We start from the raw sequence: 288,358 nt of genomic DNA, 5'->3' as shown, positions 1-288,358 counted from the left end.
AGACAAATATACAGAAGATGAGGGGCACCTGGGTGGCTCAGTCGGTTAAGCGTCCAACTCTTGGTTTTCATTCAGGTCATGGTCTCAGGGTTCCTGGGTTCGAGCCCCGCATTGGACTCTGTACTTACAGTATGGAATCTGCTTGGGATTCTCTCTCTCTCTTCCTCTCTGTCTGCCCCTCCTCTGCTACTGCTTATGCTATCTCTCTCTCAAATTAAATAAACTTTATCAAAAATTAAAGACAAATATAGAGATGATGAAAAATTTAAGAAAATATTGAAACTTTGATATGTTCATATTAACATTATCCTTTAATTCAGAGAAATGAAAGATAAACATTTCATCCACTCCACAAACTATTGCTATGAAGACCTTCTCAAGATACGCACCCTCTTTGGTGTTCTGTACATATTCCTAGTTGGGGTTTAAAAAAATTAGCATGTTACCCTGTAGCAAGTCATTGAATCTTTCGATATTTTTAAAGCATTTATTTTTCTCTTTTTATAATATCATTTAAGATCATTGTAATAGTTCTGCACACCTGACCTGGGATAAATGGCACCTATGCTATGAACAGAGGAGAGGGCAAGATCAGTCTTTCCTTTGTGGGTTGATAACGAAACAAAAGAATAGAGAACAGTAGACAATTGAAGAGATAATACAAGGGTGATAAGTGACTTGATGACTTCATTTGCGTTGCTAGTTAAGAACAATTATTTTTGGCAAAACAGAAGGGCAAAAACATTTAGAGCAATGCATTGCATAGATAAAAAAATAACAGATGATGGCCTTTCTTGAATGAACAATTATATTAAATGGAAAGAAAGGCAACAACAATAATAGTCTGTGTCCTAAACATCTGTCTAAAGTCTCTAATGTAATGACAGTACATCACTGAAGCTATCGCTGATTTAACTTTTAAAAATCAACAATTTGCTATTACAATAATTTCAAGGTACTTAAAAGATGGGATCTGAATAGAATAGATAATACAGAGAAAAAATATGCATATAGGTCTTTGAGAAGTTAGCACGGTAAGGTAGAAAAAAATTGTTTATGATATAAAACTTTTCCAGAATATTGAGTTAATATGATATCATTTTGCAGCATCTTGCTTGTTTCAGAGCACTTGTGAAAACTCTTTGGTTTATGCTTTTCTTATTTCCTGTGTCTCTTCTAAGCAGAAAGAAGGGCCTATGTGGTCTATGTCTTTATTTCTCAAGTACTCCTTTTGAAAAACATATCATCAAAAAGAGAAACATTGGAGAAAAAAATCACGATTATGTTTTATATATGTAAATAACATTTTTGCTAGCTTTGCTTTTGGTTACAGAGTTGAATATTAAGTGCAGACTAAATATAAATATGCTATAATGATTCCTTAGTGCTTTATAATATAGAATTCCTTAGTGCTTTATAGTGATTATAATATAGAGAGAGAATATAGTGCTTTATGTAGAGCCATATGTAAAGTCTATTTCTACATTTCCTATTCTATTTTTTTCCTATCTTATCTTTGAATTGTCTTCCATTGTGCAGAGAAAGATACAAAACTATTGAAATACAAGACATGAAAAAAATAATGTAATTGTAGCCAAGAAGTTTATTTTTACTGTTTCCGCAAGAAAACAATTCTACATTTGTTGTTTTCTTTCTATTCTCTTACAACCCTGTTTTTATAAATTCTAAGGCTTGTCTTAATGTATTGTCCCTGTCTTTGTCCTCTGATAGATAAGAAATAAGCATTGATTTGTAAGGCATATTTAAAAGTTGGTTCATGTAGTGTCATATAGTGTTAAAATGGAAACATATACTTCAATATGATTTATGGTATACATCATAGCATGGTCAGAATTATGGTATTTAGGGAAAAAAAAAAACAGAACTTAGTGTTGGTTGGTAAAGCCAAATAAGAGAGCAATTTGGCCATTTCTACAGAAATTGAATTTGCTCTGCCCTACGACCCGAAAGTTCACATCTGGATGTATAAACATAACAGAGGGAAGCAGCTGCAGAAGCACAGCAGAAATCACGTAAAGGAGTATTCATTTGCAGTCTAGTCTATAATAGTGAAAACTCCCAGATCTAAATATCCATTAATAGAAATATAAATATATAAATTTGCTCAATGGACTATTAGGCAGCAGATAAAATGAATGAACTATTTGTGCAAATGCAACCACCTGGAAATACCTAAGTTGACATATAACATTTTGTAAATTTAAGGTGTGTAAAGTGATGATTTGATACATGCACATATATGGAAAAATGATTACCACAATAAGGTTAATTAACATATCCATCACTTACATAATTACCTCCTTTTTCTTTTTGTGGAACAAACATTTAAGATTTATTCTTTCAGGGGAGCCTGGGTGGCTCAATCAGTTAATCGTCTGACTTGGGCTCAGGTCATGATCCTGCGGTCCATGAGTTAAAGCCCCGCATCGGGCTATGTGTTGACAACTGAAAGCCTGGAGCCTGCTTCAGATTCTGTGTCTCCCTCTCTCTCTGTCCCTCCCCTGCTCATGCTCTTGCTCTCGCTCTCTCTCTCTCTCAAAAATAAATAAATATTTAAAAAAACTTTTTAAATATTTACTTTTTAGCAACTTTTGAGTATTCAGTATGGTATTGTTAACTGTAATCACCATGCTCTGCGTTAGATTTGCTAAAAAATACTGGAGGTAACAAGTGCTGGTGAGGATGTGGAGAAAAAGGAACACTACTTGTGGACTGTTGGTGGTAATATAAATTGGTGCAGCCGCAATGGAAAACACTATGAAGGTTCTTCTAGAAATTAAAAACAGGACCACCATATAATCCAGGAATTCCACTTCTAGGTATTTATCTAAGGGAAACTAAATCACTATATCAAGAGATACCTGAATTCTGATGTTTATTGTAGCATTATTCACAATAGCCATGACCTAAAAACAACCGTTTGTTCAGTGATGGATAAATGGGTAAAGAGAATGTACTAAGTATTATTATAAGCATATATATATAGTGGGACACAAGACAAATGGAAAAAATAGTTCTCCAAAATGCAGTTCTCATTAATATGGTTCAAATGCTAGAAATAAAAAAACATTATTGTGGCATGTCTGCATTCTGTCCCTAACCATGGGACGTGGGATAATGCAACATAAGCACTTTTACATTTATAATCGAAATGGTGATGTTTTATTTTTTTAATGGAGAATCTCTAGCAAAGGGTGTTATATATCTTGAGTGTTTAAATATATAAACACTATCAAAACACTTTCTATCACCATGTGTTTATGTACCAAATTTTTATTATGTGCATACAAATCCCGTAATTCAGTGAATAGACTTAAACATGGGGGTCCTTTATCTGTAATTTAAATATTTTCAGATCACTTTTCTAAGAGTATATGCAACATTTTTAAAAAATATAAATCTACTTATGTTCTATCTCTAAGATATTACGGTGACCATTTATTAAAAATTCTCTTAGATGGCCAGGCTACATTTACTTTCTAAGGGTAGATACAAAAAGAGGAAGCAGGCCATGTGAACATGAACCACTGGAGTTAGTTCTAGTCTGTATTTCTAAATGGTAACCTTCTTTGGCTTTGAGAGACATTATATACAATTTCTACCACTGCAATTCACAGTGCACAAGTTAATTGGATATAATGTCATCAATTATTTTCCTTTGATAATAAAGGTAAAAAGACTCAAAAACTTTTTAAAAATATGTTTTTCTTAAATCCAAAGATAAGAATATACTGTCTAAAGACTAAGAGATTAATGGAATGTATTGATCATAATAAAAAAAAATTTCTTCAACTGTCTGGTATTCATAATAATAAAAAGTAAATAAATAAGTAGCTATTCTAACGTATGTGGGGTGAAGCTTATTGTGATTTTGATTGGTATTTCCCCAATGATTATTCCCTGATGATTTTGACTCCCTGATGTTGACCACCTTTCCGTGTGCTTGGTGGCCATTTGTATGTCTTCTTCGGAAAAATGTCTATTTAGGGCCTTTATTTGTTTTTAATTGGACCGTCTGGGGGTTTTTGCTATAGAGTTGAATAAGTTCCTTATAAATTTTGAATATTAACTCTTTATCAGTTATATGGTTTGCAAATATTTTCTCTCATTCCTTAGGTTGACTTTCAATTCTGTTGATTGTTTCCTTTGCTGTGCATAAGCTTCTTAATTTGATGTAAACCAACTTGTTGATTTTGCTTTTGTTGCTTTGTTTTAGATGTCATACCAAAGGAAAAATCTTAATTAAAGTAGAAATTGTGCTGAATATATCAACAGAGATAAATCACAATAATATGAAGTCTGAAGAGTATGATACCATACATATATATTTAAAATATATACATGTATGTGATTTATGTTTTAAAATGCTAAGTGTAAATGTATAAAATATGCCTGTGGAGGATAAACACCAAATCTGTGAGAGTGGTTACCTTTGGGGGAGAAATGAGAGAGAATTTGATTGGAAAAGTGTATATACAAGGAGCTTTGATTATAAGGCGTGTAGACAAAAAACAAAACAAAACAAAACAATGCAATATAGCATTGTTTTGAGACTTGATAAAGATGGGGAGGGGTCACATGGGTTTTACATATATTATTATCTAATTCATTATGTATTTTATACATGTTCTAGTAAGGTAACTTTTAGAAAGCATGTAAGAATTTATTTGGAATTGGAGGAAATAGTTCTATCTCTAAGTTAACTGACTATATACTCCCCAGTAATGATGTTTCCTATTATGGGAAAAATGTTAACACAACAAAGATTCATGAGGATTAAATGTTTGGTAGGCGTAACTGCCCTGTGTGAGCTAGACGGTGTAGGTTTCAAATATTACATATGTAGACAGGTAAGGATAGATTTTAGATGTAGGTGCTTTTTCTACAGTTTCAGACAGTGTTAGAAACATCTTTGCTGCCACAGGAATTTCATGACAGTACCAAATACAATGCTATGAAATCTTAAACTAATTTATGATAAATATGTAAGTACAAATAAATATATTTATCCCAGGTGTTATGCTGCAATCCAATTGCATTTGTAGAGCTTTGTAAAGACAGGGGATTCAGCACTTGATATATTCATGTGTGTTATTTACTTGTAGAGTATATTTTTATTTAGGTAAACAAAAAAGCCAATAACTGATAGCATTTACTTGGCAAATGGATTGTACAATTTATAATGAAAGGAAAATGGATTTTAGTTAACCATAGCTCTATATGAGTACTACTATCTGGGGGGAAAAACATGATCTTAGAATTAATTATGGGGCCTGTTATGTGATTTGGGGATTCAGATTCTTGTCATCACTCTGTTATACAAATCTGCCAGGTTGTGTGCAAGCGGTGTGCCTCTGGCTTTCTGTATATTAGCCTGTAAAATGATAATTGGAGATATAAGGATTGAATTGGACTTTCTTTTCATTACCTTTAAAATATTTTCTGACTCAAATCTAATATTCTATTAAAAGCATAATATCCAGATTACAAGAATGGATGTTATGCTGTGCTCTGTAATGTTCAGAGTCTGTTTCAAGTTTTGTATTTAATTATAAATGTCACATTTTTAAGAAATATTGAAAATTGAGATCATCTTTAAAAAGAGAATAATCAAGATGATCTGAAACTGTAAAATTCAGTTATATAAATTCAACACAGTACCATACGTCTTTTTCTTGTGCCCTCCTTGTACATCTCTCCCTCTTCCAATGTGCCTTGTCTTGGCACCTCTTTCATTTCCCTCCTACTCTGCCAGCCCCCACACCCACCTTGCCATCCCTTGACTACGGTCCTTGGCATGACTGGCAGTCAATATGTGCTCTGTTAGTTTCCACTACTGGATGGGAGCTGGAGAGGATAGATGAAGAGCTAAGAGTAGGTCATGTGGTCTTCATGGTAGTATAAGACCAATTTGCAGTATTCGACTATCAGATCTTTCGCATTTTGAATTTCATTGCCCTACTTGTGTATCTTCCATACTTGATTACTCCAGAAGACTATCTCTTTGAAATATAGTTCAAAAGGTCCTATTCCCTGATTTTAGCTTGAGAAATCTCCAGACTTCAAGAATCAGGTGATGAGGACTAGGGGAAAAAAAAAAAAAGCTAGTCTGCATACTAACTCCCCACTCCAACCTTTTGAGTCCTCAAATGCAGGTGCTGCTCCTGGTACATGACCCTCAGTTGTAAAGACAACTTGGGTGTCTAAATCCGTATCACTCCACTCATAGAAACTGTCCCCCCACCCGGATGAGTCTTTTTCATTAAAACTAACTCAGTGTTAGGAGATATCCCATGCCTTCTGAGCAGAGCCAGTGTTTTCTCTTGTTTGAAGTTATCTCTTTCTCAATCTTCATCATTGTTTGTAGTATCAAGCAGGGTCTAATGAACTTAAAAACTTATTGCTTCATGATGAATTTTCACTTTCATGTGCCCACCTTTATTTCTGGTTAAAGTCTTCTCAGTCTACTGATCTTATCTCACCTCTCTCTAACAAATTCTGACTTGAGACTTAGTGTTTGGGTCTCAGCAGACCTCTCCCCTCCATGATGGGATCTTCTCTGAACTCTGATTGTAGTTTATAAACTGATAGGCACCTGATTCACCACAGAATACTGGATCATTTTTAGTGGTTGACTATTTCATGGACACCCATTATTTTAATATTTTGTAGAAATATCCTATCTCTATTTTGTTGTTTTTTGATGTAGCCCTTAGGGTGTGCAAGATTATTTTCCCTCACTAGACTATCTGAGACAATAATATTAGCTAACATTTATTGACTATTTACTATGTGACGGGCACTGATTTGAGTGTTTTGCATGTATTAACCCATTTAGTGAGCTGAAACTTAATAAGGTAGGTATTCTTATTACTCATTTTACACATGAAGAAACTGACGCATGAGGAAGTTGAATACACACTATTGATTCAATCTCAGCTAAACTATCTTCCCTTGCATTCTTAACCACTACTTAATATTTACATTGTAGCCAATTGATAAGCCATTTTGGATTTATCCTTCAGTTTATGGTCATATGAGATGAAACTCTCTTCTTTCTTCCCTTTACTTCACAAAATATGAGAGCATAGATGGTGGGGGCACCCACTTAAACATATAAAAATAAGAGATGAATCCTTATTGAATGATGCTATTCCAGTAGCATGATATAGAGTCTAAGAAACCCATACATTGGCTCCACTGTTTTTTCTCTCCAGAGAGAATGTCTAGCATGTCTGAGTTTCTTCTTAAATATTTTGAGTTGGTACCCGATCTAATTCTGTTCTTCTGCAGCTTTCTTCTAAGATTTTGGCTGCCCTGTTGAAGTATCATCTGGTTCGATACTATAGTGTAATTTGATTTAGGCACAACTGGTTCCTGCCATGATACAATAATCTCTTACAGCCCATTTGCTAGGCCTTAATCATGTACAGACAAGAACAGTAGTATATTAACTAGGATATTTGTTTAGTTGCTTCAATAGATATCAATATTGAGAAAAATTTGACCTGGCAGGTAATACAGTGAGGTAGAATGGCTCCATGAAACCATTTATGTTACTTCTCTGTCACCGTCTTAGGTCTTCCCTGCCCTATGTCTGAGTCTGTGGCAAGGACGAAAGACGAATTAGAAGGCAAGATGTTTCTTTTAAGGGCACAGCTAAGAAGTCGCACAGGTTTCTTCTGCTTACATCTCATTGGGCAGAACTCAATCATGTGGCCATAACTAGCTGCAAAGGAGACAGGAAAATGTGATCTCAGCCTGGTCAACAATGTGCCCTGCTAAAATTTTATTTTATTTCTATTACAAAGGACTATATTACTAAGAGTCCAGGATGACTCTTAAGGATATCATTAGCAACCTCAGCCACTACCTGTGACAACATGAATGTACTCTCACTGTCAATTGGTCAAGCACATTCAGAATTCAGAAGAAGTTATCACCAGTACATTATTTCAGATTTAAGCTGCAAAAGCCAAACAGATTCCATAAAGGTATAAAGTTTCATAGTAGAATTTCTACTCTGGTTAGTTTAATCCTGTGGCCCATCCATGGATAGTGATGTAGTTCATCCTGGACTCAGAGTAAACCACATGTGTGTTCTCCAGTCCTTTTCTCTTGTTCTCTCCTTTTGACTCTTTTCCTCATTCATAACACCTTGAACCTGTTGACCACCTTCACTACCCCTTCCCAGTGTTAACCTTTCTTTCTCTCTGGTTTGTAGCATGACAAGCCTCTTGCTTTTTTCAACTCTGCTACTGAAAAAACAAATGGAGTGCTTGTATTCTGAAAGTGGAAGAGGCAGACAAGGAGGACCCATGATGATTTGGCTCTGGTATACTATCTAAAAGACAGGAAGATTGGGGCACCGGGGTGGCTCAGTTGGTTAAGCATCAGACTCTTGATTTCAACAGATCATGAGATCAAGCTCCATGTCAAGCTTCATGCAGACAGAACAGATCCTACTTTGGATTTCCTATTTCCCTCTCCCTGACCCTCTCCCCAGTTTGTGCTCTCTCTCTCTCTCTCAAAATAAATAAATAAACTTAAAAAAATAAAAGTCAGGAAGACCTTTTCACTTAAGTAGCTATCCTGCTAGCCATCAAGAGTAGCTTTTTATGCTAAACAATTACATGTCTTTCTCATCATCTTGAGTTATTTCAAAAGGTTCATTTCTATTATATTAGTCTTCATGGGAACTAACATTTAGGAAGAGGGTGGGAGGATTATAATCTCTGGTCTTTCAGTAATCAGATGACCCTAAGAGATTCTATTTGTCCTTATTTTGTTAACAAGCCTTCAGCTCAGACTTGAGACACTATCAGACTACACAAGGCCTATTGAAACCATTTTTTTAGTATTTTTGCCTCTTTTCAGTATTTGTCATTTTCTCATGTAGCTTTTCCTCTCTAATTTTTTGTTTGTTTTTCAATGTTTCTCTTTTCACCTTCTTTGTTTAAAGTATACCTTTGTATTTAATTGCTCTTCTAGTATTGTCTTTATTTCAAAGTTGATTTTTTCTTTTATTTCTAATTACTTCCTGAGTTCAGTCACATTTCTAAATCTGATTTATGCTTTTCTTTTAAGTATTGTAACATGTTCTTGATGTCTTCTAGCTCATTTTTTAAGTGACTTCCACACTCAATGTGGGGCTTGAAATTAGAACCCCAAGATCAAGGCCCTGATGACTACCGTGTGGTTTCTCTATTCTCAGAAACCCAATTGCCTCCTTGCTTGTCCTGCTGCCATGTCTTGTGGCTGTTAATGGTTTGTCTCTGTGCATTTGATCAGGGCTGTGGAATATTTTTCCATCTTGTTTTATTTGCTTTTCTACCTTTTAATTTTATTACTTTTCCGCATCTTTACCCACCACCTCTGACTCTATTCTCCTCTCTCTCCCCTTACTGTAACCTCTTTAAGACTTGGTAAATAGAAATCAAACCTAAATACTATGAACCCTGTCCCCTCACAGGAGTGTTGTAAGGAGTGCAAGGAATCATGTCTATGAAAGCACTATGTGAACTTGAAATTTTTAGATAAGTGCAAGAAAAATAATTTTGTGGAATTCTAAAAGAGAAAACTGCTAGAACAGTAGAATCAAGAAACATTGGTACAGGGCTTTCTATACTTTAGATGCCCATTTTCTTTTCTCCTCAAATGTATGTATCTGTCGAAAACACTGGTTAACTATAAAACAATGAAAGCTTTGTAAGAATAAGATTTTGAAGGTAACGTTTAAATTTCTCTCTCTCTACACACATACACATATGTACACACACACACACACACACACAAACACATACCCAGGTTGTTCATAAGATATTAAAAGTGACATTTTTTCCAGTGGCAAAGTAAACTAAATACACACGCAATTGGCATGGAAGAAAATCAGAAAACTTAGCATAGCATCCAAATACCTTCTTAATAATATTGATTACTTACCTTGGTTTTGCCACAGTGAAGACCATGCACAATTATCTTAAGGTATGACATTTTGTAACCATAATTTAATTTTAATTTAGTTCTGTTAAAAATTAATTGTAATAAAGCCCTTCCTTCTTTGTGAAAAGGTTGAAAAAACGAGTGGCACAATTTAAGAACCATTAGGCATCTATAATGTTTAAAATCACTTTGTGGGTGCCTGGGTGGCTGAGTCAGTTAAGTGTCTGACTCTTGACTTCAGCTCAGGTCATGATCCCAGGGTCATGCAATCAAGCCCTGACAGCGTGGATCCTTCTTCAGTTTCTCTCTTTCACTGTTTCTCCGCCCCTCCCCTCCCCTCTCTCTCACAATAAATAAATATTAAAAAAACAAATTAAAAAAATAAAATAAAATAATTTTGTAATTTGTGAGATTTCCACTTCATTTCATCCCTGCCCCTGCTTAATTTGGGGTGCAAGAAAGCAAAGAAGTTAACCGTGTTTCAGTTAGGTAAAATTTTTATGAAGCAGATTCCATCAACAGCCCCAGAAGTCCAAGCCCTCTTATTTACCTGATAACATTTTCAGAGAATAAACTCCCCTTGAGTTTTTCCATAGGAGTCCAAGGACAGATGACAAAAACATGAGTCAATGTTCCATTGAAGCTTCAGCTTAATCAGTGAGACATGACTTTATGTCCCAACACTTTTAAGGCACAAGTTCACCTTAGGGGTTCATATCATTTTGTCTAATGAGAGCTGTGAACAAATGTTGTGCTTCTATATTCTATTTTATGTGTCTCATAAACTGACCCTGTGTTAAATGTAACAGCAGCAGGGAGACATGGAAAACAGTATCTTGGTCCATTTCTAATACAAATTGTTACTTTTCTTTTATAAGAGAATATAAAAAGTATTTTATTTTCTTATAACACGTTTTTTTGTTTGTTTGTTTTTACAATATGTAACCCCATTTAAAATTATTTAGGAAAAATCTTTCTTTTATTCATTTCTATAGTGTTCATGGAAAGCCAGTTACAAATCATTGAAAAATTTGGGGTGTTGACTCTAATTGTACAATTCTCAGAGAATTTATAGTTGTGATTATACATTTAGAATGTATCTGAAACACAAAAATGTTAAAATTTAAAGTGTATTGAATGTCAGAGAGATAAGGGAGTCAAAAATAGTGAGTATGTGTATCAGCAATGTGTGTGTTTTAAAGCATTTCAAATCATTTAATAGAGACCAGATGATGTATTACTCATATCTGTATTACAAAAAGTGATCATATCATAGAGGTAGCAAACACACTATGAGATTTGGTGGTTGCCATAGTAACTATGTTTTTTTTTTCCTGAACAGAAGAATAAATAGCTACACACATTCCTTGCAATTTATTAAGCTGGTAATTTACAGTAGCTTTAAAGATAGTGTGCATTTTATTCTCATTTTGTTTAATCCAAACTGGCATATACCCATTTTCATTCTTTTGAGTTTAATGAAACAAAATAATTTGCTTTGAACTTATTTGTTTGTTTGTTTTTATTGGTTGTTCTGAAGCATTAGAAAAAAAATGTATAATATTTCTAAGTTGCTTTTTCATACTTGGGGATTAAAAGTTGTTTTTTAAAAATTTTCAATATCCCAGGCCACTGAAAAGTATTTATATAACACATACACAAACTTCAACGTTTATTTATTTTTGGGACAGAGAGAGAGAGACAGAGCATGAACGGGGGAGGGGCAGAGAGAGAGGGAGACACAGAATCGGAAACAGGCTCCAGGCTCTCAGCCATCAGCCCAGAGCCTGACGCGGGGCTCGAACTCACAGACCGCGAGATCGTGACCTGGCTGAAGTCGGAGGCTTAACCGACTGCGTCACCCAGGCGCCCCTGAACTCAACTTTTTCAAACAAATTTGGAACATCTATGAATGGACACATTAGACAATATGCCAAGAACAAACAATAGTTTTAGAAAGCTTTCATGGCACAATGCAAAGCTCAATTACAAATATGCATCCTAGTGTTGGGAGGCTGATATTTCTCTTAAGGAAAGAAGACATTCTACCAAAAAAAGAAACAGTGTAGTGCTGAACAAGAAAAAGAATCAACAGGCAGAAAAGCAAAAACAAAACAAAAAAAAACACAAAACACAAAAACACAAACAAAACAAAACCAAGAAGTATAATACCATGAATGAAAGAGTTTGAAGACAAGCGTTTAGGTACAATCCACAAAATAAAATCAATTATTTGCACAGTATTGCCACGTATCTACACACATTTAAAAAGTATTCAAATATTTTGTATTTTGCAATAAAGTGTTTATAATTCTGTTACTCTTTTTTTTTATGTTTCACTCTATGTTTTTTAATGAATGTCCGTCTTTGATTTTTCATGATTTTAACTTTTATGGCAAAATTGCCTTACAGCCAATTAGTTTTTCAGCAAGAAAGCTTGCCACAAAGATGCCTATGGTAAAAATACCAGCCCTGGAAAATTGCAAAAGAACTCTATAGGGAAAATTCAGAGACCAGGTAGGTAGCAGAATAAGGGGAAAAATAGAAAAAGTTGTGGAAATTTTGATCAATGAGGAAACGTAAAGCCCAGAATAAAAGCATCAAAATGACATACACGATCTGGGCTACCGACTTGCACCCTTGATTTAATGTGATGTTTCTATCTTTCACTTTTGTCACTTGCCCTTCCGGCTTCCTTTCCCAGCCTGAAACCTGTGCTTTTCCTCCAACAACAGCAGTCATCCCCAGTGGCACATATTTCTTGAACTCCCCCTGAGTCATGAAGGCAAGGCTAGGAGTAAAATTCCTTGAGTTGCCATGTAACTTATGTAACATTGTGCTGTGATTATCGCAGCCATCCATTATTTCTTATCGCTATTCAGAAATGCTTCACTTTCTTCTTTAAAATTTTTTTTAATGTTTAGTTATTTTTTAAAGGGAGGGGGGTCATAATAGAGAGAGGGAGACATAGACTCTGAAGCAGGCTCCAGGCTCTGAGCTGTCAGCACAGAGCCCAATGGGGGGGTGGGGGGGGCTAGAACTCATGAACTGCAAGATTATGACCTGAGCCAATGTTAGATGCTGAACTCACTGAACCACCCAGGTGTCCCTAAAAATGCTTAACTTTCTAACCTGGCTCTCTCATTACTTATTTTTAGTAAATGTAGTATATGGTCATCATAGAAACTGAAAACAACACAGTGTGTAAATGAAATTAAAGGTCAAACCTCCTCCTCTTACTTAAGGTTCCAATCTGCTTGGCTAAAACCTAAATCTCAGCAAAAGATCTTGTTTTCTTTTAAGAATAATAGAGAAACTTCCAGGTTAGTTTCCTCTGTACTTCAAATGTTTCTAGAACATTCATATATAATGATCAATGATCTACGACAATTCAAAAATATATATTTAGGTGAACAAGTTCTTTGTTTTAGTTTCCAAATTAGTCTCTCCTCCTCCCCAACCATTTAGAAACTTTGAGCAAATGTTTCTCTTTTCTTCCATTAAAAATCACATTCCTTCCTCTGAAATGCTTCTTTCTCCCAGCCTATATACACATCAGACTTCTAATATCTTATACATCCTACAGTGGCCTTGATCTCATTTAAGGCATTAGTGTTTTCTTCTTTCCCTACTTCCTTATTCCTTGAAAAAAAAATTCTATCGGTTTTTATTCCAGCATCGTCCTTTCCCTCATTATTGGGGTAATAATTCCTTCTCTTTGTAGAAATTTGTTCCCCTGTTGGCGTGGTTTTGGTGAAGTTACCAATCAAAGAGGAGGCCACCTAACATAACCTGAAAAATAACGCACAAAGAGAAATTAATCCAAGAGTGGGCGGGTGAACCAACCAGAGTGAATCAGAGTTTTCTGTGAAGTTCATTTATGGCTGCTGGGATATTATGAGCTTAAGGTTGTATGAAGCCTCTCACTCATCTAGAGAGAGAAAGACACAGACACACCAGACACACACACAGAAAGAGAGAGAGAGGGAGAGAGAGAGAGAAATCATCAGAAATAAGTCCAAGAGTTCAGGGTGAAAAGAGGAAAGGAGAGAGATTTAATGAATTTATTTATGTCCCTTAGAATTAGGGTGTGCCTCAACCCAGGTGTCGCACATATCTTTTTTGCACGAGTTCGTTTTCTCTAACTTGTAATCAACATTTTTCTGAGTTATATTCTTTAATTCCTGATGACTGCCTGATGACTGGGTCTGTGCTCCCATTAGTGTGCTGAAATACTCTCTAGATATTTGAATTGGCCTTCAAAATTCTCCTGTTTTTTTTTAATGTTTTATTTTTGAGAGAGAGAGAGAGACAGAGTGGGAGCGGGGGAGGGCAGAGAGAGAGGGAGACACAGAATCTGAAGCAGGCTCCAGGCTCCAAGCTGTCAACACACAACCCTACGTGGGAATGGAACTCACCAACGGGGAGATCATGACCTGAGCCCAAGTGGGATGCTTAACGGACTGAGCCACCCAGGCACCCCCAAAGTTCTCTTAATAGTCATGATCTTAAACCTTCAGTGTTTGACCATGTTGCCTATGTTTCTGTATTACTTTAGGTATTTTAAGCTGAAAAGGATTTCTTCTGGGGCGTTAAAGTTAAACTTGTTGGAAGTCCTGGTGAAATAGGATTCAGGAGGCTGCCTGTGCATCATAAAGGTTGCCTGTGCATCAAAGTCATGCTGCTATGATGCAGCCGGCAGGAATCTGTAGCTGCTACTCCTGCTCCTGCCGCTGCCGCTGCTGCTGCTGCTGCTGCTGCTGCTGCAAAGACCTCCCACCGGCAAGGCTGTCAACTAGACACTGGAGTGTGGAGTCTGCCCACAACGTATTAGCCACTAGTTACTGGAAGATGACCTCTGTCTCTCTTCTGCCTTTTAGATATTGCACAAGAGCATCTAATAGAATGCAAGCCACATCCAGAAGTGCAGTTGCCAGGGAATTTAGGAAATAGAGATTTGTAAATCCTTAGCCTTTCTGTAGAATAAGGGCAAAATGGACATTGAAAGATCCAATCCAAGAATTTATTGAATTTTCTTTCTGAAGGTTGCCTGCTTCCTGTTAACGTATGGTGCCATCTTTTCTGTCCCCCTTCTGCTCAGATGCTTCCTTAGTCTACTTTACAGTTTAAATTTTTTACATCCTATAAAATAAGGGATTTCCAGAGCCATCACTCTTGACTTTCTCCTCTTTCCCCCATATACGGTCTGCATGTACTCCATACACTTGGGTTTCAAATGTTATTTTTCTGCATATTTCTCTTACTTTGACTAAAGTCCATACTCCAGGATGAGTCATAGGTGAAAAGTGATGGAATTAACTGAATAAAGGGATCTGAAACTTATGATTGGTAAACTCTTCAAAAGAATCAGCTCTATGCTTGTACTCCTAAATTCAGATTAGTACATTGAAAAATAAATACAAAGAAAGCATGGATGAAGATATAGAAGACATATTTATTGTATCAGTTGGAATTCTTCGGGCTCCAGGCTTTTCTCTTCCCATTCTTTCACTTTTGGTCTATCAACGTTGTCTCCCCTTCTGGTTGCAAGACAGCTGTACCACTCCCAGGTATCCTGTGCAGGCACGACCATGCCCATTGAATTTTTATGGAGCAAAACCTTTCCTCAAAGCCCTTAGGAGACATCCAGTGGTCAAATTCCATATTTATGGCCTACTAAAATTACATGTCTATGACCCATCACACTTCCATGCATCGCCCTGTGCTTATCACAAGTGTCCTCCTCAATCCCATCACCAATTTAACCCACTCCCCACCTCCCTCTCCTGTGGTAACCATAAGTTTGTTCTCTATAGTTAAGAGTCTGTTTCTTGGTTTCTTTCCCCCTCTCTTTTTTCCCCCTTTGCTTGTGTATTTTGTTTCTTAAATTCCACATATGAGTGAAATCATGTGGTATTTGTCTTACTCCTGCTGACTTATTTCCCTTAGCATAATACTTGCTAGCTCCATCCATGTTGTTGCAAATGACAAGATTTCATTCTTCTTTATGGCCGAGTAATATTCCATTGTATATATATATATATATATATATATCACATCTTCTTTATCCATTCATCAGTCCATGGGCACTTGGGTTGTTTCTGTAATTTGGCTATTGTAGATAATGCTGCTGTAAACATTAGGGTGCAGGTATCTCTTTGAATTAGTATTTTTGAATTATTTGGGCAAATACCTAGTAGTGTAATTGCTGGATTTTAGGGTAACTCTATTTTTAGTGATCTGAGGAACCTCCGTACTGTTTCCAGAGTGGCTGCACCAGTTTGCATTCCCACTAACAGTTCAAGCAGGCTCCCCTTTCCTACATCCTCGCCAACACCTGTTGTTTCCTGTGTTGTTGATTTTAGTCATTCTGACAGGTGTCAGATGATATCTCATTGTAGTTTTGATTTGTATTTCCTGATGATCAGTGATGTTGGGCATCTTTTCATTTGACTGTTGGCCATCTGGATGTCTTCTTTGGAAAACTGTCTATTCTTGTTTTCTGCCCATTTTTTAGTTTGATTATTCATTTTATTTTGGTGTTGAGTTTTATGAGTTCTTTATAGATTTGGATACATATACTTGTAAGATATTTGCAAGATACTCCATAGATTGCCTTTTAGTTTTGTTGATAGTTTCCTTCACTGTGCAGAAGCTTTGAATTTTGATGAAGTCCCAATAGTTTATTTGTACATAAATTGGCTCTCTTCAGTTTCCTCTATTCATTTTAATACTGCATTGTTTTCTTTTTTTCTGGAAGTAAAGGTGAGGTGTTTCCATTACAGGGATGACAGTGACAGTCAAAAGAGATTATTACTGCTGTGCTCTGAATTTCTGAAAAAATAAAACTAGAAATTTTGAGCTTCAGTGAATGAAAATATCAACAAATCTGTATATAATCTTTCTTTAAGTTATATTCCATTAGCTATTTTATTGCATTTCTATGTATTATCCTTCCTTTAGTTAGGTATATCCAATATGTGTTACATTTTAAACAGCCAAATTTTATTGTTGCAAAGCCAATATTTATAAAGTAAGAATGCCTATGACATTGGCCCTCCGTGAGCTTAGGTGTGGAAGAAAAGCAGGCTAAATATAAATAAGCAACTAAGAAGTAAAAGACAATGGGAAAGAGAGAGAGAAACTTCCTTCAAGGGCAAGGTATGGATTTTTAGTAGATGTTTTGTAGACTAATGGATTCCAAAATAGGTTCTCTCAAGACTGAGTTCTCTCTGAGACATGTGAAGTTCTCCATGACAATGAAAACATTGCATTTATCACTACATACCTTGCCATTGGCCTGAGCTACTGATAGATGCATCCTTCAGAGTACTGTTTCTCAACAGGAGTGATTTTTGCCCCCAAGGGGACATCTGGCAATTTCTAGAGAAATTTTTAGTTATAACAACTGGGGAGGGGGGACGCTGCTGGCATCTAGTGGGTGCAGGCAAGGATTGCTGCTAAACAAATACGTAGGACAACTCCTCACAACAGAATTATCTGGCTCAAATATGGTAGTGCCCAGGAGAAGGGACAAATCTTTAAAATAGGGCATTGTTTCTAATGTTGTGTAAGTGTTAGAGGATATTAGTTACACTAAAAAGAAAGCCTCTTTGTGTTTATAACAATTTTCTAACATTCCCTAATATCATAATTGTTATTGGAGAGTATTACATTAGACTTGCATCATGTAGAACTTGACATAATTTATTGTCTTTCTCCTGTCACTTAAATATAACCTCTTTAAGTGTGGATCTTTTTGTTATTGTTATTTTTTAACGATGGCACATAATAGGCACTCCATAAGCATTTACTTTTTAAAATAAATACCGAGATAGGGTTAAGTTATTCAAGTTTTAAAAAATCATTTTGCTCTAGATAAATTTTTTCTGTCCTTCTTTTCTTCCTTCATTCCTTCAAAAAATTTCATAGATGACTTGGTATGCCAGCCAGTTGTTAGGATTTCTGTTACTATAAACAATATAAATATAAATTTTTTTAATGTTTATTTATTTTTGAGAGAGAGGGTGAGACAAAGTGTGAGTGGGGAGGGCCAGAGAAAGGGAGACACAGAATCGGAAGCAGGCTCCAGGCTCTGAGCTGTCAGCAGAGAGCCAAACGTGGGACTTGAACCCATGGACCACGAGATCATGACCTGAGCCGAAGTTGGACGCCCAACCGACTGAGCCACCTAGGCGCCCCTAAACAATACAAAAATATACACACACCAAAAGTTTTTATTCAATTTAAGAAATTCACAGACATCGTAAAGACACTCATAAAATCTCAAGATCCTTAGGTCTCAACTGAAAAAATTCAGGAAAAATGTGAAACCAGAGGTGCTATAGTTAGCCAAATATCATGCTGCTTTTAATTGTGGTAAACTTATGAAATTTAGAAAAAAACAAAATGATCCTCACCAAAGTCAATCAACACACTACCCAAAATGTCAAACTTTATACCTATGGAAAGGATCTTACTGAATCAAAAACTCCTTATAGAGACATCAAATACATTTCATTTAGTAGGTATTGCTTCTGAGTCCTTAAATACTCTATAAGTTGAGAAAGATATTATCCCAGTTAACATTTTAATCTATTTATAACAAAGATCTTACATAAGATCTTTTATATCAACTCTGTTAATTGCAAGGTTCAACCAGACTCTCCTTATTTATAACCTATTTGCAAGGAAAAGGCAAAAAAGAGTGCAATATTTCTTGAGGGGGATTATTTTCTATTGATGGGTGTCTGTTGACAGAATCCTTATCATTTCTTGCCAATTTTCTCAAAGAACATTGTGACAACTGCTCACAGCAGGCAGAGTCAGACTCCAGAATTGATTTTGGCAATCTGTATTGATCATATTGTTGATGATCTTTAAAACATCTTGCTATCCCAGACTTTACTTATGTCAAGGAGAATTAACAAATCTATCTGATATTGGTATGTTCATGCCTCTACCAAATCTTGAATTCTGAAAAAATAAAAAGCATAGGAAGTAGATTATAATTGTCATCAATATTTAAGAGTCATCTCTAGCCAAAAAGCATCAACAAGCTAATAGAACATTTTTCAAAGATGCTGCTCCCACTTTATTCAACTGCATAATGACTTCAGGGGTTCATAAATGAAAATCATAGGAAAGCATATTTATCTCTAAGCTTTCTATTTTGCCTTTGTTCTTTGTGTAAGAAAACAGAAAGCTGTTTGAAGGCCACAATGGAGGAAATGTGAAAGGAAAGGAAAAGAAGGAAATACGAGACAAAGAGAGAAAGGAATAGAGAAGTTTTTAATGTTTGCCATAGTTTTTCTGCTAAAATATGAGAAAAGAGGTGTCAAAAAACTAATAATAGGAAAATGAAAATTTGGAAACCAAGGAGAGAGTGATTTAAATAAATAGATATAGCTGCATGTGTAGGAACGTGTACGTGTGTGTGTGTGTGTATTTGTATTTGCTTTATGCGGTGTTACTTTCAAGAAAACAAGAAAATATGTTTGCATATATTTTATTTGTCTTTTTACATAATTTTCATCTTACACAGGGGGAAAATAAAGTGCAGAAAGAGTAAGTGATGAATAAGAAGTCACCCAGTTGGTGGGAAAAATGGAGACTATCTAGTTCATTTGAGATTCGATCAATGATCTGTCCATTCAATTATTTTAGGACCTAAGAGATATGATATGTATTGAAACATAAGGCAGTGCCAGGAATCTGATGGTTTTATTTCACTTAAAAACGAATTAACCTAAAGGGATTATTTCACTTTGAAATCCAAATTTATTGGCAAAATGTCTTGCTAGTGTCCATTTCAAAGACAGGTTTGGAGCCTAGACTTAGATCACTGGTTCATTTGTCCATTCTCTGGGTATATTAGTTTGAGTCAAGAATGTCTTCAGCATGTGTACATTAAATCAGACTTGTAAAGTATATCTTGAACATTAGAGTTTTATGTTATTTCTTTTTTTTCAAATGAATTTGGCCTAAAATGTTAACAAAATTGGAAACAGCTGTGTTAAGAAACTACTTTCTTTTCCATTTATAGTCTTGTCGACCAATATAAACTTCATCATTTTAGTGGAGCTTCTCCCCCACATCCAGATGTTATGGATTTCTCAATAATCCTCAGCAAAAATTGCCAAAACCAACAAGAAGTTTTAACATGTAAATTCAACACATTGTTTCATGCTCATCATGGCCTTTTCTCCATCAGCCCCATCCTCATCAGATTTCAGATGCTCGGCAGTTGACACAGCTACAGCAAAGGACTCTGAGTCATCATCTCATTGTGGGATGGGTTCCTTTTAAATTTTTTTTTGTCTGATTCATGAACTGCTTTTTGAAAATCTAAAAATGGTTCATGAATTGCTTGGGAGTTGGCAAAAATTAATAATAATGAGCCCATTTTGAGTACACTGAAATGAACTGATTATCACTGCAAGCTGTTGCTAATTTGGATTCTTGATGGCAAGAAAGGGTCCTACAGGAGCCTTGTCACTTGCAAGTAGGACAGATTTCATGGTGTGGCAGAGAAAACACTTTTGTAACCTTTACCTCTATGTCTCCTTTTAGGATTATGGGATATACAGGAATAACAGGGCTGTTATTGAAACTGGATTTGGGGTTTTGAATCTAATCATACTGGGAAAATGATATAACCAACAGCCCATTCTAAACAAGTGGTAAAATGCAGACATGTCACTTAATCCAAGAATAGAGCTTGGGTGTTTTTGTAAATGTTAGGAGATTATGTTCTGCAGAATAAGCATGGATAGATCTGGTTATTTTATCCTAATTTATTGCCCTGATATTGTTAGTTTTGCTCATATCAGTTTCTAATCATTTTCTCCTAAACTTTCAGAGCTATTGGCTTCAGCAGCATCCTTCAGTTGAGTGTTTCACTGGGTAAAGTATATGCTACACAGAAAGTGAGAATTTCTCTTGCTTATGTTTCATGAAAAAAGATGTAGGGCAAAGTAAAGATTATGCCACAGATATTATTGAAATATTATAAGTGGCATTTGTTATAATATCAGAAAGTATTTTTGGCCTTATTGGGGAAAATTGAAGTGAAGCAATCAGAAAAACAAACAAAATGAAAATTTTGCCTTCTCATGAATTTGTGAAATCAAATATTTAAAAATCTTCTTTTCATAGTAATCATGTACATGTAACCATGTTTTCTGTTTTGAAACCAGGTAAGTAACCTTAGAAAGTAATAACCTATGAGGGACACCTGGGTGGCTCAGTCGGTTAAGCATCCGACTTCAACCCAGGTCATGACCTAGTGGTTCATGGGTTCGAGCCCTGCATCTGGCTCTGGGCTGACAGCTTGGAACTTGGAGCCTGCTTTGGATTCTGTCTGCCTCTCTATCTCTGCCCCTCCTCTGCTCATGCTCTGTCTCTCTGTCTCTCTCTTTCAAAAATAAATAAGCATTAAAAAATTTTAAGAAAGTAATAATCTATGAATACAAAATAGTTATGAAAGACAGAATTTGACCTCATCTGGTTGAAAACACAATGGGATGGATTACTTTAATTTGGATTGAACTGTAATGTACAAAATACTTCCAAGTAATTAAATAAACTTCGCACTCAGAGAAATCATACTATCCTTCAGCATGTTTTAGCTATAGAAAAATTAAATCTTTTGATCAAAACTATTCTTTTTCCAGCTACATATGGAAGGCAATGGAAATCTTTTGCAGTGTGGCTGCAGAGTTCTGTTTAATATTGCATTCAGAGCCTTGCTTCATTGTATAGCTTAAAAATTCTCTGAATCATTCTTGAAATTTTATTTGGATATTATTTTAGTCAAAGTCAAGAACAATAAAGCTTTGAAAATAGTAAATCACCTTTGACACTGTGTCGAATAGCCACAGTTTAACCATAATTTAAAATTTTTGAATCAATACTTAGCAACAAAAATTCTCAGATATCATATTAAGAAAAACTAGAAAAAATACATTAAGTAAAACAAGAAACGCCTGTGGAAAATGTCAATGTGCTAGAAGATGGCAGAGTGAAGTTCTTGGATTAGAAATGGTACCTTTATTTGGTGTTGAGTAAAAATAGACATATGAATCTTAGCCTTGGCAAGGCAATTTCAAAATCTTTATTTTATTTTTTCTGGTATCTGAGGCTTTACTATATCCAGAAACCCTCCTAGAAATCACAATTTAAAGCAGGTAGTGTTTCACTCTCTCCTACAGGATGTATAAATGCCAAATCATGTTACAGTTTAATGCAGAAAACTGTTTTATTCTCAATGAGAGCTTTAAGTGTGAAAGAGAACCAGAAATATCACATTGCACACACAGAAATTTAAATAATTTTACAGTATTTCTAAAAAATTGATTTAATAATTTTTAAAAACCTCTAGGGCCATGAGTTTAGTTGTAAATTTGAAAAACCTGAATATATTGTACCATCAAACCTAAGGCCAAAGTGACCCATCTTTATTTCTATGTACTAGATTTTATTATGAGAAAATTGGGGGCATGGGTGGAGGGCAAAGATAGAGAAGGATTTGTAATTTGGGTCTCTATTTCTACTCTCTGCCACCTGCCAGATACAACACTCCAAATCTGTTTTCTTCAACTTGTTTTTTCTTCTTTTCTCCCCTTAAGGCAGAATAATAGTAAGGGAAAGAAGAGAGTATGAGAATTGAGGGGTTAGATAGAAAGAAATGTTTGATATTTAAAAGAGAATTCTGCTTTAGTCTCTGACTTAAAAGTTTCTGAGAGAGAGACAGAGAGAGAGAAAGAGACAGACAGAGAGAGGGAGAGAGAGAGAGAGAAAGACAGAGAGAGAGAGAGAAAGAGAGGGAGAGAATCCCAACCAGGTCCAACATGGGGCTTGATCTCATGACTGTGAGATCATGACCTGACCTGAGCAGAAATCAAAAGTCAGACACCCAACTGACTGAGGCATCCAGGAATCCCAAAGTTTTTTAAAATATGATGTTAAATGTCTAGGTCCTCTGGGAAAAGGAAGAATGATATTTGCCATCTGCTGAGAGCTAAGAATCATAGCTTTTACAGCTGTATCTAGTTGATTTTTGTACCTAAGAGGTTGCTGAAAGAAAGGAAATGTGAAGCCAACTACAATATTTGGTCTTCAAATCACAAATGGTAGTCTAGCAGATCCCTCAAGTGCATGAGATAGAGTTTGAGACTTCTGGGAAGCAAGAAAAGTATAATGCCATGGAGATCTCTATGATACTCTGAGTCACTCTTTTATAGGGAAAACTATATATTTGCAAAGAATTTTTTCCCTTTGGCTCCCTTCCTTTCCATCCCATCTCCCTCTCTTCACAGCTATGTTTTCATAATCTTCCTATCTCTTTGATTCTGACTCTACCTCTAGTCCTCTGGATATGGTCATTCCTTATCATGATATGAAGCTATTGACTTGCCATTCTAGTGCAGGAGTCTGCAAACTATGGCCTACAGGCAAATTTGACTCAACAGTAGTATGAATGAGTTCTAGATTTTAAAAGGTTGAAAAAATGAAAACAAGACTAGTATTTTCTGACATGTGAAAATTATATTAAAATTTGAATTACAGGGTCCATACATAAAGTTTTATTGGAACACAGCCGTCCTCATTCCCTTAGGTGTCATTTGTGGATGCTTTTGCATTACAGTGACAGAGTTGAGTAGCTACTACAGAGACTGCAAGGCCTGCAGCGTCTAAAATATTTATTCTCTAGTCCTGAATAGAAAACAACAACAGCAGAAACAACCACTGCTCCTGACACTTGCGGGGGTGAAAACAAAAGACTGCAGTTTCTCTTACCTCTCCTCAACAACGTTGCCTCCACATTTCTTTGATTCAAGAAATGGGATCTACAGGCTTTTCATAATTTAGGATGGAAATCACACCGTTTCTCTCTTTAAGAGTTTTTAACCAGTATTCCTTTTCTTGGTTACAGTATGTCTAGTTTTCAATCCCCTACTGCTCCAGAGGAAGAAGGAATCAATAAAACAACCATTTTCCCTTTAATTTACCATGAGTTTAAAAAGTTGAGAAGCACTCCATACATATCATTTGGCTGTCCACCCACTCCCCTAAAAAATTATTTATGGGTTTCCCGGGAATCTACAATTCACTTTAGATATGAAGACACACATTGACCAAAAATAAAGGGGTGGAAATATATGTACTATGATACCACTAAACAAAGGAAACCTGAAGTGGCTGTATTAACATCAGCCAAGGTAGATGTCAGAACATGGATATGAGCAAGGATAAAGAGAGTAATAACGATAAAGTGATTGATTCATTTAGACAATATAACAATCCTTGGTGTATATATCTAATAACTGAGCTTCAAAATGCATGAAGCCAAAACTAATGGACTTGGAAACAGAAATAGACAAATCCACAATTATGGTCATAAACTTAACAAGTCTCTCTCAATAATTGATATAAGTAGAAAGGAATCAACAAGTGTAAAGAAGGCTTGATCAACCAACCAGAAAAATGCTATCAACCAACCAGAACTAACTGGCATGTACAGAACAATACACTCAACAACACCAGAATTTTTTCAGGCACATGTGGAACATTTATTAAGTTCATATGCTGGGCCATAAAATCAGTTTCATTAACATTTAAGAGGAGTCCGATCATGCAAAGTGTGCTCTGTGGCCACATTGTTATGAAATTAAAAATCAATACAAAAAAGATATCTGGACAATCCTCTAATATTCACAAACAAAACACTTCGAAATAATCCACTGGTCAAGGAAAAATTATGAAATGGAATTAAATGAAAACGAAAACAGCCTGTCAAAATTGGGATGCAGGTAAAATAATTTTCAGAAGGAGAGAACGATGGGCTAAAAACAATGACAATCCCACCTTTTGAAACTAGAAAAAGAAGACCAAATTAAACTCCAAACAAGCAAATGAAAGAAAATAAGAAAACGAAGAGATGAAGTGAATGAAACAAAAAATAGAAAAGACATAAAGAAAAACACATGAAATCAAAAGCTGCTTTTTGAGATGGTCAGTAAAACCCTAAGCCTTGAAACTCCAGGAAAAAAAATTAGCCAATGACAAAAAAAGAAAATGGAAATTAGCAATTGTCAGGAATAAGAAAAGTTGGCAGCTACCACTACGGATATTAAAAGAATAATAAAATATGAACAATTTTATGCCAATAAATTTTAAAAGTTGTGTGAAATTGATAAATTGCTTTAAAGGCACACTACCAAAGTTCATTCAAGAGAGAGCTCCAAAAGACTTATATCTATTTTTAAAAATTAAATTTGTAGACAAACCCTTCTAATAAATGAATAAATAATAAATAAATAAATAAATAAATAACCAAGTCCCAATGGCTTTACTTTTTAATTCTACCAAGGAAGAAATAAAAGCAATTCTACACAAATTCTTCCAAAAAATTGAGAAGGAATAAATACTATCCAACACATTCGGCTGGGAGCATTAGGCTTATTAGAAAAACGGAAAAAAATATATTACAAGAAAGAAGACTACATTCTAATATTCTTCATGAATATGGACATAAACTCTTTATAAAGTCTTAGCAAATGGAATCCAAAAATACACCTGGTGGGATTTATCTCAGGAAAATCAGGTTGGTATAACTGATTTAAAAATCAATTAATGTAATTTACTATAGTAACATTAGAAAAGGAAAATCATATGCTAATCTTAAAAGAAGCAGAAAAAAAATGTTTGGCAAAAATCTCTCATCCATTACAGATTAAGAGCCACAACAATAAAATCTCTCAGCAATCTAGAAATAGGAAGAAATTTTTTCCACCTGTTAATGTATGTCTAACAAACATCATACTTAATGGTGAAAGAATGACTACATTTCCCCCTCAGATCAGGAACAAGACAAGGATATTGCTCTCATCACTGCTGTGCAACATTGTACTCTTGACTCTAGCTAGGGCAATTAACCTAGGAAGAGAAATAAAAGACATCCAGATAGTAAAGTAAGAAGTAAAACTGTCTTCATTCACATATGACATGTGGGAAATATGTGACTTTTTAGAGCCAGATGATGGCCTTTTGTAGATCATATTTTCCAAAGAAGACAGTATCTCCTATGACACATATTTCTCCTACATTGTAACCTTCACACTTTTCCCATGGAGGGGTGAAATCTATACCTCCTTTCACTGAATCTAGATATAACAATTACAAGATTACAAACTACAAGACATAAACTACAAGATTACAGCCCAGAGTGATGTTGCATGGCTTCCAAGACTAGGTCAGAAAAGGTGAAGCAGCTTTCACCTTGTTTGCTAGAACAATTGTGCTTGGACCCCTGAATCCCAGTTACTTTGAGACTGAATCCCAGTTACTGGAGAAGGCCATGTAGATGCTCCTGTTGACAGTCCAGCTGGCCCTGCAGCCACTAGCCAGCATTAACCATCAAATCATTGGCCATCGCAGACTTCTAGACCAGTTTAGTCTTTCAGATGACTAAATTCCAACCAACATTTGGCTGCAAGAGGATGAGAGAATCTCTTTGACAGGTAAATCACTTATCTGTTTCATTAAGTTTGTCTGTTTGTTTGTTGGTTTGTTTGTTTTTACTCAGGTTTTATCTTGTTCTTTTGTTTGGAACATTCTCTCCTGTTCCTTCATTTTGCTTGACTCTCTGTGTTGTTTTTTGTTCTTCAAATGAAACAGCCATTTCTCCCAGTCTTAGAGTGGCCTTGTATAAGACATGAATCTTAGGGTTCAACCCTGTCCTAGCTCTTGGTTGTCTCTCAAGCCTTTGTAATTGTCAAAGCAGCCTACTTTATCTTTCATTGTTCCCAGCAGTTGAGGATGTGCCAAGACTAGTCAGTGTCTCAAAGGGGAGGATCTCAGTCAGTATCTAGATTCAGGCCATTGGAAGTCAGAGTCTCAGGCAGCAGCTTTTAAGGAATGCAAATACGATTAAGAGTGCACTTACCTTGATGAGCACAAAGAAATGTATAGAATTGTTGGATCGTTATATTGTACACCTGAAACTAATAGAACACTATATGTTAATTATACTTGAATTAACATTTATTTAAATAAAACATGCAAATACATACAGTCCTGTGGGGCCACAAGTGTAAGCCCCAGTGGCCACCAGAACCAGGAAATCTGGAGGCATGCCTTGGGCAGCAATCACACAACTGGGGCTCCACACCAGTATAGAGGCTCCTGTCTGGGAGACACTCACAAGCTGTAGGTGGAGAGGGAGAGTGCTCTCTTGCTGGAGGGATGCAGATGGGGAGTGCAAAGATAGCACCTGCCAGGAAAGAGAAAAGGGCAAAAAAGTTGGTGCCCGTTAGCTTCAGCAAGGCAGATTGGGAGGGCAAAGCTGCGCCCACCAGCCTCCTTCCGCAGAGAGTATCCCCTGCCCCTCAGTCTGATGCTTTAAAGTCAGCAAATGAGCCGATTTCACATAAAGTCTGAATGCTTTTCAAAAAAATTGCTTTGCGCTGAGCCCTGGGGCCTCTGAGTCTGGGACGTGGGCCCTTTAAGAGCCGCCCCTCAGTTCACCACAGACCACAGGTCTCTGGGGCACCAGCCCTGTTGGTCTTCAAAGCCAGACAGTTTGGGGGCTGGTCTCAGGTGCAGGTCTTAAAGACCACAGGGCGGGGTGGAGGAAATTAAGGTAAGTTTGTTTCTCAGCCTTTCCTATCTTCACATTTGCTTCTGAGTGAAGGAGTCACTCTGATAGTTTTTAAGTTTTGGTAGCGCTTTGTTTTGTTTTGTTTCGTTTCGTTTCATTTTTAGAGGAAGGTGTTCCAAATGGAGCTGTAGTTGTGTTCCTGGGAGGAGATGAGTTCAGAGACTTCCCACATCAGCCATCTTCGACTTGAACCCATGTCTGCTTCTTAACCTGCTTCTTAACATTCCCTGGATATGGTGATTAGGTAGATGCTAAGTTTTCTCCAGTTCACCAATCAAATGGCCATCCTACTTATGTAATAGAAAGGTAAGAGCTACTGCTTGTTTTGCCAAATCTCTTTTGATTCAGCTATGTTGCCTGTATTTCTTACAAGTACTGAGTGAGAGAAGTACACTTTATTGCTTTATAACCAGAAAATTACTGAGGGGATGAAATATATTCCTTTGCTTCTAAATGAAAATAGAGATAAAAAATTGATGTGGGAAGAGAAAATACACCCCTTGAATTGTTGCGAACAATACAGCCAGAATTAAAAACAAAACAAACCACCTACTGGTGAAAGGCACAGAATTTGTACCCTAAAGATAAAGATGCACACCTGAGGACAAAGTTCCATCTCGAATAATAGATAGTTTGAGAAAAAGCCACCTCCTCCGTTTATCACAAGGGAAACTATTGTTTGAGCATCAAAGGAAGATTTCCTATTAGGGTAATATTAAGCTTGAAGCTCCATGTTAGAGAATTCATCACGGAGTCTTCTCTCCAGAGTCAAGGGTCAATGAGAATAATTTACAGATGTTTTTAACTGTGAAGAAAGAAAAAAAGAAACAATGTAGATGTAAAAGGAAAAATCTTGGTACTGCTCAGAATGGATTGCCTTAATTTAGAAATTAATTTTGAAGAAAAATAACATTTTAAAATAAACAGTCTTCTAATTCAAGCAGTAATAGGCATTGTTGTTCCTACTTAAAATTTTATATGTATTTATAAGTTTAAATAGAAGAGGTAGATAAATACTCAGTGTAAAAAAATAGCAACAATGCACATCCAGTGAAAGGCCCCTTGAATCCCACTTAGTTCTAGTCCTCTCTTTGAACATAACATTTGTCATCTATCTGAATGGGATATATTGTCTCAGAACTCTCTATATATTTACCTACATATGTTTGTATATATGAAATATACAGTTTTATTTTAAATAAATGATATTATGCCTTAGATATTACATTTTGATTTTTTTTTTTAATGTTTGTTTTTGAGAGAAAGAGACAGAGTGTGAGCAGGGGAGGGACAGAGAGAGAGGGAGACGCAGACTCTGAAGCAGGCTCCTCACGAACCGGGAGATCATGACCTCGGCCAAGGACAGACGGTTAACCTAATGAGCCACCCAGGTACCCTTATACTTTGATTTTTAATTTACTATGTCTTCGGGAGCATTCACATAGAATATATAACGTAACCAAATTCTTTCTAGCTGCTACATATTTCCTAATGTGGATGCGTTGTAGTTTAAGTCATCATTCTCCTACTTGTTTTTCTTCATTTTTTTTCTATTACCAAATATTAGTATAATGGACACAGGCCACAATTGGATTTTAATTTTTACCCTATATGAGGTCTTTTGTTATAGCTGATGTGTTTTCTATTAGTCATCTTATCTGGTGGCCTTTATTTATAATGGTTTCTTGATGTTTCTGTATTTGCTAATAAGGATCACTCTTCTTTTGTTTTCCTCTACTGAAAAATATATATCTTTCTTCCTAATTGTTCTACAACTACAAACAAATCAGTAATTATCAATGGCAAGAATAAGATGATTTCTGTGTCCCAGCATTATTTATAATGACAAAAATAGTTGAAATGCTATAAATTTTCTTGAATTCTTTATAATGGATGAAAAAGAAGAGTTTATGAAGGGAGGGAAGAGATATCTTTTTTGGATCACGTAGCCAAAGGAGAGTAGAATTCCAAATAGGTTTGGGTTTATTTTTTAAACTTATGTACTATCTTGGAAGACTGTAAAGGCAGAGGTGTTTTGAATATGAGCCACAGCAAAGAATTCAATAGGTAACTTTGAGCTCAGTAAAGAAAATCTAATTAGGAACCTGTGTGGGGTGTGTGTGTGTGTGTGTGTGTGTGTGTGCACGCACGCGCATGTGTGATTTTTTAAAGGTCTAAATACAAATATACCTACTTGGTAAGAGCACTTTTACTGTTTGGGGGGAAAAATAATGAATCATTAGCTAGGCCAAAAGAGGGCAGTGGAAAGTAAAATACTATTACTGAATGACCAAGTTTGAACAATAAAAATAAAAACTGTTTTATGATTGAATGAATGGATAATAAATGGTAAGGAGTAGACTTCCTTAGGTACTGAAATTACTGTTAACTGATATTTTGGTTTCCTAGATTGAAATATAAAGTGAGAGAGGGGCTGAGCCTTACAGCTTGCAGAGTGAGAATATACTTTAGGCCTCTATCTGTGATGAGAAGATTCTCACTGACAAAGAGTTGAGCCTGGGACACAGATCTTGTGGGGATTGGACAGTGGAATTTAGGAACAGATATCTACATGGAGTATAGGGTTTCTTTTTGTTGCTATCATTCTTTTATGAAACCCTCAGTAAATTTTACTAAGCCCTTACTAAAATCCTTAGTAAATTTTATTAGTCATTATATTTGAGTAATAATCTTGTGTTGGCAAAAGCTTGGGAAATAAAACAATTATATTTATATTTTGAAATAAGTCAGGTTGTCAACTTCTGGGATACCATGAAGATATGGTAAAGAGATGGCAAGAGCTACTGTTCAAAGGGAGTAATGTAATAAAACAGATCCTTTGGATCCCAAGAAATATTTGGGAAAACATTATCTTCCCTCCATGCTCTTTGGATCGAGTCTCCAAAAATATTTAGTTGAGTATTAATAGGAAGGGTAATCTTAAAGTTTAAAATATACAGGACTTGGGGATACTGGTTATATTGATTCATCGTTAGCTTGGCTGAATTGCATTTTTGAAAAATATTTTTAGGAAGTCTATGGATAGAAAGCTTTCTGAGTCTTATATATGGTAGTGTATGTTTGTGTTGACTTCACATACTAATCACAACTTGGCCGGGTTTAGGAATCTTGAACCATAACTCTTTTCCTCAAAACTATTTTTATATTGCTCTACTGTTTTCTGACATTTACTATTGGAGAGGGAAGTCTAAGTAGCTGGATAATCTGTTTTTCTCTTATTTGATGCTTATACATTCTTTCTTTATTCTTGAGACATAAAATATCACCAGGTTATTTCAAACACTAATCTATTTTTACTGATTCTGGTTATAACTTGATTAATTCTTTTGAAATGATTTGGATCTTTCTTGCGCTTGGAATATTTTCAGTTATTGTTAGAGTCTATGCGCTCTGGTCTCCTTTTAAGAAAAATCATCAGAAATGTGTTGGATAACTGTTACCTACCCTCTATATCAACCTTCTTCTCTGTCATTGTTTTAAACTTGTGCCATTTTCTGAATCTGCAATAGTACTTCAAGTTTGTTCACATTATTGATTTGCCTTATCCAACTTGTAGATTTTTCTTTTTATTATTTTAATGCAGTTTCTGATTTTGTTACATTGCAGTTTCTGATTTTGTGCATTTTATCTTATGCACAGTATTTTCCAATATTTTCCTAGCTCTATTTTTAAATTATCTCTGACTTATATCTAGCTGTCTTTTCATCTAAGTCTTATATAAGTAGCAGTTAACAAATTATATTTTTAAAAACCCTACTCAGGGGCACTTGGGTGGGTGAGTCAGTTCAGCATCTGACTCAATTTCAGCTCAGGTCATGATCTCATGGTTTGTGGGTTCGAGCCCCACGTCAGGCTCTGTGCTGACAACTCAGAGCCTGGAGCCTGCTTCAGATTCTGTGTCTCCTTCTCTCTTTGCCCCTCCCCTGCTTGCCCATGAACACACTCACTCTTTCTCTCTCTCCCTCTTTCAAAATAAATAAATAAACTTAAACAAAAATAAAAATTAAAAACCCTACCCAAACTTTTTAAAATCTATTGACTGCATGTAGTCTTCCATTCAACAGGTATTTAGTGAAAGGCTCAAGAGCCTTATTTCTTTCCTGTCCTCCAATAGCATCACCTTCATCCAAAGATGACTCCTAATTAAGGTCTCAGTACTTCCCAGTATTTCTGCAGCTACATATCCAGGAAAAGAGAAGTTGGGTCTCTTCTAGAAACACTCAGAAGGTAAAGAAACATTTTTCTCTTTCTTTTTTTTTTTTTTCAACGTTTATTTATTTTTGGGACAGAGAGAGACAGAGCATGAACGGGGGAGGGGCAGAGAGAGAGGGAGACACAGAATCGGAAACAGGCTCCAGGCTCTGAGCCATCAGCCCAGAGCCCGACGCAGGGCTCGAACTCACGGACCGCGAGATCATGACCTGGTTGAAGTCGGACGCTTAACTGACTGCGCCACCCAGGCACCCCACATTTTTCTCTTTCTAGAGGCCCTCAGCAAACTTTATGTATGATCTTCTTGGCCCAAATTGGATTACATGCTTCCCTACCCAATGCTGGATGTGTAATTTGTGGGGCTCGATGCAAAATGCAAATGAAGAGTTTAAAAATCAGTATAAAAATGCTATTAAGTGTGGTAAAATATGAATCTTTTTCATTTTTTCTATGGTCCCTTATTTGATTTGTCATGGTGTTTTATATTTGCTGTTGTATATGATTCTAAGTAAATAAAGATAAAAATTTTAAATTATTAGCAAGCAGTTTTACCATTTACCTGTATTTTGTACAATGCCAGTCTTAAATGCAAATAGAACGGCATTTAACACATATGCAGAATCACCAAAGCTGTATAACCCTCAGGTAGTACTTGCATATATATGTTATTCTTACCATTACTGTCGAAACCTGCACAAAACCAATTTATGTTTTTATTTTAGTTCTTTTTAAAAATTTTTAAAATCTGTTTTATTTTAGCTCCAGTATAGTTAACTAACGGTGTTAATGTTAGTTTCAGGTGTACAATACCGTGATTCAGCAATTCCATACATCACCCAGTGCTCATCACAAGTGCCCTCCTTAATCCCCATCACCTATTCTACCCATCCCCACTACCCACCTCCCCTCTGGGGACCATCGGTTTGTTCTCTAGAGTTAACTGTCTGTTTCTTGGTTTGTCTCTCTCTTTTCTTTCCCTTGCTCTACGGACACTCTACCAACACTCTATCTTCAGTGTATTCATAAGGAAGGAAAGGACTGAAAAGGTTGTTCTATTTTTTCTAATTTTTTTTCTGTATCATCATTTTCAATGTAAGTGGTTAGCTAATAGGAAAAGTTACATGAGTGAGAAAAGAGATGATGGGTTCCTTAACCATTTAGAACTCTACTGACTTCTTTCTGTTTGAAGCAAAGTCTGGTTTAAATGGAAATCATGGCCTCCTGAGGCTGTTAGTGCTCTCCTCAGTCATAGATAGAAAACACCTTGTACAAATTTTGAAACTTTGCTGAACTCCCACACACCATGGAACCACTGGCATTCTGTGCTTAGCTCATGAAACACAGCAAATGCTAAATGTGACTAGTGGCAGACACACTGAGAGCAGGTACCTCCTCTGCTTGTGCACATGCTTCCTTGTCTAATTGACTTGACTGCAAAACCCAAGTTCCAATATAGAATTAAGAACTTCAAGATGGCTGGGGTGCCTGGATGGCTCAGGTCAGGATCTCATGGTTCATGAGTTTGAGCCCTGCATGGGGCTCTGTGCTGACAGCTCAGAGCCTGGAGCCTGCTTCAGGTTCTGTGTCTCCCTCTCTCTGTGCCCCTCCCCCAGCCACACTTGCTTTCTCTCTTAAAAATAAATAAAACATTAAAAAATTAAAAAAAAAAAAGAATTTCAAGATGGCAACAACAAGCATTAAACCAAGTGTAGGTCCCTTCTGAATACAGGGATCCTATGTAACCATATAGGTTGCCCCCTATGATGCCAGCCCTGAGCCTACCCAAATCAATATCTATAATGTGAACATAAGATTGTTTTGGTAAAGCTAGGCCTGAAGCCTCTTCCACTTGCCTCTTCTCAAGGATAGAATGAAGAGGAAATGGCTGAGTGGAGGTGAGAATGAAGAAACATGGAGACAAATGGACTTGTAGCTGTAAAGAACAGATGGCTGCAGAGGAAACAAGTGTGCAGTTCAACTCCATTTCCTTATCCTCTCAACTTGGCCTTATTTCATCAGGCTATGTTTCCTTGATATTTTTTACAGAAAGCAAAATTTTTAATACCAAATGTTCTTCTCCTTCCTATACCAAGTATTTTTAGGAAGTATTTTCCTACTGTAACCTGAATGCCATATTTACCTTCACTTATTTTGCAGATTTTTTTTATAGACACCACATTCTTTCCTGGTTTTGTTTACTCACTTTTATTAAAGTAGAAATATACACAGCCCTAATATGTGCCTACGGATAAAGTGCGAGCGGCTTCCTTTATTACCCTTATGGTCAATGGAAATATTTTCACTTGATCTTGGCCATGAATCTGCATGATGAGAATTAGCATGACTAAATCTGCTGCTTTGGAAGCCAACCTACAACCACCAAGCAGCGCAAAAGTGAACATTAGCAACCGGGCTCTTCAGTGTGTCCCTTCTGTTTTGTCCCATTGATGATGATAATGATAAGCCTACTGTATGTCCTAAGTCCTACCCATAATTATATTTGGCCTGTTCCACCAAAACAGACCCAATAAGTGGCTTTTTCACAGGAACCTTTCTGGTTTTGCTCTTCACAACACTGCTTTCTCTTTGGGTAACCAAGGGATAGGTATTGAACAAAATCTTTGACATGCTACTGATACAATATCAGCCAAAAATAGTTACCTAAATAGTGTGGTCTCCTTCTGCCTCAGTGCCCCCTCTCACTTCTAAGCCCTACCTGTATACATTACAACAAGCTAGAGGTATCCGTTTGCAGGTTTTAAGATGTAGATAGCTGCTGTGTGAACACAGGTCTGTGTTAGTGCTGGTTTCGTAAGAGCTTATTTAAGGAGCAGAAAATGCACACAGAATAGTCAGGCCCACTGTGTCCCCAGTCCTTACTCCTCCTGATCAACAGATTTATTTTCTTTTCCTCAAGGCAGCCTTTTCTATCTGTCTAATGAACCATATAAATTTTAGCAAGGAGAGGTCTTAAATGTCCTTGATAATCACATTTTAACTAGACCCACATGTACTGGATTTAAAAGAATTTCTTAGGGTTATTTGAGTCATATAGTTAGTGTCCTTCCTCATCTGTGACAATCCTTGTCATAGATCTTCTCCTATGTGAATATTCTAGATAATTTCAATGGAAAAGGAGGGATAAAACTTATCCTTTCATCTCTATACATCCCCTGAAGTGCTCCCATCTATTTAGTAAACAAAAGAACTCAAAATAAGATAAAATAAAAGTCATTTATTTTGTAAGTTATCTTAAATCTCTTTGGAAAAAGGAGAGACAAATAATGAATAGACCCTATGATATGAGATAAAGCTTATATGTCAACTTGTACTATAAGGCAGAATGTGTCTAATTCAGTTATTAGTGTTAAAATTTCACTTCTCTTGATTACTCTCCATTTCAATATCATTTGTTTTGTTGCTGTTGTTGTTGTTGTTGTTGTTTTAGAGAGAGAGAGAGAGAGAGCATGCACGTGTTGGGGAGAGGGGCAGAAGGACAGAGAGATAATCTTAAGCACACTCACTGTGGAGTCTGATGAAGAGCTTAATCCCATGACCCTGGGTTCATGACCTGAGCAGAAATTGAGTCAGATGCACAACTGACTGAGCAACTGAGCCACCAAGGTACCCCTCAATCTCATTTTTTAATCCAAGAAAAGTGTATTTGAATATAGAGAAAGTATCAAAATACTGTAAAGATAAACTTGTAGATATTTCTGAAGTCAGATATTTCTGACCGTGTGAATTTTTTTTGGAAAATGGAACAACATTAATAAGATAAACAGGTAAGATAGCATGTTTAGGGAGTCTCACTGACATTGGGCTCAGTGGAAGATTGAACTAGAAAGGAAACTTGTGTCAGTGACTCAGTACCTTGCTCAAAAGTTTGACATTATTAGGCAGGTGGTAAGGAGGCTACAAATTATCTTTTATTTCAAAAGGCAGAGATCTAGGCTAGATATGCCTCTAAGTATACTGTTACTGTTCTTTATTTTTATTCTCCTTTACTTAACTGTTAGCCCCTTATGCACTTACTGAATCTCATACTTGATTGTTTTTTTTTAAGTTTATTTATTTATTTTGAGAGAGCACAAGTGGGAGAGCAGCCGAGAGAGAAAGTGAGAGAGAGAGAGAAAGAGAGGAAATCCCAAGCGGGCTCTGCACTCACAGTGCAGAGACCAACACGGGGCTCGAATCCATGAACGGTGAGATCATGACCTGAGCCAAAGTCATCAGATGCTCAACCCACTGAGCCACCCATGTGCTCCTCATACTTGATTGTTTTTAACCAAATCCCATCCAATATATATATATATATATATATATATATATATATATATATATATATATAGTTTATGGTATAAAGGTGGTTTAGTGCTCACAGTGAGAAAAAAGTATCTTCTATGTAGTACGATGTGTTTTTCAAATGAAGGCCATATATAACTCAGATAAATAAATAGGAGGTTGATAGATAGGTAGAGGCCACATGCATGACAATCTGAAAATTGAGACGGATTGTAGGCAATGTAGGACATTACAGCAGTGTCCCTGCAAGGCAAAGAAACAAGTGTTATGGAAGACAATTACAACATGTTGATATGGATAGTATCTAAGACAGAGTGGTCATGAAATAGAGTTGATGATAGAAAGTCTTCTAATGAAATCAAAGCATATTAAGGGCAATTTTGGAAGTGTGAAAACTGAAAGGGCAGTTTTATCAAAGTATGAGTGATAAAGCTGACAATGTTAAACTGATACCACAATTTAAAAATTCTGTTCCTAAGTTCAATATATACAATCAAATAATCAGTAACTGAAGAGAAGAAATCAGGAAAATATTTTCAATCTAAAGATAATTGGTTTTGTAAGAAATTGGAAGGATTTAAATAGGTCTAGTTAATTTTAGTTGAATGATTTCTAGAGAGATGTTTAAAGGTTAAATATTTACAAAACTTAACATGAAAGAGGGCAAATCTAAAGTAAGAAAATTTATGTAAAAATTATATCCATACCTACCATATAAATATTCATACATGTATACATACACACATATTCACAGAAGGAAGGTGGATGAAAGAGAATAAAACATAAAATGCACCTAGTATGTTGTACCATTTTTGTTTCTTTTTTCTTCAACTTTACTTAGTTAGTTTCAAATTTTTATTTAAATTCTAGTTAATCAAAATATGAGGTAATGTTGGTTTCAGAGTCTTCAACTTTACATAGAATTTAATCTACAAAATAGCAAATTAATCAGAATATAAAATGAACGCTACTCCTTTGAATGTAAGCATCTGGGACACGATAGGTATTCCAATTGTGTTGTCAGTGTTTTGTGTTTAAATAAAGATGAATAAGTCACAAGAATAAAAGGCCCAGACTACATAAATTTTAAAGAGCAAAGACCTCCTCTTTCCTGGGATAGCTGGTTAGTGTCCAACTATTTGCGGTGAGTGTGGGTTTGGGTTTTGGAAACAATGAAATGATTTAGAGCAAAGTCAGCTGAAGGCAAGGAGCCAATGTGTCTTTGGAAATCACCTAGCTAACCTCCGTTTGGAAATGAAAGAAACTCTAGAGTTTAGTTAGGGCACTTTTGATTGCAAGTGATGGAAGTAGATTGTAAATTGACATAAACAGCAAAGGGAATTATTGGAAAGAAACTGAAGCACAGCAAAGACTCGAATACCTTCCAGAATCATGTCAATCTGGGGGACTTTGGCGATTTACAGTGGGACCTCTATGGCAGTCTTCTTCATTTTCTGACTTTTTTCATACAGTAGAGCCATGGCTGTCTGCAGTTTTGTGATGATGACTTTATTGCTTTAGTGATAAAGTAGGGAGAAGGTACTCTTTCCTTTTGGCTAAAGTGAAAAATGAGTCAGGAAGGATCTGATTACTTCTGTCTGCATCAATGTCCTTATTTGTACCAGAATTTGGTGGTAGGAATATGATTTTTAAAAATTATTTCAACTTACTGTGTTCTTACCCAATAAGCAGAAAAGTAGGATCTGTTACCAGGAGAGGAAGAAGAGGATGACTCGACAAAAACAATAGCCATCCCAGTCATGTTTGTCAACACACCTCACGTAGGATATCCCATCATTAGTTGAAAATGTTTAGATGGGGGTGCCTGGGTGGCGCAGTCGGTTGAGCGTCCGACTTCAGCCAGGTCACGATCTCGCGGTCCGTGAGTTCGAGCCCCGCGTCAGGCTCTGGGCTGATGGCTCAGAGCCTGGAGCCTGTTTCCGATTCTGTGTCTCCCTGTCTCCCTGCCCCTCCCCCGTTCATGCTCTGTCTCTCTCTGTCCCAAAAATAAATAAACGTTGAAAAAAAAATTAAAAAAAAAAAAAAGAAAATGTTTAGATGTCTTAACAACACACCTAAAAACAAGCTTGTAATTTTCTTGTCATTCCCCACAGGATACGTCTTCCAATATTCCCTAGAGTGATCTTTCAGACAAAAAAATTGAACCTCAGCAATTTGTTTCATCTTTTTGAGCTTCAGTTTTCTTGTCTGCAAAATGGGAAGAATAATAATTCCCTACAAGCAAGGGGTTTTCTCATTAATAACAGTTGGAGGGCATTGAGGAAGTGAGTTTTGAGAAGCATCTAGTTAAATGTCTGCCACAGAACAGGGATTAATTAAAATTTAGTTCTCTTTTACTCCTTTCCCCACTTAAACAATCAATGCTTTTTCATAGGATGTACAAAAATCCTTCCATTACTTGACTGTCATCTGCCTTTTCCAGTTTAAACTTTCTCTACTCACTTGAATTTATTTGGAACTACTTGCAGTTCCTTAAAGGCACCAGGCTTCCACATCTTGTTGGGTGTTGTCTTCTCTGTCGGGGATTCCATCCCTGCCACACACCACGTCCTCCTGTCCTTACCCATTGGACAAAGTTCTATTCAACAGAGCTAAAACAGCACATCCTGTGTGAAGCATTCTCTGATTTACCCACTAAGTCAGAGTTAGGAGCCCCTTGTTCTTTATTCCCCTGGTACTATGTGCATGCTGCTATTAATGTCTCATCACTTTTTTTGCATTATTACTGTTTATTACTTAGTCTCCAACATAAAACTTTGAAGGGACAATAATATATGCCAATTGTTGTATTCCATGCTGGGGAGTAACAAGGTATTATGCAGCATGGGACACAGCTCTTGGCATTCAGTAGTTGTCCATTTGATGGATGCTTAAATTTCACATGGGTGTCTAGATTCAAGTACAAAGTATACTGATTCTTTAAAAACATATACTTTGCTAAAATGGATTTATCTTTTTGCTAAGGAGTTTAGATGTATTGTTTCTGTCATTTGTTGGATTTGCTCTTCTGCAGAGTTCATTGTTATCTGTGCTATCATCTACCTCATCAATATATATCATAGCTAAGGAAGGCACAGATACAGGGCCCAATAACAGGTTACAGGAGGTACTTTTTTCTAGTTATGAATCCACTTATTACATTATCATTTTACCCAAATATTCCTCTCCCCTTAACAAGCCCAGTATGGTAGAGACTGTCCAACACCGTGAAAAAAGGCAATTCTGATCAATTAACCTAGCAACCCTATCAGGAAAGGAAATGAAACTTGTTTGACATCATTTCTTTTAAGCTAACATCCCCTGTCTACCGACATATGATGATTTAGAAACTCTCTGCTTATTGGGGCACTTGGGTGGCTCAGTCAGTAAAGCATCCTGCTTTGGCTCAGGTCATGATCTCGTGGTTTGTGAGTTTGAGCTCCATATTGGGTGAGCTGGAGCCCCGCTTCGGACTCTGCACTGATGGCACAGAGACTGCGTGTCTCCCACTTGCTGCAACTTCACTCACTCGTGCCCTCTCTCTGGTAAATAAATAAATACATACATAAATAAATACTTTTTTTAAATAAAAAGAAACTCTCTGCCTATAACATAATCCAGATTTTACCTGTGATTGATATCAAATTGATTAGTCCATATTCTATCATGCACACCATCTTGGTTATTGCAAAGATGTTGGCAATCTCACCCAGCCTCAATTTTCTGGAGCTCCTGATATTTAGTGCTGATTCAAAGAATCCCAACAGTTGCCCAGCAATTTCTCTACAAAGTGTTTTCATGATACTAAGTTGTAAAAAGCTTTTGTGGCTGGCAGTTACAAAAGTATGATTTTTGAAATATTTTGAGCACTGTTTCCTTTATTGAGTGATACATCCTCATCCCTAGAGTGAGCATTTGGCCTCCCAAGGTGAGTGCTTTAAAGATAATGTATTCATATGGACTCTAAGTTGTTGAATTTATTTATTTTTTTAAAACAATCGTTATATCCACATCTAAGAATTAAATTTCATATTCATTTTCTCTGAGGTGGAGAGTACCTTAACAATCAGCTCGCTAATTTTATGGATCAAGAATCATATACCCTAAGATAAAATGTAAAGTGCTGATTGATGATCACATATCTCATTAGTGGTAAAACTAGGACTAGATGCTTTATCTCCTAATCACCTACATCAGAGGCTATCCATGGGAAATCCATGTATGAATTTAGAGAAGCTTCTGAATTCACTGGATTGTGTGGAAAATTCTGTTCACATGGACAGTACATGACTTATTGTTAACTGGTTTACAACTTTCATTATGTTCTAAAAGCAGTTAATGAACCAGAAACGTTAAGAACCGTTGATCTAAATCAAGTTGATAACTATAATTTTAAAGATTAGATGAAGTAGTAAAGTATAAAGGTGGTTTAAATGAGTCTTAGAAATGTATTGTCATCCTTATGAACTACAGAGAGAAACAAAAACGAGAAAAAAAGTTCTAAGTTTTCACTATATTAGCATTAGGTCATACTCTTAAAATCTTATGCATTCATCAGAATTGCTCCTGAGTATAATGATAGCCTAATCATCACTAGAGTGCAAGTTGGTTTATGAGGATTTGCATATTTGTTTTGTAAATGTTTCATGGGTGAAATTATTAATTAGCATCTAATTAATATTTGTGTTGCTGAGAACATATTTTTTAAACCCCAGAATCAAGAAAATAGAGAATAGTTAATTACCCATCACTGATCTCTTCTTTAAAATTCCTCATTGCTAAACTCAACAGCACAAAGGAGAGATTAATAAAAATAAATCTCAAGTAACTTAATCGCATTCTTTTCATTTTGCCCAATTATTGAGATTCTTTAACGATATCTTCATCCAACCTAAAGCATTACTAAATAAATATTTTGTAAGCATTTAATAATCTTAGAAAAGATAATAATTGTTAGTACTTGAGAATTACACTAAAGGATTACCCCAAAATGTTGGAATGATGAAAAATGTAATTTAAACTATGGAAACAACACCTAGGTGAAATGTGACCAGCCCCAAAAGCACTGGGTTAAAAGTATAACGCAAAATAAGTGTTTCTTTTAATCAGATGATATGGGGGTGCTTCTACACTTGATAATACAGGAGTTTGCTCCAGTTTCTGCTTTATGGGCTTAGATTCGGAAAAGCCTGTGCTTGAATGCTGAGTTCTATCACTTACTCACTTTGAAAAATGAGCAATTAACTTATCCCTATATTTTTTGGCTTTCTCATCTTAAAACTTGGAAGTATAATATTATATGAAGTAATTCCTGACAGTTGAGAAGCAGTCAGTAAATTGTAAGCATCTTTACTAGGCAAGCCATCAGTATTAAAGATGTGATCCAGATAACAGTGTTAAATTATACAGATAAAGAGATGGAAATGAAAATATCCACAAAGATAAACAGAGGAGTACAAACAGACAAGGGGGAAATAGGTAAAGAACTTCGCTGCTACACAGAGGAGCGGTTTGCACTGTCCAGGGGAGGAGGAATCTTCATTGGAAGAGTATTCTCATCTAGTGGCTCCATTAGAAGAGTTCTTCTAGCTATCTTCACTGATAACTTTGGATGAGATCCTCTAAATTTCTTCTGATTGTAATTTGGCTTGTCACATAGTTGGTTACATTGGAAGAGACGATGCTAACTATATTGATTTTAATAGTCTGGCCTTTGTGACAACTGTCATTTCTCACTGTAAACAAATGCATCAGCATTCTGGGGTCAATGTCATTCTCAAGACTTGGGCCTGTTTTAGTCCTCTTTAGTCAGTCTCTGGTCACCTTCGAAATCTAACAAGAGCAAGTCTTATTTATAGTCCTAGTAGAGGGCTATCTAGATCCAAAAGGGTTTCTTGATTTTTAATCCAGGGTACCTGACACTTTAATGTTCATATGAATCACCTGGAAACTTTGTGAACATCAGATTGATTCAGTAAAATTTCTGGTGAGGTCTCAGATCTTGGTTTTCTAAGAAGCTCTCAGGTAAGGCAGAATCACCTGGAAACTTTGTGAACATCAGATTCTGATTCAGTAAATCTCTGGTAGGTCTCAGGTTATACATTTCTAAGATCTCAGGGAAGGCCCTTGCTGCTAGGGTGTGAAGCACCTTGTGAATAATTAAGGCCTTGGACCAGTGGTTCTAAATTAGAATCACCTAAGGACATTTTAAAGTAACATTCTAGGAATTACTTCTAGCCTACTGAACTGGAATCACCAAAATGGAGCATAGTTTTAAAACCCATGTGATTCATGGCACTTGGGTTGTTCAGTCAGTTAAGCCTCCAATTTTGGCTCAGGTCATGATCTCTTGGTTCCTGCTTTGGAGCCCCGCATTGGGCTCTGTGCTGACAGCTCAGACCCTGTGTTGAATTCTCTGTTTCCCTCTCTCTCTCTCTCTCTGTCCCTCCCCAGCTTGTGCTCTGTTTTTGTCTGTCTCTCTCAAAAATAAATAAACATTAAACATTAAAAATAAATAAATGAATAAAACCCAGGTGATTCTAATGGACAGCCAGGTTCAGGATGCATTGTCTTAAGTGGCTTTGCTAACAAATGTCCTCCAATTTCTACAAATAAAACAAACAAAAAACCCTGAAGTGCTTGCGATACCATTCAGAGTGAGATCTTTTCATAAGAATGCTGTGTGACTCTCACTGAGAAACATGTTAATATCTATTTAAAAAAATATTTCTTCTTTGTCCACCCTGTTTTTTATTTTTATAGTTCTATACCCTGAGGTATAAAAAGAGAGGAAAATGAAAAAGAGAAAAAAGTAGGAAAAATGACAATTATCTAACATAACATGAATGAATAGTATATTGAAAAGACCATCAGATAATAATGATAAATTATTAATTTCTAGTTTTATTAATTGGAAACTTCTATGGGAGAGGTTAAAAATTGGTGGACTATTATTTTTTAAAATGTTTTTTCTTTTGGATCTGAGTTAAAATAAGCTACATTAATTTCACTTGAAAAAAGAAATGAAACTTCAGAGTCCTGAGTAAATATTTACAAATCCTGTATTTTTAAAATCTCAGGTAACATTTCCTATGTGTTCAAATATATTCGTTATAATCCAAATGTGTTAACACTCAAGTACAGAAACACAGCAGTGCCTCATTTCTTCTGCAAACTATCGTTTACAAAAACATATCGCTTTGTCCACTGTTAGATATAATCAGCTGTCCTTTCATTTTAAGAGCAGTCATATTTAATGAACCAGTCTTGAAATAATCACTTATTTATTCCTGAACTGTCTCTGATCTAAGTGAATCTCCCAGAAAATAATACATCAGGATCTAAAAGCTTTATTTTTGCTCAAAATAAACACAAGTTAGACCTTGCATACCAATTAAACCTTAACATTGTATCATCAAGTCTTAGGTATGTCATGGAAAAAGTAGAAAGACAAAATCTGATGTTACTGTTCAAAGCCACATGTGTTTTGCAGGATATGTGAACTCGTCATTTTCTGAACTTGTCATTTTCAAAGTAACTTGTCTTGCTGCCTTGAAAAAATATGATTTTGGTGAAATTATAGTTTTTTATTTGGTGTTTACAGCTCAGACTAGGACTTTTTTAAGCTTATTATTATTAATGAAACAGGTGTCATTTCAAGAAGCTTTTGAAAACTGCATATAAACTTTGTTTAGTTTATGATGAAATGATAGTTTTAACAACTCATGCAGCCTTCTACTGACAAGAAAATTGTGCACAAAAATCCCCAAACTACAATGTCAGCCTCCTAAAAATGTTTTGTATCTAAACCTGAAATATTGAGATGTTGCTTATAACATATGCAGAATAAAAGCATTCTTAATTTTTAAAATGACAAGACTTTTTAGTTAAACCATGTCACATTTATGACAAGAGAAAAACTACTTATTTTGGCAGCTTGTGACTTAATGAAGCATTTAAGTATCAATACAAGGCTTCATTAAATGGAAACATATGGCAAAGCGTATCATTATTTAGTTATTCAAATGTTGAAGAACTGTTAAAGTTTAACAATGTAAATAATACCTCGTACACGTATCACTTCATTGCTAACATTCAGAATATATTTTAATAGATCATTATATATCTTGCCACTGCATTTACAACTATTATACGAGTAATTTTAGTGGTCATCATATCTCTTTCACTAAACTAAGATGTGAATAATAGATTTAAAAAAGAGAAGGGCCCTCAGCAGAAAGTGGGTTTCCTGGACTGCCATTACTTGGAATGAATCACATACATTGATCAGATTTATTACTGATAAGTTATAAATCTCAAATTTAAGAGAAAAATTCTTACATTGCTAGACTCTGTTCTAAGTTGCTTTTTATGAATGAATAATATTGTTAAAAAACAAAATTCAACTGAGTAGAGTGTAAGATCTTATTGGCTTTATTCAATGATTCATGAATTGGTTAGCATCCAATTTGGCAGATAAAAAAGAAGCTCTGAGGAGATGTACAAAATGTAAGACTTTTACAATTAGAAGGAAGCATAAATAAGGAAGTTATACTAGACAAAATAAGTGGGTTGGTTATTGCAAGGTCACTTTCTTTCAGAGGATGGCAATGGTCCACCAGGCAACCTTTGACCTAACTAGCACTGATCAGGCAATTCCTGATTGACTGGTATTGGGTAGGAAGAATATCTTCTGCCCTTCGAGATCTTTCTAGCTGGACTAAGAATCATAAGACGGGTTATTAGAAAATCAAATTTAATTTTGTATTTACAGGGAATCCACACAGATGTGAAAATTCCAATGACAATCAGGCAAATTAGGTATATATGGCATCTCGACCTGAAGAATAGGGGATAAGGGTCTGGGGCTTCAAAGGGCAGGAATACAATTAACAGAAATAGACAAAAGGTAAATGTTTGGTAAACAAATGTTCGCTGGGCCACTCAGAAAGGGGATATAGAGGATTTCCATCAAGCAGGTGTTGCTAGGTTCCATGCTGTCCACCATACTTAGTTCATAGTATAGTGTAGTTACCTATGCAGATAGTTCTTTTCCTGGAATAGATCTCCTATCTAAATTCTTTTTAGGCAGTTGAGCAGGAGATAAGGAGATTTTCCTGAATCTGCTGGGTTTCAATTGGTTTTAACTCAAAATAATCTTCATGCCAAAGTGGCCCATCTTGGGGCAGCCTACCCTTAGCCCCTACACTGGTTTAAGATTCCTTTTCTAGGAGAGCCAAAGTGTAATTAAGTCTTCATTTGGTGATGAGGGGCTTAGCATAAGCTACTCAATTCTAAGCCTGTTTTATTTTTTAGCAATATGTATTAGAATATCAGAGAAGATAGGTCTTATGTTTTCACACCGCGATCCTCTACTCTGTCTCTATTGTGATATTGCAATTTGTATGTATCAATATGTATTTGGTCTTTGTCCAAGGTTCCTGGCTCACAGTTCATAAAACCCTTGGAATTTCCTGTGATAAGAGTTATAAGGTGTTTTTGTTAGGTTAATGAGATGACTTTTGTACCCCACCTAAATATGAAGGCTGGTTGCCAGGAGAGCACCTTGTCCCATTACCCACCCACTGGGAAGAAAGAGCCTGAGCCTGGAGGTTGAATCAATCACCAATGGCCAATAATTTAATCAACCCTGAAGATGTAATGAAGCCTCCATAAATCCCAAAGTATGGCGTTGGAGAGCTTCCAGGTTGGTGAACACATGCAGATGCTGGAAGAGGGGCACACCTGGAGAGGGCATGGAAACTCCACAGCCTTTCCCCATAACCTGTCCAGTTATCTCTTCCATTGCACTATTCCTGAATTACATCCTTGCATAATAAACTGGTGATCTATTAAGTAAAATGTTTTCCTGGTATCTGTGAGCCACTCTAGAAATTAACTGAACCTGAGGAAGAGGTTGTGGGAACCTCTGATTTGTAAACAATCAGTCAGAAGTACAGGTAACTTGCAAGTGGTGTCTGAAGTAAGGTGGGAGTGTGTGTCAGTCTTAGCGAACTGAGCTTTAACCAGTGGAATCTGATGCTATCTCTGGATAATTAAGTTGAATTCTCAGGGTGTCTGAGAACTGCTTGATGTTATGTGGGAGGTCCTGCCCCCCACCATGTTGGAACTGGGTCCAAGAACCCAAAAGATCTACACACTTAACAAATATCCAATTATAAATCTCATGTTGTGATTCTCCAAAGAGGCATGTGGGTAGTTCAATAAGAGTAATAAATTAATTAGGTTATTTGGGGACATTTGTATACCTCTGATATATGTGTTCTATCTGTTTTTTGCCATTATCCTGGGCACACTTTCCAAAGTCTAATTAAAATATTTTTTAAATGTTTTGCTTTCCTCAAGGTAAACTCTTCAGATATACTCTGAAATGTCTATAATTGCCAGTTATTTGTTATTTATAGTAACAAAATGTCAACCAAAGTTCCTTATTATTCTACAAACAGTTATTAAATCTTAACGAAGCTATGCTTTATGATATAGTCATTAATATAGCTGAGTTGCCTTTAGACAATTTATATACAAAATTAAGAAAAACTTGGATGGAGTCCAGAAGCAAATGATTATATTCTACTTACCATTTTTTCAAATAGAACAATTTTATTTTATATTGAATCTTTCATACAAATTATGTTAAAACACCTTAGAAAATAACTAAATAATTCAAGGGAATTATTAAATAATGGAAAATGAGAAATAAAATTTAAACAGTGCAATCAAATGAAGGAATTTTCAGCTAAGGATTGAAATGAGAATGAGCTATTTTATTTTGAATCTTGGGGTTGGCAAGGATTATCTTAAATAGTCACAAAAAATCATAAAAGAAAAGAAATAACTTCACATTAAAATTAAATAGCTTCTATATGGCAAGGCCATCATAATTAAAATGAAAAGACAAGCCACAAACTGAAAGTTATATTTTTTTTAACGTTTATTTATTATTGAGGGACAGAGACAGACAGAGCATGAGCATGGGAGGGGCAGAGAGAGAAGGAGACACAGAATCTGAAGCAGGCTCCAGGCTCTGAGCTGTCAGCACAGAGCCCTCCGATGCTTGGCTCATACTCAAAACGCGTGAGATCATGACCTGAGCCGAAGTCGACGCTCAACCGACTGAGCCACCCAGGTGCCCCTGAAAGTTATATTTTTAACACATATGACTGACAAACTGTTATATCCAACATAAAAAAAAATCTTAGAAGTTAAAGAACAGCCCATTTGAAAAATGGACTTCAGAAAATTCACAGAAGCAGAGTAGAATATGGTAAAACTGTACAAATTTACTATACCTCACCAGTAATTGAAAAAGTGAGAAGTCAGATGAAAGTAGATCATTCACAATTAATCCTCCCACATGAACTATTTGGAAGTAATAGAAATTTGGAGGAAAGTAGAAAATGGATCTCTTATATATATAGTGATGGAAAGGTAAATTATTATAGTCTAAGATGTATAGACCCTAGACCCAGCAACCAATACTAAGTGTCTCCTTTTGAGAAACTTCCATACACGCACCTAAAGACAAATCCAGTGGTGTTCATTGCAGCCCTGTTTGTAAAGTAATGTAAAAGTAACAGCCTTATTGTCCTGATTTATGCATACAGTGAAATAGTGGAATCTGGAAGTTTAGATGAATAGACTTTTATCTACATATAGGAACATGAATATGCCTCAACAATGCAATGTAAATAAGGAATGAAATTGTAAATTCAGATTGATACCACTCATGAATAATATTATACACAAAAAAACCGTTAGAATATGTGGTTTAGAAATGCATATACATTCAGAAAATACTTTTAAAACATGTCTTGGAGTGTTCAGTTTTGAGACAATGTTTGTCTCCTAGGAGATGGGGAGGGGACAGAATGGGAGAGAGAGGGCTGTAACTTTATGTGTCCTTTATCTCTTTTTTATTATAAAAAAATGACTCAAGTAAATATCACCAGATATGGCCAAATGTTAGTATAGATATCTGTTGTATAACTTTTAGTAGTTTTATTTTGTATGAAATACCTCAGAATGAAAATAAAAAGTTTTTAATAGGAAGGAAAATTTCTTTCACAGTTCATTTGGCTACTCCTAAGGGAAATAATATATAGTTTTGAATGGCAAAAATATGTGTTACATTTTAATTATTTATATGCTTGAAAGGAGCTGTTCATATCGAGAAACTTTCTTCAATGCCTTAAACAGGATTTTATGGCTTTTTCAGATTACTTCCCTAAAATGCTGGAAATGATAAGTACAAAGCAGCAGTAACCAAATTTCAACTAATAGGAAAAGTGGACAGCTTAGAAAGAGGCAACAAAAGTCAAAATTCCCTCTGACAAAGTGAAACTCTTCCATTCTCTGGCAGTCTAACTAAAGATAGAGAAAACCATCTAGGCTTCTTCCATACATTGCTTATTCAATATTATTATAATTTATGCCTTTATATCAAAAATTTATGCCTTTAGACAGGTGGCCCACAAATAATGTTTAAGGTTCTGATGTGAATTATCATCAGAATTGCAAACTTTCAGTTCTCTCTACTCATCAAATTCTGTTCTTAGTTTGTAAAATCTGGTTTTGCAACCAGTGCCGGCCAGTGTTGTTTCAGTTTTGGAATGCTTCAAATCTAGGTTCTACTACGTAATCATAAAAGTCATTCTTTAAAACTAATAATTGTTCCCATATTCTCATAGCCTTTGAGTGTCAGGCACTATGCTTTAATGGTATTATCTCTTTTTCTTACAGTCCCAAATAATTATTTTGTGGCTGAGGATACTGAGGATTAAGCAGTGTTGCCCAGGGCACATCATTAATATGTAGCATTCTATCTATTCAAATCCAGTGAGCAGGAGCAAGCAATACAAAGTACGGCTGTATTTAGTAAATAGTTGGTATGTTTGTTAAGTAGATCAAAAGTGAAGTGGAAGGTTGATGGGTAGGTGGATTGGAGGATGAGTGACTATCTAGAACCAAATAATAGCTCCTTTTTTTACTGTACCACATTGTTTTTCTCACAATTAGCTCCTTATTTATGAGTGTATAGTATTTGTGACTTGTTGTCTATTCAGAAGGATAATTAAATTATGAGGAGTACATTTTTAATCAGATTTTAAACTGTATGAGAATCTTAGTGGGTGAACTGACATGTCTGTATACCTCAAACTGAAAAAGTTTGTATCAATTTATCAGATAATTCCATCTAAATCTAAACATAAGATTTTCACTTATTTACCAACTAAGGCATATGACTCTTAGAATGTATTGTCTTGTTTTGTTCCATAGGTATTTTTTTTTTCTTTTTGGTAGTATTTACTAAATATCATATACAGATATAGTTGCTTAATACATGTTTTAAATTGATTTGTTGAAAACTCAATAAATATGTAGTAGACATTGATCTCCAACATAGGCCATTCCACTCAATGTTTTTATTCATTTGTTTACTGAACAAATACATATTAGACCTCAAGGTATTCTACTAGTGAACTGTGTAGACTGTGGTGGAGCTCCAAAAAGATACCATTTTGTTCCCACAAAACGTACAGGCTAGTGAGGAAAACAAACAAAAAAATAGGCAAAGAAATAAAACAGTTAATAATTACAAATAATGTTGAGTTCCTTGAAGAAAATAAATATTATGGAATGATTAGAAAATAAGAGGGTGTTTACTCAGATAAGGTGGTCAGGAATTGGCTCTTCTGAGGAGGTACCATTGAAAGTGATGCAAGTATAGTAGCCACACCCACCCAGTTAGCCAGGGCACACTGGATTAACGTCAACAGGAAGTATGTTTAATAACCTGAGAGTTTCTTAGACTTATTGATAGAGTTTAAAGGTTGATCTTAACCTAGAATCCGTAAGATTCTGCCAAACACCAAAATGCCACGTTCATTAAATAAGCCAGATGGGGAGCTATAGTGAATGTCTTGCAAGATTACATACTAGAAAAGGATAAAAATCTTTGTAAGTATAATTTAATATCTGTGTAAGCTTAATTGTGAATTGAACGACTACAATTAGATTAAAATATTTCTACGACTATATAAAAACCAAATTATTATGTGTTATACCTGACACTAATATAATGTTATATATCAATTCTATCTCAAAATAAGGAGAAAATTAATAAACACACTTAGGGGAAATAAAAACAAATACGATGTAGCAAAGCCTGTATAGGAATTAGGTGAAACACCAAGAAGAGCAGGCAAAGACCCAAAAAATAGAATAATAAACAGAGGAATGGATGTGAAAGTGTTTAAGAGCCATCCCCATTGTTTAATCTCGCTAAGTGAGGAGAAACTTAAATTTCATTGTAGAACTTTATTTTGTTTGCATTATTTTGTATTAAATATATCTTAATTATCCCCCCAAATGTTAATTGACCATTTCGTTAACTTTTTGAGTCTTAAATTGAACCTGTCAGGTTTTGCCATCATAAAATGGCTGAAGAACTCCAGGTAAAATGGTTCTAATAATCCCTTTTCCATATTCTTATGGAAATAATCTAGGGAATGAAATTTTTAAAATGTGTACCATTATTGGAAACAAGCAGAGTGTGACCATACATTACAAATTCGGATATATTTCTTCTGATACAGAGGAAACCATAAAGGGAGAGATGGGAAACTAACCCTCAGCTGTATTTCCTAAGAAAACATCACAGTATCAGTTAAGATGAAACTCAGGCAAAAGACTTAAAGTGACCCCTATTAAGATAAATGGGGGCTTAGGGCAAGGGAAGACCATTGATAGACTGAGCAGTGTTAAAAATTATACCTTTCACAATAGCAAACCAAAAAACTCAAAGCATCCACACAGAAAGGTCTCAGGGTTCTCACAGAGGAGAAATGGGGGAAAAACCTGCAGTGTAGAGGACTTCTGTTTAATATAGCAGGATTTTTTGGTGGACATAAGTGCCAGGAAGAAGGGCAGGTGGAGCCATATTTTGTAACTTGCGTCGAGCTAAAAGAAAATAGGAAGCTAGATATGTATCTCAACTTATAGTTGTCTATCAAATAAGATACAATCCATGTGGAAACTCTTGAAACTTCTGATCCATCCATCCTTTTTGAAAAGCTATCATGGTGGCACCATAACACCACACCTTTTTATATGGTTATCATTTTGATCAATCTTCTTTGATCATTGTTAACTTGTTGCCTGTCCCTGCAATCTTGATGTCCTCTCCTAGGACCTCATATCTTCTTGATTTCCACATTCTTCTTTGGCGAATAATATCCATAAGGATTCAGTTGTTTGACACGTGGAAATCTAGACATCTTTCCAGAGCCACTGCACTTCTACTTACACGAGCACACACATACACACACCCTTGAATATCAATAAGTCAATATCAAATTCCTCAGTCTTTATGTTATTTCCACTCATGTACCTCTTGAATGCTACCTTTCATTCTGAATTATTTTAATTTCCCCAAATAGTAGGCCCTCTGGCCTTTGGGTCTTTGAATGTATTTTTCTCAATGCACTCAGAGTTTCCTCTGCCCCTCCCTCAGACTTTTACTCATTGCTGAATACTTAGCTTGTTACCTCTGCAAGATACCTTCTCTTACATCCCCTTCCCCTTCCCATCAAAGCAGGTGCTTTGTGTGCCTGTCATCCACAAGCAGACTACCTGTCATTATGCTCTACTCATGATGTATTATCATTGCTGTAGACACTTTCTCCCTGGAAAAGTGAGTTCCATTGATGCTGACTTGTTCACAGTTTTTTCACTAGTGTGCAACAAATTTCTGGTTATAAGTACTCAATATATATTTGTTGAATGAATGGATGGACAAATAAATAGACATAAAACAAAGGAAATCACAATGAAACCTTCAAGAAAAAGTTAGAATAAAATGACCATTATGAACAAACATCAATTATGGCAATGGATATATATTAATATCCTCCACAAAATGGTTGAAAACCTTAGATTAGATTGAAAAATTAATTCTAACTACATGTTGTATAATCTACACCCAAAATAAGGTAACACAGTAAAATTGGTGAAGTTATATTAGCATTAGAGAAAACAACTTAAGGAAAAAGGTTAAATGAGACAGTGCATTTCAAAAAGGTATGATCTACAATGAATATGTAACTACATTAATATTTGCATTCCAAATTACATATCAACAAAATATTTTTAAATGTATCAATATGTGGAAAAACAGTTTTAGAAGATATTATTAAGTATGCATACATGCATATATCTTAGATAAACTAGGCATAGTATATATAACATAATTAATAACATATATGATTATAATTTACTATAACATAGAAAATAAACCTTTTTTCAGGCAGCCATAATTATTTATTAAAGTAATCATATATTAAGCCACAAAGATAATTTTTTAAGTTTATTTATTTATTTTCAGAGGGAGAGACCACAGTGTCAGCGTGGAGCCCAATGTGGGGCTTGAACCCACAAACTGTGAGATCATGACCCTATCATGACCCAACCCTAAATCAGACACTTAACCAAATGAGCCACCCAGGCACCCCACCACAAAGATAATTTTAATGCATTAAAAAGGTCAATGATAAATGGCCACATTTTTAAGAACTAAAAAGGAGATTGCAAAGTAATAACAAAAGTTTAAAATCAACTTGGAAATCAATAAAACTTACTGTAGTCCTTGGATCAAGTGATCAATTAATACTACAAAGTGAATATTTCAAAAATAAAGAAAAAAAGGAAACTACACAGCAGAAATTAAATACAACTACAGAGGTAAATTCACAACCTTAAATGCTTTCATTATTAGGCAAAAAAAGAATGTAAATAAGTTAAAATTTTATTGCAAGATTTAGATATATTAAGTTTTTAAGAAAAAATTAATAAAAAAACAAGTAATAAACTAAAAAGTAGGATTGATAAAATATTTAGCAATTGGTTTGTAAATAATATAGAACAACTGTAGTTAGGCAAAACAAGAAAGTTTAAAGAGAGAAATACACATTGAGAAAATTTAAATGAGATGATATAATCATAGCCACCGAGAGGATTAATATGCTAAATCAAACTCTATGATGGCAAATTTTAACATGTAGATGAAATAGAAAACTATCTAGAAAAATATGACATACTAAAGATTATGAATGTAGAAAATCTGAAGAATTCAATAATGATTTAGGCTGTCATACACACTGTTTCTTTTTTTAAAAGGCACAAGATATAGATAATTTTATTGGTGAATTCCTCATGTTTCCATTTTCAAAGATGGGATGATTGTCACTCCTGCCTGTAAAATGTTTCAAAACACATAATATTTACAAACCTTTCCAAATGAACTGAAGGTAGTATATTACAATATCAAAGTCATTACTAGCTCCTAAAAACACTACCTTCTAAAATTATCTATCAATATAGGGACACTTGGGTGGCTCAGTTGATTAAGCGTCCAACTCTTGATTTCAGCTCAGATCATGATCTCACTGTTCATGGGATCAAGCTCCGCATCGGGCTCTGTACTCACTCTCTCTCTCTCTCTCTCTCTCTCAAAAATAGATGAATACTTATAAAATAAAATAAAATGAGATAAAATAAAATAAAATAATCCACCAATATTTAGAAATAAGAAAATTATATCAAATTAGGTACAATGCTATTTTTAAAATTATTTCATTACCAGAAAGTTTTAGATTACAACTGCAATTCTATACTAGGAAATATATTAATAATATGTTTCAATATGTCAAGATGCAATAGAATTACCTCAATATATGCTGAAAAGGAATTTGGGTCTGTGCTGTGTCAGCTGGCTTAAAAAAAAAAAAAAAGAGTTTGGACTTTGATCCTAAAATTTTTTTCCAAAGAGCAGTTTCATGAAAAAATATATATAGATGAAAATGCATATCTAAATCCAATGGTTAAAATTGTGATGAATGGTGAAAACACTAAAGTCATGCTGGGTATGAATAGTAAAATAAGAAGGATGAGGCAACCGCCATTATTTAAAACCTCCTCATGGATCAAGAGCAATGACAAACACTGGTGCGCACACACAGACACACACATCTAAATAAGAAATGAACAGAAACCACTCATAGCAAGACACATAATTGTTAAGGTCTAGGTAATTAATAATAATATTAATTATTGATCATTATTAAAGATAAAGAGAAATGATTAAAGTAAGAGGTGAATAGAGTTACAAATTACCTACAAAGGATTAATGATTTTAGGCTGATATCATGCTTCTAATGACAACTCCTGCTAACAGCTGTTAAAACTTTTGAAGTTTAAAGAGAATTGCTTTTAATCTTAGGTATTCCACCCAGTCAAATGGGCAACCAATATGAAAGCAAAATTAAACCATTTTCAAATCCAAGGTAACTTAAAAATCCAACCGTATATACCCATTTGGAGAAGAAAAGCAAAGGAAGTGGAAAACACTGAGAAAAGATAAAATAGAAAGAATAGAACTCATCTCTATATCAGGTCTAGAAAGCCATTAATCCATTATGGTAAGACTTGCAGATGGAGTCTAAGAATAATGATGTCAAAAAGAAAAATAAATGGAATAGATTGATTATGGAGGTGGGTAGTATTAGATATATTAATTAGAAACTGAAAACTGGGTGCCTGGGTGGCTCATTTGGTTGAGTGCTGGCCTTTTGATTTTGGCTCCTAGAGTCGTGAGATCCAGCCCCATGTAGGACTCTGTGCTGAACGTGGAGCCTGCTTAAGACTCTGTTCCTCTCTCTCTCTCTTTTTCTCTCTCTCTCTGCATCTCTCCCCCATTTGTTCTCTTTCTCTGTCTCAAAAATAAAACAAAATAAAATGAAATAAAATAAAATAAAAACAAAAAACAAAACAACCTTGGGGAACACATAAAAAATGGAATCAAAAGACTCGTAGTCCAAATATGGAACAAACTAAAGAAAATTTGAGTTTGAACAATTGGAGTAATGTAAGAAAAGACCATCAAGCATTGATTCCAGGACCATTCTATTTTTAGCGGTGAAGCCATGTCATCAAACCCATGAGAAAGGAAATGATACAAAAGCATACATGTAAACAGTATTTATGAAACCATATGATGTCAGTGCTGAGTAGCAGCTTTTGGTATTGACCTAGAAAAAAGCAAAAAACAAATCTTAATTATGATTATAAAATAATGTAAATGACATGTATCTTGGTGACAGAAAATTAAGAATATAGCTGATAAAATATTAGAGATGGGATAGGAAGAAAGGAAATGAGGGGAAAATGTACTAACATTCCCTTTTTTAAAAAATGGGAAGGTAATAAGTACAACTTAAAACTAATGAAATAATATTTGATACTATATAAATAAGATGTATTTATGATATGTGTATTGTATATAATATATAAATGATTATATTATTTTAAAATTTTAAAATACTAAAGAAATTTAAAACAGAACCTAAGGTGACGGGAAAGGAGATATACATGAGTTAAATCTTTATCCGTCATGTCCAGAAGCAATAGCTGATGTCACAGTTAATACATCAAGAATTGGTCATTAAAGTTTATTATTCAGAGCCATGACTGACTCTACACAGAAATGGTTAAAACTATCTCTGGGAATCAGACTGAAGATAGAAAAATGTACAGAGACTCATTTATCATTAGCCTACTATACTATTTTAAAAGCTATATTCATGTATTAGTCTGATCATTTCTTTAGAGATTATTGGACCAGATGGATATCAAATGAAAATTGCAGTGCATATATGCACGCATTACCGTGGTACCCAGTTTGGATGAACTAAATAAACAGAACCCCTTACAAAATGATGCCTTGTAAAGGTGTGTTGCCATACATTAGTTCCCTCAAACATTCACAAGGTCCATGTGAATAAAGGGTTAAAAATGGTCTACAGTCACAGGTTTACAATCACTAGGGAGATCGTAGAATAGCAATTTAACAACCCTCTAAGATCAGCACTCAAGCAAACCGTGAATTAGGCTCTTGTGTAATGCTATTATTCATTTTTTTTTTCTGAAACTAAAATGTGACAAAGATATGGGAAGCTGGAGAAACTAGTGCCGAATAAAGAAGTTTAATAATTAGTTGAACACTGCAGTGTGAAGCAGTAGGGGGAAAAAACCAATAACCCCTAAAAATTTATTTTCTCTTCTTTCTTAAGAACAGGTCATGTCAGATAAACAAAGGCTCAAATCAATGCCCATATGACCGACTCACAGAAGGACTGAACGTGAATTACAGTCTCTCATCTCCAGCTTTTAGTGACACCTCCATATGGTTTATCCTTCAGTGAGACCATGGAGTTCTGTTAATGAGCTTGCAAGAGTTGGCTGGTTAGTTGGCAAGAGTTACCTGCCATTAGCTATTTAGAGTTTTGTAAATCAAATTACAGTTTCGGAGACCCCTCCCCCTTCACCCCAAAACGTGAGTGAGTCATTCTCTCATTAAGCCTGCTTTCAGCAATTCGTAATTACAGATTGTGCCTCTGTTAATCGCTTGACAAATGATACTTCTCTGCCAACAGGTTTGCTGAACTTAGTTTATTTTGAAATCATGTCAGATGAATCTGGTGTAGAACTTTGATTTTGATTGCCTACTTTAGTCTTCCAGATATGTAACCTGAATTTTAACTTTTTGTTTCCTTCAGAAGGAATCCAATATAACTTGCATTTCTCAAGTAATTTCACTCTGGGAACATACTCTTTGAGGTATGCTTAGATGCACATTACTGTACATTGGTTCATGTCAGTGTTTTTATGGCTAAGAGAACATTTGACAAGATTCTGTCCATAAATTGCTTTAAAGTGTTTTCAGTTTCATAATTTATATCTCTTTCTCGAACCTTGTGCCCCTCCCCCTCCACCCAAGAGGGGAGGGGTGGGGTAGTGAAGTAAAAAATACTGTGTGCTACAAAAAAATGTCTTTTAGTAAGCCTGGCAGCACCCTCAATTTTTCCAGGCAGGCCTTCATTTCAAACAAAAGACCAGAAATTATGGCTGTCTGATAACCTAAGAACAAGAGTAATAGAATGTATGCCTCAGCTTTATAAATAAGGAAAGCACTATATAGTTCATAAGCAACAGCACTCACAAAGCTCTGGTCTCTTTGCTCTGCCGGAGACTATGTGACATCATATGATTCCAACACCTATTTTGCCTCCCTACCCCACCCATATATGGTAGCTTCTTGGATGCTGAAACAGTGAGTCTAAATTAAGCACATGCACTAACTTTGCAAAGAAACTGTCAAGGTTCTAGTATGTATTTTAGCAGAGAAATAGACACACACTTAATCCCTGTTGTTTTAGTCCAGGTTGTCAGCCTTAGAGGCTTCCCCCCCAACACTGTCTGCTTTTTATTCCATTTGTATTTTTATCTCAGAGGATTTTAATATCTAAGGCCCCATCCTTCCAATGATGAAATCTCATAGGGCATCACCATTGTGAAGAAGAAAATAAATGACTTGCCTCTTGTTCCCCTTCACTGCAGAGCAATTTAGATTGAGCAAAAAACCAACTAATATCAAAAGAATAGAAGGTCAAGGCACTATCACCTAAAAATGTATGATGGCATCCCTTTTTCATGTAAGTAATGGCATGCAGTTTTATCGCTATCTTCACTTAGAGTGGTCCCAAATAACACAAACTTGTCACATATCAAGCATAATGTCTATAGGGCAGAAAGTAACTATTTAAAGATCAAAACTTCAATTTCTTAAAATCAATCTGATATCTGACAATCACTGAGTCATAATATAGGCAGAAGTTCCTTGTCTTAGTGTGCAGTGTTAGAAAATAGATAGCTTATTTCTTGACAAAGTACAAGGTGGGAGGAAATAAAAAAAGAACGAGTGACTCCTCTGAAAAGGAGAATTAATCTAGACTACATGTTGCAAACATACGCATTAACATATTAACGTTGTTTGAGCTTTTATCCATTGGTCAAACTTTTCTATACTCAAGTGTGAAATGGCCAAAATTGACCAGTATGACAAACACGTGGGTCTAAAGTCCCTATATATTTTAATGAATTGAATATAATAACTTTTGTCAAATAGGTTCAAAATATTGCATTTCCCAATGTTGGACAGTCTTAATAGCATATTTCTTAGCCAACAGGCCTCAAAGAACCTCTCTCATTGTTTGAAAACCACTTTGAACAAACATTTTTGAAATAGCTTCGTTTAGCTCACCTCTAAGGCATCTAATTCTGTTTCACATTCTCTTCTTTTTGATAGTTCCAGGGTAGGGTTTGGGGATTTTTATTAGACTAAATTAATCACCTCACTCTCAGACTATTGCTAGATTGGTGTGTATGAAATTTGTCCCTTTTATTTTCTTCATCTGCTTGCATTCAAACCTCCGAAGGAAATTTGTACTACAAATAAAGGAAACCTGGCAGCACCCTCAGGGACTGAGGGAGATTTACAGAATAAATCCTCAAGGACCATTTGATATCATTGACCTGAAGGTAGACAGGCAGGTGATAACATTTCATCTAATTTTCCAGGCTGGAATGGATGGGGAGGAACCAGATAGCTGCGTCTAATATGTTTCCTGATTCAGGACTCTGTTTTCATACCACTTGCTCCGAGAGGTGTTTCCTGATCCTATTATTTAAAAAGAGAGGTCTCCTTCTCCCCTTCCTGTGTTCTTTTTCTCAATCTGCTTCATTTTACTTTTTAGCTCTTAACACCAGCCGACATTGTTGTTTATTTATTATTTGTCCTTTCATTTGAACTGAAACTCAATGAGGGCAGAGACTTGGGTCCTTTGTGGTTTGCCATGAAGTCACTAGGGCCCAGAACAGCATGTGTTCCATTCATTTGTTCAATGAGTGGATGTGTGTAGTTCATTTGGACCTGTAAGTTCAATGTGCATCATTTTGGACAGTCACATACAACTTTGCATGATGTCTAGTGATCATTCTTTCTGTTTTGAACACCTAGATCTGCTACTGGATACGTACATACATGTAGGTGGTGAATAAAAGCATGATCTAACACACCATCACCTTTTATAAATACCATAGAAGAAATTTATTTTAGGACTGATATCAGGAATATTCTCCTGAGTAACAGATGTATTTTTGTTTGAGTAATTGATAAAAAGTTTACCTTTTCTTCTAATTGGCTGCTGAAAAACGGTATACTATGTGTAGGGCTTTATTTTTTATTATTCTTTTATGTGTGAACAACTTTACTCTTACAGTTAGGTAGTGATACCACTTGTACATTGTAAATATCATTCCTTATCAGTACTTCACAATTAAGGACACTGAGGCACATTTCACTTAAGCAACTAGCCTATGGTCACTTACACCTATTAAGTAAGTGTCAGAGCAATGATTTGAGATCAGGCAGCTGGCTTCCTTGTCCATGCTCTTGACCATAAACTGTGTAGGGCTTTATTACATGCATTTTTAATTAGCCTAATTAAGAACTCCATTTTATGACCTCAACTGTTTATTTCTTATCACCTTCTCCAATTTTTGTTTCTCTCTGTTAGGCATTCAGTTAGAGTCATGGCCAAGTATACTAGCTCTGGAACCAGCTCGCTGAGGCCAATTCCAAGTTTGCTTTTCACTAGCCACCTGACTTTGGGCAAGTTAGTGAACATCTAGGCACCTCCATTTCTTCACCTGCAAAATAGGGATACTTTAGGACCTACATGATAATTGATAAACTCACTTATCCGCAGTGCACTGAAAGAAGTTAAAATGCGTGAGTCACTTTAACAGTGCCTGGTACAGCTTAAAGGCACAATGATGTTAGCTATTGTTTTTTTAAGATTTTAGTTCCAAGCAATCTCTACACCCAATGTGGGGTTCGAACATGCAATCCCAAGATTAGGAGTCACATGCTCTACCAAGCCAGCCAGGCACCCCATAGCTGTGATTTTTATCAAGCACTTTCTGGAACAAAGTGAGGCAGTATAAATTTTTAAAATGCTAAACATCTTCTGATGAACCAGGCACTTCGTGAAGGGCCAAGGAAATAGAGGTTAATAAAGCAAACACTTAAAGACATTTTGTATGTGGTATGGGGGACACTGAGGGAGACGCGACTATAGACAGGGATATCACAGAAAGGGTGGCCTCTGGACTGAAGAACGAGGGGAAGAGAGAGGAGACCGCAACGTACTCGTGCACAGGGGAGCATGGCCGGCCGTTTATCCAAAGTCAGAATGTGCCTGGAGAGTAGGGAGGGCCGCTGGTGTAAGGAGATCAGAGATGTGGCTGACCTGGTAGAGCTGGGCCAGTTCCCAAGAGACTGCTGAATTTTAGTTCCTGCATATTCAGATAGTCTTCCCCTCTTTCTGGAAACGAGAAGAACCTTTCACCATTCACCCCCTTTCCTTAAAGCCAGAGGCCAACTCCATTAGGAAGGTAGCTCCTGTGATTTAGTCTGACTTGTTTCCAGGGTATTTGAGAAACCTTTCCCTTAAAATAGACTTGCGTCGTAGCTGGTGCTCCTGCTAAGTGCACGAGGTGCCATTTCAATAAGAGGTGGAGCCTTAACACTTTGCTTTGTGAGTGTGCCTTTCTAGCACTCTAACCCGCTGCCTCCAGAAACAAATCCAGGTGTTTCTCAAACTCTTTGAATCATCGTCTGTTGTAATTTATTCCATATGTTTATTGCTCTGTGTGTGAAATAATTTCATCAGGTTTCTTTTTTCTTTTTTTTTTTTTTCCTTTGTCACTGCATTCAAATCAGCCAGCAGTAGAATCCCGATCTAGGAGTAACACTTTTTAAAACACCAACTCCCGTGCTGAGGGAAGCCAAGGGATGTGGTAGCACATGAGCAGAACAGGAGAAAAGAACAACAAGCAATTGGGACTTGATGACATTAGCTGAAGAGGAAAAGAGAATTTCAGGAATACCTAGCAGGGGTTGGAGGAGCCGCTTTGCTGAAGTTCTTACCCTATTTTGCATTTCCCCAGGGTGTCAATTTTATGAAACAAAGTGACGGGATGATTTCTATCACTTGAGAAGCTGTGTTAAAAAAATTTGATGCACTGGCAACAGCAAAAATTGTTATGGTAGGAATCAAATTGGTGCTTCCTTGCTGGAAATGAACGAAGTACGAGCGCCTGTCAGTTTATTTCTGAGCTCTGCTTTTCAAACTTTAATTTGAGAGGGTGGGAGGAGGTTTAATGGAAATCTGAATCACTGTTAGAGGAGGACTATATTTTAAACTTTGATTTCATAGTTGTCTCTCTGTTCAGAAGAAAATGATTCTTTATACTTCGAAGTGAAAGCCCTGTCAGTTCTGAATCTATTGATGAGGGGGAAAGGAGAGGGGAAAGACAGGGTGCAGTGTGTACAAAATGAATGGATTTTGTAATTAGTAAATAAAACTGTTATTCCTAAATCTATGTACTGCCTATACTATAACATGGCATAAAAAATCTTACATGATTTTCCTCTTACAACTTTGTAATCACCTTCTGCAGATAACATGCTCATGTCGAAGTGAGGTTGAAATTTATTAACAAACATTTCACCTGACCCTTTTGTCAAGGAAACTCCTGTTAAAATAATGGTCGTAGTCATTTTTTCCCCTACTGTTCTCCCCTCCTGGGAGAGAGGATACCCATGCCGCAGAAGTGATGGTAATCACTGGATTTGTGTATGGAAAATTGAAAAAATGCTCAGATGTCAGTTTGCTGTTGGAAAACTCACAAAACATTTTACAAAGGTTTGATGATTAAAATTTTTAATCGCTGTGACAACAATTATACTTAATCTGTTGAGCATTAGTTAGGAGCCAGTTACCACGCTTAGCACTGTATATACCTAGAGCTGTTTCAAATCACTGTGATGTCATTTTAATTATTACCCCCATTTTACAGATAGGAAAATTAAGGCACAAAGTAAAAAAGGCAATAAGTGGTCAACTAGCCACTGCGATTCCATCTGCATCTAGGGTTTAAACTCATAGTTATTTTAAGTTGTGTTCGAGGTATATTCATTCCAATAATAATATTTCAGAGATGATTCTTATACAAATAATTGAATCTGGCTCATAACTTTCTTAAAATGTTCCTTTGAGGCTGAAATTTTCTATACTTGGTGTCCATCCAACTGTGTGGTAGCAGGAGGCAAAGAAAATACAGCAAGTTCTGGTGGAGGCAGGAACAGATTTTAGGATTCTGTTTGGATTTTGAGACAGGCTGGAGCCTGGACCGGAATCCAAAGCCTGTTGAAGCAGAGTTGTCTCTTCCTAACAGCATGGAGTAAGAATTTCCATAGAAACTTAACTCAAGCACAAAACTTGACCTGAAAGTAAATGAATAAGTAAATAAACAGACACAATTTATGCCTATCGTTGGGTCCACATTGATGTTTAGACGATAGCCGTGGTTGTGTTTGCTTTCTCCATCCTGTGAGCAGTGAGCTAGAGCTCTCTAATACTAGGGCAAGGATGAGCATTTACTCTCTCTTCTGTAACTACCAGTGGACCCTTGCTCTGTGTGTTACTTGTAGATTACTCCTGGAAGGCCATGGGGTGCCAGTCAGTGCTGACGTCTACCCTGTAGAGCCTTGATATGGCATCACCTGAGCTCCCTACAGAGGCAGGAGGGTTGTTTCTCTCTCATTTCTGTTCCTCTTCTCCTTCAACGGTGGTACACTATCCTGATCTGCACGTTAGCTCGGAGATGTTCATGTGCTTGTGTCCCAAGCTTGGCCTAAATGGAGCTGGAACACTCAAAGAACAGAGTGGCCGAGGAGCCCCTGCATTCAGATAACAAAATCTTAGACCCTCCCATGTGTTTCCGGGTCTCAAGAGTTACTTTGACGGTACTGAGATCGTGCTCTCTAACCTCAGCAGTGTCCAACTTTTGGCTGAATCACTCTCTTGCTTGTCACTTCTATATGCTGTGTTGAGATAACTCTATACACTGTGTTGAGAACAGACAGATGGAGGCAAGGGTAGAAGCAAGGAAAATGATTAGGAAAGAAAAAATGGTGGCTTGGGAGTGAGGGTGGTGCCAGTGGAAGTGATACAAGTAGTAGGATTCTGAATGTATCTCACAAGTTACGTTCTTATATTGGTGGGCCATGTATAAATAAACATGTCTGTAACCCACCATATCACTAAGGACTATGGACTTTGAGTTAAAACTCATGGCTAAAAGGAAACACTTAACACGGGAGGTGTTTTTTTTAAATAAATCACTCCTTATTGTATAGGAACCTAAAACCACATCTTCAGGCAAAACAGCTCTAGGGTTTGGGGAAAAAAAAAAAATATATATATATATATATTTATACTCATCACACTCACATACATATGTGACCATTTACATAAGCACATAGATGTTTACACATATACATATATCTGTGTGCACATACACACACACACCTATGTAGGGCCATATATATATAGAAATAACCAAACAAGATAATCCACACATAAAAAGTGCTTTATTATTCTTCTGATTTTGTGAGTGCCTCCCGTTAAGTGAAATTGATAAAAGCACTGGACCCCTAAGCACGGGACAGGGTAATTTTTCGTGACAGCCTATATTGCCTCACCTGGGAGGAAGCACAGAGCTTTATTTCTGAGCACCAAAGAATAAGATAAGGCGGTTTCAGTAGGAGATGGACAAATAAACCTCAATGGAACCAGCCTGGGAGAAGCAGAAGAACGGGCACTGCTGGGCACCACAATATGTCCGGGAGTGTCTAGCCAGGCTTGAGAGCTGAGGTGGGAGGGGGCTAAACATGAACCTCACCTGCCTGCCTGTAGAGTTCAGATCATCTATGGAGAGGTGTGTTAGTGGAGACAGGCTATCAGAGCATGGTTTGCTTTAAAAAATTCCTTGGCTGGAGAGACCTGAGTTAACCTACATGGGTGGAAGCTGTGCTCTGAAACCAGGCAGAAATTGAGTGTTTGACAAATTTGTGGTAGTTTGACTATTAAAATCCCTAGTCATGGATAACAATGCAAAGCTCCTTGGAGGGCAAAATGAAAAGCTATCAGAATAATATTTGCTTTCATCTGCTCAGATATAATGCCGAAAGCACCCGCTTGTTTGTGGTTTCTTCCTGGGGTGCATTCTGAATCCCATCAATTTCAGTTCCAGGGAGAGCACAGTAGAGCAGTGCTGAGGTGGGAAAAAAAAGAGCCCAAATTTCTCTTGTCTGATTTAAAAACTGTACCCCACAGTGAGCTTCTCTGTTTGTTAAAATCTCTAATTGGTGTTTTCTCAACTTGCTGCTTGGCTGGTTTCTTTTTATTGATTTCATTTTGGGTTTGTAAGGCTGTATTTGGAGCCCTTTCCAGAGTTTGTTTGGAAGCTCATTTTTAATTTTAATGAAAATGCATTTTTTAAAATGTATATTACACCACCCTGCCGATTTTGCTCAAATAAACCTGCTACTGTTTTCAGTGATTTCCAACCATTTTAGTGCCCTTAGTCTCACTTGCTAAAGGGACCCCTGTGCTATTCCTGGCAAAGTAACAAAATCAAGTAGAAAAATGAATGTTCTTCACTGCTTTTGAAGGCTCTTACACAACAAAGGAAAAAGATTCATTCAGGAGACTGCCTTGGGGAATAATACATCAGGATTCAAAACGGAGAGGGTTTTCCCCCCATTTCAGTTTTGAACAGCTTTTGTTTCCCAAACAGAATTCTTTTTATCATTCTGAAGAATCCAGGTCCAGAGCAGTCAGCTGAAGAAGAAATTTAAAAGTCCGTGATTGATATTAGATTTAGACTTTAATGAACTATGGGTATATACTATTTTAAGTCTAAATCTAAATCTAATTTGGTAACTGGGAAAAGTTCAAAACTAACATGTCCCATATTTATCTTTTGAGACTTAATGAGAGAGTTAAGCCCAATGAGATAGAATCGAATGTCTGCATGATTCTGATAGCAGTACAAAGGGTCCATTTTAAAACATGTTGAAGAGCTCTGGGATTTACCTCCAGTTCTGCCATTTTCTTGACCTCAAAGTTACCCTGTCATAAGAATCTCCATTATGTCAGATGTCTAAGCTGGACACCATGGAATCAGCTTCAGTTCTGTCATTTGTCAAGTGGCCCTGAGTCCTGGACATTATGTGAAAAATCTCTGTAATATAACCTCCTCTCTGTCCTGCCACCACTACCTTTCACCAAGCCCTTACCATCTCTCCCGTAGATTATCACAAGAGTTTCTCAACAATCTTTTTCTTTTCTAATCTATCCTTAATGCTGCCATTATTGTCTTTCTTAAACAAAATCTGATAACATCTCTCCCTTGGCTTTAAAAAAGCTTAACAGAGAAAGAGAGTTTATACTCTCCATTGTAAGTAAATCAGGTTCAAATTCCCTAGCATAAGGATTCTTCATGAGCTCACCCTAACCTCCTCTCATGCTTCTTTTCTGTAAAGCTTTCTCCTGTGAGCTCCTTTCCCCAGCTACATTGAATGGGTATAGGTCCTCAGAACATTCACTGCCCTTTCATACCTCTGTGAATTTTTAATACATGCAGTTCTTTTTTGGAATGCAATATGATGTTGTGAGGAAACAAATGGCCTTGGAACAAGATCTGGTCCACAATTTCAGGTCTACCGCTAATTAGCTGCTAAAAGCCCTGCATTAATCTTGAGTCTTGATTTCTTCAGCTATAAAATGGGGAAAATAACACCAGGACTATTGAGAGGAATTCAGTGAAGTGATGTATGCAGACTGACCTAATAGAATTGCCTCAGTGTATTAAGCATTCATATATTTTGACTTCCCTTATTCTAACAAAACTTAAGTTAAACGAAACAAAACAACAACAACAACAACAAAAGAAAACAAAGAAAGAAAAAAAAGAAGAAAAAAAAAAGAAACAAAAAAGAAATTATCACTGTAAATAAAAGGGAGTGTGTAATAGAAGCCAAGGACAAGAATGAAGGTTGGTCTCAGTAATACAGTGGCCTCAGGTGGGCACTTGAACACTGTGAGAATCGTTTTTTCACCTCATGTTTTCTGTTTTCTGGGTACGTCTTTATTGTTTTCTCTTGGGTGCTTCTGTGGTTCAGTTTAAATGGCAGGACATGGCTTACTGTCGCTTCCAAATTATATATGCTTCACTCCAGACAACTACAACTTTCAGAGTGCACATGCCTGGAGAACTCTTTTATCCATCTTGGGTTGGGTGGTACAAAAAAGGGCAGCAGATCGATTCTGAAGTGGTGGACATGGGGAAGGGTCACTTTTTAGAAACATTGCTCACAGGTGATATCATGCATTGCACATTTGTAAATGTTCTTTCCCTCTCCTTTTCCTTCCTCAACCATCTATTTATGCTATATCTTCCATATCAAGCTCAAATAACATCTCCCCTGAGACGTTTTGTTTAGTTCTCTCCAGTGCCCCAGCCATTTTCTGATATAGCCACTGAACCTCATAGCACTTTTCAGAACGTTTACATAAAGAAATAACCACTCTATAAAATGATGTCGGTCTCACCCTTGGGGCAGTAAACACCTTGAAGGCAAATATGTCATCTTGTTTATTTTTCCATCATGAACACCTGGATGATTCCTGGTTCACAGTCATTCTCCAGTCACGTTTGTTGAGTGGACCTGCCGTGTGTACAAGTAGTAGCTGTGCTGCCTTTGCTCAGAGAGCGACATTGTCCCTTTGTTTTTAAAGTCAGAAGAGGCTCTGGTGTTTCAACGGTGATACTGATCAAATTGCTGCCTAGAAAAATTGGACGTCGGAAGTAAAAATTTAATGCATTTTCCTTAAAACTATTTTCTTTATATCTTCTCCTTATCTCCTTCATTGATATTGCTATTATCTCATCAGGAAAGCTTGGAATTTTAGAGTCATATTTGATGAGAGCTTTTTCTTTATTCCTTCTATAACAGGATTCTCGCACAGAGAGACTGGACATGGAGGCTTTCTTTGTCCAGGAAGCAAATCTATTCATCATGCTGGCATTCAGTGGGTTCCTACCAGAAAACTGAGCCCCGAGGGCAGTGGGGTGTGGTCTTTTATGCAATTTCTACTTCTTTGTCTCTTCTATATGGTGACACATATAGTCTGATTGGACACAGTCCAAGTTACAGAGTCCTGTCAGCGTTCTGCGTAGGTGTATGGAAGGTGATTGGGCCACGTTGCCTTCCTTGGTTCTGAGGAGGCCTCTACCATATTCCTTAGGGAGGGGCTCTACCTCTATGGCACTTCTATCCACTAATCAGATTCCGTCTAATTTTTCCCTACAAATTTATCCCATTTCCTATATTTACTGTTCTTTCTCTCATCAGCATGCATCCATTGTATCCTTGTCTATGTATAGCACAGCTCTAGGCTGTAGAATACAAAGGCGTGGGGAATCCCAAGGGGATCACAATCTGGTTGTTTTGTGACAAATCTTCGTATGAGGTGGCCTGTGCCTGGACTGAACCTTTACTTTCCCTTTCAGGAATGTTTCAATAGCACAGCTCCCTCATCCTCTCCTCTGTTATGTACATAGCCAGACATAGTCTCTTTCCAGAGCACATCGCTCTCCTTAAAAAAATCTTCACAGGCTCCCAGTTTTCTATCGAATCAAGCCTAAATTCTTCTACCTGGCATGCCAGGGCCATTTTAACCTTCTAGTCCACCTGTTCCTCTCCTGCTCACGTATTTCTTTCCACTCCTTGATCTTGGTCTTCTCCTTTTTCAGATGTCACCCCACTTACTCCAGCCTACTTACTCCACTGGGCACATTTTTCTTAAGTTTATTTATTTTTTAGAGAGAGTACACAAGTAGGGGAGGGGCAGAGATACAGGGAGACAGAGGATCCATCCGAAGCCGGCTCCAAGTTGACAGCAACGAGCCATATGCGGGGCTTGAACTCACAAACCATGAGATCATTACCTGAACCAAAGTCTGACACTCAACCAACTGAGCCACCCAGGCACCCCCACATTCCTTTTTCTGTCATGCCCTGCTGACTCCCCTAGCTGATCTGTACTATCTCCAGTCTCCTTCTTCCAGGTTTCACTGGCTTCCTACATTCTGATATTGCATTAAAAGTCCGTATCACAACATTTAGCTCTTGAATCCTTACTGTTGTGTATCACTCAAGAATTATTTCCTTTGATAGTTCTAAGTAACTAGTTCCAGGCTGATAGATCATTGGCCCAAACCTTGACCTCTGTGAATTTAACTTCAGCTTAACTTTACAAATTGTATTTCCTTAACATAATACAAAATTTGGTCCAAGAGCATCAGAAATGAAAAAAACTATGTCAACTTAAGTATTCAGCCCCTTGATTTTCTTGTAGATTATCCTGATGTTGTTGCAAAAACTAAGAATTTCTCTTGCCTCATCACTATAGTTACCACTATCTTGGGGTTGAATTTTTATTGTTTTCTACTACTTCTAAATTTCTGTCATACACATTTTTAGTCCTTTTTTTATATATGTGTTAGCTGATCTCAGGGATGGAAATGATTTTGTTATCGTTACTGTATTTTTTTAAAACCTTTATATTAAATAGGCTCTCAAATTTTGAAAATAATATCTGTTTCTTGTAACAAGTCCAACTACACATATATACCTGTATGTATATATTATATATATAACACAAGGAATATGTATGTATAATAACTTCCTAGTCTCTCCATCTCTCCACTTATATCTACCTCTCTTCCTCACCTAGTTATTCCTTCCACACCTATCTCTATGCCTATACAAATGTGTACAGATATTTATACAAATATGCACATATGTATACATACATATAGGTATGTATATACAAATATATGAAATTTTCTTTGTTTCTTTTTTCCTTTTTTTAAATAAAATGAAATCACATATGCACATTGATCTACAACTTTACTTTTCTCTCTTTATAATAAAACGCGAACACATTCCAGAGTAGTAGACCGATCTGATGCATTCTTTTAGTGTCTTTCATCATTGCATAAGATTATGGACACAGCATAATTTATTCAATTACTCCCCATGGGTGATCATTCAAATTGTTTCTAATTTTTTGGCATTGCAAAAGAAAATGCTGTGATAAACATCATTGTTTGTAGGTCGATACATACTGATAATTTCGTTTCTGTGGAAAAGATTTCTCATCTTTCTCTCACAAGTAACTAGTGGGATTTCTAGGTGTGATGTTGTGATTTATAATGAGAAATGTATACATTTGGTCTTTGACCTCATTTCTGGGACAGAGCTCCTAAAACCCTTGGAATTTCCTGTGATAAGAGCTATAAAGGTGTCTTTTGTTTTGTTAATGAGGTAACTTTTGGAAAGCCCTTGGGTGTGTCCTGTATGGGAGCTGGTTGCTGGGGAACCAACCACATAATTAGAGGGTTGTAATTTTCAGTACCCTCACACCCACATCTACACGTATCCACCCCCCTCCCACACACACATGCTTAATATCCAGAGAGAAGAGAGGGCTAGAAGTTGAGTCAATCCCAGTGGCCAATGATTTAATGAATCATGCTAATTTAATGAAGTCTCCATAAAAACTAAAAGGACAAAATTTGGAGAATTTCCCAGTTGGTGAACCCGTGGAGGTGTGGGGGAGAGTGGCATGCCTAGAAAGGGCATAGAAGCTCCTCGCCCTTTCCCGTTATCTTGCCCTATCTATGCATCTCTTCCATCTGGCTGTTCCCATGTTGTATGTTTTATGATAAACTGGTTATCTAGGAAGTAACATGTTTCTCTACATTCTGTGAACTACTCTGGCATATTAATTGAACCTAAGGAGGAGGTTGTTCGAAACTAACCATTTGGTCAAAAGTGCAGGTAACAACCTGGGCTTGGAATTGGCATCCTGAGGTTGTTGGAACCTTCAATTTGTAGCTAGTTTGTCAGAAGCACGAGCAACAGTTTGGATGTGACTGGCACTTGAAGTGGAATGGGAAGTGGGGGCAATCTTGTGGGACTGAACCCTGAAACTGTGAAATCGGACACTATATCCAGGTAGATAGTGTCAAAATTGAGTTGAATTCTCACCACTCTGTTGATGTTCTTGGAATTGGTTGGTGTTGTATGGGAAGCTCCCCCACCCCCAACATACACATTGAAATTGAGTGTAGGAACTAAAGACTAGGTTAAAGCATATTCATATTTTTTGTTTTGTTTATTTATTTATTTATTTTGAGAGAGCACGAGTGGGGAAGGGCAGAGAGCTAACAGTTCAGAGCCTCATGTGAGGCTCAAACCCACGAACCAAGAGATGGTGACGTGAGATGAAATCAAGACCACCCGGATGCCCCTGTTATTTCTTTAAGTTTATTTATTAATTTTTTGAGAGAGAGAGCACCCAAGCAGGTAAGGGGCAGAAAGAGGGAGAGAGAGAATCCCAAGCAAGTTCTGTGCTATTAGCTAGGAGCCTCCTGACTTGGGGCTTGAACTGTGAGATCATGACCTGAACCAAAAGCAAGAGTCTGTTGCTCAGCCAACTGAACCATGCAGGCACCCTTACCAGATTACTATTCTAAAAAATATCCCAGTGGTTTATAGTTCCCACAACCTAAATGCACTTTCCCTTTAAAATTTTGCTAATTTGATGGGCACCTTTAATCACCATTCTACCAGTGAAGTTGAACTAAGGATTGATTTGGCCTCAATCTGCATATCATAAAGTGCATGTCGGGGTACCTGTCCGGTGGCTTATTCGGTTGAATGTCTGACTTTGGCTCAGGTCATGATCTCACAGATTGTGAGTTCCAGCCCCATGTCAGGCTCTGTGCTGACAGCTCAGAGCCTGGAGCCTGCTTCAGATCCTGTGTTTTCCTGTCTGTGCCCCTTGCCTGCTCATGCTCTGTCTCTCTCTCAAAATATAAATAAACATTGAAAAAAAAATTTTTTTAGTACATGCCAGGTGCTATTTCCTGTTGTATTCCTGTAACTGCCAACTGACTCAACCTTATTATTTGTTGAGAATTTTGTAATTTAGGATTTAAAACTCAATGCTATTATAGTGGTTCCCTGGTGATGAATCCATGTTCCCAGACTTAACACCGCAAAAGGGATTATGAAGTTATGTATCTTATTTAATAAGAGGCACTTTCTTTTGTATGTTTAGAAAAACACACATACCAGTAACTTTCTCTTGAGAGCATTTGGGGTTCTCTAACTTTTACCACAAATCCTAATGGAATCCTACGAATCCTATGTCTATAAGATAAAGTATTGAAATTATTAGAGTGAGGAAGACTTATATGAGCTCAGTATGAATCTGATATCTGATGAAGTTCTCTGACAACCAATTCCACATGTGATTCTTCTCAATGTGTTCCCACAGAGTTGGTACCCAGTCCACTAAGGTTGGTTATGCCAGTTAGTATTTCCAGCAGCTTTGCATCATGACAGTAAGCCTGTGACAGGTGCTCCTAGTGCTAATTGGGATTGTCAAGAAATTTCTAGGAAAAAACACTGCATTTTATTTCTTCAAATACAGAATGGGAATGACCACATTTACTTTCCACACTAAAACATGTAGGGATTTCCTAAATGAGATGGTTTCATGATTCCCTGATAAAAAATGATATGTAGACAGATAATCTCCTGTTGTTAAGAACATTGAAAATATTGCATGAAAATCCTGTACATGTTTTCTATATACACCCTCTAAAATAGTAAAATCTATATAAAATATCCCATTAAAATAATTGATAATTTTGAAAGTGATTAAAATAATTAATATGCTTATATTTTTATATTATTAAATTTAATATAGTTGGATTGTTAAATGTAATTTATGATTATTAATAAATTTAATAAGACATTAAAATAGCCAGGATAGATACCGATATTGGCTCAATAAGAAATATATTGATATAGAAAACTAAAGTACACCCTAAAAATAAACAACAAAAAATAATTCGTCAGAAATACTTTCTTGGCTTCTAAAAGGTAACCTCTCATGGGAAAACTTTAATCAAAAGTGTTAGTATTCCATTTGTATAAAAAAATACAAATATTTTCTTTCATTCATTTATTTAAGCAAATATTATTGAATAACTTCTATGTGCCAGGCCTGGAGGAACTTGTAAGAATCCAGTTGAGGAAAACAAATTCACAGATATAACTGTAGTAAAATGCTATTTGTGGAATAAAAATATTGCATGGAAGGTACTGTGGCACCACCAAAGAGGTTTACTCTCATGGTGACACTCAACCTGGGTACTGGGCAAACAGAAAGTAGGAAAGTAGGGAGAAAACCACTCCAGAGAATGGTATGTGCAAAACTCTATTTTGTAGAGAATGACAAATTATCTGGATGGGACTGGAACAATGGGTCTCAATTGGCTGTTATTTGCCCCAGGGGATATTTGACAATTTCTAGTGATGTTTTGGGTTGTTGCAACTCAGGAAAAGAGTGTTATGAACATGTACTGGGCAGAGGCCTGGGTTATTGCTAAACATCTTAACAATACACAAAGACAGTCCCACACAACAAAAATAATTACCCAGTCCAGAAATGCCCATTTCCAGTGGAGGTAATGAAACCCTGGCCCGAAATATGGGATGCAATGAATGGTATGATGCCTACAGGCAGGTTGAGTTTGAGATGCTTAAGAAACATTAGGTAGATAGGTCCTGAGGGAATTGCAACCTGTATTTGGAGCTGATGATACAGAATGTACCTAGAGATGTAGCTTTGGCCTCATTGCTGACTCCTTCTTCCTTGAGAAGCCATATACCCCCTTCCATGACACTGGAGTCGTTAGTCCATCAATCTCTGTCTTCTTCCTGGACTTCTTTCTATCTTATTCCCACATATACTGACTGGGGTGTTTCCAGGGGCACTGTCCTTGATATGCTAATTATATCACTTCACGTGCTGTCCCTGACTGATGCCAGTACCTTTCATTGACTCATTTACTGCACATATGTGGAAACCAGTATGGTAGAGTAGTTGAGAACATGGATGCTAGAACCAGGGATTCACCTCCTGGTTCCAATATCTTATCACCTTCTAAAATGGTTCATATCCAGGAGTGAACTCCTTATGTGTCTTGTGCCCTTCCCCAGTGATGCTATAAATAAACTTTTAATTCCTGTATTGGTGGTACCACAAATATTAAGGAGACCTAGCTGATTCCCCAGATGGTCTGTTTTCCTCATGTCTTATCAAATCAACTGTTAGATTCTGTTGCTTTTATCTGCTGTATACTCCTTGAAACTGTCCCCTTCTCTCCATCCCACTATCACAGATCTATTAAGTCAGCCTTTATTGTCTTTCATGTTAACTATCAAGCAGCAGCATCCTAATAAATCCCTGGCTCTAGTATTGCCCCCTTCTAATCATTCCTTTGCATACCTGGTGGAGTGATCAGCACTTCATTGGCTCCTCATGACCCATAAGATAAAATCTCAGCTTCTTAACAAGTCCTACAAGGCTCTGCTTCATCTGAACCCCACCTTCTTTACAACTTGCCACTCTCTATCCTGCCTGAATCCTGATAAAGGATAAAATTCAAGGCATAGAGTGGTTCTACTCTTCCCTTATCTCCTCTGCCAGGAATGGATCTCTTTGCTTAACTAACTTCTACCCATCCTGTATCCCTTACAAAACATAATTTTTGTCTGTCATCGCATCACATCTTGCTATTGAGCTTTTCCCACTTGTCTTTAAAGTGAATGGCAGTTTATTCCTTGAGGAAAGAGGCTAAATTTATTTATCGCAAAATCCTAGCATGTAGCATAGAGCTTAGCACAAGATAAGTGCTTAGAAAGTGTTTGTTGAAAGATGTCTAACTGGAGTCATCACCAGATACATAATGATTAGTAACAACGAAGTGAATGAAATAGCTTGGCCAACTAAGAAGGGGCTGGGGAAGAAACCTAACCGCGAAAAAAGTAGCATTTAAGGAGAGAGATAATGAGGAGAAGGCAACGTGGAACCTTGAGGAAAAAGTTGTCTGAGGAGTAGGATAATAACCATGAAAGAATAATGACATCGAAGCCAGAGGAAAACAGAGTTCGAGAAGAGTAAATGGTCAACCATATTAAATGCCACAGGCAGGTATGGAAAAGGTCTATAAAGCACCCATGAGATTAGGCAATTCCTGAAATAGTTAAAATATAATGGTGTATTCAGAAATCTAACTGATGTGTATTTAGAAATAAGTGACAGGTAAGGTTATAGAGAAAGCAAGAATAAGTTGCATTTTGGGACACCTGGATGGCTCAGTCGTTTAAGTGTCAGACTCTTGACTTTGGCTCAGGTCACGATCTCACGGTTCCTGGGTTTGAGCCTTGCATCAGGCTCCATACTTACAGTGTGAAGCCCGCTTGGGATTCTCTCTCTCCTTCTTCTCTGCTCCTACCCCTCTCATGCACCTCCACAGCTCATGTGTGCAGGTGCACGTGGTCACAGATATGCATGCGCTGTCTCTCAAATAAGTAAACTTTTTTTTTAAAGAGTAAGTTGCCTTTAAATATAAGGCAGCAAAATTAAAGTGAAACAGATAAACTCAGTTTTACATACATTAATTCCATTAAGTGGTAACTTTTTATAATGGTAATCAACAGTCATATAAATTGTTATCTTTAAAACATTCAATATGTGACCAAACCTTCTCTGCCACTGTCTTATTTGGGAACTCTAAGCTTTTCTTTCTTGATCTCTTTTAATTTTGTTGTATCCGGTCTCTAGAGTCTCACTCTGAACTCCAGTCCAAAAGAACACTCAGAATTACTGCCTTTAAAACATCAAAGGTAAACTTGTCATTCTCAAATTTTAAAATCACCAGCGGCTGCAAGATAACTAGGATATAATCTAAATTTGTAGTCTGTGCTAATATCTTAAGACTTAGAACAGATATCACTCCTTATAGGAAGTTTCCAGAGCTTCCCCCAATGGAGTTAATCGTTCAAACCTCTCTACTCCATGCGCTTTAACAATACGGCATGTTTTATTGTCTTTTCAAAAACCTCCTCCATTGAGATTAGAGCTCCTATAGCATCCATAGCCCTCAATGGCTGGTAAGTACTCATTTATTGACTGTGTAAATGAATGAATGAGTGGGTACAAGCTGCTGGAATCAAGGGTAGAAAAACTCAGTTGTCTCTATGTATATGGAACTGTTAGATACGTAAAATATATTATAGCTTTATATTTTTTATTAGATTGCTTCCCTAGTTGAAAAAAGAACTAACCTCAGTTAAAGGGTGTGTGTGTGTGTGTGTGTGTGTGTGTGTGTGTGTGTGTGTAAATCTCCATGGCATAGCCGGACTGTCTGTTCCTATCTCTCTGACTGGGAACCCAGGAAAGTGGTGTCGCTTATCAATCAATGAAGAAAAATGCCAGTCTCAAAGTGCTGACTCCGCATGTAGGAGGGCAGCCAGACTGACAGAACCCGTTAGAGGATTCACAATGTTCATTTAATCTTGGGAAAGTCTTTGAGATGAGGATGTAAATGAATAGAATAAGGAAAATCTCAACTAGAAAGCACAGGAGTCCAGGTTTTAAATCACAGCATCTAACCAGATGGTAAAGATAACAATTTATTATTTATCTTTTCCAACAGAAGGTATATGTTTAGAAATACTGCTTAAAAATTGTTCTTGCCCACAAAACTTTATGTTAACTAGGGATTTGTAGATGGTTGAGCAGACACCTGAATATTCATAAGTGTTCTTTACCTGTTTGAACAAATTTGATACCTTTCCATGGGGCAGATTCTCTGAATCAGTTCAGGTCTACTTCTTGGCATCTGCATAATTAAGAAATAGAAATGATAAATCTTCAAGTGTCAAGACTTTGCTATTTACAATAAGAATTCAAAATGGAAGATTTACTGTGTTGTGTTATGAACTGGAAGCCCTTTTGATGTTTCTGTTCTATGTGAGGTTAGCCTCATTGTAGATTGGTGCAGAGTTTAAGATGAAACCCCAAAGCCTAGTGCCTTCTGTTGGGTTCACGGGGCCTCTAGAGTGTTGTGTGACTTAGTGCTCTGAGCCCTGATGCTGGGAAACATGTGAAGGAGTTCTCCTAAGCTACTGGTGGTGTTGTCCAGTTCTTTTAAGAAACTTCATCAAAATTTGGGGCGCCTGGGTGGCGCAGTTGGTTAAGCGTCCGACTTCAGCCAGGTCACGATCTCACGGTCCGTGAGTTCGAGCCCCGCGTCAGGCTCTGGGCTGATGGCTCGGAGCCTGGAGCCTGTTTCCGATTCTGTGTCTCCCTCTCTCTCTGCCCCTCCCCCGTTCATGCTCTGTCTCTCTCTGTCCCAAAAATAAATAAAAACGTTGAAAAAAAAATTAAGAAACTTCATCAAAATTTTCTACTTATCCTAAGGCGTCAAAATGATAGAAAATGATCAAAATGATAGCTTCTTGTTGGAAATTTTTTGTAGTCCTCTGAAGAAACATAACATAGGTTCAGCTGTTATTTTTGTGACAGTTGAATCTGTGCCTTCAAAGTACTATGAGAACTCACTGAGTAGAAGATAAAAATGAACAGTTACTGTTTTTATATTTATTTACTATATTTGTGCGCTCTACAGGTCTATGTTAAACAGTGGAACTCTGTGGTTATCAAGATCTGTCTAACATTATGGCTTGTCCCCCTTTACTGTTTCTCAAAATATCCCTATAAACTTGTACTTGTGTCAGGATTTATTCCAAAGCTCCCTGAGGAGGGTCCTATAGTCATAGTTCCCAAACGATGAGCTCTAGATGCCAGAGACAGAGCATAGAGTGTTGTCAAGAGACAATGAGTCAAACTTCTTCACTGTTATTAGTAGACAGAACAAAAAATGTCTCCTATTCATTTAATACATTTATTGAGTTGCATCTATGTGCCACACAGTAAACCTCACAACAGCCTATAAGATAGGATATGTTTTATGCCCCCTTGAACAGGTGAGCAAACTGGGGCACAGAGAGGTTAAATAACTTGCACAAAGTAATTCAGGCAGTAATTAGCAAATGTTAATGTGGCATGATTTGAACATAGGCCATCTTAATTCAGACTGCATGTCTATATATAGATTCCATTAGATAAGCAAAAATGAAATTTATATTTAAGTATTTCTGAATTATTAGAAGTTTTTCACTGCCATCTTTTGACATCACAAAACTCTTACCATACCCCAATGGTGTAAGTCTGGTATAGAGCCCATAGCTTCTGAGAAATACCTGAATTCCTAAAGATGTCAGTAATAGCTGCAAAGTACTTACTCTCTGAGTGACCCTCCCTACCACTGTCATCAGGCACCAAATCACATGTGCAAAACAAACTCATGAGACAAGCCTGGATATTTTATAATTCTCCAAGGGAAATTATGAACTAAGCCTTAAAGATCCTGGGGAATGATAGAAATGGCCAAATGAGGGTGTTACATGAAGATACATTAGATTGGACCAGACCTGAGGTCTCCCTTAGACAGTATCTGTTGTCTCTCATCACTATTAAATTTAGAGAGTATAAAAACATAACACTTAAATCAGACTACTTGCCAGGACCTGCATGGATTCCTATTGCTCATGTTTCTATTTTTTTCTAATGCCCTTTACTTCTCTCTCTCTCTCTCTCTCTCTCTCTCTCTCTCTCTCTCTTTATGACTCTTTATCTTTCAACATAACTCTGGGGGAAATTTCACTTTGATTTGCATTTCCGTCTTTTTCTAAATATAAAACATCCTGATCTCTTTGGAGGAAAGGTGCTATAGGACTGTAATATAGGGATAGACTAAAATTAGAAATATCATCACATTAACATCTTTTTCCCAATAGTTTGGTACTTTTGACAATGTACTATTTTAGTGAATCATGGGGTTTCACAGTGATTGTAAATTAAAGCTTTCCTTATGAAGACTGAAAATATGCCTGGCTTGGTAAATTCTCGACTTTCTGAGAACTCCATTTAAGGGAATCAATGTTCACTGTCTGTTTTTTTCTCTAACCTTGATATGTTAATGACTGAAGTGCACACTAGAAAAGATTTAAGTGCAAACAGCAGGCGAGTTCACCATACCAGGTAAACACAATAAAGTTTGGGACCATCAGCTCAAACTATTGTTTTTAGGCATGGAGTTTGTTTCAGACCTAAGAACTGAGGTGATGCAGACAAGTCCACGCCTTTTTCTCACCCTCCCCAACACCTTGCATCTAAATGGCAGCTAAAGAACGGAAGCTCTCTACTTCCTATTACATCTCATCAGTAAAAATGGTCATCACATGGATCATGCAAGAACCTTTTTTCTGTGCGTGTATGTTTGTTTTTCTGCCTACTTGAAGTGATCCATTTTACTTAAAATTAGCAATACATTCTTTGACTTTCAAACTTCCAAATTGGCATTTGGAAACATAAAATTGTTTATTGGCCTGCTTTGCAGGATAAATAAATGTCTGTTCAGCCCCATTAGTTTTAAACCCATGATTTAGGATTCTTTTAAATGTGCTAAAATTAACGAGACTTAACTCTGTGGGTACAGAAAATGACAATACGAAATAATAAGTCATGCTGAGAATTGGACATTTGACAGGATTTCAATTTTATTCTGGCCTCCCAGTTTGGGTGATCCTTCCTTTGTGGCAACAGATCAGAAAATATTTGCTTGTCAATAAATGTAGGCAGTTGCTACACCACAGCAGACCTGGGTAAGCCTGAAATTTAGAAGGTAATGCCAAGCCAGAAGAATAGCTGGAAAGAATATGGTTTGATTTTCTAAACTACCGAGTGATTTGGTAATTGTAGTTTATATTGGCAACTGAATTCAAGATGTCACAGTTTAGTACACGGCTAAGGTCAGTTATTACTTCATTATAATTATCTAGGGGCATCATTATACTATTTTTGATTGAGTTTTTTCCTTCTAAGAGCTAAAAAATTATAAATCTTTCCCAATCTGTATTATACACATATTTATGTTAAGTTACCTAAAAGAAAATGCTAATTGGAATCCTTATTATGTGGAATTTAAAGTAATTCACAATAAAGTGAGCTTGGAGTCTCTGTGTGTGAATTATCTTAAACAAGCTTGTAGAGAAAATTCATAATGTAATTAATAATTTTAGGGAAATGTTTATCTAAATAAGAGAATAAATCACCTCCAAGACCTTTACACTTAGCATTTATATTCAGCCAGTTAATACAATAATTAGAACTCATTTTTATCTATTAGTTAATACTGAACCATTTGGAGTTACTATTTCAAAAGTATATGCCTTTCTTTTTAAAATATCTTTATTTTAGGGGGCACCTGGGTGGCTCAGTTGGTTAAGCATCTGACTTCAGCTTAGGTCATGATCTCGTGGTTCGAGAGTTCTAGCCCCATGTCGGGGCTCTGTGCTGACAGCTCAGAACCTAGAGCCCGCTTCAGATCCTCTGCCCCCCTCTCTCTCTGCCCCTCACCTACTTGTGCTCTGTCTCTGAAAAATAAATAAAAACATTTAAAAATTTAAATACCTTTATTTTTTAACAAATTGTATAGGATATTTCTATTTATAGAAGTATCACATTGTATAGATACCTAACTGGATTAGCAGATTGTTATTAATATTATGTAACTAATTTCCCTCATCAGTTTAGATAAAATTGTGACTGATTGCCAATAAATAATCTGTGGTATGAAGAGAATGAGATTTTTCTCAGAGCAGGGAGTTCACAAATATAATTCTGACCAATAGTGTAAAGGATTTTTTTTTTTTTTTTTTTACCAACCACTTCAATATCATTTCTGGTAATTTGCAAGACTGACTATCAATAGGGCATCAAAGAACACTGCTTGTGGGTTGTGAACTCTGGAGCCAGAGAGCCTGGGTTCAAATCCTGACTCATGCTGTCACCTTTGTGGTTACTGTGTCTTAGCTCTGTTGGTTGGGTTTTCACCCAGTCTTGCTAGGAATGCCAAGTCTCTGGAAATGTCCCTGTTTCAGAAATATTTCATTACTACTTAGAGAGCCCCATTTTATTTAAGCTTAGCAGTAATTTTTCTGACTTTTAAACTTCCAAGTTAGTATAAAATTACTTATTGGCTCATTTTACAGAAGAAAATAATTGTCTTTTCAGTCTGTCCTGATAGTTTAGGAATCTACCACTTAATAGCTTTCTGCATCTAGACTATCAGAACTGAGTTTTATTGTCTATAAAATGAGGAATATAGTACACCCAATATATGTTATACACTGTAGATAGTATTTTATGTTTTGTTTTCCTTTCTAAAAACGTCCTGACTTTTGTAATAGATTTGTGAGAGGACAATAAATAGTCAAAGGCAGAAAGAAAAATGTTAAAGACTGTACTTGAGAAATCTGAAGTTAGGAGATCACCTCTTGAACAACCACAATTTGTACAGTGGCCAATTTCAAATATAAAGATGAATAATGCACTCAGGCTTCAAATATGGAAATATTTTCATTTTGTTAATATTAATTATTTTAAAATCACATTTACTGGAAGACATACAAGCATATTTTAAATCATCCAAAAAGAAAGGGATTAAAGATATTTAGGCTATAAGTATATTGTGTTTATTTACCATATTCAGTCTTTGAAACTGGATATATCACACATTATATATAATAAATCTCAGTTAAGCCAAATATAGCATTTACTTAATCAGAGTAGCTTGTGTTCCAACCGTTTGGAGGAAAATGAATTTTAATATTTTGTAAATTCAAAACAGTGAGATTCTATATTTAAAAATATATATGTACATATAAACTTATATGTGTATATAAATGCGCATGTATATTATATACCTATATATTTATAGTTAAAATGTTGTAAGACTATTATGATTGAGATAGTGAGAAATAGAGCAAAAAAAAAACAAAGTCCAACTTTTATTTTATTGTCAGATATAATAAAGTCTAACTCACCAAGTTTCCTTCTTTGATAGTATTTTCCATATACCTACCATTTGGACAAAATGTCTGTTTAGTTATATTTGCTTTTGTGTTTTGGACTTTCCTTTTCCTGGCTCTGTGAGTCTGTCCATACCCTTTCCTGCTGGGAATGAGATGTTTCTGGAAATACTGTCATTCCCTCAGAATTTCATGACAATAAAAATATTTGGATTTCCTTGGAATTTCTTTTTCTTTTTTAAATGTTTATTTGTTTTTTGAGACAGAGAGAGAGAGAGAGAGAGAGAGCGAGTGAGCATGAACGGGGGAGGGGCAGAGAAAGAGGGAGACACAGAATCTGAAGCAGGCTCCAGGCTCTAAGCTGTCAGCACAGAGCCCAATGCGGAGCTCGAACCCACGAACTGTGAGATCATGACCTGAGCCGAAGTTGGATGCTTTACCGAGTGAGCCACCCAAGTGCCCCAAATTTCCGTGGAATTTCTTAAGCAGTCCTTGTCCTATGTGTTATACTTGAGTCACATATACACACATACAGAAACATGTATAACTTTCATTTAAATTTAGCACTGCTTGGTTGTCCCAATACCAACTGTAGGAGAAATAATTGAACTCATCCATGAGGAATCTTAAGCAGCACTAATTTTAACCTTCAGAATTTCTGTTTGAGAATAATAGTGAACATTGAAAACCATAATCCTTTATAAAGTATGTTTTAGTATATTTCAGTCCACCTCCCCTAAATGCTACTTTAAAAGTTCTCTTCTAGTATGTCAGTGTATAGCTTAGACTCATAGCTAGGAGTGAAAACACAATTTCTAATAGTTTTAGTGACTAAGATCCTTGTTCTGGGGAAGCTGATGCTCTTGGGTAACCATTTGCATTGCCATGGTCTGCTAACAATTCTCCATGCAGAATACCCCCACCCATTGAAAGATAAAAGAATGTCTCACTTTCTGTGACCATCAAACAACTTGTATGACTCTTGTCCATTCAGCCTCTCCTCTGTAAGTGGCCTGAATCTCCCACAGGAAACTCCGTGGACTCCAGAGGGAGATTACACCCTGCAATTTTGGCAATCTGGGAGCATATCAATTTCTAGAAGCCCTGAATAGGGGGCAGTTCTCACCATATGTGCCTAAGTGTACCCCTTTCACCACATCCTCCTCAGTGATTGTCAGGGCTGTCATCATATGTTTCCCTGTGATTATTCGATATTAGAAACACTGACTGTAGAGTGAGCTCAGGATCTAAGAGCAGTTTTATTCCATATTCAGGAATATATAGTGTAACTTTTGCCTTTAATTCTGCCACCATATTCAGCATACAAGAAGTATTGCACTTCTTAGGAGAAATGTGATTTTGGAAAGGGTCTACATTTAATACATCCCTTCTTAGCAGCAGTTATGAATTACACTGAATTAAGTTCTGCTCATACTTTCTGGAATAACTAATTAGAAACAAGAAGGACAAATAATGGAAGAAACCTACATAATTTGAGGTGGGCATCGTCTTGCAAGCATTCATAGATTTTTTTTTTATCAGAGTTAATAAAAATCAGAAATAGCAACACTATTTGACATTTAGATGTTAGTTTGAATCTACTAATGTGAGATGTATTTCAAATAAGTTACACTTCTGCATAAATTCAAAATGATTTTTCTCAGAAATAGACAGGATCTGGATGTTTTGAAATGGAAATTTTAGGATCATTAACATTTTGTGTCTACATTTGTGTCTGTTCTCAGGTGTTGAAAGTAATAATACTGAGGAAACATGGAAGAAAAAGAGCCCTATCAATCTGTTGCATTGCTATCATCTTTTAATAATCTTCATCATGATAAGAATTTTCAACCTTATAGTTGTGAGTGATTTCTAGAAAATATCCTGACCATGCTAATTGCATATGTTCCTGCAGTTATTTGCACAAAGACTCGTATTCTGAACATAGTGCTCTATTTCTTTTTAAAGTTTTGATTTAAATTCTAGTTAGTTAACATACAGTGTAATATTAGTTTTAGGGGTACCATTTAGTGATTTAACACTTACATTCAACACCTGGAACTTAAAGACTCACAGTCTGACCATAGCGCTCTCTGTATTTTTTTTTTATTTCATACTCTATTATCACTTGATTATCTCTATTGTAAAGTCAGGGTTACTATGGAGAAGAAAAGGCACTATTCATTCAACATATATTTGTTGAGCCTATATATATATCATATATATCATATATCATATACATATATCATATATACATATAACATATTGCAGGAGTTTGGACAGCTATAGAAATTCTTCTGGGATCAAGGCCAAGATAGTCAGGTCCTTACCGTCATCTTCTTTACATCTGGCAGGGGACACACACAGACAGGTCTCCAGGAAATTAAATGTTGTGTGATATAAAGTGTCATGGTGTATCAGGTGCCTGGGTGGCTCAGTCAGTTTAGTGTCTGACTCTTGATTTCAGCTCAGGTCATGATCTCATGGTCGTGAGATTGAGCCCCACATCATGTTCCATGCTGGGCATGGAGCCTGCTTGAGATTCATTCTCTCTCTCTCTCTCTCTCTCTCTCTCTCTCTCTCTCTCCCTCTCTCTCTCAAAAATAAATAAATACACATTTTTAAAAACAGTGTCATGGTGGAAGTACAGGTTACTCTGTCCGCATTGTCAGGGAAAGAGGGAAAGAACTCAACCAGGGCATCAAGTAGAACAGGAAGATGACCTGAAAGAAATAGGTTGACACCTGAAGGGACAGTAGAGATGTGCTGAGTGCAATGATAAGGGGATGAGGAAGAATATAGTATTGGGGCCAGGGGGAGGATGAGGAGAGGAGAGAATTTTACAGGAATGGGCTAAAGATGAGGCTGGAGAATGGAGAAATGAAGGGATTTGGAATCACATTAAAGAACTTGCATTTCACCTTGAGGACAATGGGAGACACTGAATTAAAGATGGTTACTTAGTTGGTATTTAAAAAATACCACTTGGCCTGCTGTGAAAGGATCATAATCCAGGAGAGAAAAATAGGGTGAGGCCAGTAAGAGGTGGCTGCAGTAGGCCAGGTCAGAGATGACAGCACCCTGAACTAAGGGGTGTGAGCTGAGGTGGATAGAAACATTATCAAAACATTTGTAGGACTTGGCTGGATGTGAAGTGTAAGTGGGGGGATTATCTAATATGGCACGCAGGTTTCTGTTTGAGCACTGGGTGTTCGAGAAAGGAGAAAATAAGAGCCAGGGAAGGCTTAGAAGATTTCTTCATTAGCTCATGTTTGTTTAGTGCTTACTATTTGCCACTTAATTACTGGACTAAGTGCTGGGAATATAGCATTATAATAAAAAAGACAAAATTTTCTGTCCTCAAGGAAGTTCACCATATTAAATGAGTTGAATGTTAAGGAGGGGGAAAAACGTAGGAAAGAAAGATGGGAAATGTGAACAGTAACAGGGAGGAGGCATTACAATTTTGCATAGGGTAGCCGAGAAAAGCTTCACTGACAGGGTGAAAGCTAAATAAAGAAGGTGAGGGAGACAGCCATGGGGGCTCCGGAGGCATGGCATTCTAGAGAGAGACCAGAAAGAACAAGGCTCTGCTAAATACTTCTTAAAGTAGTCAGATTTATCTCTATGTTTATCTTAAAGTTTGTGCCCTATATAAAAATTAGTTTCCAACACCAAGGTTATTAAAATATTTTTGTATGTTATCTTCTAAATGCTCTATTGTTTTGCTCTAACATTAGATCTATAAATTATCTGAACTGGATTTTTATGTATGGTATAAGGAAGGAATTACTTTTATTTTCTTCTGCACATTTATAATTCATGTACTCTATATAATTATATTTCACAATTATAAAAGACTTATAATTTTTATAACTTTAAAAACTTTTGTGATAATTGTAGAGTCGCATGAAGTTGTAAGAAATAACACAGAAAGATCTGTGTATCTTTCACCCAGTTTTCACTCTCCCCTGCCCCATAACATCATGTAATAGTACAATATCACAACTAGGAAATTGATCTTAATACCATGCACTGATGTTATTTAGATTTCTCCAAGTTTATATGGATTTGTGTGTGTACAATGAGTTCTATGCAGTTTTGTCATGTGTGTGGGAATAAATAGCTCCACAGTACAGATGTAGAACAAACAGTTCCATTACCAGGAAGATCCTCATGCTTCCTTTTCATAACCAAACCCGCCTCCCTCCTGTTATCTCTCCCATTCTAACCTCTTGTGGTCATTAATCTGTTCTCCACCTTTATCATTTTGAATGACTTAAGAATTTTTGAATAACTTAAGAATGTTGTGTAAATGGAATTATGCAGTATATAACCTTTACGATTGACAATTTTCACTCAACATGATCCCCTTGAGATTTATCCAAGTGGTTGCTTTTATCAATAATTTGCTACTTTATTCTTTCCGAGTAATTTTCTGTGTATGGATGTACCACACTCCATTTAACCATTCACCCCATGAACAAAGCTGCTGTGAACACTCATGTACCACTTCTTGTGTGAACCTAAGTTTTTATGTCTCTTGACTTAATGCTCAAGGGAGTAACTGCTGGACTCCTGTATGGTTTTATAAAAGCAAACAAACAAAAACCCTGCCAAACCATACCATTTTACGTTCCTACCAGAAACGTAGGAGTGATCCAGTTTCTCTGCATCTTTGCCAGCATGTGGTATTGTCACTATAACTTATTTAACCATTCTGTAGATGTGTGGCGCTATGTCACTATGGTTCAATTTGTAATTCCCTAATAGGTAGAGATGTGGTACAACTTTTCATGTGCTTATTTGCCATCTGTATGTAAGGTGTTTTTTGTTTTTGTTTTTTTTAAGTTTTGAGGTGAAGGTTTGGCTAGCATGTTTTAGGAGAGCCAGAGTGGCTAGAAGAGAGAATGAGGAGTAAAGTAATAGGAAATGAAGTTAGAGAATTACTGTGGCTTTTATTCTAAGAGCTGATGAGTGGCATAAGCTGAACTATCTTTTTCACTGGATTGCTGTATGTTGAGCATAACCAAAGAGAGGTAAGGCATAAAGATGGAGACCATTTGTGAAGCTATTACATTTAGCCATTTGAATCATAGTGGTGGCTTAGATGGGAAGAATAGCAGTACACGTAGTGAGAAGTGGTCGAATTCAGTATATATTTCAAAAGTAAAGTCAAAGGAATTTCCTTTTTTTTTTTTAAGTTTATTTAGTTTTGAGAGAGAGGGAGAGGGAGGAGCAAAGAGAAAGGGAGACAGAGAATCCCAAGCAGGCTCCACGCTGTCATTGCAGAGCCCAATGCAGGGCTTGAACCCACAAACTGTGAGATCATGACTGAGCCAAAATCAAGAGTTGGACATTCAGTTGACTGAGCCACCCAGTGCCCCCAGAGGAATTTCCTAATAGAGTAAAAATGGGTATAGAAAGGACTCAAGGATGACTCAAACGTTTTGGAGAATCTTATGGGACATCTAAGTGGCAGTATCTATGTAACCAACAGAATATTTCAACAGCTCTCAGAAGAATTTAATATATTTCACCCAATTGGCTATTGTCTTATTCTTAGAACATTCTCTTCTCTGCATTTCCAAGAGGGATGACTCTACTAATTTTCTCTACTTCACTGAATACTCTTCTAATATTTCTTTGCTGGCTCTCTCTTCTCTACCCAATTCTAATGGGCCCAGGTTTATCCTAGACCCTCTCATTTTCCTTTTCCTAAGTGAAACCTCAATGATTAGATATCTTCTGTATGATCTTGGCTTCTAAATATAAATCTCCAATCTAGATCAAAATCCTGAGTTACAAACTATGCAATTGCCTCCTTAGGACCACTTTCATGTCTGAGAGGCACCTTAAATTTAGCAGACCTAAAATCAATCCCATCTTTGCCCAACCCTACTTTTCTCCTAATTTTCTCCAATAGTGACACCATCTTGAAATTCAAGATTGAAACCTGGGAGATTCCTTATTTCTCATCCTTTTATCGAAACCAATCCTGTTTATTTGAACTCCAACATTATTTCAATTTATCCCCATCTTATTTGTTGCCATTCTCATTTAAGATCTTGACTTTTGCCTTAACTCATCATAGCCAGGTAACTGGTCTCCCTTTCTTCCACTCTTGCCCCACTTAAACCATACTCTAAACAGCAACCAAAATTATTCTTTAAAATTTATATCCTACAGGGATGCCTGGGGGCTCAGTCAGTTGAGCATCTGATTTTGGCTCAGGTCATGATCTCATGGTTTGAGAGTTCAAGCCCCATGTCGGGCTCTGTGCTGACAGCTCAGCACCTGGAGCCTGCTTCGGATTCTGTGTCTCATTCTCTCTCTGCCCCTCCCCGACTTGTGCTCTGTCTCTCTCTGTCTCTCAAAAATAAATTAATTTAAAAAAATTAAAATAAATAAAGTATATATCCTATGATCATAAATGAATAAGGCATAGCAAGGGCTTTTGCTTAACAAGGGCTAAGCATAGCAAGGGCTAAATGATGTTTACTAAATGTAAAGAGAATGTTAGAGTTATGAAAACCATCATCTTTCAAATATCAGTGTACACATTAGTTTAAGCAGGAATTATCAATTTAGGCTAAATTTAGAGAGGGCAGATTTTGGTGGAGAGCTGGATACTTGCATGATCTTAAAATATATCTGCACTTTTTTTTTTCAGTAGCAAGGGAAAGACTAGTAACTATAATGATAGAGAGGTCAGACAACCTTGGCTGGGGAAAATAGATACGGTTTGTCTCTGTGTATAATAGTCTGTGAAGTATACAACATAGATTTGCAGTATTCCATCCAGGAATGCATAATCTGAAACTAATTATGAATAATTACCTGACAACTCAAAAGTGAGAAATATTCTATTAAAAAGTGGGACTGTGCCCTTCAAAAATTTCAGTATCATACAAGACTTAAAGAACAGAGGAACTTAGAATAAAGGAGACCGAAATATTTGAAAACTAATGCATTATGTGACCCTGTAGTGGTATAAAGAAATGCTGTAAAGGTCATTTTAGGTAAATTCATAAAACTAGAATTACAACAATAGATTAGGAAAAATATTATGTATCAATGTTAAATTTACTAAAATAGAAAACTGTCCTATGATTATATAAAAAAAATCCTTAATTTTAAGAAATTCTCAATAAAATATTTAGAAATAAAAGACCATCATTTATGTAACTTACTCTCAAATGGTATAGAAAATGTAATATGCACGTATGCAAAGAGAACAAATGATTAAGAATATGGGGGGAAATGTTAACAACATTTGATTCTAAGTAAAAGAATATTTAAAATGTTTTGCAGTTCTTCCATATATTTGAAATATTTTCCAAGTAAAAAGTTAAATATAATATGCACACACACACACACACACACACACACACAAATATAATTACTTCAGAAAACTGGTAGAACCTAATTAAAGGTGAATATATGCATTAATTATTACCCCCAAGTCTACTGTTAGGTATAGTCCCATAAAACAGAGGCATGCCAAAAAACATGTTCTAGATTGTTCATAGGAGTAGTATTAATAATTTCCCTAACTGGGAAGCCCTCAAATGCCCATCATCAGTGGAATGGGTAAATAAATTGTGGAATCTTCATATAATAGAATTCTTCGCAAAAAAAACACCAATAGACATAATGACAAGGGAGAAGTTCAAAAACATAATGTAGAGGGAAAGAAGCCAGCAAAAAATAGCACATACTGTATGATTACATTCATAGAAAGTACAAAAACAGACTACGTGAATACGTTAGAAGTCAAGATTGTGGTTATTTTGGGCAGGGAACAGGTAGTGTCTGGGAGAGGACACAGGGAACATCTGACATAGAAATAAGGTTTCATTTCTAGGCCTAGACATTGGTTATATGGATGTGTTCAATTTACAAAATTTCAGCAAGCTATACGCTCATGACGTCTGCAATTTCCCTGGTTGTACTTAAAAAAAAGTGTTTTTTTTATCAATGTATTTCTGTCTTGTTAAAAATGCTCCAGTGGCTTCTCACTGCCTTTGAAATAAAAATCTAAACTCGAGATTGGGGCTACAAAGATTTTTATGGCTCTAGTATACTTCTTCAACCTCATGTTCTATCCTACCCTAATTTCAATATTCAGACTTATGAATTTCCATTTGGTTCCTCAAACATGCCAACTTCTATCCTGCCTCAAAGCATTTGTACGTGCCGGGATCCTCTTTAATAGGCATTTTTGCCTGATTTCATATTCTGTCAGCTTCAAGGCTACTTTCTCCAAACTAACCATCATCTCTCTGGTTATTTGATCACACTAGTTTCTTAGTCTCCTTTTAGTCCTTTTAACCATAGAAATTGCTTTTAAAAATCTGTTTGCTTATTTATTTGTTGTTTACATTCATCACCAAAACTTAAGCTCTTATTCCTTGTTCATCATTGTGTTCTTAGCATGTAGCAATTTGCTTACCACATGGTGAACACTCGTTAAAGAATTTTTTGAATGAATAGGTGTTTATTGAGCTCAGGAGAAAGAGCCCTGTGAAATAAAGTTATAGCTTTTATAGTCATTAACAAATGAATAAGAGTTGAAGTTTTGGAACTGTAGCAAAGCATGTAGAATGAGACATAAAGATCCGTAAGACCAGCAAAATTTAAGGGGCACCAGAGGAAGACACCATAAACTATACAGACATGGAGAGGCCACAGAGGGAACTTTGAAGCCAGGCTGCCCATAAAACAAAACAACAAGAAAACAACTAAATAAAACTAAACAAAATAAAACAAGCAAACAAGCAAGAAACAAGATTTGTGATATTGGGGGCGCCTGGGTGGCTCAGTCGGTTAAGCGGCCAACTTCGGCTCAGGTCACGATCTCGCGTCCGTGAGTTCGAGCCCCGCGTCAGGCTCTGTGCTAACAGCTCGGAGCCTGGAGCCTGTTTCAGATTCTGTGTCTCCCTCTCTCTGACCCTCCCCCGTTCATGCTCTGTCTCTCTCTGTCTCAAAAATAAATAAATGTTAAAAAAAAATAAAAAATATAAATGAAAAAAGGAAAAAAAAAGATTTGTGATATTGCAGCAAAGAACAATGAAAAATACTGTCTGCTATGATTGAATTTTGAAATGAGGGAGTGGCTGGGCCTTGCTGAGGTCACTGGAACAGATTACAGAGGGCTAAGAGGTGAATGAGGGATGAGGATTAGGTGAGAACATGGGGTCCTCTCAAAATGTTCTGTTGTGAATAGAAACTCAATGGGTCAGTAATTAGAGCATTTAGATCAAGGAGAGAATTTTGTTTTGTTTTAAGAAGGTAGAGATTTAGCAAATTCAAATACTGATTGGAGAGCTTAATTGTTACTATGGAAGCCAGAAGGGAAGGGAAGCAGAGCAGAGATGAAATCATTAGCCTTGAATGGAAACCTAAGAGTGGAGGTTGGGAATGTGAAGAGTAGGTGTGAAGTAAGAGGACAGGAATGTAGGTGTCTCTGGACTGATGCTAAGAGTGGCCATCTCAGCCTTGGTATGCAGGGACACAAAAATGGGAGATGGTCTCCAGGGAAAGCTCTGGGACCAGGACAGCAGGGAGATACTCAGTGCCACAAATTTTATCGCTGAATAAAAACATCTCAGTGATTATTTGACTACGGTCCTTGTGGGAAACCATGTCAACAAATTTTTAACAATGAAGTATGGAGAAAGAAGAGGAAGAAGGCAGGGAAGTACGTCATAAGAAAACCATTGAAGTATTCTGGAGGATGCTTGGCACCAACAACGTTATAATGGAAATACCTACAACTAACCTGAGGTATTTCTTTTTCATTTGCCTTATTTTTTTCATTTATTGGGTGCTTACTGTGTATCTAGCCTTAGACAGAATATTATGGGCCTGAGTATTACATAATTGTTTAAAAATTGGCATGTAATGTTTATTTTTTTTCCAACGTTTATTTATTTTTATTTTTGGGACAGAGAGAGACAGAGCATGAACAGGGGAGGGGCAGAGAGAGAGGGAGACACAGAATCGGAAACAGGCTCCAGGCTCCGAGCCATCAGCCCAGAGCCTGACGCGGGGCTCGAACTCACGGACCGCGAGATCGTGACCTGGCTGAAGTCGGACGCTTAACCGACTGCGCCACCCAGGCGCCCCGGCATGTAATGATTAAATACGCCTTAGAATGTCTTAGAATTACACCATTATTGCAAATGAGACTTACTAAAAAGTGTAAAACCATGAGGAATTGTTCATCATACAACATGTATAGAAAATTTCAACGTGAGTAGTATAATTTCATTTAAAAATATTTTATATTTGATATACATACTATTTATGACTGTTGCGGCAGTGCTGCTAGCTTTTATTTTCTACATATTTTTAAGTGTTCTTTACATTTTTACAAAAATTAGTGTATCTGTAAAATAAGGAAGTATTAGCACATTTCATAATTATTGCCTAAGGAAAAGCATCTTGAGGAAGACTTATGTGGGTCAGAGGGCATGTATTTGTTTGCTACACATTACCGAGTCTCCTTACAAAAATATTGTACCGTATTAGGATAATGCTAGCAAAACAAACACTTATTTTGAAGAAAGCACATATGATTCTTAAAAAACACCTTCAGACATCCAGCAAAAAAACAAGACAAAAATCAATCAGTTCAAAAAGCCTCAGGAGTTTCTTTTGATGCTTTTTATTGGTGAAAGTTGCCCCCAGGAACTACTCCCACCTAATGAGAAACAGAAGTTTGTATACAATAAGCCAGCTGTCTTACTCAAGGATGGGGCAAACCTGAGGGTTTATTTAACGTGGCCTTTTTGTTTAAAAGGTCTTTAGAAGGATTGAGCCCAGTGGTGAATTGCTAATTAACAAGCCTTTTATTGGGGGCACCTGGGTGGCTTAGTTCATTAACTGTCCGACTGAGTCAGTTTCAGCTCAGGTCATGATCTCTTGGTTTGTGGGTTCAAGCCCCGTGTGCATCTCTGTGCTGACAGCACGGAGCTTGCTTGGGAGCCTCTCTCTCTACCCCTCCTCTGCTCTCTCTCTCTCTCTCTCTCTCAAAAACAAACTCAAAAAAAAAAAAAAAGCCCTTTATTGGCTTTCCTCCCTTCCCACTCCATTGCCTTGCTGCCGGGGTTTACCTCCAAAGTTTACTTTGCAACGAAATCTTGCCTCAGGGTCTGGTTTTTTTTTTTTTGAAACCCAATGTATGACATAAGAAAATAGAAATTGTGCTTTTTCTTTTCTGTTTCTAACCATGGAAGTGAAAACATACATATAAGAATATTTAACATTAACTGAGCAACTACTATATTTCTAATGTGCTAAGCATATGACATAGACTAACTTATTTAAATCTCACAAGAAATGCTAAATGTGATACACGATTTATGAACAGATAAATGCTTCATCTATTTATTCAACTAATAACATGTGCCTATTGTGTGGAAGGCACTCTATTCCATGATGAGAGACCCTGCCCCCATGGAGCTATAGAATAGTGGGACAGATGATATCAAATACACCAAAACTTCAAATAGTTATTTAATTGCCATAGTGAGAAGTTATAAAGGAAAACAGGTAGAGTGACATGAGGCAGACATTTAAGAGGGGACATAATGTCATCTTGTGGAGGTCATTTTCCTAAGTGACATTTAATCCAAGATAAAAATGATGGATAAGAGTTAATCAGTTGAGAAAAGGAGGAAGCACATTCTAAGCTAATGCAATAATGTGCCCATCTCTGAGAAGGAGGAGCTTAGCACTTCCGAGAACATAGAGCCCGGTAGACTGTGGCCGGCAAAGAGGAAGGTACCTGAGCGGAGAGTTGGAGATTTGGGGCGTTGCCAGATCATGCAGGGCCTTGCGGGTAGTGAAGAATGCTGCATTTCACACCAATCAGAATCCAGAGCCATCAAATTATTTTAAGCAGAATGCTGGGTTTTTTTCCTGCTGTGTTTGATACATTTCTTTTTTTTTTTTAATTTTTTAACGTTTTATTTATTTTTGAGACAGGGAGAGACAGAGCATGAACGGGGGAGGGGCAGAGAGAGAGGGAGACACAGAATCTGAAACAGGCTCCAGGCTCTGAGCTGTCAGCACAAAGCCCGACACGGGGCTCAAACTCACGGACCAAGAGATCATGACCTGAGCCGAAGTCGGCCACTTAACCGACCGAGCCACCCAGGCGACCCGATACATTTCATTTATGGACTAAGCTCTTGGGCTAGCCTTGGAATAAGAGTCTTTTGGTTGTCTGATAGAGGCTGTCAACTGACTGCTGGAGAGCCAAATATTGACTACAGACCTGTTTGGTTCCCAATGCAGGTTTCCAACCTGTTTGGTTGCCAACGTTTGGCCCACTTTAAAATGTTTAGGGGCACCTGAGTGATTCAGTCAGTTAAATGTCCGATGCTTGACCTCAGCTCAGGTCTTGCTGTCAGGGTCATGAGTTGGAGCCCCACATTGAGCTCTGCACTGGACGTGAAGACTACTTAAAAAAAAAAAAGTTTAAATTAGTGGGTAGCTAACATCTGGATTTCTAGGATTTCTGGAAAGGAAAGTGTCAGGCAGGGCTAAGTTGGCATTTTCTATGGCATCAATCTGTAAACATAAGAAGAGGGAGTCATATTTAAATGGTACATCCATGGGGCACCTGGGTGGCTCAGTTGGTTAAGCATCTGATGACATTGGCTCAGGTCATGATCTCACGGTTCTTGGGTTTGAGCCCTGTGTTAGGCTCTGTGCTGACAGTTCAGAGCCTGGAGCCTGCATCGGATTCTGTGTCTCCCTCTCTGTCTGCCCCTCCCCAGCTCAAGCTCTGTCTCTCTCTGTCTCTCAAAAATAAACAAATGTAATAAAAAAAATTTAAACAGTACATCCATTCTCCAGATTCACAGAGCTCCATATTTGTCATAAATTTACCATATTATGGAGCTACTGATATAGAGCTACTGATTTATGTTACTGTCTAGGCTTTGTAGATAGTTGAGTTTACAAAGCCTGCATTATAACATCTGGTAGTGCAGACTCCTGTGTCAGAGTAATCTAACTTCTGAACTAGTTTATGGATTTATTATTATGGATTTGTTGTTTATTATAGATTTATTTATTATTATAGGCTTTCCTGAGAGAATAGCTCAGAGAATAGCAGACTCCTGTGTCAGAGTAATCTAACTTCTGAACTAGTTTATGGATTTATTATTATGGATTTGTTGTTTATTATAGATTTATTTATTATTATAGGCTTTCCTGAGAGAATAGCTCAGGGCAGTTAAAAACAAGGTTTTTTTGTTTTGTTTCATTTTTTGTTTTTGTTTTTGTTTTAGGGAGAGAATGAGAGAGAGCAGAGGAGTGAGGCAGAGGGGGAGAGAGAGAGAGAGAGAGAGAGAGAGAAAGAGAGAGAGAGAGAGAAAGAGAATCTTAAGCAGGCTCCATGCTTAGCACAGACTCAATCCCACAACCCTGGGATCAGGACCTGAGCCAAAATCAAGAGTCAGATGCTCAACCAGCTGAGCCACCCAAAACTTAAGTTTTCTTTTTATTTATTTTTTTTTTTTTTAAATTTTTTTTTTCAACGTTTTTTATTTATTTTTGGGACAGAGAGAGACAGAGCATGAACGGGGGAGGGGCAGAGAGAGAGGGAGACACAGAATCGGAAACAGGCTCCAGGCTCCGAGCCATCAGCCCAGAGCCCGACGCGGGGCTCGAACTCACGGACGGCGAGATCGTGACCTGGCTGAAGTCGGACGCTTAACCCACTGCGCCACCCAGGCGCCCCTTAAGTTTTCTTTTTAGATGCACTTGGGTTCTAAAACTTGCAGGACCAGTGCCAATTCCCAACTGTGTATTTTATTCAATGTTTTTTTTTTATTTATTTATTTTTTTGGGACAGAGAGAGACAGAGCATGAACGGGGGAGGGGCAGAGAGAGAGGGAGACGCAGAATCGGAAACAGGCTCCAGGCTCCGAGCCATCAGCCCAGAGCCTGACGCGGGGCTCGAACTCACAGACCGCGAGATCATGACCTGGCTGAAGTCGGACGCTCAACCGACTGTGCCACCCAGGCGCCCCCCAACTGTGTATTTTAAGCCTCACCCTCTGGTCATATGTAGGTATTTGACACTCCACTCTATATCAAATCGATATCAAATTTTTCATGCCTTCCAAGCCTGAAAAATGCCTTCCAAGCCTGTACCCTTGAGGTTGCCTCTCCTCTAAAGCCTTTTGCCACATTTTCCCAATTATCCCTCAAGATCTAGTTGAAATGTCCTATTCCTGGCAAAATTACTATTCTCACTCATGCCCCCTCCATATTCCTCTGGGCTCCTGTAATATTTGAGACTTTCTTCTGTCATAAAACTAACTGTATCATATCATAACTAATTATTTCTTTCCCTGCTGGACCATGAGCTCCACAAGGCAGTGGTGTGTTTACAGAGCGGAGAAAATAAATGAATGAATGGTTAAAGTACTTGCTTTTGAAAATGCTGTTATGGGGCGCCTGCGTGGCGCAGTCGGTTAAGCGTCCGACTTCAGCCAGGTCACGATCTCGCGGTCCGGGAGTTCGAGCCCTGCGTCGGGCTCTGGGCTGATGGCTCGGAGCCTGGAGCCTGTTTCCGATTCTGTGTGTGTCTCTCTCTCTGCCCCTCCCCCGTTCATGCTCTGTCTCTCTCTGTCCCAAAAATACATAAAAACGTTGAAAATGCTGTTAGTTTTTCCCATAATTTGGAAGTAACTCTGGCAGGATTATGGTAATTACTATGGAAAGGACTCTGATAGAAGAAGGAAGAGGAATTAGAATAGAATATCCTAATTAGAAGGGGATGACAAGGGAGATGAGAGGCCATATTTACTAAAATCCTGAGAGGGTCTGGAGGGTGGAGGACAAACATGAGGGAGAAAGTAGAGCAACTCAGTCACGTGGGGCAACAGGGAGTGGTCAAATGCAAAGGTGATATGTTCACACCATTGACCCAGAGCAGGATTCTGCAGGAACCTAGAAGCTACAGTAAGTGAGAGCTGAGAAAATTGATGTGTAAATGGTGGATAAAGTGAGAAAGAAGATAAGCAAGACAAGAAACTAGGATCACTGATCTTACCAGCAATATTCTGGAGACTGGAAAAAGCAGACTGTGTGAGGGATCCAGTGATACAGACTGATGAAGTTTATACACCTGACAGTTGATACAGAGCAGAGATTAAGAGGTATGACTCAGATGGTGACTTAAGGCCTTAAAGAAGATTCCAGGTTCCTGAATTGGGGGACCTAATCACTGGAAAGTACCTTTAATTGTATGAAAGTGTGATGTAGTAAGAAAGTCATGTTGGGGCTCCTGGGTGGCTCAGTTGGTTAAGCATCCGACTTCAGCTCAGAGCATGATCTCCTGGTTTGTGAGTTCGAGTCCTGTGTCAGGTTTTGTGCTGACAGCTCAGAGCCTAGAGCCTGCTTTGGATTCTGTGTCTCCCTCTCTCTATGCCCCTCCCCTGCTCACACTCTGTCTCTCAAAAATAAATAAATATTAAAAAATTTGAAAAAGAGAAAGTCATGTTAACAATAGGGAGTGGAGGGGCGCCTGGGTGGCGCAGTCGGTTAAGCGTCCGACTTCAGCCAGGTCACGATCTCGCGGTCCGTGAGTTCGAGCCCCGCGTCAGGCTCTGGGCTGATGGCTCGGAGCCTGGAGCCTGTTTCCGATTCTGTGTCTCCCTCTCTCTCTGCCCCTCCCCTGTTCATGCTCTGTCTCTCTCTGTCCCAAAAATAAATAAAAAATGTTGAAAAAAATTTTTTTAAATAAAAAAACAATAGGGAGTGGGGTAAGACAAAGATGATGTTTAAAGGTCTATTTTAAGAAAAATGTTAGATTTTTTAAAAATTTTAAAACCACTGAAACAAATAATAGAATCCAATATGTTTTCCTTTCTACTAGGTGTTTTTAGGCTCAAATAAGATAATTATAATAACATTTCATGTGTATTATTCTATAATATTTACATAATATGTTGGCAGATATTATTATTATTATTATTATTATTATTATTATCACTGCCTTATATAACTTGAACATTTAATGGTGCTGCTTGGGTTGTTTTACATCCTGTTTAACAATAAAATAAAAAGAACACCCATGGTACACACACACACACACACACACACACACACACACACACACACATATTTTTCTAATCCCTCTTAGTTTTTGTCATGCTACTTTTTAGCTTGTGCCACTTTGTTTCATGTTATATACCTTTACAACCCTCTGGAAATCCTTTCTGAAACAAAGTAGTGGTACAAATATACAAATGCCATTTAACATTGCGAGGTTTATCTTCTGGAAGATTTTGATTACTTTAGCTATCATCCATAGATTTACAAAGAAAATAATGGCAACCTTTAAAATGTTTATAAAAGATTCCTTTTCCAGTTCAACTTCATTCCTTATCTGAGGATACCAAATACTATAATAATCATTTCAGAGATTTAAAATACCAGGAAATGTTTACAGGCCCCGAATGGATAAACATACATGCGCACATGAGTTTTTGAACATGTCTGAAAATACGCTCACAAATTCCATGCTTGCAAATGATGTCACCGTGTATTTCTTTGGTGTAGTTGCTCTACATCATTATGGTAAGCAAATGATCCCTGTTCTTTACCTTAGTTACAGGGCACAGAGAGAGAAAGCAAGGAGACATCCTTTGAAACTTTCACGTCTAGTAAAGTCCCAGTATATCTCCTTCAAGGGCAAGATGGACTCAGTTGCTAGTCTAAGCAAGAGCTATAAATAATTTAAATTATTTTTACTCCCAAGATTTAATAGATCTGGTAAGTCATGAAGTACAAATTGCTGAGATATATCTGAATGAACCAATATACTGGAACATACCACTCATCTACTTAGTCTTGGAATCTAGACCAAACTGTCAAATCTAGAATTTAAAAAAAAAAAAAAAAAAGCGGAGGGTCGGGGGCTTGCAGAGTTGCAGTGATATTTAGGATATGTAAACTAGATTAAGAAATCAAACAACTTATGATCCTTACTGAACCTGAAAATTGAAAAACATTAACATCTTCCTTGGCACAACATGGTTTTCAAATCTATATGACATCGCTTGGCTCCATTTATAGTCAGCATAATTTTGGCTTCTATTCTTACGTGGATAACAGCCAAACTCATCTGTCTTCTATGTCCAATCCTAGCATCTTTGTTTAGTTCCTCGACTGAGATTCTGTTTTAAATAGCCTGAAACATTACTGTAAAGAAGAAGATTTTCCTGAGCAATTTGAAGTATCTTTGTCAAATCATATAGTTATCATCTGAAGCTTTGTTTTCAGTTCAGTGATTTGAAGAGTGTAGCTTTCTCTCTATAACTTGCTTAGAGATTTCCATGCCTCCTTTCACCAGAAATTGCTTTGATTAATATAATTCTCTTTCGGCTATGATTTCTTGTGCTGGTCACTGCCCTCTTTGATGAGTGAAAAATGTAGGTGCTAGATTTCTCTGGAAGGCTAAGTTGGAGGGCAATGTGTGTGCATTCCTATCTTTACTGTCACAAAGTGCTTTTAGAACTTTAGTTTTTACATTTGTTTGTAAAAGCCTGGAAGATTATTTTGCAAGACTTGGGCCTGTTTGCTGGCAGATAGATTCTTAATCTTTGTGACCCCTAAAGGCTGATTTTCTTGGCTCCCATGCTAGCTGACTCCCAGCTTCTGTTGGTCATGGAGGTGAAGATGAGAGATGGGGGGCAGGATAGGGAGGCAGCTCAAATATCCTCCCTTAACCACTTTCACTGGTAGCAGCTTGTCTCTTCTGTGACTCCAGCTGCCACCATCAGGCCCCCCAGTGATTCTATCATCCAACCTGAGAGTCACACAGATCTGGGGTTCCAGTCATCCAGTTTCCTTTGATTTCCCCAGCCTAAGGATGTTAGTGAATTCCTGATGGTGTTAATGTGTGAGTTACTCTATCTCTATTGTTACTGGTTATTGTTCTCAGCGATTCCATTACTTGTGCAATTAATTCCCTGCATTAAGTTCCCTTTCTTATAAACTTTTGAAGTAGATTATGTTTTGCTGGCTAAAATCCAGTTGGACAAGCATCAATTCTTAGCTAAATATAAATAAAAATATTTTAAATTTAACAAACTTATCACTGGCACTTGCTGAAGAGGATTTATGAAGGCTATTGTATATTCTAAATAACTAATTATATTTTTACAGTATTTCTACTGTTTGGAATAATCCTCTAAAAAGTTCCTAATGATGGGACTCCATTTCAGAAAGGGATTAATTGGACTGGATATTTGGAAATACTTGAGACATTTAAAACTTATTAGGAAAAGCAATTAGGCTATTTGTAAGGTAGTTTTATATGGCATATAAAAACTTATTTACCTTTTCTAATTTATAAAGTCAGTTTTTGTGTCCAAGCATTTCCTCCTGAATGAAGAGAAAGAAAATCTCAATTGAGCTGATATTAAAATATAAACAATAACAATAAATTATAATCTAACTGTGATTTGACCTGACAACTGATATATAAAGAATAAAAAAGACATGCAGAGGTTAAAAAAAGTCTATGCCTAATTGAATCAAGTAATTATTAACGAAATAACTGGATCAAGTTCCAGAAATAGGGCTCTCTCCTTCTTAACTGTTATTTTCCTAATTCGACTCTAGGTAATAAGTATTTTATCACAAAATATCTTTGCCTTTGGAGGTATAACACAAGTTAATATGGCAAATGTTATCAAGAATTACTTTAGAATAATTTAATACCTCCACATGCCCTGAAACATTAAGGGTTTATTTTTTTTACTTTTGTTTCTGCATCTTATTCGTGGTATCATGGGTATTATTAACCCATTAATACACTATGTTTTTGTCAGCCCTTATATGTGATTCTTACATGGCATTTACATATATATATGTATATAGATATATATACACACAGTCACATTCAGAAAATATTTCAGAAGGCATCCCTTATTTGGTCTTTCACACAAAAGAGATAACATTCAAACACACTAATATAACATGTAAAGGCAAAGCAGAGAAGATGGTCTGTTCCCTGTATGACTCTGCCCTGGCCATAGATAGCATATTCATAGTGCCTTGAGTGGAGGAGGCAATGGAAGGAGGCAGAGTGTGGCTGGTGTTGATGTGCACAAACAGCCTTGATCAAAATACGTTGCCCTGATCTTCATTCCCAGATCTATTCGGAGCTTTGCGAACAACGTAAAAATGGATTTAAATGTCTCCACTTCCAAATGATCATCTTTATGTGAACTGGTCCTACTGATGTGTTCTAAGTTGAGATCTTGAGGCGGAAGTTTTCCTAGGTTGTCACCATGCTCATAACTGAAGAACTGTGATATAACTGACAAAGCCATTCTTAAAAGCCATGGTCACTTATTCCTCAGCAAACCATAAGAGGGAAAACATTAAAATATAAAACTTTCTTTTGACGTGGATTTATACAATCATATTTCTGTCAAACTGACATATTGTCAACAGTAATATGACTGTTTTTTTCCAAATAATATGTAAAACAAAAACATTCAAAAACAAATATTCCTTTTAAGACATTTATTTTTATGCTAGTAAAAGGTGCCTGACTGGCAATCTGTCCTCTGTTTGAGAAACCAAACGCAGGCACCAGGGTCCTTCCTTCCCATCATGCCACCTTCCCACCTTCTAACTTGCCCATTTCCATGTTTCTTCTAGGTGTTAAGATAATAATCACACTCAGGTTCCAATCAGAGTGGTGTTTCTCAAACTCTAATGTGCATAAAAATCACCTAAGCATTCTGTGAAAATGTATGTCCTGACGTAGGATGTCTAGGGTATGCCCTGAGATTTTACAGTGTTAACAAGCTCCCAGAACAGGCACGTGTGCTGGTCTTTAGGGTAATTTTAAATAGCAAGAAATTAAACTTCTTGTCTCTCTTCTTTATAAACTATACACTCCTTGAAGACAAGAACTATGACTTGCTTATCTCTGGGTACACAGTCATGCATAGTAAATATATTTTAATGGTGAATTTTGCATACACACACTCTAATCATTCTCTGTTCCCTGGGAGAATACCATGTTAGGTTTTTATAAATGCAGAATGAACACTCCAAAACCAAATGTATTTATATGTCTAATACCCAAAATATACTTCTGGCTCTAAAACCATGGCATTGGAATTCCTGTTGAGCAGTCATATTTGAATGCTTTATCCCTAAATGATGGTATTGTAAAGGTCACTGCAAAGTAAGTATGAAAAGTTTTGTCTTAGAGAGAAGGAAGATGTGACTAGTAAAGTGCCAAAGAATTAATTATTTTAGCTATATATGCCATTATATTTTAAGAATGGATTCCTAGGGGCGCCTGGGTGGCTCAGTCGGTTAAGTGGCCGACTTCGGCTCAGGTCATGATCTCGCGGTCCGTGAGTTCAAGCCCCGCGTCAGGCTCTGTGCTGACAGCTCAGAGCCTGGAGCCTGTTTCAGATTCTGTGTCTCCCTCTCTCTGACCCTCCCCCGTTCATGCTCTGTCTCTCTCTGTCTCAAAAATAAATAAACGTTAAAAAAAAAAAAGAATGGATTCCTATAAAATATAAAGAATTAGAGAATTAATAAATGTAGTTCAACCAATCTAATATTTTTCCTGGTTTTGAATTTTGAATCGCAAAACTCAACTGTAAGCATTAGGGAAACCAACGTCTTGTATGTCAAAACCTTTTTGGTGTGGAGGTGAAGGAGCTGATAGAGTTTTCTTTTTCTAATTTAATAAATTCCTATATTCTTTTGACTTTCATGCCGAAGACATCTGTATCAGTGTTTATGTGAAAGGTGGTTCCAGAATGTCCTATAAATGAAGGCATCACTTGAGAACATGAGGAGCACACATACTTTCTCAATATTTTCCTTTTCTGCATCTCTTTCCCCAGATAAACCCATGGTAAAACCCAGTGCAAATAGAAACCCAAATGATCACACAGACTTCTCAGAACCAGAAAGCCCTGTTGCCTTTTGGTGCTTCTTGGCTTTTCTGATTCATTCTCTTTCCCTGTCTCCTTCTCAGTCTCCTTTCTTTCTCCCTTTTCTCCTCTCTGCCTTAGCAAAAAGGAAAGGAAGATATTGATACTGGAGGCGACCAGGCTCTGGTCAAATAGGAGGTGGAGAAAGATCGTAAAGACTGAGAGACTGACAACTGCTATTTTACTTATTCTGTTAGTATCCATATGCCTGTTAGTATGGAGTTGAATTGTTTCTATGGGAAGTTGTTTTCTAAAATGCTAAGCTTTTTTGGATGTTGATGACTGAAGTACGACAGCTCATATGTACCGCTGAATACTCTGACAGCATGAAAAAATTTACTGGCTCCTGGATGTTTTATCTTAATGTACCTACAAGTGCCACATGGATTACAGTTTCTTTGCACTTAAAAGGTTTCTCGTTGTTGTAAAGAAGTGTTGTTTGTTTTCACCTCATGATTTCCTCATCAGGGCTTTTTGCCCCATCACTGAAGTAATTTATTTTCAGAATAAGTCCCAATCACTCTATGTGGTAGTATTTTCATCCATGTGCTTAAAATGGTAAATTGCTTTCTATAAGTTATATTTATAGAATGGAATTCTGTACTGCAAATAAAAACAAAATATATCTGTGCTATTACCAACTCATGTTTTCAAAATTAGGAACAAAAAATATATATGATTCATATTTGGAATATTTATAATCTTAAACAGAGGAATCACTATCCATGTATGCATATCATAATGCTATCAACATATTAGTTGCTCAATGTTTAATGAAAAATGCAATTTTTATTTTCCCGATCCAAACTTTCTAGTGAAGTGAGTAATTTCTGGGGTATATAGATAGTAAGATTAAAGAAAATTTCATTTAGAATTATCTTGTCACCATTTTTTTTAAGGCTTTGGTAGCACAACTTCTACCCAAGGATCTAGTAATTAAGCTCTCAGATATAAAACCAAAGTGTTCTAAGCAGGAACAGGTTGGCTTGTATCAAGATAAACTAAAATCTGAAACACTCCGTTTCCAAGATCAACTCAGAGAAATAAAAAGGCACTTAACAAGCCAGGAAATCCTATCCTGTAGGATCACAAAAAAGAACTGGCTATTCAGATTAAAAGATATAGGTTACTGCTTTTTTTTTCCCAATATGTCTGAATAGTTTTTATTTATAAAGACACTCCTCATATAGCAGTCTACATCTATATATGCAAGAATACTTACGAAAAAGGTATTTAACATTTCATTGAGCATTGTGGAGAAAAAGAATAAATAATGCTTATAGTGTGGCTATAATATAAACTTTATTTCATTCACAAATTTGAGGTAAATTGCCAAGAAGCCAATATGATTTACAATGCAAACAGTTTTATCTTTGCAATATTTAGGCACCAATCAATGTTATTCAATGTTTTCTTTCTGATAGTATAGAAGACTTTTAAAAAATCTTTGTAATAAAACATTTGATGGGCTAGTATAAGCTATCATGTGGAGACCAATTTGATGGAGAATAATTCCAGACCTCTCTGGATGATTTCTGACTGACCTGTTCTTTCTGCTGTGGATCTTTTTGCTAAAGAATTGACAGAGAATTAATTTTCGAAGATGAGAGAGGAAGGGAAGAAAAAGGTGTGTTTGGTCAAAATTAGGCAAATATGACAACAAAAATTTTAAATGTTATGCTGCCGCATTTGGATCTGGAACTATGCAAAATGAGTAGTTTCTTTAAGAAGTTACCAGGATATTATCTTACAAGATTTCTAGATGACTTTCCATCCATCCATGACTTTTCATCCATCCATCCATTGCTGAGGCTATTCACGTAGTCTGCAGTCCAGCCAATGATTTAAGAGTCCAGGCTGGAATACAGTGTTAGAGAAAGCTTCAAGATTCTTCCTACAGTCAAATTCTATACATTAATACTCATTTCATCACTTTCATCATAACTTACATGAGTGCGTGTGTGTGTGTGTGTGTGTGTATCTATCCACCTATGTATCTATCTCTCTATAATGTTTAGTATTATTATATGTTTGACCTATTGGCAAAGTGAAGCCTAAAAAAGAACCTGAATGGAGAAATTTTAACACAGCGTTATAAAAAGAAAGCAGAGAAGGGGAAGAACCTTCTGATATTAAATTCAACCAAATGGCTCTTCTTTCTCAGCTGGAGCAGCCAGTTAATATTTTCCTCATAAGCATATTTTATTTTCTATAATAAATCACAAGATTCATTAGATATTTGTAGTTAAATAATCTGAACTGGTCCTAGAACTTTCTTATTTCACTTTCTGTCTTCTTCTATGAACTTACACAGCTGTTTAGTTCTTTTGTAAACAGGGAAGGCTAGGCACTCTTGCATAGATCTTTTTAGCATATGAAACATATTGACATGAATATAACATATGTGCCAAAGCAATATTATTCAGCTAACATTTCAACGAAATGTAACATAAAATTTTAAATTACATATTTCTGCCTATATTTGATTCTTGTTTACTGTATCTGATCCAGAAAAAAAGAAGACTCTTATTATGAAAAATCATCTCTAATATCTTTGCATTTTAATATCATAAGAAAAGAATGGTTATTACTAGTTGTTTATCTTCCAATGGCTCTAACTTCACCAGGTGTCAATACAGCAGTTTTAGTGGGTCAATACTTTTGATTCATATGGCACGGGTCCAAAACAACACTGACAGACACAGGTATGTCAAAACATGGAAAGCAGGATCATTTTGTGTATTGGAGCATCAAGGTAAAAGACAGGTTTACCCTCTGTTTGAAGTGTATTACCTTAAGCAAATCTGTTGCATCTTATTACCTTAGTTTCTTCAAATAGAAGGCGCAAGTTCTTTTCCTTCTCAGGGAGAATGGTGTGATTATTCATTACTGGCTCTTCACATTAAAAAATACAATATGTGGTGTGTTAAATTATACACACACACACACACACACACACACACACATATATATATATATATATATATATATATATATATATATATATCTTATTTTCTAAATTCCCGTTAATTTTTAAGATTTAACTCTTGTTCTCAGGAATAGAAGCATCTTCTACTAAAATGTTTTAGGAATGTCTTTGGCCACTTCTTCATTGTATAAATATGTAGATTGTCAAGACCCTAATTGAAATGCAATGTTGCCTCTCTCTTTATACTTGTATAACTGGATATTCCACTCGAGTTTAATTCTGATAACACTATGAATGACTGCAAATCTCTTCATATATCCTTAAACAATATGTCTTTTCATTACTACAATTGTCTACATAAACAAATACCTTGGAGTAGGACATAAGAGAGTCTTGCAAGTTGAACAGGTCCTAGAAGTCAAAGGACATAGCTATTTTGTCCAAAATGTTAGTATCAATTTTCAGATGTTGGGTACAAACTGAATAAGGAAGAAAAATTAGATAGGAGCATTGAGTATTTATTATGTCAACTGCATATGAAATTTCAGATTAAGATCCATGTCATTTTTTATGAGATAAAGCAACCTCTGATTCATGTGTGTGTCCTCTGTACAGTAATATTTTTACTTTTCTTACCTTACCTCAAAATTAAAAAAAAAAAACACACCAAAAACATATATTGCAATCTGACCCAGGCCACAAAGAGGGGTGAGGAAGTGATACCAACTAAGTACCTGACTCCCTGGGAAGGGGAGGTCAGTGGTCTCTCTACACACAAAAGTACTAAAGGGGGGACACTAGGATATTAGATATTTTGCAATATGCTGTAAAAGCTTCCATAGTAAAGTGTTGCTGTAATCTGACCTATCTTCCTCTTTTTTATTATTCTTAAAGGTGAAGTACTGGCTGGCTTCCTTGCTTACATGACTATTCAGAAGGTATCAGTGTTGTTGAAGTAAGTCATCCTGGTTATCATTTAGCTCCTGCCCTTCCTAGAGGGGACTTGACCAAAAAAAAAAAAAAAAAGGGAATTTTAGATAAATGAAATTTATGCAGTGGAGTTTACTTTAAAGAATGATTTAGAGAGGGATGCCTGGGTGGCTCAGTCGGTTGAGTGTCCGACTTTGGCTCAGGTCATGATCTCATGGTTTGTGGGTTCGAGCCCCGCTTTGGGCTTTGTGCTGACAGCTCAGAGCCTGGAGCCTGCTTCAGATTCTGTGTCTCCCCCTCTCTCTGCCCCTCCCGCACTCGTGCTCTGTCTCTCTCTGTCTCTTGATAATAAATGTTAAAAAAATTAAAGTGCGATTTAGAGAAAGAAGGTCCATTTGGAGAAGATCTTTGTGATTTCCTTAATAATCATCCCTCAGGTTTTACTGGCTTTAAGGGATTTTATATTGCTCTATTTGAATGCCACTTAAGTATTTCTAGCATCAATGGACTTAAGAAGTAAAAGTTTTTTAAATGTACCAGGTTTAGTAATTTAAAAAAAAAAAAGCTCCATTCATTTCTCGTTAGCAATCATTTGAATAACAGGAATTTTTTCCAAAAAGATCCATGCAGATTAATTGGATAATTTTGAGGGAAGAATTGAAATGGCAATTCAACTTCAGCTTCAATCAGAAACTCCATGACTCTTTCGCCTGATCATTGTTGCTCCATAGGGTTTTTAGCTTGTTAAGGAGCCTCTGGTGCCATTACACAATTTTGTGCTGTGTAAAAGCAGGGACCCCAATGTTTGGGCAATTCTACAATCTGACTAGAGTTTCTGGTTTGCTTCCTGGAAGGAGCTTTGTTACACCTAAAGTGAAGTGGTTTAATGAAACCCCATTGCTTGTGGCTAAAGGGCTTCCTGTGTCTAGTTAGAACATGGAGAGGAGGTGAATTGAGACCCTTCTCACTATGCCCCAGGGAAGCATTGTTAGCATCCGGGAGAATTTGGTTTCTGGAGTTTTCCTCAGCACAGATTCCATACTGTGTTATCCATTGCCAGGGGGATAAAAGGGGAGGTTTTCGAAGAGAATTGATACCATGATTCTCATATGAACAATGCTTCATGTGATAGGCATGACCAATCTAAAGATAAGTATTTCAAAAGGAAAGAAAAAGTTAATTCTATTCTATGGGTTAAAGCATAACAAGACCAGGAAGACATTAGAACTTGGATGAATTTGTATCATGGGTATTAATTCATAACAATAACAATACTAACAGCAACAAAATACTCCCATCAGTTATTAGAGCCCATTTGTGAAAAGCTACTTCAGATTTGTGCATTTGCAGTCTCTTATTTATCAGTGAAACTCTTGGTTTTTCATACATTTTTAATCTTGTCCAACCACTCCCCATCTGAATAAGCTAAAACACATATACACTTGCACACACACACACACACACACACACACACACACACACATACTTGTTTTCAGAAATATTTGAGGGTTCACACATAAAAATGATTTAAATATGTGGGTGTTACATTTCTCTTAGGCTAATATTTCACAATTTCACTAAAGCAATCCTTTAATTCATTCCACCAAATCCTAGCAAACTAGCCTAAGTAGTCCAAAATGAACATATAGAAAATCTCCAAAGCATTACAGATTTCTTCATCAGGAAGTACTTTTAATTTTTTTTCTATTTTTGTAATGGTTATTTATTTTTGTGAGAGAGAGAGAGAGAGAAAGTGGGTAAGGGGCAGAGAGAGGGAGACATAGAATCTGAAGCAGGATCCAGGCTCTGAGCTGTCAGCACAGACTCCAACGTGGGGCTCAAACTCACAAACTGGAAGATCATGACCTGAGCCAAAGTTGGATGTTTAACCCACTAAGCCACCCAATCACCCCATTAGGAAGTACTTTTAATAATTATTCTAATTTTTAAATAACATTTGACTCCAGTCTAATTCAGACCCATTGAATGTGAACTGATTAGGACTGAATATAACTGATTGTTCTGTCTTTAGCAACCAGTTACATTAATGAATGGCTTTATGAAGTTGTCCCTCAGTTCATCTGCACTTATACTGAAAATACAGTTGTTACCTTGTTAATCACATAATCATAAATGTACTGTCTTACTTTCTTCTGACTTATGAGCATAGACACAAGAAAAAATCTAGAAACTGATAAGGGTTTGAAAGTCTCCTTTATGTTCTTTAGTAATAGGCACTATGTTGGTCAGGGCACATTTTCCAAAGCACCCACATGTCTACCTCTACTCAGATGTCAATAGGATATATGATGATTACCCCTTTGTGATAAATAGTGAGGAGACTAGATTCAAGGAAAGTTATACCAAGTTGTCATATTTCTTTCCAAATAACGTGAAAATATGTACAGTCAAATTTGACCTCAGTCAGTTCTAACTCTCCCATTCAGCATGCTAGCTGGGAAGCATGCCTTCAGAGTTTCACTTCTCAGAACTCCCTGTTCATTTCTAACATTTTGACTTATTCAACTCAAATAATGAGTCAAAAATCAAGAAGCAATTAAACTGAGTGCAATTAAATTTAGTATGCCAGTCTTTCATTCAGGTCAGAGCATAAATGAAAATTAAAGAAAGTGCCAAATTTGATTATTTGAACAAGATAAAACCTAAAATTTTAACTGCAGTATAATAATTTAAACCTCAAACTCTTATAGAAACAGTGTTTTGAAGTATTAGAATAACTCTTTTCTTTTTAGAAAAATAAAAGCTTTCAAAGTAAGAATAATTTCATATTTTTCTTTCCTGTCCAACTCTGCTCTACTTTATACCCCATATGGCTGGTTATCTCCCCTTCAGAACTCTTCCAGATTGGTCTTACAATATTTTCATCTTTTCATATGTTAACATGACAAATATCTGTCCCCATTTTCCATAGTCACCTGATGTCAGATGCAACCTTTCTTATAATACCTTCTTTATCTACTGTTTTCAGAAAAAAAAAAAAAAAACCAAAAACTAATCCACTTTAATACATTTTCTTTATATCCTTCTAATTTGGAGCTTTTTGGTGGTATAGGTGGATATATCTAAGTCCTTACAAATTGGAATTTATAGCCCACCAAGGTGGAAAGAAACTTACCTCTTAACTTCGTAAAAGCATTGAGAGACCCTGACATATTATATTCAAAGCAGTAAATGAAAGACTAATAACTTATTTTCAATAGTTATAATGGAAACCAAAAAACAGTGATATGACACTTTTTCTAGTGATCCCATCTAGATTTTATAAACACAGAAAATATTCCTCAGAAATGAAGTTTCCACTTAGATTCAAAAGCTGAGCAGACCCATATTAAAGAAATATCTCAGGAAGTTCTTCAGAAAGACAAAAGCAAGGGTGTGCAGGGAGAATTATAAAATAAAACGAGTGAAAATATGGGTAAATCCAAATGAATGCTGACTATCTAAATCATTAATACGAATATCTTATGGGGTTTAAAATATGCTTGTCTAGATATAAGTCCCCAATACTAAAAATTGTAGAACACTATTGAAAGAAGTTAAAGAAAAACTAAACAGAGGAATATGCCCTCTTTACCAGTTAGAAGACTCCTATTGTTTTGTCTGTTGTTACTCAAGGTGACCTCAAATTCACTAGAATCCCCATAAAAATTCCAGATTTTTTTCTGTGGAAATTTAAAAACTGATTCTAGTGTTTCTATGGAAACGCTGTCAAAGTAACCATGCAGAAGAAGAATAAAGCTAGAAGGTACACACTACCAGATATCAAGACTTACGATAAGATTACAGTAATTAAGACTCTATTGGTATTAGGTATTAGGCACAAGGATTGGCACAAAGCCACCGCCACAATTCTGGAGGGGAAGTATATCTTTACCGATAAATGGTGGTGAACTAATTGGGTAACTGCTTGAAAAACATGAATTCTTACTTGCTTTACAACATATACAAAAATCAGTTCAGAGTGTATGATCCATATAGAAATGTGGAAACTAAAAAGTCTAAATTTTCTAGAAGGAAACGGGCAATGATCTTAATGACTTTGAGATAGGCAAATATTTCTTATACAAGATATAAAAAACTAATCATTAAAACAAAATTAGATAAATTAATAGAGTGAAAGCAAGTCAGAAACTAGGAAAACATATTTCAAATATCTGCCAACAAAGGACTCAAATTCATAGCATGTTTGGGATTCCATAGGGGAAAAAAAAGAACCCAGACAACTCAGTTTTAAAATGGTCAAGAGAATAGACACTTAACAAAAATATCCAAATGGACAATAAGCATATTAAAACATATTCAGCATTATTACTAAATAGGGAAATGAAAACTAACCCCCCAGTGTTATGCTATGACATACAAGAATAACTAAAGTAAAAAGGATGAGCAATACCAAATAATGGGAAAAATGGGTCAATTCTAAATTAACATATCACTGATAGGAGAGAAAACTGGGAGTACAATTTGGTACAAACCCTTTTGAAGTCTCTTTGGCAGTGTCTAAAGCTAAACATGCACTCAGTCTGCCATCCAACAATTTCACTCCTATGTGTATTCCCATTGGAAATGAGTGCTGATATCCACCATTATATATCTATATACAGATATAGATATATAGGTATAGATATATAGATGTAGATATGGACATAGACATAGATGTAGATAGAAGATAAATAGCTAGAGTAATATACATATACATACATACATATGAATATGCAATCACAACACTGGAAGAGGCTTCTGGGCAAGAAAGATGAAGGACATATCATTAACTGTATAGATGGAAAAACTGAGGCAATGAAAAGTAAGGAGTTAGATCCTGAATACTGGATGTCTGTGGAATCAGGGACAAAGGCAAGTTCTGCCAGACGGTGAGTGACATGAATACAGAAACAGCAGTGGTTCTGCTTTCCAATGGCCTTGGTCCTGGCCCTGGGAACAGAGCTCAATGATATATTATTAGATGCATGAAACAACAAATTATCTCTTTATGCCTACAAACCCCAAATTTAAGCTTGTAGAAGAAATAGAGGCAAGATGAGGCCAGAACAACTCAAGGTGAAAGTGGGAGGGCGGTAGTAATAATTTTCCTATTCCATCTATCCCATGTTCCACTATAAGATGTCCCCAACAAGGGCAATAAAAAGAGGGTAAGGTGGAACAAATGTATTGTCTATGTGGGTGGAGAAGGTGGTTCACATCTCTTGTTTAAACCATATTAAAATATGTGGGGGAAAACCCTATCTGAAACCAAATTGTTTACAGTAATTCTCTCAGGGAAATACTTTAAATGTTGTATATTTCTGTAGTGATGAAACTTTTGATAGAAGCCCTTTTAGGTTTCATACAAGTAGTAATAAAAAAAATTCTCAAAAGACTAAAATATATGTAGAATTTTATGATAGCAAGAGCAAAAAAAAGCAGAAAAAGGATAAATGGTACTAAAATGTTTTAAATGTTCTAAGGTCCTTAACATTGTCTGGAAAGTAAAAGTATCAATTTACATTAATCTTTAATAAGTCAGGATGAATATGGTAATATCTAGAAGAACCATTAAAAGAGTGGTAAAAAATGAATATAAGTAATAGCATAGGAGAAACTGAATAGTAAATAGTACTCAAACTTTCCAAAAGAAGGCAAGAAAGGAAAAAGAAAATGTGCTCCGAAGAGTTAGGACAAATAGAAAACAAGTAGTAGATTAAACCCAAATATATCAGTGGAATTATTGGAGTATATGGTATTTCTGGTTTTTTAGGTTTTTTTTTTTTTTAATTTATTTATTTTGGGGTGGGAGGGGCAGAGAGAGAGGGAGAGACAGAATCCCAAGTAGGCTCCCCACTGTCAGCACAGAGCCCAACATGGGGCTCAGTCTCACGAACCATGAGACCATGACCTGAGCCAAAATCAAGAGTCAGATGCTTATCTGACTGAGCCACCCAGGCTCCCACATTTTTAACTTTTGAGAAACCTCCACACTGTTTTCCAAGTGACTGTACCAGTTTACATTCCCACCAGCCATGCATGAAGTTCCTTTTTCCATATCCTTGTCACTTTCTTGTCTTCTTTATTTTAGCCACTTTAACAGGTATAAGGTGACATCTCATTGTGGTTTTGATTTGCAGTTCCCTGATGATGTTGACCATCTTTTCATGTGTCTGTTGGCAATACTATATGGTTTTGCTCATATATGGAACCTAAAAAAATCAATAAACAAACAAAAAGCAGATTCAGACATGTAAATACAGAGAACTAACCGTATGATTTCCAGAGGGGTGGGGTGGAAAGTGGGCAAAATGGGTGAAGGGGAGTGGGAGACACAGACTTCCAGTTATGGAACGAATAAGTCAAAGGAATATAAATATACATATAAGTAAAGCCTATAAATATACATATAAGTAAAATAAATAAAAGGAATATAGTCAGTGATATAATAATAGTGTTTGTCTGGTAACCGATGTAGTTACGCTTGTGGTGAGCATAACATAATGTATACAGAAGTTGGATCACCATGTTGTACACCTGAAACTAATGCAACATTGTGTCACTATACACAAATAAAAGATTAAAAAAATATATGTCAGTAGTTATATTAAATTGAGTGAACTTAATACACTAATTAGAATCTATTTAACTAGATTTAAAAAACCTATATGCTGCTTACAGAAGACACGTATTAAATATAAGTTTGTAGAAAGTTTAAAAGAGAAAGGCTATAAAAAGACTTACCATGAAAATACCAAAGAAAGTACAACTGGTATAACTATATTTATATCAAACAAAGTAAACTTTAAGACAAGTGGTATTTCTAGAAATAAAGAAATTTCATAATAATTAAAGTCAATCCATAAGGAACATTTTTAAATTTTAAATCTTATGCTCTTATACAAATAAAGAATTCTTTGTGAATAGACTTCTTGGCAAAATGTTAATAAATAATATGGGTGCCTGGTTGGCTCAGTTGGTTAAACATCCCACTTCAGCTCAGGTCATGATCTCATGGTTTGTAGGTTTGAGCCCTGCGTTGGGCTCTGTGCTGACAGCTCAGAGCCTGGAAGCCTGCCTCAGGTTCTGTGTCCCACTCTCTCTGCCCCTCCCACACTCATGGTCTGTCTCTATCCCAAAAATAAACATTAAAAAATTAATAATAATAAATTATAAAATGGTAAAGATCCAAGATTCTTTCTTGTGAAATACATTAGTTGGGCAAGGCGGGTATGTTTCCTAAGCAGAGTATTTTTTTCCATTTGTTGATTCAAAGCTATGCTCCTGAAAATAGAGGCTGGCATTCTTCTCAGTGCCAGATTCGTTTTATAAATATATGATTGTCTCACCATATTGATTATAAGATCTTTGGATATGGGTCTTGTTTTTAATTGTATCTTTTGCATCACATAGCAGACTACTTACAAGTAATGCATGTTCAAAAAATAGTAGCTGATTGAGTAAATAGATGGAAGTTTGGGGCATCTTCCATGAGATCTGCCATCTTTCTCCTGCCATGGAGCCTTTAAAATCTCTGTTTTGTAATAATTAACTGTGATTAGACAACATATTAGGTGATTAGACATCATATTACGGATGAATAGGTTGTATTGATTGGCCATTAAAACATCCAGAAATTAGAAAGGGCTTAGTTAGCTTATAAGTACAAAATTTATTTCCAAAGCTACTTTTTCTATTTCCTTGCATGTAATATCCAATACAATAATTATTGTTAATTTTTATATGTGTTTTCTATGTTCACTAAACATAGGAATTATAATTAATGTTCAGTCAGAAGTTTATAGCTATTCTGCAACTTGTGTATCTCTAATGTCTCCCTCTCAAAAGGCCCTTTCTTAGTATATAAACCCAATAAAGTCATACCCCCAAAACAAAAACCGAAAAAAATAAAACAGCAAAAACAACAATAAAACCTTAATTTTTAACCCACTTTTCTCAGGAATTTTTCATCTACTTGGGGGGAAGGGGAGGGAGGGAGTTCGTATTCCTTGTCTCTTTGTCACCCCTTGAAGCTTTGCCATCCAGATTCTGTTTCCAACAGTGTTATTGCCCACCTTCCTAAGCTCCTATATTTTTAGTCTTTTCCTTAACCGAACTATCCCTTGAAACTCTCCCCTAATTCCCACTGCCCTAATGTTTCCTTAGATGCCAATTTTACTCTATCTATTTTTTAGTTTACTAGAAAATCTCTTTTCCCTTTGTCTGGTCCTTCTGGGTAGGCAGACTGCAGAGTTGAAGATAGAATTCTTGTTTCTTCTGGCCCTTCATAGATTCTGTGACCTCATCAGTCCCTGGTAGCCTTATGTATTTCTTTCTATGTGAATGGTTCCCAAGTGTGACTTACAACCCTGCACCTCTCTCTGCCTGCTAAACACTGCCATCTGAATGTCTTACTAATTAATTACCAAAATCCATTCCTTCTACCCTTTAAAATACATCAGGAATAATTATCATTTTTCACCCAGTGTCCCTACTTTAATCTAGCTCAAATCTTATATATCTCTCATGTAATATAATATAAAAGTTACTTACTGGGGCACCTGGGTGGCTCAGTTGGTTAAGCATCTAACCTCGGCTCCGGTCATGATGTCACAGTTTGTGAGTTTGAGCCCCGCATCGGGCTCTGTGCTGGCAGCTCAGAGCCTGGAACCTGCTTCGGATTCTGTGTCTCCCTCTCTCTCTGCTCCTCCCCTGCTCACACGCTGTCTCTCTCTCAAAAATAAATAAAGGTAAAAAAATTTTTTTTAAAGTTACTTATTCTGTCCTTTAGCCCTTCATCTCCAAACTAATGTCAGTTGAACTTCATTTCTTTAGGTGATTTTTTAAAAAGATTTTAGTATCTTAAAAAATTATTTTAATGTTTATTTATTTTGAGAGCGAGAGAGAATGGGAGAAGGGTCAGAGAGAGAAGAGAGAGAGAATCCCAAGCAGGCTCCATACTGCCAACATAGAGCTGAACACGGGGCTGGATCCCACAAACCATGAGATTATGACTTCAGCCAAAATCAAGAGTCAGATGTTCAACTGACTGAGCTACCCAGGTGCCCATGATTTTTTTTTAAATGGGAAACTCATATCAAGAGATATTCCTTGAAGAAAAAAAAAACAACTAACGGTCAAAATATTTGAGTAAGGTGTGTTAGAACCTGTTTGAGAAGAATAATGAATATTAGGACATGAGGGTGTAGGAAGTAATATCTTTAAGAATCTAGTCTTGAATCATGTATTTATTGTGTAGAATACACTGAGGCAAAAGCTGTGCTGGGGCTGGTAAAATGGCTTCTTCCTGCTCTTTGTCGTCAGCAGGTCCAACCCTCCTACCTCAGCCCTCCAAGACTCTCACTCTGCCATACATCACAGTCCGTTCCATATGTCATCATTTCTTAGGAGAGAATAATCTTCTTCATTCATCTTTTCTTTTTCCATGATGCCTAACATGATCGACTCTACCCATAAATATTCAATGAAAGTTTCACAATTTGGGGGTGAAGTTCCTTCATAGATTAATTGAAAGAGTAATACCTTATTGTTTTTGAAACTTGGGGTTGTTTCATTAATATTGAGCAATCTAGGTATCATTCCTGACTTTTTCCATGAAAGTGTCAGACATTTTGAAAAGCTCTTAATCCAGACCACCAAGAAAGCACAGTATAAATTTCAGGACGTTAAATAGTTTCATACTGAACTAAATGAGTTAAACCTACTCCCAAAGCACCTAAAACTCTGGAAAGACGTGATTTACTTACTCTCATGAACTCATTAATTAAGTGCTCACGATACCCTAGGCTTTTACCAAAAATAGAGATGATTCAGTCTTTTTCTGAAGAGACCATCTTTACTTTCTATCTAACTGTTATTATTAGAATACACATGCGGCTTATTGGTATCTGCCACCCTTTGGGGACAGTGAAGCACACCACAAAGAGAAAATATTGGCACAATGATTGTCTTCAGCTAAAATTGCCTAAGAAACAGAAGTTGCTGTCGAATAGGTTGATGTGTGCTGGCAGAGTTACGTGAGAAGTCTGAATTGCCTCTTCCTGCATTATGTCTAGCATGTCAAGCACTCAGTTTCAGAGGGGTAGATCTGGTATTCTATCACGCCTTTTCTAATTAGCTCTAGGTAGCCCAAAGCAACAAGTTTCCTGATGGTAATACCATGAGTGTGGAAGCAAATATGTTAATATGATGACTTTTCTAAGAGAAGTAATGTCTGTTAGGACACTAGAGAGGTTTCTGATTCCTCCTAAGCTGTGACATGACATTTCTGTTTATCTACTGAAGATACCGTTTATATGCTATGGATTGACAGTGCCTTTTTTTTTTGGAGAGACTAAAGCTTTTCTTATATGAGCATCTTTAGCTTTTCAATGGAAATCAAATCAGTTGGGAAAATGAGGTTAATTTTTCAGTCTTGAACATGAGAAATTAGATATGCAATCTAGCTGAATTCCTAATGGAATCTGTGAATCTAAATCTTTTTATGCCATTACCTATTTATTGCAGAGCTATGGGGAATAGGAAAGTTTAAATGCTTCAGCCATTTCTTTTGAAAAACTTTCTTGTGCATTTTAAATCCATGGAATTGCAGGGGAAGGAAAATAATCCTCCTGTAAATTAAGTCATGATGGTCTTGATGATCGGGTCAGACCAGCTGATAAGCTCTCTGTAGGAATGCAGCACAGCAATCGACTGTCATAAAGATTAACATCCATTTGCTTAGCTAATGAGTGCCACATGCACAGCATATCCAAAGCTCAAGCTTTAAAAGGTTGTATCCATTTTTATCATCACATCTGGAAGCACATCCAGTGTGGTATACAGCTGCATGACTGATTTTCATGTTTGTGGTTTGTAATCAGTCTCGTTAATTTTTAGTCATATTCCATATATGCTAGTGTACTTGGAAATATATATTATTGGACAGCTGGAAAAGTTTCACTTTTCAGGTGTTGATAAATGCATTTCAGCACTCTTTTTCTTTCTCTTTGGCCTTGAATGGTTCTCTCTTGTTTGACTTGCATAATATCTTACAAAAGTGATCCCTTCATAGGTGACAGTGCAATAAAGGTTTGCACAGGGATTGCTTTAAATAGGCATTTTCAATTACAGAAAAGTCACATGACCCCATTGGGTCTTTTTTACTGCTATTAAAGTGAGGGAAAAAAAGGAAATGCATTCACAAATGTTAAATGTTTAAAATTAGCCTTGGCTATATTTTGCTTTGAAATACCTGCATGTGTACTTTTAAAGATGTCTGAATGATGTGTCATGTTATGTTGAGTATCTTCTTTCAAAATAAATCCTGCCCCTCAAGGATATCTATATCCAAAGTAGCTATGCCGTAATGTAGACTATAATAGCCCTTCTGTGCTAAGAAGAACAGGGATAGAAATAGATACTGTATGACTAAATGCTGATTGACAGCTCCATCACAGACATGGTACTTCTTTAGCTAAACTGCAATAAAGAGACTTCATATCACACCATTCAACAGATAATAAAATAGCATAAACAGATGTAACCTTGTGGAAAAAAATTGTCTACTCGATTATAGTGATAACAAATTGTACACTTACTTTTTAAATATCTTAGATAAAGATCACAAACCTAAGTGTTGATTCACAAGGCAAACTTCATTCTCATTATCCTTTTAAATGTTGTTCCTAATAGAAAATAACATTATATCTGGATACTCTCTAAATACGTGAAGGCAAAGTATTTTCTTAGGATATACACATTTTTTAAATGTAAATGCTGATTGAAATATATCCAAGTTCCAGATTGGAGGTAGTTTAAAAGCTCCTACAGAATGAAACTGCTTTCAAACCAGAGTTTACTGTCTTGGTATATTACTGGGTAGAGTTGGGGGAGATCTGAAGGATTCTTGTTATCAGAAATTTTATAAGAAATAAATAGGACGCTTTCAAAAGCAAAGACCTTTGCTACTCACAGAATCACACAGGACAATGAATGGCGTCATTAATATGAGTAGCATAGATACATCTAAATGTGCCCTTGGAATCGAGGAGTCCTCAAGAACTCCTCAGTTTCAAGAACTTGTATAAAAATGAATAAACTAAAAAATAATTTGAGTATTGCTGACCATCCTTAGTCATTTTGTAACATGTACAGTATATATACTTTTGAAGTTATTTCCCTTTGATTTATTTTAATTCTATTGTTATTACTCCTAATGCCTGCATCTCTAACACCATTAAGAATTACTACTGGCTGAATTATGACCCACATGCTCTGTATAAGTCATCTTTCATCCAAATTGATGAGAGATGTGATGCAAAACACATGTGATTATGTCCATTTCTGATTTCATTTCAATTTGATGGCATTACTTTTCCATGATCTTTTTGCTAATGCTGAATGTTTTTTTAAAACTGAATTTAACAAGTTAAAAGGTTAAAATTCCTATCTGTGTTGATCCACAGGAGGTAACTGAATTGAGATACTCTCAGTGATAGAGCAGAAGGGAGTGTAATTAATGGCATCCACACAGAATCCTTGGGACATATAGAGTTTCTGAATCTCTGAATCCAGCAATGCTGTCAGTGTTTTGGCTGACAGCCTATAACCCCCTTTTAACCTGAGCCCAGCTTACTCAGCAAGCTATGGCAAATGACTGCTGAGCTGTTACTTTCTTATTTCAAAATACACCTCCAGTTGAGAGAGGGACATGCTCTTTTACATATGGTATGGGATTTTGTTTGGGAACTCAGTTTTCTGTTATGAGTTTTTTAAAGAAATGTGCAGCAGCAGCAGTGGCAAAAAAAAAAAAAAAAACATCAGAAACTTTGGAAAGGAAGGAAGGAGGGTGAACTCACAGAAAGTGATGCCATCCTTGTTTTGGCCAGGCACAGAGAAGTTGAGAACACTCTGTAGGTGGGCCAACAAAATCTATCATTTAGGACGGGGACTACAGAGTTCTGAGCTAGAGTTCTTCCATCTAGCCTGTAACGCCATCACCACTCAAAGCTAGACAGAGCAGCTTTATGCTACTCTCCCATACACTGATATAGCTAAAGAAGCAGTAGTTGAGGGTTGGTGAAGAAAGGCAGCGATTATAAGGACACTGTGTATGAGAGGGTACATAAGGAAGAAGGGGGAGAAGTGACAAAAGTGCAGAGCGATCTCCTAAAGAGTGATGATTACAAACGCAATGACCACACATGCCCCCACACTCTGGGAAGCACCTATGCATCCAAACCTAATTGCTGAATTGAGTCAGGCAGAACAAAGAGTGTACTTCATTCAGTCGGTCATCATTCATTCACTCTACAAATATTTATTGAGAACAACCTGTGTTTAAGACACCGTTGTAATACTGTGGATATAGTGCTGAATAAGATGAAGACCTTGCCCACAAACATACAATCTAGTCAGGAAGCAAACAATAAACAAGTAAATATACACTATACTTCAAGCAGTCTCAAATGCTATTAAGAAACATAAAGGAGGATAATGATACTGACCATCTCTGGCGGGGAAGGCAGACACTATTTCCTAATTGGCTGATCTGTGAACACCTATCTGAGGAGCTAGAATATGAGCAGAAATGTAAAAGAGGTTAGGCAGTGAACCATGTAAAGATCTGAGGAAGAATTTTCAGGAAAGAGGGAATAGCAAATACAAAGGACCTAAAGTAAAAGAAAGTTTGGCAGGTAGCATTAAAGCAAAGAGTGGGATCTAAGTAGAGAATGAATGAAAATCGTGGTAGAAAATTGGGCAAGGGGATCCCAGAGGTTTTCATAAGCCATGGCAATGGGTTTGACTTTTATCATGAGTGGGATGAGAAACCATTAGTAAGTTCTCTGTAGAGGAGAGATATAAAATTGGTTTAAATCTTTAAAATGATTCCAAGGATTCTGGTCTGAGCAAATGGATGAACAGCAGCATTATTTGCTGAGGTGAGGAACGCTATAGAGGAACATGTTACAGAGGAGGGTGGGGAAAGGTGAGAAAGTTCTCATTTAGATGAAGTATGTGATGTGCATTAGACAACAGAAAGGGAATATTAAGTTGGTAATTGAATATAAAAGTCGAGATCCTTGGGGAGAAGTCTGCACTGGCAGAAAAGATTTAGACAACATCAGCATTTAGATGATATATTTAAGGTCATGGGATTAGAAGAGATTGTAGAATGACTGTAGATAGAAAAGAGAATATCAAGAACTGAGTCAGATCTCTCTAACATAAAGAAGAGGAGCCTATAAAAAAAATGGAGAAAAATCAGTAAGGAAGGAGGAAAAGGACCAGTGTGGTGTCTCATGAGTTAAGAGAGTATGTCAATAATGAGGCAGTGGGCCACCCGGTCACATTCTGCAAAGAGATCAAGTGTGAGGTGGGCTGAGAATAGATCATCGGATTTGGCAAATGAAAGGTATCAATGATGTCCTTGAGAAGGTTTCAGTGGGAAACTATGGGCAAAAGCCTGACTGGAGAGGCTGAGGAAAGAGTGGAAAATAAAGATGTGATAAAAACAACATTGGAGCTTTACTTTCCTCATTAATAAAAAGCAGAATTTGATCCAAATAATATGAGATTTCTATTATCTTGACATTTTTCATATTTTTATCATGAGTTTGAGCTCTTTTTATGTCTGCCATTTTGTCAAACCCTAAATTTCTGGTTCATTTTATTCTCTTCCATTGCAATTAAATGAGAGAAAAAAGTTATTGGACATTAGCAGTTTCCCCCCAGAACTAATTTTTCAATTTCAGAGGTCAGGTGACATCATAAAATATATATAATATACCCTAAGAGGAGTTAATAAGATGCCTTTCACTTCTGATCCAAAATAGACAGTGCTTTCCATAATAAGACATTTCATAGTTATCTAGAAGACATTCCTGTCTTGGTAGTACAAATATTCAAGTCAGTGAATTATATTCTATGGAAAGAATAGAATGAAAACCTCTTGTCTAGGCATTTCCACTCTATATTCAAAGCTGGAAAACAAACACACAAAACACACACAAAACTCCACAACTCTGGCCAGTCAAGCAATGGTTGCATTATTACTACTATTATGCCTACTATGACGACGACTACTACTATGACCCCTAGTACTACCACAATCACTAATGATAATGAGTAAATCAGGCTAGAGGGATTTGATAAGTGTGGTCTAACTTTCAACGGAATGGAAAGTGAATCACAAGCAATGCTTTAGTGCAGTATTTACCCATGGTGCATGTGACCCCAAATCTGTCAACATTAAGCTATGGCTTCTATTAAGCAGATGGAATTAGGCTGCTGGAAGGAGGTCTGTGATAGATAAGAAGTATATATTTGGTCTTTGTCCCTGTTTCTGGTATAGAACTAAATAACACCTTTGGAATATCGTAAGTGATGAAAGCCACAACTCTTTCTTTTGTTATGTGAATGAGGGGACTTTTGGAAGCACCTAAGGATGGGAACTGGTTAGCCTAAGAACTAACCTTGTGAATAGAGGGTTGAAACTTTCATCCCTACTCCCCTGCTCTGGGGGAGCAGAGAGGGGCTGAAGATTGAGATCAATCACCAATATCCAATAATTTAATCAATCATTCCTAGGTCACAGAACCTGCATTAAAACCCGAAGTAGAGGATTTGGAGGGCTTCTGGGTTGGTGAGCAGTTGGAGATGTGGGGAGAGTAACACATTTGGAGAGAGCATGCATAGAAGCTCTGCATCCATCCCCATATCTTGCCCTGTGCAACTTTTCCATCTAGCTGTTCCTTAATTATATTTTTTTACAGGAAACTGGTGATCTAGTAAGTAACCTCTTTCTCCATGTTCTGTGAGCCACTCAAACAAGTTAATTGAATCCAAAGAGGGGATAGATTGGAACCCAGCCATTTGGTCAGAAGTGTCAGACTTGTTACTGGCATCCCAAGTTGTGGGGTGTCATTGGAACCTCAAGTTTTTAGCTGGTTGGTCAGAAGCACAGATAATAGCCTGGGCTTGTGACTAGGGACAGTGTCTAAAGGTGGGGTCAGTCTTCTGGGACTGAGCCCTCAAACTGTGGAATATGACACTATATCTAAGTAGATTGTGTCAGAATTGAGTTGAGTTCCCAACACCCAGCCGGTGTCAGAGAATTGTTTGATGTTGTGTGGGAAGCACCCCCAACCACACACACACACACACACACACACACACACTGCACACATTGGAATTTTGGTCCAGGAAACTAAAATAGGGCCTGATTGAAATTTAAGTTATATGTTCCATGTACAATGAGTTATGTTCTGATTCATTAAAAAGATAATGTATCAAAGTGATTTGATGGACCCATCTTCCCAAATGTGATGGTTTATTCCGAACTTATGAACTATTATTTCTAAATAAATCAAGGTTTATTTTCAGGTCAATAACAATTAAGATATTCTTAAGTATATTTGCTTAATATAATATTAAACTATATTACTCTTGTATAATATCTTGAGGCATTACACCTTATTGAAGATTGTAGTTGGTAATTTATTTTGAAACTTTTCTGGAAGGATTTTCCTTGTTCAGAGGAAATGACATTTCTTACCGTTTCAAGTCATAGAAACATATAGTTAATCAATAAAAGTGGTATTATGGAGGAATTCAGGATGTGTTTATAGGGAAAAAAATAATCAGCTGTCCCTTCTGTCAGATTGTACACATCAAAGACTTTTCTCTCAGAGCTCAGGTTTAACAAACCAGTGTTTTCTAATTAGCCAGTAGGCTGATAGTTACACCCTATCTGCTCTTTCCCCAGCTCATAACACACTCCGTCTGGCTCTTCCAGCACTGCATCAAGCTTCTGCTGTTGTACTCCACGTAGCATTGAGTTCCTTTCTGCCCTGCTCCCAGCCCATCCTTGTTTGGAGCTGTCAGCTCTGGGTCATCTGTGACTCAGCACTGAGTTTCATACTAGAGTAAGTTGAAATCCGTTTCCAAGCCATTAACTCTGTATTTGCTCAAGCCAAGAGTCACAACCCCACCTAAATCCTCTCTTTTCTGCTAGGTCTTGACCCATGCTTTTGTAGAGGTTGCATGTCCTCCTTCCGCCCAGTCACAATGAAATCCAAATAAGGGTTAAATCCTGACCCTGCTTGGGTTTGAAAACTTTTCCCACTCTAGACGCACACAGAGAAAGACTCGAAACTACAAGGACAGGATCTGATAGAACATCTCTTTCCCTAGTCATGTGCAAAGATAGATTAAAGCTAAACATGGCTCAAATCAATCAAAAGTTCAGACTACTGAAACTGCTCCTTGACTCTGGGAAACTGATGCAGCTTGCTATTAGGTGAAAATCTATGAACTGAGAGGGCTGCCATTAACAAAACTTTCTAGAAAAAATATCCATCACTTCTGATGTAACCATAGATGATGGTATGATAATGTGATGTTCTTTCACCTATGTTGGATATATGCTTATTTGGCAGTGAGAACACAAGAGGAAAATGTTGCTGGTCTCTTTTGCTTTTTAATAGCAAATAAGCTACATGACACTTTAATCCATAATCACATACGATGTTTATCACTGTACTTTATCTTTTGCTTGCCTGTGTGATAGTGTTTAGTTAGTGATATTGATATCAAAACAGAGACCTGGCATTGTTTGGAGTGGACTGTAACTCAGCTGCTAAAATTTTCCATCTTATTTCCCACAACATCTTAAAAACAGGAGTCTGACCTACTGCTCCTAGTTCTTAAACATAGTAAGACATTGCACAACATTAAGATCTAATTATTAGAAGAGAACACTGTGCTAAATTATAGGAAATTTTATCTCCCATTCCTTTCTGATCTGATTTATTCATAAATTTTATACACAGTGTCATTTCATACTCCATTTCTGAAGAAAAATAATTACTTAACATTCCCAAAAGGTATATACAGCTTTGTTCAGGTACTCTGGAGCATTCATTACCCAGGAACATTTTTTTCTTAAAAGAAGATATCCAAACTTCCAAACTATTTGGCTGTTCCTCCAAGGAGTATGTTTATACCAGCAGGATCTTTGAGTCCTCCTCACTTGCTGCTAGCTATGATGTGGCAGATTGGGTCCAGATTCTGACTTAAATGTCTTGGTTAGGAAAGGTGAATTTTTAGCGGGGCCTCCATATACTAAAAGCTGCTGCTTAACTGGCAATAAATGTAGCAGTAAAATTGGAGTCCACAAGAAAATGGATTTAAAAAAATGTCTTGAACATGAGCATAAATTATGAACAAAGATTAAGTGCCACATGCTTACAAAACTTCTCTTTCCAGAGAATGTGCTATGTAACTGCTGATTTTAAAATAAGAAATGTCATTTATTTATTTTTTTGCGCTTCAGTCAACAAATGTTCAATAATGTGGCTGCTCGATTACTGACACAGCCCTGCTCATTTTTGGAGCCGGCTAACTCTCACCTTGTCTCAGTGCTCACTACATTTGACCTTTTGTTACAGGGCTCAGAAATTTCGCAAAAATAAGCAGTGACTAACTAAAACGAAGGAAATACCATGTGGGGTTGTATTCTAATCAAGCAACAATCTGGTAGTGACTCTCCAGGCTCTGACAGACAGAAACATTTAGCTGTGATTGTGTATGATATCATGTGAGTGAGTAAGGATCTTGTTGTGTTCATCAGTCTGTTTACATCAGGAGCTTGTAAAGAAGAGAATCACTTCACTTTGTGACAATGATTCTCTCTGACCTTTCCTAGCACCTGCAGAGAATAGATCATGCAGTGATCCCATCAAGCACATTCCTTCACACACACACACACACACACACACACACACACACACATACCCACACACACACAGACACACACACACAAGGTAAACTAAGTATTCAATGGAAAGTGTAACTACTAGAGGTATATATTTAAATTATAAATATTTTTTTTTGTTTTTAAAGTCTAAGGTGTCATGATTTTGCAGTAGTAGAACTGCTGCTTCCTTTTCTCATTTGAACTTGACCTTTCTGGATTCATTCTGAATACTACTATGGCAGCACTCTAAATGATGGAAATGATAGATATTAATAACTGGTGACATTTTTTTTAGCCTAGGGAAAAAGAACCTAATAAGAAAGCAATAAGACATATTTGTATTGGTAGGTTTTGTGTGTGTGCTTGTGTGTGTGTGTGTGTGTGTATGTGTGGTTATCCATCAAATAGATGGATCTTATCGAATAATCTACTAATAATTTTGTCTTTCCTTTTATTATGTATAGAAAACTTGCACTTCATCAAATTACTTCTGCCAGTTTTCTATACATACAGTAAACGATTTTAGAAATTAACTCAGTAGAGCTCTTTGTTAGAATTTGTCATTTATCTATTAAAATTCTTCAGCTTTTGTCAGACAATGTACTTAGCTCTGTAATGAGAGTCCCTGAAGATGTGTGTGTGATTTGTCAAAAGAGAGACAAAAAGTGTATAAAACTCTAAAATGTCAGCAATCAGGAGATTTAACAGACTTTAGTAAATTTACATAGAATGAATAGAAATCTTTGATATTAATAAACTTAGCTCGGGGGAGTACAATGGAGGGGGCAAAGAATGATAATTTAAATACAATTTCAACATCACTTCTTCCAAATTTAAAAATTATTATGGATAAATGTATGATAGAGTTTAAATAACATAAATGTAACTGTTTATCATCACTCCAAAGTTTCAGAGTGTGAATATTTTTTCTAAAGTGAACCAGTAAGTGTGTAATTCTTCACTTAGTTTGTTTTCTCCAACAAAAGTACTAATGGTGAATGAGACAAAGCATATTACATATTATGAGATTGTCTGGTAGAGAGTGTATAGGAAGCAAATAGGTTGGCCTTACTGAATCCAAATATATGTTGTATGTGTGTATTAGGACTTCCGTAACAAAATACCACAGAACGGGTGGCTTAAAAGACAGAAATTTATTTTCTTGCATTACTGGAGGCTGGAAGACCAAGATTAAGGTCTGGTATCTTCTGAGGACTCTCTTTTTGGCTGCAGGTGGCAGTCTTCTCATTGTGTCCTCACGTGGTTTTTCTTCTGTGCACAAGCATCCCGGTGTTTCTTTATGTGCCCAAATTTCTTCCTATAAAGACACCAGTCAGATTAGATTAGGCTTCACCCTAATAGATTCACTTTAACTTAATTACCTCTTTAAAGGCCCTATCTTTACATACAGTTGCATTGTAGTATATTAGGACTTCCACATATGAATTTTAGGGGGACAATTCAACCTATAGCAGATGTGTTCTGGAGTTAGGATGCTTATGGCTTTCAGGTGCCAAGTTCTTGGCAATGCTCTGCAGCAGTCAGAGGTGGGACTCTCTTGCTTATATGTTGGTAGGACCAAGAGAAGTCCTATCCATGTATGCAAGTGAAATGGAAGCTCATCTGGAAGATTATGAACTTATAAATGCTTTGATCACACATCTTCCTTACCCTGCTAGAGAAGAATATATATTATAGGCATGGGAGGAGAGGCAGAAGTTTAGATTACCTTTTTATAGCTTTAATTCCTACCCTGCATTTCCCATTGACTACAGAGAGTCTCTGAGCCTGAAATTCTCCACATCCTTCAGCTCTTTTTGTGTATACCCTTGCTTTCATGATGATGTGTCTTTCCAGCCAGTGTGTCAACCACCATATTACTGTGGCACAGTGGGCATGTTGGTACGTGTGCAGGAGTAGAGCAAAGTCATATAGAATTCACTATGTGAAAAACAGATTTTCTTGTCCTTTTTAATCCCTTAATTGCTTCCTTGGACTATGACATGAGAAATACATTAGTTAATAAACAGAACATGCTAACATGTTTTCCCTCAGAACTGGAAAAGAAAAACTACAGAACAGGGGGAAAAAAAAGAATGAATCATACTGGCAAAACTTATTTTGGCATTTGAATTTTTATATTGGCACTATTATTTTATGTTTTATTATGGACTTCTCCATTTTAAAGGCTTCCTCTCTTGTAAAACTATAAGTGGCTGAACAATAGTGAGAATGACAATAAACAGAATTTAAAAGGCATTGTAATAAACATTTTAAAAATAGTAACTCTTGTGTTCCAACATCAACCTTGTTAGGTGGATAATGGTAGTATAGCCATGTTATAGATGAAGAAACTGAGTCACAGAGAGGTTAGTTAATTGACTACCTAGGGATGTAGTAAGTGACAGAGCCAAGAACTCCACCCAGGCAGTCTGACTGTAGCACCCAGGTTTTCAGCCATTAATGCATCCATTTGTAATAAAAAGACTTATATACCCGTGAGCAGTACTCGTGACAAACGGTAATTCTAATTTATAAAACAAGTCTTCTGTACCATTAGCAGGGAAAAGAGGCAATTTTTTTTCAGAAAGCAAAACATTTCAGCTGAAAAACTAGGACCATATGGTAAGGAAATACATGCCTTTGTACTAAAGTCTCCTCCTCTGGTGCTGTTTCCTCATGCCCTGTTTGGATATTTGCCGACAACTTTTACATATCCTATTTGTCCTAATACATTGTGGCTCCTTATAAAACAACCAGAGCATAAATTGTCCCTGCCTACGTATTTTAAGTCCAGGACTGTAGAATTATCAAGATAATTTCCCTAACAAATTCAAGATATTTTAAATGAAATTTGTCTTCCCGTGATTATGCAACTCTTTAAAGCACTTTCATGTGTGTTCCTAAAAATGTTAACTGTCTGAATGTTCAAGTTGTTGCCTCACTAACCAATATAGCTGATATAAAAATATATATGGCAAAAAGATTGACCTTATTTTTTGCTCAGAGAGGATGATACCGATGGGTAAGACTGTAGCCAGTAATGAAAGAAAGGACATTGACATAAATATTGAGTCTTTCTTTACTGGGTTGGAGCTGTGTATAAGAATATTTCACAAGGTTCACTAGCCAGTTTTGGCAAAGTCTGTTAGTACTTCATGCATTCCTCTACATTTCCCAGTTTCCTTTGCAGTTAGGTTGGAACCATATGGCGAGATGTAGGCAATGGACTGTCAGCAAAAAGTCACTCTAATTCTAGGCATTTAAGAACAGGTGTGTCTTAATACCATATGATTTCATTCATACGTGGAATTTAAGAAACAAAACAGATGAACATAGGGGAAGGGAAAAAAAGAGACGGGAGAAGCAAACCATAAGAGATTCTTAACTATAGAGAACAAACAGAGGGTTAATGGAAGGAGGTGGGCAGAGGATGGGCTAAATGGGTGATGGCTATTGAGGAGTGCACTTGTAATGACTTCTGGATGTTAGATGTATGTAAGTGATGAACCACTAAATTCTACACCTAAAACCACTTTTACCATATATGTTAACTAACTAGAATTTATATTAAAAACTGAAAAATAAAAGCTAGATGTGTCTTTTCCATTCTTCTTCTCTACTTCTTCAGCAGTGATCTTAAGAGTCTACATGCTCCAGATAGGGCCACTATATGGTAACAGAGTCTTCTGGGTATCCTTGCTAACCCATAATGGACACATAAATTTGATGTGTTAAACCTCTGAGATTTGGGGTTTGGTTTGTTACCATTATATAATTTAGCCATATCTAATGAAAATGAAGATGTGTTCACTTAGACAAATATAGGAGATAGGGGTCAGGTGAGGATTTATACCCTTGGATAGGAAAACCCCGTGGACTTTCTTTACATATTTCTTACATCTAAAATCGTATTTTTTAAAGATCCCAAAGAGTCTATTTTTTACCTTATTCTAAATTTCCTTTCCCATTCCAGTAGCAGACATCTTGGGACAGATGCTATAAAATGTATAAATAATTACAGGTTACAAGCATGAAAAACTCAAGAGAAAAAGTACCTGGGACAAGAAAAATTTGAGCAAAATTTACCTGGATTTAACTGCCTGTGCCTAGCAAAATCTCCTTGCCTAATTTCACATTGATCCCATGACCAATTACTGTGCTGAACAGTTGGCTTCATTTTAGTGGCTACTGTGGCGCAACAACCAGCCCCCCACTTTAGGACCAACACGTTCATTCTTCCAGCTGTCAGAGGTGTTCCCTGCCAAGAGATCACAGCTAAGTCACCTTCCAGGAATCACAGTTGACCAAAGAGCTCTGCCTACCCAAAATGTATTCCCCTCCTCAAAGTAGCCCACTTCCAATAACTTGTGAACGTAGTGAATACAAAGATCTTGCCCTCCCACTGGATCTGCTGACACCTCTGTTACAATTTCATCATATTTTAACTTTTCCCTCTGCCCAGTCCTACTTTTGCTATTTAACAGATTTTGTTCTTCAAAACTCTACCCAATAAATCTCTTGTAGGTAAGTCTCTGACTCAAGGGTCTGAGTCAGAGGAACTTAGTTTATGACATCCACAAGGCCCAAAACAGAATTGTGAATTGTAATAGAAGGGTAGTTGATGTGTAGAGAAAATCTGAATACTTCTTTTTTTTTAAATGCCTACTATAAAAAAATGCCTACTATAAATGGCCTTCTTTGTAATTCTGAATTACATAAGTAACAATTTTAATATAAAATTATATAAAATAATTATTGGAATAATTTTACTTTTCCAGAGAAGTTGCAAAAAATAGTACAGAGTTCCTATGTACTCTTCACTCAGTTTCTAGTGTTAAGACAAACTGAAGCATATTAACAATTCTAAGAAGTTATTTGAGCAAAAATCTATTAGAATCGGGCAGCATCCAATCTAGCAGATTAGAAGGAGCTCTGAAAAGCTATACAAAATGAAAGACTTTTATTAGGCAGAAGGGAGTGTGAACAAGCAAGTTATAGAGACAAATAAGCAAATATTTACTGCAAAGTTACTTTCCTTTAGGGGATGGTGGGGTCCATCCAGTTGATGACCTAACTAGTGTTGATTGGGTGATTCCTGACTGAGATTCTATTTCTGGGAGAGTCAAAACTGCACGCCTCAGTTTGGTGATGTGAACTTAGCAAAAGCAACTCCATTTTGGACCTGCTGTCTTGTTTTTAATACCTCTAATGTTCACATCTGACATTACCATTCATTGTACAGTTGCCAAAACTAAGAAATGAATATTGGTATACAACTGTTACCTAACCCTTAGGTTAGGTTTTACCTGTTTTGCCAATAATTTCCTCTTTCTGTTCTAGGATCACATTCAGGGTATAACATTACATTAAGATAACAGTAATTTTTAGTTGGCAAAATTAACAAAATTCATGAATATATATGTGTGTGTATATACAACTAATTTAAAAGTGGTTAACTAATATAGGAAATATACTTTTTAAAACTACATAAAAATAGTATACCATCTGATACTAACTAGCTGTGTGACTTTATACATGTTTCTTCACTTCTCTGGGCCTTGATCAACATATCTATAAATAAGGTGGGTTGAATCTGATGATACGTTGGGTATTTTCCATTTTTTATATTCTATGCTTTAAAACTGTTAAAAATAACCTGAAATTTTGCAAAGCTTTGTAAAGAAACATTTTCTGTTAGAAAATTACAATGAGGACAGAAGTTTTCTAATTAATGTAAATGAAGTGGACATACCTCTATAACCTTGATGTAGTTTTGTTACACTTTTTTACTGTTAATTTGAATTAAAAAAAAAAAACTACCATATCAGCTCCCTTGAGCAACCGGCAAAATCGAAGATTAAGGTAGAACAAGAAGAAGAAAGTGCGTCTATGAAATGAAAAAAAAATGTTTGAATTTTTAGGAGGGTTTAGTGCAGAAAGAGAAGGCTCTTAAAGGTCCATAACTCATTAGTTAAGTATATTTATGTTGGGTCAGCAAAGAAATGCCTTGGATTGGTATAGCTGGTGATTAGAAAGCTGCAGAAAATGCCACATTCTGATCAACACTTAATTATTTTTTGTAAATATGAAACTAGTTCAACAGGTCAATATGAGAATAATTTATTACTCTGAAGAAGAGCATTAATTTCTTGAAAATATATATGCTTATCTTTAGATATGTCATTGCAAAAGAAGAAAGGAAAGACATTAAGAACTACATACAGTACATACTTTAATTCAGATCCCTTACATTATAAGAGTCATCTAATGAAACCCCCCTTGTAACAGCAAATGGTAATTTGTTAATAAACATTAACTTAAATATGAGCACTAAGTGTTATTGCAAACCTTGTTTGCAAAAGAAAGGTTGTAATATAAAGAATGATTACTTACTTAAATATATTCTAAAATTATCAAAGGATTTTTTTTTCAAAGGATGTTTTAAGCATTTGCATCCAAGTCAATTTATTTGGAAAAATAATTTGGTAAATTTAATGATTAGTCAAATTATAATAAAGTTCCGAGTTTACATTTTAGCAAGAATGTATTATTTTCCTAATTTTTAAAAAGGATTTTAAGTATTGGCCTTCTTGCATAATGAAAATTTTATGGAAATTTATATTTTATCTATGTACCTGTATATGCAAGTCATTAATTTTTGAGGATGTGAAATGATTTGGATACAACTCTGCTAAACATCTACATTAGGGGCACCTGGGTAGCTAGTCGGTTGAGCGACCGACTTCAGCTAAGGTCATGATCTCATGGTTTGTGAGTTTGAGCCCCGCATTGGGCTCTGTGCTGACAGCTCAGACACTGGAGCCTGCCTCGGAATCTGTGTCTCCCTGTCTCTCTGCCCCTCCCCTGCTCATGCGCTGCCTCTCTCTGCCTCAGAAATAAACATAAAAAAAAAAAATTTTTTTTTAAAAAACCATCTTCTAACATTAAAAAAATGTGTAAAACAGGAGTGCTAGGGTAGCTCAATCAGTTAAGCATTCAACTTTGGCCCAGGTCATGATCTCATGGTTTGTGGTTTCAAGACCTGTGTTGAACTTTGTCCTGACAGCTCAGGGCCTGGAGCCTGCTTGCATTCTGTGTCTCCCTCCCTCTCTGCCCCTTCCTTGCTTTCACTCTGTCTCTCTCTATCTCTCATGTAAATAAATAAATAAATAAATAAAACATTTTAAAAATTTTAAAAATGAGTAAAATATCTTTGAATATGATTGAATGTGATTTAAAATGATAGTTTTTTTATTTGAATTTTATTGTATTTTATTTTTTATGAACTTTATTGTCAAATTGGTTTCAATACAACACCCAGTGCTCATCCCAACAGGTGCCCTCCTCAATGCTCTTCACCCACTTTCCCCTCCTTCCCACCCCCTTCAACCCTCAGTTTATTCTCAGTTTTTAAGAGTCTCTTATGGTTTGCCTCCTTTCCTATCTGTAACTTTTTTTTCTTCCCCTTCCCCATGGTCTTCTTTTAAGTTTCTCAGGATCCACATAACAGTGAAAACATATGGTATCCGTCTTTCTCTGTGTGACTTATTTCACTTAGCATACCACTCTCTAGTTCCATCCATGTTATTACAAAAGGCCATATTTCATTCTTTCTCATTGCCAAGTAGTATTCCATTGTGTATATAAACCACATCTTCTTTATCCATTCATTAGTTGATGGACATTTAGGCTCTTTCCATAATTTGGCTATTGTTGAAAGTGCTACCATAAACATTGGGGTACATGTGCCCCTATGCATCAGCACTCCTGTATCCCTTGGGTAAATTCCTAGCATTGCTATTGCTGGGTCATAGGGCAGATCTCTTTTTAATTTTTTGAGGAACCTCCACACTGTTGTCCAGAGCGGCGACACCAGTTTGCATTTCTACCAAAGCTGTAATCATCAAGACAGCATGGTACTGGCATAAAAACAGACACATAGGGGCGCCTGGGTGGCGCAGTCGGTTAAGCGTCCGACTTCAGCCAGGTCATGATCTCGCGGTCCGTGAGTTCGAGCCCCACGTCGGGCTCTGGGCTGATGGCTCAGAGCCTGGAGCCTGTTTCCGATTCTGTGTCTCCCTCTCTCTCTGCCCCTCCCCCGTTCATGCTCTGTCTCTCTCTGTCCCAAAAATAAATAAACGTTGAAAAAAAAATTAAAAAAAAAAAAACAGACACATAGACCAGTGGAATAGAAAAGAGACTTCAGAATTAGACCCACAAAAGTATGGCCAACTGATCTTTGACAAAGCAGGAAAGAATATCCAATGGAAAAAAGACAGTCTCTTTAACAAATGGTGCTGGGAGAACTGGACAGCAACATGCAGAAGGTTGAAACTAGACCACTTTCTTACACCATTCACAAAGATAAACTCAAAATGGATGAAGGATCTGAATGTGAGACAGGAAACCAGCAAAACCCTAGAGGAGAAAGCAGGAATAAACCTCTCTGACCTCAACCGCAGCAATTTCTTACAGACACCTCTCCAAAGGCAAGGGAATTAAAAGCAAAAATGAACCATTGAGACCTCATGGAGATACAAAGCTTCTGCACTGCAAAGGAAACAATCATCAAAACTAAAAGGCAACTGATGGAATGGGAAAAAATATTTGCAAATGACGTATTAGACAAAGGGCTAGTATCCAAAATCTATAAAGAGCTCACCAAACTCCACACCCTAAAATGATAGTTTTTATGTATATTAGCTAACCTATGCAAGCCACAAAATGTATAGTGAAATCTTTTTGGTGTTAAAAGTTATGAGAGCTGTGTGTGTGTGTGTGTGTGTGTGTGTGTGTGTGTGTATGTATGTGTGTGTTTGCATGTGTGTGGTGGGAATATGGACAGGGAGGTGGTTGGGAGTTCTGTAATCTTTCAGATGTAGGCAGGAGGTCTTTTTTAGCTCTGGGTATTTTTAGCAGGGAAGAGAAGTGTGGCTGAAGTTATGGCTGTGGTATAAGGCGCCATTTCTTCTGGGAGAACCTATAGGCCATTGAAAAGGAAGCAGGTTTGCGTCTATGGCTATGATATGGTCAAACTCTGCAATTCAATTATTATGACCAAACCAAACCATGGGGACCTTTCTTATAGATGAAAACACTGGCCCAACTCAATTACCTAACTATCACATGGAAACAGTAGTTGGATACTGCCAAAGGGTAGGCGACATTCAAATCTTTCATATTTGGCTTTGTAATCCATGATATTATTATTTTTCTAGCACATTTGCTTTCCTAATTGTGTTTTGCTTGGATTCATATTAAAAAGAGTTTGTCTTCCCTGAGCACACACCAGCTGGGTAGTGGGAGGAAAGGGCCTTGGAGCTAACCAGGCAGTGGGGCAATACAGCTCTAAGATTCAAAATTAGTCATGAATAATTCACAAAGCAGATAATCTACCCATGGATAAACAAAAGGTACTGGACTCATCCCAGGATTATTTTATGCCCTGTTCTAATTCTCAGACTACTAAATTTTCCTTACTTTTTTTTTTACACTGGTTAGCAGATACACTAAGGTATTAAAATACCTTAAGGATTTTTAATTGAAATTTATAGCTCTTTAAAAACAAATAATTTACTTTGTTTACTCTTGGTTGTAAACAAGATCTGAAAGAAAAATTTCACATCCATATGTGAAGCATGAGGTTAATATGTTTTGGGGATCTAGTAACTTGTGGATATTGGATTTTCATCTAATTTGCCGTTCAACTAGGAGACAATTGTTTAGCCCTTCTGTGCTTTAGTAACTTCCTTCAAATTGTAAATGAAAATGACCGAAACTTAACTTATTTATTTTAAAAGTAACAAAACCTTTAAAAGAAGTCATGAGAGGGGTGCCTGGGTGGCTTGGTGGGTTAAGCAGCTGATTCTTGATCTCAGCTCAGGTCTTGAGCGCAGGGTTGTGAGTCCACAGTGAGCGTGGAGCCTGCTTAAAAAAAAATAAATCATGAGAATTAATAAGGTGTCTGAGATCAATAAACAAAAAGTATTATAAGTACTCTTATTTTATTCTTCCTTTTGCATATTTCCGTTGCCATGTATTAGCATCATTTAGGATGCCAGAATAATTTTTGCTATAATTATTGTTTTATATTCACTGAACAACAGCAGTATTCTTTGCACAACACACTACATATAGGAAAATGCACTTCCTGTCCTGAGTAGAGTGGGGCTGGTTAGCTAAAGGAACAATAGAAAAATCTGAGAAATACAGATTATAGTTAGGTAGTGAGTTATTCCATTAAAAAAAAAGCAATAATGGTTTTTCTCCTCCTTCTCTCTCTCCCTCCCTCCCTCCCTTGCTCTCTCTCTCTTTCCCTCTCTTTCTTCTTTGTTTTTTAAAATTTTAATTCCAGTATAGTTAACATACAGTGTTATATTAGTTTCAGGTGTGCAATATAATGAGTGAACAATTGTATACCTTACAAACTGCTCATCATAATAAATTTACTCTTAATCCCCATCACCTATTTCACCCATCTCACTATCTACTTCCCCCTCTGGTAACCATCAGTTTCTTCTCTATAGTGAAGAGTCTGGGGGCACCTGGGTGGCTCAGTTGGTTAAGCTTCTGACTTCAGCTCAGGTCGTGATCTCATGGTTTGTGGGTTCAAGCCCCGCATCAGGCTCTGTGTTGACAGCTTGGAGCCTGGAACCTGCTTCTGATTCTGTGTCTCCCTCTCTCTGTGTCCCTACTCTGATAATGCTCTGTCTCTCAAAAATAAATAAACATGAAAAAAATTTTAAAGTGTGTTGGGTTTTTTCCTTTGTTCATTTATTTGATTTCTACACATGAATTAATTCATATGATATTTATCTTTCTCTGCCTTATTTCATTTAACATTATCTCTGGTAGATCCATCCATATTTTTGCAAATGGCATGACTCCATTCTGTTTTATGACTAATATTCCATTGTGTGTATGTGTATGTATGCATACATACATATATATCACATTTTTATCCATTCATCTATCAGTGAGCACTTGAACTGCTTCCATAATTTGGCTATTGTAAATAATGCTGCCATAAACATAGGGCTGCATATATCTTTTCAAATTAGTGTGTTCATTTTCCTTGGGTAAATACCCAGTAGTGAAATTACTGGATAGTATGCTATTTCTATTTTTAATTTTTTAAGGAACCTCCATATTGCTTTCCACGGTAGCTGTACCAGTTTGCATTTCTGCCAACAATGCAAGAGAGTTACTCTTTCTTCACATACTCACCAACAGTTGTCATTTCTTGTGTTTTTTATTTTAGTCATTCTAACAGATGTGAAGCGATATCTCATTGTGCTTTCAATTTGCATGTTCCTGATGATGAGTGATGTTGAGCATTTTTTCATGTGTCTGCTGACCATGTGTCTTCCAGGGAGAAATATCTGTTCATGTCTCCTGCCCATTTTTTAATCAGATTAGTAGTAGTAGTAGTAGTAATATTTTGGTGTTGAGTTGCATACGTTCTTTTTATAGTTTGGACACTAACCCTTTATCAGACATGTCATTTGCAAATATCTACTCCCATTCAGTAGGTTATCTTTTAGTTTTGTTTTTTCTCTTGCCGTGCAGAAGCTTTCATTTTGCTGTAGTCCCAATAGTTTAATTTTTTGTTTTTGTTCCCTTGCTGCAGGAAACATAGCTAGGAAAATGTTGCTATAGCTGATGTCACAGAAATTACTGCCTGTGCTCTCCTGTAGGATTTTTAAGGTTTCAGATCTCACATTTAGGTCTTTAATCCTTTTTGAGTTTATTTCTGTGTATGGTGTAAGGAAGTGGTCCAGTTTCATTCTTTTGCATGTAGCTGTCCAGTTTTCCCAGTACCATTTGTTGACAAGACTGTCTTTTTCCCATTGGATATTCTTTCTTCTTCTGTCAAAGATTAACTGGCCATATAATTGCAGGTTTATTTCTGGGCACTCTATTCTGTTCTAATGTCTATGTGTCTATTTTTGTACCAGTACTATCCTGTTTTGATTACTATAGCTTTGTAATATATCTTGTCTCTGAGATTATGATACCTCCAGTTTTGTTCCTCTTTTTCAAAGTTGCTTTGGCTATTTGGGGCCTTTTGTGGTTCTATGCAAATGTTAGGATTATTTGCTCTAGTTTTGTGAAAAATGCTGTTGGTATTTTGAAAGTGATTGCATTAAATCTGTAGACTGTTTTAGGTAGTATGGACATTTTAGCAATATTTATTTTTCCAGTCCATGAGCATGGGATATCTTTCCATTTGTTATGTCTTCTTCAATTATTTCATCAGTGTTTCATAGTTTTCAGAGTATAGGTCTTTCACTTTCTTGGTTAAGTTTATTTTTAGGTATATTATTTTTGGTGCAATTGTAAATGGGATTGTTTTTCTTAATTTCTCTTTTTTCTTCTACTCCATTATTACTGTAAGGAAATTCAACAGAGTTTTTGTGTATTGATTTTGTATACTGCAGCCTCCCTGAATTTATTTATTAATTCTAGTAGTTTTCTGGTGAAGTCTTTAGGGTTTTTTTCTATATAGTATCATATCATTTGTAAATAGTGAAAATTCCTTACTGATTTTGATGCTTTTAATATCTTTTTATTATCTGATTGCTATGGCTAGGACTTCCAGTAGTATGTTGAATAAAAGTGGTGAGAGTGGACAGCCCTGTCTTTTTCCTGACGTTAGGGGTAAAGTTCTCACTGGATCTTTGGTGAATCTTGATTCCGGCATGTCGGATTAAGTCTTTTAATTTTCGGGCCCCCATATAAGTAGACTGATTCATGTGCTCTAATACTGAGACTCCGAGCCGGTGTGGCAACACGAGCTCTTTGTTAGGTGTATACCACCATCCCTTTATCTCCTGGGCCATGGGGAGTTTCTTGATCCGCTGTAACTCCTCCTGGGAGTACTTGGGCTGGTCTGGTAAAACTGGGTCTCCCAAGTCCAGTAGTTGTTAAGCCATTTTCTAGCTCCCAATGTTAGTGCCTTGGTAAGGGTGACGAGCTCTGCTCGCTGGGCTGACGTTCCGGAGGGTAGAGCCTCCACCCATACGGTGTCCGTTTTGATGACCACCGCTGCACCCGCATACCTGTGTCCATCCCGCACAAAGCTGCTGCCATCAGTGAACCAAGTAGCCTCGGCATCGGGGAGGGGCCGGTCAGTCAGATCCATCCGGAATCCATGTACTTGCTCCAGGATCCCCGCACAGTCATGTAGTGGAGCATCTAGTTCAAGGTTGGGCAGCAGGGTTGCAGGATTGAGGGCTGCACTGGGATGGAACCTCACCCGTAGAGGTTTGAGTAGGAGGTTCTGGTAATGAGTCATACATGTGTTACTCATCCATCTGTCAGGAAGCTGTTTCAGGACCCCTTCAATGGCGTGTGGGGTCGTGATCCAGATTTTTCATATATGGAATGTATTGTGTTGAGATATGTTCTCTCTAAACCTACTTTGTTGAATGTTTTTAATCACGAGTGGATGTTGTACTTTGTCAAGTGCTTTTTCTGTGTATGTTGAAATGACCGTTTCTCTTCTAACTGTGATGTATCACTTTGATCGATTTGCAAATATTGAACAACACTTGCATCCCAGGAATAAATCTCACTTGATTGTAGTGAGTGACTTTTTAAATAAATTGTTGAATTCTGTATGCTAATATTTTTTAACTATTTTTCATGTATATTCATCAGAGATACTGGTTTGTATTTCTCTTGTTTTCTAGTGTGCTTATCTGGCTTTGGTGTCAGGGTAATACTGGCCTCAAAGAATGAATTTAGAAGCTTTCCTTCCTCTTTTATTTTTTGTAAAAGTTTGAGAAGAATAGGTCATAACTCTTCTTAAATGTTTGGTAGAATTCTCCTGTGAAGCCATCTGGTCCTGGACTTTTGTTTGTGGGAGTTTTTTGATTACTGATTGAATTTCATTGCTAGTCATCAGTATGTTCAATTTTTTTATTTCCTCCTGATTCAGTTTTAGTAGGTTATATGTTTCTAGGAATTTATCCATTTTTCCTAGGTTGTCCAATTTGTTGGCATGTAATTTTTCATAATATTCTCTTATAATCTTTGTATTTTTGTTGTGTTGGTTGTTATTTCTCCTCTTTTTTTCATGTCTGATTTTGTTGATTTGAGTCCTTTCTTTCTTTTCCCTTTTTTGATGAGTCTGGCTAATGGTCTATCAATTTTGTTGACCTTTTCAAAAAACTAGGTCCTGGTTCCATTGATCTAGGCTACTGTTTTTTGTTTGTCTGTTTGTTTGTTTGTTTTTACTTTATATTTTGTTTATTTTTGCTCTAATCTTTATTATATCCTTCCCTCTACTGGTTTTGGGTTTTGTTTGTTCTTTTTATAGTTTCTTTATGTATAAGCTTAAGTTGTTGATTTGACATTTTTCTTGCTTCTTGAGGTAGACTTGTATTGCTATAAACTTCCCTGTTAGAACAGCTTGTGGTGTATCCCAAAGTTTTTAGACTGTTGTGTTCTCGTTTTCATTTGTCTTCATGTATTTTTTTCTTCTATGATTTCTTGGTTCAGCCATTCTTTGTTTGGTAGCATGTTTTTTAACATCCCTGTATTTGCGGTCCTTCTAAATTTTTTCTTGTGGTTGATTTTTAATTTCATAGTGTTGTGTTCTAAAAAGATGCATGGGGGGCGCCTGGGTGGCGCAGTCGGTTAAGCGTCCGACTTCAGCCAGGTCACGATCTTGCGGTCTGTGAGTTCGAGCCCCGCGTCAGGCTCTGGGCTGATGGCTCAGAGCCTGGAGCCTGTTTCCGATTCTGTGTCTCCCTCTCTCTCTGCCCCTCCCCCGTTCATGCTCTGTCTCTCTCTGTTCCAAAAATAAATAAACGTTGAAAAAAAAATTTTTTTTAAAAATAAAATAAAAAATAAAAAGATGCATGGTATGACTTCGATCTTTTTTAATTTGTTGTTGAGGCTTGTTTTGTGGCCTAATATGTGATCAATTCTGGAGAATGTTCCATGTGAACTTGAAAACAATGTATACTCTGCTGTTTTAGGATGGAATATTCTGAATATATCTGTTAGATCCATCTGGTCCAATGTGCCATTCAAAGCTACTATTTCCTTGTTGATTTTCTGTTTGGATAATCTATCCATAATGTCAATGGGGTGTTAAAGTTCCCTACTATTATTTTATTACAATTGATTACTTCTTTTATGTTTGTTATTAGCTGCTTTGTGTACTCCTATCTTGGGTGCATAAATATTTACAATTGTTATATCCTCTTGTTGAATTTTTTTATGATTATATAGCGTTCTCCTTTGTCTCCTTTTATTACTGTTTTTTTTCAATATATGAAATTTATTGTCAAATTGGTTTCCATAAAACCAATTTGCTCATCCCAAAAGATGCCCTCCTCAATACCCATCACCCCCCCTCCCTCCCACCCCCCCATCAACCCTCAGTTTTTTCTCAGTTTTTAAGAGTCTCTTATGCTTTGGCTCTCTCCCACTGTAACCTCTTTTTTTTTTCCTTCCCCTCCCCCCTGAGTTTCTGTTAAGTTTCTCAGGATCCACATAAGAGTGAACACATATGGTATCTGTCTTTCTCTGTATGGCTTATTTCACTTAGCATCACACTCTCCAGTTCCATCCAGGTTGCTACAAAGGGCCATATTTCATTCTTTCTCATTGCCACGTAGTACTCCATTGTGTATATAAACCACAATTTCTTTATCCTTTGTCTCTTTTTACAGTCTTTGTTTTACAGTCTATATTGCCCCATATGAGTATTGCTACTCTGGGTTTCTTTTCACTTCTGATTGCATGATAAGGTTTTTCCATCCCTTCACTTTCAATCTGCCTGTGTCTTCAGGTCTGAAATAAGTCTCTTGTAGGCAACATATAGATTGATCTTGTTTCTTTAACCATGTCATGTCTTTTGATTGGCGCATTTAGTCCATTTGCATTCAAAGTAATTATTGATAGGTATGTACTTAGTCTCATTTTGTTACTTGTTTTATGGTTGTTTTTGTAGTTCTCTGTTCCTTTTTTCTACTGCTCTCTTCTCTCATGGTTTGTTGGCTTTCTGTAGTGATATACTTGAATTCCTTACTCTTTATTTTTTGTATGTCTATTAGTGGGTGTTTGATTGTTTGAGAGACAGTGAACAAGCAGGGGAGGGGCAAAGACAGAGGGAAAGAGAATCTTAAGCAGGCTTCACACCCAGCGTGGAGCCTGATGCAAGGCTCAGTCTCACAACTGTGAGATCATGACCTGAGCTAAAGTCAAGAATTGGACACTTAACCTGATTGTGAAGGTGCCCTCTCTTAGTGGTTTTGGATTTGTGGTTATCATTAGGTTTGTATATAACATCTTCTGTATATAACATCTTCTGCATCTAGTAGTCTATATTAAGTTGATGGTCACTTAAGTTTGAAGCTATTCTTTACTCCTCTCCTGCCCACCCCACATTTTAGGTATATCATGTCATACTTTACATCCTTTTGTGAATCCCTTGTCTGATTTTTATAGGTATAATTATGTACTTCTTTTGTTCTTCCTACTTTTCTTGCTCCTCTTTATGGTCTTCCCTTTCCATTCAAAGAGTCCCTTTAACATTTCTTATAGGGATGATGTAGTGGTCATGAATTCTTTTAGCTTTTGTTTGTTGGGGAAACTCTTTATCTCTTCTTCTATTTTGAATGGTAGCCTTGTTGTATAGAATATTCTTGGTTGCAGGGTTTTTTGTTTTTTGTTTTCCTTTCAGTGCTTTGAACGTTGCATGCCACTCCCTTCTAGCCTGCAAAGTTTCTGCTGAAAAATACACTGATAGCTTTATGGGGTTTCTCTTGTTTATAACTGCTTTCTTTTGCTGTCTTTAAAATTCTCTTTGTCACTACTTTTTGCCATTTTAATTACTATGTATCTTAGTGTAGACTTCTTTGGGTTGAATTTATTAGGAATTCTCTGTGTCTCTTGGATCTGGATGTCTGTATTCTTTACCAGATTCGGGAAGTTTTCAGCTGCTATTTCTTCAAATAAATTTTCTGCCCTTTTTCTCTTTCTTCTCTTCTTGGGATCCCTGTAATGCAAATATTATTATGCTTGATAGTGTGGCTGACTTCCCTAAGTCTATTTTTACTTTCTATTATTATTTGTCTCTCTTCTGGTCAGCTTGCTTGCTTTGCATTACTCTGTCCTCCAGGTCACTGATCCATTCTTCTGCTTCCTCTAGTCTACTATTTCTTCCATGTAGTGTATTTTTAATTTCAGTTATTGAGTTCTTCATCTCTGATTGGTTTATGTTTTCTATCTCTTTGTTAAGTGTCTCAGTGAGGTTCTCCATGCCTTTCTCAAATACAGTGGTTATCTTTATCACCATTACTTTAAATTCTCTATCAGGCATGTTACTTATCTCTGTTTCATTTAGCTCTCTTGCTGTGATTTTCTCCTGTTCTTTCATTTGGCACATATCCCTCTGTCTCCTCATTTTATCTAAATCTCTGCCTCTGTTTCTATGTTTAGGGAAGTCAGCTATGTCTCCTGCTCTTGAAAGCAGTGGCCTTTTGAAGAGGAGGTCCTGTAGTTCCCTGCAGTGCAGTGCCCCCTGTTCACCAGGACCTGGTACTTCAGGAGTGTCTCCTGTGTGTGTTGTGTACACCCTACTGTTGTGGCTGTGCTGCTTTTGCCTTCAGTCCAGTCTTCTGCAATGGCTCTCTTTCCCTGTTGTGGGCAGGGTTTGACACCAGTGTTGTTAGTAGGCCAGTCTGGGGCTGCCTTGGGCTTAAGTTGAGTCAGACCAGGCATTTGCCAGAGATGCAGTAGCCCTGACCTGCAAGGTGCTTTCCCTGTTTTGTCTCCTGAGAATCTTTCATTGGTGGGCGGGGCCTGCAGTCAGACCAGAAGTCTGTCCCCAGCCCATGGTTGGGTCCACACTGTGTGTGTTATCTTAGTTCCCTGGGTAGGAGTCCTTTGCAGTGGTGCTGGCTTTCTCCAGGCTGCTTGCACACTGTCAGGCTTGTGGCACTGCTTTGGATGGGCTCCAGCCAAGGGCTTATTGGAGGGGATAGGTCCACAGGAGAACATGGGGGCAGGGTACATGATGCCTGAAATTCCACAGAGGTTTGCTGCAGGAGAGGGGACCAGCAGTCACTAGGGACCAGGTAAGGTGAAGTTGGAGGGGGTGGATCCCCAGAAGAGTGTGGAGTTGCAGGGCATGTGGTGTTAGCAAGTTTTGTGCAGTTCTGCTATGAGAGGACACCTAGAACAAAGGCCTGGCTGGAGGGAGCATGTCCATAGGAGAATGCTGGGGTGGGGCATACTATTAGCCATTTAGGTAGAGAGTGTTGGAGCGGCACTGGTTCCCACAAGTGTCCATATGTCTAGGCTGAGGATTGAGGGAGGAAAATTGTGCCTGCCAACTCCTTTGTTGAGAAGTCTCCCAATGATCTCTGCCCCTCCAACACATTCTCTGATTCCAGAAACTTGAAAAATTTGGCCACTCTGGTTTTCAAAGCCAAATGTTATGGGGATTAATCTTCCTCATGTAAGTTCCTTATGCCTGGGGTGTCTGGTATGAGGAATCGTTTTATTCCCCTCTTCACACTGCACTGTCCCTCCCTCCAGCAGACAGTCCCATGGGTTCTTTTTTTTAATTTTATTTTTTATTTTTTAAATTTTACATCCAAATTAGTTAGCATACAGTGCAACAATGATTTCAGGAGTGGATTCTTTAGTGGCCCTTACCCATTTATCCCACCCCCACCCACAACCCCTCCAGTTTGTTCTGCATATTTATGAGTCTCTTCTGTTTTGTCCCCCTCCCTGTTTTTATATTATTTTTGTTTCCCTTCCCTTATGTTCATCTGTTTTGTCTCTTAAAGTCTTCATATGAGTGAAGTCATATGATTTTTGTCTTTCTCTGGCTGACTAATTTCAGTTAGCATAATACCCTCCAGTTCCATCCATGTAGTTGCAAATGGCAAGATTTCATTCTTTTTGATTTCTGAGTAATACTCCATTGTATATATATACCACATCTTCTTTATCCATTCATCCATCAATGGACATTTGGGCTCTTTCCATACTTTGGCTATTGTTGATAATGCTGTTATAAACATGGGGGTGCATGTGTCCCTTCAAAACAGCACACCTGTATCCCGTGGACAAATGCTTAGTAGTGCAATTGCTGGGTCATAGGATAGTTCTATTTTTAGTTTTTTGAGGAATCTCCATACTGTTTTCCAGAGTAGGTGCACCAGCTTGCATTCCCACCAACAATGCAAAAGAGATCCTCTTTCTCTGCATCCTCACCAACATCTGTTGTTGCCTGAGTTGTTAATGTTAGCCATTCTGACAGGTGTAAGGTGGTATCTCATTGTGGTTTTGATTTGTATTTCCCTGATGATGAATGATGCTGAGCATTTTTTCATGTGTCGGTTGGCCATCTGGATGTCTTTGGAGAAGTGTCTATTCATGACTTTTGCCCATTTCTTCACTGGATTATTTGTTTTGGGGGGTGTTGAGTTTGATCAGTTCTTTATAGATTTCGATTACTAACCCTTTATCTGATATGTCATTTGCAAATATCTTCTCCCCTTCTGTCGGTTGCCTTTTCATTTTGCTGACTGTTTCCTTCACTGTGCAGAAGCTTTTTTATTTTGATGAAGTCCCAGTAGTTAGTTCATTTTTGCTTTTGTTCCCCTTGTGTCCAGAGACGTGTTGAGTAAGAAGTTGCTGCGGCCAAGATCAAAGAGGTTTTTGCCTGCTTTTTCCTTGAGGATTTTGATGGCTTCCTGTCTTACACTGAGGTCTTTCATTCATTTTGAGTTGATTTTTGTGTATGGTGTAAGAAAGTGGTCCAGGTTCATTCTTCTGCATGTTGCTGTGCAATTTTCCCAGCACCACTTGCTGAAGAAATTGTCTTTATACCATTGGATATTCTTTCCTGCTTTGTCAAAGATGAGTTGGCCTTTTGCTTGTGGGTCCATTTCTGGTTCTCTATTCTTTTCCATTGATCTGCGTGTCTGTACTTGTGCCAGTACCATATTGTCTTGATGATGACAGCTTTGTAGTATAGCTTGAAGTCTGGGATTGTGATGCCTCCTGCTTTGGGTTTCTTTTTCAAGATCGTTTTGGCTATTCAGAGTCTTTTCTGGTTCCATACAAATTTTAGTATTATTTGTTCTAGCTCTGTGAAGAATCCTGGTGTTATTTTGATAGGGATTGCATTTAATATGTAGACTGCTTTGGGTAGTATCAACATTTTAACAATATTTTTTCTTCCTATCCAGGGGCATGGAATCTTCTTCCATTTTTTGTGTCTTCAATTTCTTTTGTAAGCTTTCTATAGTTTTCAGTGTATAGATTCTTCACCTCTTTGTTTAGATTTATTCCTAAGTATTTTATGGTTTTTTGTGCAACTATAAATAGGATCAATTCCTTGATTTCTCTTTCTGTCGCTTCATTGCTGGTGTATAGGAATGCAACCGATTTCTGTGCATTGATTTTATATCCTGAAACTTTCCTGAATTCATGAATCAATTCTAGCAGTTTTTTGGTGGAATCTTTTGGGTTTTCCATATAGAATATCATGTCATCTGTGAAGAATCAAAGTTTGACCTCCTCCTTGCCGATTTGGATGCCTTTTATTTCTTTGTGTTGTCTGATTGCAGAGGCTAAGACTTCCAATACTATGTTGAATAACAGTGGCAAGAGTGGACATCCCTGTCTTGTTCCTGACTTTAGGGGGAAAGCTGTCAGTTTTTCCCCATTGAGGATGATATTAGCATTGGGTAATTCATATATGGCTTTTATGAAATTGAGGTATGCTCCTTCTATCCCTCCTTCTTGAGGGTTTTTATCATGAAAGGATGCTGTATTTTGCCAAATGCTTTCTCTGCATCTATTGAGAGGATCATATGGTTCTTGTCCTTTCTTTTATTGATGTGATGAATCACGTTAATTGTTTTGCACATATTGAACCAGTCCTGCATCCCAGGTATAAATCCCGCTTGGTCGTGGTGAATAATTTTTTTAATGTATTGTTGGAGCTGGTAGGCTAGTATCTTGTTGAGGATTTTTGCATCCATGTTCATCAGGGAAATTCGTCTATAGTTCTCCTTTTTAGCATGGTTTCTGTCTAGTTTTAGAATCAAGGTAATGCTGGCTTCCTAGAAAGAGTTTGGAAGGTTTCCTTCCATTTTTATTTTTTGGAACAGTTTCAAGAGAATAGGTGTTAACTCTTCCTTAAATGTTTGGTAGAATTCCCTTGGAAAGCCATCTGGCCCTGGACTCTTGTGTTTTGGCAGATTTTTTGATTACTAATTTGATTTCCTCACTGGTTATTGGTCTGTTCAAATGCTTTATTTCGTCCTGTTTCAGTTTTGGTAATGTATATGTTTCTAGGAATTTGTCCACTTCTTCCAAATTACCCATTTTATTGGCATATAATTGCTCATAATATTCTCTTATTATTGTTTTTATTTCTGTTGTGTTGGTTGTGATCTCTCCTCTTTCATTCTTGATTTTATTTATTTGGGTCCTTTCCTTTTTCTTTTTGATCAGACTGGCTAGTGTTTTATCAATTTTGTTAATTCTTTCAAAGCACCAGCTTCTGGTTTCATTGATCTGTTCTACTGTGTTTTTCTGGTTTCAATAGCATTAATTTCTGCTCTAGTCTTTATTATTTCCTGTCTTCTGCTGGTTTGGGGTTTTGTTTGCTGTCCTTTTTCCAGCTGTTTAAGGCATAAGGTTAGGTTGTGAATCTGGGATCTTTCTTCCTTCTTTAGGAAGGCCTGGATTGCTGTATACTTTCCTCTTCTGACCGCCTTTGCTGTGTCCCAGAGGTTTTGGGTTGTGGTGTTTCATTTTCATTGATTTCCATATACTTTTTAATTTCCTCCTTAACTGCTTGGTTAGCCCATTCATTCTTTAGTAGGATGTTGTTAAGTCTCTAAGTATTTGTTACCTTTCCAAACGTTTCCTTGTGGTTGATTTCAAGTTTCATAGCGTTGTGGTCTGAAAATATGCACCGTATGATCCCGTTCTTTTTGTACTTACTTAGGGCTGATTTGTGTCCCAGTATATGGTCTATTCTGGGGAACGTTCCATGTGCACTGGAGAAGAATGTATATTCTGCTGCTTTAGGATAAAATGTACTCAATGTATCTGTTAAGTCCATCTGGTCCAGTGTGACATTCAAAGCCATTGTTTCCTTGTTGATTTTTTGATTAGATGATCTGTCCATTGCTGTGAGTGGGGTGTTGAAGTCTCCTACTATTATGGTATTACTATCGATGAGTTTCTTTATGTTTGTGATTAATTGATGTATATATTTGGGTGCCTCCACATTTGGCTCATAAATGTTTACAATTGTTAAGTTTTCTTGACCCCTTGATTATGGTATAGACCCCTTGATTATGATATAATGCCCTTCTGCATCTCTTGATACAGTCTTTATTTTAAAGTCTAGATTGTCTGATATAAGTATGGCTACTCCGGCTTTCTTTTGTTAACCATTAGCATGATAGGTGGTTCTCCATCCCTTTATTTTCAAACTGAAGGTGTCTTTTGGTCTAAACTGGGTCTCTTGTAAACAGCATATAGATGGATCTTGTTTTCTTATCCATTCTGTTACCCTATGTCTTTTGATTGGAGCATTGAGTACATTGACGTTTGGAGTGAGTGAGTACTGAAATGAATTTATTGCCATTATGATGCTTGCAGAGTTGGAGTTTCTGGTAGTGTTCTCTGGTCCTTTCTAATCTTTGTTGCTTTTGGTATTTATATATATATATATATATATATATATATATATATATATATATATATATATATTTTTTTTTTTTTTCATCTTTTCTCCCCTCAGAGAGTCACCCTTAAAATTTCTTGCAGGGCTGGTTTAGTGGTGACAAACTCCTTTAATTTTTGTTTGTCTGGGAAACTTTTTATCTCTCCTTCTATTTTGAATGACAGCCTTGCTGGATAAAGAATTCTTGGCTGCATATTTTTCTGATTCAGCACACTGAATATATCCTGCCACTCCTTTCTGGCCTGCCAAGTTGCTGTGGATAGGTCTGCTGCAAACCTGATCTGTCTTCCCTTATATGTTAGGGACTATTTTTCCCCTTGCTGCTTTCATGATTCTCTCCTTGCCTGAGTATTTTGTGAATTTGACTATGATATGCCTTGCTGATGATCGGTTTTTGTTGAATCTAATGGGGGTCCTCTGTGCTTCCTGGATTTTGATGTCTGTGTCTTTCACCAGGTTAGGAAAGTTTTCTGCTATGATTTGTTCACATAATCCTTCCACCCCTATTTCTCTCTCTTCCTCTTCTGGGACCCCTATGATTCTGATGTTTCTTTTTAATGAGTCACTGATTTCTCTAATTCTTAAATCATGCTCTTTTGCCTTAATCTCTCTTTTTCTGCTTCATTATTCTCTATAAGTTTGTCCTCTATATCACTGATTCTCTGTTCTGTCTCATCCATCCTTGTCGCCACTGCATCCATCCATGATTGCAGCTCAGTTATAGCATTTTTAATTTCATTCTGGCTATTTTTTACTTCTTTTATCTCTGCAGAAAGGGATTTTAATCTATTTTTGACTCCAGCTAGTATTCTTATTATCATGATTCTAAATTCTGGTTCAGACATCTTGCTTGTATCTGCGTTGGTTAAATCCCTGGCTCTCATTTCTTCGTGCTCTTTCTTTTGGGGTAAATTCCTTCGTTTTGTCATTTTGAAGGGGGAAAAGGTATTAATGAGGAGAAAAATTGAAATAAAAAATTAAATTTAAAAAAATTAAAATTAAAAATTAAACACACACACAAATATCAAATAGATGATGCTAGATCCTAGTTGTGTTTTGGTCTGGGTGTTGAAAGTGGTTTGACAGATTAGAGAAAGAAAAGGAGGGAGGAGGAAATCGTTTGAGAATTTGAAAAAATAAATACACTGAAATAGACTAAAATGAGATGATGGGGGTAAAATAGAATTTGAAAAAATATACACAAAAGTAAAGAACATAGTAGAAAAAATAAAGGAAATATTTTTAATAAAAATTAAAAATAAATATGAATTTTTTTTCTTTTTATGCATTTAAGAAAAAATAAAAGAAACGAAAAAGAAAAAAGATTTCAAAAAAGAAAGAAAAAAAAGAAATCGTTTGAAAATCTGAAAAAGTGAATATACTCTAGTAGACTAAAATAAAATGATGGAAGTAAAATAGAATTTGAAAAAATTTACATAAGAGCAAAAAATACAGTAAAAATTAAATAAAAAATATTTTAATAGAAATTGAAAGTAAAAATGAAGTTTTTCTCTTTCTGTATTCAAGAAAAAGAAAATAAATGAAAAACAAAAAAAGAAAGAAAGAAAAAAAGGAAATTGTTTGCAAATTTGAAAAGGTGAATACACTGAAGTAGACTAAAATAAAATGATGGAAGTAAAATGGAATTTGAAAAAATTTACACAAAAGTAAAAAATATAGTAATAAAAATTAAAGAAAAATCTTTTTAATGAAAATTGAAAACAAAAATGAATTTTTTCTCTTTATTCAATAAAAACAAGAGGTGTAAAAGAGAAAAAGAAAAAAAAATTGAATAGATGAACCTGCTAACAGGTTTAAGTAGGAATGAAATTTCTTTGTTTTCCCCTAGAAGTCAGTCTGTGTAGCACTTTATAGTCCATAAACTAAGCCAGGGGTGAGACTGGTGTTCTTGAAGAGCGATGTTGGCCCAGTTTGGCAGGGCTCAGTGTAACAGCTCCGCTGTCCACTAGATGGCGCTGCTAGCCTACTGGGGTGGATTGTGGCCATGCTTATAGTGCGTATGCACATGTGCGGGAGTGGTGAAAATGGCGCCACCCAGCTACCCCATCTGTTCTTCCGGATCAGCAATTGTGTGCCCGTCCTCTGTCTTCAGCTTTGGTCCACTACCCGCTTTTTCACTCTCCGTGACCAGGCCTCAGGCAGTACCTCTCTCCCGAGTTTTGTCTCAGATGCGGCTGTTTTCCCCAGCCCCTTACTTCTGAAAGACTGTGGCTTTGGCCCGTTCCACCCCTCTGCAGGAGGGTCTCACCAAGCAACGGCCAAATGAGCAATGGCCGAATGTCAGCTGCACCCAGGAACGCTTGCTGGACCCTGCTGCTGCCGGTGCCCCGAGACTGTGGCCAGGTGCCAGCCCGCCCCAGAACAAGTTCGTGAGATAGTGTAGCAGCAGCGTTTCAGGGATTATGGAAAAACACAACACACATCTGGCACCAGGCTTCACCCTCAACAACCTTGCCCCAGCACCAGCCAGTGTGGCTGTCTTCCAGGGTCTGCTGGGACCAGGTGGCTTCAACAGTCTCTACCAAATGTCCTTCCAACAATGGAGCCACTTTTCCCCGTGTAGCCCAAGAACCTCCCAGACCCCTCTCTGTTCCTGGGGATTTGCCCTTCCCACCAGAGCACTGCCAGGTATCGAGCTGAGGAGTTGCAGCCTTTGCACTCCCCTTGTTTATAGTCTTATTGGAATTTAAACCCTCTCCTTTGTTTCTCCCTTTTTAGTTTAGTCCCTGCGGCTGTTTCCAATTTTCCACTTTCTCTACAGCTGCTTTTGGGGAGGGATACTTTTCCCGTATTCTCAACCCCCTCCCCAGTCTCCATCCTCTCTCCGCCCACAAAAGCAGTCCCCTACCCTCCGCGGCTTCTCACTCCCCAAATTCACCTCTCTGCACCACATACCTGCTGAATTCTGTGGTTCAGGTTGTGCAGATTGTTGTGTGAATCCTCCAATCAGTTTTCTAGGTGTGTAGGATGGTTTAGGGTTGGTCTGGCTGTATTTCATGGACTCGAGACACACAAAAAATTTCCATGCTGTTCTGCCATCTTGGCTCTTCCCCTCCCATGGGTTCCTTTAACTCCTGTTCATGTCTCTGCCTTCTTACCATCTTTGATGTGGCTTCCTCTCTACACATAACTGCAGAGTCTTTTCTGCCAGTCTTTGTGTCATTTTCTGGGTTATTTACACTGATGTGGGTGTTATCTACTTGTATCCCTAGGACAAAGTAAGATTAGGATCCTCCTACTCTGTCATCTTCCCCGGAAGTCCCTTCTCTTCTTTTAAAAAAATGTTTTGTTTTGGGGCACCTGGGTGGCTCAGTCAGTTAAGCATCCAACTCTTGATTTCAGCTCAGGTCAAGATCTCACGGTTTGTGAGATCAAGCCCTGTTTTGGGCTCCTCACTGCATGTACAGAGCCTGCTCGGGATTGTCTCTCTCCCTCTCTCTCTCTCTGCACTTCCCCTACTCTCTATCTCTCTCTCAAAACAATAAATAAACATTAAAGAATAAAAATAAAAATATTTTCTTGCTTTAATGAGAAAGGATGGATATAGATAATGTTGTGGATAATGTAAATGTTCATATGACACATATTTGAAGTCTCTAGATTATTTCCCTCTTTTGTAGACCATTTCAAGGGATTTTGAAATTAAAATTAACATCCACTGACAAAACTTACTTAGTTCTGTGCCCAACTTATTTTCCAACCGGGATATATATACAAAACTGGATAAATAAATTTTTTTTTGCAACACCACTCAACTTCCTTCCTTCCACAGCAGTTCCTTCCAATAATGAAAGTGAACTTAAATATTTTGTTTAAGGTAATATGAAATATAACCTTTCTTCTCACACAAATGTAATCACTTTTCTTAGCATATCCCACCATGAAGGCAGACAATGTCTTCTTTAATTACATGGTAAGCATGTCATCCAAAAACATCGACTTGACTTTGTTGATTACACATTCATTCTTGAACATCTCTCTTCCTGAATTATGACATCACATTCTCTTGATTTCATTCTTCTTGCTTCTTCTTTATCTCTTTCACTGACCCCTTGTGTTGATCCACCTTTGTTCAGTATTATCCAAGGCTCTGTCCTACAAGTCTTGTCTTCCATTACCCTTTTGCCCTTTAAAGATGTCGTTTCCTCACCTTCACATGGATGCCTTTGCAAAGGGAGCATACGCTAAACTATTAGTAACCATGGACTCTTTTGGCTCAGCAAAGCACCATACTTGTAGGAAATATGGAATCACCAAAAGATAGGTGCTATCATCAGATATGGTTGGTGAGTGCAGAAAAAAACCATATATGTGCCTAAAAGGAGTGGATATTTCCCTGCTTTCCATCTGCCACGTGGTCAGGTATTATAAGAACAGAATGTATTCCACACTTTTATATATAAGTGGTTATAGTACTTAGAACTGTGAAAAGTATTTCAGACTATGTTCCTTCATACACGCATATTAGTTCATTATTGAGTATTTTTGTAATTGTTGAAAGATTTCTAGCTTTTATGATTCTATGACATGGTGAAGTAATTAGAATCCAGGAACCGTTGTGCCCTGTGAAAATATAAAGGTTATTTCCCCCACATTAAGAATTATTTAAATTATATAATATAGAATAATTTTTTATTTCTTTTCTTTCAGCTGCTTTACTGTGGTATAACTGATATAAAATACTGCACAGATTTAATGTATGCAATTTGAGGAGTTAACACTTTGTTTCTTTTTAAAATGTACGTAATTGTACATAAAGTCACCACAAGTTGCAGAGGGAGAGAGAGAGAATCGTAAGCAGGCTTCATGTTCAGCACAGAGCCCAACTCTGGGCTAGATCCCATGACCCTGCAATCATGACTTGATCAAGAGTCAGACCCTCAACCAACTGAGCCACCTAGGTGCCCCAATAAGTTCTTTATATTAAGCTTCCCTTATTTAAACTGTTATGTATCATCTATCATGATTGGGCCAAGATTGTTGTAAGGTGGATTCCTTGAAACTGAAGGATGAGAAGCAGCTCACCATGTAGAGAGTGGCAGAGAATATTTTGGGGAGATGCTAACAGGTAGGGAGACTCTTACGTAGAGAAAAATCTGGTACATGGGGAATGATAGAGATCAGTATGTCTGAAAGCTGTTGAATGATTAGGAAATTGAAATAAGTGATTTTGGAGGGAGGATATACCACAGAAAGAGGTTTAGTTATAATTCTGAGTGCAATAGAAAATTAAAAAATAAAGACATGTGATAAGATTCTAACTGTAATAAGATCCAGCTGGCTGCTTTGTGGAAATGGACTGTAGAACGGCAGGGGCCAGCATTGAGGCTAGTTTGCAAGTTATTGTAATCATCCTGGTGAGAGATGATAGCAGTCTGGCCTCTCATCTGTAGCAGCCCTGTAAATGGAGAAACATGGAGAAAGTCGGGATAAATTTGGGAATAGAGTATTATCTGAGTGGATATGGATAGTGAGGGAAAGTCAAGGTACCTAGGTGAATGTATGAATAAGACTGCTTCAACTCATAACCAGTCCAGTCTTCAGTCCTTCACAAGCTTTATTTTCCAGATTTAATTACAACAACTCTATCCAAGATCCTAGGGTTTCCAATAAGAACTGAGATCATGTAAGAATTTGGATTTAGTTAAATCTGAGACTCTAAAAACTGGTTCTTGTTTATTTTACAGCAGAATCATGTATCTTGGCTCATCTAAAACCACTCAGTCCAAACCCTGGATTGGCACCTGCTTTTATATAACTATGTACATGGTTAGCACTAGCCAAACCATGATTTATGGATCCCATAGATCTAATTCCTGGGCTATCATTTCCCCTCCAAAAGTCCCCATTCTTCTCCCATCTGATTCAAAGCACATACATTCTTTCTCCACTTTGTACCCAAAAACAAAGAAAGAAAGAAAGAAATCCTCTTATTTAATTCATTCATATAGATTTTTTAAGGCTGAATTTTTCATAATCTTCAAAAATTGAATTTATCAATATTTTGTGATCTCTTTTGTGAGAACACTCTGATGCTCTACCAAACAGTCCTCTTCATCATTACTTTACTTCTCAACATGCTCTTTCATAGGTTGTGAGTACGTTCATATAGTTATCTTATTTGATAGCAGAATATTAGAGATTGGATTGAGCTCAAAGATGGTAAACTACTCGAAACATCTCAATATATAGATAGGAAACTGCAGCCAAAGATAAATGTTTTTCAAGGTCACATGGCTAGAAACTGTTGCACTCACATTAAAAACCCTTCTCTCCTATTAGGATAGTACGGTCTACCTTCTACCATACTGCCTTTTCCTTGATGGCTGATACTAAAGTTAAGGCTATGCTTTGTGGAGCTTCTGACATACTGTTGATCTTTGTTAGGCCCCAGTGTTCTTTCTACGTAGAGAAAAGCAGATAATGCCAACTAATGTAGGTCTCTTCTCTACCCTCAGACAGGTTATATGAGCAACCATAATGCAAATAAAAAGTGCAAAGAAGGAAGATATGAAAAGTAGAGGGGGTGGAACATGAAGACTTGTTTGTACAAAATTCGCTAGGAAGAGCACTGTAGCTGCTTACTGTGCCCAGGAATTTCCTGGTGATGTTGTTAATATGCAGATTCTAGTGTAGTAGATGGAGTCTGAGACTCTGCAGTTCTCCCAGGTGGTGTGGTTGCTGGGGTCTGCAGATGCCACTGAGTAGATAAGGCATGGACTTGAGACCCTAAGAAACTTGCGCCTGAGGTTGCCCTCTGCTGGCAGCTGCTGTGCAGGCAAAATATAGGTAGTTCACGCTGCCTGTTGGCAGTCCGTGACAGAAACAAGATTTACGGATTAGGGTAAAGTCATGTCTTCTCTCATGTTCACTTTATGTGTCAACTTGGGAAGGTCATAGTGCCCAATTTTTGGTCAAATACCAATCTAGATGTTGCTATTAGATGTTATTTACATCTAAATCAGTAGATTTTGAATAAAGCAGATTATTCCATAACGTGGGTGAGCCTCATCCAATCAGTTAAGAGCCTTAAGAAAAGACTGAAGTCTTGAAACTTCTTGTTTTTATGCTTCCAGACTGCCTTCCAACTCAAGACTGCAACATCAATTCCTGCTGGAATGTCTAGCCTGCCACCTGCTCTGCAGATTTCAGACTTCCAGCCCCCACAACTGCATAAGTCAATTCCTTAATATAATAACCTGTATATGTATATATATATATGTGTGTATATACACATACATATGTATGTGTGTGTGTGTATATATATATATATATATATATATATATATATATAACCTATTGGTTCTGTTTCTCTGGAGATCTCTAATATATCCCAATAATTAGAGAATAATAATTTTTCACTATTATTACTGCTATCTTATCAAGTACTGACAAATATGAAAAGGAGACACTAAAAATATTGATTATTCACTCATTTATCAAATTTATTTGAGCACCTATTCTGTGTCAAGCTCTCTTCAAGGCCCTGGGGATGTAGAAGGAAGGAAGACACAGTCCCCACCCTCATGCAGCATATGTTCTAGTGAGGGACACTGAGTACACATAATATATATATATATATATATATATATATATATATATATATGTGTGTGTGTGTGTGTGTGTGTGTTTATATATATGTATGTAGCGAGAGAGAGAGAGAGAGAGAGGGCGCCATAAACGTCAGGAAGAAACATAAAGTAGGGGAAGATGAAAGTAGATAGTAAGGAGCTTTCTGAGGATGTAGTGTTTGACCAGAGACCCTCCACACTAACATGTTTACCTGACTATGTCTTCATGTATTCACCATGTTTTACATGATTTTCAGATGCTAGGGATAAAAAATAATATCTAACTTTAAGAATCTTACCCACAGAAGATGAAGCTCACATGCCCTCAAAACACAGAGGGTATTTTATAAAACTTACACCAGATAGGGTGGCTTGAACTATAAAAATAGCCAGAGGATAAAGAAAAGTTGGATTGGATAAATCCTTTAAACCAGATGAGCAGTGACAGGAATATATAGCGTGTGTTGGGAGTCAAACTTTAAAATAAGTTGTTTTTTGAACATACTAAATTACCTAATTTATTTTGCTTTCGGCAGTATTTCTTTGAAGATCTAATTTCAGTTCTCATATAACAAATGCTATCTAGCTATTGATCCTTCCAACTTTCAAGTCTCAACATTTGTTCTTCTGTTGTTTCTTTATGACTGGTAGCTATTAGGGCTGTCATTACACAGTTCTACTGTGATACCCATATGAAGTGCAGTACACAGAAGAGGCATTGTTTAAGGGGTTAGAGTTGATGTTGGTTGGCCCAAATTGTAATCTTCTCTACTTACCTCAACCTACTTATTAAGGCTATATAGTGAGTTTTACACACTTTTTTGTTTTGATTCATAAGACTGGAATTTACTTTTTACATTAAATAAATACAAAGCCAAGAGTAAAAAAAGTATAAAGATACGTACCAACCATATAGCTATTCAGAACAATATCAGAAGAATATAAATCTTAAATATAAGCTGCAGGTGAGTTTTAAATTTGAAAGTGAATATGCTTTGTGCGTAACATACAGTTCTTTGACAGACATTTAAAGAGAATCTGGCTTTGGAGAGGTGGAAGAGAACTAATGCTTGTCAAGCTTTTTATAAGTTTTCTCATTTAATAATCATAGTGTCATAAAAATGCCACAATCTGGGTCTATCTCAAGCCTGCTTAGCCATAAATCCCGTGTTCTTTTTCTCTTTAATATTTTTTAAATGTTTATTTTGTTTTTGAGAGAGAGAGAGAGAGAGAGAGAGAGAGAGAGAGAACACAGGCAGGGGAGGGGCAGACAAAGAAGAGTACAGAGGATCTGAAGCACTCTCTATGCTGACAGCAGAGGAGCCTGACGCAGGTCTTGAACTCTCAAACTGCAAGATTATGCCATGAGCCAAAATCAGGTGTTTAACCAGCTGAGCCACCCAGGTGCCCCATTGTTTCCTTTTTCTATGCCTTACTGATTTCCTTTAATTGTTCTCCTATGTCCACTTTAGTTCCCTTCCAATCAAGACAGGATGACCTTGAGGAAATGTATCACATGACCTCCTGTGCTAAGAGTTAAAACGTTCCTCTGACTTTCCATGGCACCAAGGGAAAAATTCCAGAATATGATTCAGGAGGCCTTGCATTCTCTGGCCCCAATTACTCTCCAGCCTCATTTTATACTCACCCACACCTTTCTGCATCAGCCATGCACAGGAAACTTGCACATGCCAGACTGTTTGCCTGAAATATTCTTTCCTTTGCTCTGAATCTGATTAACATCCTTCAGACCATAGCTCAGGCATCAACTCATCAGGGCAGATGGATGAGGAATAGGGACGGGGTGATTATGGGAGTTTGGGAGGGAAGGACAACTATGGTTGACAGAACAAGATAAGATTCTATGCCACCACTAATTCAATCAAGATTATAGATCTCTACTCTCTATTTCACAGTTTCCCTTCTAGGCACATCTTCCTCTGTACACCCCTTAAATATGCATGTTCTCCAGAATTCTTAAACTTTTATTTTCCCATCTTGTGTTATTCATGAGCAATCATATCTTTCAACAATGTTTTAACTTTCATTTTTCCACTGATATATCCCAGTCAGTATTTTTAGTCAATAATAGCTACCATGATTCTTCCAGGTTCCAGGTTCTATATTGGGTTCCAGAGATACAAAAATTAATATAGAATCTGCCCTCAAAAAAAAAAACACTGTCAAGGAGGCAGATTGATAAAACTCATGGTACATGAGGGAAGCACAATGATGTAGATATGCCTAAATTATTGTGGGACATCTAATCCTCTTTAGATTAAGTGTCTCCTTTCCTAGATGCTGAGTCTTAAAGAGGTATGTTCATCATGTGTGTGAAGGGAAGCTTTCAAGGAGAGGGAGCACAAGAGAAAAGATCTTTCCCTAGGAGACTGATGTGGAAAATTAGGGATTAGAGCATGGGCAGCTTTGAATCCATGTAAATAACTGGGCTTTATTCCCCAGGTGATAGGGAGTAACTGAAAGATTAAAATAGAACAATTCCATTATCAGATTGCATTATAAACACAAGACTCTCAAAATGTTGACAATAATGAATAAAATTGTTAGACAGAAGGCAGGAAGACTTTTGAATTCTAGGAATAGTAGTGCAGTTGGAGATACTGCGATAGATTTATTAAGTACTGTATTTCATCTAATGTAAGGCACCATGGCTGAACCATAGTATACAACATTTCTCTTTGTGCCACTAAGAGGGAATAAAATCTCTGCTAATCAAACTATAACAATACATTAATTGTTGCTTGTTGAGATGTATCCTGATTTCAGAGATGTTAAAATGTGAAATCTACATCTATAATTGCTGAAATACAATACTTTAAGGTTTCAAATGTGGAGAGAAAAAGAGAGTGAAAGAAGTCAAGAACTAGGCTTCAAGCTTAAGTGATGGAACAGAAATTGATCCAGGCAAATTAGGCAGAAAATATAGGATATGAACTCCTTTAAGGGGGGGAAAAAGTAAGTTTCCTTGCAGGTCTGTTGAGTTTGATGCTCTAGGGGGTGTTTGCAACTGAGAATATGTAGCCTAAATAAAGTATAAATTAAATATAGGCTGGAGATAGAGACTTGGAAATCATCTACACATAGGTTGAGTATGCTTGAAATCATGATCATGAATGTAATGTTTAATAGCAGTTACTTAAGGGCCAAACTAAATGAATGAGACAGGAAAAGAAGAACCAAGTGAGTATAGTGTCATGGAATATTAGGGGATAGAAAAGTTTCAGGAGAGAAGGTCATCATTAGTATTCACTGAAAAAGAACTGTCTGGTAAGATAAAGATTGAACTGTACATTGGGTTTGATCCCCAGTGACCTCAGCACAAATAGTCTCTCAGAGTGATGGGGACAGAAGTTAGGTTGCAAGCAGTTGAAGGATGAATGTGGGATGAGGTAATAGACATCTGAGATGAAACCAATTGTTCAGTAAGTGTGGGTGGGAGGGAAAGAGAATATAGTGAATGCCAAAAGATATATGAAAGAAAATAGTTTTAGTGCAAGAGAATTGGAAAAGTTTTTAGACTGAGCAAAGGCACCACTAGAAAGAAAGAGGCTAAGGGAGTAGGAGAGAGAAAGCAGATGTTCAGAGAACGAATGGGTGGTTGAGATGAATCTTTCACCAAAGCTTTAATTTCCTCCCTAAATAGGAGCAAAGTCTCTTGCAGTCTGATATTGGTGTTGGGAAGGGTTTATGATTATCACAAATTAAAAGCATTTTTAACTTAAGGAACAACATTTCCTGTGTTTTACAGGTAGGTTTAAATTAGGCAAACTCCAAGTAGCGGAGAGATAGAAAGATGGAGGGACTACTCTGACAGAGATGTATCAGGCAGATGTGCTTTACTGCTAAGATTGATTTTTTTTTTCAACGTTTATTTATTTTGGGGACAGAGAGAGACAGAGCATGAACGGGGGAGGGGCAGAGAGAGAGGGAGACACAGAATCGGAAACAGACTCCAGGCTCTGAGCCATCAGCCCAGAGCCTGACGCGGGGCTCGAACTCCCGGACTGCCAGATCCTGACCTGGCTGAAGTTGGACGCTTAACCGACTGCGCCACCCAGGCGCCCCTAAGACTGATTTTTTATGATGTTTACAACTTGCATAAACTATGTACTGGCAAGCCACCACCTAGGACTACAACCAGGGTTTTGTCTGAAATAGTAGTAAAACAAAATGACACAATGCTTAAGAAAGCATTGAAAACAACCCATAACTTTTTAACCTTTTCCTGTCATTGTTTGCTACACAGACTTACAGATAGGTAATGCAGTGAATATGATTATTTTACCTTCAGAGAGTGCTAAGAAATGTTCAACTGTCTACTGGAGCAAGAATGGAGACCTGATAAAATACAGAAAGTTATCATGATCTGTTGACTTACTAATATGAAATATGAATAGAATTATCCATAAATCCCAACAATGAAATGATAAAATGAATTTCTTAAATATAGTTTAAAATATTCTAAGATCTAAGTAAGTACCTTATGACCCATTAAAATTTTTCTGGAAACATATCCTCTTGAATTATTGAAGATAACAACCACAGTTCCATGGGAAAGTAAATTCCTGCTTTATACCTACTGGTAGGGAGCGGGTCAAGTTCACATCATCAGCAAAAACATTTTGTTTTAAGCAAATCCCTACTGATTATCAATGAACACATTAAAAGTGATGGTCTTTCTTTGTCCTTCAATAATTTATTTTATGAGCAATTTTCATTATTATATATTTTATATGCAATAAAGTAATATTTTACAGGGCATCTGGGTGGCTCTGTTGGTTAAGCATCCAACTTCTGCTCAGGTCATGATCTCACAGTTCTTGAGTTAGGGCCCCGTATCTGGCTCTGCACTGACAGCTCAGAGCCTGGAGTCTGCTTCAGATTCTGTGTCTTCCTCTCTCTCTGCCCTTCCCCTGCTCTCTCTCTCTCTCAAAAATAAATAAACATTAAAAAAGTTAATAACATTTTACAACAATAGCATTCAAAATCAAAATGTTTTGCAAACAACAGTTAAATGTTGTTGCAACAAACAGTTAAATAGTAATTGCAACAACTTCTACATAAGAAAGGTAAATACCTTTTTCCTCTACATATTCAAGATTAGGTTTAAAAGTTATCTATTTAAGCTGTTACAGATACTGGTTAAAGAACCATGGTTGAGAAGTTACATTATTTAATCTATTGAAGGTGACAGCTGTATATTACATGAATGTGTAGTTATGGACTTTTGAACATTTATTATTTGCTTACTACTCTATAATGGCTTTGAATAGTCTGCTATGTAAGTATATATTTAGTCATTTCAAAAAATGCGTATTATTATTTGGTAGACTTTGTACCCAAGCATGATAAAAGAGGTGTTGTTTTCTCAGTACTATTCTGGGGCCATGCCAGGTATGCACAAGTGAGTCTCAAACATATTATTTACTAGTATGAGGCTTGAAAATTTGTGTTTACAAAATATGCATTGCTGCCCCAGAATAAAATCTATAGAAGTTTTTCAGATATATTTATCTAGGAAATGGAAAAAAAAATCTGATTCTTATTTTGTTCAACCCTGCCATTACCTTTGACCTTGACCTAGACTGTCTTGAAAAAAATCTAATCTTGACAGCAGTCGATTACTTAATTGCCACCTCATTTCCTGCCTCCCGTTTAACTCTGATCTCAGAAAGATGTCTACACCTGTACCACTGGCATCCTATTTCCTAGCTCACAGTTTCCATCTCCAAAAGTTCAGCCTTTCAAGAACTCACAGCGCTGAACTATTATCAATACAGTGCCTATCACTGTATATCATTTCAGTTTTTGAGTTTGTATTGTAAGACTAAATATGCCTTCCTCACAACCTACCCTTCTCCCTGTCTCGCTTATTCCATCATTGTTGTTAACAGAGACTGCATTCTCGAATTCATACTGTAGTAATTATCAAAAATCCTATTAACTTATTTTCATTAGCAACTTGAATTTGTTGAATAAATGACAAAGAAATAATTTCACCAGTTTTTAAGTTCACCTAACATCATAGATTTTAGAGTTGTATATAACCTCACAGGTCATCTAATGAGATCCTTCCATTTAGCAGATGTGGAACGCCAAGGCAAGAAAAGTCAAATGACCTTGATCTTACTGTTGGTGAGTGATGATACCAGGACTAAGATCCAACTCTTCTTAGTAATTCATTGTTATATCTACTAGAGTTATTTATGGCAGAACTTTAGATATGCATCATTTTCATATGCTGTATTTTGTCTGGCCTCAGATAAACATGATTGCTGCTGACACTTCCACAGTGCTTTCTTGGCTCCCTCCCTTTAATTGTCTTTGTCTTTTATGGCATGAAGATCAAAGGTGCAACGAAGAGAAAAATGCATAAAACGTATTTGTAGAACGTCAAAAAAATTAAAAAAAATAGAAGAAAAATTAAGTAGAACATTTAAAGAAAAAAATGGGGGAACTGATGTTCTTGTTAACTCAAAAATGGCTCTTTTATTTGTCCTCTGGGCCTCATATTCTTCCATCAGTGGCTCTTTGGGATTTCTGTAGCACGTTTCCTAGTGTTTGCTCACTGGAATTATAAATCTGATATCTGTAACCTGTTAATGTTTGAGTGTATTATGTTGGGTTTTCCTTCTTTATATTCTGTAGTCCATTCTCTACCTTGAACCACAAAAATCTTTTTATCTTTGTGTGCTGGAAATGAGTTTCCTTTTTCTAGGAGTTAAACCAACATTGAAGAGATTATAAGCTAGAAAAGAAATACACATACATATATACATATTCTCCATATGTATGGCTATAACAGTACAAACTTAATATAAAATCTCAAACAGTTCAAGTAAATTGCAGTGACATTAGCTGTACCACTAAATTACTTTTCACTAACTTTTCTATTAATTTCAAGATTTAACCATGTAATTAAGTTAGAATCAAATTTCACATTTACATCTTGACGAATGAATATGGGTAAGCAAAAAAATCTGAACTCAGTACTTTAAATTTGTGTTGCTTCCTCACACAAAACTATAAAAAACAGTATTTACTAAAGGCAGTGGAAACTCATGATTGCTGTGCTCAAGTAAAAGTTTTGGAATTTAAGAAGCACTTAGTTGCTGCATTAGGCCATTTAGGATGTTTCAGCGTCTCAATTGACTGTAATTCCAATCTGCTCAAGTGCCCTGTTAATGACCTTCCATCTCCAAATAAGCAGAGGAATTCAATGTTTATACTTAAAAAAAAAAAATCTCTACCACAAACAGATTGAAGGACAGGTTCTATCTTTACTATGGCAGGAGAGAGTAAATTGTTACCACTACATCAATTGAGAGAGACTAACCTTCAGTGGCTCTTAATGAAAGCCCTCATTGACAAAACAAAATCAACAGATCCAGGTATAAGAAAGCCACTTAAGTGTTTTCCATTTCTTATTGTCTAACACTGAGTAATTATATTCCTAAAGCCTAAACAAGCAGTGAAATTTACCCACACTTACACTTCAACTTCAGTGACATGTAGTAAACAGATAGGTCTCTAGGCTTCCTGTAGAAGTGTCACTCCGATATATAAATATATTCATATTTCTATGCAGAGTGGAAAAAGTCCTAACATCTGGGGACACTGTTGCAAAGAAGTCCCATGCTCAACCCCCATGCCCCAAAAATCTAGAAACCCAAAATACACCAATATTTATTTGAATCAGTACCAAAGTAAGAAAGCAGCAAACGTGTTCCACCTTCTCTTAAAGTAGAGAAAAGAAGCTATGACTGACTGCTTAAGTCTTGTGTTAAAAGTCATTGTGCTTCAAGGACAAGTTGAGGTGTTGCATTTACTATATAAACTGTTAACATCAAGTTCTAGGCATTTGATGTCTTCTTTCTTTATAAGCATACAAAAGGCATTCTGTATCTCCTAATATATTTATTCTCAGATAACTTATTTCCAGCAGTTTACACCATACTCCTTCTAACCTATAGGAAAATATTCCATTGTATTTTGTACAACATGATGTTGTGTTCAAAGAGTCAAAAGCCTTGAGACAAAATATCAGTAATGATGACATAAGCTTTGGCATTGTTTTAATAAAATGTCAAAAAATGTGAATTTTTTTCACTGTTTCTGTTATAATATTTATTTGTGGATTTAAACAATGATATAGTATGATTTCTCTATAGAATGAGTAAGTGCTCCTTTGAGGGTAACTCAGATTTATCATGTTAACAGCCATTCTCCCCATATACTTTCCACATAATTAATAAATTAATTAGAATTCCTAGCTATAAAAATAGAGTAATAAGTTATGTAAACCCTTCAGATCAGAAGCGGCTAACTAATCTGGTTTTTTCACTGCCTGAATGGTGTCTGTTTTGCTCTACACCACACATGAAAGTAAATATTTCAATGCAAGACAGTGCATTTCAATGCAAGGATGCAAGACAGTGCATTTATCTTATTTTTCCTTCCCTTCCCCTATGTTCATCTATTGTGTTTCTTAAATTCTTAAATCAGAAGATATTTGTCTTTCTAGGCTTGACTTATTTCGCTTAGCATAATACACTCTAGTTCATCCATGTTGTTGCAAATGGCAAGATTTCATTCTTTTTGATTGCTGAGTAGCATCCTGTTATATATATCTAATCTATATCTATATCTATATCTATATCTATATCTATATCTATATCATCTATAGATATCACATCTTCTTTATCCATTCATCAATGAATGGACATTTCATAATTTGGTTATTGTTGATAGTACTGCTACCAACATTGGGGAGGAAAGATGGGGGGATGGGCTAAATGGGTGATGGGCATTAAGAAGGGCATTTGTTGAGAAGAGCAATGGATGTTATATGTGATAAATCACTGGGTTCTACTCCTGAAACCAATACTACACTGTATGTTAATTCACTCAGATTTATTTATTTATTTATTTATTTCAATAAATAAATCTAATAAATAAATAAATAAATACCACTTTAGCTACAAGGAGGAGGATACAAGAAAATGTAAAAAAGATTTGTCACAAGGAAGCTTTACAATAAAGTTTGTTAGGGCATTATGTGTAAAAGGCTAACAGATTTACACCTGATTATGAGAAGAGGCTGATTTGTGTAGCTGGAGAGGAAGCCCTTGAAGGCTGAGGAGAAGGAGGAAGGGAGTAAGTAGCACAGATGTAACTAGGGAGGTAGATTTGGACCAGACTGAAAAATGCTTTGCATGTGAAGTTCTGAGGTTTAGATTTTATCTTGCAAGTCATAGGGAACCAATGGTGGTTTTTCAAGCTAAAGAGTTATTCTTGGCTTTGATCCTTCTGTCTCAAATTACACCAGTAAATAATAATTGTCATGAGGAGAGTGTCTCTATGGTTTAAAGAATTCAATCAATATTTTAGAGGAAGTGGGTACTCTGATGGTCAGTGGAAGGATTTCAGTAGAACTGGGAGGAAAAGGAAAGCAAAGAAAGCCTATCTTAGTTTTTTAAAATTTTTTTTAACGTTTATTTATTTTTGAGACAGAGAGAGACAGAGCATGAACAGGGGAGGAGCAGAGAGAGAGGGAGACACAGAATCTGAAACAGGCTCCAGGCTCTGAGCTGTCAGCACAGAGCCTGACGCGGGGCTCGAACTCACTGACCGTGAGATCATGACCTGATCCTAAGTCGGACGCTTAACCGACCAAGCCACCCAGGCGCCCCAAGAAAGCCTATCTTAGTAGAGAAAGTAGCTTGTGCAAAATTGGATAACATTGAATACGTATGCATTCAAGTAGTAATAACCAGAGGTACACTTGAGCATTGCAGTCACAGTATAAAATATAACGGTTAAGAAAACAAACTTTGGAGTTATCTAGACTTAAGTTCAAATTTCAGCACTTAACACATGTTCTGGCTGAATACTCTAGAGCAAGTGTCACATTCAATTCCTTGGATTGTAGGCAATAGAAACATACTTTGGTTGATCTATGCAAAAGAAAGAGAAAGAGGGTGGAGAGGGAGGTTGAAAGGGAAGAGAAGAGAAGGGAAGGAACGAATTTATCCCTGGATATGGGGTAACTAAGGGACTTAAATGGAATCTTGCTCCAATGGCAGGAACCTGGAGTCTCTGGTGGGTTTGTAGCAGAAACTAATATGCATTCTCACAATATGCTGCCATAGTCACCCTATTTATTATTGCTCTTGAAATTTGTATCCAGTGAGAGTATCGGAAAAGTCTCACTCTATTCTTTGGCTGAAGAGAGCAAATCACCTTGAATGACAGATCTTCTAGGTTATGAAACTGGGAGCTATTACCAGAAAATAACGCAATGCATACTAAGTGGACAAAGCTAGTAAATTTCCACAACTACAAGTAACTTACTCTTACTCAGTCTCCATATCTTCATTAGTTTAATGGGGATAATACTGGTACATACTCCAGAGGACTAGGATAATCAAATGAGACAATTGATATAAAGTGCTTAAGAACCGCATAGTCAATGCTATTAGCAGGTTTTATGATGAGGTATATTGGAGATGATCCTGGTTAAGGAGGATTGAGATCAGATTATAGAAGGATTCAATATTAAGCTAAGGATTTTGGAACTTACCTTGTAGGTAACATGCAGATTTTTGTTTTGATTTGCTTGTTCACTTTTTATCAAAGTATAACATACACTCAATACAGTACAAATCATAGGTATAGAAGTGGATAAATTTTCACAAACTGAACATGCCTCTACTGTCTAACTACATTCAAATCGGAACCCCAAAACTTCTCCCTTCTGCATGGGACAGGTTTTCAGCATAGAAATTGATTTGAAAAAAAAATATTTAAAGATGAATCTCTCAGTGGGGTGCAGAATAGAAACAAATTCACAAAACTTGATATTTGGATAAAAGTATATATGTGTCAGGGAGATGAATACAAAATGGATTTGATTATGGATGAGCAAGAATGATGATGCCATTGGCATCACTAGAAATTCAGAAAAAGGCTGAATTTTGGAAGGGAAATGAATTGTTTTTTTAAAAATATTATTTTCTTACTATAAAACCACACTCATATACTCATCATGGAAATAAATGGAAAATACAATAAAGAGAAACTAAAATAAATTACATGTACGTAGTATACAACTATACTGTACTCTATGATATATATTCTCCCAAATCTTTTTCTTTCTCCATCTTTCTCTACATATATATATAGTCATATGTATAAACATACAGATATACATATGTTTTTACAAATATGGAGTTACATTCTATCCACTGTACTATTGCCTACATTTTCCATTTTATACAAACTAAACATGAACATACCATGACCATCAATGTATCAAGAACATCTTCTCACATCACATTTCTTCCATAACTGCATTTATTTGGCTGTATAATATTCTATTGTGTAGATATACCATTATTCTTAAGCAATCCCCTCTGTTGCATAATTACCTTATTTCTGATTTTAATTTATATAAACAATGTTATGAGATATATGATATCAATCACATATTTTTAACCTAAAATATATGCTGAGAAATGAAATTACTGGGTTATATTTACTGCATCATTTTAAGGCTTTGATACATATTGCCAAATGTCATTTCAGAAAAGTTTTGTCAAGTTACTTTTCTGTCAACAGAATGTAAAAGTGACCATTTCCTTACACTCTTGCCAATACTCTGTATTATAATTTTTAAATAGTATTTGACAACTTGATAGGTGTAAATGGTTTGCCTTTTTTGTTTTGATTTGCATTTCTTTGATAACTAGTGATTTTGAATATCTTATGCTTGTTAGTCATTTTTCTTTTTCATTTTGTGCATTTCTGTTTGTGTCTTGGCATTTTTTATTGGAGTACATATTAATTTTGGTTTTCGACACATAGACTTGGAAGTAAAAGCAGGATAGTGGAGAGGAAGTAGACTTGTAAGATGGGTCAGGAAAGGAAATGTGAATTTAGTTTTAGCACAGAACAGGAATAAGAGCCATGAGACTGAATATTTTATTAAGTACATACAAAAAGAGAGAGAGCAAAGGGCCAGTGATATACTCTCAGAAGACATTCACAGCCTTGAGTAGCAAATGAAGCAAAAGAATTTAAAGGGGTAGATGAGGAATGAGGACAGGATTGTATATGGAAACAGGGGGAAATGATTTTCTAGGAAGAATATGAAATGTTAATACAGCAAGAATGGGAAATAGGAAAGTCTGTTGATTCGGTAGTGAGAGGATCATACCTCGAGTGAGGTAGCCAACAGGTGAACCTACTGTTGACTATTTTCCTTCATTGGCTTTGGCATTGTCCTCTGTGGCCCTGTGTAGTTGTCACATGTGGGTGATGATGAATTTGACAAAAAGATGCTAACAGACACCTGCAGAGTAAGAGACACAGTCCTACTCCCAGCCAGGGAAAAGATTTCCTGATATTCACAGACCTTTAGCATGAGTATCACATGAGACTTTCAGGAAGCTCCCTTTGCCTTTCTCATGGATGTTTCTACCTTCCTGATTCTCCCAACTGATTAGCTGCAGCCCCTGCCTACCCCTCAGGTGGAGGAAACTACCAATAATTACTATATTTCCCTTATTATTTAGCATAACACTAGAAAAGTTCAGTATCTAAGTCATAAAACTACAGGTCATCAGGTTTTTCATATTCCATTTCACCATAATTCTTGATATTTATTAAATCATCTTAAAAAGTAATAATGATATTTTCCCCATGTGTCGTTTCTATTTCTACTTTATCTTCTTTCTCTTCCCTTCTCTTTTTATCTCTCCCTCTCTTTCTCTAACTTAGTGCCTATACTAAAAGAGTTACCAGGTAGCTCCTTTAGATATTGTGCAAAAAATCCAGGTTTTTCTGAAAAATTCCTAAACAGCTTTAGAAATTTTTGAATATAGCCATGGTAATTGCTTATTTATTCCATATTTCCTCATGCTGCTCCATTTGTGAAATTCAGAATTTGCATTATGCAGCAGAAAAAACACATCTTCAATCTGAATTCAAATCCAGCTTTGCTGCTTAATAGCTCTGATACCATAGAGAAGTTACCTGAGTTCTCTTGCCCTTAATTTCTTTGTTTATAGAATGGCTATAAAAAATATTTCACAGAGTTATTAGGAAGAAATATGTAAATTGCTTAACACAATGATTGTACTCTACAACCATCAATTTCCTATGTTGTGTGAGTCTAGATGAAAATTCAGATAACAGAGGCTTAAATATTGAATTCTGTCAAAATAATATCCTAATGCATAAACAGTTTTTAAACACTACAGTTGCTTAAAATTGTATGATATGTTTTTCCATCTCTTAATTTATAGTATGCATTCCTCTGAATTCTTATTAATTTTTTTAACATTTATTTATTTTTGAGAGAGAGAGACAGAGGGTTAGCAGGGGAGGGGCAGAGAGAGAGGGAGACACAGAATCTGAAGCAGGTTCCAGGCTCTGTGCTTTCAACACAGAGCCCATTGCAGGGCTCGAACTCATGAACTGTGAGACCATGACCTGAACCAAAGTCAGACCCTTAGCCAACTGAGCCACCCAGGCGCCCCTACATTCCTCTGAATTGTTAATAGTTTTAAAATAATTCTCAATGTTTCTCATTATCATACTGTACAATATTTATATACATGGGGGTCTTGAAGAGTCTTTGCTCTTCTGACAAAAGCCTCTAATAGATTTGAACTGCTTCTCATACAATACCCCCCTTGCAATCAAAAGGAAATCTTAACCTTTAAAACTGCAATACTATGTCAGCTAAAAATAATACTGATGGTGAGTATGGATAAGTTCATTTATTTATAACTTGCTTAGGATATATACCTAATTACAGATAATTGATAGCTATAGGTAAATTGATAATGAAACACTCTAGTCAAAGTCAAATGGGTGGTCTACGGAAAGTAATCTTGCAGTCCAAATCTGAGTGCTGCCCTATAATTCTGAGCAATTGAGGAGCATCTTGGGTTCATTGTACACAGCATCTATTCTCTTGGTCTATTTTTGCTCTTTCCTACCCTTTATGGGGTAGATAGGGTAATGAAAAGAGGCTACTTGAATTCATAGATCTGTTGTTCAAAGTGTATGTCACCTTAAATTTAAAATATGGTAGAAAAGGAGTTAGAGGTCTAAGGTACACCTGAAGCTGTGTGCAGAAAGAGCACCTGGACCAGACATTTCTTAAACACTAAAGGTGGATTGGGGTATCACCTAAGCAAAAGCAACAAAGGAAATATAATGATGGTAAGTCTCAATACTGTGAGCTGCTCTTTGCTGCTCTTTGAGCATATATATCAAGAGATATTATTTTGTACTGCATGAAATTAGCTTGAGAACAAGAGTTCAATACAAGCTCCCAGTTTAAAACATACATCTCCTTCCCAAGATAAAATGTTCTCTTATAAAAGGGAAATTGATTATCCTTTGTCTCATATATTTGTATACGTTATTAGCATTTTGTAAGTTGGTAGAAACTAGATATATTTTATCTCTAATTTTATCTTCCTTAAGGCAGGATCTTAAATGTTGTTTTTTTTAATTCAAGAAAATACTTTATTTTCTTTACATTTTCTAGTACGTTGCTTCCTAAAATGAAATATATGATAAAGTTTAATAGTATCAACGATTTCTTAGCAATTAATTAATTCATAAGAACAATCCAGGGGGAAAACCTATAGAGAAAGTGTGTCAGAAACTAAATATGTGTGAAAGAAGGGTAGTTTTCAAGAGTGGAGTTAAAAATGAAATCGTTATCAGTAAGAGAAATGATAGAAGGGAAAGAGGAGGTGGGAGGAAGGGAAAGAGGGAAGAAGGCAGAACACAAAGGAAAGAAGAAAATGGATATACACCTAAAAGCAGAAATATGTACATGATGTTTAGTGAAGAGACAAGCACCAATTTAAATTAAAACAGATACTTTATTTTAGGATTTGTTTTTTATTCATAGGTTGGAGTAAAGGAGAGAAGAAGGCTTCTAAACCAACTATCTTCCAGATAAAATACAGGACACACAATTATTTGAATGTGAGATAAACAATGACTTTTTTAGTATTAGGATAGCCCACACAATGCAGGCCACATATTGGCCATACGGTATACTTAGGCCAAAAAAGTGCTTTTATCTGAGATTCTGATTTAAGTGGGCCTCTGTATGTAATCTGGCAACCCTAAATAGAAATGAAAATAAATCTGTTAAAGTTTTTAAAAATTAATTGAATTATATTGTATAAACACATACATCTCTTAATGGAATCACATTAACAGATGTAATTTTGGTCTAATTTCAGGTCTTGCACGATTGTCTTCATAATTTTGCTTTGTCATTGATATAAGAATAACTCATTTTCCTTTTATTACTTAGAAAAGACTTAATCTCAAGAAAGTTTTTTTAGATTATTATGTATTATATTGGGATTATACCATCTGCTAAATCTTTTTTTTTTTTTTAATAATGGAAACTGAAAGCTCAAACAAACAAAAAAAAAAACACACCATGCAACAATGTCTTGAGGCTGGAATTCTGCTGTTTCTTTGTTAAAGCACTTTGTTGAAAATGAAAAGAGATATTACACAAACAGCCCTTTGTTGCAGAAGTGAATTTTGATAGAGCATACATAATAATATTAATCACCTCGACAGTGTTATAATACAGGCTTTCCAAGTCACCTTTCTTGATTTAAGTAATATCGTTTAAAAGGCTACTTGACTACCAACTAGCTCTTATCAAACAATGTTTTGATTAGAGAAATTGGAGAAATAATTCACAGGTCTTTCACAGGTACCTGTTCATATTCAAAGTGGGTTTTAGTGCTTCCCATTTTCATATGGTCTCTGACCTGGAGAGGAATGAACAGAAGTTTTCATAAATACAATCAAGTTTGGCATTTGTGTATTTCTGGTTATCCTGTGATGGAAAGATCAGCTATGTTGTATTCTCCTGGAAAGATTCAGAGTAGTGTAGCCTCTAAAAGATATGATAATGCAATACCAACGAAGTCCCCATCAGCAGCAAAATAGTTGTCCTGTTCCCCCACCACCCTGCTGCCACCCTAATCTGAAATTGTGGAATCAGTTACAAAGACAGGGAGCAAAGGCACATGTATTGTCAAGACATCCACTTTTAAGTTATGCCCACAAAACAGTAGTGGGGAGGGGATAGCCTTTTGCTTTTTCATCATTTAGACAGTGGCCTAGGATGTTACAGTACTTATCAGGGTGAACCAGAAGAGTCTAGGATGAAAGGAAGAAAGAACAATCCAGCAAAGGCCATGGAGCTCCTGTGAAGAGAGGGGAGGAAAGGAAGGCTTGAGTTTACTCCCAGAATGAGGAGTCATGGGCATACAGAGTCAGCCTAAACCACTGCTGAAGATTTGAATTAGCTAGGCTCCTACAAGCAACCGAACTCTTAGTTAACCTATAGTCATACCTTCCCTCTCCCTTTAATTCCGTCCAACCAGTCATCTTTCCCACATCTTTTTGTCCTTGATCCTTGTCTCATCTCCACCTCTACAGAGAGAGAAGGTAAGCAAATGACCATGCTAAAATAGTTCCTTACTGAGAGCATTAAGATCACAGAGCTAGTAAGTCAGAGTGTTGAAATTTAAACCCAGGCCTCTCTGATGCAAAGCAAGCACACCTTCTATTACACTCTGCTGGAGAGAGGGAAGATAAGGAATGAGGAATACTGTGGAAAGAAAGAATTCTGATAAATAGTATGTTTCTAGTGTAGTAATTGAAATTCATTCATTCAGTTTATAATTAGTAAGCATTTACCCAGATTCAATGTAAATTAGGATTAAATTAGGGCTGAACTCTTAAGAAAATCTATACACATCGAGGCACCTGCGTGGCTCAGTCACAAGTTTCCCACTTTTAATCTTGACTCAGGTCACAATCTCGAGGTTGGTGAGATCAACACAGTTCGTGAGATCAAGCCCTGCATTGGGCGCTGCACTGACAGTGCAGAGCCTGCTTAGGATTTTCTCTCTTCCTCTCTCTCTGCCCCTCCTCCACCCATGCACAAGCACGCTATCTCTCATATAAACATTTTAAACCAAAGAAAGAAAAAAGAAAATCTATACACATAAATTACAGTGGGACAGTATTTCTAACGTCTTGTATTGGCCTATCTTTCTACATTACTCCTTCTCCTTATACTACTTTATGCTACATTTCATGGTCATTTTACCTCTATTTACTCTGAGTATAACCTCCACCAAATTCTGTTTTATTATGTATCGACGTTGACATTGGTTCTATAGTGAAAACTATAAGCCGCTTTTGTGTTTCCATTAGTCTTTGTATCACTCTAGATAAAACCATTTTCTAATATAAATTTGGATTGTTACCAAAAATATAACATTTCAGTTTTCTCTGTTTTATTCATAAAGAGCTTTAAATCCTACTTCTGAGAAACACAGTCTTGTAAATATAGGCCCACCTACATCCTAGTAATGAAGCCATATTTTTTAATAGGACTAGAATCTCCCCTAAAACACCCACCACCCTTCCTGGAAGTGCCTCAGTCTTTCCTCTGTGTGCCTTTGACCAAATAACAAAATTTTTTAGGCACCAGCAGACTTTTACTGCTTGAATCTGATAGTGTTGACTGTATCTATTTTCAAGCTTATATGTACAGTGCATTGGAATGCTTTGATTTTCCCATTTATGCTCCTCAGTTACAGCCGTGTTCTTGATCTTCTGGTCTGCTTTGTTTACAACCATACATACCCTCTTGAATATAAAATCTCAGTGATTACATAGCACATATACCTCAGCTACCTTTTCTTTCTTTTCGTTATGGATGCAATCTCTGGTCTCTCTCTCTCTCTCTCTCTCTCTCCCTCTCTCTCTCCCTCTCTCTCTCTCTTATTTCTTTCTCTGTTTCTTCTCTGGAGAATTTATTTCTGAATGTATTGTTTCAGAGGCCAGCTCTGATAGCTCTCTTGAATTTCAGTGGTAGTAAATAAGGGTTCATGATAGCCTCCAGTTTATAATTACTTTTTACAATAGAAACCAACCCTTGGCTTCTATTCTTCCTACCTCATTTATTTAATATTGTCAAATAATTTGCTTCAGTATAATAGAAGCTGAATATTCAGTTCTGTAATTTGACACATTACCATATATGTTTTTTTCCCCAGAATTCATATTATATGTCTCTGCATAGTTGCTGTTTAGCCTTAGAGTTAAATGTATAGCATGAATTAACAAAACTACCAATGTTTCTATTTAAAAAGCAGTTTTATTAAGATATAATTCACTTGCTATAATTATACCATTTAAAGTATACAAATCAATGGATTTTAGTATATTCACAGACATATGTAACCATCACTCCAATTTTAGAACATTTTCTATCACGTGTAAATAAACCCTGTAACCTTTAGCCATTACCACCTCTCCACTCCCTCCTCTTTTGCCCCCACCTCCAGTCCTAAACAACCACTCATCTACTTTCTGTCCCTATTGATTTTTTTTATTCTGGACTTCTATGTAAACAGACTCATGTAATATGTAGACTTTTGTGACTGGCATCTTTCACTTAGGGTAATGTTTCCAAGGTTCATCTAAGTTGGCACATGTATCAATACTTCATCTCTTTTCTATGGCTAAAAAAGTATTCCATTGTATATATTGCATTTTATTTATGCATTCATTTGTTGATGAATTCGCGTGTATCTACTTTTTGGCTATTCTGAATAATGCTACTATAAACATCTGTATACAACTTTTAGTGTGGGTATATATTTCCATTTCTCTTGGATATAATCTAGGAGTAGAATTGTTGAGTCATATGCTAACTCTATGTTTGAATGTTTGAGGAACTGCCAAAGCAGCCGCACCATTTTACAGTCCCATCAACAGAGCATGAGGGCTCTGACATTTCCATATTCTCAGCAGCACTTATCTGACATTTTGATGATAGTTGTCCTGGTACTTGTGACGTGGTTTCTCATTGTGCTTTTGAATTGCATTTCCTTGCTTGCTAATCATGCTTAGACTTTCTTCACATGTTTATTGGCCATATTTAGTTTTTCCTTGGGGATGTATCTATTGAAGTCTTCTCCCATTTTTTTTTTTTTGAAAGAGAGTACGAGCAGGGGAGGAGCAGAGGAGAGAGAGAAAGAGAATCTTAAGCAGGCTCTATGTCCAGCACAGAGCCCTACGCAGGGCTCAATCCCGCAAACCTGGAGATCATGAACTGAGCCACAATCAAGAGTCGGATGCTTAACTGCTAACCCACCCAGCCTCCCCCTCTGTCCACTTTTTAATTGGGCGTTTTATCCTTTTATTATTGAATTTTAAGTGTTCCTCATATAGTTTAGAAAAACTTCTTATCAAATATGATTTGCGAATATTTCCCCCAGGCTGTAGGATATCTTTTTGCTTTCTTGATTGTGTGCTTTGAATCAGCACAGAGATTTTAATTTTGATTAAGCTCAACTTACTTTTTCTTTTTTTGGTTATTAATGCTTTTGGTGTCTTATCTAAGAATCTTTTGCCAAATCCAAGGTTTTGAGGATTTACCCCTATATGTTCTTCTCAAAAGTGTTATAGTTTTAGCTCTTCCATGTAGATTTTTAAATTTATTTTTAGTTATTTTTTATATGGTATGAGGTAAGGATCCAACTTCATTCTTTTACATGTGGATATACAGTTGTCCCAGTACCATTTGTGGAAAAGATTATTTTTCCCCCATTAAATGGTCTTGTCACCCTTGTCAAAAATCATTTGACTGTAGATACATGGGCTTATTTCTAAACCCTCAATTTTATTCCATTGATTTATCTATCTATCTTTGTGCAGCACTACCCTGTCTTGATTACAATTGCCTTGTAGTGAGTTTTGAATTTGGGAAATTTGGTTTCCATACAACACCCATTGTCAATAAATTTCATATAAAAATAAATAAATAAATAAACTCAGAAAAAAAAATAAATTAATTTAAAAAAATGAATTTGGGAAATTTGGGTCCACATACTTTGTTCTTTTCCTGGATCGTTTCAGCTAGTCTGGATCTCTTAACAATTCCATATGAATTTTAGAGTCAGCTTGTCAACTTCTACAAAAGTCAGCTGAGATTTTGATAGGGATTGCACTGAATCTATAGATCAGTTTGGTAAATATCACCATCTTAACAATATTAAGTCTTCTGACCCATGATCTATGCTTTAAATTCTTTGCCTGGGGCGCCTGGGTGACTCAGTCGGTTAAGTGTCCAACTTCTGCTCAGGTCATGATCTCGCGGTTTGTGTGTTCAAGCCCCGCGTCGGGCTCTGTGCTGACAGCTCGGAGCCTGGACCCTGCTTAGGATTCTGTGTCTCCCTCTCTCTCTGCCCCTTCCCTGTTCATGCTCTGTGTCTCTCTGTCTCAAAAATAAATAAATGTTTAAAAAATTAAAAAGAATAAACAAACTCTTTGTCAGCTATATTTCTTAAGTAGATTTTTTTTAATTTGCTATAGCAAATATACTGCCATGCCATCTTATAAAAGTGCAGAAATATTTTTTTTCAATGACATACTCTCTCTCTTCACTGCTGACATTATAAGGGAAATGATTTATAAACTTCCCTGGTTTGAAGCACAAAGAAAAAACTTCTGGACAGAGTATTACTTATGAAAATCCATCACCACCCCTTTTATCCAGAAAATTTTGTATGCTAACGGTATTTTTTGTGTGGGATTACTAGCTATCTGTATGCATAAGCAACCAAAGCAAGCAAGTGTCTATGTGGTACTTCACATTGTTTTTGCATTTCAGTACTTTTTTGCGCATTTATATGACGGCTACAACATAGGTAAGTTACCATATGAATCAGGAGGGAGTTGTATTTGAAAACTATTGTTCAGCTTATTCTATATTAAAGTTTGCTATTATGAAAGTATTGCACAGTTTTTCACATTCCCAAACTTCACAATTCTCTCTTCTCTGTGTAAATCTCTCATGTGTTCACTTTTATATTGTGCTAGATTTAATAATTTGGTGTCATATGCCCATACCTACAGAAATAAAACTTCAAATTATGGCTTTCAAGTTTCCATTGTTCATCCATGAATTTAATATGCAGTTGGGTTTCTCACTTGAATTGTAACTCTGAAAGCATTGTAGCATGCCCACTTTTTCCATCAACCTGACACATAACTGTGAAATTATATGTACTACTTCTGAGCTTCCATAGATGGTCTGAAACATACCAGAGAGATCAGAAGGAAAAATGATGGTTTCTCACATTGTCCCAGATTGTATTGCAGCTAATGGCACTGGCAAAGTTGGTGGTCTGGTAATTAAGTAAGAATCAATCCACAGCTCATGTGTTTGCATACGGTAGTTCTCAATGAGAAATTCTAAGTGGTTACTTGAACTTTTGTAGCCAGGATCCAAGTTCTTCTCTAAAATATTCACAGCAATTCTTGCTGCCTTCAGCAAGCATAAATCTTATACTGAGTGGAACATTCTCCCTTTTCTCTTTCTGAGGATATGCTACAATTTTTAATGCCTTTTAATACATTCATGGAATAAAAAAGGATAGGTATAAATAATGATGAAAGCCAGTCCTCATGTCATATGAAAAAGAAACCAGATGAAATGACTGACTTCTCTCTCTCTCTCTCTCTTTTGCCAGGTTTATGTTTAAATAATTACATCTCAGTTTCTTAAAATGTTTTCTTCCACTCTGACTTGAAAAGCAGCTCCAAGTTCTTTTATTTAATTTTAGCCTTAAACAACTGTGTGTTGCTGATAAAACATCAAGTTAAACTGTGGGTTTCCTACTATATCATCTTAGTAAATACAAGTTAAAAAACCCACTTGCATGTGGGGAGTGGATAAACTCAGACAAGTTTTGATATAATCTACAGGTCTTTGTCCTTTTTAAATGTCTGTAAGAAAGATCATTTTAACTTCTGGGGTTACTTCTTTCCTCCCTTGGCTATCCCTGAGTATTTCAATGTGATAAACAATTTAAGCATAACCCTTCAGACAACGGTTCTATACTTTTCATGGTATATGTTGATCTTTTCATAAAGTAGTTCATATTTCAAGTATAAATTGTAAATCAAAGTAGAGAAATTTAATTTTTATTATTGATAAAAAAGTAAATAAATGAAATATATTGAGTAGTCAGGGTAAATTGAAAAGAATACCTCAAATGTTGAAATTTATATTATTATAAATTTTTGTATTATTGCATGAAGTAATTGCATAAATTATTGAATGGCTCCATGATAATCTAGACATCTAGTCCACAGCATTAAAATACAATCTGTTTTCTGATATATGAAATGAGGATAATGATAATCCCTAAATCACCAAATGATGGTGATAGCAGGCACGACAGTATACAAAGTGCAGTATTTTTATTTGGAGTATTGTATCATGTGCTCTGGTTTCCTGATTAGAAAGAATAACTCTATCATTTTAGAATATGTAAGCCCTTATAGCACTAAAACAGGTGGATAATTTTTACTGTAATCCTTCAACACAAAAGCAATTTAAAAATTTATTTAAAATGCTGCATTAAAAAGTAGGTATTTTAGGGGATCCTGGGTGGCTCAGTCTGTTGAGCGTCCGACTTCGGCTCAGGGCATGATCTCACTGTCCATAAGTTCGAGCCCCACGTTGGGCTCTGTGCTGACAGCTCAGAGCCTGGAGCCTGCTTCAGATTCTGTGTCTCCCTCTCTCTCTCTGCACCTCCCCTGCTTGCACTCTGTCATTCTCTCTCTCAAAAATAAACATTAAAAAGATTGTTTAAAATGGAATATTACGTGGCAATGAGAAAAAATGAAATATGGCCTTTTGTAGCAACGTGGATGGAACTGGAGAGTGTGATGCTAAGTGAAATAAGCCATACAGAGAAAGACAGATACCATATGGTTTCACTCTTATGTGGACCCTGAGAAATTAACAGGAACCCATGGGGGAGGGGAAGGAAAAAAAAAAAAAAAACAGGTTAGAGTGGGAGAGAGCCAAAGCATAAGAGACTCTTAAAAACTGAGAACAAACTGAGGGTTGATGGGGGGTGGGAGGGAGGAGAGGGTGGGTGATGGGTAATGAGGAGGGCACCTTTTGGGATGAGCACTGGGTGTTGTATGGAAACTAATTTGTCAATAAATTTCATATAAAAAAAAAAAAAAAGATTGTTTAAGTAGGTACTTTATCCATCAGAAAGAGTATAAAGGTAATCTTGTCTACCAGTTTTCAAGAAAGCAGAGGCCAATAAATAGGAATGTTATCTTCTAGTTAAGTGTAGGTATCTAAATTATTACATCATGACATACCTTTGCTACATAAAATTCTCCTATTTTCAGTCTGAATCTCATCTTCTCTGATAACCCCTTGCTTCTTGCTTCCACTTTCAGCTTTAAAACACTGTCTAAACAATCACCTTTTTATTGAGCTCTCCTGTTTTCCAGACATCATTGGAACTGACCAGTTTTCTCAAGAAACCAGAAACACTCAGACAAAAAGAGGTATAATGTGATAAGTGCAAAGCCCATATATGTATACAAAGGAGAGAACAATCAAATCCAACTGGAAGGACCAAAGAATGACTTGGCTATTGAGGCAATAAACAACATCAAACTCAAGTTGGTTTGCCATTCAGGAATCCTGACTGAAGAAGCTTCTATCCTCTCTTAGCCCCCTCATCTGGAACACAAATCTCCACATTGACCTTGATAGGGGAATAGGCAGGGAGGCCCACATTACTTCACCTCACAGCCCATCAGTCAGAACTAGTGACTCTTCCCAGCCATTCCCATCCCCAATCTACTGTGAGATGTTGGCTGGGAAATACAAATAGATTTCACGCTTGGTAAATATGGCTATCTCTACCACATAATGTTTCAGAAAGGAGATGAAAGTTGGGCCTCAATGATTCAATCACATTTTGACAGATGAAATTATAAGGGGCAGCGTAGGTAGGGGAAAGAGTGAAATGCAAAGGAGAGAAAACCTCACAGTATGTGATGCAAAATATGTTCATTTCCTCTGTGGCTGCGGCTAATAGTTATTCTGCCAATATCTGATGTCTGCTTTTTCTATAGTAATAGAAGTTTAGCTGAGCATAGGTTAATCTATCTAAAGAATTAGTTGCATAGCTTTTTTTGAATTTAGGTGTCCCCATGGGAGTAGGTTCTTATCCATGAAATGTGAAAGAACTGATATGGGCAACTCCTAGGATATGCTCCTAGAGGGAAGGACTGTATCCTCTCCTCTCTTCTTTGCATCATACTGGCCTACAGACCTGTTTTGGTTATATATGGGAGCAAACTTGGGCAATAGTGAAACTAACACAGAAATAGCAAGAATCCCCAGTGCCATCAAACTGTTGTACCTTTCTTGACTGGTTACCAAGACCATATTTTGGGGGCAGGGGGTTAACAGGCCAGTGTGCTGGTGTTGATGCAGAGGTCATGGATTTTTTTTTAAAGTATTTCTTTTAAGGTAGTTAAACTGGGGAGTTGATCTGGACAGGGTGCCTTCAGTTCTCCCTTGCAACACTTCTGACTTCATCAAGATGTTTATTCTTTTTTTTTTTTTAATTTTTTTAATGTTTATTTATTTTTGAGACAGAGAGAGAGAGAGCATGAACAGGGGAGGGTCAGAGAAAGAGGGAGACACAGAATCTGAAACAGGCTCCAGGCTCTGAGCTGTCAGCACAGAGCCTGACGCGGGGCTTGAACTCACCGACCGCGAGGTCATGACCTGAGCCAAAGTCGGACGCTTAACCGACTGAGCCACCCAGGCGCCCCAAGATGTTTATTCTTAAGCCAGTTTCTTTTGGAATCACTTTTTAAGGCAGCCAAACCCGTATATTAATACAGGCTATTTTAGGTAGTATCAGTTCTCTCTCTTTGTGATATCTTTATAGCTATAGTTTGCAATGAATATACAATTATAAATGTAAAGCTGTAATTGCAAAAAATAACCTTGTTTTGAGGTTGATTACACTTTCAATATCAGAGTTGTGAATATATAGGTTAAGCAGTGCATTTTATTTCAGAGGCATGCAGAATGTTTTAAATTCCTATGCTCTGGGAATAGTGTGCATACAAGGCAATGGTCCAGGTTAAACAGAATAACCATCATACCTTCCACAGCACTGTGAGAGGCCCTGTTTGAAAACATATCTGCCCATCAGTGCAAGGTGACTGTGTTACATGAGAGAAAATAAAAACAACAGAAAATGGCTTTGGTGGGTGACGAGAGGGGAAGAGTAACCAATGACTGGAGAAAATGATGAAGAGAAATTAGGACCCTCCCCAACAATGTTGCGGTGAATTTTGCAGGTGTAAGTCACAGATTTCAGAGTGGTTAACTCCACTGCGGGGTAGACTAAACCAACTATGTCCTAGCTGGTGGAGAAGTCGAAAACATAGAAATGTCAGAGAGCCCACGTTGGAATGGAGTAGCTCAAACACAGAGGTTTCCCACATTTTTTTGGCCTTTGAGAACCAAGTGACAAACATAAAATGGGGAATTCAACATTATGGAGTTAAAGTAGGGGAGTTTCCAATTCCACATGTAATTCCTGAATGAATGTCTCTCTAATGTTCCGTGAGACTACCTAGAGAATTTTGTGAGACTCTTCATTGATACAAAAGTTACAAGTTCTGCAGCAGTAGTAAATAAAGTGGTCGTATCATCTAACTAAAAACACTTTACAAGGATAAAGTGAGCCATTTCACGTAAATTGCTTAACACAGTGTTTAGCATACAGTAAGTACTTGATAAACTTTAAACAAATCCAGATTATGAACCAGGTTTAGAGTTTGAAGTGTCAAGGAAAAGATATGTAGAATTTTTTTTTTTCAGAACATTAGGCACAAAGTTGGTTTGTAGGGCTCTTACCAGCTATCTGTAAATCAGTCTCTCATCTTAACACATTTTTTTTGTATCATTTTTTTTTCCACTGGGAAGTGATACTTATCTATTTTTTCACTAATGGCTGTTTTAAGCCCTCATTTTTTAAAAAAAGATTTTTTTAGTTTATTTATTTATTTTGAGAGGAAGAGAGAGCACAGGCAGGGGAGGAATGGAGAGAGAGGAGAGAGAAAGAATCCCAAGCAGGCTCCGCACTGTCAGCACAGAACCCAAGATGGGGCTTGAACTCACAAACCTCACAAACCGTGAGATCATGACCTGAGCCAAAATCAAGAGTCGGATGTTTAACTGACTAAACAGGCTCCCCTAAGCCCTCATTTAAAAAAAAAAATAGCTACAGAAAAAAAATCATCATGATGTCCCAAAGTAAATCATTACCTAATATGTCAGATTTGAATTTCAAGTTTTTCATGCCACTTCATACTCTTATGTAATGAAAAAAAAAAGCCACAGAAAAATATTAAGATACTCTCAATCTAGAGTGACATAATATGCAATAATATATCAATTTGAGAAAGGATTTGTTCACATTATACTAAACCAGAATATTAGGTTGTTTTTTTAAATCATAGCAGCACTCTCAACAATAGCCAAATTATGGAAAGAGCCTAAATGTCCATCAACTGATGAATGGATAAAGAAATTGTGGTTTATATACACAATGGAATATTACGTGGCAATGAGAAAAAATGAAATATGGCCTTTTGTAGCAACATGGATGGAACTGGAGAGTGTGATGCTAAGTGAAATAAGCCATACAGAGAAAGACAGATACCATATGGTTTCACTCTTATGTGGATCCTGAGAAACTTAACAGGAACCCATGTGGGAGGGGAAGGAAAAAAAAAAAACAGGTTAGAGTGGGAGAGAGCCGAAGCATAAGAGACTGTTAAAAACTGAGAACAAACTGAGGGTTGATGGGGGGTGGGAGGGAGGAGAGGGTGGGTGATGGGTATTGAGGAGGGCACCTTTTGGGATGAGCACTGGGTGTTGTATGGAAACCAATTTGTCAATAAATTTCATAAAAAAAATAAATAAATAAAAATAAATAAATAAATAAATAAATGATGGCAATGTTATAAATATATTGCATTATCTCTCTGTTTAGCTTTACTATTTCATCTGTACAACAAGGGTAACAAGGAATCCTATGATCTCAACCCCATTTCCATCAACAGCTGTCACCACCGCCACCTACCTACCTCTTAGTTGTTAGTGTGGGGCTAACATATACAAAGGGGCATTTTCTGGTATTCGGTTTTGCAATTGACTAAAAGTACAATGGAGCTGAATAAGGGGAAAAACCCACTCAGATTTATGCATATTTAGATCACACATATCCCCTAACCTCACATTATTATTCTCCCTTTTTTTTGCCCCACATAAAAACAGTTCTATCTTGCTCAAACCTTCTGCAGTTTCCACATCACTTTCTTCCAAGATAATCACATATCTGCTGCCTTGTTCACATTTCTGCTAATTCCACCCTGAGCAATATCATTTAAGCAGGTAGTTGTATATCTTAATTCCTTTTGCTTCTTCCATTGCTCCAACACACAAAAGACAAAACAAAAACCCTGTTGCATTAGAGAGCTAAACAGTAACTTTGTAATAAACCTGTTAATGATATGTCTGCATCCCAATAAAAGAAAACCAAGTGTTCTAAAATAAAATTAAAATAATAAAGAGCCACTAGATCAGTATTCCACAAACCTCGTGAATATGAGAAGCTCTGAGGAGCTTGCTAGAAAACAAGCTCCTAGATGTAGAGAACAGATTGGTTGCCAGAGGTAGGGGTGAAGGGTGGGAGAAATGAGTAAAGGGGATCAAAAGGCTAAAATACTGGGTACAAGTTTATGATATCGGGCAATGTCCATAAAATAGAATTCAACGAGACTATTCATAAACACAATAGCTTTATTTAGAAAGATCATCATCAGGGGCGCCTGGGTGGCTCAGTCATTTGGGTGGCCGACTACAGCTCAGGTCATGATCTTGCAGTCTGTGAGTCGGAGCTCCACGTCAGGCTCTGTCCTGAGAGCTCAGAGCCTGGAGCCTGCTTCCGATTCTGTGTCTCCCTCTCTCTCTGCCCCTTCCCAGCTTGCTCTCAGTCTCTCTCTCTCTCTCTCTCTCTCTCTCTCTCTCTGTCTCTCTCTCTCTCTCAAATAATAATAAAAAATTTTAAAAAGACCATCATCAAGTAAAAATGGCATTATTAAACTATGATTCCTTCTTTCTGTAATATGCATATATGTGTGTATGTGCATATAAAGTCTGAAAGGCTGCACACTGAAATTACCAGCTGTTATTCACTGAATGATAGAATTACAAGGGATTTATTTTATGCTTTTCAGTAAACTATGGGCATGTTACAAAGAAAATATATTACTTTTGTAATCGTTGAAACACCTGTGAAACTGGTAAATAAAAATTTAATCCAGAGATGGGGGGGGGGGCAGAAAGCATAGCACTGGGCCCTAAGCCAAGTGATTCTAATGTATTCTCTATGGTTAAGGTCCAAAAATTTTGTATTATTAAGCATCCTCCTCCACCCTGATTCTAATGTAGGTGTTCCAGGGGGCACACTTGAGAAACACTATACTGGATTGCAAATTTTGTGAAGGCATGTCTATCTTTACCTCCACATCCATCGAACAATGCCTGGGACTTAGTAGGCACACAAATCAGTGTTTGTTCATGACCTCCCCAGTCTTCGCCATCTTGGCCATAGAAATCTCCCCCCACCAGTTGCGCAGGCCCAAATTGTTAAAATCATCGCTGATTCCTGTCTTCCTTGCACACTCCATATCCAATTCATTATCAAATCCAACCAGGAAGTCTTCAAAACAAATTCTGGATCTCATCTCTTCTCACCACCTCCACCATTGTCACTTTAGTGCAAACCATCTCAGTCCCCAGACTCAAGCCTCTTAGCTGGCCTTCCAGGTGGTATCCTTGCTCCCTGGTTCATTTCCTGTGACTGCCTTGACAAATGACCACAAACTTAGTGGTTTAGAACAATGTAAATGTATTCTCTTACCATTCTAGAGATCGTTAAGTCCAAAATTAGTTTTAACTGGGCTAAAGTTAAGATGTTGGCAGGGCTGATTCCTTCTGGAAGATCTGGAAGAAGAATCCATTTCCTTGTCTTTTATGGCTTCTAGAAGCCAACTGCACTCCTTGCCTCATGACCCCTTCCTTGTGTCACCCCTTCTTGTTTCCATGGTCACATCAGTTTACTACTCACTCTGATCTCCTGCCTCCCTCTTATAAATATGTTGTGGTTATATTGGCTCACCCTGATAATCCGGGATAATCTCCCCATCTCAAAATCTTTAGTTTTAGCACATCTGCAAAATTCCTTTTGCCATAAAAAGTAACATTCACAGGTTCTGGAGATTAGAACCTGGGCATCTTTTGGGAGGACAATTATTCATCTGACCATACTCCTTTATAATCACTTCTGAGAACTGCCAGGGTGAAAAAATCAGGAGATAATCAATTCTAGGCTCCACATTTTCCATTTGCTTGCCACTTCACACAGCATGAAAAATGAAGAGCTTACCATAGTCTAAAGGCCCTGCATCACCTGATCCTCCATAACCTCTCCAACATTATTTAATACCACAAACTCTTAATTAATTAATTAATTAGTTAGTTGTGTTCCAGCTATGTCAGAAGCCTCTTTGCCACATTCTTCTCTCCAGAGAGATCTATCAGCATGGAATTGTACTGAAACAGAGATGTGAAATGGAGCTATCACAAATCGGTCTAGTAGGAATGTCTAGAGAAGCCTCTACCAGTGTTAGCAGAGGGGAAAATCATAGGGCACCACTGTATTTAGAAATCCGATTGACTATCCCCAGGAAGTAAACCTGGGAGAGATGAAAAATAAGCTACACCATTTAGAAATACAGCCACCCCATACCATTGGAAAAAGTATATTAAACCTTCTCCGTATGATTTGTTGTCCAATTCTATGTATAATTATTTTATAACTCACTTTCTTTCCTCTTGATTATTCTGCAGATCTAGACTATGTAAGCAAAACTTGGTCAAATTTATTCATTTAATTTGGATATTTTGCTTACACAGAAAAAGTAGTAGTTTAGCATTATTTCTCATTAATAGCATGCAAAACACTTAAGGCTATAGTCTAACTTTGACTATTAAAATTATACACAGGCATGTGTTTTTATTAAGCAGTGATTCTTTATACCTTTCCCTTTAGCAGACACCCACACTTTTTTAAAAATAAGTTGGGCAAACACTGACTGTGAATGTGTTTTTGTTTTCTTAATGGAATATCAATGGGAGTTGTACACACAGATCAAGAGCTGTACACATATTATTATCTCTAAATAATTAATATTTGTGTATTATTTCCCTTAGCTGGCTGTACATGAATACAGAGGCACTGGTACTACTCATCACAAAATACAATGTTAGCTGGTTCCAGGGGTGCCTTAGTGAATACTCCCTGCCAGTGGTTGAAGGGACTGAGGAAGCACCCTGCTGAGTCCCCTCCCATGCTCCTCAGGGAGTATGTGCTAATTCTATCTTCTCCTATTGGGAAAGCAGCCAAAGGCAGAAACAGGAAGGACAGCACTGTATTCCTAGAGAGAGGAAGGTGCCAACAGTCCAGAATGGAGAAGAAAAACGTGAATTTCATGGAATAAGGATAAAAGAAACAGTGATTATAGAGCTCACTCTTTACATCACAGTTCAGGAGGAAAGTCTCCCTCCTGTGAATGGCAGACAAGGTAACAGCATCCAATTGCAGCCTTATATTTGCACCACACACGTGAAATAAAATACAGAAAGGAACTCATTTGAAGGATTTAAGCCATGGGGCAGAGCCAAGTGCGGGAACTGCCATGGGCTTGTTACCCAATAGTGTCTGTGTCACCCTTCTGCAAGGTCTCCCCAGCTATCTGGGCTCTCTGCTTGCTCTTGACCTTGAAAGTTTGGCCAATAATTTAGTTTCTATTATTGGTGGAGAAAAACTAGCTATTAAAAAAGATAATGGGAGTTATTTCTTTTTTTAATTCTTTAAACATTTATTCACTTTCGAGAGAGAGAGAGAGAAAGAGAGAGAGAGAGAGTGTAAGGAGGGTCAAAGAGAGAGGGAGACACAGAATCCAAAGCAGGCTTCAGGCTCCAAGCTGTCAGCACAGAGCCTGACACGAGGCTCAAACCCATGAACCATGAGATCATGACCTGAACCGGAAGTCTGACGCTCAACCTCAACCGACTGAGCCACTCAGACACCCCGGGAGTTCTTTCAAAGCATAATTTATATATGTAGGTCCATTAGAACAAGTTCTACAAGGTAGAACTTTGGTTCTTATGAAGTGGGAAAAGCATGTGGGTAGGGGAGATATCTACTTCTGAATGAGAGTAAGAAATCTGTCCAATGCCAAATCATCCTTCATAAATAATACCATCTTGGTGGAAAATATAGCTAATTATATGTCATATATTCACCTGAATGTGAATGCATTTCTGAACACCAGACCTTTTCAATATGGTATGGAAAAATATGCCCCTGTAGAGCCAGTTTTCAGTGTTTACAATTAGAAAGAAATGGTGAATATTAAATCTCATTTGGAAATTAGAACAATTCTTTACACAGCTGAAAACTTTCTTCAATATTATAAGAACATTAAATAGAATCTAAATGATCATTATGTATACAACTATATAAATGCCACAATAGATGTGGCATTTTTTTCTTAAACATGCTGCTAAGAAAGAAATTCGTAAAATGAAGAGAAATTAATATAAAATGTTCTTTAAAATTAAAATCTCTCAGTTCCATGGTAACAATGTATAATAAAGTTAAGCAGCAATCACATGTATAATTAAAGCAGTAATTACATGTATATTTAGATCATCAATATACAGCACTCAATTTATTCAACATAACAAAAATGAGAAATTTTATGTTTTTCTACATTTAACTCTTAGGTTGAATCCACCCTCCCCAATTGTAATTTATAAATTCTATGACTTGATCTCAACCTATAATCCAGGAAAGACAATATTTAGGAGACAGAGAATTCATTCAAAACACATAAAAGTATTAGCTGTATAATATTTCCAAGGCAATCAAAGAATGAAGGCACTGATATTTGAAAGTAAAAGTTACCCATAATTTTTGGCTTTTAAAGGAAAAACTCTAAAAGAGAATGTAAACTTGAAAAACTATCCAGCGGAAAATGAAGTCTTTCTTTCTTTTGACCTTTTATGCATGATAGAGCACCAAAGTCAGATTCTGTATCTGCTAATTTGAAGAATTGTCACTTCAGAAATCTGGGAAAGAACTGTTGCCCTGTGGGCTGGCCTCTTTGCATTCATGAGTGAAGAGTACTTTAGTACCATGAAGCTAGGAAAGTTTGCTAGAAATATTTCCTCTCTATGGAAAAGGTGGCCCTGCCATCCTTCTTAATGGTGACAGCCTGGTTGGTAGATTTCAAAACAGTGGGCTGCAGGGACAAACTGTCTCAAACAATATCTTGTGATCCAAGATGCAGACAGACTTTGAAGTCTGATACTAACTTCTCCATGCCTCACTTTCCTCATCCACAAAATGTGGAAAATAGCAAAACGTGTTTGATAGGTATTTTGAGATCAGATCAGATGATTATAGAAAGGTGTTGGAAATACAGCTTATTTAAATATTGTTAAATTCATGTTTGTTACTGATGCTCTTACATCAAATTTCAAAATGTGCTTAAGTATAATCATTTACAGTTCAGGACAACATTCTTATTTCCTGAATGAGTGAATTGTCAATATAGTGTGATATGATATAATATGATGCTTTATAATACAACAAATAATTTTAGATCCAGAAGGAAACTTAAAGATTTAAAGCACAGCCCATTTACAGAATACCTTAGGAAGTTGTAGTCCATAGATGTGAAGTGTCTTGTCCAGAATCAAAGTTGTTTTTTTTTAAGTGTAACTAGAATTTAAACCACTTTTTCTTCCTCTCAGAATTAGTAAGTTATTTGAAAGTTTGACATTCCGTAGGAGTCTATATTAACTTTTTCTACTCATTCTGTTTTCATTAATTAAGCCAATCAGCCTGTGTATAAATTGGCTGATAGAGCAAACTACTTAAGGCCTGGTGAAAGACCTGTACATGCGGTGGTAATGTCACATGATAGAGTCAAGGACACATAGCAGAGATGCCCACTGGCAGCTGAGATGGTCTCATATTATTAAACACATCTATAAAATTATCTTAGGAAAGTAGAATTCATATTACCATATGCATTGGAAAAGCTAAATCGTTAATAGCTTCCCCAGGGCTTTGATTTTTTCTATGACGCTTTAAACAATTTTGTCACTGTTTAAACATTAAAACTATCACAATTTATCCTGATAAAAATTAAACCCAGTGCTTTGAAGACCTTTGTTGCTTTAAAATAAAAGATGATTATCTGCTTAACAATTAGCAGATGATTGAACTATATAAATCAAGTGTTAAAAAGAAGAAAACTATGGAGATTGAATTATACAGACCAACATTCTAGAGTAATCAAATAAACTGGATAAATGCCAACTTTCTCCTTCATTTTGTTCCTTTATCTGGTGCTGCGTTCTGTGCTATTATCACATGCTAAGTAGAAACAGATTGTAACACATTCTAGTTTGAAGAAAAGTAAACATATGAATGATGTACTTGATACATAAAAAGAAAGAATATACATTTTATAATAAAAGTAAACTATTAGTATAAAAGTTTGCATAGGTATTAAAAGGATTGAGAATGTTTTAAATGTGGGACAATTCAGAATACATTACAATATTAGTCTTCAGGCCTTAGATGAAGAGCATTCTCTTTGGATTATAAATTGGTCTGTAACTGGATTGGAAAAGCAACATAAATGAGCTGGACAGAGAAAAGTCTGACTTAAAAGGTCAAATAGATTCAGATTAGAACAAAATGGGGGCACCTTAAGTGGACACAATCCATTAATGCATTCAACTTACTAAATATAGGTAGATAAGTAAACAAATAGAAGAACAAGGATTCGTGTTCCCTGTGACTGTACCAATAATTAATGCTTCAGCCATTATAACTACTGTTTGATTAATCATTTCTGTTAAATCAAAATGTTTTATTCCTATCCAAATAGGGAGAATAAACTTTTCAATGTAAATTCCAATATATATACATAAGGCATAATTTTTATTCCAACCAAATGTGTTAAGCTATTTTTTACTTTCCAAATTTGTTGTTGTGAATTTTTAATGACACAGGCTTTGTTTAAATTTACGTAACAGTCTTCAGTGCTGACATTATCCATCATGATATAAGGACTATCAAAGAAAAACAACAACAAATAAGTTACATATTTTTTTTGTTTGCACTCTAATAATTTCTAATCAGTGAACTAGTATCAGTGGACCTTTTGAAACATGTGTTCCTCCAAAATTTATTAGCTGTTGTGGTTATAGAGACAAATCACACAAAAAAAACATGTGCCAAAGTCCTGAAAACAGACAACACAGTATTCCAGCCCAAATCCTAGTATGTTTTCCTTCTATCTTTCCTTCCTTGTTTCCCTTCTTTATGTCTTTCTTCTTCTGTGCCTCATCCTCCCCACTCTTCTTGCTTTAAAATATATATACTGAATGAAATTGAATAACATGGTTCTTTCAATAGAATGTTTACAGTCAATGGGGCTAACAGACATATAATAATATGTATACAAAGAATAGTGACAGCACAGAGGAAACACTTGCTATTAACTGAGTCTGGGGGAGGGCTGGGAGAGGCTGCAAAAGCAATTCATATGAAGGATGAATTCATCCTGAAGGATAGCAGGATGTCACCAGGTAGATAAAGATAGAGGATTTTAGGTAGACTCCTACCAAGTCATCTTAGGAACAGAATTGATTCTGTCCTCTTTTACTATATCAGGCTATATGTCTTTCGGGACTATATGCTGTCCTTCCACAATTGCTATGTAACCAATGTGGTCACAGTTGGGTTAAACCTTGTTCATTCAAAATAGAATATGTGTTGGGTGTTCATTTTCTTCTAGTAGGCTTATTGGCTTTCTAGACTGCTCTTCTCAGGAAGTGAAGCTTGAAAAGAAGTCAACAAAAGAAAGGAGATTGATTATTGTCTGTAGCTAAGTGAGAATCAATCTAAGGAATGCCATAGACTAAGAAGAAACTTGGGAACAAATACACAAAAGTCAGGGAGAGTTAATTTTCCAGGACTTAGCACCCCAGTAGTCATTGCCCCTTAGTTTCTAAGAAAAATGTAAAAGAAGAAAGAAACTATTAATTGCTAGAATTATAGGAGATATTTTTGGACATGGTTTATAATATGTGAATATAAAATTGGCTTAATTTAAGATTGAATTTAGAGATTCAAGATTCAATTCAGAGAGATATTAAGATTTTTTTATAGGCCCAAATTGCCTAATCTTCTCTCAATCTGACCCTGTTCTCAAAAATATGACAAAGATGGGAGATGGGCATAGTGGTGAAGAGATTTTCGATAACTTTGTAAGTAATGATATAATTAATAAGACAACATTATATGTATTTCCATGCCCAAAAGTTTTCCATTACCCTAATTTCTGTAATTTAATTACCCTTGAGAAGCATTGGGATGAGGATCCTATACCAAAAAGAGTACAAGAAACCTTATGTTTCAAACAGTAAGAGATCTTGCTAGCTTACTCTCTTCTCCATCCAGATGGAGTAATTTGGGGGATATATATGTACATATACATACATAAATACATATATATCCAAAAAGTTTTCTGTTGCAAAACATAATATGATATTATATATAATATAATACCTTAAAAAAGCAAAAAAGCCAGCTATTTTACCAGCAAAGAGTTTACTTGGGAGAAGCAGAAAATTTTAACTCAGGACATGCAAACATTATGGCGAAACATAGGCAAGTCAGGAGAACAGGGGAGAGGAGCTTCCTTTTATAGAAGAAAGGAGGACTATGGAAGGGATCTATGATGGCTTCTCATTGGCTGAGTGTGGTGGTCAAAGAGAAATTATTGGTGTTCAAAGAGAAAGTGTTGGTGGTCAAAGAGAAATCCATCCACATTGTTGCAAATGGCAAGATTTCATTTTTTTTGATTACCGAGTAATACTCCATTGTGTGTGTGTGTGTGTGTGTGTGTGTGTGTATACATATACATATATATATATATATATATATATATATATATATACACACCACATCTTATTTATCCTTTCATCAGTCATTGGATTGGACATTTGGGCTCTTTCCATACTTTGGCTATTGTTGATAGTGCTGCTATAAACATTGGGGTGCATGTGCCCCTTCAAAACAGCATACCTGTATCCCTTGGATAAATACCTAGTAGTGCAATTGCTGGGTCATAGGGTAGTTCTATTTTTAATTTTCTGAGGAATCTCCAGACTGTTTTCCAGACTGGTTGCACCAGTTTGCATTCCCACCAGCAGTGCAAAAGAGATCTTCTTTCTCCGCATCCTCGCCAATATCTGTTATTGCCTGAGTTGTTAATGTTAGCCATTCTGACAGGTGTGAGATGGTATCTCATTGTGGTTTTGATTTGTATTTCCCTGATGATGAGTGATGTGGAGCATTTTTTCATGTGTCGGTTAGCCATCTGGATGTCTTCCTTGGAGAAGTATCTATTCCTGTCTTTTGCCCATTTCTTCACTGGATTATTTGTTTTTTGGGTGTTAAGTTTGATAAGTTCTTTACAGATTTTGGATACTAAACCTTTATCTGATATGTCGTTTGCAAATATCTTCTCACATTCTGTCAGTTGCTGTTTAGTTTTGCTGATTGTTTCCTTCACTGTGCAGAAGCTTTTTATTTTGATGAGGTCCCAGTAGTTCATTTTTGCTTTTGTTTCCCTTGCCTCGGGAGACATGTTGAGTAAGAAGTTGCTGTGGCCAAGGTTCCTGAATCCATTTTAAATGAGGCTTCCTTTATTTATTTTCACACTTCTCCTTTTTTGATCAAGATCTTTCTTTGAAAATGTCACTGATCAAGAGTCAGTTTTGTTTTTTTGTTTGTTTGTTTGTTTGTTTTTTGTTCCTTTGTTTTGTCTGGTTTGGTTTGGTTTGGTTTTTGTATTCAGTGGCTTTGTTTACTAAAGTGGTTTGAACCCTTGTTGCCAGAAAGGACCCTTCCTGGTTGTCATGTCCCACACTGGAAGTAAAGTGCACAGGTTAGAAACTGATGGGGCCATGACAGAGTAATGAGAAAGGGTAGGAAGGAGAACTCTCAGGCATTTCCTATCTGAGATCTATATCTTAAGCATTGGATGGAGATCATCTCAAAACACTGAGCTAATGTCACCCTATTGGCACATTGTTTCTACAGAATTTGACAGTCAACAGATACAAAACCTAAAATGATTCTATAGAATAAGATGAAGAGTATGCATTCTGCAAGGAACCATCTCAGACTAAAGGGATCTTTCCTAAAAGACTTGAAAAGAAGATTTAGCTTGCTTATGTTTCTCTTGAGTGCAGAGGAATGGATTGAAGATCAAGGTATCTACAACATTATGGACAGATCAGATTTTATTGTAACTTATTTAAAGATCAAAAATTTGTCCCCCTATTGCAACAGATTGGTCCAAGAAAGAGAAGTGGGCATTAAGATGGAAAGCAACAGTGAGAAAAAGGTATGTAAGCCTGATCTGGTCATATTTAGAAAGCTATCTCCTTCAGCTGTTGTTGCTTCAGTTCATGGAAATCTTTATTTTCAGGTTACCAGTTGCTATGTAGACTCAGTCAGGTTTTGATGCTCTTTTCAGATGTGACACATGAATCCAAGAATCTATTCCTTGGAGTTTCATGGCACAAGGCTTGATTCCTTTTTAATGAAGTTGAAGAGAGTCTTTCTAGAGGTATCTTTTTCAGTAGACAAACGCTCTAGACTCTAGGTATAATGTTTAAGATCTTTGTCTTCTGGAAGCATGTGGAGGAAGGACTGTTCTACTAAAGTATGATTATTCTCAAGGAAGCATTTGCAATATTGAAGTATATCCCATTTTGCCAGCTGTGGATCAAAATATCAGGGGCCATGTGCATTGGGCATCTTGTGATTATCTCAAAGGGTGGGAGTTTATGGGTTCCAAAAAGGGTACACTGGAAGGAAATGGCAGTGCCTTTGGCCAGGGTTTTTGGAGCATCTCTACAAACCTTGAATAATATCATTAGTGTTTTAAACTAGCCCAGAGGATTGAGAGTGGTAGGTGCAGTGAAAGTGTCATGATATTGGCCAAATAGCACTGATCTATTAAAGCACTGACTAGTGAAATGAATTCTCCAGTCACTGTGAAGTTTGAGGGGGTGAGGTCACCCCGGATGAAATTTTAAAAGATACAAGCCATTAACAAGACATTTTTATACCCATGGGAAGACTATACAAAGTTCATTTACCAAAACTTGAATGGTCCATTGGGCAATTTAAAGTGTCTAGGAGCAGTGCAGACAGGTTTTCCTAAATTCTACTTCAGGCAGGTGGGGAAATCAAAGTAGGCACTCTGTGCCTTGTTAATACTTCCCCACAAATACTGATTCATAAAGGTTATCATTGTATTAGTAGGCCAGTGTAGAGTAGTCAGTAATGGGAACTTTAGAATCTCTGGCAAGACTGGATTATTATTTGGCCCAAACCAGAATTTTCTTGTTTAAATTGAATCAACAGTTATTAAGTTTCCAATATTGTTTTTCCTTTTCTGGGGCCAATTGTTGGACATCTCTAGTCAATTTTCATAGATTATCACTTGGGGGAGCATCCCTTTGGACTATGACAGAAGTCATTGGTTCCTTTGAGAGCAGTGTTCTTTGTGGAGATATCAATGAGGTGGTTTCCTTTAGCCTCCAGGGAATCAAGTTTGGAGTGCCCAGCAGCCTCAATAATGATGAAGGCAGCTGGTAAATTTATGACACCTAACAATTCCTAGACATAAAGGGTATTTTTAATTTTGTCCACACAGGAAGTGAGGAAGCCTCAATGTTTCCATACCCTTCCAAAAGCATGACCTACGCCAATGTCATACCGTCAGTATAGATATTTGCAGTTTTGCCTTTGGCTAAAGGGAGGCCCAACCTTGGGTGTATGACTTAGCCACTTGGGCTGAGGTGGCTGAGGACAAAGGTGCTGCCTCAAAAACTTCATAGAGTTGCAATGGAATACTAATTACCATTATGGCAGCATAATATTTACCATTTTCACTTTTTAAGTAAGAGCCATTGGTAAACCAAGAAAAACATTATCAAGAGGTAATCTGTCTGAGTCAAACAGTCATCAGGAGGGTTGTCCATAGAAGAGGGAAGGAGGGTGGCAGGGTTAAGATTATTACAGAGAGATGGGGTGCCTGGGTGGCTCAGTTGGTTAAGCATCCGACTTTGGTTCAGGTCATGATCTTCCCATTTGTGGGTTTGAGCCCTGTGTCAGGTTCTGTGCTGACAGCTCAGAGGCTGCAGTCGGCTTCAGATTGTGTGTCTCCCTCTCTCTATGCCCCTTACCAGCTCACACTCTGTCCCTCTCGATCTCAAAAATAAGTAAACATTTAAAAACAAATTTTTAAGATTATTACAGAGAGAAAGTTGTATGACAAACAGTTGCAAAAAGGTGTTGAGAATAATGAGAATTCAGAAGAGCTTCTACTGCATGAGGTACAGTTTTCCAGTTAGGCAGTAAGTAAGTCATGGCAATAAGTGGCACAGCATAAGAAAAATAGTCAATGATATTCTAATAGTATTATATGGTGACCTTGTGGTAGCATTGTGGTAAGCATTGTGGTAAGCATAGCAAAAGTATAAATCTGTTGAATCACTGTGTACACCTGAAACTAATGTAGTACTGTGTGTCAACTATACTTCAATTTCAAAAACATTATCAGAGGGGTACAACTCAGGGTACTCTTAAGGCACTAGGCAAGTGCCATTTCTTAACCTGGTGGTGGATATGTGGATATTTATTTTATTATCATTATCGAATTGCGCGTGCATGTGTTCACATATCTTTGCAAGTATATTCCAGAATAAGATGTTCAACTAAAACAACAACAAAAACAAAGATGGTTATAGGGGATTCCAGAAATGTCTTTTTAGTGATCTTAATTAAAAGGGCATTGATGGGAATGGCTCTGAAGGGGGATATCCTGGTGCCGTGAGGTCTAGCTGTTGGCTGTGGATTGATGGCTGACCCCTTGTTTTTGCATGAGTACACCAAGGCTGTTTCCTGCCTTTTAAAATACAAAAAGGGAAAAGGGAAGCTGATCCAAGAGTAGGGGGATTTATCAAGCTTTCTTTTAGGGCTTTAAAGGCTAAGGCATCTTGATCTTCCAAAATAATACGGTCATGTCTTTTTTTTTTTCTTAGTTTGAGTTTTGGGAAGTTCGGGATGCCATGATCTAAATGTAGCCCTTTTTCTGAGATTAGGTGTCCCAATATGGATCGTGAGTTTTAGCAAACTGCAATTTCTGCTCGGGGACTCTGTTTTCTCTTAAAGTTAAAAGCTTAACAGGTGCATGCTATCTTTCTGTAAAGAGGCCTACACATCCAAATAGCTTTCAAAGTTGATAAGAAATAGGAAGGATTTTTTTTTCCCTCTCAAGTAAAGGCAGAGATATTTGCTGGTCTTATCCACACGGATGCTAGAGAAGGTGGTACGTGAATAAATCACAATGAAAAATTTGCTTTCAGTGGAGATGGAGGCTAAGGAAGTATAGAAATTTGGAACAGTGAGGTGACCAGAGATACTAGTGCAGGATAATGAGGCCCTGAGCCTTATAACCATCTTTTAGGGGCTTTAGGCCTTACAGCTGACCCAACAGGCACAAATAGCATCCTTAAAATTAGCTTTAGTGTTGTCAGAGATGAAACCAGTAAAACGTGTTGAAGGCTCATTTGCTTCACCTGCTTGACTATTTTGGCGTCACTCTCAAATTCCAGAATTATTTCCCCTTTCAGAAGAAATAAAGTCTGCCATGATATTCCTCTAAGAAATTTCAGCCCAATAAATGAACAGGGGTGGAGGAAGTAAGAACCATGTTAGTTAGTTTTCAGGCGCTGTTAGTTCTGAGGTGCTGTTAGTTAGTTCTGAGGCACTGTTTAATAGTGTGATTGAGCACCAAGACTATATATATCTCCAGTGTTGGTAAGATTCATTCTCAATCTGGAGAGTTGTCTTTCTAAACCGGTTGAGAAGAAAGATTGAGAAAAGCCCCTGTAGTTCCTCAGAGTCCTGCAAGTAGGCCAGTGTCCTGGCTCTTTACAGTATTAACAAAGAGCAGGAAAGTTTGATTTGTTTAGGAGCCTCCTTTTTTGTTGGAATTGAAAATTAAGGATTATAGTGTTTTTCCTTTTAGTTGAATCATCTAGAGGGCAGGCATGCTGATTTGCTAAATTAACTAAATCTAGTGTGGACACAGTTTTCCATTCCATCCTGGTCTTTTTAACTAGAAGGGAGAGAGGTCAGTTTAGCCTGTTAATGAACGTAGAGTTGAAAGCTATCCAAGTAGATTCAACACCCATAGGAAGGCCACAATTTTTCTTAAAAAGAATTTGGCACTGGCTACAATAATCATGCATGGGCTCACTGGGCTTCTGAGTATGAGCCTGAATCTTATTCCTGTCAAAAGGTTTTGGGAAAGCCCCAGGGATTAGATTGCCATGTGAAGTCATTTAGTGATTGCTGAACCTGATCACATAACAAGGCATGGTATTGGTTGCTTTTTCCCTTGTTGGATGTGGGTTTGGGCTCCGCCCCTTCCAACAAGCCGGTGAACTAGCCGGTATAAATCTGAGAACTCTGATGGGTGAGTGTGCATGACTCTCTTAAATTCTTCAGTAATTCTGTCAGAATCCTCTGTTACCTCGGGAAAATCTTTGACTAAACAGAAGATGTAGTAGGGGAAAAAGATGTTAGTGATGGAGGTGAAAGGGCTAGAGTTCTGATGCTTTCCTATCTCTTTTCTTTTTCCAATTGTTTGACTCTGTTAATTTAGAAACAGTATTTTGTAAAGAAGTGACTTTAGTGACCTGAATATGTTTGGAAGCCTCAAGATACCAATTGAAATAGGTTTCTATCAGGCATGTGTTTGTTTTATTTTAGCGATCTTGTCTGTCTTACCTGGTTCTAAGAAAAGCAAGTTTGGGAAGATTGAAATTTCCTCATAATGGCCACTGGAATTACAATATTTTTGGTTAAGTCAGTTCAATTAGTTAAAAATGTGTATGAAGGGGGAACTTTTTTTTAAGTTTATTTGAGAGACTGAGAGTGGGGGGCAGGGCAGAGAGAGAAAGGGAGAGAGAGAAAATCCCATGCAGGCTCTTCTCTATCAATGCAGAGCCCCACAGAGGGCTTGAACCCATTAACCTTGAGATCATGATCTGAGCCACCCAGGCACCCCAGGGTAATCTTTGTTTTTAAACATAAAATCTGTCAAGGTCCTAGGAAGGAGGACCCTCTTGGAAGAATCTAGCAGATTGAGGTCCCATTATTCTGAGCCAGATGTTGAAAAATAAAAACAAAAATGAGTGTTTAGCAGAGGGACAAAGACTTTAAACAGAGAGGATGAAGCCTTGAAATTCCTACTAAAGTTGGAGAGCTCAACCAAAAGGAGGGAGCCCAATTCTGATAGGAAGCTTCCTGAACCAAAGGGCAAAAGACAACTGACCGAAGTGGAGGGACAAAGGGCTCCAGAGGGAGCCTCCCATGCCAGGATCCTTAATTCCTTAGGGGTTCATCTCCTTCAGATCCCACTTCTGACCACCATGTAATGTGGGCCTGGAAGAAACATACTGTCTTCAGATATGAGAAAGCTCACATTTTCTAAAAGCTGTCCTCAGTATGGGGAGATTGAGCTTAGTGTTTTTGCAGAAAAGTTTTAAAAAGAAAACGAAACCTCGATTCCTAGCAAATACTTTATTTGCATTAAATTATCCCATTTATCCAGCAAACAGTTTTGGGACCTCTATTACCTCCATCATTGCCCTGGGTCCTGTAAATAAAATTTTTCAATTTTTCAAATTTTAATATAAAAAAAAGCTCGGGGAATTGACTATTCAGTTAACCTTTCCCAAAGGGAAGCCGTGTAGTTAAGAAGTGTGTGTAGGACTAGAGTGGAAGATAATTTTGGAAATGCTATGAGGTCTCTGAAGAGAAAACAACAAATGGAGGGGTAATGGCTTACAGCTGAGCCACTGTTTGGGTAGCTCAGCATTCTTTTGATTTTAAAAATAATGGTAACAGACACCTGGGTAGCTCAGTCGGTTAAGCGTCTGACTTCAGGTCACGATCTCACAGCTGGTGAGTTCGAGCCTGTTTTGGGTTTGGGTTTGGCCTACCTTAGATTCTGTCCCTCTCTCTCTCTGCCCCCCTCCCTGCTCACACTCTGTCTCTGTCTCTCCCAAAAATAAATAAACTTAAAAAAATAAAACAATAGTAACAATATTGACACAGTAGTTTGAATCATAGTAATGATACAGAGGATTTTTAAATGGTAAAGGTTTTCAAAGCATCAAAGAGCAACATCCACCAAGTAAGATTGAGGCTAAAATCAGCAATGACTGAAATTTACTAGTACCTTGACTGACTTACTTAAAGGAGGCTTTCTTGGAGGACATTTTGAGTAGGTGTCTATGAGGCAACAAAACGTCATGAAAGGCTGAGCTGAATAATCCAGATAGATAGGTCCAGGCAACCTCTTTTGATTGCCACTTTGTGTTTTATATCTGAGACAGAGGAGATATAAACAGGTACTTAAAATTCAGATATTTTAAGGTCTTTTCTCTCTTTCTCTCTCATATATATATACACACAAACACAGAAACACACGCATGTGCACACAATAAATAGGAAATCACCCAGAGTTATTACTCTCTAACTAAAAACCTTAGCTGAAAGGTATGGACTTTGGTGGTTAAGTCAGCAGGCCAGAAATCCTGCCTTCCCATTTATTGGTTGTGTGATGGTTTTTTCTGATCCTCATTTTCTCAATTGTCTAAACAAAGCTAATATTTTTAGTATTGTTTGGAAAGATTAGAAGCGATGTATGTCCTGAGTTACACACAGTGCCTGTACCTACTAGGTATTATTACTTAGAGGCTTTATCTAATAAACCAAAAGGTATCCATCCACTAATAATATTTTATCAGAGAAATAGGATAGATTCAGCTTAGAGATCATTTTTTCCTGTGTTCCTACACAGAATAAATTTACCAGCCAAAATCTATGTTGTAATGAGTTAACAGTGTCTGGACATACAAAAAAAAATTGTGAAAACTTTTCATTATTTGATTTCAAAGTTCACTTGTGTTGTTTTAAATTCATACTAATCTGCTGTATTAATCACTTGGGCTTTTGAACAGTTTTAGAAAAGAACTTTACAGAAGATTTGCGTTTCACCCTTTAGATCCTTTTGTTAATTTCAATTCATTTCAGAAAATGTCTAAAGTCTTTAACGAAGTACTATCTTCATTTATTAGTACACTATAATTTGGTGAACTTCAGCTAAAGTACAAGGATGACATAATCAATTATAATTGTTTTAAAAATGTTTTTTGTCTTATTTTTTTTAAGCTCCAAGGTAATAGCACTTTTCATCAGCAAAATACCTTACACAGGTGAACTAATAGAAAGGCATGTTCTCTGGCGGTTCAACAAGAAATTGAGAGTTCAGAGAACTAAGTTCTATTTCTGTCCCTTCTATTGACTTCAGTGATTTTTAGATAAGTCACGTAACATAGGCTGAGCTCTTCACATGTAATGTTTCCAGCTTTAAAAGAGGTCAAAGAAGTACTTCTTGACTACTACGAGTAGAAAAATTAGGTAATTCCATTCCCTATCTATCTCAACCTATTTGTTGCTTGTTCTTTCTTTTTCTTTCCAGTTTGTATATCTTTCAGCATTTTACATACGCTGGGGGAAGGAGCAGATAATGGTGGATATTACTCTGAAATACAGATTCCAGTTTGGAGACAAAAGAACATGAGCTCAAATTGTGATTCTTGCTTTAGTTTTATGGCCTTGGGCATGTCCCCTCACTATTCTGAATTATTTGCATTTAAGGTATAGTTAGTGCTATCTGTATCTCGTGGTTCTAAGGAGTAAATTAAATATTTAACATGCATTGTATGTCCTTAACAGTGCTTCAGATTGGCTTCCCCATCTGATATAATCATTACTAAAAAACATAAAAAGTTTTTCAATCTTGCTCTTATAAAAATCCATAGTCTTTACAATGAACCAACAGCACCAAAATTTCTACGCCTCTCTCCAAAATGCACATACATGCGCGCGCACACACACACACACACACACACACACACGGCTTCTCCTTGTCTTTATCACCTCAGTTCTTTGTAATTTCTCTCTCACTACTTCCTTTTTAGTCATACTGGCGTCCTTGCATTTTTTAGTCTTCTAGAATTACTTCTGCCTCAGGGCCTTTGAATTTACTCTTTTTTTTTGTCTAGGAACTTGTTACCCAGATACAATGACAGTTTACCCTCTCACTTCCTTCAGGTTTTTGCTTATATGTTACTATCTAAATCTTGTGACCTTGCTATTTAAATTTGACGCCTCCTTACTCCCCATTTCCAGTACTACTTACGTCTCTTCTTTACCTCCCTTCTGTCTCCTTTAATTATCTGTCATGGCATATTCTATCAATTTACCCGAAAACATAGTGGCTTATAAAAAAACAAACATAAAAAATTGATTTTGTCACATTTGCTGAGTGTCAGTATTCCTGGCATAGCGCCGCTAGATACCTACGGTTCAGTCTCTTATGAGATTTCAGTCAAGTTTATAGCTATATAGTTATGACCTTATCTGAGGTTTGCTCCAGGAAAAACACATATCCAAGTTCACTCAGACAGTTGTTAGCAAAATTCACTTCTTTGTGGACTATTGGACTGAGGGACTCAGTTCTTCCTTGGGTGTTGGCCAGAGGTCTCCCCTAGCTTTTTGTCACATACATCTTTCCACAAGACAATTACCACATGACAGCTCACTTTCCTCAGAGAGAAAGCACAAGAGTGGGGGAGAATTCCCAGATGCAAGCCACAGTGTGTTTGCAATCTCTAAAGGGACATTTTTGCCATACTCCATTAAAGTGTGTCACTAGGTCCAGCCCACATTCAAGGGAAGGGTTTTACCCAACTAGGTGAACACTGGTAAGAAAGGATCCTTGGGGAGCATCTTAGAGACTGCCTACCACACAATACAGGTAGGGAATTTTGTTTGTTTCTCTCACAGTTCTATTCCAAGAGTTTTTAGCAGTGCCTAGTGAATAGTATATTTTCCATGTATATCTGTTGAATGAACAACTCTAATCCAGATTCTGCACATATTGTTTAGTAAATGATTGCTACTATTATGAGTTCTTGAATAATAATAACTATTATTCCTTAGATTATTATATTAGATTTGAATTCCTATGACACCGGTGAATTAGACAATAAGAACACCCTAGGGTGCTTCCTCTAAAATCTTCATGTTTTGAAAACCTCTCCTCTAGCTGTCAAACCTGCAAATAATAGGAAGACCAGAATGACTGCATGAGAAACTGAGGCCATTAGGAAAAAAAAAAACCCTAAAGACTGAGATACCTATCAAAATCTACCACGTAGCAATTGTTGCAAAGTGAGGTTCATGGGGAAAAAAATTTTGAAAATTACTCATTCTTTCCCACCGTGTACAAGTCTGTACTTCTATTGTTTTTTTTTTTCTTGAGAAGTGTGAATTGCTATCAAGGAATAAGTATCCATTCCTAAAGGCTCTTCTTCATGAAAGGAAGGTTTTGCCCTCATACAGACACCATTTACTAGGGACTTACACCTTTTATTGAAATGAGACCTGGGGAAATTGTAGGAATTCGAAATTAGCAGTAGAAGAACATCCATAGCAGAAAGAACATCTTGTTCCCATTTGAAGCTAAGTGAGATTCAACTGAAGAAAAGTGCACAGTTTGATGAGCTCAACAACATCTGTTTCTCTTGTTTTTAACTGTTCTTGTGAGTAAATGAGTAAGTGACAGGTGCTGAAGAAGAAAAAGAGTGCCAGTAAAGCCCTGACTTTGGATGAGGTGGAGCTCTCCTGTCCTGAAGAGGCAACTGTGCAGGGGCAGAGAGGCTGGTGTTCATAAGGCTGGCTTAGGAAGGTGGGAGAAGCCCACAGATACCAAGCACCCATCCTGTGAGAGGGACCCTGTGTATGATCCAAGGTATTAGTCCCTGAAGACGAGTTGACGAATCTCTCTTAAATGGTTCCTGTGTGGTCTATTTCTGAACAGGATCGGAAAACAACCACTTTTTGCACTTTGACTTTGATTCACCTTTGTCCTTGGTAGCTATTACTTCAGGTTAATGGTCTGATGGCTCCATATTTCTGTTGTTCCAGAAAATGAGATAGTCCTATGTTCAGGTACAGACACATCTACCTTTCTGTTCCACTGGAACTCAGATTGCTTAAAGACCTTGCTATCAATTGAGCAGACAGTGGTCCCTTTTGCCTCTAATGACCATTGCCCCCAAGATAAGGACACTAAAATTTATGCCCAAAGCAGAAGGGTGCTACAACTGGGTGCCCATGGTTGTGCACTTTTCTGGGCTCACTGATTCAGCATGAGCTGAAACAAACACTTCCCCTCCGGTGCTAATTTGGCCTGTGTGGAAGCTTTACCTCCAAAGGGGTAGGGACTCACCCTCTGGAACCCAGATAGAAAGGTAGTAAGGTTGAAGCACCCTTCAGTACCTCTCTGAACCCTGTACCACAGAGAGGCAGGGAGTGTTTCTCTAATACATCTCCCTTTGGAGAAACAAAAGCCTTGAGGAGATGAAGTGGCTTTTTTAGAACGGTACAGCTTATTAACACCAGAATTGTAATTTTAAGCAATCAGGAAGTACTGGAAGGAAAAAAAATATTTAGATGATTGTACCAAAAATAAGAATACTCTTTAGGAGCCACGAAATGATAAATAACATTTTTTTTGATACCTGGAAGTTAAACTGGTGAGAGTCTAAAGAGAATACATTTAGTTTCTCAGCAAACAATATATTAGATCATCTTAATTCTCTTCCCGTGTAAACTGCAATAGAATTTGCACGGCAGTGATGAAATTCACAAAAGTGTAAGCGCAAGGGAGTCTTGCAAGGGAGTTGAAGGTTTTAATTGGAATTGGAAAACAGGAGCACTGTTGTACCATTCCTTTTAGAATAAACCCTAGCTTCATTTGATTTAGAATTAGAAGATTTGCAAAAGAATGAGACAAATATGGTTAGGCTAGAGGTAGCAAAAAAGTGTAAAAACAGTCAGCAAAACTATGCTAAATAAAAGCTGTTATTTACATTAGCACTTAACAGAGTAAACAAGAAAAAGATTGTTTGACTAATAAAGACAAAGGTAACAATGCAGTTGTAACAATTCAGGTTTTTAAAACTATATTTCAATCATTTAAGAGGCATTAATGGAAACTGCTGTTAAACCAAATATAAACAACTGTAAAAGCAAAGAGGTAGTGTTGTCTAGTGGATAGAACATGGAACTAGAGATGTCTGGCTTCGGAAATTGTATTCAGCCAGGACTCTGACTCTCTTTGAGACTCCGGGAAAGGCACTTTATTTCTCGGTGCCACTGTTACCTTATCTGCAAAACTGAACTCCTGAAAATCTTAACTATATTTAACTCCTAGATGTACTATATGATGTATTGGTTCAGTTTCAGATACGCAGAAAGTTGCAAAAAAGTACCTAAATACTTTGGACCAGTTTACTTAGTCCTGCTATTCTTTCTTCAAAAAATAAAACCAGGGAAACTTCAGCATATTTGACGAATCAAAGTGCTTTTGCTGTTAGGGAAGTGAGTGATGTGGAGAACACCTCTTTGATCCAGTTACCTCTCTCTCTCTCTCTGTTACATCCTGACTGTTACTAAAAGGAGTCTGAGAATCCCACAGCTCTGTCAATGACTGTTTAGAAACCCGTTTCTTCAAGATGGCAACAGACCTCAGTTCCTCGGTTCTAGCTCTGGGTCCTAAATTTATTACCCATAGGGTTTTGGCAAACTCGTATAATTTATTTCCTCCTGTGTGTGATGAAAATCTTATCAAATAGCCTCCAAAAAGATAGTGTTACCATGATTACTGGAGTCAGGGCCCTTGACCTCTTTGATTATTTAAGTAAAGGCATAGAATCTTGATCAGAGCCTTCATTAACGGGAGAAAGACTAGGAGAGCGAGAAAAATACTTTGTTCTCTACTAACAGGTTTCTGAAATGGAGATTACCCATGCCTCTCTGAACTAAGACTTACATTCATGATGTATGAGAAAAAAATGTGACCATAAAATGAAGCAAAACATACAAAAAATAACTGTACTGAAACAAGTGTTTTATTTACATAGACTTAGAACCCCCCTACATCTGAAGAGAAAACATGTTAAGATTCCATGTTGTATTCAAATTTTTCTTTTTGTTTTTGTTTTTTGTTTTACCAGTTCCTTCATACCATCTTCTCTCCACTGACTCACACCCTCTCAAGTCACCTCCTCTTCCGTCTGTCACCTTCACTTTCTTCATTTTACCTTTGCAACTATTCAGCTCATGTATCAAAGCTCTAACTGGTTTCTGGATTTTTCTTAATTCTGCTCCCATAGTTACAGGAGAAGTTATGGCCATATAATTACACTAAAATGTGGATAATATTTAAGTCAGTTAAAAGAATTAATGCATAACCCATTAGATGAGTAGCTTTTAGATTAGTAGCTGCAAAGTGGGTGTTGGCATTCTTACACTTTCCTTAAATCCCAGAATATGAAGAGAGTGCAGTCTGGCTGTCAATACTGCATTATTCCTCATGTCCTGACCAAGGCTTCTTTGTGTAACATTCACTTTGTAATAATTATGACTGAAGAAAAGACATTGCATTAGCACTCTTTATCAGCTCTTATTAAGGGTATTTTGAACTAAGTGCCTTTAAATTGCTTGAATGTAAAAATAAGAGTTATTTTGATTATGTAGGTGACATCTTTGTCATTTGAAAAGTATCAAAACAAAAATTTCTAAACTTTAAACTTAAATATGCTCTCCTTGAATTGCAATGAAAGTGCAACACATTTTTCAAATCTATACAAAATCTTTCATCATGTTTTCTACAAAAACACTTCAAAGTCTAATATATTGGCTAAATATATTTCTGAGTATATTTAGTAAACAACTTGTAAATAACTCAATTGAGTATAAGCACGCCCAGGCTTGAGTTAAGAGAAGTACATTTAAAAATATAATAATTTGGCACACCTGGGTGACTCAGTTGGTTTAGCATCCAGATCTGGATTTCAGCTCAGGTTAAGATCTCACAGTTTGTGAGATCAAGCCCTGAGTTGGGCTCTGTGCTGACAGTGTGCAACCTGCTTGGGATTCTCTCTCCCTTTCTCTCTCTTCTCTACCCTGCTCACGTGTGTGCTCTCTCTCAAAAATGAATAAGCATGAAAAAAATGAAAAATAGAGCAATTTTATGTATACATTGAAGTACCTTTTTGTCTTTTAATGACATGCTTGGGTTAACATTGACTGTAAACAGCACTGCATAGTCTTGAACCAGTTTCTTAAACCTCGATCCTATTTATTAACTCATGTTTAATTATTTTTAAATTCAATTGTCACTAAGGGGAAACTTTATGATTTGGTGTCAAATACTTGAGGAAATCTAGGAGTGCACCCAAACTTAAAAAAACAAATATTGTCATTTGAGTCCACTGGTTTCCATTATTATCTTATAAAATCTCATGATCAACATAAATATTAGGATTAAAATATACAGAAATGAGATCAGAATTCAGTGTGAGCAGTGGCCAAAGGTGGGGTGGCTCAATTTGACCCAGAAGCTTACTATGACCAAACCTTGAAAACATTACTGGATTCTTTTCTCCATTTTTCTCTAAACAAAGTTCCCCTGTTTCACAGTTCTTTCCAAATCTTACTCTGCCCTAACGATAACAGATTTTCGCATCACCCTTCCTTGGTCTTCACGTGGCATAGACCATTAGAGTAGGTTCTTTCAAACATGGACTTCTAGCCCGAACACTTCAAGTGAATAGGAAAGACATTAGCCACCTCTCTCAGGACAACAGCTGGTAAATAGTGTTCCGTTTTCTAATTACATAGTTTCAGTGAATTCACACAAAAAACCCAAGAAGCATGTGCGTTCCACTAGTCACCTTGGAATAGAATTTTTAGAGGGAAGTGTCAGTTAGACACTTGCACTGTTCAATACAGCACCTAGCACTTCTTGGGTGCTTAATAAATATTGAACAACCCAGCAATCAAGCCCTCTAGGCAATGGCTGCACTTGTTAGTTGACACATACACAGACGGTACACAGTAGGAATTGCCAATCAAACAGCCAGATCTGAACACACAGAAAATAGCAGAGACGATAACAGCAGCGTCACCTTCAAATACAAAGGGCAATCTAGATGGATACATTGTGTTACGTATGAATTTAAAAGGATTCATACTTTTTTCGTAACTGGCTGCGTATGAAATTAGCCAAAGGCACACTCTTCCCTTCAGTTAATAGGCTTTGCAAAAGGTCAGTAGTCTCCAATTATTTAAATCACTAATGCCTTTGCTAGAACTAAATCCAAAATTGTCCTAGGTACAGGGTATCTAACTCTTTTATGCCATAAAATGTGGAATTTTCGCCAGCTCTGAATTATTAGAATTACTCACTTGTGAGTCCGCTGTGTGAAGCAGGTCTCTTCACCAACATGTCCATGTAGGAATTAGACATGTCAACAACTGTACCTTCAACACGAGGTGGTTGCTTTGCCTTTCAAGTCTTGGTAATGAAAATTTTTCATTTGGATTTCAGACAATTAAGATGTTATAAGGTAAACTGTGCTACTGCCCTTTTTTGCAACATCATCTTCCCGGTGGCCTTAAAGAGTTAACGAATCTCAAGACCCCTAATCTTTGTGCAAAGCTCTAGCTCTCCCTAAGGGATCTGACCCAGTTCTAAAAAATAAGAATTGAACCCCATGTATAAAGCGAGATAAATGAGGGCATGACAGTGCTGAGATGACGGGAAAAGCCTTAGCGTGTGCATCCTTTCTCTTCTCACCTACATTTTCCTGTGATCCTGGTTCTTGTGTCAGCCCTTCCGTGAATACTGCTTGAGCTGCTTAAAATTATACATTCGATGTCAGCTTTATGCTCTAAGGAATATTTAATGTGAGACATCATTCACTTTTGCATAGAAATTAGCTCTGCAGTGTGAAAACTGGCTTCAGGTGAATTCTACTTTAAAGAAAACAACAACAAAAAACACACTACAAGTGAGAACAGGAAGAACCTGGAAGCAAGCACCACAATCGTAAGAAAATCACAACCAGCAGCTTGAGGATCCAGTATATTCAGAAAATTCCCTTATAGCCAGATGAGTAGAGTCTCTTTACTATACAGAAAAGTTCCATTCAAAATCGGAAATATAAGAGTCCTGGAATATCTAAGGCATACATATAATTTTTTTTTCTTGCTTTAAATTCTTGGGAACATCATGATCTGGATTTACCCTTTGACATTTAAGAAGGCACTGAAAACACTCAGCATACTGAGAAGCTAGTCTTGTATTTGCTCTCTGAAATGCATCTTGATATACTCTTATTCCTCCTGACCAGCAGGTAATATTGAATCAACTCACCCGAGCACGGCACTTGGCAGAATTGAATCGTCTATTTGGTATTTGAGTGCTTATGATGTGCTGGGCCCGATAACAGTTGCAAAGTGTAAATGAGGAAGACCTGCCCTGCATGCTCTTAGGAAACCTATGTCCCAGAGGAGGAGATAGACATGTACAGATCATTACAATGTTATGTGGTAAAGACTAAACTAAATGGATAAACAAAGTTTCTTAGAAGCACAGAGCAGGGAACAGCTAATCATGGGCAGTTAATGAAAAGGCAGCATTAGTAGGTTTCGAAGAGATTTGACCGAATGAGCAAAGGGGGTTGTGCAGTCCAGGGAGAAAGAGCAGTTACCCACATCCTCAAAGGCCTTTCCCACAGTTCTTTCAGAATATCTCATTATTGGGTCAACACAGGTTTCCCTCTCAAGTGTGTGGAGGTGCAGAGACATTATTCACTCTAAGAGGTCAAAATACTTTGAGGATATCTCTGAAGGACTTGATATTAATGTGTTTGCCACTCAATGGCAGTGGCATTTCTATTGACTTCCCTAATGTTAGCAAAAATAAAGAGGTCACTTGAAGCTTGGCACTAGATACACAAACATGAGCAGAATTTGGCCTGTGTCCTCTAAGCTTACGGTTCAGGAGAGCAACAGACAGATAATCATGGAATTACAGCACTACCTGTTAAGTGCAATTATAGAGAGAGGCATTGGGTGCAAGGGGAACATAAAAGAAGGAAAATTAGTCCATCTAGAGAGGCATCAGAGAGGGAAGTTATTTTTAAGCATATGATGTTCGACTTGAGTCTTAAAGGAGACGACATGAACAAAAATGATGGGGAAACCAGGCAGAGGAAATGGATGAAGTAATGCATGGAAACATCAATCAGTACTGTATCATCAGAAAGGTATCGTGGAATATAACGAAGAAAACAGGAAAGAAAGGTGATCCTGGGGAGGTGAGCAGACAGCACACACTTAAGAGATATCAGAAAGAGCTCTATGTTAACTTATAATCAGTGGGCAGACATTTTATAAATAAGAAAACTGATATCCTCAAAATTTAGTCACTTGCCATGGTGGCAGAAGTAAATAGCAGAACCAGAGGTTAGATTCAGGTCTGTCATCTTCCAGAGCCCACCCCCTTGACCACTATTCCATAAATGGCCATCTTAGGGTTGGGGAGCTGTTTCACATCTTCCATTAACCTCACTCTCCTTTTCACTCCTCTTGTTATCCATCTATAATACGGTGGGAGGAGTAGGGCTGTGGAGGGAAAAAAGTCCTATACCAGAAATGTGTTTTAGGATTTACAAATATGGCAGATGTAAAATTGTTGGAAAGAAGCTTGCCACACAAGTCCTAATGTGATATCAGAAGCCAGTGATTTTATTTTCCCACTAAAGCAACAGAGTATTATGAAATTAAAGTCATAATTGGGCCCAGAATGCTAATAGGTGCAGCTGTATAACCCAATCAGTAAACAAAGACGATGACAAACAGAAAGGAAATAAAATGTAAGAATGCATGGCAACTAAATATGCAGCCTAGATGATTTGAAGAGGAAGAGGGATGGATGTAATGTTAGCATAAAATACATAAAATAACGTTTCTCAGATGGAGGGGAATTATTTTTGTTCTCTGGCGATGAGATCATCAGAAAGACTGGATTTGAGTTGTTGTAGAATACCAGTTTACGTAGTAGAAAACGCTTGAACAGAAAGGTCAACCACAGAAAACAAAGCCTTGGCTATATGTGAAAGGGGAAAAAAAACATTTAAAATTTTCAATTTGTAGTTTTTAAGACCAATTAGGTCTATTCTGTACACCCTGGAATCCATCAGCGTTCAGCAGGAGCTGATGCACGCAGTTGACTTAACAGGGGCCCTTTCTGCCCTAAGTTTTCAATGATGCTGTGACATCATATCAAGTTTCACTAAAATACTGTCCAGGAAAATGGTTTGCTGCACTCTTTGAAAGAGCAACATCGTGTCAATAATGGCTGACAATTGAAGGAGACCATGATTACTCTCAAACACAAAGACAACCCACCCCTCCCTTTTTTTCCTCCTCGGAGTGAAATATGGGAGGAAAAAAAAAAGGTGTCAAAGTTAAAACAGGAATTAAAGAATCTCCTGGAGCTACACATGCTCTTTGAGCTTATGTTAGTTAACATCTCTTCTGTCCAGTAATTGGTCATATTAAAATCTGAAAGGAATAAAGTTAAGTGTCTTTATTGAGCAATGGAGTTTTAAAGCTTCCGGTCTGAACACAAAACGTGTGTTAATAAGCTGAGTTTGTCAAAGAGGAAGATCCTCCTGAGATCATTTGCTATGGATTCATTTGAAAATGTAATGACAAATACTCCGTTGAAGACCAGCATTTCAATCTGTGCATACATATTCATCAATTTCTTTCGGAAAATATTGCAGGTGGCACTAAAAGAAATTTGTATTTTGGCACCGATCTTGTTCATTTCTTAGATGCAACATGTTATATACAGAGGCTAGGTCAGTTGAACTACAATTTGTTCTCATTTGAGAACATTGAGTGTTTTGCTATTTTAAAGGTATTGTTAGGGACAGCAGAGCATGCGATAAAGTACAAGACATCATCTGTGTCCTCAAGGAACTTATAAAAATTGGGGAAGCATCGTTGAATGCATTAACAAATTTTAACGTGAAGTAGAACAAGTCATTGATACAGAAAAGAAGAGTCAGCAGAGAGGGATAAAGACTGTCACTCTTTACAGGCTGATTCGTTCTACATGAAATAACAGTGGTCTGATCCTGTCCCTACAGATCTCAACTAGACCCCATTATTGCTTGAGCATGTTCTTTTCTGGTTTTCTAAACAGCAGTTTTGCTTCTTCTCAAATCATCTGCACTCCTCAACTCACTCCCTTCCTTCATTAACAAAGTAGAAACCCTCATAGTTCAGACGACCTCACTCTACCACCTATAATTATATAATAGCTTCCCACTCCTTTAAAATAGAATCCATGACTTTCATCATGGGTTACAAAGTTGCTGATAATGTGTCAGCTGCCTGCTCCTCTTACCTTTTTATACCTTTTCCAGTTAGCACTCTTGACCCCAGCCTCATTGACCTGTTTCACTTCCTGAACGGCCCCTCCCCCTTGCTGTCCTCTGCCTCTGTTCCTCCAGTTCTTTCTGCTGGGATTATCCTTCCCCTTGGCCATGCTTGGCCTTTTCTCATCGTTAGTTCTTAGCTCAAATATCCTCTCAGAAAGGCCTTCCCTTACCATCTCATCTGAAGGTGCTGCTCCCACAGCACCTCTTGCCCTAAACCAAGCATTTTCTAACACATAAACTTTAAAAATCAGTTCCAAATGAAGGTATTCCTGAAACAGTTTCGGTAGATTCACATCACATGAAGACATAGGAGTAAATATAGTTAAAAGTTATTCCCTCACCATACAAAATGAGTCCATGATTTCAAAATTTGTTGATCTCCTATTTTAGTCCTCAATATCTCATCAAAGTCCCCCAAGTTTTTCTATCATTTATAACTGGTTTGAAATAAAAATTGTGTATATTTAACATCCAGAACATGACATTTTCAGTATATATGTCTAGTGAAATTATTATTACAGGCTAATTAACCTATCCATCTCCTCACATAGTTACCGTGTGTGTGTGTGTGTGTGTGTGTGTGATGAGAACACTTAAGATCTACTCTCTTAGTAAATTTCCAGTATATAATAGAGTATTATCTATAGTCACCATGTTGTACCTTTGATCTCTGGAACTTATTCCTTCCAAATAATTGCAGCTTTGTGCTCTTTGGCCAACATCTCATTTTCCCTGCTTCCCCTTCTCTTGTATTCTCTGCTTCTGTGAATTTGACTACTTTACATTCTTCATATCATGCTGTGTAGTATTTTTTTTTCTGTGTCTGGCTTATATCTTGTCTTCTCTGAAATTCTCTTTAGGTCTTTGTTTTGCTGGCCTTGTCTGATCAGAATGGAAGTTCTGGTGGGGACCCTCAGTATCTGACCCCTCAGTATCTCACCCCATGCCTGGCATGTGAGGTTCCAGCTATAGCTGATTATTGAATGAATCAATGCATAATTTTAAAAATGACAACACTTGAAAGTAAATGTGCAAAAGAAAACAAATATAAAGTATATTGTTTGTAGGTTAATCTTTACACAGGAGTTAGAACAGTATAGGCTTCCAACTCCTCTATTCAAGTGTGGAAAAAGTATTTCACCTTTGTTGCTTGTCATGTGCATGGCTATTCTAAAGCATTAGATAAATCCAGCTTCTGTGTGGTTTGAGTGGATAGTGAGTTAAAAGGATTAAAGAATTTTTTTTTAAATGATATAGTTTAATTTACATAACTTCTACCCACTAATTTTACATCCGTGTATTTTTGGTAACATTTCCTGCTGAGTTGAACAGAATATCCACCAAGTGAGTGTGGTATAACACAACTACATACTCGTAATTATGCTGAAGAATGCAACAAACACTGTCAAGTAACTAATATTCTCTCCATTACCCAGCAATCAATAATGTGACACCCACCTCTAAGCCCCTAAAAAAAAAGCAACTTCTATTTACCAAAGCCATTCTACAAAACAAAACCGAGTCCTTACAGTATATACTGGGACTTAATGTTTTTCTTAATAGGAATGAAGTTTACAGTTCGTGATATATGTGTTCCTTTCCATGCTTCTTGATTTAAGATTTAACATTTCTTTAATGTGGACTTCGGAAGAGAAAAAAAGAAGTCTAAGGGTCTAAATCAGAGCAAGTAGTCAAGGTTATTAAAATAACTTTCTACACATTTTTCTTTGCGCACACTTAATTTAACTTGAATCTCAGCAATAGCTTTGAACAGTGAGTACCTCTTAAGAGACTTTTAGTTACTTTTAGAACCACTCTCTGGGTTCTTAAAGCCACTTTAAAATTAAGATGGTTTGGGGAAAAACTCCTACCATTCCTGAAAAGAAGCTTTTTTAAGTAAAAGTCTTTTTTACTTTTCTTAATTTTATTCTTCAGCTATTTCCTTTAATGTGCTTACTGATATAATGCAGGATAATGTTGCTCATAAGTTCTGAACGTGTAGTTATGGACTGATAATTTCATAGGTTAGAACATTCGGTCAGAACACTCATTAGATTACCATGTCCTCTATCCTATTCTATAATTTTTCATATATCCATATGTCTGTCTAAACACAAAGACAGTGGCTGCTCTCTGCTGAGAGACGAAACGGAAATCTCCATTACAATACATTGTCTCCTGTATGAATGCTCTACATTTTCAGCTGTCTTCACTGTATTAACTGATGTCATCTTGTGGATTTTTAACCTTGTCTAAACTGCTCTTGCAATGACACTAATAACAGAAAGATACATCATGAGGAGCAGTTATTAATATATAGCACTAATTCATAAAACACTGTTTTGTCTAGTACTACTGTATTACATCAAAAACTGCCCTATCATGTTCATTTAATGTCAACATAGTCTATACATGGAGAAATGTATTTTGAAAGGGAAGTTAGTTAACTCTTTTTAAAGTCTTATGAAAAGTGGTTTTGAAATTGCTATATATCACCAACCAAGCCATTATATAAATTTGCTTTTGTGAATGAAGATCAATCTGAGAAGCAAAAGTTTAATAATACAAAACGAATATGAATTATTCAAAAAGGAGCAGGCATTTAATGTTTTCCTTTAATGAAAATGCTGGTAATAAAATGGGAAATGTCTTACCAATTTGGAGCTTTTTGCAATTCTGTGCTTCCCACTCATGCAAGTGTAACAAAATTCTCTGTAATCTGGAAAGAGTGTGGAAATTGCCATATTGAAATATACTGAATTAATACATGTCTTTATTGGCTAGAATTTTTCTTGTTAATTGTATACTCAAATCTTTTGCAGCCAAGAGATAGAAAGGGAGAAGATGTAACCAAATTTTATTAATAACAGTAGTAGAACATGCAATTTTTAAAGTTGTGTTATAGACCCCAATGAAATGTGTAAAATCATGGCTGTTGAGAAACTTTATTTACATATATATATATATATATGTGTGTGTGTGTGTGTGTGTGTGTGTGTGTGTGTGTATGTAATATTTTAGTAAGACTATCACACACTGGCACAGCCACAGAGGGACAATGTGAGAAAGCATTCTGGTTTTTGGCATCAGAATTTCTTTACACTGTGTCCCACTTCTCTTTCCCATTATTTCTCACCATTGGCTTCCCTGGTTTCTCCACCCTTCAGTTCTTTTAAGGTTACACATTAGATCTCAGCCCCTTGAAGAGCATAATTTCCAGTCTATCAGGTGAGTTTATAAACTCTCTTCATAGGCAAAAGGAGTGGTTGTACCCTTTCTCATCCCTTCAATTCCTCCTCATAGTCCCTCCTCACCCCAAGCCACTTCACTGGTTCCTCAACTTGGTCCTAAATGGTCTTTTTTAGGACGATAGAGAGGAACACACAAATGCATGTAGCTCTCAGGGCATAGACCCCTCTGTAGTGGGCTGTGATTAAAGTAGAGGGCTGTCTCAGGGGCGTTGTCTGAGTACATGGTGGGTACTTGATTAGAGGCTGAGGAATTTTTGGTGACTCAGGTCCATACCTTCCTAATAGAGAAGAAATGTGCTACAACTACCTACAAATGTCATATGAGGCAAATGGGGAAAAGTTCTGCAGAGAAAAAGGGCTAACAACACGACTCTATTCCCATAAAAATGCTACTTAGGATATGTTTTAGGAGTCAAGATACAGAACTGGTTATAAAATGGATGTGGCATACTGTTGTTTTTAATCCTGTGAACAGATTAACTTTTATTTACCTGGTGCACTCTGAAAGGCTGAAATCCTTAGGTACTCTTAGGTCAATCATCACTCAGAAATATACTATAAGGGTCTTCTGGGTGGCACAGTCGGTTAAGCATCTGACTCTTGATTTCGGCTCAGACCATGACCTCATGGTCGGGACATGGCGCCTCGCATCTGGCTCTACGGTGAGCATGGAGCCTGCTTGGGATTCTCTCTCTCCCTCTCTTTCTCTCTCCCTCCCTCTCTCTCTCTCTCTCTTTCTGTCTCTCTCTTTGCCCCTTCTCTCTCTCTCCCTTGCTCTTTCCCTCTCTCTCTTACTCTTTCAAAATAAACAAACATAAAAAAAGAAAGACACTATAAAATATAATCCCTTCGAAAGAAATAACAATTATACTATCAAAAGCTATAGCTTGTTGTAAAAATTTTTTGTTTCAAAGAATATGTCCAAGTAACTAAAAAAATTGTAACTTTATCAGTCTGATAAGTTCTGTGTCAGGACTGACTCATTTGCTATTTATTGTATTAGCTCATTTGCTATTCATTGCTATTTGTACTTTTATCATCATAACTTAGCATTAATTACCACAGCATTAAAATAAAATGCCATTGTAATTCTATATTCAGGCCATAAATGTCTCAAAGTGACATCCGTGCTCAGTAATTTATCTACCAAAGAGAAGTCCATTTACACTTTGAAGACCTTTTCTATAAATTAATGTCTTGATTATTTTTGCTGATTAATATAGATACTAAAGTATTTTTACACTTTTAAAAATGATTTAACAATCTGCCATTCTATCATCAACAAGAACCAAAATTTCATGATTAATTTAATTTTGATGCTATAAGAGAGGAAATAGTTTGCTTTTGGGGAGGAGCATCATCTTTTTCTCCCTGGAATACATTTAATTAATTTATACTTCATTAGAGAATAGAACTATCTTCTCCAGTGATATTTTCAGTATGACTTAGAGGTACCCTTAAAATTAAATCTTATATATAATTCATCTCCATTTTATGATTACCAATTTAAAAGCATAAAATTCAATATATTCACTATTCTTCCTAATCCATTCTTTATTTTGGCTCCATTTTCTTTGCAAACATGATTAGTCAACATATTGCTTAACTTTTTCCTGACTCTAATCTTAATTCAATAACATAGCTCAACTATCAGATATTGGTGTCTATATCGCAATAGGACTTGCTTATTGAGGCTCCCATTTTGTAATTCCTAGGCTGTTCCATAACCTCTGGACTGTGGAAACCAAAGAGCACTGTGTCACTGGTAAACATCAGTTGGGCCCAGGGCCCAGATCCAAGAGAATTTGAATAGCAAACTCTTCATACTGATGTCTACCCACTATCTAAAAGTGCTCTATTATGTAAACCTTAACTGCTTCTCATTTTTCTGTTAGTAATTAAACTGTGGAGTATAAAAGAACCACTTCTTTCTTCTACTGTTAGAAGGTCTAATACACTAATCTGTGGGTAAGGTATAGGAGCTGCATTTTACCAATGAGTCCTATAACACCAGTGAAGCTGATTAATGCTCAACACATTAAGAAATATTCTAAAGCTCTAGAAAATAAATAGTTTTTTACTGGAATGAATCCATTTTATGAATATGTGCAAATGAATCATAATTTGTTCAGTTCCTTGGAAGACTAACTTGCAGTTTGGTCCCGTTGCTCAAGTTCCACAACAGACTAATGAGGAGAGCTGCAGAAAGGCACAAGAGAGCTCAGAGTTCTCATGAGACTTGTCCCTTCTCCATCTACTAAGTTACTTGGGCCTACCTGAAACTAGTTTTAAAATCCAGTAATGGACCAAGACTCAAGAAGTGACTCTTGTCTGTGACTCTAAACTTTTCCAAGCGATTTTGAGGAAAATTAAATATGCTTAAAGCTTTTAAGTATCAGTGATATTAATTGATAGATATTACAGCACTCTGTAGGACGTAGTGTGAACACTTACACCAAGTGTGTGTGAACGCATGCGTCAGTCCTGCCACCTCAGTTTTAAGACGTGTTACCTGCTCTGATTTACAGGTACAAGGACCTAAAAAGAAGACCTCACCACTTCACACTATGAAACAGTCCAATTACACCCTGATGCCTGTACTAGTAGTTGACAATTACAGAGACATAAAGATATGAGTCTACAGTTCTACATTGTTAACTGATTTATATGTGAATAGGCTAACACAATCCTGATTGTGTTTGATGATTTCTAGTGAGATTGACTCTCTGCCCCTCCCCTGTTTGTGCTCTCTCTCTCTCTCAAAAATAAATAAACATCAAATTTTTTTTAAGATTGGACTTGAATATTTCCTGATTATGACCTAAAATATTTTAAAGTAAGCTTGAATCTACAGCTACTATTCTTTTCCTAACACATAAGCTGTATTTAGCTATAGGCTAACTGTGTCTCCTTGAAGAAGTTAAAATTTCTACAGTCTGGATAAGTTAAATGAGTAAATAAGAGAAGTAAGAAAATCAGTTTAGTAGGCACATAATTATGCATTTAATTTCTGGGAGAAGGGAAGTTACTGGCAATTTCTCCTTTTAAGAACTGGATAGATGTGGGCAGAAATTAAGGAGTCACCTGGTATATTCTAAAGCATTTTCCCCAAATAAACAACATATTTTAATGCACGTGTGTGTGTGGCTATATAGACATATAGGTATATGTATATATATAGTCTTATTGATCACTTTTATCTGAATGTGAATATCTGAATATAGACATATAAATATATTAGTCATTGATCATTTTACATTATTTTGTAGATCTTATAATCTTATATGGACAATTAAGTTTCTTTCTTAAAATCTTGAGCCAAATTGGCCCCAAACACCAACCAAGACATAAAGAAAATTCACTCAAATTATTTTGGAATAAATATTACTAGATATTTTAAAAGCAGTGTTAGGAACAAGGTAATATTATGATATGTTTTTATCTCCTTTTTATGAAGAGACTTGACTGCCTGAAGCCCACTAAGCAGAAAGGAGAAATAAAAGAATCAATTACTGCCAAACTATTCTTTAAAAAAATCTTTAAAAAAATAAATTTTCCTTTGTGGAATAATCCTTGAATTCAAAAGAACTAAACAATGAAAATGGCAATATAAAGTAGAATAATGTTGTTAGTAGGTGAATTTTTTTTAATACCTACCTATGTAGTGTTTATTTCCATTTATAAGATTAAATACTTGGATAGCAAAGTAAAAAATATTTGAACCCATTAAACTTCATTTCTTTACGTTTAGATTTCAATCTGAAGTGTGATGTTTAACTTTATAAATGCATGAGTTAGATTTATATGATTGGTGTCTCTGTGACCATCATTCCACTGTAACTTTTTAGGTAATATAATGAATCCTAATTACTCAGAAAATTGCATGTATACAGTACTGTTTCATATTTATCAGGCTGTACATTTTCCTATCGCCATGGACACAATTAATTCATTCTGCACATGATAGCACTGAGTAAACATTTGTTGAATGAAAAAAAGAAAAAGTTTTTATACTTATATAAAGGAGACTATATAAATGAAACATTCAAGAGTAAAAATTTCAAAACTATTTAATAATATATCTATATGCAGTATTTGGCTAAAGATAATTAGTGATACATAGTGTTGTCTGTGGAATTAGGTAGCTGGTATCTGGATGAGCAGGCACAGGAAAACTTCATTTGGGAAATTATTTAAAAAGAGACAAGCAAAAAACAATAAGGAGATACAAATAAGAGCTTGGGGGCAAGATAAGCTGAGGTGGCCCATTGCAAACATAATATGATATTCAAATCTTGGTTGTCAAGTGAAGACATTCAAATTGGACAAGAAGGCTTGCCTGGCAGAAGCAAAATTAGTATCTAAGGTAAAGCAATAAATAAAAGCAGTTGAATAATTGGGGAGCCCATTGGGGAAAAAAGATTTTTTTGCCATTTTGAATGATAAACAGAAAACTAATTCATGACCTTTGGCTTTTAGAATTGGATGACCCACAGGGCACCTGGGTGGCTCAGTCGGTTAAGCGTTGACTTCAGCTCTCGTCGTGATCTCATGGTTCGTGGGTTTGAGCCCTGCATCGGGTTCTGTGCTGACAGCTCAGAGCCTGGAGCCTGTTTTGGAATCTGTGTCTCCATCTTTCTGCCCCTCCCCCACTCGCGCTCTGTCTCCCTCTGTCTCAAAAATAAATAAACATTTAAAAAAAATTTAGAATTGGGTGACCCATGACCTGAATTAAAACGAATATTGTAGTGGTAAAATTAAATAAGGTGGTGGGCAGAATGGGCTGATACTCAAGATCATCCCACCTTCCTTCCAGTGTGTTGTGTTTTCCAGACTTCCCTGCAGGTAGAGTCTGGATGTCATCTAGGGTAAGAGAATCAGAGCGACTCATATGACATTGGAAGGTAGAAGAAAAGTGAAGCTATGCTTCCATTACTTCTGCTGTTTTGGTGGTAAGCATGGTCATGGTGACATTGGACTTTACTGTGGCAGCATTGGTCCCAGTGTTCTCAACTTCATAGTTGTGGAGAAGTGTCCGACATTCATTTGGGTGCATCTTCTATATGCAAATTTATAATGTGGAATTTTCAAAAATTCTTTTAATGTTTATTCTTGAGAGAGAGAGAGAGAGAGAGAGAGCAAGAGAGACAGGGCAAGAGCGGGGGAGGGGCAGAGTGAAAGGGATACACAGAATCTGATGCAGGCTTCAGGCTCCCAGCTGTCAGCACAGAACCCGATGCTGGGCTAGAACTCAAAACTGCGAGATTATGACCTGAGCCGAAGTCGGACGCTTAATGGATTGAGCCACCCAGGTGCCCCTATAATGTGGGATTGGAGGGTGTATCCTCTTGCAAAAATTTCCTTGTTCTTCTCACAATTTTTACCTATACTGGTTTAGGGGCTGTAATCTCCAGGAAAGTAATGGTTCTGCCAGATGACACATTGGTTTCTAGAACTGGAAGAAGAGTCTGCCATAAGGCCATTTGTGGACTCCTTATGACCTTAAAGTAACAGGAGGGAAAAAAAAGCGGTTTCTCTTGTTGGATAAGAAGATTAATATTGCTTCTATAGAGACATAGAGCTGCTGTTAAGATGTGTCAGGGGCAGTAGCATGTGAGTATGTGGAATGGGAGGGGTATTTAGGGATGTGTCTTGATATTACCATGTCCTCAGGTATAAATTCTGGTACAATCCCAGCAATCCAAAACAGGCAGGACCACTAATGCCCCAGGCTATCAGGAATGAAGGTTTCCTTTAACCCAACCATCATTTAATTTCAAACAGCTGAGGGAACATGGGTTCAGAGTGTGTAAAAGCATGCTTTAAATAGCAAACATGATCTTATGACCATGTGAAGAAATTAAAGCTGGAAGAGCCTCTTGTTCTTTATGTATTTATGTCTGTGTAAGTATATTTCCTTTCTGCCACTCAGTTTCCTCATTTTATATTATATATTGTTCTTTGATAAGTTTGTAGGGTATGTAGATGGGAAAGCTAGTGAACCAGAGGAGGAAGGAACAGCATCTAGAGAAGGATTCTATGACTAATAGAAGCTTGAATTTATTCTCTTGGGGGCAGGATAATATGTTTTCATGTATACGGGGGAATAGTTGTGTTGAATGAAAATCAGTTGTTGCTGCTACTGTTGTTTGGAAATTTATGTATGGAAAGAGAAACCTGAATGGTCAGGGGACACTGCTCATTATCCACCCACCGGTTTCCTAGTATTCTTTCCTTCACTTCTGAGGTTGAGAAGCTAAAACCTGCATTTGTAAATCTCTTTTGAAAACAGGGCTCAGAATGTGGTTTAGATTTCGACAGTTGGGCGACATTCATATCTAAGGAAGGGGAAGAAATGGGGAGGCCACAGGTCTACCATTTCTGCCATTTTTTTTTGTCATCCTACTCAAAGAGGCCCTGGATTTTTCTGTAACACCATTTGCAGAGATCCCGGTGCCCCATAGTTAATTTGTGAATATTAAGAAAACTCAGGGTATCCATGTTTGTCAATATATAGAAATAATGTGACTCTAGAGTCAACATGCATGGTTTTATAATTTAGAGATTGCAACAGCTATAATAATACATTCCTGGATCCTATGTTTGCAATGACAGTGCCCTAAATTCTTAATTATAATAGAGGAAGAGATTCACCTGGTGGATTACTTCTATAGTAGTGGAGCCTGCCTTTCAGGTTTTCCAATAAGTTTGTACAAACTTAATTCTTGCATTAAATCCTGTTGTGCTTAAAATAACCAGAGTAGTTCAGTTATCTCCAACCCTGACTCAAACAGATGGAATAATGAAAAAGAAACACAATTAATCAAATTAAACCATTCGACGTGATGAAAACCTATCCTCTGTAAGCATAACATGAACTGGAAACAATCATGTGTTAAGAGAATTTCAGTACAAAGGATGTTGACTGATTTATCAAGAAGCCAGACTTAATTTGTAATGTGCAATAAGTTCTTGCTTTTTTTCTTACTGTCCTACAGGCATGTCTAGGTAAAAGAGCTCTACCCACAGAACTAGTTCATTCCTAACTTTGAACTTGGGCCATCAGCTTTGTTAGACCACACATGCCTTTTTATTTGAATTTCATATTAGTTTACTAGTCACAGTTGTTTACTTGCCACTTATATGCTTCTTATGAACTATATATTTATCAACAAATTTTGACACCTGAAAAGAAATGATGCATATCCATATGGATGTTTTCATAGTATAGAGATGAAAAGATGTATTTCATATAGATGATAAAATCTAACAGTTTAGGAGAAAACGTCCTTATCTGTAAACAGAAAGAAAACTTACAAGTTCAGCTAAGATCAAGCATTAAATTTTTATATATTTAATTTTTGTTGTAAGTCTAATTTTTCATATCAAACTGAGACATTTAAAGAGACAGACACACTCATGGGATGTGGACGTTTCTGAAATAGTGGCTGATTACAAAGGCCCAATCTGGGGATAGGTAGGATAAGTCACCCACAGTTAACTCAAGAGATCAGTGTCTGATCAATCTGTGAGCTAATTAAGTGTAATGTAGATTTTTCTCTAGATCTCCTGCTTTCACTTCTTTACCTTCTCAAGGATGCCAAACACTCAGAGTTGGTATTTGAGCAGTTTGATTGGGGAGGAGGGGCGTGTATTAACTTTATTTAGCTTTGCACACCTGACCTGTAACAGAACTGGCTTTCAGATCTAAATAAGAATGGAAGTAAACACTCACCTTCAGCTGCAATTCAGAATCTATTTTCTGCAGATTCTGAAAACCCCTATTACTGGTAATTTTAACATAGAAACAATTCCGGTGAGCAGAAATTGTGCATTTAAAGCTCATTCACCAGGGGCGCCAGGGTGGTTCAGTGGGTTCAGCGTTCAACTCTTGATTTCTGCTCAGGACATGATCTCACATTTCGTGAGTTTGAGCCTTGTGCCAGGCTCTACACTGACAGTGAGGAGCCTGCTTGGGATTCTCTCTCTCTGTGCCACTCCCCCATGCGTGCAGGCTGTCTCTCTCTTTCTCTCCCTCCCTCTCAAAATAAATAAGCTTTAAAAAATAAAGCTCATTCACCAATATCATAACTGTAGGACTTTACACCTTTCCCATATAACATCTAATATGTTGTGTTCTCTATACTTAGAGTTACAAATAATGATTGGTATATTCATTCTTGTTGTTTTAATTTATCAGGTTGACTTTTTTTTTCTTTTTTTGTCTTCAGGAAGCATAGGCGCATACATGTATTTGGGAGCCAGCAGTTTCTTTTACCTTTAATTATAGGTACAAATCTGTCCTCTTTGAGCCAGGCAAGTCACTTGTGCAGGTGAAAATTTTGATACATAATTTATCAAGTTGATTTCCTGTTTTGTCATGTATTACTAGAAGCATAACATAAGAAAAAATGCTATAATTTCAAAAAAGGGTAAAAGGCAATTATTAGAATATCTCAAGTAAAAGAAGATAATATTTTTATATAAAAAGAGATCAAAAATTCCCCTTTACCACCCAAAAAAGCCAGCCCACAAACCTGAAATAATTAGATGTTGAATAAAAAATATATATTATTAGGAGAGATTTATACGTGATGGATCCAGGGACTGTTCCTTCACCCAAAGGAACCTTTGTTTCCTTTCCAAGGTTTCTGGAAGCTTACAGTATAGAAGTAAATTTTATGATAAAATTACTTCTAAATATCTTAGAGCAAACAGCACTCACCACGACTTCATGTTTTCTCGTCCCTCTGTGTCCACAGACAGCAGGAAATCCTCTTGTTGACTAAGGCTGTATTTGATAATAACCTTTCTCTCCTTGTTAGATTACTTGGAGTGCTCATCATTTGAGACATATAATGTGTTGGGAATCTCCTACAGACACCTTCAATTGCCAGACCCCATACCTTCCATATTCACTCTGCACGCCATTTTTTAAAATCCAACTTTCCAGCTGAGTAGATGGAGGCGCGCACTATTTCTGAGTATCCCATGAATTTCACATATGGAATTGGCAAGAAAATGTGTGCTGACCTGTCACTCCCTGCATATAGTCATACAGGATGAAAAAAAAAACTTTTTCACTTGATATTTTCCCTCATTTATTCAGAGCGCCTCCAAACACTTCAGAAAGTTAAATAACATATTTGAAAGAGACAACAAAAATTGTAACCAGAAGACAAACTAAGTTGCCTAACTCCTAGGAAGACATATCTTTTAAGATAAGATTTATTTAAAGCTGGGAATAAATAGAGACATGACTTGGAGGTGCGGACATTTAAATTTTGGCACTAAACGTGGTGTAGTTGTCTGGATATGTATGTGACAACTCAGTTTCTGGCTAGCTGGTCAAAAAGAGCAGTGCTATTGAAAGGGGGCATATCTAGACTCTTTTGAAAGAAGATAGCAAAGTATAATTTTGAACTAGATCCTCAAATCAAGATAGAAGTCGTATATGCCATTTTAAAATTATCAACATACAACCATTTGTTCATATACCTTGTGGGAAGAAGGTAAGATTTGTTTATGAGTTCTTACTCAATGGTACATAAACGCACAAACGTGCATAAAAACACTTCTGCACCTGTGCATATAAACACCCACACACGTAGACATGAACACATATATATGCCTACATTTGCCCACTCTTAAAACATGTACACATACACGCTCACCATATGTACACCTACATTCACACACAATACACACACATATACACAGACTTGCCCTGTCTCAGAAGAGTACAGGGCAATACTCAGAAGAGTATTGGCCTAGCCCTAAGGTGTTTGTCTTTGTATGAAACATCGATGCCTCCCCCTCACCCTCTCTAGATCTATCACTAAGAGCAGGAGTCGGCAAACCTCAGCCTATGGGCCAAATCCAGCCTGCCACCTTTTTAAATATTGTCTGAGAGCCAAGAATGGTGCGTACATTTCTAAATAGTTTGAGAAAAAACGTAATATTTCATGATATGTGAAAATTGTATGCAATTCTTCTTTCAGTATTCACGAATAATGTTTTATTGTCATATTTTCTAAGCCTATTTGGGCTACAGAGACCACATGTGGCTCTCTCAGTGGTTCACGCTACTGCTCAAGGCACTACCAACATAGTAACGCAATTATAAATTCTCAGTGTTTTAAGTGCCACACATATCTCCATCCCATGACCTTTACTATTTTTATTACAGTGCATATGCATTGCATTAAACAGAAAAAGAAGGGAAAAGTGAACTTATTATATTCTATATCTAAGACACAGTAGAGTATAGATTATCTGGTTACTGGATTAGATAAATAAGAAGTTAAAAAACAAAACATCATCATACTGGAAGTCCTAGCAGCCCAAGTGTCCATGGATAGATGAATGGATAAAAAAGTTGTATGTGTGTATACACACACACACACACACACACACACACACGGAAATACTATTCAGCCATAGAAAAGAATGAAATATTGCCATTTGTAACAGCAGCCACTGTGTGTTGCTTAATACACTTCCCACAATAATAGTACTTAAAACGAGGTGAGAAGTCCGTTTGCACAAAATATTTTAGTGGTTATATTTTATAAACTCAAATTACAATTTCAGTAGCATTTTCTGACCTCAATGCAAGTGCCAAAGAAATTTCTGTATTTCAGAATCCATTTAACTGTGCAACTGAGAAGCTCCACCTAATTTTCTATTGGAAGTAATTAATCTGTGCATTAATGACCTGGTAAATGCCTGATGACAGAAGAATAATAGAATTCTATAAATGCCTTCCAAGTGAAAAAATGTTTAAGGTGATAACTCAAGGACTGCCATTGGTATTTGTCAGTCCTTATCTGTGTGAAAAAAAGGTTTTGTTCAGGATGAAATATGTAAAATCTCCTTACAGATCAGCTTTAACAGAAGAATATTTGCAGTTAACTTTGGCGATAGAAAATATTAACTGAAACAAAATTAAGCAAAATACTACCCTAAAATAGGAGTTCATTTTCTCACTAGTAGCCCTGAATTACAGAAAGTACTCTATTACTATATTTTTAACGTGTCAATGAAAAAATGTTGAAGTTTGTTTTCTCTCTTGTTTATAAATTTTGCCTCTTGGCCCACAAAGCCAAGATATTTACTATCTGGGCTTTTACATAAAAAGCTTGCCAATCTGTGCCTTAGAGTTTATAACACCTTTGCCCTCCTAACTAGAACCGCTACTAGTCCAGGGACCAGAGGAGGCTAATTCTTCTCTATGGATGAGAGTTCAGTGAATATGGAATGGGTTTCTTTTCTCAATGCCATATATTGTGATATCAAAGTTGAAATTTGGAATATATTTTTCACTGAGGTTAGTTTGTGTGAAATCAGTATATTCCTACGTATAGTTCCAGTCCATTAAACAGTCAACGTATTTTCGTGGACCTGAGTACCTAAACAGCATTTTAAGTAGATTTCTCAAGAAATGAATACTATGTTCCTTAAAAATGACTAGTAGTAACACTTCGAGAATGGAGCTTTATTGCAATTCAAAAACTACCTATCATTTTATGAGTTCTTTAAATAAGACAGCATCACGGATAACTTACACTGTTAGGTACTTCCAGGGCAGTTGTCTAACTTCTCTAGCTTTTATCCTCAAAAAGCACCTTTTTCAAAGTTATATTCGTAACTGGCTACGCAGATCAGCAAACAACCTTGTTAAATACAAATCACTTGATGTTGATAAAATATGCTGAGAATTATGAACGTGATATTATGTCACTTATATTATTATCTCCAAGGAGAATAGAACTGCTGGGATGGAATAAAGCTACTCTTCCCTGGTAGCCAGATTGACTCCCGGGCAGGAAACCACCTCATTCCCTTAAGGTGGATAATTACACACTGAAAGCCACATGAGTCTCATTAATGAGCAAACCAAGGTAATAAACAGATCCCACAACATTCTTATTAGCCTAATACAACTACTCTTGGGGTAAAAATAATGCCACATGGAGTAAACCTGATAATCAAGAGTCTTAAGCAAAGTGTCAGGCTGAGTGTATGGAAGAAAAGTATAAAGCCAGAGACAGTAAAAAAGTATGCATGTAATATATATATTACTTATTTATTCACCTATCCAACCACATGTGGAATTATTTTATTAGGCTTTCCTTATTTCTTGCAGATAGAAGTCAACATCCATTTTTTAAATTTCCTAAGTTTCTTTTTACTAGGTTCTAGGCAAGTTGTTAGAAATTAAAACTATATCCTCAATCGCCAATACTGGAAACAGGTCACAAATGTTTAATTATGGAGGTAAATGAATGGTATTTCAATTCTTACATTGAAAAACTTTTGCAATTAAAGATTAAGGCAAGTAAATATTGTATCATTTATGATCCACAACAACTCTCTTAGGTAAGAAAGAATTATTGTAACACTTGTGACAGCTGGTACTCAAGTGAAATGACGTGTGACAGGCTCCCCAGTAAACTCAAGTATTCAGATTCAAGGTCTAAAACTTTTTACACTATATCAAATCTACCTTACTTATTTTGATAATACTGATTTTGAATACCCTGCTGTCTCTTCAACCTCAACACTTAAATAACAGCTGTATCAAATTTTCCTCGGTATTTGAAGAACCAGAGTTGCCTTATTGTTGTACCTCCACAGCAACTTTGAACTCGTCTTCACCTCTCCTCAAATCAAATGTAGCGAATACTACTGCTCTCATTATGATCTTACATTCCATACCTTCTCTATCCCGTTGAAGTATTGCTCCTCCACGTTTGTACTTAGAGACTTTACTACCTTTTTTTAATGTTTATTTAGTTTTTGAGAGAGAGAGAGAGAAAGAGAGAATGAGCAGGAAGGAGCAGAGGGAGGGAGAGAGAATCCCAAGCAGACTCTGTGCTATCAGCACAGAGACAGATGCGGGGCTTGGACTCATGAACCGTGAGATTGGGCAGAAATCAAGAGTCGGAGCCACCCAGGTGCCCCTGACTTTACTTATAACATTCCCTTTCACTACCACTCAGCCTGACCACACTGTGGACTGAACACATTTTCCCCTGACAATCATCAGTATGTCGTAGCGGTCTAGGAATGAAATACTTCATCTTTGATAGTGGTTGCAAGTGTCTCCTTTTGATGGGTCTCCAAGCCCTTAAGATTTAGAGAAGTAGCTATGATCGTAGACTGCTGTGGAGCTGTCATGAATTTTAGATAATGACATTATGTGAAAATGAGTACTAATGAAATAACGATGTGTAGCATTCAGTAGGTTTGTACTATGTGCCAGCATTGTGTTAATCACTTCACGAATATTATCACTCAACCCTCGATAAACCCCTTTAAGGCAGATATTCTCACTCAGGTTACAGAAGTGGACTCAAAGTACTGTGATTCATAGCATGGATTCCATAGCCAGACTACGGGAATGTGAACTTTACTCCCATCACCTTCTAGCTTTTGTCCATGAAGATTCTGGTTTTAATCCTTATGGACATTTGCCAGATAGTCTTCTGAAAGAGGACAGGGGCACGTGTGCATATGCATTTTATGGGCACATGTGCAAACATATATGAGTGTATATGTGTGTTTATGTGTGTATAAATGTGTATGTTTGTGTTTTCATGTGTGTACTTGAGTGGGTGTGTATGTTTTATGTGCATGCATTTGTGTTTATGCGTGGTTGAGCGCGCGCTCGGGAACGAATGTCACCCTTCTCCCACAAAGCATATGTACAGATGGTGAGTTGTGTGCTGATAATTTGGAGATGCCAATGAATTAGCTCTGTCTTGGCTTCAGAATCTAGTTCAAAGTACATCATATAAATTCACCATAAATTTGAAGTGGGTGTGGAAAAAGTGGAACAACCAGCTTGTATTTCTTTTCACTCTGTTAGTTTTCATGTGTACCTTGATATTTAGCTGTTTTCATGGCTTTGTTATTTTATCATTTTATTGCCTTGGATATTTTTCGGTTGATTTCCTTGAGTTTAGATACATAATTGTATTCTCAGAAAGCTTTTTCTATTTTTCAAAATCTTGCTGTATTTGTATCTTAATTTTTTCCTTTTTGAATAGTTAGGGCTCGGTACATTCTAGTATGTTATTAAGTAAGAATTGGTACAGAGTACATTAACCATGTTTCTCCATTAATTATAATGCTAGCTCTAGGTTTTAAATATGTATTCTTTGTCATGCTAAGAAAGAAATACTCCAAACATAGTTTTTGGTGTTTTCCTCAAGAATAGATGTAGAATTTTATCATTTCTTCTCATTATCTATCAAGATAATATTATTTTTTTTACTATATTTCCTACGAATGTAATGAATTATATTAATAATCTCTCCTGTATTATGCCAGAATTTCTTGGCTGTACTAAGTCTTAGTCATAATGAAAATATACGTTTTTTTTTTACCCTGTGAAGTGAGATGAAATGTCATTTATAATTTCAATATCTCTACTAATGAACTTACCTGCTACTTTGATTTAATGTGTTTATTCCTAATGTGACAAAGATATGTTTACATCCTTTTTGTGTATTACAATCATTTTCTATATTAAGAAACACTGCTTTTAATAAGGGGATCTTTTTCTTTAGAAAATTAAACAATAAACCTAAGTCAGGACTAAAGCAGAAAAATCTAGTGTACAGCTTAAATGTAGTCCTAAGGGCTACCTTTTTCAAAATCATTTGAGAAAGTTCCTAAAATTGTTCAACTCGGACTTACAGGGCCATTTTATGACATTTGTGGAACTTACATACTTTTTCCTCCATGGGCCACTTTCTCTTTAAGAACATACTGAAAATAATTTGTTTACATATGTGTTAGTATAAAGACAAATATATTAATATTATATATTTAAATTTTTATCTTTATCCTGACCGTTCATTTTTTCTTATGATATTTTTAAATATTAAAATATTTTCATCGGCCCCTGAAAATGTGTAGGCTCCATGCCTTGTGTTTACTGTGCCTAATAGGTTCTTTGGCCCTGCATATTGAATGGGAACTCTTCAGGTGTAGGAGACAGCGTTACGCATTTGAACAGCTTCTGTGGTTCATGTGCCCAGTGGTCCAGTGACTAAAAGAACAAACCTGGTTGGTGAACCTGAGGACCAATCCAGCGTTTGCCACTAACTGATAACTTACAGCATCATGGGAGCTAGTCACTTAATATCTCTTAATATTTGTCTGTAATATCTCTAAATGCCTCTTGTTACAAATTTTTAGAGGTAGGACCTTCACTGAGAACTGATAACCTTGTCATCTTCTATGTATTCTTTCATTTAACATCTAGGTAAATGGATACATCAAAAACTGTGCCAAGTAGTATGCGAGGTACCAGACACATCAGTCACTAAATGAGTATCTTTGGTCCCCAACCCTGCTGGGCTTATAGTATAGTGACAAGATAGACAGCAAGTGAATACAATTGTGAGGATGTTAAAATAAGAAAGTATGGGATGATAAGAAGGAGACTTAACCCAGCCTGAGAAGTCAGACAGTGTCTACTTGAAAATGAATGGGAATCAGCACATCAGGAATGGTGTTGATGGTTATAAATGAATGCATTAAGACAAGGAAGAATAACTTTAAATTTTTAATTTTTAAATTTCAAATTTTCAAAAAGAGCGGGATGGCAGGAACAGTAAGGGAAAGGGGAAGAATAGCACTTCATCTATATGAAAAAGTTCATTTCCCATTGTTCTATTTCATTCTACAATTTTTTTTTTTTTTTTTTACTACATGGCATATACAAGTTTAACAAAGTTCTTCAGAAAGTCGCCTTTATTTGGGGGTTGCAATGACTCTTTTAAGTTCTTAAGATACTAATTATCTCCATAGTTAATATCATTTGTTTAGATCAGTTGATGTAGTAGTCATCTTTGGAAGGGACTTCTATAGGGTACCAGAATTTTCATCTTCTCTCTTCTGGTATGATAATGATTTGTAGTTAGAGAAACCTGAGAGTCGGATTTTCAAACTTCGCATTTGTTAAGGTTAATTTTCTGGGGATTGGTTATAGTTTTTTTTTTTTTCATTTTAGGATGTTAAGTATTTGTTGTATTTCTGGAATGGGGTAGAGAAGTTTAGGAGGAGTCACCTGCATTGTCAAACCTCTGCCATTTCCTGCAAAATCATTTCCTATTGCTTCTAGAATATGTTCAGTAATATTTTATGTTCACATAAGCAGTAGTAAGGAAATGGCTGATAACATTAATCTCTAATTCCTAAATCCCCTTACTTACTCAATTTAATGATTGCCAGAGCTAAAGAGGACTGAAATTATTCACTGAAGTTTTATGTGTAATTTTCAACTGCCTTTTACTGAAATTTAAAAAGTAAATACAATGAATTCCATTGACTTAGCACTTGCTAAAAAATAATTACAACTAAAAGACTAGTGTCACCCACCCACAAGATGTCCTATAAATTGAACAGAGAAACTAAGTCAAACATTTAGATTCAAGTTATGATTCAGTTGTTACCACTAACAGATTTTTTCTTACAGATACCATGCTGTTATAAGTCGTTGGCTAGATCTCCATCTTGTTTTCTCTTTTTGTTCTCAGAGATCATAAAAATATGCTGCTATTTTTATTCTATATTATCTCACGAAATATATAGCCTTTCCTTCCAGAGCCATCTCCAAAGATAAAACAAAAGGTAGATTTATCACGTGTACAAACAAGCTAATTCATATAGCGCAAGTTTATTCAGCTAGTAAAACCCTGTGAAACTATACTACAATTTTAACTGCAGTCCAGGGATCTGAATGTCCAATAACAGTGTTGATGTTTCAATGAAATAATCTGCCTCACGTCTTAATAAAGTGTAATCACTGCTCTCATCCTAACAAAACTTTCCTACATCAGGTCAACCATATATTTTCAGTTCTATATGTACAATGTAAATTCCTTATATATTCCCACTGTGAATGCTGAGTACATGTGTGAAACAAGCAAACAAAAAATCCAGAAAATCAAGTATGTGATGAGTGGATCGCTAGAATGTGTTAGGCAGTGAGCTTTTTTCTTTTTTCTTTTTAATTTTTTTTTTTAATTCGAGTTAGTTAAAATATAGCGTAATATTGTTTCAGGAAGAGAATTTAGTGATTCATCACTTACATACAATACCCAGTTGAGCTTTTTTCTCAAAACTTAAAAATATCTTAGGCTTTAGGTTTGGCCCCCAAAAATGTTGCTGTGAAATTCAAAACTTATTTAAATTCTCAAAGCTTTAAGTTTTGTCAAATGTAATGACATGTACCTCCTGAGCATTTTGAGATATTTCTTCTCAGATAATGTAATTATATCTTTAAATTTTGTGTGTTGAAATAAATTTGAAGTCCAAATTAAGTTCAAATGACTAAGCCATACAACCTCATCGCCCAAATCTTATCTCCGTTTTTTGGGGGAAATGTGGGATTATTTTTCATAATCATAAACCAAGAAAAATTATCTCACCTTAGACTGAGGTATAATTAGTTGGATCCCCAATCAAATGTCATATTTGAAGGGAATGAAATGGCTAGCAGGAGTCATTTACGTATCTTAAGATACGTATTCTTAAGAAACAACAGGCACATTATTTCTTTTTCCAAGAAAGGAGAAATGAATGTAAATTATTAGCGATATAAAACATTTAATTACTCTGATATTTATGTATTGTCTTTTTACTGGCACTTGTTTCAATAAGAAGTAGGAGTGGTGGTGATTATAAAGCAAGTGCAATAATGACCACTGAAAATTTTGCTCTGCCCTGTGGGATTTGAAGGTGTTTGAAAGAAGTGAAAGCAAATCTGCATTATAATGCTATGTATCCGTAGGTAGGAATGCAACAGAATAATTTTTAACCACCTGCCACAGTATGTAAGACTATATGTATAGGAGAAGAATATGGTGTATGTGATTTGAATCTAAAATGCTTGCCTACTATTTATAAATTTTTTAAAACCTTTTTTCTATTAAAGTAGAAATTACATAAATTAATAATAATCAGAGCCATTATTACTTAAGCTATGGACTTTTAGTCCCTTTTTCTCTTTTCTCACAAGAAAATACATGTAAGTTGTCAAAACTACTCTTTAAAGAATGTTTTGGTTACTTTTTTTCCATTTATTGATGTCAGTTTTGCCAAATTCTGATCCTATAGTGCATTTCCTGTTGCTATTAATGTGAATTCTTTTGTGGTCAAATCTTTTTGTCCTGCCATAATACCTTGAGCAGCTTTTATTTAGCATTTAATTGCATCTTGTTATAACTTGGCCATTTTAAAAAAAAATAAGTTTATTTATTTATTTTGAGAGAGACAGAGACAGCATGAGTTGGGGAGGGGCAGAGAGAGAGGAGAGAGAGAATCCCAAGCAGGCTCCACACTGCCATTGCAGAGCCTGACTCCGGGCTCAAACTCATGAAACTGCTAGATCATGACCTGAGCCAAAACCAAGAGTCAGATGCTTAACTGACTGAGCCACCCAGGTGCCCTTTGGCCAATTTCTCTTGCAAACTAGGAGGTTCTTGAGGGTAGAGACAGTACCTAAAATAGTATCTAGTATTAACACAAATTACAATAAATATTTCTTGAATTAGAGAATTAATCAAATGTCTTGTTAATTTCTCTCTTGATTACAACAAACAGTTAACACCTCAAGTGGCTAGAATGCATCAGACACGTATAACTTATCTGGCTAGATAGGTGCTATTACCACAAATGTACAGATAAGAAAATTTGAACCAGGAGTGGTTAAGAAACATTCTCAAGTCCAAACAGCTAATAAGTGTCAGAGCCAAGAAATGAATCCAACACAGACTTACCTGCACTTAATCACTGCCCTGAGCTAATATTTAAGGATACCTATCTCACATAGGCCTCATCTACACAGATAAGGCAAAATGGTGAGTAAAGGTAATTCTTAACCATTTCATTAAATCTCTTTCATCCTCGGTCAAGGGGATATTTAAGCATCCTCGATCTATAACTTTATTTAAATGTACCTCACTGCAGTCCGATTAATGTCTACAAAATAGCAATAGTTAAAGTGTCCTAAAATGTTACAAGGAATGAAAGCTGGATAAGGAAATGGGCCCTAGGAACATTTAAAAATTAGGAAATACAACATTTGAAATCAAGCTCCACTATGACCACAAAGACCACTGTGTCATCAATTTATCATACTCGTGTGTGTTTAGCACAGTTCCCCAAAGAATACTATCAGTTATTAAAAGTTTTAAGCACCTCACTTTTAAGGATAATTTGAAAAATAAGATTTTTGTTATAAGGTCAATGTGAACATAACCCAACTTCCTAGAAATTGTCCCATTGGAAAAAATAAAGAATGATTTGGTTTTTTTCACAGGCAGGATACACTGAATTTTATTTTAATTTCTTAATGACCTAAATGACTCCAGGAATTATTCCAAATAAAGTCTGTAATAATTACAATGCTTACACTCACTGGCAAATATAAGAGTAGGTTGATCAAAATCAAATTCCTTGTGATTTGTCTGTCTCAGATTGAAATTGTTTCATCATTTGTTCTTAATGTACTCCAGGTTATTTGGTATTTTCTCCCACATGAACTACAGAAATCTGTAAGATACCTTCTACAGAAGGTTACATTTAAAAAAGAACATCCACACTTTCTTTGGAGATCTATTTCTGTCAGTAAGTGATCTTAATATTCATACCTTGAGGATTATTACTACATTTATTTCAATTAGAAATACAGTATCTTAGCATTTCTTTAAATCCTTTCTTATGTAATTACTTTCTTTTAAGCCTGTAATAAACCATATGATTACTGGTCTCTAATAGGCATTTTCCTGTTGCTTCTTTGACACTGTAGCTAACACTGGCCACTCCACATTTCTTAAGAATCTGTTGGCTTAAAGGTACCATTTACCAAGCTCTTTAAATTTCTAAATTAAACCTTATGATAGTGTACTCACCTAAAAAATAAATAGTATTTCCATACATAACGTGTACTACTGGAAGAAAACAGATACACCCATCCCTTTGCAGAACTCAGTGAACACCAATCAGTTAAAAATGTTTTGGAAGATTTTTTCTTCCATTTGAAAAATTTGATAACACAGTCAGTTAACTGCATATTTAAATCCAGAGTTGTGTTTTTTTAATATAATTTATTGTCAAATTGGCTAACATTCAGTGTGTACAGTGTGCTCTCGGTTTTGGGGGTAGATTCCCATGATTCATAGCTTCCATACAACACCCAGTGCTCATCCCAACAAGTGCCCTCCTCAATGTCCATCACCCATTTCCCCCTCTCCCCTACCACCCCCATGAACCCTCAGTTTGTTCTCTGTATTTAAGAGTCTATATCCAGAGTTTTTTAATGGAAAGGGAAATAGGTAGGTGTATTTTGACAACATTCCCAGTGGTAAGCAGGAGAGTAATAAAACAGCAAATTTACAGGAATATGCAGAATTTGTGCCCTAAGTGAGAATGAGGAGAGAGGAGACAAGGTCAGCTTTTCTGACCTCAATGATAAAAGGTTCATGTGTAGCAAACTTAATATTTATATATCCTGTATATTTATGTTAAATGTCTCTGTAGGAGGTGAAAAAGCACTATGTCAGAAACTTTGGAGGAATGTAAACTTGGGTAAGAAAATTCCTTTTGTAGACTCTAGGAGACACTGGGCTGGAGGCTGAATTCAGAACACAAATAGCTAAAACACCAGTAGAACTCAGAGAGTAAAACTGTTAATCTCTCTTTACACCAACTTTGAGATTTGACTATCGTGTGTAGGTCACAAACAAGAAGAAGGTAAGAAAACACTGAGCTTCCAGAGGAAGGGAATATCTCATCCCACTCAGGGAGAACTCAAGGTAGGAGGCACATGGGCTCACCCATGAAGAGCCCACAGAGAGAAGATGATTCAGGAACAAATAGAAAATGACGAAAAACACTTGTTTAGCAAAACAAGTGTTTGCCGAAAGGCAAAATTGTTAAATTTAACTAAACGTGTCAAGTGCATGAAGGGGCTACTTACTGTGATGTGAAGAGCAGTCATGTTGTGGGAAGATAATAGAAGACCTTTAATGCTTTCAAAAATTAAAGACCTTAAGCAGATATGTAATATGTTCAGCAAATAGCTGGAGCGTCTCACCTGGCATTTAGACTTGGATAGCGATTTGGAGATGATGCACATAAACATGATAAATATACATAAGAACTGTATGTAAAGAAACAAGAAAGCATTGAAAAAAAGAGTGGAGGGCTCAGAACAGGCTTATGGTAAGCATCTATTGTAAAGGACAAGACAGAAAAAGATACAAAAAGGAGTAACAATAATTACCAGAGAGGTTGGATGAGGTGGTATTAGAAAGCCAAGGGAAGATACAACATGGATAGCAGGTTAGCCAAAGAGGAAATATTCCAGAGAAGTCATTGGTCACTTTCCAGAAAGCAGTTTCTAAAGAATGGTAGGAAAGAAAGACAATTGCGTGTGGAGAAGAGGACAGTGGAAGAAACAGGAGTATTTTTAGGCGGGAAGATGCTTTAGTCTCTTGTAGACAAAAGGAGATGATCCAATGGGGAAAGACTGATGACACAATGAAAGATAATAATTCACAAGGGAGGAACGCCCCAGTGCTCAGTTGGTTAAGCGTCTGTCGCTTGATTTCAGGTCCAGTCATGATCTCCCACGTTGGACTCTGTGCTGGCAGTGCAGAACCTGCTTGGGGTTCTCTGTCTCTACCCCTCTCTCTGCTTCTCTCCTGCTTGCCTGTGCACGTGCACCTTCTCCCTCCCTCCCTCTCTCTCTCTGTCTCTCTCAAAATGAATTAAGTAAATAAATAAATAAAATAATGCACAAGGGGACTAAAGGGGATATAGCAAGAGTGCACAGAAATGGTCAAGCTCATGAAGGAGAAGGAAAACCTTTTCTTAGAAAAAAATATGAAATAGGAATCATAGTTAGACATGCATATATTTTAATAAAGGGAGGGTAGAAAATGGCAGAGTCTACTTCAGTGTCTTTGATTTTTAAAATAGGAGATGAGATAATTTGTTGCCTATGATAAGAACCAATATAAGCTTGATTTTTTTTTTAAGGTTATGCAAAATTTTGAACTCACTGTAGTGGAAAATTTGGTGGGGAATAAAAAGCTTTCTGAGAAAAATATAATTGTTCTGATGTAGGTCAAGATAAACTTAACATATACTTATAGTGGACTTTCTACCTCTAGTTAATACTGTTCTTAAATATAGCCATCAAACTTGGACATGGAGTATAACACATGGAAGGAAGAGATTATTTGAGGTAATGCTGGTAATCGTAATAAGTCTGGAAACACTAAATGAAAGAGATAATATATTTGATCATGCTGAGAGTTTCTTTGAAGGGTTGATTGTGGTAAAGCTTCCAGTTAAGCAAAAGTAGAACAATAGATTGCGCAAATGGAGAGGCTAAAGTTCATAGTGAGGGTGAGAGGTAAGTTCCACAGAAGTAAAAGAAACGGAGTTGGAATAGCAAGTAATAAGTTAGGGACTGTACATCTATCTGTCCTTTTGTACACTGAATAGGAGAGCTAGTTTAAAGGTAAGCGAATCAATCTAGATGTAAAAAATAAATAAATAAATAATTTAAAAAATGAAGGTAAGCAAGTGGTCAGCCAGGTGGCCACAAATATAAAATCACTTTATCACTTATAATATCCCTGGTGGTAGAACTGGCTGGGGTGTAGTTATTTAGAGGATATATAACATCAGAAGTGCCTCACCTCCTGCCAGATACAAAGTATCTTTATAAAATGGTTAATAGCCACATTATGGAAAGAGCCCAAATGTCCATGGACTGAGGAATGGATAAAGAAGATGTGGTGTACACACAATATAATACTACTCAGTGATGAAAAAGAATGAAATCTTGCCATTTGCAACAATCTGGGTAGAACTAGAGTCTATTATACTAAGCGAAATAAGTCAGAGAAGGCAGATATCATATGACTTCACTCATATGTGGAATTTGAGAAACACAACAGATGAACATAGGGTAAGGGAGGGAAAAGTGTGGTAAAAACACAGAGGAAGGCAAACCAAAGAGACTCTTAAATACAGAGAAAAAACTGAGGGTTGCTGAAGGAGACGTGGATGGGGGGATGGGTTAAATTGGTGATGGAAACTAAGGAAAAGACTTTTTGGGATCAGCCCTGGGTGTTACAGATAAGAGATGAATCACTGGGCTCTATTTCTGAAGCCAAGACTACACTGTATGTTAACTAACTCGAATTAAAATTTTTTAAAAGTAAAAAAAAAAAAAAACTATTCTGGAAAAAATAACTAAAAGTGAACTTGATGGCATGTGAAAAAGAAAAAGAAAATGGTTAAGTTATGGTAAATGTATTGTATGGTAAATGTATGGTACATTTTTGGGGTGAATGATTATGACGAAGTTTGACTGCCAAGTATATATTCTTAGGTATCAAAATAGAGTAGGTAAAAATGAGATTGTTCAATTTAAGATTTATTTCCAAATCAAAACCCCTTCTAAGGAGTATAAAATTTCTGTCAGTTATTTCTTTGAGTATCCAAAAAGAGCCCACTAACAATGCATCCCAGCTTAGATCTTTTTATACCTGGGAGAAGGGAAGGAAGCAAATGTGTCCTGCAAATAAAATAGAAAAAGTTGTTGCTCTGTACATTTTGAATAATAGATACAACCTAGTTATTGTAAAATGTTGCATTGCATGGAAACATTTTGTTTTAGACTGTTTTGGTTTCAATTATATGGGAAAACAGTATGCATTTTGGAAAGTGTGTCAAAGCAATGAAAGCTTCTTAATAACAGAAACTGGAAATTGCCTGACAAAGAAAAACATTGTAATGATGTCAACTTTTCTGAAGCACAAAACCAGTCATTGTTAAAATAGAGACAATTTATCTTTTAATTCAGTAATAATTCTAGTCCATTTTAAGCTATATTCTTTCATAATTCTAACAATAAAAGGTGGTTTGCTGAGTATTACTTAAAAAGAATATTTCTTTATCTTTTTTTCTCTTGCATTTTTACAGCAAGGAACATTTAACACAGTTATCTTTGGTGAATTATACAAAATTAGTATTTTACCATTCCAGAAGTCACACACATTTTGGTCTCCATTCAAGATACTTGAGAGCAGCATGAAATTAAATTCTTAGTAATAGAAGACTACTTCAAAATGGTGGGGAATCCAGAAAAAAAAAGATAGGCTTGAACAAATTGCATGAAATAACAACTTAGAACAAATTACATAAACTAATTTAATAAACAGCCAGCGTGATATTTCGGTGATGTAATCTTTGAAAAAGGAATTTTGGTGGAGAGAAGATGCACACAGCCAAGCATACGTCTAACAAACTCATTCAGAGCTTAGGTTCCAAATTCCATGCATGAAGATTGGATCCCACCTCTTTTTTGAGCAAGTGAGTACATGGGTATGCAAACAAGAGATTAAGCAGAGGAACTTAAAATTTTATAAGACTTAGCCCTCAAAATCGCGGATCGGTATTCATATAATCACAGACGCATATCTGTATAATGTCTGCTATACGTCAGACACCATGGTGGCCTGGAAGCTATAAAATTTGGTAACCCATGAATTCTACCTTCAACTTGCTCGTATTTTCTAAAGGAGAAAGACAAAGAACAAAATAGGTATGAGTTTCTGTTTAGTTTCCTGTTAACTTTTGTTTGTCATATTTATACACTCATGTACACATACAAAATGCACTATACTGTGAAGATAAAATTCCAGCTATATATAAAACACAATATAGAAATTACATCCATAGACTTTAACAGCTAACAGTCTGGGTTCATCTTCTACTTCCATTGGTAACCAGTTGTAAGTTACTTGAGGTTTCTCATCTTTAAACTTTTTTTTTAAATGTTTATTCAGAGAGGAATAGAGAGAATGTGGACAGGGGAGGGGCAGAGAGAGAGAGAGAGAGAGAGAGAGAATCCCAAGTAGGCTCAGGCACTGTTAGTGCAGAGCCTGATGCAGGGCTCCATCTCAATGAACGCTGAGATCAAGACCTGAGCTGAAATAGAGTCAGAACCCCAACCAAATGAGCCGCCCAGGCACCCTATAGGTTTCTCATCTTTAAAACAGTATAATGGTATCTCCCTCACAGAGTTGTTTTAGTGAGGGTTGACTGGGATAATGCATTCACACATATTAAAGTACCTTCGGTATTAATAATCACTTGATAAATGTTGGTTAAATAATACTCCTTGTTTAAAGTAGAGGTAGCAGTAGAGGTAGCATTTTTTATGTTACAAATGATGGAGTATGCCAAGCAGATTATGACAGTGGTACCGTGCAAGAAATTGGTGGCGAGAGATAATATGGCAAATGGGTAACATTCTTGATAGACCCTTTCTATCAAGATTTAAAACCTGGAGTTCCTCCTCTCTTTCCTCACTACTTTCTTTCAAGGACATTTCAGTTATGTCCTTGGTCATAAGTGCCATCTAAATCTTCATTATTTTCAAATCTGTATCTCTAATGTAAACTTTTAACTCCATTGTCAAATATGTAACTTCTCACTACCCAAATCATTAACTGGCATCAATTTCTACACAGTAACTCAAAGAGACCTGGAAATCATCCTTAATTGCTCCCTTTCCCCATTCTTCATGGCCATACATCAGCAAGTGCTCTTGATACCTGATTTTATCTCCAAAATGTATCCCCACTGTGACTGTCCTCTCTTTTGGCCTACTTCAATAGTATCCTTGTTTTCACTCATTTCCTTCCAGTATTTCCACAAAGAAACCAGTCCCTTATCTTTAACAAACATAAATTGGATTGTGTAATGCCCCTCCTTAAAATCGGCCAGTGGTCTCAGTGTAGCTAATAAAAAATCACTACCAATTACCAGACTAAGGTCCAGCAAGAACTGTCCCCTGACTAATTTCCAAAGTTATTCCTCTTCCTTACACAGCTTCAGGCGCACTGATCATCCGAATTTTGTGAAATGGGGAAGAGATTCCCCTCCCAGAGATCCTCTGCCTGAAGTTCTTTGCATACAGTCTTCACCGGTGACATGAAGCTCTTGCTCAGTGTACGAGTGTCTATTTAAAATATATCTGCTCAGGGTCACCAGGTAGCTCAGTTGGTTAAGCAGCAGAGTCTTGATTTCAGCTTAGGTCATGATCTCACAGTTCTTGAGTTTGAGCCCCACCTTGGGCTCTGTGCTACCAGTGTAGAGCCTGCTTGGGATTTTCTCTCTCTCCGTCTCTCTCTGCCCCTCCCCTGCTCATGATCTCTCTCTCTTTCTCTCTCTCCCTCTCTCTCTTTCTCTCTCTCTAAACCAACAAATAAACTTTAAAATACACCTGCTAAGAGTGAACTTCCTTAGCCATCTTGTTTTAAGTGTATCTCCTATCTCCGGGTTATTCTGTCTCATAATACTCTGTTCTTTGATTCATAGTAAGCTCTTAATCCTGAGATGATATTTGATTTTTTAAAACCACTAAGATTCTATGCCACCCAATTAACAGCACATTAATTCACTCTTCAAGTAAGTATCAATTGAACCTGTACCATGTGGTCAGCACAGAGTTGTACTATAGTCTGTGTTGTAGAGGGCTTATTAGGGCAGGTGTATACAGATGAATTGCAAAAGGACAGGAGTGGAAAGAGGAGGACTTGGTATTACACAATGCTGGGCAAGAGGTGCTGGTCCCTTTGACTAGGCAGATTGCAATAAAGATTGAGAGGCATGGATGGCTTCAAACTATTTACTAGGGTAGAACAAATAGAAACTGCTGATGGAATGAATGTGGAAGTAAGAGAAAGAAAAGCATGAAGAAAAATGACTCCAAGCGTGTTTACTTGAACAAATGGATGGTAGTGTAAAAACAGGGCATGAAATTGGTTGAAAGAAAGACCTCAAGATTTCCCTTTTGTACATGTGAAGTTTAATATGCTTTTTGACATACAAGTGGAAATATCAAACTGCAGCTAAGCATATGTATTGGAAATCTGTGTGCAAAGTTTAGAGAAAATATAAACTTGGTTGTTACCAGAGCAGAAATAGTACTAAAGCCATGACATTAGAGAAAATATTCTAAGGAGAAAGTATAAGCATCTCTAGTACTTACACTGCGCTTAAGTGCGAGTACTGTCCTAAGCATTTTGTTTATATTATCTCATTTAATACAGTAACCCTATGAAGCAGATCCTATTATTACCCCCATTTTACAGATAATAAACCTGAAACACAAACATGGGTTTGCCCAAATGTGTGCAGCTGATAAGTGTCAAGTCTGGAATTTGAACGCAGGGTGTCTGTCCCCAAAGTTCATGGGTAGATAAGAGGAGTCCCAAAATGAAGTTATCAGATGGTTGAGAAGTAGAATTGAAAAACTGAGAAATTGGTATAGAAGCTAGTAAGAAAGAATTTGGAGAAGGGGGCAAAAGGAAAGTCAGGACATAGTGGTGTTGCAGTAGGGATGAATTTTCTTCAGAGGAGGGAGTAGTCATCCACATTGAATTCTGCTGAGAGATAAAAATAAGATACAGACTGAGAAACATCCCCTGAAGGGTAAAAAGGAAAATATTGAACATGGAGAGTGCCTAAAAGTTGAGTATTTAAAGACAAGGTTGTTGCATAGTAAGTTCCGTAACAGTAACGTTAAGGCATGTGATGATACAGAAAGAATAAAAGAATAAATGAAGGTAAGAGTGTAGTTTGGTAATATGGGAGCACCAAGAGAGAGCATGAAAAACGAAGTTGGAGACATGTTAAGTACCCCATCACAACAGTCCTTGTTTTCCTAAGTCTCTCCATGAAAATAATTGCAGTAATTGCTATTTTGCAGGCAAATGTCTCTATTTATTGTTTCAGAATGGCATATGTTGCAAGGAAATCAGACCATTTATACAGTGTTTGGGAATATGTAATAAATGATAATACTTGGAAATTTTTCTCTCTCAGTTTTGCGTGTCAAATTTTTGTTAAAACACAGGAAATCTTCACATGTCGATTTTTTAAACTGAAGTTAAATTTACAGATAGTGAAATGGGTGGCCATTAAGTGTATCATCTGTAGCTTTTGGTTTTGTTATTTATCCCATGAAGTCAGAAATGTTAAGTAATTCAGACTGTGACAATCTAGTATCTACTCAAAAGTATTTCTCAACTATGAATCTCTAAGAACTCACCACAAAAAGAAAAAAAAAACATCAAATTTGGTAGCAGAGTAATTAACACTTTGAAATCTCTAAGTGCTACACAAATATAAGATACTAATATAACATGTGCCAGAATCACTTTTATAATAAACCTTCCTCCAATAAAATTATGCAAAAACTGTTAATAAACTAGGTACGAATATGAAAGCATCCAAAAGTAATAAACATCTCAGTAGAGAAAATAGCTGAAAATCCCAAAGAAGAAAGAAAACTATTATTCACTGATACATTCTAAAGAAATTAGGCTTCTTACTATGAACCATTTGTAAAGGTATTCTTGCTAGACCATTACTCTGAAGTTACTCCTCTCTTTGAACCTAAATGGTGGACTATGAGTATGACACTTTTCCAGTGACCTCATGCGTGTTGTGCAATGATTAATCGTCATGAATACAACTCAAGATCAAGCCAGGGGAAACTTGTCTTCTCCCACCTAATTTGATTAATGGGTTTTATGGCTGAGATGCGTTGTGGAGAACTTAAAAGTACCTGAGGCAAAAATTCAACGATGGCATGTCTCACATGAATTTTTAGGGAAACAGAAACAATCCTGAATATAAAAATTTCATTCTTACCAAAGTGATAAGATCATCTATCCAAGCTGGCTTCATATATGATCACAAAAGTTTATACTACTTCTATACTGTGAAACTAACAACTAATAAATACTATTTATTTTCTTTCCAAAAGCTACTATCACATGTAGTAACCAGTGATGCTTCTTTAAATTGGTTTCTTTAAATCGGCCCAAGAGCATCAATCTTTCAGAAGTAATAAAGGTCATTCAAATATAGACTTTGTCAATCATAAGGCAATGCATTTCCTTACTTACATAATGGTAGAACTGCACTTATGATATTTAATTTAAGAATAGCCAATGACAGCCTTTTGGACCCTAATGATTAAGTGAAAAAATAATAATCTCTTAAAACAGTCCATTGAAAGTAAAGAAAAGCTTCTGTGATTTTTTTTTTAAATGTCAACACAGAGCTACAAATAATGGACAAATAAGGTAAATTATTTTTGTCATATTATGAACAAAACCCTTATTAGCATTAAAAGTGCAATATTCACTTTTTAAAAATATGACAATTAACCTTCATTTCTTGAGATCAGATACTCTCCTGACCTGAATTTACATATTTTCCTAATATATTCTTTATAATTTGAACATTGAAGCTCTTTTGACATTTGCTCGTGGAATAAATTTTCCTCTTCAAAGTTTCTTCCAAATTTCCAGTGTAATTGACATTTGTATGTATCAGAATTTAACATTTTAGACTCATTATTCACAAACATGCATCTTTTATGATCTCACATAGAAATGAAATGGAGAACACAAAGTCCCTGATATGTTCTCTCTTAGACATTAGATCATAATATTATTATGTCCAGAAATAATGACCATTTTAGGAGTTTCCTAGGATGGCCATAACACATTACCAGAAACTTAAATGGCTCAAAGCAGCAGATACTTATTTTCTCACAAGTCTAGAGGCTACAAGTCCAAAATCAAATTGTTGACAGGACCATGCCCTCTCCAGAGTCTCTAGAGGAAGATCCTTCCTTGTCTCTTCCTAGCTTCTGGTGGTTGGAATCCTTGGCATTCCTTGGCTTGTGGCTGTATCACTCCTATCTCTGCCTCTGTATTCCTATGCCATTCTTCCACGTATCTGTGTCCAGATTTCCGTCGTCACAAGTACTCCAGTAATCCATTATGACCTCACCCTAACTTGTTTACCTCCACAATTACCCTGTTTCTAAATAAGGTTGCCTTCACAAGTACTGGAATTTAGGATTTGACATATGTTTTAGGGGAATACAATTCAATCCCCAAAAATCATCTATAACTAGTTGTAACATCAATTTTCTATTACCGCAAGTCATTATTATTTATTAATATGTTGAATTTCATACTTTTACTCATAAAATACTATTTTGTTAAAAAATAACTGGGCCAACATGTTTATGAAAGAAAATAGCTCTATCACAAAATGATTTCTTTTTAACTTTTTAATGTTTATTTTTGAGAGAGAGTGCACATGTACAGTGGTAGAGGGGCAGAGAGAGAGGGAGACACAGAATCTGAAGCAGGCTCCAGGCTCTGAGCTGTCAGCACAGAGCCCGATGCAGGGATTGAACCCATGAACTGTGAGATCATGACCTGAGCTGAAGTCAGACTCTCACTCAACCAACAGAGCCACCCTGGCGCCCCAACAAAATGATTCTTTTAGTCATGTTTCATGACATCAACAAACACAAACTTAGCCACTTTTTTTAATCCTTTACTAACATATCATTAAAAAGCAAACATACTAGATGTATGAACAAGATTATCCTTTGTTTTATATTTTTCTATTTAATAATTGAGCCTATTTCCTTCTTTTGTATGATAGGAAATTTAAACATGAACCAAGCCTTTAAAGCTTTGGCACAATAGATGATGAATTTCGCTATAGTAACTGTTTAAAAGCAGGTTGTATCTACATCCTTACATAAAATTCATTTTTTACAATTGCATATGCAATATGCTGTTTAAAAAGCAAGGAAGTAAGATACAGGGAAAATAATTGTAAAAAAATAACAAAGTATAAAAACTTCAAAAGATATATTAGGTCCAAGGCAATTATTAGCACACCTATATTCTGATGGGCTATAAATTTGCTCTTAGATTTCTGGCAGCTGGTATAAAGAAGAAAACAAAGTAAACAAAGGGCACTTTTTAAAAATCAATTATTCAGAAAATATATATTTATTTCTCATAACAAGATTTGAGAAATAGTTTTACTGTTAGTGCCATAAACTTGACAGTATGACCGGGTGAACAATAGCTATAATTTTTCTACAGATGTTACAATTATAACATTAAAGTAATACCTTTTACAGGACTTTTTTAAAAAATTTATAATTGCCTTCAGTTCAGGCCACTATAGTCAAAAGACTGGAACCTACACAGAAATCTCTGAAGGACTAGCATAATCCACAGATAAAATTTAAGGTGTCTATAAGTAATGAAAGGGATTAAATATTTAATACTAAGTTTCCAAACATATTTTATCACAAAATCAAGCTTTAACCAAGTTCTGAAGTGCAGAGAATTCAATTATACCTTACAAATTAAAGGCATTGTGTATGGCTTAACAGGACACCAGTTTTTATCAACGTTGAAAATAACATGGGTGGCTCAGTGAGTTGAGCTCCATCACTGAGCGTTCAACTCTTGATTTCAGCTCAGGTCATGATCCCAGAGTTGTGGGATAGAGACTGTGTAAGATTCTCTCTCTCCCCCTTCTGCCACTCTCCCCCACTTTCATATTCTCTAAAATAAAAAAATTTAAAAAAAGACAAGACACATAATCCAACACTAAAGATATGCAACTGAATAAGAGGCCACCCTATGAATGAACAGGACAAAATAACACAGAAAAATATGCAAATAATGTGAATAGGAAAATCACAGAATAAATATCAATTATAAATAAATATATGAAAGGTGATAAAGTTAATGATAAAAGGAGAAATATAAGTTAAAATCATACAGAGAGGGTATCTTAACTCATTGTCAGGTTAGTAAGAATTAAAAAGTTGGCGTCCAGTATGTCTAATACTGGAAATAAGTACTATGTCGTACCAAATACAAGAGTATATATTGAAAGGTCAGTTTGACAGAATCTGTGCAAACTAGTAAACTCTTTTTTATACACCCTAAAGGAAAAGCAACACTTCCACACAAGAGGTGACATATGTGGATGTTCACTGTAGCATTGTAGCCCCAAATTGTAAATAACCTAAATGTCTATCAATAGAGGTATGGCAGGGGCGCCTCGGTGACTCAGTTGGTTCAAGTTAAGCATTCAACTCTTGATTTCAACTCAGGTCATGTTTTCATGGTTCCTCCATGCTCATAGGGTGGATCCTGCTTGGGATCCTCTCTCTGCCCCTCCCCTGCTTGTGCGTGCTCTCTCTTTCAGTCTCTCTCTGTCTCTCTCTCAAATAAATAAGCTTAATAATTTATTTGCGATGCCCCTATTTTTTTAACCTATCACACTGTACAGGAGTCAAAATGAAGCAGAACTATGTGCCTAATAAGACAGTTTCAAGACATATTTTTGAGTAAAAAATAGCAATTTGGTAGCTTTATATTTCTTAACTATTTTTTTTCTGGAAATAAATATAGAACAGGATCAGCTTGTAAGTCAGAACTCTGCAAATTTGTGATAATTAAGATCTTAAGGACAGGATATAGACGCATGCCTATGTTTTCCTCTTTTATAGTAGCCATTTATCCAAAGCATACAACAATGGTATTTTTTAATTTAAAAAAGTGGTATTGAGTCATATAACATAAAGACAAGGGATAAAAGAACATGAAACTAGTTTATCTCACTAGAACATCTGCCATTAAGCTTCTTGTCAACACTTACATGGCAGTAAAAGGTCTTATATAAACATTAATAATTAAGGGTTTAAACTGCATTATTATAAGTTATCCCAAAAGCACTCCCCGCTCATGGACTCAAAAGTAAAGAAAAGGTATGAACAAACTTATGTTGTTCCAGTAGATTTATCCACAAGATGACAGAGTATAAAAAGTATCAGTAATAGGATAACTATGTCCAAAGTCTGCCAATAGCTGGTTATAAGATATAAATACCCACAAAACTTAGGCTGTACATGACAGGAGTTTGAGATGAAAAATCTAAAAATCTGTAAGGAGGATGTGATCTTCCTATCAAATGAATTTGCTAAAGAGAGAAGATGGCCCGCAGACAAGTACACCATTCCTCAGTGGATCCATACCAATAAGAGAAAAAGTAAGAGATCGCATCTCTAGGACCATAATCAGAGATGTCACTAAAAACCTTGATATTTCCTAAGGAGCTTTGGGCTTATGGTAATGAATGTATATGACCTCCATCTGATATAAAGTTAGTTAGGAAAATGCTCTTGTGTCATTTTTACACATGAAGAATTTGGGGGAGTAGTGTGGCAATGAACACATGTGATATCATAAACACCAAGTGGCACAGCTCCAACTGAAACTATATGTATAAATTTCTTCAGCAAAAGTTGAAGGCATAACAAAGCAAATTAAGATACTGTATAAATAAAATTTATTAAGCCTGAAACATTGTAGCAATTTAATAAGCTACATGTTTTACAAAATCCACACAATTTTAAGTCTTCAAAATTGGCCTGTAAGATTTCTTTCCATTCTTCTGTCGGGAGTCTATCCAGTCAAGGAGTCCCATCAAAGATCTCAAGTGGAAATAACTCAGATGTGAAGAGCTGTGGCCTAAAAGCATTCCTCTGCCATATCTTTGTGACAAAATCTTTCAGGTGAATAATGAATGCACCTTATGAAAAGGTAGAGAATTTCACTAAGTTGCAGGTCAATTAATCAATTCATGCTGTATAACATCTCCTACTGATCGATGGACCCAAAGATGTCCAGGTGCTCTAAAATCTGATTTCTGAGAAAAGTACCTAACAAGGGGCATATCTCAAAGTGCGAATTGGAAATTTTGCCTGACTATCCTCCAAAAGACTACCCAAACCAATAGGTTTTATTAATTTCCACATTTCCATTGAACATGTTGAATGAAACATGTATCAAAGAGGAAAAAAATTTGATTCAGTAAAACAAGATTAAAAGCATGGTAAAATTTGAGGGTATGGCTTCCTCTCTAATTATATGCATCTCCCATTAATGAGTCAAGTTAATATAAGTGGTTTTCACAGAAATTGTCCAAATCAAGGAAGAAACTGAAGACATTTGAAAGAAACGAGAGAGCGAGAACAGGGGAGGGGCAGAAAGAGAAGCAGAGAATCTCAAGCAGGGATGTGGGGTTCAAACTCAGGACCCAGGAGATCATGACCTGAGCCAAAATCAAGAGTCCGACACCTAACCAACTGAGCTCCTCGGGTGCCCCAAACTGAGCTAAATCTATATTGATACGGCAAACAAAATGGTAATGTGGTTCATGGTGGAGATGTGACAATAATAATTTCATATGCAAAAGCTATAATTTATCAAAGGCTAAGTGCCTAACACTGTGCAAAAGCACTTTTTTATGGATTTACTCCTCATAACAAGTTTGAGAAGTAGATGGTACTTTTTTCATGTTATGTATAGCAGGATGCTAGCGGTTAGCAAAGTGTGAAGGCTGGCCTAAGTTCAGAAGACTAATGATGTTGATTCTAGGACTCAAACCCAACCAACTTGGCTCCAAAGTTTGTGTTCTTTAACAACCGCAGAGTTGATAAGGGATGTTTTAAATGAAGGGTCTCTGAAAGACACTTCAGTTCAAATTTGGTCTTCCTTGTACAGACTTTCAGAAATTCACAATACAAATATTTGTTACATACTTTCTGTCAGTCTATTCTAGGTACTCAGGATACAATAGTAACTATATTATTTTTTATTTAAGTTTATTTTTTTTTTGAGAGAGAGAGAGAGAAAGCACAAGCAGGATATGGGCAAAGAGAGAGAGAGAGAGAGAGAGAGAGAGAGAGAGAGAGAGAGAGAGAGAGGAAGACACAGAATCCGAAGCAGGCTCCAGGCTCAGCTGTCAGCACAGAGCCGGACACGGGACTCGAACTCACGAATCTCGAGATCATGACCTGAGCCAAAGTTGGCCGCTTAACCAACTGAGCCACCCAGATGCCCCCAACAGTAACTATATTTAAAAAAAAAAAAATTTTAACATCAAATTCAAGCCACAGAACAATTTTAACTTGACAAAAACTAGTCCTCTATGAACACTTATAGGAAAGGTTGTTGTTGACTTTTATTTTTAAAAAGCTGAAAAATGTCAACCATCCTAAGTAGGTAAGCAGAACAATATGATAGCTCTGTAACCTTGCAGAGGCACTGTGATTAATATTTAGCACGTTAAGGAAAATATATCCATTGAAAGTGATCTAGCCTTCCAATCAAGTAGCACAATGAAGTTAAAGAGGGAAAACATAATAAATATTGTCATTCCTGAAGTTTAGTAGAACTTTCCTTTTTTTTTTCAGTCTCACTTTTTAATCCTGAAGGCATTACTTCAGTGTGTATACATTTATGCTAATCATATACCACAGCCATGGGTTCTTCTATCAATATGAAATGTTTTGTACTTGCTGTTTTTGTGCATCTTGTATTGTTATGTGCAATATACAAAATAATGTGTCTAACTATGCCATTTATGCTTTTGAAAGAAAAAGCAAATTACTTACTGAAGAGAATGGCATTTGCATGCATGTGTGTCAGCTTTCAAGCCATTTCCTTCTACAAAATATTGCTTTCTACACTTAGAAAATGCATCCATCCATCAGTTACAAACCATTTCAAAGCACTTTATGAATGTACAGAGCAAAATGTACTTATCTTACATTGGCAGTGTCCCAGCTGTTACAAAATTGCTATTGTCCTAATACTTACAAGGCAATTTTAGCATCAGTTAATAATTTTACAGGATAGATAACTTCTAAAGCATTATAAAATGACAGACATTAAACAATAGCAACTTAGCATTTTTTGAAACAGTTCATGACAGCTTAAAAACTAAAGTGATTTTAATGTATAGTCTATGCAGTTTTAGTTTCTCATTGACAATTCCTTTAGAAGATAAAAATGTGAAAATCCTTTTAAATAGTGGGGTGAAAGAATAAAACAAATTTATCTTTAAAAGATATTCAGTAAAAATCTCAATTAGGAATAATGTCTCAAATCTTGCTGTACAGATAGTAGGTGACAAGAATTTGAATTTATTTAGGCAGAAAAAAAATGATGGTATCATTTAATGGTAGGGTACCACAAAATAAAAAGGCATATCTATTCATTAAAGCTAATACAAAAAGAAAAATACAGCGAATAGCATTTTATATAAATCAGTATGCATTATTTCTTCCTAAACACTGTTTTCTATCAATCTTAGTTTAAAAGCTTCAGTTAAGGGAAGAATCTGGGTAAATGCAACACATGTGTTCCCTTCCACACTCTTTGTTTAAGTTGTTGGGATAGCCATACAACCCATTTTGGGCTAGATATTGTACCATTCACCTTTGATGGCTAATGCCTTGATGGTACAGAAGGAAAAATAGCTCTAAACAAATTACACTAATTGGTAGTTTGGTGCTTTACATGTGCAATCTCTTCAAGGAAAAATGCTTTTTGATAAGCACCAGTGTTCAACAGTGGCTATTTCCATAAATGGACTTATTAAATAAAACCAATTATTCCATGAATGTTCACAAAGGCCAAGTAATTGACCACATCATCAAAATACAGTCTGAATTCCCTTAGTACACAATTACCATCTTCTCTATCACTGAGCACGTTGATATTGCGTGGGCTCATTGTACACCAGCTACTTCAGAAAATCAAGGACAAGTTGAATTTTCAAATGATGAAAGTCATATTCACACACTTAATTTTCTATATAATGTTACATAGATGTTTTAATACTGCCATTGGTTTTACAATCATAAGATGAGAAGTTTGTCTAAGTTCACCTCTTTTCATGGCATCAATATACCCAAAGAAAGGTGTAATTCAAAAAGTCTCAAATATCTTTTTCACTATACAATCCATGCTATTTATTAAATAGTGTGTATTTTAAGGCCTACAAGTCCTTATTTTACTCCTACTTAAAGGAAAAGTAGATCAAATAGCCAGAGAGTCTATATTACCAGCTCCACAGAGGTAGGGGCCTTGGCCCTCACAGACTGTCCCTTTCCTATCATCGTAATCAGTGCCTGGAAAGAATGTGTGCACTTCAGGTGTCTGTTGACTGACTGATGGAATTGGTCTGATTTCATTGACATGAACTATTCCAATCCTACATTAGGGTTTTTTAAATTTACATTTTAAATTTCAAGGTTTTTTCCTTGGTGTACAAACAGAATATTTCTCAAAGAGAACCCACTTGACGCTAACTTAGAAAATCAAATGGCCACTTCTTGCCAAATGTTAAATAAGAAATATAAATATTTCCATTAAGAAATGTCTATCGGGGCGCCTGGGTGGCTCAGTCGGTTGGGCGTCCGACTTCAGCTCAGGTCATGATCTCACAGTTCATGAGTTCAAGCCCCGGGTCGGGCTCTGTGCTGACAGCTCAGAGCCTGGAGCCTGTTTCAGATTCTGTGTCTCCCTCTCTCTCTGCCCCATCCCCACTCATGCTCGGCCTCTCTCGGTCTTAAAAATAAATAAAATATTTTAAAAAATGTCTATCACATACTCACATTCACTTACAAACCTTATGATATCTTTAATAAATGACTCATATTAATAATATGAAACTGATTCATCTATAGTGAAAATATAGAAAATGAAGGTAATATGATATAAATCATCAAACTAATTACAGACCTATTTAAGTTATCAACTATTTATTTACTTTTGCTTTATTTGCTGTTGCTAACATATTTATTATTTACTAGCGTTGATAGTATTGATACAACATAAATGAATAAAAAGCATAAATAAGTCTTGATACTGAGAGACTAGTGTGTTAATTAAAGTTGTAATTTTAAAGTGTCATCAAATTCAATCATTTTTGAATCTCAATCTCAAGATTACAAGTCCATCTTCCCAAGTTTCAGCAAGAATGTATTTAATGCCAGTGGTAATGAATTCCTACTTATAGAAACACAACTTATTGATTTGGGAAGACTGCCACAGAAGTGGGTGGAATTTGGCAAGCCCTGTTTTTCACAAACAGAGAATCAGCCCAAGACTTTTCCATCATCTTTTATTACTGAGCTTTAAGATATTTCAGACACTCCCGCATGTGATCTCGGAAGAGTGTTTGTATACCTCTTTCCTGAATAGATCTTGAGTACGTTTCCACGTTCCTCCATACGCCATTACATACGTGGCTATGCTCCTTCCCTTACTGCCATCTATGTTCAACCAAATGTGAAGACTCTCATCCTGCTCTCAGAAGAGATCAGACATGTGGCCTGCAGGGCAATGAATCTGAATGTATATCCTAAATGAAGCCTGGGCCCAGTACCTGGAGAGTAAACTACCCTGCTGGAGGGGTTCTACTGTAGATTTTTAAGCATATGACCAAGACCTTTCGATGGGTGTTTATCATGTTGTCAAGTCCCCAACCTCAAAACTTGTTGCTAACTGATTTTTCTTTGCTAACACACCTGCAGTGCATGAATTATTAATGTCAGCAAATTACATTCTGAAGTTATTTGTATTATTCAGATGCACAACTAGTTTCAGGAAAGAAACCCTGAGGAGTAAAATAGGACAGTTTGAAGAGGGAGTTTATCTAAGGGAGGACTAGCCCTGAAGTTACACATTTTGAATACAACACTAGATACCGTACTATTGCCAAGAAACGGGTCCAGAATTAGCAGATCTGAAATGTCCTCCTAAAATTTCCCATTGTTTTGATTGATCTAGTCTAAAGCAGGCAGACCCAAATCCGAGGAAGAATACAGACTAATTCTGATTGCTGGCATAGCCTATACACTAAAGTCAACGTATCCTGCACCACAGGAGTTTGCTGAATCGCCCTGCTCAGCCTATCCCAGACCCCCTTCACCGAAACTACCATTTTGAAAAGCTGTCCTAATGCTATCATCTACTGATGGAAAAAATGTCCCTATTGGTATGAATGAAACTTGTTAGAAATAAGTGATCAACCCTTTCAGAATCTACCTGCCGCTTTAAGTTGCCCCTTATCCCACAGTAACATAAGCAGAGACTCTAGATGGTAACTTGAGTGTATCTCATCTGATCCTCAGAATGACTTTATAAGGCAAATATTCAATAAGATGTTAATATTGTAGTACACACTCTAGAGCTAGAATGCTTGGATTTAAATCCTGCTCTAGCATTTTTACTATGTGTCACCTTGGGAAAATTGCCTCACCTCTCTAAGTACTTTCCCTTATTTATAAAATGAGACGATGATGATGACATTAATGACCAAAGAAGATTAGCTTTAACTGATAAAATCCATGTAAAGTGTTTTGAGCAGTGCCTGGCATATCTTAAGCACTGAAATGCAAGCTAGTTATCACTTTTAACATGTTTGGCTTCATCATCTCCTACCTTTTCAAGTATATATTTTCTTACCAGAGTAAATCAGATACCCACTTAACTCAGTACAACATTTTTGCTAATACTCACAAACTAGGAAATAACATACTGAGTGGAGCAGATAGTGCAGGGAAATACTCTTGGATGAAAGGAGAATTTTGGTATCTATAATATCACAAAGCTATCTTCAGATTATAATTGTTTAATGGCATATTTTACCTCAGAAGAGCTCGAAAATTAAAACCAATCATTGTTGCTTGTAATTATTATATGTACATTTGCATCGCATATAATACATATAGTATATTAACAATCAAGAGAAAGCTTATATAAAAATAATTAGAGGGAGCATACAAATTCTTGCAATTTGAGGCAGGATGACTAAACCTTTCAAAATTAAAGATGTTTTAGGAATACAAGACACATTTCTACCTTTATTATTATTATTATTGAAAATGAAGATATTGATGCTATTATTTATGATTCCCCATTAAACTTTGATTCAATTTTTATAAGCTGAACTTATTTGGGGGGGACTTAGTTACTTTGAACATGTAATTTTGTGTACTTTTTTCTCTAAATTTTGATAAACAGCAAATCCAACATATTGTTTTATTTATTTCTTGAACATTAAAAGTAGACATTCCAATCAAAATGTTTATGCAGAAATTATCATTTTAGAAAATTAATTTTTAAAAACACAAGAAAGAATTCAATCTTGAACAGATTCATTGAAAATTAAAACCTAACTCTCAAATACAGAGTGGATAACTTAAACATTGTATAAAAGAATTACACTGAAAAAATATTCTATGGCTACTTCTGTTAACAGTGAAACAAAATCATGAAACAAATGTGTTTTTTCGGAGAACTCTTTGAAAGTAACTCCTGTTATATTAGGACCATATAAAATATTAGATAAGCTCATATATGAAAAGGACTTAACATAGTTTCGGCACAAAGTAAGCTCTTAGTGTATGCTAGTTATATTATGTAAACAATGTTATCTTTTCATTACTTCTTTCTATCTTGTGTATAAGCTTCTTGATCAATTTCTACAAGAGTACACTTGTTTTGCCAGCTAGGAATATGCCGAGTAATTTATTGATTTTCGGATTCTGCTGCTGCCCAAATATGTCCCCTTGCTGTTTAATTACACTACTACTATATATTGTTACCTCAACATCACTACAATCCATCTCTTCCTAAGTCTATGCACAGTAAGAGCAGATTTTTTCTTGAATGTATGAAATAATGTTAATAATGTTAGATGTTGCTATTATAACATTTAGCAATAAAAAATTCGATGAACATTCAAATGGCTACCAAAGATACAAGTAGAAGAACTGTGTCTCTCAGTTGAAGAAGAACCTAATAATAGTTCTAGGATTGACATTGTTATTCTCATACACAAATAATATCCAGTAAAGCTAAAATATGTTTTCCTTTTTTTTCTTTTTTTAAGTTTATATTCAAGTTAGTTAACATACAATGTAGTCTTGGCTTCAGGAGTCGAACCCAGTGATTCATCTCTTACATATAACAGCCAGTGCTCATCTCAAAAAGTGCCTTCCTTAATACCCATCACCAATTTAGCCCACCCTCTCACCCACCCTCCCCCTTCCAGCAATCCTCAGTTTGTTCTCTGTATTTAAGAGTCTCTTATGGCTTCCCTCCTTCTCTTTTTTTATCTTATTTTACCTTCCCTTCCCCTGTGTTCATCTGTTGAGTTTCTCAAATTCCACATATGAGTGAAATCATATGATACCTGTCTTTCTCTGACTGACTTATTTCCCTTAGCATAATACCCTCTAGTTCAATCCATGCTGTTACAAATGACAAGATTTCATTCTTTTTCATCACTGAGTAGTATTCCATTGTGTGTGTGTGTGTGTGTGTGTGTGTGTGTGTGTGTGTGTATATATATATATATATATATATATATATATATATATATATATACCACATCTTCTTAATCCATTCATCAGTTGATGAATATTTGGGCTCTTTCCATAATTTAACTATTGATGATAGTGCTGCTATAAACATTGGGGTGTATGTGCCCCTTTGAATCAGCATTTTTGTATTCTTTGGATAAATTCTTAGTAGTGCAATTACTGGGTCATAGAGTAGTTCTATTTTTAATTTTTTGAGGAAGCCCCATCCTGTTTTCCAAAGTGGCTGCACCAGTTTGCATTCCCACCAATAGCACAAAAGGCTTCCCCTTTCTCCTCATCCTTGCCAACATCTGTTGTTTTCTGAGTTAATTTTAGCCATTCTGAGTGGTGTGAGGTGATATCTCATGTGGTTTTGATTTGTATTTCCCTGATGATGAGTGATGTTGAGTATCTTTTCATATGTCTCTTGGCTATCTGGATGTCTTCTTTGGAAAAGTACCTATTCATGTCTTTTGCCCATTTCTTCACTGGATTATTTATTTTGGGGTGTTCAGTTTGGTAAGTTCTTTATAGATTTTGGAATGCTACTCCTTTATCTGATATGTCATTTGAGATATCTTCTCCTAATTCCATAGGCTGCCTTTTAGTTTTGTTGATTGTTTCCTTTGTTATGAAGAATGTTATTTTGATGAGGTCCTAGTGGTTCATTTTGCTTTCATTTCCCTTGCCTCTAGAGACATGCCCAGTAAGAAGTTGCTGCCACCAACTCAAAGAGGTTGCTGCCTGTTTTCTCCTGTAGGATTTTGATGGTTTCCTGTCTCACATTTAGGTGTTTCATCCATTTTGAGTTTATTTTTGTGTATGGTGTAAGAAAGTGGTCCTGTTTCATTCTTCAGCATGTCACTGTCCAGTTCTCCCAGCAGCATTTGCTAAAGAGACTGTCTTTTTTCCATTGGATTATCTTTCCTGCTTTGTTGAAGGTTATATCTGTGGGTCTATTTCTGCATTCTCTATTCTATTCCATTGATCTATGTGTGTGTTTTTTGTGCCAATACCATACTGTCTTGATGATTACAGCTTTGTAATACAGGTTTAAATCCAGGATTGTGATGCCTCCAGCTTTGATTTTGTTTCTCAACGTTACTTTGGCTATTTGGGTCTTTAGGGGTTACATACAAAAGGATGGATGTTCTAGGATGGCTTGTTCTAGCTTAGGACGGCTTAGAACAAGCCTTAGGATGGCTTGTTCTAGCTCTGTGAGAATGCTGGTGTCATTTTGATAGAGAGTGCTTTGAATATGTAGATTGCCTTGAGTAGTATTGACATTTGATCAAGTGGGATTCATGCCTGGGCTGCATATGGTAACATCATAAAAGCCATATATGAAAAGCTCACAGCTAATATCATCTTCAATGGGGAAAAACTGAGAGCTTTCCTCCTAAGAAGAGGAACACAACAGAGATGTCCACTCTCACCCCTGTTGCTAAACATAGTGTTAAAAGTCCTAGCCTCAGCAATCAGATAACAAAATGAAATAAAATTATCCAGATTGGCAAAGAAGAAGTCAAACTTTCACTCTTTGCAGATGACATGATACTGTACATGGAAAATCCAAAAGATCACCAAAAGACTACTAGAACTGATATATGAATTCAGCAGAGTCATAAGATAAAAATCAATGTACAGAAATAGTTTGTATTTCTATACACCAATAAGGAAGCAACATAAAAAGAAATCAAGGAATTGATCCTATTTACAATTGTACCAAAAACTATCAAATCTCTAGGAATAAACCTAACCAATGAGGTAAAAAAGATCTGTATGCTGAAAACTATAGAAAGCTTATGAAAGAAATTGAAAAAATACAAAAAGAAACAGAAAACATTCCATGTTCATTAATTGGAAGAACAAATATTGTTAAAATGTTTTTCTTTTTCTCAAGCATAACCACCCATAATTGGGCGAGAGAATTCATAAGTAGTTAACAATTTTGTCTTTTATAATACAATAAATATCCAAATTGCAATAATTTATCCTAAATTAAGTTGTCTGAAAGTTGTGTTTTTTACAGTAAACTGTAACTTCAAAATAAGGAAAATTGAAAAACATCTCTATTGCCCACCTATGATGTAATCTTAGAAAAAATAAGTTTTTATTAAACAAAAAGCAATGTTCTCAAGACTGCTTGTAAAAGTAACTGATTCCTTCAAAATGAGATGTCCTCTTATTTCCAGCAAATAGTTCACCATTTCTGTTCAGTGTGAATATAGAATTTTCAATAAGATTAAAAATATTTAATCCTGTAAAAAATATAAGTCCATTCTTAGCATCTCAGGATGCACAAAAAAGTCATACTTTAAAAGTTATAAAACTTAGAAAATTACATCCTGGCATTTTACAGTAAACATTTTCATATTTCTCTCTTTTCCGTACCAGCCAAAATGCCTATGTATTTGACTCTAAGTCTTTGATTTCTCAACAAACTCAAATATTGTATGCTTTTAAATCTTCACATGTGTTACTCTATTTGTCCACAGTCACTTCTTGATCCCATCTTGGATTTAAATAAAAAGTTCTTTAAATTGCTCACATTTCAAAAGATGGAGCTAGGATTCTTATGATAGAAATAGTGTTTTTTTTTTTATTTTTTTCAAAAAATTTTTGAAGCATGAATAGCTTCAGGTCATGAGTAGCTTTTTCAACCAGATGCCCTCAAACTACAGCATATTTGTCATCTTCCCAAAGAAGATAGTGAAGTTATTTTTAATATGTATGATCTTTAAACAGAGGGTATGTCTGATGCCTTTCCATAGCTGAAAATCTTTATAAAGAGCCAAACTCAAAGTGGACGATGGGCAAACTTTTCCATAGGATTGACAAACCTTTCGAAAATAAGCAGGAAGTTGAACCATGGACTTTGCTCTTCATAGATTGGTCCTCCACACTTCTTTAATACCATACTCAAAATGATTTGTGATTGATCTACTTCAATCTGTCAACAAAATATGCACTGGTGAGTTAGTATTTGTTGCATGCTATGGGGGATGCACATGATGTGTAAGATCTCAGTCTGGCTGCCAAGGACTTGACAATGTAACCAGGAAGATAAACTTCAGGAAACCAACTCAGGAGGATACTCACATATTAAAATGTATAGAACAGTCTGTAAGTATGCTAGGGGTAATCTGTTTAAGTATATCTCCATGAATCTTGAGAGGCACTCATATCTGAGTCTCCCTGCAACATTTTTGCCACTTTGTCCCGGTAAAGGATAATGTGAGTAAATGCCATGTAAGGAAGGAGCAGGGTATGAAAGGAGTCTGTTTCTGTGGAATTGAAAAATGAATGGCCTTAAAAGGAAAGGAGGTTAAGAAATAAAGACATAATGAAGAAAAAGGCATGAAGTCATTTATGAACATCCTTTCTTACCATTTCCCTATTCTCCCAGAAAGTGGAGGGAGCCAGGAGTGATATATAACAGAGGGCACGTGTGTGTATGTGTGTGTGTGGCGGGGGGTTGGGGGGGGGGGTGCTGATTAACATAGGGTATTTATTTCAATTTGGCCAGAACACTGGTTTAACTTGTGGTGGTCTGAAATTATTATTAACTTCAGTTGACATGATACTGTTTTTCAGACCATTGGAACTAACTAACCTTGACATATGTTGAAAGCATTCTCCCAAAATACTTGGATTATTTTAGCTGAAACAAATTCACTAGAGTTTGACTTCTGCCAAGTTTTTCTAACATTAAAAAATTATTTAGACTTAAAGAAGAATCGCACAAACAGTACAAAGAATTCTTGTATACTCTTCACCCAACTTCCCAAATGTGATCGTCTTATATAGATGTAATGTAATTATTAACACCAATGAACTGATGTTGATAACAGATCATTAACTAACATACAGTCCTTATTAGAATTTTGCCAGTTTTTCCCTATTTTTTTTTCTGGCCCAAGGTACGATCCAAGGTCCTCTATTACATTTAGTTGTCATTTCACTTTAGGGTCATTCTATCTGTGACAGTTACTCAGTATTTCATGTTCTTAACACTTTTTGAAAGTATGTGCCAGTTATTTTTTAGAATGTCCCTCAATTTTTATTTTATGCTTTCTTTATTTTTTTTGCCAAAACTAAAACTGAAGGGATGTTATATCCTTTTCAATACCTCATATAAAGGGATATATCATGGTATTATATCTTGTTACAAATAATGTTAACTCTGATCACATGGCGAGATTGTGTCTGCCAAGTTTCATTGTAATCTTAATATTTTCACTTTGTAGTTAGTAAGTATATTGCGAGGAAACACTTTTAAATGATGTAAATACTCTATTTCTCATCACTCACTAATTTTAGCTGATGGTTTGGACAACATGTATACAGATGGGTAGATACAACAAATATTACTGTGGTGTTTGTTTAATGCTAATTTTCTATTTCCCTTATTCCTTGTAGATTTGTTAATATGTACTCTACTATAAAAGAGAGTACTCTCTTCTATTTACTTTTCCATTTACATATTTATATCTGTGTGGAGTCACAGATAACTATTGTAATCTAGAGGTTCAAATTCAAATCTACCATTATTTGGGTTGTTCTAAAATTGGCCAACTGTGGCCATTGGGACCTCTTCACACTTGTTTTTTGTGGGCTTTTTGAGAGGCCTCCATCATTTTATGAGTAGTTTCTGTTACCTTAAAATGTTCCAGTCTCATCTTCCATTTTCCCTGCCCTGGTCCTTTCTGGAATCAGCTACTTCTCCAAGGAGCCCTGGTCCCTTTCATTGGAAATGATATTTGCAATTCAAGATCTAAATTCTAAGTGTGCTCAATGCTACTGGGGGTGTCAGGGTTTCTAGGCCCTCTAGGAGAACAGGGCCTAGGAAATATGTTTATGTAAGTTAACACATGAATACACCTGTTTATTTCTGTATCTAGCTGTATCTATATTAAAAAATATGAATTCATACTGATGCCTTTTATTCTAATTTAACATGACAGGGTTCATTTCATTCTTTCCTCATTTTCATTACCTCTTTCTCTGACAGTGAAAAACATGGCTGTGTTGTAAACAACATATCTGCTTGTTCATTCAAACTTAGTATGAACATAAAATAGTTTGGAATTGCTAATGTATATCCATGTTACAAACAAATTTACTGTACAGAGTATACTGTTTGTGGAAAGCTTGGGTTTTTTTTTTCTTGTTTTTAATTTTACCATATTTAGTCAAAATACTGCTTTCTGAAGTTACTTACATTCCTTCCTTTATCCCCACCCTCTTTGGTGTGGTTATTTTACTCATTTATAATACAATGAGGTTCATTTGGTACTGTTTGTTTCCATTCTGGGTTCTACTCACATCCTGGTTTATTTTATTACTTATTTATTTGGGAGGTATTCAAACAATACCGTTATTCTAAGAGGAAAAGCTATAAAAATATATATTCGTAAAAGGATTGTGTCTTCTTCAACTCTATGCCATGTTCCCATTACATACACCCCTATATGTGACCAATCATTTTCGTTTCTGTTTTATCTTTCCTATTTGTCTTTTCCACAAATGAGCAGATGCACGTATATTCTTACACTTCTTTCTGGCTTAGATGGTCATATACTATAGATGCTTTTTGCTTTATTTTTTATTTATTTTTTTAAATGTTTATTTATTTTTGAGAGAGAGAGAGAGACAGAGTGCAAGAAGCAGAGGGGCAGAGAGAGAGGGAGACACAGTATCTGAAGCAGGCTCCAGTCTCTGAGCTGTCAGCACAGAACCCAACGAGGCGCTCTAACTCAGGAGCCATGAGATCATGACCTGAGCAGAATGCTTAACGTACTGAGCCACCCAGGTGCACTTTTTGCTTTGATCACAGAACAATATATCCTAAAAAGGCCTTTCTCATTCTTATTTATAGATGCATAGTGCTCCATTATGTAGATGTACCATAGTTTATTCAACTACTTTCCTATGTGTGGGCATTTAAGCTGTTTCCAGTATCTCACATATTATGAAGAAAATTTGGGGGCACCTGGGTGGCTCAGTCACCCAGTCACCTGACCACTCAGGTCATAATCTCACTGTTCATGAGTTTGAGCCCTGTGTCGGGTTCTGTGCTGATAGCTTGGAGCCTGGAGCCTGCTTCAGATTCTGCGTCTCCCTCTCTCTCTGCTCCTCCCCTGCTCTCTCTCTGTCTCTCTCTCTTTCTCTCTCTCTCTCAAAAATAAATATTTTTTTAAAAAAGAAAAATTTAAGGGATTCTCAGTGAAAGAATTTGGTCCTATGTCCTCAGGATGAAGCCTCGGAAAGCTTCAAGAATCTTAACCAAATTCTACATCAAATGGGGCAGTGAAAGTATGGTACTTCAAGCACTACAGGTGAGGGACAATCTGTGGGACAGAGCATCAGGTCCTTGGAGCCCATACCTGATATGTAGGGCATCCAAAGCTTTCATGTCCTCAAAAGCTGATAATACAAATAGATCAGAGGGGGACTAGGGGCACTGCAAAGATTGTATGTGTATGACGATCAAGTTCACAATCAAGAGTAGATTCCAGAGCAATGTTGAAATTGAACCAGTCCCTCAGTGGACTCTATTGAAAAAAGGTGTCCAGGTAGAAAGAGGGTCCTCTCAGCAAAAGGAGCAGAGCCTTAGAGAATGGTACAAAACACGTCCTTTTTAAAAATTTCCTCTCGAAGGCTTCCATCTTGGTAGGTAGAGAATGAGAGACTCTGAGGAAGTTGGGAGAGCTAAACCTATCAGGTAGTTTGAATTTAAACTGTTACCTTACAGATACTATGCTATTAATTATGTATTGCTGTACAACAAATTATACCAAAACTTAGTGATTTAAAACAACAAACATTTATTATCTCAAAATATATATGGCTCAGTAGTTTCAGAATGGCTTAGCTGGGTGTTTCTGGCTCTGGGTCTCACATAAGATTGCAAACAAAATGTCAGCCAAAGCTTCTGTCTTCTGAAGTCTTGATTCGGGCTTCAGGGTCTGCTTCCAAGCTCATTCACATGGCTGTTGGCAGGAGGCCTCACTTCTCACTAACTATTGGCTAACAGCCTCAGTTCCTTGCCACATGGGTCTTTCTATGGCTTTTGAGTATCCTCATAACATGGCACTTGGCTTCCCTCAAAGTGAGTGACACCAGAAGAAAGAGCAAAGAGGAAACTACAATACCTTTATGTCTTAATCTCGGGAGATACACATTGTCAGTTCCACCATATTCTTCATGTTAGAAGCAAGTCACTAGGTGAGCCTACATTCAGGGAAAGGGAATTAGGCTCCACCTTTTGAAGAGAGAAGTATCCCTTCAAAAGAATACATGGACATGTTTTACAACCATGACAACTGTTTTAAACTGGAAGAAATGAGCTACCTATAATTAACTAACTAAAATTAATTTCTTTCAACAACAGGGTTTAGGCTCCAGAACAACATCAGTACATAATAAAGGTAAATAGTATTTTTTAGCGTGTTATATGTAAATTGCCACCCCTACTATGGGGTAAAGGTAAGAGACTGAATCCATACTATCTCTATGAAGTCGCTAGTGGAATAACCTCTCCTTTTAACTTTGCCACCGATAGGATTGGAGAAAGGTTTAAATTCTTGATTCCACCATTTGTGAATTCTACAATATAAATGACCTTAGGTTAATAAACCTTGGGAGAAAGCTGTGTCTTCAGATATATATTGGTTAGAAACTCACTTCGAGTTACTTACCGTGAAATTTTCTTTATGCCTCAGTGTTATGTGTAAATAGTGATACTGATACCTGCTTCATGGTATTGGTGTTAGCCTCACTAAAGCACCTAGCACACTAGCAAGAACATTGTGGGTATTACCATCATGCCACATAAGTATAATTATACTGATAGAGTTTTAGGATTGACTTTCCTAAACCGCACTCTGTTAAGAACTTTGCAAAGTGCCTTTAAGCATCGAGGACACACGATCAAATAATGTCAGGACACACATTTTGCCATCTTCATCGAGTGTAATATTGGTAGTAAATGCATGTAATGAAACCTACTCACAAGTGCCTAGTATTAGAATACAGCTTTTGAATTACCAAGGAAGATTTCTGAGTTCTGGCACTGGAAGGGGCGCCTGGGTGGCTCAGTCGGTTAAGCATCTGACTTTGGCTCAGGTCATGATCTTGCAGTTCCTGAATTCAAGCCCCACATCGGGCTCTGTGCTGACAGCTCAGAGCCTGGAGCCTGCTTCGGATTCTGTGTCTCTCTCTGTCTCTGCCCCTCCCCTGCTCACGCGCTCTCTCTCTCTCTCTCTCTCTCTCTCAAAAATAAAATAAACATTAAAAAAATTTTTTTAAAGAAGATATTTAAGAGTTTTGGTGCCGTAGTCAGATATACTGGATTAAAATGCCAGGTTTATACTTATGAATGTGTGGCATAGAGCAATCAGTAACTTTTCTAATGTCCCAGTCTCATAATCTATATATTAGAAATAATACCTTCCTCTTAGGGTTCTTGGGAGAATTAAATTACTTTACAGTATTTAAAAAGAAATACTGGGGCGCCTGGGTGGCTCAGTCGGTTGGGCGTCCGACTTCAGCTCAGGTCACGATCTCGTGGTCTGTGAGTTCAAGCCCCGCATCAGGCTCTGGGCTGACTGCTCAGAGCCTGGAGCCTGTTTCAGATTCTGTGTCTCCCTCTCTCTGACCCTCCCCCGTTCATGCTCTGTCTCTCTCTGTCTCAAAAATAAATAAATGTTGGGCGCCTGGTGGCGCAGTCGGTTAAGCGTCCGACTTCAGCCAGGTCACGATCTCGCGGTCCGTGAGTTGGAGCCCCTTGTCAGGCTCTGGGCTGATGGCTCGGAGCCTGGAGCCTGTTTCCGATTCTGTGTCTCCCTCTCTCTCTGCCCCTCCCCCGTTCATGCTCTGTCTCTCTCTGTCCCAAAAATAAATAAAAAACATTGAAAAAAAATTTTTTTAAATAAATAAATGTTAAAAAAAGATAAAAAAAAGAAAACCCAGAACATAGTAAATGCTGAGTAATGTTACCTATTTTCATTAACATGTTTATGCTTAGTACCATTATTACATTAATTTTGTTTTTGTTCTTTAGGAGGAAGAAGTTTTGAAAGTTAAAAACAACAAAAAATACCACTGTAAAAAACTAGATGATATTTTAAAATAATTTCCCATTGGTTTTTCAGTGAATTTTTTTAGCAATAATAAAGATTTTATTTTTAAACCCCACTCATTTCAAAGGGAGAAGAATCTGTGAAAGGGGCCAAATGTAGGTAGGTAAATTTCAGAGCTAGAAATGTTGAAGGCTGCTTCAATATTTCTGAGTCTGATTGAAGATATATAACTGTTAATCATTCTGAGGTAATATGAACAGAATGCCCTCACCAGAAAAGACAGGCTGGTAGCTACTTCTATGTACATGTCCTAGAGTGATCATGCTCCCTGCCTCTCCAGACCTCTGTCCTCAGTATCCCCCCATCTCCCTACAGTGTCCTCCAATATCACTCCAAATGCGTGAATTGCTGATCAGAATTTTCACAAAGATGCTTTACCCAATTAGTTAGTTTCACTGATATACCCAACTCTTCAACAAGGGTTGAAATTCCCATGTTTGAGAGAATGTGCCAAGGGGCTAAACAGCAGTGTGTAGCTGAGAAAGCTTACTCTACACTCTAGGAAAATAACTTTTCTCCATATGATATATTTTAGAAAGCTTAGTGCAACTGAAAATTTTACACAAAACAAAAATCCATTTCAAATATGCACTCATCTATTATGGGGAAAAAATGTGGAACCTAGGGAAAATTTTAAAGTCACAAGTTTCCACAATATAGAGGTGGATAGAGGTCTAGTAATCCAAGGGAGTTTCACTGCAGTCCAACTCTGCCTCATGGGAAAGACTATTCAAAATCTAAACATCACGTTCCTTGCCTGTGACCATGAGAATAGTCACATTTGGAAAAATATTCGAGTGCCGCTAGGTCTTAGTGCATACTTTTTCTTGCACACTTTATCTCTTCCTCCAACTCCCCTTCTGACTTACTCAAGGAGGAGATTCACTTGTTTCCAGAAACAAGTTTCACTTCTTTTTTTCATCTTTGCTTACTTGACAGAAGTCAGGTACACATAAGCTGCTTAAGAATAGTAGCACACCAGCACTATTGCTGCCTTTGTCTGCCATCCCCACCCCTGTTGTCCCTCAGGATGTGAATTTTGCATAGAAATATATAGGGCTGAGTAAGAAGTTTGAGGTAGTCCTCTACTGAACTCCAAAGTGGAACTTTGGTAATATTACCAAGATGATAATGGTTGAAACTAATTTATACTAAAACATTAATGACTTCCAATAATGTTTTCATTGTAAACGACCTAATTTGGTGCCTGAGTTTAATAGGAGAATGATAATGTTTTTCACCAAAAAGCCTTGGTGAAAGATTGCGTGGATGGTGTAGCTTTATGGTGCCTTTCAAAGTGGAGAATCGACCTTAATGTTACAGAACCGACGGCATATGATTCTTGGTGAAATTGAGGAATAAAGAAGAAAAACATTTAAAAAGACATGCCTCTTTTAGTAAATACATAAACTCAAGGTTTTCACTTTATTCTAAGCTTTAAAATGGGCTTATCAGTCTTTGACTGTTTCAGATGATAGATAATAATGCAAGACAGTACAAAGCACATTTTATAGCTATAAAATGTTTCACAAAGTAAGGTTGACCTTTGAACATTGCTGAAATTTACTTTAGTAACTAAGGAAATATCATATCCTTGGATGCCTTTCTTTCCTAAACAGGAAGGAAAATAGTTGCACCTTGAACCATAATTTCTTTATCTTCTGGAAAGCTGTCATCAAACTAACATAAAGCATCCTGACTCTCACCTCTGGTCTGTAGTGACTGAAGGAATTACTTTAGTTTCAAGCATAGTTCTTGAAACTCCAAAGTAGGGGCCATCAATTTGGGGGGAAAAAAAGTAGGTACCATCTAACATGTTGTACGTTTGAATCTATTGAATAAAAAAGAGTTTTAATGAATCCCAAAGTAAAATCTATCCAATCTGAATCCTTGATATTCAAAAGAAAAAGTAGAATCAAATTCTCATTCCACTGAAAACATATTATTTTCCTTAATTTCAGATGACATTAATGTAGCATGTGACTCAAGCTCCCTATTAGATAAAGAAAATGCCACATTCTTCAGGGAAATGAAGGAAACAGTGCCACACTAGCTGCCCACAGGAAGGAGGCAGGCACAGAGGTGACTAAAAAAAGAGCCTAATTTCAAAACTAGGAATTAGAGGGTAAGACCTTGGTAGTCTGGTAAATAAAGGCAATTTTTGTGAAGACTGATTCATATAAAATTCAGTTTTATGGCAATAATTCATAGCTTATTAATTTTGGTACACTGTAACTCTGCAAAAATATTTTTTTATAACTTGGACTAGACAAGGTTCTTTATGAAGAGAGTGAAATGTTCCCAATTTCACTCCTCACCCTTCTTGGGTGCACCACTCTCATCAGAGAAGAAGGTGTTTTCACGCTGAGATCCTTCTGTTTAGGAAAAAGAATAGGTCTCTGAAACCAGAAACAAACCTGTTTTCGGATTTGCACCATCTAGGCATGTCATTGTCCGTGACATTGAAGGTTGTTTTAAAAGGCAGCTTGGATTGCTACCCATTCTTCCAAAATAGAGGAAGGGAAAACCCTACTTTTCCTAAAGGCCTTGGTGTCTCAAAGCAAGGGCATCAGTTTGAAGTATTTCAAAATATAAATAAGAAAACAAAAAACCTGGCAGAACTCTGTGGTTGGTGAGATCTGTCCATGACGAATATGCTAACATAATCATTGGCATCCTTTCTATGTAGTAGCCAAAATCTTCTTACAATCAGCTTATACTTAAACCTCAACTCATTCAGAGCATACTGAAAATATCCTCAAATTTTGATCCTCATGATCTAATATTGATTTTTTCCAAGTACGAAATAATCTATTTCGCCATGTTCTATAAAATAATTAGTGAAGTTGTCTTGCAAAATAGCTAATTTTATTTGTCTGTCTATAAAATGGAAACCTACGTTTTGTTTTATGAGAATTCACATTTAATTTGAAATGTTTGTTCGTATTAGGATTTTAATTTTTTAAAACCTGTATCCTTTTCAAGAAAAAAAGTAAGGATTTGGCATCAAATGATGTGGAAAATACAATGCCTTTGACTGTTTAAAGAGACTGAAATTGTATTAGTAGGCTTTTAATCATTTCAAACAATAAAGAGGGTATCTTCTATTCATTTTCAATAGGACAAGGCAGTATTAAAACAAGACCATTCTATCAGAGAAGCTTGATTATTTCCTCAGTGTTTTAAATTATGCATATGATTGGTGACACAAATACATGTTTAAGTGGTTGCAAATTTAAAAAATCAATATTCCCAAAGAACTAAAATTATGCCCAATCATAAATAACAAATTAATTCACCTGCATATTTTGATCTACAACTTACCCTATGAGCACGAACATTTTATAAGAGAGAAATCTCTTTCCACATCAACTTGTGTTCATTATATTCATACAAATATAGTTCAAATCAAACACAAGCCTTTTCAAAGAGAAAGAAAAAAACACCATTAGAGCTGTTCACTGTTCCCTTCTTTCCCAGATGATCTGGTGTGAGATGCGGACCGCCATGTTGCACCGAACCCACAGCAACCAGGACCCATTGTTCCCAAGGGAAACGTAGCCTATGCGGGAATGTAGTGGTGTGCCCTGCAAGGGACGTGGAAAATAGCACATGTCACTGCTGCACAGCACACAACAGACAATTATGATTCAACTGTCCAAATTATAATCAGGTTGACAAATGTCCACAAGCGTCTTCATTCTATTTTATATTTTCCCTAAGACAAGGCAATCACACAACCAGACAATTCCATCAGGGAAGCTTGTTAGCTGCTTAGTCTGTTAAACCCTGGTTGCCATAGCATCTAGAGTTGAAAAAGCTGCAGATTGGCATGAAAAAGCATGTCGACAATTGCCCTGTCACAGCATGCAAGCCAGGTCTGCTCAAAGGCAGCACACTACAAGTTTTCTTTCCCAGTTTGCACTACCCCATGCTGTTTAATAATATCCATTTACTGGTATTGGGATTGATCTAGCACAGTGTAAAATTCACATCTAGTGAGACTTTGCTTTTCACGTGGAGTGAAATTCTTTAACAAATGGGACTGTGGCAATTAATTTAGAAATGTAATACTGTGTATACTATAAGAAGTATATTTAGATTTAATAGAGAAAGTGTCCAAAATTTTAATGCACAGTTCTTTAAAGAGCCAAACAGTTTTACTTGGCAATTTTTCAGTTGACTTTCTAGTCATTTCTTAAGCCTAGTTAGTCATACTTTGGGGATGACAGACAGCATGCAAAATTCAGTGGTACATTTTTAAACATGTTTTAATAGTGCCATAGTCATTTCTTCTTTAAGCGCATGGTGTAATTTAATTAAAGATATAGATTTCTAAAATAACTGTAATTTAATTAAAGATTAATATCATGAACACTGAAATTATAGTCTAGAGAGCAATGTGCATCAATTTTTTTTTCCAGAGGGATCATATACTTAATGGTGATAAATTACCATGTATTAAGAAGAAAAAGTGGGTCTGTACCAAAGGGTATTCAAACCCTTGCCAACTCTCAGATTCGTACAGTGCGTGGACTTTAAATAAAGTAAAGCATGTTTACAAACAACCATTTGTTAGCTTATTGGAACTACAAAAATGTGAAAATATCTACAGAAACTGTGAGACTTAGAAAATAATTTTCACTCAGAAGTTTATACTTGCATCATTCAGTCTGTCCATTATCTCCTGCTCTTCTGTCACTTCAGTGTAGTGTTCCTTCAATGCCACCAGGAAAGAAAAATCTTAAAATACGTACTCAAGGGCACAATCAACCTAGCATACCGATGTGTGTAGCAAATACAAGTATTGTTCTATATTTTCTAAAACACTTGCTGTTTCTACTGGTACCCGTTGCTTTATTCTCCCAATGTCACAAAATCATGATTATTTAAGTAGAAATGATCTCTGCTCTTGATACTGACTTGTGAAACAAGTTGACCACTTCCCACAATACGAAAAAAGTAAGTCAATGTTTACATTACAGTGACGATACTGAAATAATGATTATTTTTCATACTCCTGAAATCCTGATGGCCTCTTTTTTTTTCCTAAGCAAGATTACCAAAGATTTTTAAATAGAATAATCAAAATATGACACCTTGAGTTTTATATATACATATAAATCAGTATGAGTCAGTAGAAGTCATACACATATATCAGTATGAAAATAGTGTCACTGAGTGAGCCTCTTCAGACTATAAATTTAAATCTCTCATTTTCTAGGAATTCTCAAAAATCTCAAAATCTTGGGATGGAACTTGGTTCACATATGGTGTCCATGAATGTGTTTTCTTATACCACATCTTCCAGTTAAAAAGAAAAAAAAAGAGAAAAGCTGTTTACTTGTTAAAGGTCTTTTTATAAGCTTTGATGACTCAAAAACACCTTCATTTTAACACATGGGATTTGGCAAAGAACTTAACCATGTTACCATTTGAAAGACTTTGATATTTTGAAAAAGAGAGAATTAAAAACAACAGAGATTGAAACTTAAGTTGGCTTTTGTGTATGGAACATAATTTTCTCGAGTATATTTTTCAGTATAAGGATTTACTACTGAAATTTATCTGCCAGGATACCATAACATATCAAAGCTATAGGTTTCCTGAATGAACAATAGTAAGTGGAGCCATAAATTCTACCCTAGTTTATCTATTTGAAAAAGAAAAAAACATCTTGCAATAGCATCACAATACTCTAAATAGATAAATGTGTATGCCAAGTAAAAAGCATAACAAGAGGTTGAAACAAAATTTCTTCTATGACACTCTCTCAGAAAGATTGTATTTAAACTTTTGTTTGTTTGTTTCTCATTTCCTTACTTTACATGCGATACGGCACAGCGTGTACTTCTTCAAGTTGGATTAAAGTAGGTACCACCTCTTACGCAGTCTTTGGGATAAGCATATTTTCCTACAGTCTTCAAAGTATTTGGTTTGCAGAGCCCAAGAATTGGATAGCATGGAAATGAAAGTTTATGCTTTAACCCAGGGTACCTTTGCTTTCGTCAGGATACCTTAGTTCTTCCCTGTAACCCTAATGCTGCCTTTATGACGTACAAACAACTGTTGGTCTTTCCAACTATGTTGTGTTAAGATTATCTATTCCCAACACATTAAGAAAATTAATTATGTATGAACTGAATCCCCTGTTTATGCCTGATTTATTTCATGTTTATTCTTCTACTCTAAAATTGGAAATTAAGTGATTCTTTTTGAATTGCTTAGAATATTTTCATCGGAGATCACTGCTACTTTGGACAACCTCTACAAAGAATCCACCTTTCAGTCATTTCTATTGTTGTCGAATTGAAAATTACACAAGAAAACATTGATTAAAACCTACTATTTCATAAAAAGAAAAACCAAATATTTGACTTGTAGCTAATAGGTGCTATCTTGCAATGGCATTAGGTCTTTTCGTAACACAAAGGGTAAATGTCATAATATAGATGCCACACTGCTTTATTTCACAAAATAAATATGTCCTCTTTATTCCTCAAGTGAAATACTACTTGACACAAAATGTAGGTTTCATATAAGCACACACATTCTTGTGTTAGGTAGTTCTTGTTTTTCTGAGTGATTTTGCCTTATTCTGAAATTTTCTTCACCTGACTGAAAGCACATTAACTGCTAGATAGGCATCACACTGATGTCTCCATGCTGTAGCATACAGCCGTGAATTTGCTACGATCTGTTTAATCAGCAGTGTATTGATTTTCCGCAGCTTTCCTTCATTTTAGCCCCATAGCAGGCTTCTGTAATTTCCTTTGTACAAAGTGTAACCAAACTGTGCTAAGTGATGTTGATTTGCAGGCAAAAGTAAAGGGGTAAATATAAATTAACAAGCTATAAACATTTTACAAGTGGGGAGTCAATAAAAACAGTGTCTGCAGTTTCTTTTAAAAAAATGATTTGAAGCAGATTGTTAACAAACGTGTCCAAAGAAACTGACATGAGTCTGAGAATAATTTTTGCGCTTTGTGATTAAGAATTGATCAGTCTAAAAGCCTCGGATGCAACTGAATCACCCATAAGCTGCTGGCCTGAAAAGGCTCAGCAGGGGCTGGTATTTGTTTGTTAAACTCCCATGATTCCAAGTAGATAATTGGTCTGTGAAGTTCATGGCAGAATCTGAATTTGCTTTCTTGCTTCCCAGCTGGCTGAGCACTGGTTTATAGACTTCTGTGTACAAATTTAGCCAGCAGCAAACCTCACATCTTTAATATAAAAGGTGTTTTGTTGTGTTTTTCAGGTGCTGAGTGGAAAGCCCACACTCCAGAAGCTCATTAAAAGGGCCAAGTTACAGTACAGGTTTATTTCTGTCACAGCGTTTCTGAAAACAGTGACAAGGATTAATATGTTTCTTTAGTACTGGAAAAAGCCTGACACAATCCCTTGTGAATTTGATCATCTGTTTCATTGCCTGTATAAGATTCAATCTCTTATTATATCCTGAAGTTACAGCTGTAAACTAATGCTGGTAAGAATTCATAAGCTATTGCAGAAGCCTGGGGCAAAACTAATTGTTTTATTCAGCAGTCACTTATTTATTTATTATTTATTTCATACCCCTCTGTATCATCTTTTCTACTGTTCCTCTTCAAAGTCAAAATTGTCTTGGCTCTTTGTCTGAAAGTACAGAGCAAATATAGAGACATGGGGAATTCATGTTTCCGGGAGCTTTCAAAAAAGTTGTTACAGGTCGGTGGATCGTGAAAATAAGGTCCACTCTACATCTTTTATAAAACTATTCTTGCTTTCCTTTCCTTGACATGGAGATTCTTTATTAAAAAGCATTATCTGCACAAACATTAGAACCTTTGTGTTCCATGTAATCATGTGACATTAGGCTTTCTCCGCTAGTGGTTGCTATGTTTCTAGGACATGATTTGACATGTGGTACATGCAAATCCTAGTAAAGTGTAAACTATATCATAAAATGATTCCATTTTGCATCACATTCGATTGGCAAATAGCTATTTGCTGTTTTAAAAAATTAAAGGTTGTAACAATATGCTGTATGGATTCCATAAAACAAATCATCATTTAAACTAAGGAATCGCTCTCTTCTTCTCTTTCTCAAGTTAGTTGTAGATGAATATTCATTTCTTAACTACCAGTTTTTGTCATTATGGCAAATTTTAGGCTATATTAGAATTTTAGATACAAAAATATATGTTCAAAATTTCAAACATTGTGCAAGTATGAAATAATCCATTTGTGTTCACTTTATGAGAGTTGGTGGAAATTATTACAAGATTAGGTAGAAGCAGTATGTTCATGCAATGTCTGAAATTAGATCATAAGCTTCCCTCGTTCTTAACAGAAGTTGTGTGCCTAATTCCCTATGCACTACAGACATTTTAACCCACAATAACTGATTGTAAATACAGTATGAAACTAGCTACAGCCTTATTTACACCTGCCAATTTGCTGCCCTCCAGCACTAAAAACAAAAACAAAATGGTAGCAAAAGAACTGCCAAGCAAAACACACTCTGCCCCTCATGTACATTCCTTTCTATTTCCGCAAACAGAACCTTTTGCTTCTTGATTTTCATCAACAAATTCAATCGGGGAATTTAAAATAAAGTTACAGAACAAGGCATTTGCGTGACATGGCCATTAACAAAATAATTTTTAAAATGGCCAGCTCTTCCAAATGTGTGTCCCCTTAAAATAATGTAAATGCTGTAAGTGCTTCATGGCGCTTGTAATTAAGAGTAACACATGGAAAAAGAAAATAAGGAAACACACATGTGCCACTCAATGTATATGTCGCAATGGCAGCCACCTATTTTTACTCAATAACTACAAGATTTACACTCAGTTTTGTTCATATAATAAAACTCCATGTTATTCATTAGAAAGAATGTATCAGAGATATTTGGTTGATAAGGTTGCATTCCCTGTTGCTTTTTTGTGCTTCCCTGTCATATCTCATTTACATAATGGCAGCCCAAATATTTCCGTTTCTATTTTTTCGGAAACTTAAAGCGTTTGTCAACGTTTTTGTGAAGATTCCCTACAAACTTGATTCAATGAAAATAACTACTGCTAAATGCTAGACAGCGGCTTACCCTTCCATTGTGGATAGCAATGATTTGCATCATTGCATATATTACTTGACTTGCATGTATTAAAATAGTAAATAAGGCATACAATAATATTGCATACATAATGATATGAATAATTTGTGTATCAATATTCTCTTTTTCCTGTGAGTCGATTCATGTTATTTGATGTTGAACTCTATCCTTAAACATTCAATACATTGATTAACTTTTTTAAGGATGTTGAGGACAAATATTATGTTTATTACATGCAAGAAAATTGAGGATTACTTTTTAGACAAATAATTGATGACTAAGCCAAAGTTAGAACTCAATACTCTTTAGACTAGATCTTAACGTTTCATTTTAAAAGAGTATTCTTTACAGGGCTTGCAAACACATATGTGGGGATCTATGTTTGATTGGCTAGATCGTGGGATCCTGAAAACAAGATAAATGTCTCATTTAACCTTTAACCAACATTAAACATGTATTTGGTATTCAGTAAATATTCATTAAATTAAATAAATGGACACTTTCAGTATATAAATTGCCAATATATGGTATAACAACATACCAATTCTTGTCATTTATGGTAATGATATTTATTGGTTTTTCAGGTCAGTATATTGCAATTACAAATTGTTGCACATGGGGGCACCTGGGTGGCTCAGTCAGTTAAGTGTCCAAATCTTGATTTCAGCTCAGGTCATGATCTCACAGTTGGTAATATCGAGCCCCTCTTTGGGCACTGCGCTGACTACACAGAGCCTGCTTGGAATTCTCTCTCTTCCTCTCTCTCTCTCTCTCTTCCCCTCCCCCACTAGCACTCACACTCTCACTCTCTCGCTCCCTCAAAATAATTTTTTTTTCATTTTAAAAATCTTAAAAAAACACAAATTGTTGCACATGGTATATTTATTGTGCCTTTTAATGGGAAATGAGGTGAATAGGAATAAAAAACAAAACAAAACCTTAGCCGGCATTGGATGCCAGATATTTGGATGTTGTATGCTGCTGTTCTTAAAAAGAGATTTGATATTTTAGGAGAGAAAAAAAGGTAAAATCCCAAGAATTGCCTTTTTCTTTTTTGGTAAGCCTATGAAGGATAGAATTATATGAAACATTAGGAAACATGAAAATAAATATAAGAAGAATGCTATAAAAGGCATGATTGCTATAAATTTATGGGAGAGTACTAATCAACTCATGTCATTCAGAAATTGCCTAAAATATAAAGTTTCAATTCTGTGACTGATTTGAGTAAGCAAATAGCATGCCCTTATATTTACCATGGAAATCTATACTAAGAAATAGACTAAGATATAATTTGTTAAAACAAACTTTGAAACTAATTATATGTAGCATTAGTTAAAAATAACCAAATATTTCAAATTTCTAGGAACTCATTAATTAAAAAAAATTCACACTGAAACTAGGAGAAAGTCCACACATGGCTGCTTTGGTCTCTTCTTAGATTCAGAATCTGTTTTTACCAATGTCTGTTCTCATCTTAAATCCTAGAGTGGTCAGGCATTGAATTAAGCTATGTAGGTATATGGTAGAAATCTGAGGCGTATTTCTAAGGACAGAATGTATGCCTACAATGCCGATCAGACACTTTAAAAGTACTGTTTATTTAGGATGATTAATGACTATCTAATGTCTTGTTGACTTTTCTTTGCAGTTAAGTGGTCATCTCAAGTTTATTTTGGTAAGAAGGCACTGTTCTGGGAAGTGAATTCAAATCTTTAGTTCTCATCTATTTAACCTTTAGATTTTCATTAAGTGGAAATTATGGTTTGTTCCCTCAATTTCCTTTTTTCTGCATTATACTGCACCTTTTTCTTTAAAAATGTTCAAACCAGTGAATTAGATGTATTCTGTAATGTGCTGAAATTTGTAGCTGCCCTTAGTTCAAGTGACTTCAGAAAATTGTAGTAAGTTAATGATCAATTGTCTGTGAATAAAGAGTATTACAGACCATAATGTATTTGTGATCATACTGAGCAAAGTGAATGATTTGTGCCTTTTCAGCTTATTCTCATTCATTCACTAATGTTTTCAAAAATGATTTTATTCCTGAATATCAAACACATAATTCTATTTAGTTGTTTTAGTCTTCATGCAAAGAATATACCTTCCAATTAATATAGGTATCATCAGTGTGGGTGATGTATCCTACAGAATTTTATAACAAACTAACGAGAATAATAAATATTTACATAGGGTATACATATATTTGTCTCATTCAAAGCATAATAATACCATAGTTGTCACTTAGAATGAAATTAATTCTTAATTCCCAAGTCATATTGAGCTAGTTGTTTGTAAATTTTAATTACGGTATCTGATTCTAGAAGTATCTGATTCTTTTTATAGGAAGCTATTCCTTTGGATGGGGACAGATTTATAATACCTGGGAGGAGATTGGCCCAAGTGAATTTCCAGTTTAGTCAACACTTTTTATTAGGTTCTGTATAACAGAACACAAATCAGATTTTATATGGGAATAGTCCAAATGGGAAGGGAGAGTACAAGATTCCTGTCCACAGAGCACTTTAGTATATATTGGAAAACCAGGACATACATCGAGAAGGCTTGGGTATACACTTTTATTAGCCAGAGTTGCATATGTACCAAGAAAATTCCAAGTGGAGGTGTAATCATAATCAGGTGGGATTAATCATGAAAACCTTTCCAGAGAAAATTAGTTTTAAGCCAGACTTTTAAGTAATTGAGAATTATTTAATAGAAAGAAGAGGGACTAAATAAGCTCACCAGAAGGGAATTAAATGTCATTCAACACATATTGAATGCCTTCTGTGTGCAAGGCACTATACACAGTACAGAACTTTGTTGATATGCAAAGGATTCCAACCCTGTGCCTGCCCTTATGAGGTCTCCATCCAACGTTGGCTACATAGATGCAAACAACAATGGCACGTGCCGAGACTCAGGAACAGACACAAACATAAAATGTGCAGCAAATAGAAAGACTTGTTTTCCTACAGTAAAGATTCCACACAGAAGAATAAAAGTTTGTTTATGAGAAGAGCTGGAGGAGATCATCAGGTGGCAGGTGATCTTGAAGGCATATGTATCAGCTAGAAAGAGTTACAGTCCTGAGAGCTATGAATCAGAAACTCCAAAACATCATTATGTATCAGGTCTTCCTTCTTTCTACTCCATGATTTGTAATCTGAAACTCTGGAACTCATAATCACAATGTATCTTCAGCCAAAGCTATTGGGACTGTATTCCAAGCCAAAAATAACAGAAATAATTGGTTGGGCTATTTTCCCTGTCCCTTTGGAGGAACTTTTATGAAAGACTCACCCTATGACTTCCATTTATACCTTTTTGAACCATACTGTGCTCCTAACTATAAGAAAGTCCACTCCTATAGTTTTTTACTAATCACATCACCACACACAACTAGTCAGATATCAATAAAGAAGGTGAGAATGATTATGGCATAGGCAATCAATAGTCCTAACAAGAGTGAGGTTGAGACATTCTTGTTTGGAAAGCCCTGAACACGAGTAGGAAAGTGCTGAGGAAGTATTGTGGAAACAAATGACAGAGATTGTGTTAACAATTATATGTAAGATGAGTGTTTATTTAAAAAAAAAAGGAATAGACACCTTATTCTAGGCTATTGAATTAAAGAGCTGAGGTATCTTCAATTCAAATAGTTTAAATAGACTTTGGAAATGGTAAACATAAGGGATTATCTGAGCAAATAATCCTGAACATTTGTTAATAAAAAATATGAGTCAAAGGATTCTGGTGAGGGGGGTGGGGTGTGCATGAGGGAGAAAGAGAGAGAAAGAGAGACTAGATTTGCATTGAGTTAGCAATTATTTAGCTGTTCAAATTCCAAAGACTGTGGTGCAATTGTAAAAAAATGAAGAAATTTCAAATCTTTGAAACAGGATGCCGGCAAAGTTGCTTATGAGGGAAAGACATGTGGATGGTAGTTTCTTCTTTTTTATACATAATAAGTTTTGTAACAGAAATTAGAATGGGTACATCTCCTCTAAGTCTACAAAGATAGATGCAGAAGTGGAAACATAGTAGGCCTTGATTTCCCTCTAGTGTGAGCACATGTGCTTGTTCACACACACACACACACACACACACACACACGCACACTTCCCTGTCTTAGTTAACTGGCATTTCATTCACCCATACTGAAAATGTAGCTGTCATCTTTCCTTCCACTTCTCACCACTTGTACCTGTAAGCATTACATCCAAAATATTTCTTTAATTGGGCCATTTTTACCATCTTCATTACTACCATACTACATAGTAGGTTTTTTTTTTAATTTTTTTAACATTTTATTTTATGAGAAAGAGCATGAGCAGGAGAGGGGCAGAGAGAGAGGGAGACACAGAATCCAGAAAGGCTCCAGGTTCTAAGCTGTCAGCACAGAGCCCACCATGGGGCTCAAATCCACAAACACGAGATCATGACCTGAGCTAAAGTCAGATGCTCAACTGACTGAGCCACCCGGTACTTTTTTTCAAGTATAATTAACATACAGTGTTATGTTAGTTTCAGGTGTGCAATATGATTCAACAATTCTGTACATTACTCAGTGCTAATCAGGTTAAGTGTACTCCTTAATCCCCATCACCCATCCTCCCCCAGCCACCTCCCCTCCTGGCAACCCATGGTTTGTTTTCTGTCTGTATTTAAGAGTCTGTGTTTTACCTGATCACCCTGAACTTTTATGTCGCACAATGTATCTCTTCCTGAAAACCAGAGTGATCTTTCAAAGAGTAAAACCAGATTATGCCACTCATATGCTTAAAACTTTTCAATGGTTTTTTTTTTTTTTGGTTTTTGGTTTTTTTTTCAACTGAAATTAGAACAAAGACCTCAGATCCGGGGCTCCTGGGTGGCTCGGTTGGTTAAGTGTCCAACTTCAGCTCAGGTCATAATCTCACAGCTCATGGGTTCGAGCTCCACATTGGGCACTGTGCTGAGCTCAGAGCCTGGAGCCTGCTTCCAATTCTGTGTCTCCCTCTCTCTCTGCCCCTCCCCGCTAGTTCTCTCTCTCTCTCTCTCTCTCTCTCTCTGTGTGTGTCTCAAAAATAAATAAACATTAAACAATTTTTTTAAAGACCTCAGATCCTATAACCTGGCCTGCCTACATAGCCAGAAATGATCTGACCCTCAGCATTCTTCTCCTCACTCTCTTTACCTTGACACGCTGATCGCCGTAGCACATTTTAAGATTATGCTTACTTGGGTATGTTTATAGTTACTTTTCATTTTTCCTCTAGATGATTCCTCTTCCCTCTATATGATTGCATCTGTATACCTGGCTCCTTATCTTTCAGGTCTCAGAGGCCCTCAGAGTTCAACCTATCTAAAATGGTCTCCTTTCACACAGATAACCCTATCTGTTTTATGTTCTTCATTGTAACTTTCACTACCTAAAATATGTATCTTATTATTGGTCATGTATTGTGTCTGTCCAATTGAACGTACACTCCATAAGGCAGGCACGTTATCACTCCTGTGCATTATTTCCCTACACCTTAAACAGCCCCTACTTCAAAATCAGCACTCAATAAAATACCTGTGAAATGAACAAATACATGTCTATTGGAAGATACCCAAGGTACTGTCTTTGAAATGAGGCAAGTTTGGGGCAAGCTGATGAGAACCAAAGAGAAATATGAATACTCTCTTGCAGTAGCAAAAGCAATGCTGTAGCAGGGAAACAAAAACTAGTTACAAGCTATTTGGGGACATTCTTCCACAGTTCACAGCAGGCAGAGGAACAGGGCTATTCAGGTTTGGAACTGAGCTAAAAAAGAACAGGATCAGAGACTGTGGAGTCCAACAGAGTGTCCACACAACACCATTCACTCAGAATAGGCCCGTTTTGCATTTGTTGTCCCATCTTAATTATTAACTGTGTCCCCTTTCACTCTCAAGAGTGTTCCTTGGATGAAAAATTATATGGTCAACCTAAGTCTAGGATGCTAAAGAACTTTCTGTGGGGTTCCTACAAGCCAATGAAGAACAAATGGAGAGCCCCTGGTAGTTTTGTACCATGTTACTTGCTCCTTGAAATGCAGAACAACTTAGAATGTTTTCCAAAGGCACAGGTCTCAAAGGGATCGACATGGACTTTTCCACCAGCTGCTTCAGTGACTCTGCAATAAGCAATCGTACAGGGAAGTCAGGCTGAGCTACTGTGAAAGTATTTGGCATAATAGAATTAACACTGCTACTTCTGATGCAAGAACAGTATGTACTTCACTGAATCATCAAGTCAAACCAAAGATGGAAGGAGTCCCAGAATGCCAGCTGGGCTAGGTTGCTGCTTTAAGAAGATAAATGCAAAAATTTGATCTGGTCTTTAAGAGCCTTTCTTTCACATACAGGTAAAATAAACCACATAGAGACTATATTATCTGAAAAAAACACATAACTCTACAGCAGCTCTTCTATTGGATTTGTAGATATGGGTGTAACAATTATTCATTCAATTTTGTATAGTTATCTTCCAGCTCTGAGTTCAGAGATAAGTTTTTAAAAACAGATTTAACAGGTTTTCTCTGATAAACTCTGTTACAATTTTTGTCATTAGCTGAATTAGTGTAGTAGTTGACACACAGCTACTTGGTTGGAACTTTACATATGTTATATAAATTCCTATAAAGAATCCAGGAAGCTGATTCTGTTACTAATCCTCTTTTATAGATGAGAAACACAGGTCTTCGTGAGGTGAAACAACTCATCCCAAATTACCTAAATTTTAGAATTTTTTTAATGTTTTATTTATTTTTGAGAAAGGAGGAGGGGCAGAGAGAGAGAGACAGACAGAATCTGAAGCAGGCTCCAGGTTCCACAGTCAGCACAGAGCCCTACGCAGGGCTCAAATCGCAAATTGTGAGATCATGACCTGAGCTGAGTCGGATGCTTAACCAACTGAGCCACCTAGATGACCCTTTAAATTTTAAAATTTAAGAATTAAAACCCAGGCCTGCAAACTACAAAGCCTATACTGGATCACTGTACTGTACTCTTTAAATAATGCTATTATTTAGTATAGGATGGTATAATCATATTATGTGCAGTCTGTTCTAAGTGCTTCACAGAGATTCACTCAAACTAATTTAATCCTCTTAAATTATCCCCATTTTTCGGATGAGAAAATTGATGTACAAATAAATAACTGGTTTGAGATCATACGTATTGTGAGTGGCATACCTTCTATGTCCTGAATGTGCCATAACCGTTAGACTTCTGTCTCATTCTATATAAATTGATTAATGATTTTTCTCCACTTTCAGAGTTGATTCTTAAGACAAATTGATTAGAAAAGCCTTTGATTTTTTTTTCTAGCACAAAGTATGATGGGTCACAGTGAGCTGATTTAAATCTATGTAAGTCAATAAAAATTATTAGTTCTCAGACTTAAAATACCAAGGCAATCATCTGCAGGAAGTATGGAAGGGGGATGAAAAGAAAAAGAGGAATGAGGAATAAGAACTGTAATTTTCAGCTAAGATATCCAAAATAAAATTAACTCCAAATCATCTGAAAACTATTTTAAAGTATTGAAGTTGGTTTGAAACCAAGACTTTAAAAGAAAGAAAAGCTTTTTCTTAACTATTCCATTTTATCTTTTGATTTTTCAAGAGACAATCCTGCCAGTTTGACCACAGAGTTCACTATAAGGTACAAGGAAACTCTGAATATATCTGCACCTTCTGGCAAAGATAGATTATGGAGTGAAGAAGGTGAATTAAGCAAGACAAAGGAGGTCATCAGACCTGTGTCTTATCTTTGGGCAAGGGTCCACATATTAGATGAACTGAGAAAAGTATATTAAACTTTTAAAAATATTATACCCTCTGTGATATTAGCATACAAAATACTGAAATACAGTTTCTATGGATATTATCAGCTAACCAAACTCTCTGGGGTTTCTACCTATCATCCAACTTGGGAACAAATGGAATGAAAGGCTGTCCTCATGCCAGTATGGAGATGTCCATATCAAAGAAAACTTGATAGCACTGCTTGGAAATAGAGAAAGGGTCTCAGAGTCATTTTCAGCGACTGTGTAATATGGAAAGTACTCAGGACTTACCATAACTTTTGGATAAGGACAAAGAAGTTAAATGGATTTTTTAAAATTATTTTTAACGTTTATTTTTGAGACAGAGAGAGACAGAGCATGAACAGGGGAGGGGCAGAGAGAGAGGGAGACAGAATCTGAAATGGTCTCCAGACTCTGAGCTGTCAGCACAGAGCCCGACCCGGGGCTCGAACTCGCGGACCGTGAGATCATGACCTGAGCCGAAGTCGGACACTTAACCGACTGAGCCACCCAGGCGCCCCATTTTTTTTTACATTTTTTTAACGTTTATTTATTTTTGAGACAGAGAGAGACAGAGCATGAACAGGGGATAAATGGATATTTAGAAACCTACAAGTGAGTCTCTGTAATAAGATTCAATATACCACCACAATATAGGGTATGGTGTAGTCATCATAGACCAGAAGCTGAATGGAAGATGTGACATAGAATTAGAGAGGCCTACACCACTAGCAAAAGCTGAGGTGGAACTTGGTTTGTCCAGGGAGAAATGGTAGGTCTTTATCAAGCACAAAGACCAGGTCATGAGTTATACCAGTGGCAAGATTCATTAACATAGGGCTGAAGGAATACCCAGGAATGGAACCACCTGGACTCAGAAGGCCCTCATCTAAAGAGAAGATTAGACTAACTATTCCCAGCCAATCCAGGGAAGATTCAGAGAATACCAAGACAGAAGGGTCTCACTACACTAGTTTTAAAAATCCTAGGCTCCATCATAACAATGAAAATTTGCCTGCCCCCCCGCTTGGTAAAAAAAAAAATGGAAAAAAAAAGAGTATTTACTGATACAACAGAGTAGAAATAAAACATACACTTAAAGAAATTCATTTAATTATTGGAATAGATTAAGCTCACGGATTTTTTAAATTTTTTTTAATTTTTTGTTGTTCAACACCCAGCAAAGTTTGGACCATATATAAAAATCAGATCAGCTCTAGAAATAGAAGTTTGTGAAAAAGGAAAAAAAAGACTCTACATTTCTCAGCATATATGAGTATAGTAAAATTAAATTAAAAATAGAACTTGGAAAATTTGGTGGAATGCAGCCAAAGCAGGGCTCAGAGGAAAATGCATAGCACTGAATGCATAGATTAGAAAAAAAGAAAAATCTAAAACCAATAATTTAAGCTTCCATATAAGGAAACTAGAAAAAGGAGAGCAAATAAAATCCAAACCAATAGAAGAGCAATAATGGAAATTAGAGCATAAATCAATGAAGTTGAAAACAGGAAATTAATGCAGAAAATCAATAAAAGCTGATTATTTGAAAAATATTAATAAAATGTGTCTTTAGCCAGGCTAACCAAGAAAAAAGGAGATAAAACACAAATTACTAATATCAGAAATGAAATGATCCAGTAATTCCACTACTGGGTATTTACCAAAAGAAAATGAAAACACTAATTCAAAAAGATATATGCACTGCTATTTTTATTGCAGCATCATTTACAGTAGCCAAGATATGGAAGCAACCCAAGTGTCCATCCATAGATGAATGGATAAAGAAGATATGTTACATACACACACACAATGGAATATTACTCAGCCATAAAAAAGAGTGAAATCTTGCAGAAGTTTTATATTTTGATCCTAAGAATGACAATATCTGAAGTCTCTGGGAACAAATCTATTATTGGTTATTTCTACTGACTTATGCACAATGGCTTGTTTTCTTCCATGCTTGGGGATATTTTAAAATTTCATGTTTGTTCTATCTTAATTTGTGAGAATTGTAGATACCTCTGTGAAACTATAACATGTCATGAGCATTCAGCTTTTCCTGTTAGATTGTATTTCTTTCTTTATACTATTGAAGCTTAAGTTTCTTCACAGTACCAACCCTATCTTCTCTCCTTCATCAAATTAGCATTTAATTTTTAAGCAGGAGATTAATTTTAAGTTTCAAATTTGAAAGTTAGCTCCTACTGACAAGGAGTCTAACCCCCTGAAACCCATAAATTTCTTTTGAGAGCCGCTAGATAATGCAAGGGCCTAGGCTTCAGCAATGCTTCCTTGAGGCTTGTTCAAGACTTTCCTAATGACAGAGCTAATACTCGTATTTACCTACAGGGAAGTTTCATGGTTCTCATTGGCTTGCTGCTCATTGACTCCACTTCAGATTCAGCAAACAGACTATTTTCCCACCTGTAAGAGGTGCCTTAAGCAATTCCCTTATTTCCTATGACCTCAGCAATACATAGTAAACTAAGATTTTTATCAAGTAAGTTGTTGTTTTGTAGCAGCAAGGTCCTCTGGACCATTCTAGGTCACAATGCAGTACAGAAACTTGGAATCTGCATTTTAATAAGCTCTTCTCCATACTCTATAATGCACACGGAGTATGAGAATCAGTGGTATAGACTAAGCAAGCAAATGAATGGCATATTCCAGCAGTGGTAAGTGCTCCAGTCTGAACCCCAGACTGTGCAAGAGAACATATTAAACTGAAAGCACTGATTAAGTTCAGAAGCTTGAAGATTTTAAATATAATTTTAAAGCGTTTGGAATTTTTTTGGCTATTGAAAGTAATATAAATTCTTTAAACAGAATAATTATATTTAAAAATCAGTGTGCTAGAAAGGTAAATCATTATTGGGAAACAGGGTTTAAAGAAGGTAGAAGCCAGAGGCAAAGAAGACAACTAACAATGTTTCTCAACTTTGACTGCTCTTTGGAGTTACCTTGGGAACTTTAAAAAATACTAATGTGTGAGAACACCACTAAATCAATGACTGCGTGGTGCCAAAAAAGGTTGTGAACGACTGAGCTAAAGGCTTTAGCTACATGAGATTTAATGAGAAAAGTGGCAGCAAGAATGAAGAGAGGCAAACTGAGGAAGCATTGACAGGATTTGGTAACCACAAAGGTGAGGTGCCAGAGAAGGCAAAGATGAACCCAAAGTCATACACAAAAGCTATTTTCAAGATTCTCTTCTGCTTGACCTACATTTAACATTTCATTTGCCATGGTTGAGTTATCTTGGGGAGAACTTTGTGAGCGCTCTCTCACTCACTCTCTCTCTCTCTCTCTCTCTCTCTCTTTCTCCATAGATATATAGGTAGATAGATAGATATGTGTATAGATATGTGTATTTACATATCTATATATAATTTATAGAAGCCCCTGATTTAGTGCATATGTTGCAATCTGAAGGATGGCACTCTAACTTCTATAGTGTTGCCTCCAAACTGGTGCATAAGCTATGCATTTATAAGGCCAATTTAGTCATCTCTGAGACCAACTGCTTCTGGATAATGGAATGTACAATATAACCAATGGATCTCATGGTCATGAGCCTACTCCTACATTTCTGATATAAAGTAGCTTTCCTAGTCAAATGTTTTACTGTGTGATTCCATGTCTATGGATTAAGCATTCAATTGTCCTTGTATAGTGGTATGAAAAGCAGACATATTCCTAGATTAGATATGGATCCCTGGAAGATGAACTCTTGACCTTTCAAGATGGAAGAAGCCCAATGTAGTTGACTTGCCATCATGTGACTACTTAGTCTCCTCAAGGAATAGAGACATATGGAGAGCTTAGCACTGGTCCCTGTTACTGACATACTGGATATTCAGAGACAATAACAGCATAGATTGTCTTTAGTAAGTGGAAGTACGTGCTTTTGTACCAGTATTATGTAGCCTCCACTTCTGTCACTGTGACTGCTCTATTCATTTGCCTATCATACCAGTTCTGGAGCATCTAGTGACAAAGCCTGTTTTTCAGTAGGTGAGTCATTTTGTCTACTGCTCAGTGTCTACTTCATGTTAGATGCTTTCTGATAGTCATTAACATAAGATTCAAGAATCTTCACACTCCATACCCCCAATTATATATCCATCCACATGCTTCTCCCCCAGACTTGTCTCCAGTTTTTTAATTAGTCCACAAGGTGAGGTCACTTCCCCAAATCTCTAGATTCTCATCCCATGTAATTTATTCCACACACAGTGAATGGCAAGGTACGTGGCTTGTAGCTCTGCCCACTGAGTAGGTGTTGCTTTTTCACTCTTTTTCAAGGCTACTTCTGAATGTGACTTTACTACTTATTTTCAACTTATACTCACATATCAAATAAACCCATCTGAAAACTACATACTCTGGCTTTTTGTTTTTTCAGTCAGGCAACAAATTTTATTAAAAATGAACTATTTATTCAAAAGTGATCATGGAACAATTCAAAACACAGAGCAATAAGGATGCAAACCACCCCCTCTGGACAACAGATTGTTTCAATTCTCTCACTATAGGAAACTCAAACTTTTCATTTTTAGGAAAGGTTAAGTGTAACTTCAGTAGATAGCAATACAGAAAGATTTTGTCATGTGGGTGGGTTTCCTTGGTCAATTGCTTCTAGCTGTCTCCATTGGGGTAGATACATTTTCAGAACCGGCTGTGCTGGAGCCCTCTCTGTCAGCTGCTGTAGATCTGCAATACGCTTAACAATTGTCTCCTTTTCCTGCTGTGTATAGGTTCTCTGCACCACATGCTTCTCCCCCCAGTTTGTCATGTGCTCTAGTTCCTTTTGACATATCATGTTCTGCACAGAGGTATGATAGTTTAGGCAATTCTTTCCTTCCTTGTTTACTCTATGCAGCCATTCTTCATAAGTAAGGTCCAATGCCATAGCAGATTATTTTTCCCCCTGGACATCAAAAAGGTAATGGTGCTTTTGAGCCAGGGTCTGCTGTGACTTCTCCAGCTCAATTGATCCTGGATGTGTTTGATGGAAACCTATCACTAGGATATGAAGACTGAAGACTGCTGCATGGACCTTCACTGACCGTACTATCCTGGGTGGTGCTTACTGTGGCTGCCACAGTGGCCCCTGTTTGAAGAAAACAGCATTCGCTGGTCCCGGGTTTTGCAGGCAACAAGGATCTTTCACACAGGGCAGCCAAATCATGTCCCTCTATAACTTTTTCCTAAAAATGGAGGAAAAGTTCATTTGTGCTGATCCCAAGGAATTCTTCCAGTTCCTCTGCCCAAAACTGGTGCAACAGCACCCTGTGTGCTTGGAACTGAGCTTATCTTATGTTTTCTTTCCAAAGAAATATATGTGATTACTGCAGAGACCTTCTCTGCTGTATCAACAATAGGGTTGCTTATCTATGTAGTTAAAAAATATGGTGCTTCTATGGAAGAATTTGCTGATAAACTCAACGAGCAAAATAAGCCCTCTGACTTTTTTTCTCCTCTTCAGCTGGTAATATGAACACCTTCTCCCCATGTAGCCATAAGTAAAGGCTGAGAGATGGACAACTATAGTGGTTAGTGTGAAAATCTGGTCATTCATGCATCTTTCTTGTGCCCCCTAGTCCTGCTCAGGCTCAATTCCAGATTCACCATTGCCAGTGTATAATGAACTGATTCTAGGCTCATCTTACTTTATGACTTGATGGGCCCAACTCATATTGGGCAATTCCAGATGCATGGTCATTTAATGCCCCATGGTCAAATGTTCTGTTTCTACCAGGACTCAGTAACATGACAGCAAATGTTTCCCCAAAGTCATATAATTTTCCGTGGTGAATGGCAAGATCTTAGCCCATAGCAGTATGATTTTTTTCTACTGGGGCTTTCCATAAAGTCCATACTGCATAGTATACCTCCAAAATTATAGAGTCTGTCTGCCAGATCATATGATCTGAGTGGCAGGGGAGATTGTACCACAGTTCGGACTCATTTGACAACCCTTAATGCACCAGACCCCACTCAAAGGTGATAGCCTTCTGTGTCACCCAGTATATAGACCAGGAAAATATACCTATATGTGAAATCTATTGCCCATAGAACCAAAAGAGGCCTGTGAGGTGATGTACTTCCTACCTTGTGGTAGGCATGGGAATATTCAGGAATTTTTCTTTCTCTTCAGAGGGCAATTGTGACATGCTCCTGACCACTCCGAAGTGGTCCCTGAATCTTCATAAGATTTCACCCTCTGAAACATAAGTGTCTTACCAATGTCTCCTGTTATTAGTCATCTTATATATATCTGGACCAATCATTATGATGTAACTGATGTAATTCAATCATGGTCTGTGAGATGTCCAAGCAGTCAAGGTGTTTTTGGACTATTTCATGTCATTGGGTGGGAGCATTAACAGTCTCAGCATTACTGAGACAAAACAGTAAATCAGTATTACTGCCCATCACATATGAATGCAAACTATGTATGATTTTCTTTGCAAAGTAAGGCAGGAAAGGATGCCTTTGGTAAATTTTTAGCCATGCACCATGTACTTGAGACCTTATTCATCTATCCTAACAATCATACCAACCCTAGCATGGAACCTGCAATTGAGATTTACGGTCATTTTCTAACACCCATCTGATTTCTATAAGAGTCAACCTGGCTAGTTAAATAATGACAGGGACAATTACACATGCATCTTTCAGGTCTTTAATTGTTGCATTAATCTCTACCATCTCCCACAAAGTATGATATTGTTTTTAGTTTACTATTTTGGTGGAGAGGAGATGGCATAGAATGTTTCAGAGGTTTCTACTTGGCCTTCTCCACTGTTACAGCTCTTATCCAATAGGCCAGAGAACAAACATAGACATTATTCCAACTGCCAAGGATAGTATATCAATTCAAATTATACATTAAGAGACTTGGGAAATGAGTCCTGGATGGGTCCACAAGCATAGTGAAAACATTATGAGTTTGACTTTAGGCCAGGATCTCATTTATTACATGCCACCCTTAAGTCTCCATCCTAAAGGAGGAAACTTGATGGAACTTTAAGTTTCCAAGTATCAATGTCAACTCATACCCTGTATCTAAAATTCCTCAAAATGTATGCATATTCCCCTTTCTCCTGTGTACAGTCACCAAAATAACATGTGGAACATGTTATAAAAAATTAGTAGATATAAAAAAATGACCAAAAGTGAGTGGCAAAAATAGTCAAACATAGGAATCAACAAACAATGACTTTGAAGCACCTATTATTAATAGGTTCAAGAAGTTAAGGAAAAAAAATATGCTCAGAAGTCAACAG

The 288,358-nt window shown here is 36.6% G+C and overlaps 2 long non-coding RNA genes across 3 annotated transcripts; both read left to right on the top strand.

Annotated features, from left to right (window-relative positions):
• Positions 1-28,954: 28,954 nt before the first annotated feature.
• On the top strand, positions 28,955-34,093 carry LOC123386031. Of its 2 annotated transcripts, none has more exons than XR_006599473.1 (3): positions 28,955-29,016; positions 31,761-31,873; positions 33,728-34,093. It is a non-coding gene; the product is annotated as an uncharacterized LOC123386031 (long non-coding RNA). The 2 variants fall into 2 exon arrangements; XR_006599472.1 differs by having other exon boundaries at positions 33,723-34,093.
• Positions 34,094-107,720: 73,627 nt separating this feature from the next.
• On the top strand, positions 107,721-275,197 carry LOC109500785. Its single transcript, XR_006599471.1, has 3 exons — positions 107,721-109,545; positions 160,988-161,037; positions 271,409-275,197. It is a non-coding gene; the product is annotated as an uncharacterized LOC109500785 (long non-coding RNA).
• Positions 275,198-288,358: the final 13,161 nt, after the last annotated feature.

The sequence above is a fragment of the Felis catus genome, chromosome B3 (assembly GCF_018350175.1).
Source record: "Felis catus isolate Fca126 chromosome B3, F.catus_Fca126_mat1.0, whole genome shotgun sequence".
Lineage (NCBI taxonomy): Eukaryota > Metazoa > Chordata > Mammalia > Carnivora > Felidae > Felis > Felis catus.
Note: the sequence above shows the minus strand (reverse complement) of the source record. Positions and strands in the feature narration are given on the sequence as shown.